The sequence below is a fragment of the Salmo salar genome, chromosome 13 (assembly GCF_965601325.2).
Source record: "Salmo salar chromosome 13, fSalSal1, whole genome shotgun sequence".
NCBI classification, from domain to species: Eukaryota; Metazoa; Chordata; class Actinopteri; order Salmoniformes; family Salmonidae; genus Salmo; species Salmo salar.
In genome coordinates, this window is record NC_138303.1 from 39,076,530 (window position 1) to 39,364,887 (window position 288,358).

The 288,358-nt window shown below is 42.6% G+C and overlaps 6 protein-coding genes and 1 long non-coding RNA gene across 16 annotated transcripts; 5 read left to right on the top strand and 2 right to left on the bottom strand.

The window, feature by feature from the left end:
- Positions 1–39,290: 39,290 nt before the first annotated feature.
- itga5 (integrin, alpha 5 (fibronectin receptor, alpha polypeptide)) lies at positions 39,291–90,729 on the top strand. The gene is made up of 30 exons (XM_014136149.3): positions 39,291–39,881; positions 57,623–57,753; positions 63,730–63,830; positions 64,224–64,347; positions 64,855–64,916; positions 65,002–65,047; positions 65,158–65,283; positions 65,619–65,663; positions 65,905–65,948; positions 66,177–66,233; positions 66,924–66,976; positions 67,350–67,555; positions 67,749–67,940; positions 71,012–71,057; positions 71,193–71,306; positions 72,971–73,026; positions 73,479–73,636; positions 73,767–73,904; positions 76,999–77,066; positions 78,985–79,135; positions 79,466–79,558; positions 81,001–81,080; positions 81,295–81,375; positions 81,847–81,952; positions 82,738–82,896; positions 83,761–83,868; positions 86,034–86,147; positions 87,104–87,205; positions 87,396–87,518; positions 87,789–90,729. Exons 1-30 carry the CDS (start codon positions 39,685–39,687, stop codon positions 87,870–87,872), a joined length of 3,165 nt encoding a protein of 1,054 aa, XP_013991624.1. The 5' UTR covers positions 39,291–39,684; the 3' UTR covers positions 87,873–90,729.
- Positions 90,730–90,759: 30 nt separating this feature from the next.
- On the bottom strand, positions 90,760–134,016 carry LOC106567164 (rap guanine nucleotide exchange factor 3). Of its 8 annotated transcripts, none has more exons than XM_045693240.2 (28): positions 133,844–134,016; positions 128,859–128,941; positions 117,676–117,720; positions 108,877–108,983; positions 108,637–108,758; positions 108,299–108,509; positions 108,014–108,098; positions 103,601–103,661; positions 103,029–103,105; positions 102,056–102,202; positions 100,397–100,500; positions 99,755–99,843; positions 98,074–98,242; positions 97,627–97,777; positions 97,266–97,348; positions 96,754–96,784; positions 96,399–96,477; positions 95,555–95,692; positions 95,142–95,239; positions 94,795–94,920; positions 93,677–93,858; positions 93,303–93,393; positions 93,131–93,181; positions 92,811–92,898; positions 92,648–92,712; positions 92,475–92,529; positions 92,310–92,381; positions 90,760–92,190 (listed from the first exon to the last, which is right to left on the bottom strand). In XM_045693240.2, the coding sequence occupies exons 1-28, from the start codon at positions 133,860–133,862 to the stop codon at positions 92,072–92,074; spliced, it is 2,748 nt and encodes a 915-aa protein (XP_045549196.1). In that variant the 5' UTR covers positions 133,863–134,016; the 3' UTR covers positions 90,760–92,071. The 8 variants fall into 8 exon arrangements, with proteins under 8 accessions (XP_045549196.1, XP_045549198.1, XP_045549195.1 ...); XM_045693242.2 differs by lacking the exon at positions 133,844–134,016 and adding an exon at positions 131,082–131,359 and having other exon boundaries at positions 93,677–93,762; XM_045693239.2 differs by lacking the exon at positions 133,844–134,016 and adding an exon at positions 131,082–131,358.
- Positions 96,415–98,331, top strand: LOC123726215 (uncharacterized). Its single transcript, XR_006758570.1, has 2 exons — positions 96,415–96,502; positions 97,601–98,331. It is a non-coding gene; the product is annotated as an uncharacterized LOC123726215 (long non-coding RNA).
- A 9,467-nt stretch (positions 134,017–143,483) lies between the features above and the next one.
- Positions 143,484–147,920, top strand: slc48a1a (solute carrier family 48 member 1a). Its single transcript, XM_014136148.3, has 3 exons — positions 143,484–143,992; positions 146,293–146,460; positions 146,610–147,920. The coding sequence occupies exons 1-3, from the start codon at positions 143,863–143,865 to the stop codon at positions 146,744–146,746; spliced, it is 435 nt and encodes a 144-aa protein (XP_013991623.1). The 5' UTR covers positions 143,484–143,862; the 3' UTR covers positions 146,747–147,920.
- A 221-nt stretch (positions 147,921–148,141) lies between these two features.
- On the top strand, positions 148,142–155,433 carry LOC106567160 (solute carrier family 26 member 9). Of its 2 annotated transcripts, XM_082960066.1 has the most exons (21): positions 148,142–148,160; positions 148,990–149,179; positions 149,407–149,546; positions 149,709–149,819; positions 149,928–150,103; positions 150,243–150,407; positions 150,515–150,667; positions 150,769–150,851; positions 150,964–151,111; positions 151,289–151,402; positions 151,664–151,741; positions 152,037–152,132; positions 152,228–152,334; positions 152,452–152,521; positions 152,643–152,735; positions 152,832–152,963; positions 153,073–153,318; positions 153,580–153,634; positions 154,165–154,305; positions 155,099–155,160; positions 155,306–155,433. In XM_082960066.1, the coding sequence occupies exons 2-21, from the start codon at positions 149,055–149,057 to the stop codon at positions 155,315–155,317; spliced, it is 2,307 nt and encodes a 768-aa protein (XP_082816192.1). In that variant the 5' UTR covers positions 148,142–148,160; positions 148,990–149,054; the 3' UTR covers positions 155,318–155,433. The 2 variants fall into 2 exon arrangements, with proteins under 2 accessions (XP_082816192.1, XP_082816191.1); XM_082960065.1 differs by lacking the exon at positions 148,142–148,160 and having other exon boundaries at positions 148,199–149,179.
- Positions 155,434–156,286: 853 nt separating this feature from the next.
- LOC106567333 (chitinase-3-like protein 1) lies at positions 156,287–160,724 on the top strand. 2 transcript variants are annotated; one of them, XM_082960067.1, is made up of 9 exons: positions 156,287–157,121; positions 157,614–157,718; positions 157,851–158,100; positions 158,178–158,234; positions 158,338–158,503; positions 158,604–158,728; positions 158,961–159,455; positions 159,568–159,687; positions 159,904–160,724. In XM_082960067.1, the coding sequence occupies exons 2-7, from the start codon at positions 157,703–157,705 to the stop codon at positions 159,106–159,108; spliced, it is 762 nt and encodes a 253-aa protein (XP_082816193.1). In that variant the 5' UTR covers positions 156,287–157,121; positions 157,614–157,702; the 3' UTR covers positions 159,109–159,455; positions 159,568–159,687; positions 159,904–160,724. The 2 variants fall into 2 exon arrangements, with proteins under 2 accessions (XP_082816193.1, XP_082816194.1); XM_082960068.1 differs by having other exon boundaries at positions 157,649–157,718.
- A 24,165-nt stretch (positions 160,725–184,889) lies between these two features.
- LOC106567331 (transmembrane and death domain protein 1) lies at positions 184,890–190,321 on the bottom strand. Its single transcript, XM_014136464.2, has 5 exons — positions 190,202–190,321; positions 189,693–189,872; positions 189,189–189,314; positions 186,178–186,327; positions 184,890–185,475 (listed from the first exon to the last, which is right to left on the bottom strand). The coding sequence occupies exons 1-5, from the start codon at positions 190,269–190,271 to the stop codon at positions 185,069–185,071; spliced, it is 933 nt and encodes a 310-aa protein (XP_013991939.2). The 5' UTR covers positions 190,272–190,321; the 3' UTR covers positions 184,890–185,068.
- Between the last annotated feature and the right edge of the window lie 98,037 nt (positions 190,322–288,358).

Consider the following 288,358-nt stretch of genomic DNA (forward strand, 5'->3'; position numbering starts at 1 on the left):
CTGACTTGAATCATAATAGACCTGCCGACTCTCTCCCTCTTTATGACTTGAATCCTAATAGACCTGCCGACTCTCTCCCTCTTTATGACTTGAATCATAATAGACCTGCCGACTCTCTCCCTCTTTCTGACTTGAATCATAATAGACCTGCCGACTCTCTCCCTCTTTATGACTTGAATCCTAATAGACCTGCCGACTCTCTCCCTCTTTATGACTTGAATCCTAATAGACCTGCCGACTCTCTCCCTCTTTATGACTTGAATCATAATAGACCTGCCGACTCTCTCCCTCTTTATGACTTGAATCCTAATAGACCTGCCGACTCTCTCCCTCTTTATGACTTGAATCATAATAGACCTGCCGACTCTCTCCCTCTTTATGACTTGAATCATAATAGACCTGCCGACTCTCTCCCTCTTTATGACTTGAATCCTAATAGACCTGCCGACTCTCTCCCTCTTTATGACTTGAATCATAATAGACCTGCCGACTCTCTCCCTCTTTATGACTTGAATCCTAATAGACCTGCCGACTCTCTCCCTCTTTATGACTTGAATCCTAATAGACCTGCCAACTCTCTCCCTCTTTATGACTTGAATCATAATAGACCTGCCAACTCTCTCCCTCTTTATGACTTGAATCATAATAGACCTGCCGACTCTCTCCCTCTTTATGACTTGAACCATAATAGACCTGCCAACTCTCTCCCTCTTTATGACTTGAATCATAATAGACCTGCCGACTCTCTCCCTCTTTATGACTTGAATCATAATAGACCTGCCGACTCTCTCCCTCTTTATGACTTGAACCATAATAGACCTGCCGACTCTCTCCATCTTAATTAGAACAGACTTGAACCATAATAGACCTGCCGACTCTCTCCCTCTTTATGACTTGAATCCTAATAGACCTGCCGACTCTCTCCCTCTTTATGACTTGAACCATAATAGACCTGCCAACTCTCTCCCTCTTAATTAGAACAGACTTGAACCATAATAGACCTGTCAACTCTCTCCCTCTTTATGACTTGAACCATAATAGACCTGCCAACTCTCTCCCTCTTTATGACTTGAATCCTAATAGACCTGCCGACTCTCTCCCTCTTTATGACTTGAATCATAATAGACCTGCCGACTCTCTCCCTCTTTATGACTTGAATCCTAATAGACCTGCCGACTCTCTCCCTCTTTATGACTTGAATCATAATAGACCTGCCGACTCTCTCCCTCTTTATGACTTGAATCATAATAGACCTGCCGACTCTCTCCCTCTTTATGACTTGAATCATAGTAGACCTGCCAACTCTCTCCCTCTTTATGACTTGAATCCTAATAGACCTGCCGACTCTCTCCCTCTTTATTAGAACAGAGGCTTCAACCCCTCTGCTGTTTCCTTGTGAAACAACGCACCAGGTTGTTTGAGAGGTAACTCTACCTTCAGACAGGACATGGGACGTGTAAAGTTCCCTGTACTCTATAACCCTGCATCACACAAACTGATATTACAACGCCAATCATTCAGGCCCACCTGTCGTGACTTTATGGGAATCGAAAGACACTCACACTAAAGGCTATCCGTTTCTAAACTTTTCAGATCCTCCAGTGACTTCAGCATTAGTCTCAGGCACACTCAGACAGGATGATTGAACTGAATTCACCACCCACTCTCTATTTAAGCTCATACAGCCAGATAGCCTTTACCCTCACAGTGTTAGTTACCCTAATGCACTGATTGCAGAAAAAGCATTCAATATGTCTTCTATATAAGGCTGTGTGGCTCAGTGTGACACCTTGGTGGTCTGGAGAGCATGAACATCAACATTAGCTTATAAGGAGGAGCCTGTTGCTGTGATTAGAGTACATGTAACCATGCTTTAATGGGAAGTATCATGACTCACCATGATCATCCTAAACATTGTTTTTCACTTAGAGTGCTGGGGACATAGTCATTGTGACGCGTGTGGACTCAGTTGATTGAGTATATTCTTAGAAGAAAAAAATGCGTTCCTCATCCTGGAACATTCTTCTAGCCACGCTGTTGTCCATCAGCCAGGGGTAAACACAGTCTGCACAGGATGTAGAAAACAATGCTGCAGAAAAGGGTTAGATGTGTGATAGGATAGAGGTTTGAACAATCAGAAAGACTCTCGTCAAAGACATGAGGGGTTGTGTTCTGATCGGGAAGCTAGGGCTACAGGTGACAAATGAGGGACTTTCATGATTTTTTTTATTGTATCAATGTAAAAATGGCAGCAATTGTATCTGCAACCACTGTTCATCATACACAGAAAACATTAAAAGACTGTTCCCAAACTTACTGGGTATACATACATTTAGCAGTGTAAATCTGTGGATGAAATCACACAACTCAGCTGAATGTAGACACAGTGACTTCGGAAGGTATTCAGACCCCTTGACTTTTCCACATTTTGTTATGTTACAGCCTTATTCTAAAATGGATTACATTTTATGTAAAAAAATCCTCAGCAATCTACACACAATAGCCCATAATGACAAAGTAAACCCAGGTTTTTAGACATTTTTGCAAATGTATTCAAAATAAAAACCAGAAATACCTTATTTACGTACACTACGGTTCAAAAGTTTGGGGTCACTTAGAAATGTCCTTGTTTTTGAAAGATAAGCACATTCTCTGTCCATTAAAATAACATCTAATTGATCAGAAATACAGTGTATGTGACGCCATTCGTAGAGAGGAGACCAAGGTGCAGCGTGGTAAGTGCTCATGATTATTTTTATTATAACTCAGAACACGAAACAAAATAACAAACAAAGGAAAACAAACGTCACGTTCTACTGGCTTTCACTGAGCTGTACAAAAAACAAGATCCCACAATTGAAGGTGGGAAAAAGGGCTACCTAAGTATGATTCCCAATCAGAGACAACGATAGACAGCTGCCTCTGATTGGAAACCATACTCAGTCAAAACAAAGAAATACACAAACTAGATTGCCCACCCCACATCACACCCTGACCTAACCAAACTAGAGGAAATAAAACGTCTCTCTAAGGTCAGGGCGTGACAGTGTAGACATTGTTAATGTTGTGAATGACTATTGTAGCTGGTAACAGCAGATTTTTAATGGAATAACTACATAGGTGTACAGAGGCCCATTATCAGCAACCATCACTCCTGTGTTCCAATGGCTTGTTCTGTTAGCTAATCCAAGTGTTTCATTTTAAAAGGCTAATTGATCATTAGAAAACCCTTTTGCAATTATGCTAGCACGGCTGACAACTGTTGTTCTCATTTAAGAAGCAATAAAACTGGCTTTCTTTAAACTAGTTGAGTATCTGGAGCATCAGCATTTGTGGGTTCGATTACAGGCTCAAAATGGCCAGAAACAAAGAACTTTCTTCTGAAACTCGTCAGTCTATTCTTGTTCTGAGAAATGAAGGCTATTCCATGTGAGAAATTGCCAGGAAACTGAAGATCTTGTACAACGCTGTGTACTACTCCCTTCACAGAACAGCGCAAACTGTCTCTAACCAGAATAGAAAGAGTAGTGGGAGGCCCCGGTGCACAACTGAACAAGAGGAGAAGTACATTAGACTGTCTAGTTTGAGAAACAGATGCCTCACAAGTCCTCAACTGGCAGCTTCATTAAATAGTACACGCAAAACAACAGTCACAACGTCAACAGTGAAGAGGCCATGACGTGACATCGAAAGAATTGTCTGTAGAGCTCCGGGACAGGATTGTGTCGAGGCACAGATCTGGGGAAAGGTACCAAAAAATGTCTGCAGCATTGAAGGTCCCCAAGAACAGAGTGGCCTCCATCATTTTTAAATGGAAGAAGTTTTGAACCACCAAGACTCTTACTAGAGCTGAGCAGTTGGTGGAGAAGGGTTTTGGTCAGGGAGGTGACCAAGAACCTGATGGTCACTCTGACAGAGCTCCAGAATTCCTCTGTGGAGATGGGAGAACTTTCCAGAAGGACAATCATCTCTGCAGCACTCCACCAATCAGGCCTTTATGGTAGAGTGACCTGACGGAAGCCACAACTTCGTAAAAGGCACATGACAGCCCGCTTGGAGTTTTCCAAAAGGCACTTAACGACTCTCAGACTATGAGAAACAATATTCTCTGGTCTGATGAAACCAATATTGAACTCTTTGGCCTGAATGCCAAGCATCACATCTGAAGGAAACCTAGAACCATCCCTACGGTGAAGCATGTGGGTGGAAGCATCATGCTGTGGGGATGTTATTCAGTGGCAGGGACTGGGAGAACAGTCAGGATCAAGGCAAATATGAACAGAGCAAGGCACAGAGAGATTCTTGATGAAAACCTGCTCCAGAGCGCTCAGGACCTCAGACTGGGGTAAAGGTTTTCCTTCCAACAGCACAACAACCCTAAGCACACAGCCAAGACAATGCAGGAGTGGCTTTGAGTGGTCTCTGAATGTCTTTGAGTGGTCCAGCCAGAGCCCGGACTTGAACCCGATCAAACATCTCTGGAGAGACCTGAGAATAGCTGTGCAGCAATATTCTCCATCCAACCTGACAGAGCTTGAGAGGATCTGCAGAGAAGAATGGGAGAAACTCCCCAAATACAGGTGTGCCAAGCTTGTAGCATCATACCCAGAAGACTCGAGGCTGTAATCACTGCCAAACTCCCCAAGTATAGGTGTTATCAGGTTTGAAGGTAAGACCCAGGTGCAGATAGTGTCGAAGTAACACAAGTTTATTAAATCGAACAAAGGTACAGGACGGCAGGCAGGTTCAGGTCTGGCAGAGGTCGTTAATCCAGAGTAGTGGGGCAAAGGTACAGACAAACAGAGAACACAGGTATAAATACACAGGGGATAATGGGGAAGATGGGCGACACCTGGAAGGGGGTGGTGACAATCATAAAGATATGTGAAACAGATCAGGGTGTGACAGTACCCCCCCCCCCCCCCCCCAGGAGACAAAGGGCTGTGAGACATGGGTTTAACTCTGGACCCATGAAAGGTGGGGTGTATACGAAGGGTATGGGGCAACAGAAGATGAACAGCAGAGGGGTTAATCATTTTAGAGATGGGAAACGGGCCGATAAACCAGGGGGAGAGTTTGCGGGATTCCACCCAGAAGAGCAGATCCTGGGTGGACAGCCATACCTTTGATACTGGGGAGCCAGGGTCCGGTGACGATCCGCTTGTCGTCGATACCTGGAGGTGGTCTTGAGGAGGGCCGACCGGGCTTTCCTCCAGGCACAACGACAACGGCGGACAAACATCTGGGCAGAAGGTATGTCGATCTCTTCTTCCTGCTCAGGGAAGAGCGTGGCTGATACCCCAGGGAACACTCAAAAGGAGATAGGCCCGTGGCAGAGCAGGGAAGGGTGTTGTAGGCCTATTTGGCCCACACCAGCTGCTGGCTCCAGGTGGTGGGGTTGACAGAGACCAGGCAGCGCAGAGTAGTCTCGAGGTCCTGCTTGGCTCGCTCCAACTGGCCTTTGACTGTTGGTGGAACCCGGAGGACAGACTGGCCGACAACCCAGTGAGGGTGCAGAATGCCTTCCAGAACTGGGATGAGAACTGATGTTGACTATGTAGTCCATGGATCCGGAAAACGTGCTGCACCATGAGCTGGGCCGTCTTCTTTGGCAGAGGGTAGTTTGGGAAGAGGAATGAAGTGGGCGGCTTTGGAAAACCGATCCACCACCATCAAGATGGCAGTATTGCCATCAGATGGGGGAAGACCTGTGAAAAAGTCCAGGGAGATGTGAGATCAGGGACGGTGAGGGACAGCAGAGGTTCTAAGAGACCAGCCAGAGCTTGTCAAGGAGTCTTGTTTTGTGCACAAACTGTGCAAGCAGCGACGAATGCGGAGACGATGGGGACCATGGTAGGGCCACCAAAAGCATTGTCACGCAAAAGCCAGAGCCCAATGGGAGACCGGGTGGCAGGCCAGTCTGGAGGAGTGTCAGGCAAAACATCCGGTTATCTGGGTTCAACTGGGAAGGCTATGCCTCCCGGACCTGTGACTCTATACCCCAGCTGAGTGCCGTCGCCAGGCACGAGGTGGGCAGGATGGTCTTGGGCTCCGGGGTAATAGCCGTGGGGCTATAGCAGCGCGACAGTGCATCTGGCTTGACATTCTTGGATCCCGGCCGATATGAGAGGGAGAAGTTGAACCGTGTGAACAGCAGGGCTCATCTAGCTTGCCTGGAGTTGAGGCATTTGGCGGTGCAGAGATACTCCAGGTTTTTGTGGTCGTCCATACAATGAACCGATGTTCTGCCCCTTCCAGCCAATGTCTCCATTCCTTCAACATCATCTTCACTGCGAGAAGCTCACGATTCCCCAAATCGTAGTTTTTCTCTGTGGCGTTGAGGCGGTGGGAGATGAAGGCACAGGGATGTAGCTTCAGGTCCAGGGCAGAACGCTGGCACAGGACCGTCCCCACTCCTACATAAGAAGCATCGGCCTCCACCACGAACTGGCGGGAAGGGTCAGGGTGTACCAAGATGGGAGCAGTGGTGAAGCAATATTTGAGGTCCCGGAACGCCCGGTTAGCAGCAGAGGACCTCGTGAACGGAACCTTGGGAGAGGTGAGTGCAGACAGGGGGGAAGCCAGGCTGCTGTAACCCGGAATAAATTGGCGATAAAAGTTGGCGAATCCCAGGAAACGTTGCAGCTGCACCCTTGACGTAGGCTGGGGCCAATCTCACCACTCTCACCTTCCCAGAATCCATCTGGACACTCCCACCGGAGATTATGTATCCCAGAAAGGGGATGGTGGAGCGATGGAACTCACACTTCTCTGCCTTAACAGAGAAGAACCTGTTGGACATGAAGCACATGTTCTTTGGGGGAGCGGGAGAAGATGAGGATGTCATCAATGTAGACAAAGACAAAACGGTTCAACATGTCAAAGAGAACATTTACCAGAGCCTGGAACACAGCAGGGGCGTTGGTGAGGCCAAATGGCATGACCAAATACTCGTAGTGGCCACTGGCCATGTTGAAGGCGATCTTCCACTCATCCCCCTCCCGTATCCGCACTAGGTGGGTGTTCCGTAGATCCAGCTTGGAAAACACGGTGGCCCCCTGGAGCGGCTCGAAGGCCGAGAAGATGAGTGGTAGTGGGTAGCGGTTCTTCACCGTTATGTCATTGAGTCCCCGGTAGTCGATACACGGGCGCAGGCAGGAGAGGACGAAGTACGGATAAATCCTGCAGCTAGGGAGACCCCAATGTAGTTCTCTATAGCATTGGTCTCCTTCCGACAGCGAGTACAGTCGTCCCCGAGGCGGAGTGGTGCTAGGGAGAAGGTCAATCCTGCAGTCATATGATCGGTGCGGCAGAAGTGAAGGGGCCAGGGCCTTGTTGATCACCTCCCGAAGATCCTGGTACTCCGCGGAAATGGCAGAGAGGTCCAGGGCACCTTCTGAGTCCCCAGGAAGATGTCCCGGGGCAGGTTCCGCTGACTTCAGACAATGGGTGTGGCAAAATGGACTCCAGACCATGATGACACCAGTAGATCAGTTGATGAGGGGATTGTGTCGCTGGAGCCAGGAGAATCCCAAAACCACGGGAATCTGAGGAGACTTGATTAGCAGAAATTGAATAGTCTCGCTGTGATTCCCTGACACCTGTAGGTTGTGGGAGTGGTATTATTAGTGACCCGGCCTATAGAGCGCCCGTCCAGCGCTCTAACATGCATGGGAATGGAGAGGGGCTGAGTGGGGATGTTCAGCTCGGAAGCCAGGGTAGCATCCAAAAAGCTCTCATTGGTCCCAGAGTCAATGAGGATCCGGAGAGATTTAGACTGGTTTCCCCACAGCAGAATGGCATGAAAAGGGGTGTGAGCAAGGGAAGCAGAAAAGTTATCCATATGGCCCACCAGAGTACTCGCTCCTACCGGTGAGCCTGGTCTTTTAAAGGACAAGAGGACACAAAATGACCCAGAGTCCCGCAATATTGACAACTCTTTGTGTTGATCCTGTATTGGCGTTCTGCTGGCAACAGCCCAGCTCTGCCTCGTTGCATAGGCTTGGGAAGCGGTGACCCAGCCATCTTTGGCGACTCTTGGGGAAGGTTGGGAAGCCTCGGGTTCTCTTGGCAACGGGACCATCGGGGACGACTCGGAGGCAAGGTGGAATCCCTGGATGTGCGAGCGAAATCGAATTTCCTCTCCCTCCGTCATTCCCATAATCGCCCATTGATTCGGATGTTCAAAGTGATGAGGGAATCGAGATCTGTAGGTAACTCCCAGGCAGCAAGCTCGTCCTTGACCTCCTCCGAGACACCGTGCAGGAACATATCGAACAGCGCTTCCTGGTTCCAAGCACTCTCCGCTGCCAACTTGCGGAAATCCACTGCATAGTCTGCCACACTGCAGGAGTCCTGCCGAAGCGGGATTAGCTTCCGGGCAGCTTCTCTCCCGGAGAACGGGGCATCAAAAACCTTCTTCACCTCTCCCACGAACCCCTCCAGGCTAAATCATATGGCCGGCTGTTGTTCCCATACAGCAGTAGCCCAGGTGAGAGCCCTTCCGGACCTCAGCGTGATGAGGTAGGCTATCTTGGAGTGATCCGGAGGGAAGGAGGAGGGCTGAAGCTCGAAGATGATGGCACACTGAGCTAGAAATGCCCAACAGGTGCTCGGCTCTCTATTGAAGCATTCCGGGGGAGGTAAGCGGGGCTCCTGAGAAGGTGGAGTGACCGATAAGACGGCACTGCTAACAGCTGAGTTATTGATGGGCTGTGGGGTTTACTACTGTGTTAGGCTGCCTCCCAGACAACCCAGCGGAATTGCTCCAGCAAAATGTCCAACGCCTGGTCATGGCGTTCGGCCAACATTTGGACCCCCTCCATAAGGCCACGAAGCAATTCCTCATGCCTACCGATGGTGGCTCCTTGGGAGGAGAAGGCTTTGCACAGCTGGCCCGGGTCTGCTTTGTCAGTCACGGCCATTTTGTACTATCAGGTCTGAAGGTAAGACCCAGGTGCAGACAATGTCGAAGTAACAAAAGTTTATTAAATCGAACATGGGCAGGCAAAGGTACAGAACAGCAGGCAGGCTCAGGGTCAGGTCAGACAGAGGTCGGTAATCCAGAGTAGTGGGGCAAAGGTACAGGACAGCAGACAGACTCAGGGTCAGGGGAGGCAGAGGTCGGTAATCCAGGGTAGTGGGGGAAAGGTACAGGATGGCAGAAAACTAGAAAACAGGAACTATAGACAAGACAGGAGCAAGGGGAAAAACGCTGGTAGGTTCGATGAACAAAACAAACTGGCAACAGTCAAACAGAGAACACAGGTATAAATACACAGCGGATAATGGGGAAGATGGGCAACACCTGGAGGGGGGTGGAGACAATCACAAAGACAGGTGAAACAGATCAGGGTGTGACAAGTGTGCCAACCTTGTAGCACCATACACAAGAAGACTCGATGCTGTAATCTTTGCCAAAGGTGCTTCAACAAAGTACTGAGTAAAGGGTCTTAATACTTTTGTAAATCAAGCTGTTTACATTTTATACATTGCAAAACATTTCTAACAACCTGTTTTTGCTTTGTCATTATGGGTATTGTGTGTGGATTGATGAGGGGAAAAACGATTTAATCAATTTTAGAGTAAGGCTTTAACCTAACAAAATGTGGAAAACGTCAAGGGGTCTGAATACTTTCCAAAGGCACTGTAAATAGATCTGCAAAGGTCTGCCAAAGTAGATGCACCTACCGTAGGTGATGCACAAACACTTCCTCTGAATGACAGATGTAGCCCCAGAGCAGATGGAACAGGTTAATAAAACACACTTCCTCTAAATGACAGATTTAGCCCCAGAGCTGATTGAACAGCTTGATAAACATGGCTACATGAACAAGAAGGAAGCACTGAGAGCCAACATGAAAAAATACTACAGTTTACTATAGAATACTACAGTACTTACTATAGAATTCTGTTGTAAACTGTAGTATACTGTAGAATACTATACTACAAACTGTAGTATCCCCGATAGTATTCCTCACATGTAGTATTTACTATATCATTTTGTAGTATACTATAGTAAATACTACAGTATTATATGCAAAAAAGCACTCTAGTAAATACTACAGTAATATCTGCAAAAACACCAGAATACTATACTGCACACTGTAGTATCCCTCGATCATGTGTAGTATTTACTATATAATTTTATAGTATACTGTAGAATACTATATTAAATTCTACAGTGTTATCCGCAAAAAAATACTACAAAAATGTCTGCACCGAACACTACAGTCCACAAAAACTATTAATACTACAGTATTTAATTTACATACACCCTGCCAATTTCCCTCCTCCATAGCTAAATTTGTGTCATCCATAAATGAGAAACCTACATGCTAAGTATAGACCATATTTTGTCTATCCGTTCAGAACCAAGTCCTTCCTACCTAGAGCCACAAGTTATGGAACTGACTTGTCCAGTTAAATTGAAAAAAAGTAGTGTTTTTGCAGACAGTCCACAAAAACACTACAGTGAATATTACAGTAAAGTCTGCAAAAACACTACAGTGAATGCTATAGTTTTTATACCAGCCTAGTGGTAAGAGCATTGGGCCAGTAACCGAAAGGTTGCTGGATCGAATCCCCGAGTTGACAAGGTAAAAATCTGTCGTTCTGCCAATGAGCAAGGCAGTTAACCCACTGTTCCCCGGGCACCGAAGACTTGGATGTCGATTATGGCAGCCCCCCACACCTCTCTGATTCAGAGGGATTGGGTTAAATGCGGAAGACACACTTCAATTGAATGTGTTCAGTTGTACAACTGACTAGGAATCCCCCTTTCCCTTCTATAGTATTTTTTTGTGTCAAATCTCTGTTAGAGACCAGTATGGATGGATGGTGCAAGATGGTACGATATGTGTAACATCCCCAAAAATGTGAGTGTTAAAATATTTGTACTTTTCAGCACTACAAGTCTCTAATGTGTCTCATTATATGAGCATGAGGTCAATAGTTTTAATACAAAGATCTGTGTTCTTTTTCCTGTGAATCTCGCGAGGACATGTTGCTTAGATATTGTTCTGGCCCAATCAATCTTATCTACAAGGTTCACTGTCAGAGTAAGAAATGTATATGGCAGGTACCGAGGTGATGAGAGTCCAACTCCTCACAACACTGTTTGCTTTACTGGTGCCATTAGCCATTTGTTAGAAGAAGACATGGCAATTACCCTAAAAAGGAAAGAGAGCTGTAGAGTGCTGTTGAGGGTTTAATGAAAACCCTGTTCCCATGCCTGCTAGGCTTTAAAAAATTTAAACATCTAGGAGAAACGCCAATGATTTGTCAGATTAGAAGAATAACAAACACATATTCTGTGAAAATGTGACTAAAACATACCTTTCCATGTATTCTGTCAATAATAATGTTTATACACTGCTCAAAAAAATAAAGGGAACACTTAAACAACACAATGTAACTCCAAGTCAATCACACTTCTGTGAAATCAAACTGTCCACTTAGGAAGCAACACTGATTGACAATAAATTTCACATGCTGTTGTGCAAATGGAATAGACAACAGGTGGAAATTATAGGCAATTAGCAAGACACCCCCAATAAAGGAGTGGTTCGGCAGGTGGTGACCACAGACCACTTCTCAGTTCTTATGCTTCCTGGCTGATGTTTTGGTCACTTTTGAATGCTGGCGGTGCTTTCACTCTAGTGGTAGCATGAGACGGAGTATACAACCCACACAAGTGGCTCAGGTAGTGCAGCTCATCCAGGATGGCACATCAATGCGAGCTGTGGCAAGAAGGTTTGCTGTGTCTGTCAGCGTAGTGTCCAGAGCATGGAGGCGCTACCAGGAGACAGGCCAGTACATCAGGAGACGTGGAGGAGGCCGTAGGAGGGCAACAACCCAGCAACAAGACCGCTACCTCCACCTTTGTGCAAGGAGGAGCAGGAGAAGCACTGCCAGAGCCCTGTAAAATGACCTCCAGCAGGCCACAAATGTGCATGTGTCTGCTCAAACGGTCAGAAACAGACTCCATGAGGGTGGTATGAGGGCCCGACGTCCACAGGTGGGGGTTGTGCTTACAGCCCAACACCGTGCAGGACGTTTGGCATTTGCCAGAGAACACCAAGATTGGCAAATTCGCCACTGGCGCCCTGTGCTCTTCACAGATGAAGCAGGTTCACACTGAGCACATGTGACAGACGTGACAGAGTCTGGAGACGCCGTGGAGAACGTTCTGCTGCCCGCAACATCCTCCAGCATGACCGGTTTGGCGGTGGGTCAGTCATGGTGTGGGGTGGCATTTCTTTGGGGGGCCGCACAGCCCTCCATGTGCTCGCCAGAGGTAGCCTGACTGCCATTAGGTACCGAGATGAGATCCTCAGACCCCTTGTGAGACCATAAGCTGGTGCGGTTGGCCCTGGGTTCCTCCTAATGCAAGACAATGCTAGACCTCATGTGGCTGGAGTGTGTCAGCAGTTCCTGCAAGAGGAAGGCATTGATGCTATGGACTGGCCCGCCCGTTCCCCAGACCTGAATCCAATTGAGCACATCTGGGACATCATGTCTCGCTCCATCCACCAACGCCATGTTGCACCACAGACTGTCCAGGAGTTGGCGGATGCTTTAGTCCAGGTCTGGGAGGAGATCCCTCAGGAGACCATCCGCCACCTCATCAGGAGCATGCCCAGGCGTTGTAGGGAGGTCATACAGGCACGTGGAGGCCACACACACTACTGAGCCTCATTTTGACTTGTTTTAAGGACATTACATCAAAGTTGGATCAGCCTGTAGTGTGGTTTTCCACTTTAATTTTGAGTGTGACTCCAAATCCAGACCTCCATAGGTTGATAAATTGGATTTCCATTGATTATTTTTGTGTGATTTTGTTGTCAGCACATTCAACTATGTAAAGAAAAACATATTTAATAAGATTATTTAATTCATTCAGATCTAGGATGTGTTATTTTAGTGTTCCCTTTATTTTTTTGAGCAGTATATATATATACAGTTGAAACTATAGTTGAAACTATAGTTTTGGCAAGTCGGTTAGGACATCTACTTTGTGCATGACACAAGTCGTTTTTCCAACAATTGTTTACAGACAGATTATTTCACTTATAATTCACTGCATCACAATTCCAGTGGATCAGAAGTTTACATACAGTAAGTTGACTGTGCCTTTAAACAGCTTGGAAAATTCCAGAAAATTGGAGGTGTACCTGTGGATGTATTGCAAGGCCTACTGTCACGGGTGTCGTTAGAAATGGCGGACCAAAACGCAGCAGGTATGTGTATACTCATCCTCTTTATTTACGGGAAAAGAAGGAAAAACCAAACAAACACGTATACAAAAATAAACAAAACGATGAACGACAAAATAACAGTCTTGAAGGCAACACAGCAATCCAAGAACAATCTCCCACAAATACAAGACAAACACACCCAACTAATATAGGACTTCCAATCAAAGGCAACACCAAACAGCTGCCTTCAATTGGAAGTCCACCCCAATTAACTCAACATAGAAACACACTCACTAGACTACACATAGAAATACATAAACATAGACCATAACTCAAAACCCGGAAATAATAAATCAAACGCCCTCCTAACTAACACACCACCCTGAACCACATAAAACAAATACCCTCTGCCACATCCTGACCAAACTACAATAACAATTAACCCTTATACTGGCCAGGACGTGACAGTACCCCCCCTTAAAGGTGCTAACCCCGGAAGCACCTTAAAAAACAAACCCCCCCCAAAAAACACAACCCCAAACAACAAAACAAAAATTCCCCTCTACTAAAAGGGAGGGAAGGGAGGGTGGCTGCCGTCAACGACGGCACTGTGCTACACCCCCCCTCCCCAACCCACCTATATCAGGAGGTGGCTCCGGTTCTGGCCGTTCCAGGCAGTCGGGCCACTCTGGCAGCTCGGGGCAGTCTGGCCAGTCTGGCAGCTCGGGGCAGTCTGGCAGCTCGGGGCACTCCGGCAGCTCGGGGCAGTCTGGCCACTCCGGCAGCTCGGGGCAGTCTGGCCACTCCGGCAGCTCGGGGCAGTCTGGCCACTCCGGCAGCTCGGGGCAGTCTGGCCACTCCGGCAGCTCGGGGCAGTCTGGCCACTCTGGCGACTGTTGACTGGCGGGCAGCTCTGGCGACTGTTGACTGGCGGGCAGCTCTGGCGACTGTTTACTGGCGAGGCTGGGTTTACGCACTTGAAGCCTGGTGCGTGGTGCTGGTACTGGGCGTACCAGATTGTGAACACGCACCTCCAGGCTAGTGCGGGGAGCGGGAACAGGACGAGTCGGACTGGGTTGACGCACTTCCGGGTCCGCACGAGAGACAGGAGCTGGAAACCCAGGGCGATGGAGGCGCACAGTCGGTCTTGATCTTACCTCCTGCACAACCCGTCTTGGTTGGATGGAACTAGTAGCCCTGTACGAGCGGGGTGCTTGTACAGGGCAGACTGGGCTGTGCAGGGGCCTGATGGTAGCCGTGCGTAGAGCGGGAGTTGGGTAGCCTGGTCCTCGGAGGCGTACCGGCGACCAGATGCGCTGCGCAGGCATCCTCCTACCAGGCTGGATGCCTGCTCTAGCACGGCACCTGCGAGGGGCTGGAATAACGCGCACCGGACTGTGCGTGCGTATGGGTGAGATAGTGCGCTCCTCAGCGAAACATGGCGCTCTCCACCTCATACGCTCCTCTATATAACCACGGGTAGCTGGCTTCCGGCTCTTCCTAGGCATGGCCAAACTACCCGTGTGCCCCCCAATTTTTTTTATTGGGGGTGCCTCTCGTGCTTCTCCCTCAGCGCGTCCAAGGCCTCGTACCTCCGCCTCTCTGCCTTGGCTGCCTCAATTTCCCACTGCGGGAGGCGATAATCCCCAGCCTGGTGCCAAGGTCCGGCCCCGTCCAGAACTTCCTCCCAGGTCCATCTCTCCCGCCAGTCCAACTCGAAGTCCCTTTTCTTCTGCTGCTTGGTCCTTAGTTGGTGGGAGATCTGTCACGGTTATCGTCGGTGAAGGAGGACCAAAATGCAGCAGGACTGTGTTTGTTCATTTTGAACATTTATTAAATCAAAATGAACACAAAAACAACAAACAAGAGAACGAACGATCCACAGACAGTCTGGCAAGGCACAAGGCTAAACACAGAACAATCTCCCACAAATACAAGACAAACACACCCAACTAATATAGGACTTCCAATCAAAGGCAACACCAAACAGCTGCCTTCAATTGGAAGTCCACCCCAATTAACTCAACATAGAAACACACTCACTAGACTACACATAGAAATACATAAACATAGACCATAACTCAAAACCCGGAAATAATAAATCAAACGCCCTCCTAACTAACACACCACCCTGAACCACATAAAACAAATACCCTCTGCCACGTCCTGACCAAACTACAATAACAATTAACCCTTATACTGGCCAGGACGTGAAACCTACCTTCAAACTCAGTGCCTCTTTGCTTGACATCATGGGAAAATCAAAAGAAATCAGCCAAGACCTCAGAACAAATTTTGTAAAAGTTCACAAGTCTGGTTCATCCTAGGGAGCAATTTCCATACGCCTGAAGGTACCACGTACATCTGTACAAACAATAGTACGCAAGTATAAACACCATGGGACCACGCAGCCGCCATACTGCTCACGAAGGAGACGCGTTCTGTCTCCTAGAGATGAATGTACTTTGGTGCGAAAAGTGCAAATCAATCCCAGAACAACAGTGAAGGACCCTGTGAAGATGCTGGAGGAAACAGATACCAAAGTATCTATATCCACAGTAAAACGAGTCCTATATCGACATAACCTGAAAGGCCACTCAGCAAGGAAGAAGCCACTGCTCCAAAACCGCCATAAAAAAGCCAGACTACGGTTTACAACTGCACATAGGGACAAAGATCGTACTTTTTGGAGAAATGTCCTCTGGTCTGATGAAACAAAAATAGAACTGTTTGGCCATAATGACCATTGTTATGTTTGGAGGAAAAAGGGGGAGGCTTGCAAGCCAAATAAAACCATCCCAACCATGAAGCATGGGGGTGGCAGCATCATGTTGTGGGGGTGCTTTGCTGCAGGAGGGACTGGTGCACTTCACAAAATAGATGGCATCATGAGGAAAGGAAAATTCTGTGAATACAGTATATGAAGCAACATCTCAAGACATCAGTAAGGAAGTTAAAGCTTGGTCGCAAATGGGTCTTCCAAATGGACAATGACCCAAAGCATACTTCCGAAGTTGTGGCAAAATGGCTTACGGACAACAAAGTCAAGTTATTGGAGTGGCCATCACAAAGCCCTGACCTCAATCCTATAGGAAATTTGTGGGCAGAACTGAAAAAGCGTGTGCGAGCAAGGAGGCCTACAAACCTGACTCAGTTACACCAGCTCTGTCAGGAGGAATGGGCCAAAATTCACCTAACTTATTGTGGGAAGCTTGTGGAAGGCTACCCGAAACGTTTGACCCAAGTTAAACAATTTAAAGGAAATGCTTCCAAATACTAATTGAGTGTATGTAAACTTCTGACCCAGTGGGAATGTGATGAAATAAATAAAATGTGAAATAAATCATTCTCTCTACTATTATTCTGACATTTCACATTCTTAAAATAAAGTGGTGATCCTAACTGACCTAAGACAGGGAATTATTACTCGGATTAAATGTCAGGAATTGTGAAAAACTGAGTATAAATGTATTTGACTTAGGTGTATGTAAACTTTCGACTTCAACTGTACATACAATACCAGTCAAACTTTTGTACACACAAACTCATTCAAGGGCTTTTCTTTATTTTTTCTATTTTCTACTTTGTCAAATAGTAGTGAATACATAAAAACTATAAAATACCACATATGGAATCATGTAGTAACCAAAAAAGTGTTAAACAAATCAAAATATATTTTCGATTTTAGATTCTTCAAAGTAGCCACCCTTTGCCTTGATGACAGCTTTGCACACATTCTCTCAACCAGCTTCACCTGGAATGCTTTTCCAACAGTCTTGAAGGATTTCCCACACATGCTGAGCACATGTTGGCTACTTTTCCTTCACTCTGCACACCAACTCATCCCAAACCATCTCAATTGGGTTGAGGCCAGGTGATTGTGGAGGCCAGGTCACCTGATGCAGCACTCCATCACTCTATTTCTTGGTCAAATAACCCTTACACAGCCTGGAGGTGTGTTGGGTCATTGTCCTGTTGAAAAACAAATTATAGTCCCACTAAGCGCAAATCAGATGGATGGCGTATCGCTGCAGAATTCTGTGGTAGCCATGCTGGTTAAGTCTACCTTCAATTCTAAATAAATCACAGACAGTGTCACGAGCAAAGTACCTCCACACTATCACACCTCCTCCTCCATGCTTCACAGTGGTAACGACACACGCGGAGATCATCCGTTCACCTACTCTGCTTCTCACAAAGACACGGAGGTTGGAACCAAACATCTCTCAGACCAAACGACAGATTTCCACCGGTCTAAGGTCAATTGCTCGTGTTTCTTGGCCTAAGCAAGTCTCTTTTTCTTATTGGTGTCCTCTAGTAGTGCTTTCTTTGCAGCAATTTGACCATGAAGGCCTGATTCACGCAATCTCCTCTGAACAGTTGATGTTGAGATGTGCCTGTTACTTGAGAGGCATTTATTTGGGCTGCCATTTCTGAGGCTGGTAACTCTAATTAACTTATGTGGTATTGTGTGTAGATTGATGAGGAAAAAAACGATGTAATCAATTTTAGAATAAGTCTTTAACCTAACAAAATGTGGAAAAGGTCAAGGGGTCTGTATACTTTCCAAAGGCTCTGTAAATAGATCTGCAAAGGTCTGCCAAAGTAGATGCACCTACCGTAGGTAATGCACAAACACTTCCTCTGAATGACAGATGTAGCCCCAGAGCAGATGGAAGAGGTTGATAGAACACACTTCCTCTAAATGACAGATGTAGCCCCAGAGCTGATTGAACAGCTTGATAAACATGGCTACATGAACAGGAAGGAAGCACCGAGAGCCCACATGAAAAAAATACTACAGTTTACTATAGAATACTACAGCACTTACTATAGAATTCTGTTGTAAACTGTAGTATACTGTAGAATACTATACTACAAACTGTAGTATCCCTCGATAGTATTCCTCATGTGTAGTATTTACTATATCATTTTGTAGTATACTGTATTAAATACTACAGTATTATATGCAAAAAGCACTCTAGTAAATACTACAGTAATGTCTGCAAAAACACTAGAATACTATACTACACACTGTAGTATCCCTCGGTCATGTGTAGTATTTACTATATAATTTTATAGTATATTGTAGAATACTATATTAAATTCGACAGTTATCTGCAAAAGAAACACTGTAGTAAATACTACAGTAATGTCCGCAACAACACTACAGTCCACAAAAACTCCACAGTTTTTTTAACTATAGTAATACTACAGTATTTAATTTGCATACACCCTGCCAATTTCCCTCCTCCATAGCTAAATTTGTGTCATCCATAAATGAGAAACCTACAGTGAGGGAAAAAAGTATTTGATCCCCTGCTGATTTTGTAAGTTTGCCCACTGACAAAGAAATTATCAGTCTATAATTTTAATGGTAGGTTTATTTGAACAGTGAGAGACAGAATAACAACAAAAAAATCCAGAAAAACGCATGTTAAAAATGTTATAAAATGATTTGCATTTTAATGAGGGAAATAAGTATTTGACCCCTCTGCAAAACATGACTTATTACTTGGTGGCAAAACCCTTGGCAATCACAGAGGTCAGACGTTTCTTGTAGTTGGCCACCAGGTTTGCACACATCTCAGGAGGGATTTTGTCCCACTCCTCTTTGCAGATCTTCTCCAAGTCATTAAGGTTTCGAGGCTGATGTTTGGCAACTCGAACCTTCAGCTCCCTCCACATATTTTCTATGGGATTAAGGTCTGGAGACTGGCTAGGCCACTCCAGGACCTTAATGTGCTTCTTCTTGAGCCACACCTTTGTTGCCTTGGCCGTGTGTTTTGGGTCATTGTCATGCTGGAATACCCATCCACGACCCATTTTCAATGCCCTGGCTGAATGAAGGAGGTTCTCACCCAAGATTTGACGGTACATAGCCCCGTCCATCATCCCTTTGATGCGGTGAAGTTGTCCTGTCCCCTTAGCAGAAAAACACCCCCAAAGCATAATGTTTCCACCTCCATGTTTGACGGTGGGGATGGTGTTCTTGGGGTCATAGGCTCCAACTCCTCCAAACACGGCGAGTTGAGTTGATGCCAAAGAGCTCCATTTTGGTCTCATCTGACCACAACACTTTCACCCAGTTGTCCTCTGAATCATTCAGATGTTCATTGGCAAACTTCAGACGGGCATGTATATGTGCTTTCTTGAGCAGGGGGACCTTGCGGGCGCTGCAGGATTTCAGTCCTTCACGGCGTAATGTGTTACCAATTGTTTTCTTGGTGACTATGGTCCCAGCTGCCTTGAGATCATTGACAAGATCCTCCCGTGTAGTTCTGGGCTGATTCCTCACCGTTCTCATGATCATTGCAACTCCATGAGGTGAGATCTTGCATGGAGCCACAGGCCGAGGGATATTGACAGTTCTTTTGTGTTTCTTCCATTTGCGAATAATCGCACCAACTGTTGTCACCTTCTCACCAAGCTGCTTGGCGATGGTCTTGTAGCCCAGTCCAGCCTTGTGTTGGTCTACAATCTTGTCCCTGATATCCTTGGAGAGCTCTTTGGTCTTGGCCATGGTGGAGGATTTGGAATCTGATTGATTGATTGCTTCTTTGGACAGGTGTCTTTTATACAGGTAACGAGCTGAGATTAGGAGCACTCCCTTTAAGAGTGTGCTCCTAATCTCAGCTCGTTACCTGTATAAAAGACACCTGGGAGACAGAAATCTTTCTGATTGAGAGGGGGCCAAATACCTATTTCCCTCCTTAAAATGCAAATCATTTTATAACATTTTTGACATGCGTTTTTCTGGATTGTTTTGTTGTTATTCTGTCTCTCACTGTTCAAATAAACCTACCATAAAATTATAGACTGATCATTTCTTTGTCAGTGGGCAAACGTACAAAATCAGCAGGGGATCAAATCATTTTTTCCCTCACTGTACATGCCAAGTATAGACCATATTTTGTCCATCCGTTCAGATCCAAGTCCTTCCTACCTATAGCCACAAGTTATGGAGAATTGTCACTTTTAGTTGTTCTCCAGTAGGTTTTCTCAATGAGGAGGCCCTAATTTCTCTGTCAAAGATAATGAAACAGAATACACTATAGTAAATAAATGGGGATACATAGTCAGTTATCAAACTGAAATGTGTCTTCTGCATTTAACCCAGCCCTTTTGAATCAGGGAGGTGCAGAGGGCTGCCTTAATCAACATCCACAGCACCCAGTGGGTTAACTGCCTTGCTCAGGGGTAGAACAACAGATGTTTACTTTGTAAGCTCAGGGATTTGATCCAGTGACCTTTCCATTACTGGCCAAATGCTCTAACCACTAGGCTACCAATACTACAGCAACATCTGCAAAAACACTAGAATAAATACTACAGTCTGCAAAAACACTACAGTAATTACTATAGTATATACAAAAATGTGCTTACTACAGTATACTACAGGTAGCCTAGTGGTTAGAGTGTTGGGCCATTAAGCACAAGGTTGCTGGATCAAATCCCTGAGGTGACAAGGTAAAATTGTTTTGTTATGTTCCCCGGTAGGCTTTCATTGTAAATAAAAATGTATTATTTTTTGCCCAGTTAAATTGAAAAAATCTAGTGTTTTTGCACAGTCCACAAAAACACTACAGTGAATATTACAGTAAAGTCTGCAAAAACACTACAGTGAATAATATAGGTTTTATACCAGCCTAGTGGTTAGAGCGTTGGACCAGTAACCGAAAGGAGCTGATAAGGTAAAAATCTGTCATTCTGTCCCTGAGCAAGGCAATGTTCAGGGACACTGTTCCCTGGGCGCCGAAGACGTGGATGTCGATTATGGCAGCCCCCCACACCTCTCTGATTCATAGGGATTGGGATAAATGCGGAAGACACATTTCAGTTAAATGCATTCAGTTGTACAACTGACTAGGAATCTCCCTACTATAGTATTTTTTTGTGTCAAATCTCTGTTAGAGACCAGTATGGATGGATGGTGCAAGATGGTACGATATGTGTAACGTCCGCAAAAATGTGAGAGTGTTAAAATATTTGCCCTTTTCATCACTACATGTCTCTAATGTGTCTCATTATATGAGCATGAGGTCAATAGTTTTAATACAAAGATCTGTGTTCTTTTTCCTGTGAATCTGAGGTGGGAGATCTCGCGAGGACATGTTGCTTAGATATTGTTCTGGCCCAATCAATCTTATCTACAAGGTTCACTGTCAGAGTAAGAAATGTATATGGCAGTTCCTGAGGTGATGAGAGTCCAACTCCTCACAACACTGTTTGCTTTACTGGTGCCATTAGCCATTTGTTAGAAGGAGACATGGCAATTACCCTAAAAAGGAAAGAGAGCTGTAGAGTGCTGTTGAGGGTTTAATGAAAACCCTGTTCCCATGCCTGTTAGGCTTTAAAAAATTAAAACATCTAGAGAAACGCCAATGATTTGTCAGATTAGAAGAATAACAAACACATATTCTGTGAAAATGTGACTAAAACATACCTTTCCATGTATTCTGTCAATAGTAATGTTTCTATATATATACAAACAAAAGTTTGGACACACCTACTCGTTCAAGGGTTTTTCTTTATTTTTTCTATTTTCTACTTTGTAGAATAGTAGTGAAGACATCAAAACTATAAAATAACACGAAGGGAATCAAGTAGAAACAAAAAAGTGTTAAACAAATCAAAATACATTTTAGATTTTAGATTCTTCGAAGTAGCCACCCTTTGCCTTGATGACAGTTTTGCACACATTCTCTCAACCAGCTTCACCTGGAATGCTTTTCCAACAGTCTTGAAGGTGTTCCCACACTTGCTGAGCACATGTTGGCTGCCTTTCCTTCACTCTGCACTCCAACTCATCCCAAACCATCTCAATTGGGTTGAGGTTGGGTGATTGTGTAGGCCATGTCACCTGATGCAGCACTCCATCACTCTCCTTCTTGGTCAAATAACCCTTACACAGCCTGGAGGTGTGTTGGGTCATTGTCCTGTTGAAAAACAAATTATAGTCCCACTAAGCGCAAACCAGATGGGATGGCGTATCGCTGCAGAATGCTGTGGTAGCCATGCTGGTTAAGTGTGCCTTGACTTCTAAATAAATCACAGCTGATGTCACCAGCAAAGCACTTCCACTCTATCACACCTTCTCCTCCATGCTTCGCAGTGGGAACCACACACGCGGAGATCATCCGTTCACCTACTCTGCTTCTCACAAAGACACGGCGGTTGGAACCAAAAATCTCTCAGACCAAAGGACAGATTTCCTCTGGTCTAAGGTCTATTGCTTGTGTTTCTTGGCCCAAGCAAGTCTCTTGTTCATATTGGTGTCCTTTAGTAGTGGTTTCTTTGCAGCAATTTGACCATGAAGGCCTGATTCACGCGGTCTCCTCTGAACAGTTGATGTTGAGATGTGTCTGTTACTTTAACTCTGTGAGCATTTATTTGGGCTGCCATTTCTGAAACTGGTAACTCTAATGAACTTATCCTCTGCAGCAGAGGTAACTCTGGGCCTTCCTTTCCTGTGGTGGTCCTCATGAGAGCCAGTTTCATCATTGCACTTGATGGTTTTTGCAACTGCACTTCTGGAAACTTTCAAAGTTCTTGACATTTTCCCTATTGACTGACCTTCATGTCTTAAAGTAATAATGACTGTCGTTTCTCTTTGCTTATATGAGCAGTTCTTGCCATAATATGGACATGGTCTTTTACCAAATAGGGCTATCTTCACAGCCAGGGATCAGCCATTATTGATGGCAAAACTGCAGCAATTAGGGTTAAGATCAGTAGTTTTTACAACTAGATGGCTCTGGGATTTGAACTAGCAATCCTTCAGTTAATGGGCCAACACTAACCGCTAGGCTACGTGTCAGCAACAGCAGTACCAGAGGAGGGGGTTTATCCTGTGTGTGTGTGTGTGCGTGCGAAAGAAAAAGAATTCCCCTCTAGCTAGCTCCCCAGTGGTCACTGATTCACTGCTCTGCTCAGTTCCCTCCCTGTATCCCCACTACTCCCAGATCCATCCACTACTTTAGAGCCACATTCCTTCACTGCAGGGCCTCATGGCCAGCCCGGTCCCACAGCACACCGGTCCCACAGCACGCCTGGCCAAATAAGAAAACAGTAAGGGGTCACAGTGTGCTCATTATTCTGAGAGACAAATAGGCCATGCAAATAAAACATGACACCCTAAACAGAATTTGAGGTTCTGAATGCAACGGAGGACAACAGTGGTAGACAGGCAATCTCTTGGTTCAGTGGCTTTTGTCTATCAATTCAAACATTCTACAAACATTCCTGCATATATGTTTTCACTAATAAAAGGCTTTTGACATCTGTAGTCAAAGAGAGATCAGACTTTCTTTAATTACCACAATTAGACCCATCTCAACCGGCAGATAAAGGTTTTATCTTAATTTGTGACCGTACATACATATCCTAATCAGAACCCATGTACTTTATTACAGTCAACGTCCGCACTAGGGGTATGCCGACATGGCCATACTCGTATTCGTAATTGTAGCCGTAAATTGACAGTTGATAATCGGATAGGATCGGATGATACCCGTGAACGGATAAAAAGGAAATGTTTTAATATACCTACAATGCATTCGGAAAGTATTCAGACCCCTTGACTTTTTCCACATTTTGTTAAGTTACAGCCTTATTCTAAAATATATATATTTTAATTCCCCTCGTCAATCTACACACAGTACTCCATAATGACAAAGCAATAAAAAACAGAAATATCACATTTACATAAGTATTCAGACCCTTTACTCAGTACTTTGTTGAACCACCTTTGGCAGCGATTACAGCCTTTAGTATTCTTGGGTGTGACACTACAAGCATGGCACACCTGTATTTGGGGAGTTTCTCCCGTTCTTCTCTCTAGATCCTCTCAAGCTCTGTCAGATTGGATGGGAAGCTTCGCTGCACAGCTATTTTCAGGTCTCTCTAAAGACGTTAGACTGCTTTCAAGTCCGGGCTTTGGATGCTCTACAAAAAGCTAATTCAGAGACTTGTCCCGAAGCCACTCCTGCGTTGTCTTGGATGTGTGCTTAGGGTCGTTGTCCTGTTGGAAGGTGAACCTTTACCTTAGTCTGAGGTCCTGAGCGCTCTGGAGCAGGTTTTCATCAAGGATCTATCTGAACTTTAATCCATTCATCTTTTCCTCTATCCTGACTAGTCTCCCAGTCCCTGCTGCTGAAAAACATCCCCACACCATAAGGCTGCCACCACCATGCTTCACCGTAGGGATGGTGCCAGGTTTCCTCCAGACGTGACACTTGGCATTCAGGCCAAAGAGTTGAATCTTGTTTTCATCAGACCAGAGAATCTTGTTACTCATGGTCTGAGAGTCTTTAGGTGCCTTTTGGTAAACTCCAAGCGGGCTGTCATGTGCCTTTTACTGAGGAGTGGCTTCTGTCTGACCACTCTACCATAAAGGCCTGATTGGTGGTGCTGCAGAGATTGTTGTCTTTCTGGAAGTTTCTCCCATCTCCAAAGAGGAACTCCGGAGCTCTGTCAGAGTGACCATCGGGTTCTTGGTCACCTCCCTGACCAAGGCCCTTCTCCAATTACTCAATCTGGCCGGGCGGCCAGCTCTAGGAAGAGTCTTGGTGGTTCCACATTTCTTACATTTAAGAATGATGGAGGCCACTGTGTTCTTGGGGACCTTCAACGCTGCAGAAATGTTTTGTTACCCTTCCCCAGATCTGTGCCTCGACACAATCCTGTCTCGGAGCTCTACAGACAATTCCTTCAACCTCAGGGCTTGTTTTTTTCTCTGACATGCCCTGTCAGTTGTGGGACGTTATATAGACAGGTGTGTGCCTTTCCAAATCATGTCCAATCAAATTAATTTACCACAGTTGGACTACAATCAAGTTGTAGAAACATCTCAAGGAGGATCAATGGAAACAGGATGCCCCTGAGCTCAATTTCAAGTCTCATAGCAAAGGGATACTTATGTAAAAAAGGTATTTCCGTTTTAGTTTTTTATACATTTTCAAAAATACTCACTGCAAGATAAATGCTGATTAGGAGCAGCGCGTGGAGAGGGGTTTGTGTCTGTGTACCTGTGCTTGTGTGTCTGTGTGTCCTCAGCGAAGTTTGCTGTCACTTAGTCAGAATTTGCATTAGCATTTCATATTTTTTCCCTATCCTTGCCCCAATAATTAGATATTATGCACATTAATAGCTTGATAGCGAACGTCCTCGTCATGTGATTTATCATGGTAGCAGGCAGCAGTAATCTAAATGATCAGACCGAAAACATGCAAGGAAAAGTGATCGGGTGAAATTTTGAGGCGAGTGGACAGAGAAAAACACTTTCTTTGTGTCCATTCAGAGCAGCAGGATCAACGTACAGGCCGCCATTCATTTTACAGACAGGCAAACTTGCCATTTTAGTTATTTAGACTACATAAAACTCATTTTGTCTGACTACTCGGCACACTCTTAATCCACACTGAGCTAAAGACTAGAGCTGCTGCTTTCAAGGAGTGGGACACTAATCCAGACCCTTATAAGAAATCCCGCTACGACCACCAGCGAGCCATCAAACAGGCAAAGCGTCAATACAGGACTATGATCGAATCCTACTACGCCGGCTCTGACACTCGCTGGATGTGGTAGGGCTTGCAAACTCTGACAGATTACAAAGGGAAACCCAGCCGCAAACTGCCCAGTGACGCGAGCCTACCAGACAAACGAATTGCCTTCTATGCTCGCTTCAAGTCAAGCAACACTGATCCATGCATGAGAGCACCAGCCGTTCCAGATGACCGTGTGACTGTGTGAACCCGTAGCGGCCGTCAATGGCCTTTTTAAAAATTACTAAAGTTGCCGAGAACGGCCTTGATTTTCTAACAATAATATCTGTGTCAATATTGCAAAATGTACTTGCTAACAACATAATGTCGTATTCGCGTGGCTGTTGTCATCAACCAGACAGAAACAGGGTATGCTGTCATTTGACTTAAAAGAAAATATCACTCAATTACTCAAAATGACGGCGCTGAAGCGGCCACAATACTTTACTGTGGAAGAGGCTGTATCTATGTTGGTTGGTGGTACAGATTCGGACACATCCTTGCACTTTGAATGCGAGGATGTCGAGGTGAGTGAAATAAGTTAACAGCAGATACAGTTGAAGTCGGAAGTTTACATACACTACTATTCGACAAAGTAGAAAATAGAAAGAATAAAGAAAAACCCTTGAATGAGTTTGTGTGTACAAAGTTTGGACTGGTATTGTATGTACAGTTGAAGTCGAAAGTTTACATACACCTAAGCCAAATACATTTAAACTCAGTTTTTCCCAATTCCTGACATTTAATCCTAGTAATATTTCCCTGTCTTAGGTCAGTTAGGATCACCACTTTATTTTAAGAATGTGAAATGTCAGAATAATAGTAGAGAGAATGATTTATTTCACCTTTTATTTCTTTCATCACATTCCCACTGGGTCAGAAGATTACATTCACTCAATTAGTATTTGGTAACATTGCCTTTAAATTGTTTAACTTGTGTCAAATGTTTCGGGTAGCCTTCCACAAGCTTCCCACAATAAGTTGGGTGAATTTTGGCCCATTCCTCCTGACAGAGCTGGTGTAACTGAGTCAGGTTTGTAGGCCTCCTTGCTCACACACGCTTTTTCAGTTCTGCCCACACATTTTCTATAGGATTGAGGTCAGGGCTTTGTGATGGCCACTCCAATACCTTCCTGACTTGAGATGTTGCTTCAATATATCCACATAATTTTCCTTTCCTCATGATGCCATCTATTTTGTGAAGTGCACCAGTCCCTCCTGCAGCAAAACACCCCCACAACATGATGCTGCCACCCCCATGCTTCACAGTTGGGATGGTGTTCTTCGGGTTGCAAGCCTCCCCCTTTTTCCTCCAAACATAACAATGGTCATTATGGCCAAACAGTTCTATTTTTGTTTCATCAGACCAGAGGACATTTCTCCAAAAAGTATGATCTTAGTCCCGATGTGCAGTTGCAAACCATAGTCTGGCTTTTTTATGGCGGTTTTGGAGCAGTGGCTTCTTCCTTGCTGAGCGGCCTTTCAGGTTATGTCGATATAGGACTCATTTTACTGTGGATATAGATACTTTTGTACCTGGTTCCTTCAGCATCTTCACAAGGTCGTTTGCTGTTGTTCTGGGATTGATTTGCACTTTTCGCACCAAAGTACGTTCATCTCTAGGAGACAGAACGCGTCTCCTTCCTGAGTGGTATAACGGCTGCGTGTTCCCATGGTGTTTATACTTGCATACTATTGTTGGTACAGATGGACATTGTACCTTCAGTCATTTGGAAATTGCTCCCAAGGATGAACCAGACTTGTGGAGGTCTACAATTTTTATTCTGATGTCTTGGCTGATTTCTTTGTATTTTCCCATGATGTCAAGCAAAGAGGCACTGAGTTTGAAGGTAGGCCTTGAAATACATCCACAGGTACAACTCCAATTGACTCAAATGATGTCAATTAGCCTATCAGAATCTTCAAAAGCCATGACATAATTTTCTGGAATTTTCCAAGCTGTTTAAAGGCACAGACAACTTAGTGTATGTTAACTTCTGACCCACTGGAATTGTGATACAGTGAATTATAAGTGAAATAATCTGTAAACAATTGTTGGAAAAATGACTTGTGCCATTTACAAAGTAGATGTCCTAACCGACTTGCCAAAACTATAGTTTGTTAACAAAAAATGTGTGGAGTGTTGAAAAACTAGGTTTAATTACTCCAACCTAAGTGTATGTAAACTTCCAACGTCAACTGTATATGTATGGTGTTGTGGATGTTTTATGCTGTGAAACCTGGGGAATAGCTCTCAGATTAGCAAATCCTGTCATGATCACTTGGCATCAGTGGTGGAGCAGGAGCTCAAATGATTGCTCTCTGTCTCATGGAAATACTTTCAGTGTTTAGCTGTATATAGTCAGCTAACTAGTTGGTTGATGTTGTCTTGTTTCTACTGATGTAATTCATATGGAAACGGCCTAAGCTGCTTGCTATAGCTAGCTAGCTAGTCCGTCATGCAAGAAAAGTTGTGTATATTGGTAAATTTGGGCTGTGCTTGCGAAGCGTCAACCTCAGCTGTCACTTTCACAAGCTAGCCATACAGACAAAGAGATAACTAGCCAGCGAAATGGAAATTAGAGTTGGGCTTAGGTCATGGTTTGTCATGTTTGCTAGGTACATATATTTATAGGCTATACTTTGCCTCATTTTCTTCCTATCCGACAGCTTAGCGGTCATGTTAAGGCAGATGCCTGCGCAGTGGAGCTCATATGAAATTGAGTTACAGTGATATTTGTTTATATAGCCAGCTAACAACTCGCTTGTTTGGTCCTGTTCCTACCGATGCAATTCCTTTGTAAACTATCCCAGCTTTGTAAATAATCAGATAACATTGGCAAACTCTATAGTTAGTCTGTCAGGCAAGAAAACGATAGTTGGAGGCAACATTGTGCTTCGCTCGTGACGCTGTCACTTGATCGTCTCACTGCCTCCCTACAAAGACAACCAGCTAACTATGCCCATCGAAATAGATTCTAAACCTGTTTGGCTAAACTGCAAATCATTTCATCTTTGTAATCTTTTGCTTTCAACATCCTAAATAAATAAACAATAGTTGATTTTATGTGTTGAATCTGTAAACCATTGTGCTTCATACTTTGACTTCATACCATCAACGAAAAGTAATCTGGCCATGGGTCTTGAAGTGTGTGTAACCTATCTAGCCTTCATGGTTATAATTTGACTCATCTTTGAACATATTCATGAACGTTTTTTTGTGTACTCTATCCTGTCTGATTATCCATCAGTCTGACATGCATGCACATCTGCACACAATGAACTGAGAAACAATCTGGTCAAGGAGAGGTTGAAAATGTCAGTGAAGATACTTGCCAGCTGGTCAGCGCATGCTCTGAGCATGCTTCCTGGTAATCTGTCTGGCCCTGCGGTCTTGTGAATGTTAACCTGTATAACCCTTTAGACCCCAATAGAATTCTAGAATGCTGCTGTAGAATACTGCTCATTTTTAAGATAAAGCTCATTTTCTCACGCATTTCAAACAAACAGACATAGCTCAAAAACCAAGAGTTTGGAACCACCAAACTCTTCCTAGATCTGGCCGCCCGACCAAACTTAGCAATTGGGGGAGAAGGGCCTTGGTCCGGGAGGTGACCAAGTACCTGATGGTCACTCTGGCAGAGCTCCAGAGTTCCTCTGTGGAGATTGGAGAACCTTCCAGAAGGACAACGGTCTCTGCAGCACTCCACCAATCAGGTCATTATGGTAGAGCTGCCAGACGGAAGCCACTCCTCAGTAAAAGGCACATGACAGCCCGCTTGAAGACTCTCAGACCATGAGAAACAAGATTCTCTGGTCTGATGAAACCAATTTCAACTCTTTGGCCTGAATACCAAGTGTCACGTCTGCAGGAAACCTGGCACCATCCCTACGGTGAAGCATGGTGGTGGCAGCAACATGTGTTTTTCAGCGGCAGGGACAGGGAGACTGGTCAGGATCGAGGCAAAGATGAATGGTGCATAGTACAGAGAGATCCTTGATGAAAACCTGCTCCAGAGGGCTCAGGACCTCAGACTAGGACGAAGGTTTACCTTCCAACAGAACAATGACCCTAAGCACACAGCCAAGTCAACGCAGGAGTGGCTTCGGGACAAGTCTCTGAATGTCCTTGAGTGTCCCAGCCAGAGCCCAGACTTGAACCCGATCTAACATCTCTGGAGAGACCTGAAAATAGCTGTGCAGCAACGCTCCCCATCCAACCTGACAAAGCTTGAGAGGATCTGCAGAGAGGAATGGGAGAAACTCCCCAAATACAGGTGTGCCAAGCTTGTAGCGTCATACCCAAGAAGCCTCAAGGCTGTAATTGCTGCCACAGGTGCTTGAACAAAGCACTGAGTAAAGGGTCTGAATACTTATGTAAATGTAATATTTCTGTTTTTTATTTTTTATAAATTAGCAAAACCTGTTTTTGCTTCGTCGTTATGGGGTATTGTGTGTAGATTGATGAGGGAAAAAACGATTTAATCAATTTTAGAATAAGGCTGTAACCTAACAAAATGTGGAAAAAGCCAAGGGGCCTGAATACTTTCCAAAGGCACTGTATCTACCTCAATTACCTCATACCCCTGCCCTTCAACTCAGTACTGGTACCCTGTGTATAAGTTACTGTTACTCACTGTGTATTTATTCCTTGTGTTATAATTTATTTAAAATATTATTTTAAATTTTTCCCTCTGCATTGTTTCAAAAGGGCCCTTAAGGTAGCATTTCACTGTTAGTTTACACCTGTTGTTTACGAATATATGTGATTTGATTTGACATACTCTGTTAATTACCATGATAGTTTGTTAAAAATATAACATTTTGGTATACAGTATTTTTGTAACCTGCTCCTGGCTAGTTTTTCAGTCTCAAAGGTTTACACACAGTCTCTGTCAACATGCTCTCTGTACCCCTAAGACCACTAATAAAATGCCATCATTCATTTTATGCAAAGCTTTTAAAAGTGTGTTTTCGGGCATACATGTGTAAAGTGAGGTAGTAGAGGCTAAGCGCTGCGTGAAGCAGCATTATGGGGACGAGAGAGTGGACATGGGTTGTCAACGGTAGCAGCAGAGTAGGAACTGCTAGTGCAGTGGTTTACAGGCAGGGCCATAGAGAGGCAGGCAGGGCCATAGAGAGCCAGGCAGGGCCATAGAGAGACAGGCAGGGCCATAGAGAGGCAGGCAGGGCCATAGAGAGGCAGGCAGGGCCATAGAGAGGCAGGCAGGGCCATAGAGAGGCCTGGTGTCCTCAGTCATTACGTGTGCCGCTGCTTTACTGCTTCTGAGGCTGATTAGCGGATGTACATAAAAACAGTGTCACGCCTGCTCCCACTCCCCCTCTCTGGCGCTCGAGGGCGCCAGGCGTCCCATCATTACACACACCTGTCACCATCGTTACGCGCATCAGCGCTTTATGGGACTCACCTGGACTCTATTACCTTATTGATTGCCTCCCCAGTATCTGTCACTTCCTCAGTTTCTTCCCCGTGTCTGCATTACTGTCGTTATGTTTCCCTTGTCCAGACGCTGTCTTTGTTTCGTTTCATGTCCGTTATTCATTAAATGTTCACTCCCTGTACTTGCTTCTCGTCTCCCAGCATCTGTCCTTACACATAAGTGCCCATATTCAGACCTTTTGTTGCTATTTAAACTAGGTAAGAGGAAAATGCGTGCACACTTTAGGATCGTCTTTCCCCACCACACACATTGTCTCAGTTGGCATGGGCCCACAGTAAAAAACACACTTGGAGAAGAAGGTCAAATTAAAAAAGATTCAGGACCTGTGGGAGTTTTAGAGGAAAGCAATACTATGATTCAGTCTGGCCAATGTTTCCAGGAGTCAGCATGTAAAACGACAGACAACTCTGTCTGAACAGCCAAGTCCCACTCCTTCATGACAAATCTGTCAGGTGCTTATATTTGTCCCGTAATTCAAGTGTGTGTGTGTGTGTGTGTGTGTGTGTGTGTGTGTGTGTGTGTGTGTGTGTGTGTGTGTGTGTGTGTGTGTGTGTGTGTGTGTGTGTGTGTGTGTGTGTGTGTGTGTGTGTGTGTGTGTGTGTGTGTGTTTGTGTGTGTGTGTGTGAACAACGTAGAAACGGGAAGTGCAGAGGGAAAGAAATTCTAGATCACCTGTACTCCACACACAGAAACACATACAAAGCTCGCCCTCGCCATCCATTTGGTAAATCTGACCACAATTCTATCCTCCTGATTCCTGCTAACAAGCAAAAATTAAAGCAGGAAGCACCAGTGACTCGGTCTTTAAAAAAGTGGTCAGATGAAGGAGATGCTAAACTACAGGACTATTTTGCTATCACAGACTGGAACATGTTCCGGGATTCTTCCGATTGCATTGAGGAGTACACCATGTCAGTCACTGGCTTTATCAATAAGTGCATTGAGGACGTCGTCCCCACAGTGACTGTACGTACATACCCCAACCAGAAGCCATGGATTACAGGCAACATTCGCACTGAGCTAAAGGGTAGAGCTGCCGCTTTCAAGGTGTGGGACTCTAATCCAGAAGCTTTTAAGAAATCCTGCTATGCCCTCCGACGAACCATCAAACAGGCAAAGTGCCAATACAGGGCTAAGATTGAATCCTACTACACTGGCTCTGATGCTCGTCTTATGTGGCAGGGCTTGCAAACTATTACAGACTACAAAGGGAAGCACTGCCGTGAGCTTCCCAGTGACACAAGCCTACCAGACGAGCTAAATCACTTCTATGCTCACTTTGAGGCAAGCAACACTGAGGCATACATGAGAGCATCAGCTGTTCCGGATGACTGTGTAATCATGCTCTCCGTAGTCGACGTGAGTAAGACCTTTAAACAGGTCAACATTCAGAAGGCTGCAGGACCAGATGGATTACCAGGACGTGTGCTCTGGCCATGTTCTGACCAACTGGCAGGTGTCTTCACTGACATTTTCAACATGTCCCTGATTGAGTCTGTAATACCAACATGTTTCAAGTAGACCACCATAGTCCCTGTACCCAAGAACACGAACGCAACCTGCATAAATGACTATAAACGTGTAGCACTCACGTATGTAGCCATGTAGTGCTTTGAAAAGCTGGTCATGGCTCACATCAACACCATTATCCCAGAAACCCTAGACCCACTCCAATTTGCATACCGCCCAAACAGATCCACAGATGATGCAATCTCTATTGTACTCCACACTGCCCTTTTCCACCTGGACAAAAGAAACACCTATGTGAGAATGCTATTCATTGACTACAGCTCAGTGTTCAACACCATAGTACCCTCAAAGCCCATCACTAAGCTAAGGATCCTGGGACTAAACACCTCCCTCTGCAAGTGGATCCTGGACTTCCTGGCGGGCCGCCCCCAGGTGATGAGGGTAGGTAGCAACACATCGACTGCATGGCCAGGCATGAGTCCAACACCATCATTAAATTTTCAGACGACACGACAGTGGTAGGCCTGATCACCAACAATGACGAGACAGCCTATAGGGAGGAGGTCAGAGACCTGACCTGGTGGTGCCAGAATAACAACCTACCCCTCAACGTAACAAAGACTAAGGAGATGATTGTGGACTACGGGAAAAGGAGGACCGAGCACGCCCCCATTCTCATCGACGGGGCTGTAGTGGAGCAGGTTGAGCGCTTCAAGTTCCTTGGTATCCACATCACCAACAAACTAGAATGGTCCAAACACACCAAGACAGTTGTGAAGAGGGCTCGACAAAGCCTATTCCCCTTCAGGAAACTAAGAAGATTTGGCATGGGTCCTCAGATCTTCAAAAGGTTCTACAGCTGCAACATCGAGAGCATCCTGACTGGTTGCATCACTTCCGGGTACGGCAACTGCTCGGCCTCCGACTGCAAGGCACTACAGAGGGTAGTGCGTACGGCCCAGTACATCACTAAGCTGCCTGCCATCCAGGACCTCTACACCAGGCGGTGTCAGAGGAAGGCTCTAAAAATTGTCAAAGACCCCAGCCACCCCAGTCATAGACTGTTCTCTCTACTACCGCATGGCAAGCGGTACCGGAACGCCAAGTCTAGGACCAAAAGGCTTCTCAATAGTTTTTACCCCCAAGCCATAAGACTCCTGAGCAGGTGGCTACCCAGATGGCTACCCAGACTATTTGCATTGTGTCCCGCCACCCACCACCCGCCAACCCCTCTTTTACACTTCTGCTACTCTCTGTTTATCATATATGCATAGTCACTTTAACCATACCTACATGTACATACTACCTCAATTTGCCTGACTAACTGGTGCCTGTATATAGCCTCGCTACTGTTATAGCCTCGCTGCTGTTATTTTTCACTGTCTTTTAACTGTTATTTTTTATTTCTTTACTTTACCTGTTGTTCACCTAATACCTATTTTTTACTTAAAAATTGCACTGTTGGTTAGAGCCTGTAAGTAAGACTTTTCACAGTCCCCAAATCCAGAACAAATTCAAGAAAGCGTACAGTATTATATAGAGCCATTATTGCATGGAACTCGCTTCCATCTCAGATTGCTCAAGTGAACAGCAGACCTGGTTAAAAAAACAGATAAAGCAGCACCTCACGGCCCAACGCCTCTCCCCTATTTGACCTAGATAGTTTGCGTGTATGCACTGATATGTAGGCTATATCTGACATTTTAAATTGGTGTAGTTATGTCCTTAATCAAAGATAAGTATATAAACATAAAGTTAATGTCAGTAGAATATAAGAAACATTTTTGCATAAGTATAATACAGGAAGGCACAATTTATTGTGCAATATTTACATGTGTTTTAGGGAAGGGGGGATTGGAAGGCAAGTGTTTAAATTGTGCAATATTTAGCAATCATAATAAGAGTATGGTAGCAGCAGATGTGATGTGTGTGTCGCATGAATGTTCAGTACCAGTCAAAAGTTTGGACACACCTACTCAATCCAGGGTTTTTCTTAATTGTTGTACTATTTTCTACATTGTATAATAATAGTGAAGACATCAAAACTATGAAATAATACATATGGAATCATGTATTAACCAAAAAAGTGTATTAACCAAAAATATATTTTATATTTGAGATTCTTCAAAGTAGCCACCCTTTGACTTGATGACAGCTTTGCACACTCTTGGCATTCGCTCAACCAGCTTAATGAGGTAGTCACCTGGAATGCATTTCAATTAACAGGTGTGCCTTATTAAAAGTTAATTTGTGGAATTTCTTTCCTTCTTAATGCGTTTGAGCCAATCAGTTGTGTTGTGACAAGGTAGGGTTGGTATACATAAGATAGCTCTATTTGGTAAAAGACCAAGTCCATATTATGGCAAGAACAGCTCAAATAAGCAAAGAGAAACGAAAGTCCATCATTACTTTAAGACATGAAGGTCAGTCAATCCGCAAAATTGAGGACCACCACAGGAAAGGAGACCCTCTTCTGCAGAGGATAAGTTCATTAGAGTTACCAGCCTCAGAAATCGGCAATTAACTGCACCTCAGATTGCACCTCACAGAGTTCAAGTAACAAACACATCTCAACATCAACTGTTCAGAGGAGACTATGTGAATCAAGCCTTCATGGTCAAATTGCTGCAAAGAAACCACTACTAAAGGACACCAATAATAAGAAGAGACTTGCTTAGGCCAAGAAACACGAGCAATGGACATTAGACAGGTGGAAATCTGTCCTTTGGTCTGATGAATCCAAATTTGAGATTTTTGGTTCCAACCGCCGTGTCTTTGTGAGACGCAGAGTAGGTGAACGGGTTATCTCCTGTGTGGGAACGCCTTCAAGACTGTTGGAAAAGCATTCCTCGTGAAGCTGGTTGAGAGAATGCCAATATTGTGCAAAGCTGTCATCAAGCCAAAGGATGGCTACTTTGAAGAATCTTTTTGATTTGTTTAACACTTTTTTGGTTACTACATGATTCCATATGTGTGATTTCATAGTTTTGATGTCTTCGCTGTTATTCTACAATGTAGAAAATAGTAAAAATAAGAAAAACCCTTGAATGAGTAGGTGTGTCGAAACTTTGACTGGTACTGTGTGTGTGCGTGTGTGCGCGTGTGAGTGTGTGTGAGTGAGTGCGTGTGTGCGTGTGTGCGTGTGAGCGTGTGTGTGTGTGTGTGTGTGTGTGTGTGTGTGTGTGTGTGTGTGTGTGTGTGTGTGTGTGTGTGTGTGTGTGTGTGTGTGTGTGTGTGTGTGTGTGTGTGTGAGTGAGTGCATGCGTGCTAAGGTGTGGAGAATCAGAGCAGGTGGTCAGTCCAGTTCAAGAGGGGACGGGGTTGCCTTATAACAGCCATTGGAGTAGCACTCCAAACCAACCCCCACTGTGTCCGTATCTGTCAGACAACTGTTTGTCTTACAGAGAGAAATGAGGGTAGGACAGGGGCTCAGTGAATAGTGGAGGTTTGAATATTAGTTGCTGCATAAGCATTAATCTCTGAATGTGTTAATTTTCTAGCTATGGGGGGAAACAGAGTAAAAAGGTCAATACAGGTCTTGGTCTTGGTCTGTATTATTCTTAGTATGAAATACATGAGAGTTAAAGATCTCCTGATATTTGGGGACCAAATTATTCACAGTACTAAGATTTTTTTCCTCTCTGGCCCATTCTACTGTGCCGCATAGCAAATGTAACAGGACTTCAGTGTAACAGCCAGTGTAACAGCCAGTGTAACAGCCAGTGTAACAGTCAGTGTAACAGCCAGTGTAACAGCCGGTGTAACAGCCGGTGTAACAGCCAGTGTAACAGCCAGTGTAACAGTCAGTGTAACAGCCAGTGTAACAGTCAGTGCAACAGTCAGTGTAACAGTCAGTGTAACAGCCAGTGTAACAGTCAGTGTAACAGCCAGTGTAACAGCCAGTGTAACAGTCAGTGTAACAGTCAGTGTAACAGCCAGTGTAACAGTCAGTGTAACAGCCAGTGTAACAGTCAGTGTAACAGTCAGTGTAACAGCCAGTGTAACAGTCAGTGTAACAGCCAGTGTAACAGTCAGTGCAACAGTTAAAATGAATCATGATACTGGTTCAAAGGCAGTTGTAATGAAGAGCAAGTTTCAACCTTGCCTTGTGGAGCTGCTATTAATACTTTACCCCACTGTACGGAAAGACACATGTCCAGTAGAGAGAGAGAGAGAGAGAGAGAGAGAGAGAGAGAGAGAGAGAGAGAGAGAGAGAGAGAGAGAGAGAGAGAGAGAGGGGGAGAGAGAGAGAGAGAGAGAGAGAGAGAGAGAGAGAGAGAGAGAGAGAGAGAGAAATCTATATTTATAAGAGATTTCTCTCCAGCTGTTTGGAGTGCTGCAATGATGTACTATAAGTGTTTTGTTGTGCTTCTAATGTGTTGCCTTGACGACCCAGTGGGGATGTCACAGTGGAGGCATGGGGATATCCGCACCCCTTTTTGTGGGAAATCTCTTGTGAGAGGGGATTTCAAGCAAATACATGGAGGAAAATATGAAGAAAAAAAACACTGTTCAGTTGCGTGATCTCAAGACGACATTGGAAAGAACAGAACAGGGCGTTTTCAGTTCCATGTGGATGGGCTGACTCTCAGTCAGAGTATAGATCAAGTGTTAAGCATTTTCAAGCCTCTCTTTCCTGTTCTCTGTTGGTCTGTTCCTGGCATATTGAACATGACCTTCTGGATGAAATGGGAGCACTCCTGGAAAACAACCTTGACCTAAATCCAACTGCATTACCTGCTATTTTCCTGTTGTTTTAGCTTCATATTAGCTGTACAGTACCAACGTTGGATTCCGTTCCTGTTCTGAGAGCTTACGAAGTATGACATGTATTCTGTAAGATAAGAATCACTGTACTGAAATCGAGTTCTAAGCAGAACTTAAAATGCGCTTATACATGTGTAGTAACACTGTAATTACTACAGTAATTAGGCCTACATAGGACTTGCTGTGTGTTTATGGTAATGGGGTTGAACTGTTTTTGTTATTACCCATGTGGAATAAGGAACAGCCACTGTTTTCTAACATGTTAATACAATGTTGTTACTAGTGTTACTACACAGGTTTAAGTGTTACCGGACAGGCTTTTGAAATCCATGTCATACACCTCAGCTTGTTTGAGGGTACATTCTTGTCCCTTGCAGGTTAGTGCGATAATAGATAACATATTGGCTGGTGGAAGGGTCAGCCATGATAGTAACTGACTAGGAGTACACATCTCTTTTATCTATCCCTAAAGTATTTCTTTACCTCTCTCGTCTCTCAGAATTAACCGATTAACCCAACGAGGGTGTGTTCATAAGTGTAAGGGTCTATGGCAAATCGCTCGCAGATCACTGTGCCATTAAAAACGACAGAATCCTGGAATAAGAAACAGTAATTGTTGGACAGTGATATGATCTGGTTGGAGCAGTAAACCCTTGTCAAACACAGAGGGTTTCACTTTCATCCATCTGCAAGCTCATCATGTGGGTCTAAAAAGGGAGTGAGAGAGAAGGAATGGGAGCACGAGCAGGATTAGGGCTGTGAACCGGCACGTTGCCTCTGACAGCTGTGAATCGCCCCACAGACGATCAACATTTTTCTCAACAGCTCCACGACTGGACCCCCTTCCCCCTCGGCAGAGACTATACTATACTGCTTAAAACAAGGGTGCTTTGTGGTTCTATAGCTAACCTTCTTGAGAGCCATATGAAGCCACCCATTGAACCCATGTTGGTTCTAAAGAGCATTAAAACCATTTCTTCTGCTAGTGTAGTTCTAAATAGGAATGCGCCTTGGGGGGACAGTCCTTAGTACTTAGTGCCACCCAGCTAAATGTGGCCCCTCAGTCCCAATCTTACTTAGCTGGGTGAATCAGATAAACCAGCAGTCACTATTCCCAGCCAGGCGAGTGGCTTTATTAAATGTTTAATTTCAGTCAGGTGGCTGCTTCTGACTTGCAGCGTAACCACATTCCAACGGTGTGGGTCTCCTTTGGTGTGACTCAGAAACACAAATAGGAAATGTTACCATAGTTTCCACACCCTGGGAGAGAACCTTATGCTGATCATATAACACAATTCAACTAATAGAAAACATATGCAGCCCACACTTTGTGATACCACTCATGTTAAAAGAGGCTGATATATGGAGATGGTTATTATGATCATCAGGGCCTAGAATCACAGCTTTCTCTACAATCTTGATCTGTATGGTTCCTTCTTGAAATAATGTAAGCAATCGGCATTCCTAGCTGCCACAAATAATCATCAAATGCCTTTGTACCTCAAGAAACAGGTCTTGGTAAATAACCACTATTGCTTCTTAATTCCAAGGCCTATCAGGAATAGATCAGCCCAGAGAGATATAACATAATATTGGATCATGAGGACCTTTGATGTTACTCTGTGTCCATTGTTCAGCCAGTTAATAATAGATCTGGTTATCATCGCCCTGCCTCTCTCTCTCTCTGTTTCTCAGTACGACCCAGGTAGACACGGTTTAGGTCACACAGGCACCCAACCATGTCTTTATCAGACTAAACCCCTCCTTCTGAACGATTGAATGCAAATGATGGCAGCGCGCCATGGTGAGAATAAAACAATCAGAACTCCCAGGTCGGGAACATTTCTCCAGAATCTTCTAGGATGCTGTAACATACAGATGAATCAGTTCTGAGTGTAGCCCACTGAAGTTACACACTAGTTTTCTCTTCTGTCTGTCTTTTTGTGAAGCAAGAGCTCCACCTCTCCTAAAGTTGTCACGAGTCGAGGAACTACCTCCTTTCAATGTTCCCTCAATTAGGAGCAGAACGAGCGTAGTGAGGGACAGCGAGCGGTGAGGACGCCGAGGGAAGAGGCTGACTGAGCATTTAGGAGACATACAGCGAGTTTTAGTTTCAAGGCATGCAGTTTAGAGAAATAGGTAGAACAACCACTCCACAAGCTCTACGGATCTGAAAACATTAGAGCAACTCGGGTGTTGATTAAAACAAAACACATTTTAGTGGATTCATTTAGAAATAGAATGGGTTCCAGAAGATACCGTTCGGAGACGCCGGGAGAAGTGAACTACCCATTCTGCTGTATTGGGGTTTGTCTGATAATTATCCTACAGTTGTGTGCTGCATTCAACTTGGACGTGGAAAACCCCACTGTCTACAGCGGACCTAATGGGAGCTACTTCGGATATTCCGTGGAATTTTACTTGACCAATTCTTCAAGGTACGTTTTTTCTTACTTGGAAGTCATTTTGCAAGTTACTGCAAACATGTTTGGACAAATTAGGCATTTGTTGGTACATTTCATTATAGGCTCCAAGTGGAAAATGTGGGCCAAGGAGTTTAGAGGGTTTATTCTCGGGTTCACGCAAATTGCCTATCAACTAAATATTTTACAATAGCCTACATTACATAAATACAATTAATATATCTGATAATTGGACATTAAATTACATGTTCTCTTTGAATTTGGTTCGAAATCCATCCTCTCTTCACGCGCAATGAAAAAAAGGTTGTCCTTATCTAGTGACTTGACCAGTGAGTGACCACCCTATGTTAGAATTGGGAATGGCCAGTGCCTCTATATAAAGCGCAATTTTTCCTATTATAAAAAGTGTTTTAGTCAGTGTGTTGGCCACATTATTTCCTTTATGTCAGTGGTAGTTAACTACAGCTTCAATTGTAACTAAGAGCCTCAAAACAACAATATTGCTAAGGTGTCCACTTGTTATCATACCTCATTAAGACTTCAGCGCGCACACGCATCAGTTTTAATAGAAAACAGTCAGGGCATCTTCCATTTTAGTTCATCTCAGCCGTTGAGATTTCAAGATCACTCTGTTGCATGGATTTACCTGTGTCAACCCCTTTAAGCATCTGTGAGGTAGCCAGTGTGTTTGTTTTGTCTAAGGTAAAACTGAACAATTTTGGTTTAACAGGATGATTTTCTTCCACTTTTCTCTTTATAACCTAATTTACACAAATTACACCTACAAAATGTGTGTTCTGCAAGCCGGAGAGCCTGAAGCCTTTAGTTGGAATGCTGGTCTCTATAATTTAGGTAACATTGGTAATCTGTGATAATTCTATGGGCACTCTATTAGAATGCTATAGAATATAAACATATAGGATCAAAAGGGAACATCAAGCTGAGATTAAACTCAATAAAGATTACATTTGTGCCATATTTGGGAAAACCTTTTCATATAATAGTCTTTAAACTGTAATCTCATTGTCCTAAAATTGGATTTCATTCTGACCTCTAATCTCTCATTGGCTCTAAATGTCAAACTAAGAGCCAATTTGAAGCAGCTTTACCCCAACTCTGTTCTTTTGATGTGATCACCATCCACCTCTTCCTCCATACCAGACGTATTGGTCTTACTCTGAAATGCTCCTGTGCAATTTAGTGTTATGCCGCTTGGCATTATGGGAATGTGATCTCTGTGTCTGTGTCACAAACATGCTGTGACTATTATCTCAGCGTCCTGGCATGCAGTGGCTCCATCACATCAGTCCTGTCTATACTGCTGCTGAGATCACTCATTAAGAATGGCTTAGAGCTTATTCCAGACTTATTATGGGGTAAACAGACTACTGGAGCAGCACAGTCGATATGTGGTCAGGTAAATGGACTGATAGATAGTCTGAAGACAGACATAGTTGATGATGGAAGATGCCCGGGTGGCCACAATGACATCCAGCAAATGACAACATCTGGTCTTTGTATCAATAACCATAGCAACAACAGCTCTTATATCACTAGGAATGCAGCATGAGGGAAGTAAATGACATGCTGGCAGATTCACAGCTGTGTTGCTGCCATCCTGGGGCTATGTGTGTCAGAATAAGATTGCTTTGACTGAGTCGACCACCACTCATCAGTATGCAGTGTCAGCGACTCAGCCTGGACCTAGCTGTCTGCCCTGTAATTGTAATAATCATTATCCAAAGTGAAGCTAGAAGCTAGCCGGGCCACTGGGGCCAGACGCAATCAGACATCCTGGCTGGCTGTGTTTTTTTACTGTCTCGCCAGCCAGCCAGGGGTTTAGGAGAGGGGCTTTGTGCCGAGTGGGCCGCCAGTGGCTCCAGTTTCTCCTCCCCACTTCACTAGTTCCTTGACTAGAGTTCAGACACAGACAGGGTGGGATTCTCCTCCTCACTCACTCCTTTAAGGGGCTGCTGCCATTGGTCTATATTTTTCTACCAGACAGGGGCTCTAGGTCTAGGAACACTATGATTTAGGACGTGAGGCTGGCAGTCTGTGTCAAGAGTGTATTAAATCCCCTATACCTCCCCCCATGCCCCCTTCCTCTGGTCTGATGTAATTCTGCAGGGTCTTTAATTTACGTCCCCCCCGTCTCGTGAATGAAGTCACAGCAGCAGCTAGAGCAGCAGTCATCTCACTGGTCGATGACTTCATCTGAACTTTTAACAGCGGAGACGTCATGGCCAGGGGGAGGAGAGCTAAGACAATGGGTTGGTGAAGAAGGGGGATACTACATTTAGCATGTATCTACCCACTGTCTTGTACTCTCACTAATGCTACTGTTCAGATGCTTGCCAAACCAGACACAGGATGAGAGCAAAGTTTAAACCTGGTCTCAAAAATCTTCCTTTGACTAAATCATATATTTTATTTCCCACATTTCACACGTCAGTAACATAATCCAGCAGGAAACAGAAACATACGTTTCCAGTTATCACTCGTCTTCTTCTCCGTAAGTTTTATCAGTTGTCAGACTGTCGCCCATGTCGTGGCTAGTACGGGAGTAGCTGGAATCCATGGGTGAGGTCAGTCTCTGCCTGGGATCAGGGAGGATGCCTGTGCCTGATGCAAGATGCACACACAGCACCTCTTTGACCTGTACCTGTAGGATAAACTCTTCTCTGGAAAACATAAAGCACTTGCCAAAGACTCTTCTCATGGCCAGCTGTTTGAAGACTCATTTCTCTCTCGTCTCTCTCTCTCTGTTTTATTTAGGAACCTCAACAGTAGCATAGGCCTACGGAAACACACAAAAGTGAGAAAGGGCGAGACAGAGCGCTCTCACACATTCATCCCCCACCCTACTACACACAGACAGACTTTCTCTGTCACTGATAGCATGGCTCCATGAGTGTATGTGTGTCTGATTCCTGTCATGCCCCCTGGCCTGGTCTAATAGAATTAAGTAAACTAGCGGACAGAGAGGACACTAGCCCTGCACTGAGACCACCGTGGTAGACTGCCTGAGAATAGGGTTCATGAACTGTGTGTCAGTTAGACACCGGCGAGACCTTATTTATGGTCCCCTGTATGTAGAGTCTACAGAGAGAAGTAGCAGCACAGTATGGGGCCTTGTAAGGACAGGTCTTCTCCTCAACCTGACTTGGCTCTATGAATCTCAGCGAGGCCACAGCAGATCCGCCGGGCTGAGAAGGAAACTGCTTAATACCTCTCCATCCATCCAGCAGCAGCAGAAACACATTCCTCCTTCCCTGTTTCTGGAGCCAGACAGGGATTCAGGGTGTGGACTGTTAACATGGCTGAGGTCAGAGGTCAGACTATAGATGACAGGCCTGGCTGTCCGGGATTGTCTCTGTCTGGACCGATCGATGTCTGCTTCTGGACCGTATATTTATGTTATTCATCCCAATAACAGCAGGTAGTCCTGTCTGTCTAGAAAATACGATATATCAAGAGACAATTTTAACTTGGATGAAGTGAGATAATGTGAACCCTAGGAAGAGTAGCATCTGCAAAAAGCTAATGGTGATCCAAAGAAAGAAATAATCTGGGAATCACAAATGTTGTGGGCTGAGCTGAATGGGGTCTGTCTGTCTCTGTCTTTCTTCTGGGTGTAATTATGTACAGATTGCATTGGAAGGCAGTCATAAGGAGATATTTAGTCATGGATGCCTCTGATGATGATGATGATGACACTGTTCCCCATCCCATCCCTACCACGTGTTTGAGATGGGCTTGGTGGTGTTCTCCATTAGATCATGGAAGGTTTAACTGTGTCATACCCAGATCGAAGTCAGGTCATCGTTCATGTTGGTCACTTTCCTGGAGTTTACCCTCTTAAATAAGGTTTCTGCTAAACCAATATTAATACTGGACCGGGGGCTGTGTTAGCTGCTAAAACAGAAATATTTTCTGTGTCTGCACTGTCTCCCTCACCATATGATCAAGCAGATTTCTGGTATTGTTTTCATTGTTGCTATTTTCGTTTGTGAGATTCTGTTTATAAATCACAGTTGGTGTGAGGGGTGGACGTTGTTTAAATTGGGCCTGTGTATTTGGGTTGCCAAGGTATTCTTCACTCAGGTTCTCTGCTCTGCGATTAGCTGCTTTTCATGGCCCTCTGTGTTGGACAATGGGGCTCTTTGTGTGAATGTTTGCTGTTTTCCATCTGAGAAACTTTCCATGTGACTCCCATGTTCTTTATTTATTTATTCACTTTTTAAAAGGCCTATTTGAGTCTTTCTCTGTTCTCGCTTCAGGCCTGTGAGGTTGGTCTGATCATTCTGTATTATAATAATAATAATAATTTGGGGGTGCTTATATTTGTCCTATTACACACAAGTGTGTAATGAAAATGCGCATTTGTGCATATCCCAACTCCCCCAGGGAATGCCTTGCTCAAGGTCACAGTGACATTTTATATATTTTTCACCTTGTCAGCTCTGGTATTCAAACCAGCAACCTTTCGGTTACTGGCCCAACGCTCTACCCTCAAAGCTACCTGCTGACCCAGTGTGTTGTTTTAAAGGTTAATGGGGACATGTTTAGCCTGCTGACCGGGGCCCAGAAACACCCCAGGAATCTTTAACTGCCAGCAGTCCTGGTTTCTTTTGCCCTATTAGGGTCAAAAAGGGACTCCATTCATTGTACAGACTTGTAATGGCACTCTCCTTTTGGGGAAATGGATCTAGCCAGACCAAACATCGGAATCAAAATAGAGTTATTGCCATCATTCCAGTTCAGATTCAAATCTTGAATTACAATTTTAGTATTTATTAGGATCCTCATTACTCTTCCTAGGGTCCACACAGGAATAAAACAATTACATCAAAACAACAGTCTACATCATAAATAAAATGACATTATTACTCTATTACAACTTTAATATAACATTTACAATATTAAAATTATACAATGCTTGTGTGTTTGTAGAGCGTGTGAGCGTGCAAAATGGAATTGACCACGATGCTGCTACTCTCGCGGTCAATGTTTGCGCAAGGGGGTACTTGGGAGACAACAGAGACAATTTGTGTCCAGACAGCTGTGGTGAATGGGAGTGAATGAGAGGTGATCAGAGGGATGGCTGTGTGACTCTCCTTCCGTCAGCCCCACTGTCTTCCCCTTTAGAGGTATAAAGGACTGGACCCCCCCCCTTGGTGGTCACTGTGGAGAGGTGTGAATGGCCTGGTGTTAAAAACATCCCTCATTGTGTTTTTGGGGTCTGTGGGGGTGTGGGGATTTTTTTATTTTTCAGGGCTGGGTTGCAATTTGGCGTCATATAGTCTCTTTAAACTCAGCTCCACGTTTAGGGTGTTTGAAATGACCAACTTGCCACTTGTGAAACCCTTGTGAAATGACAATGCCTGGTGGTTTTGCTGAATGAGCCACAGTGTTTAGAAAGAGCTATGTCTCTAAGATCCTCACTAGCATGCAACACCTACATAATATGAGGATGATTGATTTATTTGACACCTTTATATAACTAGGCAAGTCAGTTAAGATCAAATTCTTATTTTCAAAGATGGCCTAGGAACAGTGGGTTAACTGCCTTGTTCAGGGGCAGAACAACAGATTACCTTTACCTTGTCAGCTCGGGGATTCGATCTTGCAACCTTTCAGTTACTAGTCCAACGCTCTAACCACTAGGCCACCTGCTGCCCCATTAACATTGAGCCCATAATCACAAATCAGCCCATAATCACAAATCAAGTCTAAAGCAATCCAAACCACAGGTGTATTTGTTTTACAATGGAACTGAGGGTATCTGAATCCCTGTTCATCGTTAACTACCCTGTATCAGAGCCATGGAATACATGAAGACGAATGGGAAAATCCACCCATATTTCAAAGATCAGTGTCGCTGTATGTTAGAGTACAGGGGACTGGCAGACTGCACTGACTAAGTCAATCTGGATAAGAGCATCTGCTAAATTACCAAAATATAAATGTAAAATGTATTCACCAGTGCTGCTTTCTCCCTGTCACTAATACTAAACAGCAGTGTAGTGTAGTTAGCTCTCCGCACCTGGGACATCAGGCTGCTGAATAGCCACCACTAGTCAGCGACCGACTCCACCCTGGCCCCCTGCTACTCCCCTGGACATTCCCCACCCTCAATGATCACTTACCTTACCTGCTGCTCCCCCTATTGACATTTTTGCCCCCCCCTCCAACGGCATTCATCACTGGTGCAGTTGTTAATATGTATATTATTACATTTAAAAAAAACATTTGTATTGTTTTTATTTCATTTGGTCCCCACACGGCCTCAGTGGTCCTGCTTCTCCCCCTATGGTCATCCCCCACCCCTAAACAGTCTTTACTCTGCCTCCACCCCAACGGACATGTATTTATTCATCTCTGCTACTGTTGTTATTATGTATATAGTGCTATTTCTATTGTTGTTTTTATTACCATTAGGTTGGAGCTCGAAGCCTAAGATTTTCGCTGTACCCTGCAATCACACCTGCAACCCTGTACATGTGATTATTAAACACTGAATCTGAATCTGCTGTTGACTTGCAGGTCTTCTGCTGTACTGAACTAACGTCCTTTGGGAGAAAATGTTTTTGCAGTGACATTAAGATCCGGTTCTGGAGAGGGGGGAATGTTTATCAGATCAACATTGGTGGGTGGGTAGTTTTTGTTGTAACTGCTGCTCTTCAAGTACAGTACTCAAAATGGGAGTGTGAGACAAACAAGGTTTTAACCTGATTGCTGGGCAGTTTGTTTTTGGAAATTTGGGGTAAATTTATAGAAAGGAAACCATAATGAGATTGGAACTCTTCAATACCCCTCAAAATAAGAATTTTCAGAGCAGGTTCCTACTTCATTTACAGTAATTTGGTTCCTACTGTAGCAGCTGACTGTATGGCTATATTAGTACCATTTGGGATGCAGCCTATGAATGAGTGTTCTGTACAGTGTTCTCTCTTTCAGCATTAGCCATCCCAGCAGACACTGCTACTCTCATCATCTCCCTCTGTGTCTGGCCCAGAGGAGTAAGAAGGTCCTGGACAGCAGTACTGAGCGGGGGGGTGTGTGTGTGTGTGTGTGTGTGTGTGTGTGTGTGTGTGTGTGGAACTGAAGGATGACCAGACAGAATAGCAGTTGGGAGACAGTCCGTCTCCTGGTCTGGCCTTGGCTTGGACCGAACCGAAGATCGTGTGTCAGACTGAAGGCCGTGTGTCACGGCTCTACATGGTCCAAAAGAAGTCCTTATTATAGTACAGCACATTTAACTGGTATTCCCCTCCACAGTGACACAGTGAGTCATAAATACTTCCAGTAATTCGGTCTAGTGATAATGTGACAATGTCATATTTGGTGTTCTTGTGATGATCCCATTTGACAGTTTGTTGGCATTTCTGACTGAAGACCCTCCTCTTGTACAGTAATGCATTATCTTAAATGTATTTGCGTCAGTTCGCCAAGGCTGTGCGGCAGCCGGTTCCTCAAAGCGGAAGAGGAAAACAGTTGCTGCTGTAACGGTTTACTCGTTGTATTTGGGCACTGGCCAGATCTCAATATCTGCTGCTGGAGAGAGAGAGAGAGAGAGAGAGAGAGGAAGGGAGAGAGAGGGAGGAAGGTCAAGAGCTCCACAGATTCAGTTTGAGTCACTGTACTTGAGTTAGTTCGGTTTCCCCTTGTTGTGAGGAGATGATTTTGAAGAGTTAGTTGAGTGACTGCATTTGTGATTTTGTTCATGTAGTCCCATCCCAAGTTGAGGTTTGGACCAACGCTTTTGAAGGCTGTTCTACTTATTATTTGTAACTGTTTGTTGGTTGAGGCCCTCCCCTGTTGTGGAGGGCCTCAACCAACCCACTATCACAGATTATTGTGAAATGGACACAAAACACTTATTGGAAAATTGGCATAGTAACTGCACACAAAAAAGTTGTGTCCAGTACACAATTTTGTATACAGTGCATTTCAATTACAGATAGAGAGTGGGTTGCTTAGATAGTTTACCCAAATTACAAAATGACATATTGGTTTCCTTACCCTGTAAGCAGTCTATGGACAAGATATGACAGCAATCCATGCTTTGTTTTAGTTTCCCTGGCACTGTTACTATGCCAAATTCCCAATAAGTATTTTGTGTCTATTTCACAATCCGTGGTTGAGGTCCTCTGCTCCACAGGAGGAGGGAGGTTGTTCGGGGAGGATGTGTGGGCACATAACAATCCAAACATTGTGTGTTCGAATCACATCATGGACAACTTTAGCATTTTAGCTAATTACCAACTTTGTAACTAGTTACTACTTTTTAACTATGTAACTATCATGTTACATAACCTTGTTGCCTCAACAGTGCATCTTGAGCTAACTCTTCTGTTGGCAGTTTTCTTTTTTCCTTCTTTACTTTTTTTTAACCTTTATTTAACTAGGCAAGTCAGTTAACCTCTATGGGCTACTCAACAGCCAGTGTAATCCCGTGGCACGTTATTCAAATTCCTCAAAAATGCAAAAACTTCAATTTTTCAAACATATGACTATTTTACACCATTTTAAAGATAAGACTCTCGTTAATCTAACCACACTGTCCGATTTCAAAAAGGCTTTACAACGAAAGCAAAACATTAGATTATGTCAGCAGAGTACCCAGCCAGAAATAATCAGACACCCATTTTTCAAGCTAGCATATAATGTCACATAAACCCAAACCACAGCTAAATGTAGCACTAACCTTTGATGATCTTCATCAGATGACAACCCTAGGACATTATGTTATACAATACATGCATGTTTTGTTCAATCAAGTTCATATTTATATCAAAAACCTGCTTTTTACATTAGCATGTGACTAGCATGTGACTAGCATTCCCACTGAACACTGCCGGTGAATTTACTAAATTACTCACGATAAACGTTCACAAAAAGCATAACAATTATTTTAAGAATTATAGATACAGAACTCCTCTATGCACTCGATATGTCCGATTTTAAAATAGCTTTTCGGTGAAAGCACATTTTGCAATATTCTCAGTAGATAGCCCGGCATCACAGGGCTAGCTATTTAGACACCCAGCAAGTTTAGCACTCATCAAAGTCAGATTTACTATAAGAAAAATGTTATTACCTTTGCTGTCTTCGTCAGAATGCACTCCCAGGACTTCTACTTCAATAACCAATGTTGGTTTGGTTCAAAATATTCCATAGTTATATCCAAACAGCGGCGTTTTGTTTGTGCGTTCAAGACACTATCTGAAAGGGTAAATATGGGTGACGAGCATGGCACAATTCGTGACAAAACATTTCTAAATATTCCATTACCGTACTTCGAAGCATGTCAACCGCTGTTTAAAATCTATTTTTCTGCCATTTTTCTCGTAAAAAGGTGATAATATTCCGACCGGGAAAGCGTGTATACGTACAAAGAGAGAGAAAATAAAAACATCTCGTGCCCTCGTGCACGAGCCTGAGTCTCAGAGTACTCTGATCGGCCACTATCCAAACGCGATAATGTGTTTCAGCCTGGGGCTGCCTCGATATCATTCAGCTTTTTCCCGGGCTCTGAGAGCCTATGGGAGCCGTAGGAAGTGTCACGTTACAGCAAAGATCCTCAGTCTTCAATAAAAAGAGCCAAGATGAACAACAACTTGTCAGACAGGCCACTTCCTGTTCAGAATCTTCTCAGGTTTTTGCCTGCCATATGAGTTCTGTTATACTCACAGAGACCATTCAAACAGTTTTAGAAACTTTAGGGTGTTTTCTATCCAAAGCCAATAATTATATGCATATTCTAGTTACTGGGCAGGAGTAGTAACCAGATTAAATTGGGTACGTTTTTTATCCGGCCGTGTCAATACTGCCCCCTAGCCCTAACAGGTTAAGAACAAATTCTTATTTACAATGACGGCCTACACCGGCCAAACCTGGACGATGCTGGGCCAATTGTGCGCCGCCCTATGGGACTCCCAATCACGGGTGGTTGTGTTACAGCCTGGAATCTAACCAGGGTGTCTGTAGTGACGCCTCAAGCACTGAGATGCAGTGCCTTAGACCGCTGCGCTACTCGGGAGCCCAGGGCAGTTTTCTTGACTGTATTCCAGGTGATTCCTGCCTTCTTAATTTAATGCTCCAGTCCTCCTGCCCTTTTTCCAATCTTTATATCATATGTAGGCCTACCAGTCCCCTGGGTGTCTGTCTGTGCCATACCATTCGCATTGCATCCAGGGTTAACGACTGCAGATGGTGACTGCAGCCATCCGGCCCGCCACTGGCATGCCAACAAAATGTGAATGTGTTTTTCCCGGCTGGCTTAAAGCAATTATAATAGTGTTCAAGTGACATAAGCTTTGCAGCTGGGAGGAACACCATTAACTGTGGAATGGGTAAAAAGCTGTGTTTGGGTGGCAAGGGGGCGAGAGGAATTTGGCTTCTGACTGCCTCTCTCTAACCTCATCAGAAACTCCATTGGGTTTAAGCCTGGGAAGATCAGTAGTAGATCAACGGTTTCCATCATTTATATATTACCCCTTAATTTGTCAACCCTGTATAAATAGTGGCAGCAACCAGTGGAATTATTGCCTCGCTTATGTATTGTTTAACATTTCTGCTGATTGCAGTAGCAATCATTTATACTGAGGAGTCTGTTTATGGCCTCAACACTAGCAGCCTAAACCAATGAATTTAAAGCTGGAACCATCAGACTGAGGTAGGTTGGGGTCGTTAGTGTGTTTCTGATGGCGTAGGTGGGTCTCGCTTTGGGAGATGCAGAGAAGCCACAAATGTTTCCACCTACGCTCCTTCCGAACAATATTCCCAGCAGTAGATTGCTCAAGGTCTCCTTATTAAACCGTTGGCTATGCTGTAGTTTTTTTTATTGCAACATGAAAACATGCTGCGAACATTTTTTTTTTTCTGAAAATATGTCAAAATTGTTCAATGAAAAGTACCCTTCCTATGATGGCACTACTGTGGGTTTCTTGGCTTGGCTGAGATGCACTGTCTGACCCTAAACCAAACCTCTACCATCATGTTTCTATAGCACTGGGGCTGTCACCTCCACACTGGCTATGACAACATCAGAGTGGTGGTGAATCTGCTGGCCATTCTAGAACCCAGGGGCAGACTGGGACAAGAATTCAGCCCTGGCATTTTATCCACACCAGCCCACATCACTATGGAGCCTGTCTTCTTAAGCCATATATGTTATAAAAGCCAAGCTAATGACAGGCTATATTGCAAATTAGTGCCTGTCATGTGTTCCCCTGCATCAACACCTACCCTAAGTGTTAATTACTATTACAGAGCTCCAGACTTAACAGTTTCCTCTGGTGTCAGTGGTGCCACTGACTTTTACAGTTGGTGGCACCAGGACCCAAATCACGAGTAATCATCTTATAAAGTCATTCATAGTGCTTTATTAAGAACTATAATAAAATCAAATTTTATTGGTCACATACACATATTTAGCAGATGTTATTGTGAATGTAGCAAAATGCTTGTGTTCTTAGCTCCAACATGGCCGCTTGGTCATTGGTCATCCATATATTTATATGTATACACTACCGTTCTAAAGTTAAGGGTCACTTAGAAATGTCCTTGTTTTTTACAGAAAAACATATTTTTTCTCCATTAAAATAACATCAAATTTATCAGAAATACAGTGTAGATATTGTTAATGTTGTAAATGACTATTGTAGCTGGAAATGGCAGATTTTTTTATGGAATATCTACAAAGGCGTACAGAGGCCCATTATCAGCAACCATCACTCCTGTGTTCCAATGGTACGTTGTGTTAGCTAATCCAAGTTTATCATTTTAAAAGGCTAATTGATCATTAGAAACCCCTTTTGCAATTCTGTTAGCACAGCTGAAAACTGTTGTTCTGATTAAGGAAGCAATAAAACTGGCCTTCTTTAGACTAGTTGAGTATCTGGAGCATCAGCATTTGTGGGTTCGATTACAGGCTCAAAATGGCCAGAAACAAAGACCTTTCTTCTGAAACTAGTCAGTCTATTCTTGTTCTGAGAAATGAAGGCTATTCCATGTGAGAAATTGCCAAGAAACTGAAGTTCTCGTACAACGCTGTGTACTACTCCCTTCACAGAACAGTGCAAACTGTCTCTAACCAGAATAGAAAGAGGAGTGGGAGGCTGTTGACGTTGAGACTGGTGTTTTGCGGGTACTATTTAATGAAGCTGCCAGTTGAGGACTTGTGAGGCATCTGTTTCTCAAACTAGACACTCTAATGTACTTGTCCTCTTGCTCAGTTGTGCATCGGGGCAGTGCGATGGCGATTGCATCGTCTGTGGATCTATTGGGGCGGTAAGCAAATTGAAGTGGGTCTAGGGTGTTATGTAAGGTAGAGGTGATATCCTAAACTAGCCTCTCAAAGCACTTCATGATGACAGAAGTGAGTACTACGAGGCAATAGTCATTTAGTTCAGTTACCTTTGCTTTCTTGGGTACGGGAACAATAGTGGAAATCTTGAAGCAAGTGGGGACAGCAGACTGGGATAGGGAGAGATTGAATATGTACGTAAACACTCCAGACAGCTGGTCTGCGCATGCTCTGAGATTCCGGCTAGGAATGCCGTCTGGGCCGGCAGCCTTGCGAGGGTTAACATGCTTAAATGTCTTACTCACTTCAGCCACGGAAAAGGAGAGCCCACAGTCCTTAGGGGTGGGCCACGTCAGTGGCCCTGTGTTATCCTCAAAGCGGGTGAAGAAGGTGTTTAGCTTGGCCGGAAGCAAGACGTCGGTGTCCGCGACATGGCTGGTTTTCCCTTTGTAGTCCGTGATTGTCCTGTTGCATACATCTCGTGTCTGAGCCGTAGAATTGCGACTCCACTTTGTCTCTGTACTGACATTTTGCCTGTTTGATTGCCTTACGGAGGGAATAACTACACTGTTTGTATTCAGCTATTTCGCCTGTCACCTTGCCATGGTTAAATGCGGTGGTTCGCGCTTTCAGTTTTGCCGTGAATTCTGCCATCTATCCACGGTTTCTGGTTTGGGTAGGTTTTAATAGTCACAGTAGGAACAACATCCCCTATGCTCTTCCTGATGAACTCAGTCACCGTATCCGTGTATTCGTCGATGTTGTTCTCAGAGGCTACCCGGAACATATCCCAGTCCGTGTGATCAAAACAGTCTTGAAACATGCATTTCTATTGATCAGACCAGCGCAGAATAAAACTTAGCATGGGTACTTCCTGTTTGAATTTCTGCCTATAGGAAGGGAGGAGCAAAATGGAATCGTGATCAGATTTGCCGACATAAGGGCGGAGGAGGGTGTAAACGTTTCGAAAAGTTGTTTCATCTAACACATCCATGCAGGAATGCAGGATTCAAGCTGTTTTGTTAAACCCAATCCAGTTATTGTCGTGAATTCTGGGTTGACAATTAGACCATAGTTGCTATGTTTTACTCCAGGATTTCCAGATGTATGCAATTCATTTCTATTGAAAAAATAAATACATCTTTATGTGCACTAACTAATATCATAGGCTAATTAATTTGGGGTTCAACACCTGAGGAAGTGGAAACTCAAAACACATTAACTAGATCGCTTACTCTAAATATAATATCCACTGCTAGACATGTATTCATCCAACAGTAAATGTAATGTCCCCAATTATTTTTTTGCAGTTGTAGGCTATGACCCATGAGGCCCATAGGCCTGTGCCCTCGCAATGGCTGTTGCACATCTATATCTCAAAGCCATATCAAATATGGTGGTTGTAAAATAGTTGCTGTTGAGAAATAAAAAAATTACAGGAATCATGAGGATAATGTTTGACCAAATCATGGTTTTTGCCGCCCAATAAATAGGAAGTTTTGAGTGAGGTGACTATGTAGAATGTGCGTTTTCCACATTTAAAGGCACCCTTTTCGTTTTTTAAGATCCATGATCTTGGCTGTCTAACTGATGACAGTCGAAGCAGGTCTCTTTGCTGATGTTTGTCTTTGAATGTGAGCTTGCATGACCTCAGCTCAGCCTACAGAAAACAGGGCTGGTCCATCTTGGTAGGGGGACTGGATGTTGCCCACTGATCAGTCCAAAGGCTCATTATAGATTAGTATAACAGAAAAATATTGCCAAAATCTTAGAATCTTAACGGGCACATGGGCCATGTCAGCCATGTCACCTTTTTTCATTGTTTTATTTTTATATGTAAAAATATATATATTTTCTGTCAATTTCGAGCAGCCCATCTGGCAGTTGCCAGAAGGCCAATCTGCTCCTGCTTGGCATATTAAACCTCTACATATAATGTAGAACTCTTACTTCTTTTCTGAATCTCTGAGATCACTCATTCAAATTCTGATGTTGATATTGTAAAGACGTCCCCCTGAGTTCCTAAAACAGTCAACTACATTCTCTGTAGATTTGAAAGTGCCTGGTGTATGCACGAAGCATCCGAAATGACTGCCCCTTTCCACTACACCTCCCCTTTGCTCTGTCTTAATCCTCAGAGGGCCAGACGGTCTCCTCCCTCCATATACACATAAAGCCGTTTCTAAATCCAGCAATCAGCCAACTACACTTAGGTCTTTATGAAAATGCTAATGCTAGCGAGACTGATCCCCTGCCAGATAAAGGCCCATTAAATGATAATTGTTCCTTATTTACAATACTTTCAGATCACTATCAAGGTGTGAGTGGGTGTGTGGGTGGTGAGGTAGTGAAAACACACCCCTGTTTCCAATTTGCTGATGAAAGCCTTTTCCCCTCGTTTTGTTGTTTCCTGAGTTTTTTTCCCTTTGAAATGATATCCTCACCGAATACTGTTGGCCTGTTTTCAGATCAGATTCTCAATAGATGTAGTAAGCCTACCATCTTTGGCTTGTTTTTTTCCCTGCTTACTGTCTTTGTTTGAATTTACACTGGACAAGGATTTGTAAAAAAATGAATATTTGACTGTACTCATCCTGATTTTTACATCTTCAAATTATGCAATATTGAATTACATTTGTTGAAAGTGTCTTACTCAAAAGTCCAGCCAAAACGTATGTGTTTATCTTTGTAGGAGTTGAAGAAAGCGAAAGGTGACTTTTTCTCTGTGGATCTGAATGTTTGCGTTGGCGTCATCTCTTCCTGTCATAATAAGCACTGAAATATGAATGGCCAAATTAGATCCCCACAGCATTGTGGTCTATTAATTAACACGTGATGAACCAAAGAATATGCTATGGAGTTCATATGTACACATTTTTGCCAAACTTCTTTGTGTGTTTATAAATGTGAAGAGGGAATCAATCCGTGACGGCGAAGGTTCTCTCGGATTTCCATTATTCTACAGGTGGAGCACCGTTAGCTGCTCTTCAGGGAGCTTCCCTCACACACACACGCCCGGAAACCGGTAAACTCCCTCTCTCTCTCTCTCTCTCTCTGAGCCAGATGCCATGTTTTTAGTTCCCTCTTCAAAAATAAAAAAAACTATGGATTTCTGCCCTTCGTTTTGGTTGGGTTGCTCTGTATCTCTTTTGAGATAATGCGACCAGTCAGACCACCACTGGTTATAGTGTGACATTAAATCCATGTCCTCAGATTCAGGACCTTGCCCTGTGTTTGGCCTCAGTATGTTTTCAACACCATAAGGTTTAGCTGACACCTACTCCTTCCAGGTTCTCAGTATAGTCTACTACAAACCTTGATTCTATGCAGAAAGTATTAAAGTCATGGCCAATGTCTAAATCCTAACTAAGATGACACTGTGGCAAGGATGACCAAAGATGTTTGACTAAAGCTGGTTTCAGAGTCCAGGGTGGCTCCTCTGGACTCTGTCTGGACCCTTCTGGTTAGTTGTCCCCTGAGGGAAGATGTTAAACATAGCGGTACCGTAAACTACCTCACATCATTGGGTGACTGACCTGGAGCAGGAAAGGGTGTGCTCTTCCTGTGTTTTAGGAAGACCCCTCAGGCTCTACTCCACTCATTGCCCTCTTCTCTTCCCTCTGTCTTTTGCCCACTTCACTGTCCAGCACCATGCCAGTGGTGATAGGATAATTGGAGCCGCAATGAGGTAATGGCTACACTGTGCTGGTTCAGCCAGACTGTCTACTGGAAAAAATGCCTGTCAATTTAGCCATGGCTCTTAGTCCTGGTTCAGTGGTTCGTCTCAAAGTTCTCATTCACAAGCATTTCGCTACACCCGCAATAACATCAGCTAAATATGTGTATGTGACCAATAAAATGTTATTTGATTCCGTGGCTGTCTTTGTTTCTCCGTCATTGAATATTCTGTCCTTGTGATCTTTAGCCTGGTTGGCTGGTCCTCAGACTCACCTGTAAGACCACACATGTTGCTTGGGTTCATGCTATCCGGGATCCTTGGGACGTCCATACCCCCCATTGAAGTTGACATTTGAAATGGTGAAGGTAAGGGTTAGGTAAGGGTTATGGTTAGGCAGGGATTATGGTTAGGGTTTAAGGTAGTGACTTTCCAAGGATCTCGAATAGCACTTATCATGTTGCTGGTGGATCTGGTGAAGGGGTTCTTGGTTCTGTCTTTATGTTTACCACAGGGTTACAGCAGCTAGATGTCTGTCCCAGACCTGTCTTTACGTTTACCACAGGGTTACAGCAGCTAGATGTCTGTCCCAGACCTGTCTTTACGTTTACCACAGGGTTACAGCAGCTAGATGTCTGTCCCAGACCTGTCTTTACGTTTACCACAGGGTTACAGCAGCTAGATGTCTGTCCCAGACCTGTCTTTACGTTTACCACAGGGTTACAGCAGCTAGATGTCTGTCCCAGATCTGTCTTTACGTTTACCACAGGGTTACAGCAGCTAGATGTCTGTCCCAGACCTGTCTTTACGTTTACCACAGGGTTACAGCAGCTAGATGTCTGTCCCAGACCTGTCTTTACGTTTACCACAGGGTTACAGCAGCTAGATGTCTGTCCCAGACCTGTCTTTACGTTTACCACAGGGTTACAGCAGCTAGATGTCTGTCCCAGACCTGTCTTTACGTTTACCACAGGGTTACAGCAGCTAGATGTCTGTCCCAGACCTGTCTTTACGTTTACCACAGGGTTACAGCAGCTAGATGTCTGTCCCAGACCTGTCTTTACGTTTACCACAGGTTTACAGCAGCTAGATGTCTGTCCCAGACCTGTCTTTATGTTTACCACAGGGTTACAGCAGCTAGATGTCTGTCCCAGACCTGTCTTTACGTTTACCACAGGTTTACAGCAGCTAGATGTCTGTCCCAGACCTGTCTTTACGTTTAGCTTACTGCAGGGTTAGATGGGTTAGCTAGATGTCTGTCTAGAGGAACAGGGCCATACAGCTGTGGAAACAACAGTGTGACTCCACTTAGGCTGTTTGCTTTCTTGTTTTCACATCCAATTTGCCCCACGGGGATCTCTCCGTTGTGTGTGTTTGATGGAGAGAGCGGGAGAGAATGTCACATGCGCACATGTTTCAGCAACAATTACACATGGTTACAATATTATGTAACAGTACTGTGGTGGAACCTGTTAAAATGTTTTTGAAGTAGGGGTATAGCTTTGTGAGCAGTAAAACGTGTGTACCGGCTCTGCAACATGCTAAAACTGTTGACTGGGAGGTGTGGAAGGCATTTTTAAATTCATACCAGACCAAGAGTAGATCTAAACCAATTACATAAAAAGACTACAGGTAGCATTAGCAAACCAATCCCGCTGATCTAGGTTGCCATACCTCAGCTGTTATGTTGCTGAGGGAGGTAGCAGGTCAGGTAGAGGTGACATAGTGACATTTGAATGACCGAATGTATCTTCTCTCTCCTAACAGTGTCAGTGTGTTGATCGGTGCTCCCAAGGCCAATACCAGCCAGCGCAACATCACAGAGGGCGGGTCCGTGTACTACTGCCCATGGAGTCTCGGCCAATCAGAGTGCCACAACATTGAGTTTGACAATCAAGGTAAACCCGGTCATTGGCAGACTACGATCAGTGTGACTTCACTACTTTAGGTCCTGAACATACCTCCTCACTGTCTGAACTTGCTTTAAATTAGATTTTAAGATGATAAATTACACGGACTTACTTAATCACAAATGTACTTGACGCGTGAAGACATGGTGTTTCAGCAGATTTGATGATTCCATAGCATAATGACAACTGTCCTTCAGTTCCTGTAACACATACCACGTATCTCCTCATGTAGTCCTGACTGGTGACTCGAGAGTTTGAGACTCTTGCGACTGTTGTGAACTGGAGATTTTAGAGGATGGTTACACACAGTAAAGCCGGTCAAGCCGCTCAAATCCCTTCTTAAAGCCACTGGTCCATGTCCACCATGCTTTGGTGGCCGGCAGGTGATCATCTGTCACTGTTCTACTCCACTGATACTCCTTTGTTTGACACGTTGGTTCGTGGAAACTAGATGATCCCTTTGAGCATGTCATTAGTGTCTTTCTTTTTGGGACGAAAAGAATAACGGAGTGTTTAAGACAAGGGTATCTTCCCTTTAGGCTAGATACAATATGTGGTGTTCTGTTTCAACCCCAGGTGCTGTAGGGAAATAAACGGCAAATAAACAGTTGAAACAAAAGAAATGTCACTAAATACAACGACAATACAGTGCATTCGGGAAGTATTCAGACCCCTTCCCTTTTTCCACATTTTGTTACGTTACAACCTTATTCTAAAATGTATTAAATAAAAAATGTTCCTCATCAATCTATACACAATATCCCATTATGACAGTGACATTTAAAAAAAAATGTTTGCAAATGTATCCAAAATTAAAAACAGAAATACCTTATTTACATAAGTATCCAGACCCTTTGCTATGAGACTCAAAATTGAGCTCAGGTACATCCTGTTTCCATTGATCATCCTTGGAGACTTAAATCTCCCTCACTAACTTTAAGCACTAACTTTCAGCTATCTGAGCAGCTTACCGATCGCTGCAGCTGTATACAGCCCATCTGTAAATAGCCCATCCAACTACCTACCTCATCCCCATATGGTTTTTATTAACTTTTTTTGCTCTTTTGCACACCAGTATTTCTACTTGTACGTCATCATCTGCACATCTATCACTTCAGTGTTAATCTGCTAAATTGTAATTACTTCGCTACTATTGGCCTATTTATTGCCATACCTCCTTACTCCATTTGCACACACTGTATATAGATTGTAAATGAGAACTTGTTCTCAACTGGCCTACCTGGTTAAATAAAGGTTAAATAAAAAAATACAAATCCTTGATGTTTCTACAACTTAATTTGGAGTACAGAAAGATCCTTGATGAAAACCTGCTCAAGAGTGCTCAGGATCTCAGACTGGGGCAAAGGTTCACCTTCCAACAGGACAACAACCCAAAGCTCACAGCCAAGACAATGAAGGAGTGGCTTCAGGACAAGTTTCTGAATGTCTTTGAGTGGTCCAGCCAGAGGCCGGACTCAAACCCGATCAAACATCTCTGGAGAGCCCTGAAAATGGCTGTGCAGTGACACTCCCCATCCAATCCAGACAGGGGTTGAGAGGATCTGCAGAGAAAAATGGGAGTAACTCCCCCAATACAGGTGTGCCAAGCTTGTAGCATCATACCCAAGAAGACTTGAGGCTGTAATCGCTGCCAAAGGTCTTTCAACAAAGTACTGAGTAAACGGTCTGAATATTTACGAAAATGTGATATTTCAGTTTTCATTTCGTTTGGAAACAGTCAAGGGGTCTGAATACTTTCGAATGCACTGTAGATACAATGATATATACTGGGTGTACAAAACATTATTGAGTCGGTGAATGCACCAATTTGCAAGTCGCTCTGGATAAGAGTGTCTGCTAAATGACTTAAATGTAAATGTAAAAATGAGTCGCAACCCCCCCCCCCCCCCCCCGACCTCAGAACAGCCTGCACCCCCCCCCCCCCCAGAGATTGTTTTTTAAAGAAGGCTGGATGTCTTTTGGTTGGTAGACCATTCTTGATACACATGGGAAACAGTTGAGTGTGAAAAACCCAGCAGCGTTGCAGTTCTTGTTACACTCAAACCGGTGCGCCTGGCACCTCCTACCATACCCCATTCAAAGGCATTTAAATATTTTGTCATGCCCATTCAACCTCTGAATGGCACACATGCACAATCCATTTCTCAATTGTCTCAAGGCCTACAATTCCTTCTTTAACCTGTCTCCTCCCCTTCATCTACACTGTTTTTGTAGTGGATTTAACAAGTGACATCAATAAGGGATCATAGCATTCACCTGGTCAGTCTATGTCATGGAAAGAGCAGTTCCTAATGTTTTGTACACTCGGTGCATTTGGTCTAGCGGATATTGCCAACAAGCTTCATTTGAACCTGAATGTAAAAAGGTAGAATGACAGTAAGAGTCCCTGGTTGATGGGTCAACGATCATGCGCTATTCAGAGAAGTGGAGCAATGTTCCAGTGACTGGACAGTTGAAGGAGCCTTTTGTCTTTAGAGGAATGAGTAACGAGTAAGTTAAAGAGTGACAGAGCTATCAGAGAGAAATCTTCTGTGTATTGCGTAAATTAGATCATCCTTTCTCTGACACACACACACACACACACACACACACACACACACACACACACACACACACACACACACACACACACACACACACACACACACACACACACACACACACACACACACACACACACACATCACTGTCCTATGTCCATGGATAGTGGTGTGTGGGTGTGTGTGCGCTCCCCAGTCAGTGCAGCGGGGGACTGTTGGCTTGTTTCCTGGGAAATCAAAGAGAAGAGTGCTGAGAGCCAAGACTGATTTACTGGCCATAAGGCACATTAGAGGAGAAATATTCCACTGCAGCAGATTTCTGTTTTCACAAGCCCCGTTTAACAGTTGATTTGAAGGAATCCAAATGCAGGTCGCCTCTTTCTTCTGGTGTTTTCCTTCCCTTTTCTCTAGCAACAGATTATAAAATGTGTTGCACATCCTTGGATGCTGGCGCAGGGCCATGATCGTCACAGTGATGTAATGTGCAGCAGGCAGGCGAGAAGCAGGGCGTTGGGGTGAAGGATAGTCCCTTGGGGTTTTAGACAGTGTGTACTTCATTTTACTTAATGGGCTTTGAAAGCACCCATTTGATTTGTGTGGAAGAGCCAATTTAGCCATCTGGACTGGCATACAAGAACATAGCACCTCTGTCTGTATGTCATAGAAGATATGTTTTCCTTTAGTTTCTTATGACATGGCTAGAGCTCAGCTGACTGTGGTATATATTATACTGCTAATATATTATTATTGACGCTTTTTATGAGAGGTGTGTCTATTTGTGTGACATTTTTCAGGTTCTTCCCTAAGTGTGGGTGAGGTCTTCCTTGAGCCTGACCGAGGGCACAGGCCCATTTAATTAGAGCCTCCTAATTGGGTCACAAAGTGGTCATGGGAGAGCCTCCTCCACCCCTCCTCGCCTACCTCTCCACTTCCCCTTCCCCTTCCACTAAGATAAGGAAAAACTGCCCAGGGATCTGAGGGAGAGAAAGAGGGAGGAAACCAGAGCCCTGTCTCTCCATCTCTCAATCTGACCCTCTTCCTCCGGCCAGTAACTCCCCGAGGGCCAGCTGATGTGATGAGTGGATTTTGCCATTTTTCTTTGACCCCATCCGCCCTGCACTCTAACCCAAGATACAGGCTCTAAACTCCTCTAATGGGTCTCCTCTCGCACAGTTCAAAGGGGGGAGTGTCTGTGGACACACTCCAGACCTCACCCCATCCCATCCACCCCTCTGCTGTCCTGTCCCAGGAGAGAGAGGGGTGGAGAGGCACTAGTCACTGCAGCACTTCTACCCAAGTCTACCCAAGTTCACTGAAATAACATTACATGACATGTTATTGCGACATGTGTCTGCTAGCTTTTTCTTCAGATCTTGTTTGTATCAACCCATGTTAGGCTTTGGGCATTTTTGCATGACTCAGGCTGACTTGTCTTGTCTAGCCTCTTAACCAACTGATCTTTTCATCTCTCCATCTGTCACACTGTATGAACGCCAATGTACCGTCTCTGACATGGACAATAAGAGCAGTGACAGACTCTGAGCTCACGTCACAGCCGCTCAGTGTAGTTAGAGAACACTCCAAAACCCTGCATGTTTTTTTTTGTGCCATTTTTGCCTTATAGCTGACAGTCTTGTACTTTGAACGTAGCGATGACGTCACTTACATAACTGTAGAGATGTCATGTTGAATATTATTTTCTGTTTTACCATGACCAAGTGCTTAAGAAGAGTCCGACTACTATATTGTTCTGAAATGTGAATAAAATGTCTTTCCCTGCTCATACTCATGGTTGCCGGGGTAGTGTGTCCCAAACACACATGCCTGTTTGGCTTGCATGTCTCCTCAGTGTCACCCCCTTCACTTTATGAAAACAGAGGCCCCTGAGTTATGAAAACAGGAGGAAAGTATGCTTCAGGGAGAGGGACTGTGACGTGTGTAGTGCAAATGATTGCAGTGCAGTTGAAGAAACAAGTCTCTTAGATCTTTTAATGTGTTAGGCATGTTATTTGTTGTATCGCTAAAGTGTGTCTTTCCACACGTGAAGGAGTGGCACACATGTATCCCGGTAGGGAACAGGGGTGCTGTGTGCCCATGAGTAATGCTGGAGAGAAAGCCTGGTGATACAGTAAATCTACTGTGCTGTTATTAAAGGGCCCTAATCCCCACTTCTTTCTTAGCTGGGCAGGGGGAGATCAAACTCCCTGAGAGAGGGATAAAGAGAGGAGGGAGGGAGGGAGTGAGAAAGAGGGAGACTGAGAAAGAAAGCGAAATAGAGGGAGAGAGTAGACAGGAGACTATTAGAGAAAGAGGAGAGTGTGCCTGAGCAGGGATGACTGAGGTTGCTAGGAGGAAACAGAGCCAGAGCGTTTGTTTTCCTTGGACACAGCCCCCCCCCCCCTTTCTGTCTTTCCACCAAGACACAGAGCAGAGCAGGCCCTCACCCAGATCCAGAGATCTCAGAGCTGGCTGGGGCCAGGGTGGAGGAGGAGGCTGACGCACAGTCTACTTTCCTCACGTCCACAGGTCACAATCTCTGGCTCTCACCACCAGGCCCCCTTTCCAACAGATGGATATGGCTCTATTGCAACACGCTTATGGTTTAACTGTAGAGAATAGTGATTGGGAAAAGAGAAGTAGGCTGGGGTGCGCTTGCTGAGCTGCCGGGGTTAGTGGTTCAGAATCCAAATGAAATTTGTTTGGTACAAGTTCCACTGGATACGTATTGTCTGAATTCCAAGCATTTAGAAAACTTGTTACAGGATGTTTCATGGTATGTGAACTGTATAAACCAATTTGTGTTTGGATTTTGTTTCTCACCATAGCAACACAGATGTTGCATCAGTCTTGCCAATAAAACATCCTGTTTGAACCTGACTCCACAGGCCATCTGTCTTGTCACCTGCTCCTGTCCTGTCAGAGAGGTAGCGTCCTAAATGGCACCCTATTCCCTACATAGTGCACTACCTTTGACCCGAGTAGTGCACTATATAGGAAAAAGTGTTCCATTTGGTAACGCTCTGGGTTACAGGCCAGGTGGCCAAAAAGAGCCAGGGTCAGTAGGTCACGCCAGAGAACTGTCTCGAGTTGACATCTGAACAGTGAGGACAGGAACTATATTGCGGCATGAGGCTCTGGTGAACACCAAGGTTTTCCTCTAGATCCTAGATACATACAGCCCCTGAACATTGAGTACCAAATACTTTCAAGTTTTTTGCTATGTTCGTCTCTGGAATGTTCTTCATGAGAAATTTGTGTGTGTTTAATGATGCAGTATGTAAGTTCTGTAGTGCCAGATGACTAGATGTTTGGATGACGTTGTCTGGAGGAGAACTACAATGATTCATTAGGGACTTTTTTTAGTCGTCACTCATTCACTCGGTTATTTTTCTGTTCCTCCCAGGGGACCGAACAGTCACACTCAACAACACAGACTACCAGGCTGAAGTCAAGTCCCACCAGTGGTTCGGCGCCACCGTCCGTTCCCATGGCGACACCATTCTGGTAAGATGAACCTCACTGACTCAGAGACAGGGGTGGAGAAAGTCAGTTTACTTTCAACTTTGGTCTCTACAGCTCAGAGTCCCTCAACTGTTAAGGGATTGTATATGTTAATTGTTCAAAGTTTGTCTTAAAGGTCTGTGTCAATCGGTTTGTTGTGACTGTTCCAATTTTCACCTCCAGCCTCTCTCTGAGGAGAAGTGTTTTGCGCTCCTGTGACTTCAAAGTTGAGACACCTGTATTTTTTGCTGATTGTGTGGGACGTAACCTGGATTTAGTTACACGGTTACTTTGCTCCAGATGTAACATTGACCTCTCTCTGGGTCTCCATCGAGTTCAACGGGGTGTTGCTGTAACTGACAAAAAACTCCCCCCTCTACCTCCCCCCTCCTATAGGCCTGCGCCCCTCTGTACTCCTGGAGAACCAAAGAAGACATGCCCCAGTCAGATATCACAGGAACCTGCTACCTCTCTGTCAAGAACTTCACTAAGTTTGTGGAATATGCTCCCTGTCGCACAGGTCATTATTTTCTGTTATGTTATACATTTCCCATTAAGACACTGCTGTTCTCTCTGCCAGCCAACTACCCCACCACCACTACAGGTGACTCCTGTGGCCTACCTCTGACACGGCAGCTGTCCACACAGCAGGCTATTAGAGAGGGGTTAAGTGGAGTGCCCGAGGGCCACAACAGACGGGATGTTTAGAGTCTCAAGTAACAATACTGAGTAACCACTTCCAGAGACATCACACACTAGCTGTGGAGAAAGAATTGACCCCCTTAGATTCAATCCATCATGTCAGCCCCATATTGACTAGTCTATCCCTACTGCTGTGGTAGTGACGGGCTGGCTTGGTTCTGTTCAGAATGCCCAGCTGAGTCATTGAACTCCACAGGTTCCAAAGTATTTCAAAATTCAACATTCTAAAGTATTGGTTAAATTTAAGGCAGAATTTATGGATCTTTCAAGTTGCTTTTTCAAATAGGAAAAATTACTGATTTATGAACCTCTCTGTTTTTTTCAGAATTCATTAACGAGGGCGGCCAGGGCTACTGTCAGGGGGGATTCAGTGCTGATTTCACCAAGGTAGCACTTCCTCTCAGTTCAGTACCAGAGCTTTATCAACTAATATGGACTAGAAACACATGATCTCATTCTGTCTCTCTCTCAGGATGGGAAAGTGGTGCTTGGAGGACCAGGCAGCTTCTTCTGGCAAGGTACACATCTCAACAACCCCCTGAGACAACAAGTTGTAGTATTCTGAAGTTATTTGTGTGAAACCTGAGAGGATCTTTCCATTCACTCCCTGCTTCCTGTGTCTTCTCAGGTCAGGTGATCTCAGCAGCCAAAGAGGAGATCATCAAGGCTTACTACCCAGGGTACTTCATGCAGTCTGTAGAGGGACAGATCCAGACCAGACAGGCTCAGCTCAAATATGACGACAGCTACCGCGGTAAGACTTTTCCTCTCATAATTCTACCACTCCCCTTACTTTCCACACATGCTGGTTTCCTGTGCAGGCTACTTGAGTCAGAACTAAGATTGGGAAAAATTCTTCTAAATCAAATCAAATCGTTTCCCAATCACCACAATTCTTCTAAATCAAATCGTTTCCCAATCACCACAATTCCTTCTAACCTTCTGACCTCTGATAAAAGGTGGACCGATGCATATTTGTTCAAAGTACATGCCTTAATCCCTAGATTACTCTTCAAGAGAAATGGAAGTCCAAGGGCTCTGAACGCTTGATATCATATGACTAATGTCTGCTTTCTTGTGGTCTTGCAGGTTACTCTGTTGCGGTCGGGGAATTCAGTGGAGATGAGGTGGAAGGTAAGAGATCTGAACCACAGACCTTCACAGGCCTGCACAACAGAGCGCCATTAAAGATATAGAATGTTTACTATACCTGAAGTAAACGCAACTGAACTGGCCTATAAGATTCTGTCCCCCTACTAAGCTGGAAAACTGCAATCACAGGAATTCTCAGAGTTCGACAGCTGTGACCTTTGTGATATTTCCCTTCCTTAATCTTCCCTTTTTCTGTTTTTCCCCCTGTCTGTGCACCTCTCAGATTTTGTGGCTGGGGTCCCAAAAGGAGTCATGCTATTTGGTTTGGTAAGAAAACCTCATCACCACTCTAATTTCGAGAGGAGATTGATTTTGAAAGGGAGGGCTATAGGCTTGGGGGGAGAAATAGAGCCTGAGATAACGAAAGTAGCCGTAGCTGTGTTTAGTGAAAGTAGAAGTGATGAATACCATATCACTGGCCTACTCTATACATACAGTATGTTGGACCTCAGGTATTTTGACCATATGTTCTGTGTGTGTGTCTGCGCTCCTCAGGTGTCTGTTTTAAATGGCACTGATCTGAAGTCCATGCTCGACTACACCGGTGAACAGGTGAGCATCCAAACCTCCCCAGCTCTAACTCATTAGGGTTATAACACACATAACCCATTGGTTTTAACTCAAGTGTGGTTTTTCACACAGACTGTGGTTCCATAACTTGCTGTTTCTCATGGCAACACTTAATCTCCTGAGTCTGTGTACTGGAGCACTGATGATATAAGCAAAATAATTTCCTTTACAAGTTTCTGTTAACTGGGTTTCAAGCCCTGTGTGGTTTTCTGTAAAACATAATTATTGAAGTAAAAGTACAGAAGCAATTTTCCCCAAATGAGAAGCATGATTCTTCCTGCGAATGGAATGGAGGTAGCGTGAGCCCCTTTTTAATGGTGCTGATTGGTTCAGCTGAATAAATAAAATCATAGGAGTGTATTTGCTAACCCTGGGAGTCTGGGAATCAAGCTGTTTCTGTGTCTTTGTTACTTCAGATGTGTTTTACAGACAGGACAAATAAGACTAACAAAACAGCTTCAAGTTGGACCAAGCAAGAACCATTGCTTTTCATTGACCATTTCTTCTCTCTCCCAGTAGTTTCTTCTACTGGATATTTGTATTCAAGTAGATTCACTGTACTTTAGAAGTCCCTTTGCTTAAAAGCAGCTTTTCTATTTTGAGCCTTTTTGAACCCAGATTCATGGTGATGTTCGAGAGTTGTGACGATGATGTACTCTGATGTTTTCTCAGATGGGCTCCTATTTTGGGTATGCTGTGGCCACAGCTGACATCAATAACGACGGGTAAGTACAGTCTAACAGGACAGTCTAACAGGACATTCTCACCATATATTCTCACCCATGAGTTGGGTGGTGATGGCAAATTGGATTTGTCCAGTAATGTTATGGGACATTTTTTTATCAGTAATGAGGGGTGAGTAGGTGTCAGTTCTCACATAGCATTCTCACCATAGGTTCACACCTTAACCAATGACACATTTTATGGGAAACTCCAGTCGTCTATGTCAAAAAGGCAACTAGGGTTACACAATTCTGGAAACTTAAATAAATTTCCCAGTTTTTCCAACCAGGATTTCTGGAAAGTATACAGCATTTTGCCACCCTAGTCTGTACACTATATGTGTCTGTAACCGTGTGTGTTTCTCCCTCCCCTCAGCATGGCTGACCTGTTGGTGGGAGCTCCCATGTATATGACCCGGGGGTCAGACAGTCGCCTGGAGGAGGTGGGCCGTATGTACGTCTATCTGCAACGTGGTCCCCTGGACCTGGAGCCAACCCTCAACCTGACCGGAACCCAGGTGTTTGGGAGGTTTGGTAGCACCATCGCCGCTCTGGGAGATCTCAACCAGGACGGATACAATGGTGAGAGATGGAGGAGTGGTAGTAATGGGAGTTTAATGGGGAGAAGAAAAGGATGTTTCACAATCTTGGTTTTGAGATTCTACTACATGTAGTTTTGTTAGTCTCATGCAGTTCATTCAAAGTCCTAGTAGACTGTAAAGTTCTGAGTGATCTCACGGTCTTCTCCTGCTCTCTCCTCTTCTCTGATTGGTAGACGTGGCCATCAGCTGTCCATTCGGTGGAGATGACCAACAGGGATTGGTTCTCATCTACAATGGATTTGCTGGTGGGCTCAGGGACACGCCCTCTCAGGTCATAGCTGGCCAATGGGCTTCAGGCACTGTGCCCGCAAGTTTTGGATTTGCCCTCCGAGGGGCTAAAGACCTGGACATGAATGGTTACCCAGGTGAGTGACAAAACTAATGTGTTTTGAAGACCTCTCATGCTGCTGATTTTAGCATATTATCAACTTAATACTTTTATTTTTTTATTTATAAAAATAATAGTAATAATTAGGGTGTAGATCAGCTTTAATATTGCAATATAATTGTGTCCATCATTTCCAATCCCCCATATATATTTTTTACAGACAGACAGACAGACAGACAGACAGACAGACAGACAGACAGACAGACAGACAGACAGACAGACAGACAGACAGACAGACAGACAGACAGACAGACAGACAGACAGACAGACAGACAGACAGACAGACAGTTGAAGTCGGAAGTTTACATACACCTTAGCCAAATACATTTAAACTCCGTTTTTCACAATTCCTGACATTTAATCTTAGTAAAAATTCCCTGTCTTAGGTCAGTTAGGATCACCACTTTATTTAAAAAATGTGAAATGTCAGAATAATAGTAGAGAGAATGATTTATTTCAGCTTTTATTTCTTTCATCACATTCCCAGTGGGTCAGAAGTTTACATACACTCAATTAGTATTTGGTAGCATTGCCTTTACATTCTTTAACTTGGGTCAAACATTTCGGGTGGCCTTCCACAAGCTTCCCACAATAAGTTGGGTGAGTTTTGGCATATTCCTCCTGACAGAGCTGGTGTAACTGAGTCAGGTTTGTAGGCCTCCTTGCTCGCACACACTTTTTCAGTTCTGCCATCAAATTTCCTATAGGATTGAGGTCAGGGCTTTGTGATGGCCACTCAAATACCTTGACTTTGTTTTCCTTAAGCTATTTTGCCACAACTTTGGAAGTATGCTTGGGGTCATTGTCCATTTGTAAGACCCATTTGCGACCAAGCTTTAACTTTCTGACTGATGTCTTGAGATGTTGCTTCAATATATCCACATCATTTTCCTTCCTCACGATGCCATCTATTTTGTGAAGTGCACCAGTCCCTCCTGCAGCAAATCACCCCCACAACATGATGCCGCCACCGCCGTGCTTCACGACTGGGATTGTGTTCTTCGGCTTGCAAGCCTCCCCCTTTTTCCTCCAAACATAACAATGGTAATTATGGCCAAACAGTTCCAACAGACCAGAGGATATTTCTCCAAAAAGTATGATATTTTTCCCCATATGCAGTTGCAAACCGTAGTCTGGCTTTTTTATGGCGGTTTTGGAGCAGTGGCTTCTTCCTTGCCGAGCAAGGACTAGATCAGGTTATGTCGATATAGGACTCGTTTTACTGTGAATATAGATACTTTTGTACCTGTTTTCTCCAGCATCTTCACAAGGTCCTTTGCTGTAGTTCTGGGATTGATTTGCACCTTTCCCACCAAAGTATGTTCATCTCTAGGAGACAGAACGCGTCTCCTTCCTGAGCGGTATGACGGCTGAATGGTCCCATGGTGTTTATACTTGCATACTATTGTTTGTACAGATGAACATGGTACCTTCAGGCGTTTGGAAATTGCTCCCAAGGATGAACCTCCAATTGATTCAAATGATGTCAATTAGCCTATCAAAAGCTTCTAAAGCCATGAAATAATTTTCTGGAATTTTCCAAGCTGTTTAAAACCTGGAATGCTTTTCCAACAGTCTCGAAGGAGGTCCCACATATGCTTAGCACTTGTTGGCTGCTTTTCCTTCATTCTGCGGTCCAACTCGTCCTAAACCATCTCAATTGGGTTGAGGTTGTGTGATTGTGGGGGCCAGGTCATCTGATGCAGCACTCCATCACTCTCCTTCTTGGTCAAATAGCCCTTACACAGCCTGGAGGTGTTTTGGGTCATTGTCCTGTTGAAAAACAAATGATAGTCCCACTAAGCATAAACCAGATGGGATGGCGTATCGCTGCAGAATGCTGTGGTAGCCATGCTGGTTAAGTGTACCTTTGAATTCTAAGTAAGTCACAGACAGTGTCACCAGCAAAGCATCATCACACCACCTCCTCCATGCTTCACGGTGGGAACAACACATGCCGATATCATCCGTTCACCTACTCTGCGTCTCACAAAGACACAGCGGTTGGAACCAAAAATCTCCAATTTGGACTCATCAGACCAAATGACAGATTTCCACCGGTCTAATGTCCATAGCTCGTGTTTCTTGTCCCAAGCAAGTCTCCTCTTCTTATTGGTGTCCTTTAGTAGTGGTTTTTTTTGCAGAAATTCGACCATGAAGGCCTGATTCACTGAACAGTTGATGTTGAGATGTGTCTTGAACTCTGAAGCATTTATTTGGGCTGCAATTTCCGAGTCTGGTAACTCTAATGAACTTATCCTCTGCAGCAGAGGTAACTCTGGGTCTTTTTTTCCTGTGGCGGTCCTCATGGGAGCCAGTTTTGTCATAGTGCTTGATGGTTTTTGTGACTGCACTTAGATTTGAATCTGGTGTTGTTTTGCATATTGTTTATGAACTAATGTTACCAGCAGCATACCACCCTGCGTCCCACTGCTGGCTTGCTGCTGAAGCTAAGCAGGGTTGGTCCTGGTTGATTGCTAGATGGGAGACCAGATGCTGCTGGAAGTGGTGTTAGAGGGCCAGTAGGAGGTACTCTTTCCTCTGGTCTAAAAAAATATCCCAGGGCAGTGATTGGGGACATTGCCCTGTGTAGGGTGCTGTCTTATGGATGGGAAGTTAAATGGGTGTCCTGACTCTCTGTGGTCACTAAAGATCCCATGGCACTTATTGTAAGAGTAGGGGTGTTAACCCCAGTGTCCTGGCTAAATTCCCAATGTGGCCCTCATACAATCAGTCACCTAATCATCCCCAGCTTACAATTGGCTCTTTCATCCCCCTCCTCTCCCCTGTAACTATTCCCCAGGTTGTTGCTGTAAATGAGAATGTGTTCTTAGTCAGCTTACCTGGTTAAAAATAAATGTGCCATGGAATCAGTGCATCAAAAATCTCTTCCCACTATTTTGCAATCTATATGGCACCGATATGGCACAGCTGTTTGGTCCTTCAATGAAACTGGTATACTTTATTTATCACAATTTTCTTTAAACAGTTTTGGTCTTGTTGTTTACTTGTAGTCCATGAACTTGATGAAATGTATTTTCTTGACAGATCTTATTGTTGGTGCTTTTGGAGTTGACAAGACAGTTCTGTACAGGTAATACTCACTCATAGCTTCCTATCTGTTCATCTATTGAGTGATGTCTAATACAAGTCTAGTTAAGAGGTTTACCAAAAGGTGTGCCTCTACCATTTCTTAACCTGGCTTCTGTTCCCATTTATTGTACCACAGATCCCGGCCCATCGTCAACACCAGTGCCTCCCTGACTGTCTACCCCACCATGATCAACCCTGAGGAGAAGAGTTGTTCAGTCAACAACGGCAACACCACTATCCCTGTCTCCTGGTAAGTTCTGCAGCATACCTGCCTCCTGGTACGTATTGCAGCATACGTGTCTCCTGGTAAGTACTACAGCATACGTGTCTCCTGGTAAGTACTGCAGCATACCTGTCACCTGGTAAGTACTGCAGCATACCTGTCTCCTGGTAAGTAATGCAGCATACCTGTCTCCTGGTAAGTACTGCAGCATACCTGTCTCCTGTTGACTACTTGTCTAGTCTCCTGGGCCTTTATTCTGGGCCTGTATGTAAAGCATCTCGGAGCATGAGTGCTGATCTTGGATCAGGTCCCCCCTTTCGATGTGCTGTCTCTTATACATTATGATCTAAAAGGCTAAACTGGTCCTAGATCAGCACTCATACCCTGGAACTCTTTATAAGTAAGGGCCAGACTTAATTTGCTGAACGTGTTTTACACTTGGCACAACACCAACAGGAAGGAGATCCTCAACACTGGCACTCAGTTGTACTTAGACAGGAAGACCCATTGAGAACATATTTACTTGGGAAACAGTCAGTCTTATCTGGTGGTGGTGACCTGTTATCACAGCAACTTCATAACAGATTATATTTCTTCGAAAGGAGAAAAAGTCAAATAAAATGCTGAATAAGGGCATTGTGGCTGTCAGCTATTTTCCCCTTCCGTTAGAATGTGCTGCATGGTATTCCCCATCCAATGGGAGAGGAAACAGAACAGAACAGGGCTCCTCTAATCTCTGGCTGCGCTGCTCAACATGCTTGACACTGTGCTTGTGTGTTTGCTGCCCCCCCCCCCCCTCTCTAGTCCCCAGATTCATAAAGGAAACTGTTGTGTATACACGTCTTGATTACGCTGCGTTGCCTGGTGATGGGGTGGGATGTAGGTGGGGGTGGGGGTGGGGGGAAGGAGGGGAGTGAGGGGTCAGGAGGTTTGGCAGTGGCTTTTGAATGAGATATTGTTTGGTGGTGGAACACAGCTGGGAAACATCAGGATGTGGAGACTCGTGCGCATGCACACACTCAGACACAAAAACACCTAGAGACACAGGAGCACCATATATAATGGATATATATCCTAGATATAGACATTCTCTTTCTGTCTCTTTCATTCTCTTTCAAATTTGTTCCTTCCTTTGTTCTGTCTGTACTGTCGGGTTTCGCTCCCTCTTTTTCTCTTGTTCCCTTGATCCCTTTCCCTCGCTCCCTCTCTCCTTCCTTCTTTCTTTTCCCGTCAGTGCGAGTTTGGTCGTAGGGCTTGGGGTTTGGGTTGCTGACTCTTGGAAGCTGTGGCTCATGTTATGGGAGTGAGCGAGAACCCCCGGCCCGTATAGATACAGACACTGATTGACAGTCCTGCCTGTGGGGCAACATGAGATGACGCTCAATTTCATCCTCTTAAACTCTGAGGATGGGGCTTGGGCTGGGGGGGGGACACACCATGTTATTAGCTTGGCTGGCTATAGCAGGCAGATGCCTTTCCCAACATTACCCATTGCTCCATATTATACAGTGAAACCCATTACGCTGCTTGTCTTGTAATGTCAGAAAACGGAAGAGTTAGAGTTTAGCCAAAGAGAAGGGGAAGAGAGTGAATGAGTGCGGTGTCTGTGCGTGCATGTTGACTTTTTGCCATGAATGCATATGCTTCCCTCATCATCATGTCTTTGTTATGTTCTCCTCTGTTCTAAACAGTGTCAACCTGAGTTTCTGCCTCTCTGCCAATGGGAAGTACCTCCCAGACAACCTAGGTGAGCCAACTGTCCACATCTGCTCCAGATGACATACAATACCATACTTTCAATTGCACACCAATATCAATTTATATAACAAGTTATTGCATGCATGTTGCATGTATGTTGAAGGACTTTGTTGTTGCTCTGTATTGTATCGTGACAAAGAGATAAAGAGCAGAGTCAGGGTTCCAGAATCCCCATATCTTCCCTGATCCACTTTTAATGAGTTCCAATCAAAGCACAAGGCTCCACTTACGCAATCTCAGCAATTATTCCACTAATTACCCCTCTATGCATATGGTTACTCTGCTATTTGTACCATATGGTAAACTAACTACATAGTCTGGATTCTCTATTTGCTTGAGAGTGTGTTTTAATGTCTGATTGATGGTGTGTAAAACAATGGCACATTCATGGTTGTGTCCTGTGTGTGTGTGTGTGTGTTCCTTTGTGTGTGTGTGTTCCAGACTTCCAGGTAGAGGTGCAGTTGGACCGTCTGAAACACAAGCAGAAGGGAGGGGTGAAGAGGGCTCTGTTTGTAGACTCCCAGCAGACAGTGCTCACGAGGAGTGTGAGGGTGCGGAACAGAGAGCGCGTGTGTCACGACACCAAGATCTATCTGAGGGTAAGTCTCAGACGCGCGCACACACACACACACGCACACGCGCGCGCACACACACACACACACACACACACACACACACACACGTGCACACTCTTTCTAATGAACCCTGTCTCTCTCTATCTGACTCCAGGATGATAAGGAGTTCAGAGATAAGCTCTCCTCCATCTACATCTCCCTCAACTTCAGTCTGGATCCTCAGGCAGCGTTCGACTCCCACGGCCTCAGACCCATCCTCAACTACCAGTCCACCGAGCTCATCGAGCAGAAGGTACTTCAATACACTCCCCCTCTGTCTGACTCTGCCCCCCCCCCCCCCCCAGCACTGCACTCCTAACCCTGAAGAACGACTCGACGTTAACAGGCCCCGTATATCTACTGAGGTGGAGCACTGCACACGTTTTAATGAACAAGACGTAGTGAAAGACGTGGCTGGAAATCCATTCACTCAGAGCTGATGGTAATGTTTTCGCCTTGACCAGACCTCCACCCCCTCAGAACGACTCAGGCTGCTCTCCTTGTTGATTTCCAAACCGCTCTGCTGGGAAGGGGTCCAGAGGGTCTGGAAAGCAGTTTCAACAAGAGAAATGTGAGGCGTGTGTATGGTACAGTGGAGATGGAGTTGGAGAGTGTTTGACTGCCCCTCCAGGAATAGCTGCTTTCAGCCTGGCTGGGCTGTGTAACGGATCATAGGAGTCGTGTTCCGACTGAGGGCTGCACAGTAAGACCCCGACACACAGGGTTAATGGATATTTCTGGGTGGGGCCACTGGGGCCCTTCGCTCGCAGCACACAGGCCATGTGCCATCTGGTGTAGATTTGTCTGTATTTTGCCAGTTTTATCCTGGCAGGGAGAGAGAGACATGAGCAGGACTCAGCGTGTGGGCTGCCTGCCTTCAGCTGTGGCGTGCTGCACCCTATGTGAGCTCAACAATAACCACTGGATTGGATTGGAGTGTTTTGGGAAAGGCCCTGGCTGAGGTTGCAGTTGCCCCCCCCTCCATCTTTCTCTCAGTATTTCTCTCTTCTCTCTCAGAGCAGGGCAGTACTGAACCCTGTCATTGGTGTTCCCTTGTCGTATCAAAGCTGCTGGGGCTTCATCAGATGTGGTGTATTGTACTTACACTCCAACCAAGAGCTAAATACTGAACCCTGATAAAGCTATGTTGTTGTAGTACCGAAACTGAACTTCAGATAACATATTTCATTAATCATTGATACCCAGTGTGACTGTAGGGGATGTCTACTCACTACATTCTGGATTTAATCAGATACATGATACCTTATTATGGATTCCTCCGTATGGCATCGTTTGTACTGGGCTGACTGTTGCAGCAAAGGCTACGTACAGGTAACTACCAAAATAACGGAAACACCAACATAAAACCTCTTAATAGGAAGTTGGGCCACCACGAGTTAGAACAGCTTCAATGCACCGTGAAATGGATTCTACATCTGTCTGGAACTCTATTGGAGGGATGCGGCACCATTCTTCCACCAGAAATTCCATCATCTGGTGTTTTGTTGATGGTGGTGGAAACGCCGTTTCAGCCGCCACTCCAGAATCACCAATATGTGTTAAATTGGGTTGAGATCTAGTGACTGAGACGGCCATGGCATATGGTTTACATCGTTTTTATGATCATCAAACCATTCAGTCATCACTCATGCCCTGTAGATGGGGGCGTTGTAATCCTATGGGGGCATAGCTAAGGTAGCCAAAATAATGGCCTGCCCAGCATTTTTATATGTCACCCTAAGCATGATTGGATGTTAATTGCTTAATTAACTCAGGAACCACACCTGTGTGGAAGCACCTACTTTCAATATACTTTGTATCTCGCATTTACTCAAGTGTTTCCATTATTTTGGCAGTTACATATACATGCTGGCTCACCCCAGTTCTCACACCCTCTGGTTGCTGAGTGAGTCTGAGAGATCACCGAAGCCTCTCTGCATAGTTTAATCGTTTCTCTATAATGTGCTCCACATGTTGCCGTGAAGCCAGAGCAATGGGAACATAATAAAAATGGATCCACAAAACACCACCCTGAGAGTGAAGCTGGAAGCTCCCATGGGTGAATGCCTGATACATTCCGCACACAGGGGCCGTGATTTATTTTCGCTGATATTGACACAGTTATTGAGTGAAACTGTATACTACACATGGTACCCTCAATACACTGACTACACGCTATTCATCTGGCTTTCCTCTGCCAGTTGTTGTTTAACGGCAGCCAGGATAGGAATCTAAATAGCTTTTACCCTGATTTACTGAGTCTGTATATGGGCCAGCACACGCTGAAGGGGCAGAGTGGGTGAGCTGGTGGTTACTATGGTTACCCCGGCGTCTTAAATTAGAAAGCCTGCCTGTGTAATGACAGGGGAAGCACTGCGCTCTCTTTCTAATCTACGTCTATTTATTATCTTCGTCGTCATCTAAGTCATCATGATCATCACACTGTGATGGAATCACACGGGGAAACTATTACCTACGTCAAGCCTGGGCTTTTCCCTGCTACACAAACACGTTCAGTGGTTACTGGTCACACTTTACTGCTTAGTTCATGTCTTTCTAGTATTTCCACCATAGCCTCTAGCCCTCCTATATTACCCCCTCCTCCCCCATGACTCTGTACCAGCTTCAGCCCTTCCCTCCCTCTGGTTCATGTATGGTCCTGCACGCGGAGCGCTGGGTGGCGTCGCGTGTGGCTAGCTTGTGGTCCGCTGCAGAGCGCTGTGGTGTGGACGTCAGCGTGCGGCGCTGGTGGATGTGTGGACAGAGAGCTGCTGGCCTCCCCAGAGAGGCTCTCCTGGCGTACCACTTCTCCTTCTTGTCCTCCTGTCTCTGGGCTGTGTGTGGCGCTGCTCCTGCCTCCTGGTCCACCCGTCCCCTCTCCTGAAGGGAAGTCGGACACTCTATGATGGAGGTGGTTTTGTCATCCTACACACAGTCAGACGGCTTCTCCTGCCTTCTTAACGACCCATTTCACTCTGAGAGGAAGTGAAGTCAGACAGGGGCTGAATTAGGGTTGTTTGTGTCATCATACACGGTCATAGTCACTAACATCCCCCAGAAGATAAGAGCGTTTAACAGGGTTATTATTACAGGTGTTTGGTTTGTAGGGGGGGGGGGGGGGGGGGTTGGGGCTTGGACTAGGAATGTATTAGTCATTCTGGTCTGCACGACATGTCCTATCCCGCTGCAATTACTCCATTGTATGTTTACCACCAAAGCAAAGTGTCTAATTCTCTATGTTATGTCTAACTGAAAGAAGTGTAGGCCTCATTTTAATGGGAACTGTGCATCCTGTGTAAGCTCTGTCACTCTTTAACTTATTCCTCTCCTCCTCTTTCCTGCTCTAGGCCCAGATTCTGCTGGACTGTGGAGAAGACAACATTTGTGTTCCCGACTTAAAGCTGGCGGTGCACGGGTGAGTTATTACAAAAACCCATGAAAGCCACTAGATCAGGAGAATATATCTACTATGTATGATGAACGGTTGAACTATTCACCTAACTATACAGATGAGTCGGCCTTGTTGTTGTCCTGATCTGATGGATAAATAAAGCTGTGTCATGCTCCACCTGTTTGTTTAGTTTAGCTTGCAGAGCAGACCAGTCTGTTATTACACCCACAATGCTCCACTCGCCGAAGATACTACTCTGCTTTGGAAACAGGAAGAAGCGCTGGTCCCTGGTCTAGGTGCAAGGATTGGTTGTCAGGCAGCTGGAGGAAAGAGACACGAGAGATGAAAGGGATTTGTTATGAACGTATGGAGTGGGAGTTGTGGGCGTTTTTCTCCTAAATAACATGCCCCTTGCTCTCTTTCTGCCCTCTCATGTTCATATTTGTTTGCGCGCTAATTCCATTTCTCTATTGTAAAAGTCGTCTATCACATACCCTGACTGTACAAAACATCAGGAATACCTGCTCTTTCCATGACATAGACTGACCAGGTGAATCCAGGTGAAAGCTATGATCCCTTATTGATGTCACTTATTAAATCCACTTCAATCAGTGTAGATGAACGGGAGGAGACAGGTTAAAGAAGGATTTTTAAGCCTTGAGACAATTGAGACATGGATTGTGTGTGTGTGTGTGTGCCATTCAGAGGGTGAACGGGCAAAGACAAATTATTTAAGTGCCTTTGAACGAGGTATGGTACTCTGCTGGGTTTTTCCATGCTCAACAGTTTCCCGTGTGTATCAAGAATGGTCCACCACCCAAAGGACATCTGGACTACTTGACAAAACTGTGTCAAGCATTGGAGTCAACATGGGCCAGCATCCTTGTGGAAAGCTTTTGACACCTTGTAGAGTCCATGCTCCGATGAATTGAGGCTGTTCTGAGGGCAAAATGGAAGGGAGGGTGCGCAACGCAATATTAGGAAGGTGTTTGTTCACTCAGTGTATACACCAATATTTTTTTTCTGTTTATTTGTCTGGGGACGAAAGTAATTATGAGTTGAAATAAGGGATTTCAGTTGAGGAAAATCATAATGCATGAACTACTTTCCTCTGGCAATCAGATGATAGTGCTGCGTTCATCTAAATGCTTTGTTTAATAGTAGCTTGGGGCAAGGGGTCAATTATGAAATTCCCAGCATTGTATCCATCAAAATATTTCTACTGTTTTCCTGCCAAAGCACACAACCTGTACCACCAATGCCCCTCAGGAGAGGTTTTAGGTTTTTGTGGGTTCTTCCAATGTATCCCTTTTGTTTTCTTTAAAGAGCGTGATGGCTGTTGGAGTCTGACTAGGCTGGCTGGCTGGTTGGCCAATAGAAAATCAGTGTTTGAAATATGGTCCATGTTGCTTTCTCTCTCTGCCTGGTTTTATGAGTTCAGCTCTAATTAGAAGCGTCTGTGTGGCCCTCGTGTGGAATTCCTCTCTCATTGTGTTCAGAAAGAGAGTGAGAGATGGAGGAAGAAATGTGGGGAGGGAGAGGGAGGGGGAGGGAGGGGGAGGTGTTTTACATTCCTATTCTGTGCTCTAACGCATGTATGACTTTGTTCCTACATTTGAAAAGTTGTGTGTGAGGGGGATGCAGGGGAAGGGGAGGGGAGAGGGAATTTCCTGAGATGAATCTAAGTGTTTTGGGCTGTGTCCCATTTTGAGAGAGATGAAGCACAGATATCAGGCTATAGCAACAGAACATGCAAGTATGTTAGTGACCAGACACTGCTTTATACTGTATGCACTGTGCACACAGCCTTCACAGTTGTCTCTAGTATAATGGCACCCTCTCCCACCTCTTCCGGGGCTTATTTACACTTGGAGACCCGACACCTCTTGACCTGCCGTCTGACCCGATTAGTAATCAATTTCTGTTTTTTTTGGGCCCTCAGGGACCGGAAGGAAGCGTACCTAGGTGACGACAACTCACTGACCTTGACTTTCAACGCTCGGAACGAGGGTGAAGGAGGGGCCTACGAGGCTGAGCTGTACGTGGTGCTGCCTCCTGAAGCAGACTACAGTGGTATAGCTCGCAATAACGAGGTGAGAGAAACTACTAAACATTCACCTGAACCCAACACTACTATTAGATGTGAAGTAACTTAAGGGTCCCAGTCTATTGGCTCATACGACTTGTGATGGTAGATCTATAAGGGACAGGACTGTTATGGAAGTTCTGAAAACACCAAATGGAACCAAATGTTTGTTCTTGGTGTTTGATCTGTAGATCTGTATCTATGATTCTTCTTTGTTGTGTTCTAACCAATGACAAACACATATGAATGTATATGGTTCTAAACCAGCACTCTTTCTCCTTGCTCTCTGTCTCTTTTGGTCTCTCCCCTCTCTCTCTCTCTCTTCTCTCTCTCCCAGAGCCTGACCCAGCTAACCTGTAGCTACGAGACAGAGAACCAGACCCGCTACCTAAGCTGTGACTTGGGCAACCCTATGAAGTCTGGCACCAGCGTAAGTCAAGGATTCATGTTCTGCTTGCCCTTTTGAAGATTGGTCATGAGTAGGGCCAGGACTATTTCCTGGTTAGGTCACATGGGTGGAAAACAGGAGCAGCTCTGGCTCTTGGCGTAAAAAAATCATTGATGTTTATTTCGGCCATCTTGGTCTTCATCAAAATGAGAATGAGGTCACATGACATAAAAATAAACGTTGGGCCTGGTTCTACTCAAGACCTTTCTGAAGAGCATTGGTTATGAATGGGGTGAGCAGTTTTTCCTGGTTAGGTCACATGGTCCTGGCCCTACTCGTAAGCAATACTCTTCATTGGTTCTGATGAGTGTTGATGGCTGGTGGAATAGCTAGTCTAGCCCTCTGAGATCTGTTTAGTGGTAGAAAAGTAATTGAGGCTAGCACAAAATCAATGTTTCCTAGTGTGTGAAGGAAGGGATTGTGTGTCGTCTAGGGGTTGAGTGGTAGAGAACTGAACTGGACAGGAAAGGCTCTCTTTTCATGTCACAGCAGTGTTCAGAGAGGAAGTTCCTGTCCTGGTAGCAAGAAGCTGGTCTACGTCTCTGCTCTGAGCAGAGGTTCCCTCCTAATGTGCCTGACTGCAGAGGAAGACTGTAAAGTGGACATTGGTGGAGAGGTTAAGAAGGTTTTCTGATAGAATGGTTGTATTCAAAGTGTAAACTAAAATTGAAAAACTTTAGTATGCAACAAACATATAGTATAGATCCTGCCATTGTAGTACCCAATGTGCTGAGGATACTGTAGTTTGCCTAGTTTGTCTCTGTAGTGCGTTAGTTATAATACACAATGGCATAGAATGTTAACAAGCAGTATTTTAATTGTTTTTACAGTGCACATTTGCAGTTCGATACACACTCACGCTACAGAGTTAAACAGCAAAAGCTCTAAACTCGCTGGAAAACTAAAGGGGCATGAAATTCCAGTTGAAATAAAGGGCAGCAAAACAGAATACTGTAAGCAGGAAGTCCCAGACTGTCTGGACCTGCAGGCCCAGGTGTATTACAGCTGTGTATGTGCCAGGCAGGCAGGCAGGCAGGCAGACAGGGAGTACCGGCTGACTGACCGATTGACCCCTGAAGACAACAGAACAGTTGGGAGGAGAGAGAAAGAGAGGACAGGACTGTTATCCTGTCGGGGGACTGGCCCCCGGTATGCTGTTATTATTGTATAACAGAGAGTCTACTCACCGTCGCTGTGGGGTGTTCAAAGCAACACTGGCGGTGAATGCCTGGTGAACACAACCCTGAACTGGGGTGGAGTCAAAATAGTATCAAAATAGTGCACATGTTTCCTAATGCCCTTAAAAGGTTAGCTTTAGATATGTTGGTTGCATCGTCCCCCTTAGACATTTGTGACTCTCTTGCCTCACGTCATGTTGGCATCAAGCCCTTGTCCCTGATCGCATTGCTTCTCCTCATCTGCAGCTGTGGGCAGGCCTGCGCTTCACTGTGCCACGACTGAGGGATACACGCAAGACGGTTCAGTTTGAACTGCAGATCCGCAGGTATGACTCAGTTACATCACCTCTCTAGGCATATGTTTCAACTGGGACTATAGCTGGACATGTGTTATGTGTCATTGACAAAATAATTGAATGCTAAACTTGTAGGATACAGACCATTGAAAATACCACAGTATTCCAATATCACCATATAGCTGCAGAGGTGTGTTTTCTCTAATTCATCACCCTCTCTTCCTCTCTCGCTTTCTCTCCACAGTAAAAATGAGAATAATTCCCACAGCGAGGTGGTTCCCTACAAGTTGGAGGTGGTTGTCCAGGCCAATGTTATTTTACAAGGGTGAGTCCAGAGGAAGTCAGAGAGAAGTCCAGGGGTTGGAGGAATCTCTGTGTTAGATTTCCCCCATCAGAGCAAAAACCTTTTGGAACTCCATAAAAGTAGTTTTCTTTTTCTCCCCACACAGTCTCACGCTTTCTCCCCACACAGTCTCACGCTTTCTCCCCACACAGTCTCACGCTTTCTCCCCACACAGTCTCACGCTTTCTCCCCACACAGTCTCACGCTTTCTCCCCACACAGTCTCACGCTTTCTCCCCACACAGTCTCACGCTTTCTCCCCACACAGTCTCACGCTTTCTCCCCACACAGTCTCACGCTTTCTCCCCACAGTCTCACACTTTCTCCCCACACAGTCTCACGCTTTCTCCCCACACAGTCTCACGCTTTCTCCCCACAGTCTCACACTTTCTCCCCACACAGTCTCACGCTTTCTCCCCACAGTCTTACACTTTCTTTTCCCTCTCTTTTGAAGAGTCTCCCGGCCAGACAAGGTCTTCTTCCCTCCCCCCAACTGGAAGGTGTCCAAGAGCCCCCAGGTGGAGCAGGACATCGGGCCTGCAGTCCAACACGTCTATGAGGTAAGGAGTCAAAGGGTTGGGGTTAGGATTAGGATTAAGGTTAGGTTGGGAAGATCCAATGGAACATTCAATGCATAGACAAAGGGGAATGCAGCCAAACCGGGAGTGGACGTTCCCTTTTTTCAATGTAAGGAGCTAGAGCCAGAGGCCCTCCAGGAGGATAGCTGTTAGCTGGCTGGACAGACTCATCAGGATGTAGTATGGCAGAGAGTTCTATATAGCAGACTCTGGCCTTAAGCAGGTCTGTAGCAGCAGGCAGTACTTCGCAGACACTAGCTTTTTTGTAGAAGCAGACCAGACCAGACACTAACCTTTGTGTAGAAGCAGACCAGACCAGACACTAACCTTTGTGTAGAAGCAGACCAGACCAGACACTAACCTTTGTGTAGAAGCAGACCAGACACTACTTCCTGGGGCTACAGAGAAGTCAAAGGAGAAAGAAGAAAGAGAAGAGACACATTCCAGGAAGCACAGGGATTTGTTTTGAGCTTTACATCATTACAGGTCTAACTCAATTTGTAAGGACAACCTAGTCTCCCGTGATAGACATCACACCGGGCCACCTTTCACATAACAGGAAGAAAAACAGTGCTGAAATTTAGATGACATCACACCAACATGCCATTTCCTGGAAGTCTGGGTCAAACCAGAACGGGTTAATTTTTAGCAAAGACTAGCTGGGGGGTTATATGCGTGTAATATTCTTTTAACTAATTGCTCTCTTTTTCTGTCTTTCCTTCCGTCTCTCTCTCCCTTTCTCCCTCGTTCTTTCCCCTGTCTGTCAGCTGGTGAACAAAGGCCCCAGTGGTATTAGCCACACAGTGCTTCAGCTCAGTTGTCCTCTCAGTGTTCAGGGACAGGGTCTCCTCTACCCTCTGGAGATCTCTACTGAGGGCCCCCTCAACTGCACCACCAACCACTCCATCAACTACATGCAGCTCAAGGTGAGCAATCAATCATTGGAATGTCTTTTGATGTATGACAGGGAAAAGTTATTTGAATGTCTATGTTAAAAGTATGTTGTTTACACTTTTGCAAGGGTATAGCAAGTCTTGAACTCATTGTCTCTCACGGTCAACACACACACACACACACACACACACACACACACACACACACACACACACACACACACACACACACACACACACACACACACACACACACACCCTCCCTTCTCAGGGTCACATGAGGCTGACAGACATCTGTGTGAGGCTAGAACACTTCAGAGAGACGGGCACTGTGAAGATGTCCCACAGGTTCTAATTCAGTGTGTGATTAACAGTCTCTACACCCACCTCCACCCTCCCTGCCCAGCCAGCCCCACCCAGGACACCATCCCCACTAACACTTTGATCTCTCTGCACTTCCCTCAGCTCAGCACAGCTTGATGAACCTCTTCTGTCCCGATACACTCAACTTCTAACGTTAGGTCCCCTTCTGCAGGGTTTAAGCCTCAGGTTTTTCATGGGAACAGATGACTCTTGGGTAGTCGCTTGTTTCTGTTTCAAATTTCTAACTGGCCAGATGCTGAGATGAGGCTGAAGAGGTTTCCCATTTAGCTGTGATCTGATTTCCTCTATGGGAAACCATGTGAATGAGACCTCACTTTCACTAGATTAATGACGAGGATAATGATGGGTCACTAACGTCACTCCCAATATTGACAGAAAGGGTGGCCTGCTCGTCTCTCATGGGTGAGGTCTCTGTCTGTAATGTGTTGACAGAAAGGGTGGTGTGCTCGTCTCTCATGGGTGAGGTCTCTGTCTGTAATGGGTGGTGTATGTTCTTTCCCTCGGTCTCCTCAGCTCCAGCAGTCGTCCACAGAGCAGCCTCCCCTACTTGTGCCCGGCCAGGATCACCACATCGAGAGGAGAGACGTCCACAGAGACCAGTTGGCTGAGCACACTAACCTGGTGAGGCCCTTAGCAAGGACAGATGGAGAGAGTTATTGGAACAGTGTGCCATTAATGCAACTGGCTTTTTGAGTGATGAGTAGAGCTTGTTGTTGCCTCTGGTGGTATTTCATGTTGTCAAATAGTTCAAATAAACAGGACAAGTGGATGGAAGTGACTAGGGACTTTCCTTTGGAATAGAGCTGAGATGGAGGGTTGAACCTCTGCCTCTCTGCTCCTCTGAGTTGCCTGAAGCCATGGCATGTATTGATCTGGGACAGTGGCTCTGGCCCTGCTCTTGGAAAGCCTCCTGGGATTGACTAATGAGGTTATAATGTAATTGAGAGGAAGGGGTCAGAGGGTGTGGGGTGGTGGAGGTCCCACTGTGGTGATTAACATTAAAGGGCTGCAGGGAGACTGGGAGGGGTGGAGCTGGGGTAGTAGGGACATGGAAATAGGGGGATCTGTGGGACCAGGGGCATGATGCGCTGGTTAGTTCACAGACCGCCCTCTAATTTTCCACTCCGTGGTGTTGTTAGTATGAGTACCACTGCCCCTGGCACACACTGGCCCTATTGATCCAAGCAGGACCAGGACCAGGTAGCCCTCCCTCTGTTCTCCCTCTCATTGGTCTGTCACTACCCAGAGTGGTGAAAGAGGTCTTTGTCCCCCCCGCCTGTCGCTCTTAACCGCCCCTCGTTTATCAAGCCTGCCAGATGACACGTTTCTATAAAGGCCGCCATTCTTTGTTTCACTCTTAGCACTTCAGTTTCTATGCTGAGTTGGAACTAAGGACAGACGTCTCTGTTAAAAAATATATTTCAAGAGAACGTGTGTTAGTGGTCAGAGCTGTGCATAATGCCGTTGTATAGGCCCTTGATTGAATCTGGTTGTAGTAGGGGACTGGTAAATGAGAGAGACCCCTCGCTATGGCTGGCTTTGTCCTAGAAAACCTGTAAATGAAGTAGCACTGTGAGCTTGGTCTCTAAACGGCTATTAGAACAATCTAGGAAAATGTAGATTGAATTATTGTTTACATTCATGTCACACACTAGCTGCCATTGTAAACTTCAACACACACACTGCAGGTCTATTATATAGCCAGTCACTGCTGTTCTACTCATTGTGGGAACAGAAGCTTCCCTCCCAGCTCCTGTCCCTGACCTCAGCCACCCCACTAGGGAGGATCTGGCACTCTACCATATCCAAATGGACCATTTCCCCAGGCCCACCAGAATCCCTTAGCCTCCTCCGGCCTCAGAGAGTTTCCCCAAGCCTCCACCAGCCTCAGTTAGCCTCCAGTTTTAATCAAGTGTAATATTTTGGAAACAATTGTCTGACTTGTTGGACTAGGCCTCAGTATCCTGGGGCATCGGGGAGGTCCAGGACAGGAGGAGGAATTAAACAGATATACCCCCTGTCCGTCTGTCTGTCTGTCTGTAACTGTAATGCCGTTATTAAGCCTGTCTTAACTGTAAAGCCCTGAGGGAGGTTCCAGGCAGTAGGGTAGGTACTGAGTTGTGTACTACACCCTCTCCTCCTGTGTTCGTTTGCCCTCCTTGGCTCTTGGCTTAATAGGCAAACTAATTCGCTCCCGCAGGAAGCCCACCAAAACCGCCCAATCCGGGGTGGTCTGTCTAACACGCCAGCATTAAAAGTCAGTTTGTGGAGGTTTACAATGCAAAGCGCCCAGCTACCATTATGAGGATTTAATTAAGATTGTGTATTCTAACAGTCTTGTGAAAAGGGAGCTGGTGGTTGGGCAATAATGTTGAGTGTCGACTGCATGCTGGATTTTTACAGTCTCATGACATTCACTCAGTCTTTCTAATTGGAAGCAGCCTTGGATTGGGATCATAACATTGACCTCTTTGTTCTATTTATTTGGCCTGCAGAGTGAACATTGCCCTTACTGCTCTTCCCACCCACCTTCTCCCTGTCTACTGACCTTCACGTCACGTTTTAATTCATGCACTTACAGTAATTACTGTTAAGTTAAGCCTGACAGAATGTCAAATTAAGTTTGTTTTGTAGCCGTTTGGTTTTCCTTGCTGAGGACAGCAAGTTTTTGCATGGCATATCTCCAATGATGGCATATTTTATGTAATTTGTTAAGCCTTAACACTCTCTCTCTCTTCCTCCCTCCTTCTCCCTCTCTCTCTTCCTCCCTCCCTCTCTCCCTCTAGTCCTGCTCTAATGTAGAATGCTGGACGCTGCAGTGTGACGTGGGTCTTCTGGAGAAAGGGACCAGCGCCATCCTCAAAGTGCGCTCACGCATCTGGGCTGAGACCTTCATCGAGGTACCGTATGGACTGGAGATGAAACCAACCACTCTGCATACATATGCTCCACTACATACCTTTTTAATATGGCGATTGAAGAGTGGATCTTAGTTAGGTTCAGATGCAGAGATTTAAACCAACCGGCAGAGCTACTGGCCTCCTCTCAAACTCACTACACATGCAGATGCATGTTTCTACCAGATGACATTGGCACTGATTGCATGAGACGGACTGTCTCCGTTCACGTTGTCGTCTGTGTATTTTCTCATGTCAAGGTTTGGCTGAGTATAAGCAGAATGATTCCTTTAAGCCTCTACAAAGGAAAAATCAACACTCAAAACCTCAAATTCAAGACTGTGAAAGATGAATGACCAGTCAGACTCACACATGTGATTGTATTGACTAGATGTCAGTATTAATGCTAGCTCAGAGCTAAACTCTGCCAGTGTGTACTGTCTCAAATAGTTGGCCCAAATGAAGGGAAAGTGGTAGCTAACAGAGAGTATAATTCAAATCTGATTTCAATAGTCGTGTGTGTGTGTGTGTGTGTGTGTGTGTGTGTGTGTGTGTGTGTGTGTGTGTGTGTGTGTGTGTGTGTGTGTGTGTGTGTGTGTATAGTGTTTTAGCTGGATGGTATCTGTCCACAGAAGCAGTTTTGAGAGACCTTACACACAAAGCCTATGTGTAAGTGCATTGAAAATTCATTAGCTGGTGGTCGTGGCTTCTCATAGGATTGGAATGTCAGAGGGGTTTTGTGAGAGACAGCCGGTCTGATAATAGAGTTGCATCTCTCTGTAGCACATGACCACCACCTACTGGATACAAGACAAAGTGCACCCATTACCAGTCCACACTCTAGCCTCGCTAACACATATACAAGCTGCAATTTCCCAGTACTCCTACACTAATTATTTGCAGAGTCACAATGAATATCCAATCTGATCCAGTTCCTGTTGTTTTGCTTCCATCCTCAGAGGGCATACAAAGGGTATGTGCTTGAGTGCCTGGCAAGATTCAGTGTGATCAAGATGCCCTATGCCATCTTACCCAAGGAGCTACCAAGTGGATCTAAAAAGGTAGGTCTATATGCAATACACCCATGTTACCAAACCCCTCTATGTGTTACTGTATTGTTAGTCATGCATTACCATACAGTATGCCAAAGTTTTGTACATCACTCCGCTGTTGGGAAACTGCAGGAAGCCTTGAATCTAGGCTATTATAGTATAAGTGGTGGTCATGACTAATTCTCTGCCCCCTCCTCAGGTGGTGACCCCGGTGGTGTGGAACAAGCCGGACAGCCAGTACTCTGTGCCAATGTGGATCATCATCTTGGCCATACTAGCTGGACTTCTGCTGCTGGCACTGGTGATTTACGTCCTGTACAAAGTGAGTGGTCAGGATGGTGCTGATGTTAACATCAGGCAGAGTGGGCAGTTTCCATCTCTTAAGAACGTCCCGTATTTGCCTTTATAACTAAGACTTATTAGTCTCAGGCCAAACTCCATCTTGCTCTTAGCTCAGCCTTCTCTAGGCCTAAATGTAAGTCTGGCTGGAGAGACTAGAACCTCATTGACATATGAAGATTTGAGATGATGTTATAAATACTATATTTAGTTCAAACTTTTTCTGTCTTTTTTCTTTCTTTCTCCCTCCCAGCTTGGCTTCTTCAAGAGGTCGCTACCCTACGGCACGGCTATGGAGAAGGCCCAACTCAAGCCCCATGCTACGTCTGAGGCCTAAACACCACAGAAGGATTAAAACAAGCTACTTTGTTGTCAAAGAACCAAAGAAACCTAGATACCCACATGATTGCAACAGAGAAACATGGTTCATTTAAATGTCCAGAGAGGATCAGACTGCAGTTGAAGAGTGAGGAAGAGGAGGAGAAAAGACCACTGGAACTCCACTGTACTGCACTAGAGGAAGAAAACCCTAAGAACTCCAAACCAAATGAATGTTTTTAATTTAATATGTGTTGTTTTGTTTGTTGTCGTCGATCGCCAAGATGAACTTCAGTGTCAGACAAACAGGCCTTAGCCTTACTGATCCTATTTGAGTTGAAGTCCAAGACTAGTGACTACAGAAGATGGAGAATAGGAGCCCTTGATAAGCCCAGGATGGAGGAAGACGCTTGGTTTCTCCCTCCACATCTTTTAAAATAGCTTTTACTTCTCTTGGATCCTTGTGAAAGATAATGTTTAAGTCTTTTTAACTGCCTTCGTTTTGGTGCTAAAAAGTACACACGTTGTGCTCAGTGCTTCAAACGGGATGGCCACATCTTTCTTCTGGTGTTTAGGGGAGTGAATACCTCTCTCTTCCTTTTTGTAGCATTAAAGAATCACAGCTGATATTTTCCCCACCAAAGACCTGGAAACTGCATGATCAGGGCTTCTACCATAGACAGATGATTGTGTCTGTCTCATGTCGCCAAACTCTCTACACTTTGACTTTTTACCTATGAACATTTCTACCAAAGATTTTTTACAGTCTCATCTGTTATTGTTTTATGTAAGATGTAAGTGCAGCCCAAGTGCTCCAGTAATGTTTGTCAGGTTTAGATAAAACAGAGGAGCCTATGGCTTCTGCCCCCTTCTGAGTGGTGGACATGCAGTGCTTGGTTCAGTTGTTTTGCACACAAAGGAAATCTACTGATGACTAACAAGATGCCAAAAACAGACAGGATACTGACTGACTGAACTTCCTTTGAGTTTGACATGAACTCTTACTGATCAGGTCGTGTTGATCCATGTTCATTGTGACAAATGAAAGCATTGCCTCAAAGTCGTCTGGGACTTGACTGGATCCACCACCATGGGCCTGTGAGATAGATCTCACTAACAGCTTGAAACAGTGTGGTGCTTTGCCAGAGCTCTGGCTGGCGACTTGTAAGCAAGGTTGTCCAGACTTTGCTTGTGCTGCAAGAGGCAGTATGGAAATTGGGTTGAAGCAAAGGCCATCCAGGTATATCCACAGCCTTGGTGTGTAATGATGTCTTGAAAGTCAATATATACCTATTGTATGTTGCCAACAGAGATCAGGGAAGTTGCAGTACATTCTGAGTGGGTTGCTAGCAGGTCAGGGCTCATTCCACGTGAGTGTCAGGGAAATGGCCAAATGTCCAGTCCCTACACATTTGACCTCGATCTTAGTGTGCTGCAAGCATCTTCACTTCGGTAGATTTTTTTTATTTTATTTGATGCCCTTATGGATAAAGAGAACTGACTATGAGTACCAAATGCACTCCCAACACAATGCTGCAGCTTCACCCAGGGACTGAAAATATGTGGGGTTCATTTATTTGTCATGTCTTTATGTAAATTGTCTGTGCCTGAGAGAGGTGTGTGTGTGTGCTGGACTGTGTGTGACTTCATGTGTGCATGTTCCTGTCTGTGTATGTTTTTCGTGTCAATCAGAGAGATCTTTCCCATTGCTAAGTCCGCTCCTTCCTCCCTTGCATCACTAGAGAAGAGTAGACTTGTCCAGCAGTAATGCTGATCATCGTGCCACTACAATTTGTGCTCAGGATAGGTTGAGACTGCTGTTTAGGACAGCTAGGACCAGAGTAGCTATTCATTTAATGCAATAGAGAGACTACGATGCACATGCATGTACATACATGTCTGTACTGTAAAATCAGTTTGTGCCTCTTGTAAAGGAATAGCAACTGGGCATTGGGAACAAAAATCAACTTGTTTGTACGTGCAATATTATTTACTCTGGTTAATATCGTTTTTCGTTTTTTTTGTTGCAGTTTTTGTTATTTTCTTTGGTTTTGTTCCGGAGGAGTTGTGCTAAACCCATTGTATCTACCATCTAGTGATGAGTGTGAGATATCAACCATACATAAACTGTTCTCGTGGCCGGAACGTTATGGTCAGATTCTTTCTCTCTAGGTTTTTCCACGTTTTGACCAATTACATTTTGCTCCACCACTATAACTAGCCAATCTTTAGTATCAATATTTTAGATATCAGTGGTAAAAAAAGATATAACGACCTCCATCAAACCTCTGAGTTGAACTCGAGTTGGCCTATGTTACTTGTGTGATAATGTATGTGCAGTTCAATTGTATCAGCTATCTAAACACAGCCATAGTGTTACATATCTGTTTTTATCTGCGATGCCCCCTGGGTGATATTGGTGATTTCATTCTGCGATTAGGCTTTTCATGAAAGCTTTATCAAGACTCATGGTGCAAAGACTGTTAATGCCACTCAGTGGATTCATTTTACACGTGTAATATTGTTTTGAACAGTATTTGTATGATGGTAGTGTCCAGACTGAAATTTCAACCTAGGGTTATTTATATGTTGAGGATGTTTTAAACATAATCCTCTGTGGTTACAGGAGGAGACTACACTGGGTTTATCCTTGTTTTTCTAAATGTCTTCTAGGCCCCATTTTAATATTTTTTTCTCCTTTTTACCAAAGTTGTAAATATATTTCTGACAAGGAGAATGTTTTTAGATCCAATAAAAAATAATTGCTTGTTGTGAAATTTACTCTCCTCATATTGGGGGGGTGTTAGTCTTTCAGTGATCATTTGTATCTTATTTTATGGTTTGCATTTCAAATAAAAACATACATTTTTACAAACTCTTGACTTCATGCTTTGATTGAATACACATCATTCTGAAAATAATTTATTTAGAAAAAATAAACGTACATGGTATGAAATGTTTTACACATTTGTGTATGCGTTCTGGCAACATAGCTGATTGCTAAACAATTTATTGTACATGAAAATTGTATTACAAAGTGGAAAAAGGTCAAAACAAACACTCCATAACTACATGCTATAGCATATATCTGCTCTACTGTATATGCTTATGTAGACGGGTTACACCTCGATCACACCAACATTGTTTTGGCATTTGGTACACCAAAAGTACATTTATTTCAAATGGAACGCTGCGTTTGCCTTGCAGCATTGCGTTGCAGAGGCAGTGCGTTCTGTGTGGTCCCTACGTTGGATTTATCGAACGTATGCGCCAAACTGTATGCGTAGACGGCTTGACCGAAATGGTAGCAGAAGATGAATGTTGAACTTTGTTGCACACGTCCAGATGATGCTGCGTAATATTTTGTGCAAAACACAATCGCTGTGATCAAGGCATTAGCTAACAACGTCATGAAAACGATGCACACGCGTCAATGGGGCAGAAGTCTGTGTTGTGACTCTGGATGGCCAGATAGCTTGCAACAATGACAAGAAGCTGCCAGTGGGAATCGTAGGTGGCTCGTTTCATCTTGTTCTTGATACTATGTCTTGTTTTGAGGTGTTTTGACCGATGTCACATCTATGCTAATATGGCAAAAATTCGCTAGCTAGCTAACCAACAACTGTAACGATGTATTTGAGAGAGAAGTGCTCATTGTGCAAATGTATTTGTTTTCACAAAACATTGGAGACTAAATATAGTTTACATGTTGTCAACAATCTCAGCCAACACTGCCTCGTTTGCCCCAACCCGTACATGGCACTTGTAAAACCATAGTCTGCTATAGATATGATCGTATAAATAACGGCTAATGCCAAATATATGCCCTTCTTCCTCCGGAGTGTAGTGTTGCGTCACAGCACGCAAAATGATCAGAAACAGCAGTCGCTGGACCAGCAACATCTCTGGTAAGGCACTAGGGGTCACTAGATACTGCCAGTCAGATCCCTCCTCAGGTCCTAGTCACTTGATTAGCAGTCCAAACAGCAGCTTCTCTTGAATGCTCTCTGTGTGACACTGAACAGCCCAGAAACATCCACAGTCCTCCATTCTTGACACCAGACATGTACATGAGTCTATAGAAGAGCTTGCATGTGGATTAGTATGACCATGGTGTGTAATCACCTGCCAAACTCTTATTCACAGGCTGTGTTATAGACCGTCTTTATACACAGAGATATGTAGATACAGTCCTTATACACGGGTCTGGTTCAGCTCTCAGCGCTCCATTCCCCTGGACAGTTGTGTTAGTTTGCGCTGGTTGTCGATCACTTCAAAGTTCTGAACATAGTGGCGGATGTTGCTAGGATTCCGGAGAGGGAGGGACTGCTCAGAATCTGGACAAGCGACAAAGAGGGAGATTGTTTCTTAACACCTAACACAGAAGAGCTACATTTACTTCATCTCATTTGAAGCTCTGAGTGGAAAGTGAGTTAAGCGTTGAGGCATAGCTTACATGTGGACACCCGAATGGAAGGCGCCTCCAGAAACATTCTGTCTGCGAGTCCCTTCTGAGGTGAGGAAGGCACTGCGGGACAAAGAACCATCGAGTGTGAACACCATGCCCCAACATCGTCCTTATTCCATTCTTTTCTACAACTTTTTCATTTTGTTGTCTTACCGTAAGGTGTGCTTCGGCACCCTCGAACGATCTTCACTGTCTTGGCAATCATGCGCTGAAACAGTGGAGAGAAAAGGTGGCTTATTTAGCCAATAGTGTACAAGACAAAAAGAGAAGACATAACTTGGGTAAGGGCTGATGTAAGAATTTGATATTTAGGCTAGACAACTCACCATTTTCTCAAAATTGACCAGTTTTTCCGTGTAGTTCTTGTTTCCCTCATGGATGAATGTCATGTCTAGAGGAACATAATGGTTCAGTATAGGGCCATGTAGACTTTACTCAGGTATTGAATGTTAGATCTATCATAAGAGGTTTCTAACAAAGCAGTATTACCTTTTAGTAGCAGAGGCATGAAGGGGATGTAGGGAGGACTGAGCTTCGCCACAGCCAGTCTGTAGGCTCTGTGGTTACGTGACGGATCCTGACACATTAAGAGAAAGACACACACTTCTCCATTAGCTCTAGTTATAAAGGAAATATAGGCCCAAAAAAATGCACATATTACGAAGGGAGGAAAACATGATTCATACACACAGTGGAAATGAGGGGGAGGGATTGACAAGTGGCCTGTGATGTCACCTGTTGTTATCTATGACATTTAGTAGAACACTTTGTTATAAAGCTTGTAAGCGTGTACACATTAACTCACTCACCATTAACCTCTCGTAGGCACAATAGACCCTTTTCGTCTTACTCGGCACTCTCTGTCAACAACAACAACAACTGTTACTCCTCTGATATCCATTTCACATATGTTAGAAATAAAATACATTGTTATTATAAGCGATCCTAAAAATGTAGGTCATTGTCCCGAGCAGGCCTCACCTCCCAGGTCTTGTAAAGTCTCTGTACAGCACTGTTGCTTAGACCAAACATCACAGCAAAGAACGAGTTGAGGTTTTTCTGCTCCTTCAACCTGAAACAGGAAACACAGCCAGTAAGAGCTGTGGGAAGACTAAACATATACATTACCAAAATGGTTATTAGAGCACCAGTGTCTACAGACATGACCAATATTTTAACTGGATATGAAAATATTATTTCTGCTGGTATGTTGAATATTTTTTGTATATAGTGTGTTATTGTACAAAATCACCAATATAGTATACTGCTCTATAGGAATATTTACCCCTAAGATAACATAGTCATTAATCTGCACGTTACAAGGTAAACTGGGTCTTAATTTAAGTGAGACTCACATGGCGGCCATCTTGATGAACTTCTTCAGCAGCATGGCTCTCTTCATCAGGTCAGCACACAGACACACCTCCGTCACCACCCAGTACTGCACCTCGTTGAAGCGATGCACAAAACGCTCCAGGTTAGCTGTGGTGGCGCCTGGGAATTTATGTCGCCCAAATATATAGTACACTAGTTCCACCTGGTGGGAGAGACACAGTCATTTACCATCCATATGTACTGTGACACACTAAACACAGATCCAAAGTATTTGTATGTACCCAAATATATCAAGCAACCATCCAATGGACTAAACCTTCAATTTGGCATAACATTTGAACTTGACTTGAACTTGATTTCCTTGTCAAAGTGCTATTTTGACCTCAGTGGGTCAACCTGGTTAAATAAACTTGCATAAAAAGAGGTGTGTGTCAGATGAACACGTGGCCAATAGAGGGAGTAGTGTGTCAGGTGAGGAGTCGACCTGATGACTGATATGATGCTGCAGTAACAGTTACCAGAGAGAGGATGACTCAGACACATGCCTGAGTGACAGATAGCAAATCCTTTAGGCCTGTTTATACCTGGTGCTAACATGTGTCCTGTGCCCACTTTTTCAGACAGGTGTAGACAATTCAAATACATTTTGTTAACTGATTGTGATCAGTTCATTCGTCCTGACAAGATCAGGACGAAAGATGCACGTTAGAGTATAAACAGGGCTATTGTTGTTCTGAGACAGACGGAGACAGCTCACATCTGAGTCACCAGGCCTTGTCAAACCAGCTACCCACCACAGTGCATACCCACATGTGAGATAGATGTCATACCCTTAATAGACATGTACATTTGAGTCATTTAGCAGATGCTGTTATCCAGAGCGACTTACAGTAGTAGTGACTGCATACATTTTCAAACTTTTATTATTAACTAAGCCCCTTATTCAGGGAAATGGGGCATACTGGTGATTCTCGGTATTTAAAGCTGGGTAGCAAATGATCCCACTCAAGCGCCCATTGCAAGCATACGTCACAGTTTCTCCACTTTTAACTCTTATCCTGCTGGTCCCAAATCCATAACTTCCACTCCATAACATTGGCAAAGCTCCGGCATGGGCTCACCTCATTTCCTTCCTTACCTCATGCATGGCGGTAAACAGTTCCCAGTCGTAGTTGGTGAGCTGGCTGGCGATGTCCTTGGAACACATCTGCTCCAAAGTGTCAATGGTGCTCTGATCAGGGCCCTGTTGTTCCTTCAGGGGCGTCTGTCAAGGTGCCAGAGAACAAACACCATAAATAATGCCATGAAATCACACAAATATCTATGAACGGTATGCTATGATGACAGTCTGGGGATGTTTTTCTCTGATTCACCATGCAGTGTAGTTCTTAAGTTATAGATAAGTTATATATGGTCATCTCAGCACCCATGAGAGACTATAGAGTAGGTGTAGATTGTAGGTGATGAGGGGAGGGTAGGACTCACCAGTTGTTCCACCTGGCTGGCAGTGCAGAGGAACAGTCTCTCATTCAGCCCCAGAGAGGTGTGGACTGCTGTGGCGTCCAGCTTCAGCTGAGCCCTGTCTATGATACAGCAAAGACAAACCCTTTAACACACAATACCTCAGAGACACACATCCCAACTTAACATCAACACTCACTGAGAGTTACACACTCTCTCAACAAAACTCAATCTCAAATGACATGTTACAAGACATTAACATGCACATATACAACATCGTAAAGTTATGAATATAACGGCTCTTGCCTGAAGGAGGGAGTATTGTACCAAGTGTACAAACTGAAAGGGAGATAATGAATATCCTGTACAGCCGTATCTTAGAAAAGGGCTTCATATTGCTTCCAGATGACATGGAAAAAGAAAGAATAGCCCCGCACCTCCCATGGAGTTCATTTTGACCAGGACGTGGTCTCCTCCTGGGTTTACCAGCGATGACATCATTTCCTGAACAGAGGTGTTCACCGGCAGCATCAGAGTGATTGACGTATGGTCTGGCCGGAAGATCTCATACAATACTAGGAGAGAAAACACAGAGACATGGGAAAGGAAGTTAAGCATTAAAGGCCCAGTGCAGTCAAAAATGTGATTGTCCTGTGTTTTATATATAGTTCCATACTATGAGGTTGGAATAATACTGTGAAATTATGAAAATAATGATAATGCCCTTTTAGTGTAAGAGCTGTTTTAAAAGACCACCTGACATTTCAGCCTGTTTTGGTGGGATGGAGTTTTAGCCTGCCAGGTGAAATCGTCAGGTTGTAAATTAGTTAAAAGACCAATAAGAAAGAGAGTTCCAAACCTCTGTCAATAACAGCTAGTTTTCAGTTTCCCCACTCCCAGACAGTCCCCACTCCCAGACAGTCCCCACTCCCAGACAGTCCCAGAAATTGTACTTTGTTAAGAAGCTATTTTTGACAATTTTAATAATTTTAAACAATCACAGTAAGGTACTTAATTTTTACCCAGAAATGATTTGATATTGAGATTTAAAAAAACAGCTGCATTGGACATTTAAAACAAAGTATAGCAACAACCATTAACATTGATCCATCTGTAAGTGCATTTCATGGTTACAGTGGGCTGCCAATGGTTAACCAATAGTTAATAAACAGAAAAAAAGGCAAATTGTGCATTTTGTGTCATTATAGAAAAGGCATAGTCATTACCATGCTATTCATGACATAGTTATTACCATGCTATGGTAGTAGTAGTCTCACTGACCTTTGTCCTTTGATCTGATTGGCAGACACTTCCCCACTGGCTCCTCACAACTGGAAAACCAGTCAAACTGATGGTTAAGCTAATGGAAACAAACAGTAGACAGAGTAAGTCAGCCACAAGAGTGACTTTTCATTTCTCTGTGTTTTTTATGCTTTTAATGTTTTATCTTTTAGCTCCAGCAGCTCTGAAGACTAACATGCTGTGTTATAAAGGTTGGAGTTATATTGTGTCTTCTGCTATCTCCCAATCTGTCTAAGTAAAGAGAGCATGTCATGTGGTAATAAACAGAGATGCAGATGTATTTCTGTGTGCAAGAATGACCTTTATAAGCCTTTATTAATGTGGTTCAACTTACCCTTGTCAGTGACCCGAGTTCATTCTCAAGCCTGGGAAGATATTGAAAAATACAAAAATGATAGTAACCTAATTCAAATCTCAAATCCAGATTCCAGAAATACTCTTATTGGCTTGGTTACAAAACTACATCATGTTATCAATATGACTGTAAAGGAAAGAACATGACTTTTGCTTTTGTTTCACATTCCTGTGAGTACAAGGCTTATATCCATACCATACTATATTGAACTTTGACCTCCATTATTCACCGTATGGGCCCAAAAGTTGTACATTTCAGATACACTCTGGCGAAAGGGGCAGCAGGTAGCCTAGTGGTTAGAGTGTTGGACTTGTAACTGAAAGGTTGCAAGATTGAATCCCCGAGCTGACAAGGTACAAATCTGTCATTCTGCCCCTGAACAAGCCAGTTAACCCACTGTTCCTAGGCCGTCATTGAAAATAAGAATTTGTTCTGAACTGACTTGCCTAGTTAAATAAAGGTCAAATAAATAGAAATGTATTACTACTCACGCTCTGGTTCTCCTCCTGTCTCTGAGCTGCTCCCTCAGCATACTGGACAGACGGGAGTCACCTGCCACCTCCTCCCCCAGCCTCTATCATGCATAGAAACACTATGTATAAACACTGAATGTATATAGTATTTTTATGGTCACAACACACAGAAACAACACACAGGCCATGATTCAATACAATATACTGCACAATTTACTGTATAACAGATTTTTCAGAACGTGATATTTGGATAACATTGATCATTGAACATCTGCTATTTTTTATACTCTATATTTTTTTATACTCTATATCTATACTACATATATAATCTATGAATATGTGTTTGGTTATAGAGAATCCCACTACCCCCTTCACTCACCTCCAGGAAGTCTACAGCGATGGGGTCATCTTTGAGCAGCTGGCCGAACACCGCCACCCACTGGCAAATCAACTTCACTATCTTCTGCTTGGTGTTGAGGGCATAGGCTGCTTTCTCCAGATCTGAGCCCTCAGAAGGCTCGGCATGATAGGTGCACTCATCGATAAGGAAGAGAACTAACACATCTGAACAACAGCTTAACACAGCTATTCTAGACCTAGACCACTGTCTGAGGTGCTTTCGACTGAAGCTGGATGCCTTGGTTTAATTATGTTCATTTGTTTTATTTATTTAATTTAAGAACATTTAAACGTTTAATTTGTTTTTCGGGTACACAGATTCAAAATACTCCCACAAATGTTGGGTATGTGATCCTCTTAGAGACTAAGTGTAAGTAAATAGAAATAGACACAGCTTAGGACATCATTATCGTCATCCAAAGGATATTGGTGTTGCAGGGCCGGGCAAAGCTGGCTGGAGGGCATGAAGACCCTGTGGGTTAGCAGGAAGTCGCTCACACAGGGATCTGTGGGCACAGACAGAACAACACATAACTCACTAACAAGGACTAATGGCACTCTGTGTCCCTCCACTTTGTGTCCCGTCCACTTCCTCCCTGAAAAACACAGGCGCAATGAGTCATCTGATGGCCTTTAGTGAGTGGATATAAAATACATTTCCAGGAATGTGCCTGGCCTGATTCTGCCTGTTCTTTTCTGTCTTTGTTGGCTGTTTCATGTGAGTGACCAAAACAAACCATTCCCATGAAACCAGAAATGATCTTTATAGTTTGGCTGAGGATTCAGATGTGAAGCTACTGTATGGTCATCCTGGTACAGTATAGTGTGTTTTGTATTTGTATTTATTATTATGGATCCCCACTCTTCCTGGGGTCCGGCAGAATTAAGGCATTTATACAATTTAAAAAACATTACAATACATTCATTACAGAATTAACAACACACTGAGTGTGTGCCCTCAGGCCCATACTCCACTACCACATATCTACAACACAAAATCCAGGTGTACGTGTGTATAGTATGTTATTGTGTGTGTGTATGTATGTGTCTGTGCCTATGTTTGTGTTACTTCACAGTCCCCGCTGTTCCATAAGGTGTATTTCGATCTGCTTTTTAAATCTGATTCTACTGCTTGCATCAGTTACCTTATGTGGAATAGAGTTTCATGTAGTCATGGCTCTATGTAGTACTGTCAGCCTCTCATAGTCTGTTCTGAATTTAGGGACTGTGAAGAGACCTCTGGTGGCATGTCTTGTGGGTTATGCATGGGTGTTCGAGCTGTGTGCTAGTATTTTAAACAGACAGCTTGGTACCTTCAGCTTGTCAACACCTCTTATGAAAACAAGTAATGATGATGTCAATCTCTCTTCCACTTTGAGCTATGAGAGATTGACATGCATGTCATTAATGTTAGCTCTCTGTGTACTTTTAAGGGCCAGCCGTGCTGCCCTGTTCTGAGCCAACTGCAATTTTCCCTGGCCACACTACTGAACAGTAGTCCAGCTGTGACAAAACTAGGGCCTTGTTGATAGTGCTGTTAAGAAGGCAGAGCTGCGCTTTATTATGGACAGACTTCTCCCCATCTTAGCTACTGTTGTATCAACATGTTTTGACCATGACAGTTTACAATCCAGGGTAACTCCAAGCAGTTTATTCACCTCAACTTGCTCAATTTCCACATTATTCATTATGAGACGTAATTGAGGTTTAGGGTTTAGTGAATGATTTGTCCCAAATACAATATTTATGACTAATTTATTCCTTGCTACCCATACCGAAACTAACTGCAGCTCTTTGTTAAGTGTTGCAGTCATTTCAGTCGCTGTAGTAGCTGACGTGTATAGTGTTGAGTCATCCGCATACATAGACACACTGGCCTTACTCAAAGCCAGTGGCATGTCGTTAGTAAAGATTGAAAAAAGCAAGGGGCCTAAACAGCTACCCTGGAGAATTCCTGTTTCTACCTAGATTGTTTTAAAAGAGGAACTCCTGTTCTTTGAACATAAAACAGTGGGAGTATGTCAGTGGTCCAGCGACATAGAGGGGTCCAGCCACTACAGTAGAGAAACGTTTGGACCCATACAAGGCAAGCCATACAGGTTTCCTACCTATAGCATCACTGCCATTAGTATCCAGCTTCACTGTCTCAAGCAGGTGTTCTAGGATCTTCTCTGGAGTTCCAGCCATCACTGTATACCTGAGTGTGTAGGGGAGGGAGCGGGAGAGGGGGAGGGGAAGAGGAAGAGGAAGAGGGAGAGGCAGAGGAAGAGGGGAGGGAGAAGGAGTGGGGGAAGTAAGAGGGAGAGGGAGAAAAAGAGGGAGAGGGGAGGGGGAGAGAGTGTTGGTATGTGTGTAGTGTGGAAAGAGCCACAGGTGGACACATTGGTTAACAGTATAAAGAGGCATCCATTTGAGCATCACATTGATTAAACTCAATGTTTGCTAAAACACTTGAAGTGAGATAACAAAGCACAGTCTATTCAACTGAACAGGGTTCAGGTCTATGTCTCTGTTGAATCAACAATAGGCAGGCAGCTACAGTAACTGCCACAATTAACAACACTGTTAACTAAAACAGTGCTTGTTTCTTGCACATTTAATATTCTACAGTAAAAATGTGTGTTTTACATGACATTGGTCTAAGAATGCCTTAGAGGAGTGTGTTCATTTAGGTCTTGATTAATGTATAAGTGCTTGTTTGACTTTTTGTTGTTATACAGTATAATATATGACAGGTGGGAGTGTCTTACTTGCTGCTGTTTCCTGCCCCTCCAGGATTGGTTGACTCAGCCTTCTCCAGCACCAGCACAGCTTTACCATGTTCCTCCAGACGCATGGTGTTAGCTTCCACATCCTGAAACACAATGTAAACACACAGTCATGCACACACTTTACATCCAGTACACACTATACACGGTACACATGGATACATACCCCTTTTAGCATATGCAATAGGCATATTTGAATCATTGGTGTGTATTCATGGATGCCAAGGGAAGCCAGGCTTCCGAAAATATTTGACAATTTTTTTAATTTAATTTATAAAATAATATATCCTTCGTCTCTCTGTGTTTTTAGAATTTTGAGTCATTTCGCAAGCGGCTGAATCACACAGGAGTGATCCTCAGAGCGAAGGAAACAGCGCCCCTCTGTCTCAGTATGTGTAACACACGTATCTGATGCTGTCTGGAACAAAAGAGTATGACATTTTGCCGATGTAGCATTTGATTGATTAATGCCAGCAAGCATTTGGGCTCTCTTGATAAAAAAAAGAAAAAAGAATGAGCCAATCAGTGTTGAGCTGAGCTCAACTGTGGGTTGTCCTGGCCCCCCCCAGGGAGGCCAGTTTTGGATTTGGCTTCACACCAATCAAATTACATTCTAAGCATAATCTCATTGTCAGAAAACATGTCTGTTTCTGGTCTACTTGTGTTGATGTCCTGCAGTAGCTAGCTTGCTAAATCGTCCCTTTCCTAATCCATGGATGGAGATGGGGATTTGGATTTGTGGTTTTGTCTTAATTCTCTGGACAGGCCTATGATTATGATGGTGATTCTGATCTAAACATAAATTAATATATTGTGCCACTGGCCTTCGATGATTGAAGTTCAATATGTAGCCCAGTAGGCTCACGTTAAATAGCTAGCTAACTTAGCTGGTTCATTGTTAACCATACGAGGAAGTTAGGCTAGCAAGCATTTTAGCTAGGTAGCCTATGAAAACTTGCTTGCTTGCGCACGCACGCACACACACACACACACACACACACACACACACACACACACACACACACACACACACACACACACACACACACACACACACACACACACACACACACACACACACACACACACATCAGTGCCATGGACAGCCACATGATATTTAGCAACATTGGTTGGACTAAATGGTTTTAGGTATTTTTAAGTTTGTTTTCAGTGTATTAAACTAAGCATATATATATATAGCCTTGTTGATTTGATGATGTTTACATGTTTAAGTTTAATTGTTACATGCAATATTTGCTTTGTGGACTTCACCGGACAGATGTGGCTCTCTGGTTTTGTGATGAAACAAACGTATGTATAGTTGAATTTATTCCGCCACTGTGTGATTGTTGGCTTCTTGTTGTCACGGCCTTATTGTATGTAACGGTGGTGTATGAACTAACGGGTTATAGAGCAAACAACGCAATTATCACAACATAGGTTGAAGTATGAGGTTTTTCCTGGCTTGGCTTCCCCAGTGATTTTACCCACACACCGCTATTGATTTGAATAGAGTACGTACTGTACACAAAATCAGGTTGTGATCAAAGAGAATGTGTATCTACTTTACATACAGTACACACACACACACATCAGTGTGAATACGATATGCACCCATCTTCAGTTTGTGACCAAACTTACCTTGAGGATGCGTATGAAGTCCTGTTTGTCGACTCGTAGGAAGTGGCAGTTGTCCTCTCTCAGGATGATGGTGGCTGCTCTGGGAGCATCGTTCACCAGGGCCAGCTGCCCAAAGTCTTCTCCCTCATGTAGCGTCGTCACCAGACCCTGCATCACACACGCACGTACACGCACGTACACGCACGTACACGCACACGCACGTACACGCACACACACACGCACGCACACACGCACACACACACACAGACAAAGTATAACTATGTAAGTGTGACCAAAAGGCTCCTTAACAGCTTCTACCCCCAAGCCATAAGACTGCTGAACAGTTAATCAAATGGCTACCTGGACAAATTTACATTGACCCTCTCAATTATTTATTTATTTATTGTTTTGCACTAACTCTCTTGCACTGGCTCTATGCACATGTACTAGACTCTACCCACACACTCACACATACTACATTGACACTCCAACACACACAGACTGCATACGCTCACACGCACAAAACACATGCATGAATATTGACGCCACACACACTCACAAGTAACGACACTTTCACACTTGAAATACGCTGCTGGTAATCAGTTTATTATATAGCCTGATTGTCACTTTTACCCCACACACATGTACATACTGTATTACTTGAACTACCTCGTACCACTGCACATTGAATCAGTACTGGTACTTCTTGTATACAGCCTCGTTATTGTTTTTATTGCGTTACTCTTTCCTATTTTATTTACAAAATATTTGTCTTACTTTTTAACTCTGCACTGTTGGGAATGGGCTCATAAGTAAGCATTTCACTCTAAAGTCTACACCTGTTGTATTTGGCGCATGTGACCAACAACATTTGATTTGATTTACTGTAAGTGTAGTGTGAATACAATTCAAATTCTCTATATCCAAACATGAATCTATAATGTGTATACTAAAGAATTGTACACAATTAAGATAACTGGGGTAAAGACCTTACCTTTCCATGTGTGATGACATTGACAGAGCCCTTCCAGATGATGTACCAGGAGGTGCCTTTGTCTCCCTGACTGAACACTGAGAAACACAAAGACACAGAGATTTAGGATTCACATCAGTCTCAACAGTCAGTCAGCTCTACCAGACAAGGATGTAGGCACAGTGCTTCACAGGTAAAGTCCAATAAAAATGAAAGGCCGGGAGGCAAAATGCTGGTGATCTGTATTTTTTTCCCATGTTCACAAAGGTGCACATGGCACTTTCGGTTGACATCAGTGTTTCGGTCAGCTTTGCCGACAGACAGATTTCTCTGACAATCTATTGGACTGATTGTCCAAGATAAAGATTTTGAAATATTCAAGTGGGTTTCAGTAGGTTTTACATCCGTGGTAGAAATCATTTGTTCAGCCACTGATGGACAGGTTTGTTGTATACTGCACTGAGGGGGTGGATGGTAACAGAGACAGAGTATCTCTAGCACTGTGGTGGTGATGTGGGCCCGGTGAGGCTCTCTTTCGCTCTCTCGCCCACCAGAGTTATAAAAAAAACATCACAGAGGACTATGACACTCACAGACTGTGCCTGCCTTGGCATGGGACTCAAACATCAGCACTGCTGCCAACTCCTTACGGACCTACAGGAAGAAAAAAGGAAAGGGAATGAGACAGGATTAAACAGGGAGAGGTCAGAGGGAGGGGCAGTGTAAAGCCTTAGCGCTACAGGACATACAGTAGTGCTGCTCCCTCCTCTTGGACCCAGATTTAACCTCTTCCTGGACTAAACATCACTTCAAATCACTTTCAAAACTCGATTGAGCATTGCTTTTGCTGCCCAGGTTTGACTTTATCTGGGTCTGGGAAAACCGCTCATCGTGTGCAGATGTTCTACTCCACTGGATGCTCAATTCACTTTCTAAGAACTGGGCCCATATTCAATTCACTTTCTAAGAACTGGGCCCATATTCAATTCACTTTCTAAGAACTGGGCCCATATTCAATTCACTTTCAAAGAACTAGGTCCATATTCAATTCCCTTTTTAAGAACTGGGCCCATATTTGATTCACTCTCTAAGAACTGGGCCCCATATTCAATTCACTTTCTAAGAACTGGGACCCATATTCAATTCACAAAGCATCTCAGAGTAGGAGTACTGATCTAGGATCAGGTCCCCCATGTCCACATAATCGTATTCTTTGTGATCTATGATCTAGGCCAGGGGTATTCAACTGGGAGTCCGCGGTGGTACTGCAGGGATTCAGCAATGTTTTAAAATAAATAAATAAACATATACATATATATAAACATATACATATGTATACACATATACATAAACATATACATATGTATATATATACATATGTATACACATATACATATATATATATATATATACATATGTATACACATATACATATGTATACATATATACATATGTATACACATATACATATGTATACACATATACATATACATACATACATACATACATACATACATACATACATACATACATACATACATACATACATATATATATATATATATATACACACACAGTACCAGTCAAAGTTTGGACAGACCTACTCATTCCAGGGTTTTTCTTTATTTGTACTATTTTCTACATTGTAGAATAACAGTGAAGACATCAAAACTATGAAATAACACATATGGAATCATGTAGCAACCAAAAAAGTGTTAAACAAATCAAAATATATTTGATATTTGAGATTATTCAAAGTAGCCACCCTTTGCCTTGATGACAGCTTTGCACACTCTTGGCATTATCTCAACCAGCTTCATGAGGTAGTCACCTGGAATGCATTTCAATTGACAAGGGCCTTGATAAAAGTTCATTTGTGGAATTTCTTTCCTTCTTAATGCATTTGAGCCAATCAGTTGTGTTGTGACAAGGTAGGGGTGGAATACAGAAGATAGCTCTATTTGGTAAAAGACCAAGTCCATATTATGGCAAGAACAGCTCAAATAAGCAAAGAGAAACAACAGTCCATCATTACTTTAAGACATGAAGGTCAGTCAATCTGGAAAATATCAAGAACTTTCTTCAAGTGCAGTTGCAAAAACCATCAAGCGCTATGATGAAACTGGCTCTCATGAGGACCGCCACAGGAAAGGAAGACTCAGAGTTCCCTCTGCTGCAGAGGATAAATTCATTAGAGTTACCAGCCTCAGAAATTGCAGCCCAAATAAATGCTTCACAGAGTTCAAGTGACAGACACACTGTTCAGAGGAGACCGTGTGAATCAGGCCTTCATTGTCAAATTGCTGCAAAGAATCCACTACTAAAGGACCCCAATAATAAGAAGAGACTTGCTTGGGCCAAGAAACACGAGCAATGGACATTAGACTGGTGGAAATCTGTCCTTTGGTTTGATGAGTCCAAATATGAGATTCTTCGGTTTCAACCGCTGTGTCTTTGTGAGATGCAGAGTAGGTGAACGGATGATCTCAGCTTGTGTGATTCCCACCATTAAGCATGGAGGAGGAGGTGTGATGGTGTGGGGGTGCTTTGCTGGTGACACTGTCAGTGATTTATTTAGAATTCAAGGCACATGGCTACCACAGCATTCTGCAGCGATATGCCATCCCATCTGGTTTGCGCTTAGTGGGACTATCATTTGTTTTTCAACAGGACAATGACCCAAAACACACCTCCAGGCTGTGTAAGGGCTATTTGACCAAGGAGAATGATGGAGTGCTGTATCAGATGACCTGGCCTCCATAATCCCCCAACCTCAACCCAATTGAGATGGTTTGGGATGAGTTGGACCGCAGAGTGAAGGAAAAGCAGCCAACAAGTGCTCAGCATATGTGGGAACTCCTTCAAGACTGTTGGATAAGCCTTCCAGGTGACTACCTCATGAAGCTGGTTGAAAGAATGCCAAGTTTGTAAAGCTGTCATCAAGGCAAATGGTGGCTACTTTGAAGAATCTCAAATATAAAATTGATTTTGATTTTTCTAAACACTTTTTTGGTTACTACATGATTCCATATGTGCTATTTCATAGTTCTGATGTTTTCACTATTATCCTACAATGTAGAAAATTGTAAAAAAATTAAGAAAAACACTTGAATGAGTAGGTGTGTCCAAACTTTTGACTGGTACTGTATATATATATATATGATAGAAAAATAAGATTATTATGAATATCACTAGCAACAACAGAATAAACACATTTTGAATTACATACCTACAGTAGAAAGAGTAGACTATCTTCTTTCAAATTATGACAACTTTAGTTTTTAAATCCTATTATTGAGCAAATTACACTATTACACTCACTGGAGTATTTGACATAGGTTTTGAAAAAGCCCACACCAATAGGCTACCAGTGCGGCAAGTGCTGCTGGCCGCTCGTAAGCTTTCTTGACTTGGCCATATATCCTTGCCATTGTCATTCACGTGAATGTTTTAGCTAACATATGATGGGGTTCCCTGGGTTGCCGGTTTGCCTGGGAGGGGGTCCCTGGGTTGCCAGTTTGCCTGGGAGGGGGTCCCTGGGCAAGAAAAGGTTGAAGACCCCTGATCTAGGCAAAACTGATGCTTTATTAGTACTCCTACTCTGAGACTGTTGTCATGACGTTGGCCTCTTTTGGTACAATTTTGTGATACTCAGAAGAGACAATATAGCCATATTACCATAAAACTGTTTATATAATAGACTCAGTTTAAGACTTGCCTCATATGGGTGTATGGAATGTATTAATAAGGATAAAGCTTTTGTAAGACATTGAGATGCTATGTACTGATGTAATGTGATAGAATTGTATTTCTGTAACCAAATCTAACTCAGTCATAGGCACGCCCCAGGGACATATACAGGACCAGGCGTCATTTGACCAGCCTGTTCGATGGGCACTATAAAACACTCCCTGATTTACATTTCCTCAGACCAGGCCTACACTCTATGGCCAGAGGTTTGACCATCCAATTCCTCTACTGAAAGTGAACCATACCACGTGGTTAACTTTTAGACTATTGATACCGACAGAATAAGAACAAGTCTTTGATATTAATTATTAGTCTGCAGCTAAGTAAATTATATCATTGAACGCGAAGACCAACGAAACCACCATTCTATGACGACATTAATGAATGTCGCTCTGAAAGATCCATTCTGAGAGAGAGAGAGGGAGAGAACGCGGACAAAACTCTCCAACAGAACCGAACTCTCCAACAAAGAACGACGACACACTGAGCGTAAATATATATTGATTGCAATTGTTCCCGAATGAGTGAGCCTTCAATTGTCAATTGTAATATTAATGAACTCTGTGTAAACTTCTCAGCTGACCATTTATGACCCATTGTTCAACAGGCCGACCAGCCTGTTTAGCCCACAAGGGCACATTCCGATACCAATCCTTTGTGACAATAATTACTGTTTGTATGTTTTTCTGTTAATTACTTAGTGTAGTAAATAAATGATTTTAAGACAATTGATGTATGGATGATTTTAGTAAAGACTGGGTTCGTGCAGATACAACAATTTACGACGTTTTGGAATGAGACTGGACGAGAGGTAAATACACCATTTAAACTTAAGAAGATAATCGACCTATACTATAATAGAATATAATATTATAGTACAGGAAAGTTATATTAGGAAAATTATAGCTTTGTAATCTGAATATTCTCCTTGGTGCCCCGACCTCCTAGTTAATTACAATTAAACGATTAATCAGTTTAATCGCGTGATAATAATTACAGGGAGCTAATTGATAAACATATCTTCAGTTTAATGGTACCCCCAAAGACACGACACTGTGAATGTGGGCCATGGACTGGTATAGCACCATTTCTACAGAACATCTTCTGACTAGACTCAGGTTGTACGCGTCCTCAATAGCGCCACATTCCCTGTAGAGCTCACTACTTTTGGACAGAGCCATATGGTAATGCAATACATAGGGAATAGGGTTCCACTTGGGACGCAGCCAAAGACAGGACAGGAAGCTGCGACTCACTGAGGTGGAGAGGTGAGCAGCAGCCTTGACATGAAGCAGCTCCTCATAGATCACCTCCAGGTCCTCCGCACTACGCTGGCTGGGGCTGCAGAGAGGACGGGATATGCGCAGGTTACAATACAGTCAGAGGTTAGACCTTAGAATAGGATGATATATGATACGATAGGAGAGCAGATATAATACAGTAGAAGTTTATTGTCCATCTGAGGGTGGAAATGTCCTTTTGACTTGTGAAGAGTAAAACAAACTTGATACGAACACACAGTATAATAAAATGGAACTCACCATTTGCGTAAAATCATGGTCAAAAGAGCATCTGGACCAATCTGCAGTAATAACGACAAACCCTCCTGCAGCTCATCGTCTAATTGGTCCTTCTCATTAGTTGTGTGGTTCAGTGAGATTTTCTCATTGGTCATGTGGTTCAGTCCGAACTCCAAATCCAGGAAGCGGTAAAATTGAGTGTCTTTGTCATGGAAGTTTAACTCCTGCTTCACTACATTGTGATGATAGGAGACATTGAGTTTGGTTACACTCACAGCAGGGAGCAGTTGATTCTTGTCAAATGATCATATTTGATAAGACATGATGATAATACATTCACTCTGATTAAAGTCTCTTACCATGAACAATGATTCCTTCATCCACCAGGACTTGCCACATGCCAACTGCCTGGCTCCTCGATTGGAAGCATTCGTTTAGCTTCATCAGCCAATCAACAAGCTCTTTCCCCGAACAACATTGTCTGTAAGGGAAAGAGTGAGATTTCTACAAGGAAATTATCTAGTATTTTCATTTCAGAAAGACAAACAGGCAAAGTAATACTCGAATTTGCAATCATTGACAGGAGCAAGGCTCCATACCTGTAGGTCTTCAGGTGATGCTTTCTGTCTCTGATCAGGCCAGGGCTACGTACTATCAAGGCACTATGCACCACCCTGGCTGCCTTCAGAATACGATCCGACAGAAACTACAAGGGGTGAGAGAAAGAGAGAGAGAGAGAAATACTGTATCAAATACTTGATACAGTCAAATGTAGGCTATGTGCAAATCAAAATATAATTGGACAATGGACCTCTTTCTCTGCCTATCATATGCACACAACCAACATGCCTTTACTTCTGTGTAATTTTCATGACGTGATAAAGACATGAGGTCATATAAATAAAGTGGGAAATGTGAAATGTCACACAGAAGGTCTTGTGACAACAGACAGTGACAACAGTGACCCAATGTGTAGACTTAGCACGCAAGGAGCTAGAATGAAAAGTGAAAAGCAAGTGGCAGTGGCAGAAAACATATATTCTGTGAGAAGCATTACAGAAACCATGTGTGATGTCACATACATCACTGGTGTGAGTGGAGTGTTTTGCTTTGCAGGGGCTAGAGTCCCTAATTGTGCGTGTGTGGGAGGAAAGCTGGTGAGAATGTGTTATAGAGAGAGTTACTGCACTGCTAAACTCAGCCACACCACACACACAACTCTCCTCACTTGGCTACGTTGACAACTTTGCCATTCTGAGAGTTTTCACTTTGCCTCCTCTCAGATTCTCTAAGTAGTATCATTTCCAATACACCTCCCAGTAATTTTTTCCCCATTCCCTGCCCCCTCCTATCTCACTCCTCTCTGCCATGCTCTACCACCCAAACAGAATGTGAGAAGAAAAAAAATCTGTATCAACCACTGATGCAGACTAAAGCTTATGTAACTCACAGCACATTGGGTCTGTTGCTGTGCAGCCTATTTCCTACCATTTCCTGTTTATAGGCAACCTCCATGACAAAACCAATATTACAAACGACTAAATATCAATATTTACTGGGTTGTTAATGAACTAGAATGTCTTCATTTCACTCCCTTCCACTCAATATGTTCTTGGTCCTAGTCTTGTGATTCCACGAGTGACTCACACAGTTGATTGTTTGTTATTGGGTTTCCTTCAGGGCGCTGTTTGTCCAAGGTGGTGGTCTTGAGATTCAGATTGAACTTAACAAAGACCAGTTCCTTTAGCTTTTGTCTCCACTTTGCTTGGTGTTGTGGTGGACGGTGCTTTCCTAGCCTCCTCTCCCAAAAGCCTGGCCCCTAGCCAGGCCTCAGCCCTTAGCCTGCTTTGGCTGGTGTTGTGGTGGATGGGGCAGCCTGTAAGGCCCTCTCCTCTCTCCTGTCCCCAAAGCCGGGTCCCTAGCCTGCCCTGGCCAATGGCTCTGGCTCCAAGCCACTCAGGATGAAATGATTGGCTCCTGACCCGTGACTGATCTGCCGACTCCGGCCTCTGCAAAGACAACACAACCTGGCAGAACCTGGTGTTCTCATCCATTTTTCAGAACCATGTACAAAAGAACGAGGAAACCTGCATGCTATTTTAAAGTTCACAGAGACACACCTGCTGTGTGAGAAGTTAACTGAGAGGTCCCCCAAGCCCCCCATCCCCCCCCTTCATACCTCTGTTTTCCCACAGGCTGTCCTGCTCCCAGACCGAGTGTCTACAGACTGTATGCATCATTCTGAACCTTTCATCCTCTCCACCGACTGCAGACTGGTCCCAGGGGACTGCAGACTGGCTCTACTGGCTGGAGGTCACCACTATTCCCATGTGCCCTGACTGTTCCCGTGGAACCACTAGCTACCACCATGTTCTCAGCCTGGTTATCTCTGACCTCTGACACTGAGATAATAAACTCCAAATGCATAAATCCCCCATCATCATTGCAGACAAGCTGGCATTTCTACTGTGACTGTGTTCAGTTTGCAATCTTAAACACATTTTCTTATAACAGACCAAAATTGAACGTTTCATACAGCACATCCTGGGTACAGCACCCCACCTACTAAGTAGCTAAACACACAGGACATAATCACTCATCAATCTGTTCGGTTCTGTATATACTGTAAGAACAAAAGCTCTAAAACTCTGTGAACTCTGTGATGAACAACTTGACATACACTAGCACTGCATTTCTTTTTGTCTACCCATTGAGAACATGTAGAGCTACTAAACATGTAATCTAGTGCAATGGTTTTCAACGGGTGTGCCTTGAGAAGCTGTCAGGTGTGCTGCAAACCTTTTCCTAATCTTTATTTTTTTTTTAACACACTTATAAATGTGACCTGTGGAATGCACATTCAATTTTGACTTGGGAGCACCACTGCCACTCAGATAAATACATTGTTTATCTTGTATCCTGATGCCTAGTCAGCTTACCCTAAAACATATCTACCCCTATCACTCCAGAATCACTGCACATTGTAAATATGATATTGGAACTGACCCTGTATATAGCTTCTTACTTATCTTGTTTTTATTTCTTGTGTGTTTTTGTTCTACCTTATGTTATTGTTAGTACTACACTGACATTGATTACTGCCTTGTTGCCTTGCTTGCAAGAATGGCATTTCCCTGTACTTGTGCATTTGACATTGAAACTTGAATAGCTCATGGTTACATCTGTACCTACAAATCCAGTTTGCTCAGGCATGTTGTAACATTTTTATCAGTTTTAGGGGCGCACATCATGAGCAAAGTCCTTTCCCACTGGACACAGACATCAGTTCAACGTCTGGTTTTGATTAACATTTGGTTGAGCTGTCATCTACTGTGAATTCAACGTGAAATCAACGAAACATTTCACCATGTCATTCGGTTTAGGTTAAAAGTTAGGTGGAAAAAAGACGGAATGCGTTACGTTGATCATTTTTGGCAAATCCATTTAGTTTTCTATGTTGATTCATCACCGGTGCCAAGCTTCCTGCCATCCAGGACCTCTATACCAGGTGGTGTCAGAGGAAGGCCCTAAAAATTGTCAAAGACCCCAGCCACCCTAGTCATAGACTGTTCTCTCTGCTACCGAACGGCAAGCAGTGCCAAGTCTAGGTCCAAGAGGCTTCTAAACAGCTTCTACCCCCAAGCCATAAGACTCCTGAACATATAATCAAATGGCCACCCAGACTATTTGCATTGCCCCCCCTCCGCCCCCTTTTACGCTCCTGCTACTCTCTGTTATTATCTATGCATAGTCACTTTAATAACTCTACCTACATACATATTACCTCAATTACCTCGACTAGCCGGTGCCCCCGCACACTGACTCTGTACCAGTACCCCCTGTATATAGCCTGGCTATTGTTATTTTACTGCTGCTCTTTAATTATTTGTTACTTTTATTTTTATTTATTTTTTTATTTTTCTTAAAACGGCATTGTTGGTTCAGGGCTTGTAAGTAAGCATTTCACTGTAAGGTTGTATTCAGCACATGTGACAAATACAGTTGGATGTGAGCCAATCTCATCGCAATGATTTATTGGGTTGAAATAATGTGGAAACAAGGTTGATTCAAAAAGTTTTTGCCCAGTGGGTTGTATCAATTTACTTCACCTGTGAAAACAATTATCACAGGCAAGTCTGATTAAAGGCACTACATGGTCAATCTGCATTGGCCAAGTCAGGGCATTCATGCTTCTTACACTTCGCCTAGCAGCACAGAGCTGCTGTCAAGGAAGTAAGTTTGTGTTTATACAGGACCTCCCGCCCTCACCTACCGTCACCCATTAATGGCAATGAGGAGCAATACTGAGCGACGCACAGCGATGCCGAGCTCAATTATAAAAAATGTTTTGTCGAGAGCTCAATTTAATCTTTAAAAAACTTTTGTCACAGAAAATAGAGAATTTTGCAGTAGGGATCAGATGAGATGGGGTCCTTACCACTAAAGAAATGAATAAGGACATTTCTGGTGTGGTGCTAAAAAAAAATGGATCCATAAAAGTGTGCCGCAGTTCAAAAAAGATAAGGAACCACTGATCTAGGGACTATAGCCCATGTGTTAGTAGTATAGGCAGGAGGAACTCCCTGATTGTTCCGACCACATGCATCAGGTTACAGAGTAAACAGTTTTCCCTCAGGTGTGCCAGTGCTAGTGAATGACATACTGTATGTGCTGTAGAAGTGGCCCTTTCTTTTTCACACTGCTCTCTCTGACGTTTCAGGTCCGGAACAGGCTGAATATGTGCTTTAGATAAACATTAATGACACACTTTCTTATGGAGACCAAGTCAAAGTCTGCCTTTGAATGTTATGTCTGTGTTTGAATAGTGTCGTATCACAAAAGGAACATATGAGCCTGTTAAAATGGTTTGTATATTTGTGGGTGGGTTGGTTTGTGTCTGACAATGGCTAATGTGGTCTGTGGTTATGGCCTTTTCTCCCACACTTTTTTTTCTTCTTATAACAACACTTAAATAAAGTCACTTTGTTACCTTCATTCTCTGGCTCAGTGAGAGTAACTGTTTCAATAACGGAGTGTGGTGTGTGGGTTTACTATATTTGTGCCTATAGTCTGTGTTAAATAGTGTCAAGTTTCTACTAGTGTTCTGAAGTTTCCTCTGTGGGCGAGTCTACAGTCTCCCTCTGTGCTGTGACCTTGGTGGGCTTTGTTCTCTCCTTTTCTGTTCTCTCTGGAACATGACTGTACCTGGAGGGAGGGATGGAGCACCACGCCGGTGGGCAGAGCTGTAGGAACTGCATCTCACATCCCACTCTCTACACAGACAAGACCACGTCAGACCTTCTGAGGGGTTATTGTTTCCAACAAGTACACTTCCTCCCCCATTTCAGAAATACCAAGCTACAGCACTGGATTTCTTTTTCCTTTCTTCAAAACAGGAAGTGCCAATTTAGGTAAAATGGCCTGACGGCATTGATGAGGATTTTTATTTTTTTTACCTGCGTGAATATACATAGCACCAAACCCCAAACCCCAATCACCATCTTGATAATCATTAGATAACAAACAGAACAATCTCAAATCTCTAAACCAGGAGTCTCAAACTCATTTTCCCAGCTCGCAAAATTCATTCTTCAATGAGGTCTGGAGGGCCCAACTTAAAATGAATTACAGTGCATTAGGAAAGTATTCAGACCACTTGACTTAAAAAAAAAACAAAATGTTACAGCCTTATTCTAAAATGGATTAAATCGTTTTTGTTCCCTCGTCAATCTACACACAATAACCTATAATGACAAAGCAAAAATACGTTTTTAGAAATTTTAGCAAATTTACTAAAATTAAAAACCTGAAATATCACATTTATATAAGTATTCAGACCCTTTAGTCAGTACTTTGTAGAAGCACCTTCTGCAGTGATTATAGCCTCTAGTCTTAGGTATGACGCTACAAGCTCGGCACACCTATATGGAGGGAGTTTCTCCCATTCTTCTCTGCAGACCCGCTCAAGCTCTGTCAGGTTGGATGGGGAGAATCAGTGCACAGCTATTTTCAAATGAAATGAAATCAAATTCTATTGGTCACATACACATATTTAGCAGATGTTATTGCGGGTGTAGCGAAATGCATGTGTTCCTAGCTCCAACAGTGCAGTAATATCTACCAATTCACAACAATACACACAAATCGAAAAGTAAAATGATGGAATTAAGAAATATATAAATATTCGAACAAGCAATGTCGGAGTGGCATTGACTAAAATACAGTATAATAGAATACAGTATATCCATATGAAATGAGTAAAGCAGTATGTAAACATTATTAAAGTGACTAGTGTTCCGTTATTAAAGTGACCAGTGATTCCATGTCTATGAATATGGTAGCAGCCTCTAAAGTGCAGGGTTGAGTAACCGGGTGGTAGCCGGCTAGTGATGGCTATTTAACAGTCTGATGGCCTTTAACAGTCAGGTCTCTCCAGAGATGTTCAATCGGGTTCAAGTCCGGGCTCTGGCTGGGCCATTCAAGGACATCCAGAGATTTGTCCCGAAGCCACTCCGGCGTTGTCTTGGTTGTGTGCTTAGTGTCATTGTCCTGTTGGAAGGGGAACCTTCTCCCCATTCTAAAGTACTGAGCGCTCTGGAACAGATTTTCATCAAGGATCTCTCTGTACTTTGCTCCTTTCATCTTTCTCTTGATCCTGACTAGTCTCCCACTCCCTGCTGCTGAAAAACATCCCCACAGCATGATGCTGCCACCACCATGCATCACCGTAGGGATGGTGCCTGGTTTCCTCCAGACGTGATGCTAGGCATTCAGGCCAAAGAGTTCAATATTTATTTCACCAGACCAAAGAATCCTGTTTCTCATGGTCTGAGAGTCCTTTAGGTGCCTCTTGGCAAACTCCAAGCAGGCTGTCATGTACCTTTTACTGAGGAGTGGCTTCCATCTGGCCACTCTACCATAAAGGCCTGATTGGTAAAGTGCTGCAAAGATGGTTGTCATTCTGGAAGGTTCTCCATCTCCACAGTGGAACTCTAGAGCTCTGTCAGAGTGACCATCGGGTTCTTGGTCACCTCCCTGACCAAGGCCCTTCTCACCCAATTGCTTAGTTTGGCCAGGCGGCCTGCTCTAGGAAGAGTCTTGGTGGTTGAAAACGTCTTCAATTTAAGAATGATGAAGGCCACTGTGTTCTTGGGGACCTTCAATGCTGCAGAAATGTTTTGGTACCCTTCCCCAGATCTGTGCCTCGACACAATCCTGTCTTGGAGCTCTACAGACAATTCCTTTGACCTCATGGCTTGGTTTTTGCTCTGACATGCACTGTCAACTGTGGGACATTATATAGACAGGTGTGTGCCTTTCCAAATCATGTCCAATCAATAGAATTTACCACTGGTGGACTCCAATCAAGTTGTAGAAACATCTCAAGGATGATCAATGGAAACAGGATGCACCTGAGCTCAATTTCGAGTCTCATAGCAAAGGGTATGAATACTTATGTAAATAAGGTATTTCAGTTTTTTTTTCATTTGCAAACATTTCTAAAAACCTGTTCTTGCTTTGTCATTGTGGGGTATTGTGTGTAGATTGATGGGGGGGGGATTATTTAATCCATTTTAGAATAAGGCTGTAACATAAAATGTGGAAAAAGTCAAGGGGTCTGAATACTTCTGCACTGTATATTTCCTTGCCATGAAAATGTGAAAAAAATGGTCCTCTAGCCATCGCTTTTTGAATTTTCAATGCTCCCTGACTATCTATCTTAAGTTTTGATGACTGTTAGCAAGCTGGACAGAGTAAAGAGACTAACATTCGGTCAATTATAATTTCTACAGTTTCTATTTGGTTTTAGTCATTTCGATGTCAATTGAGATCGTCCCCCCCCCCTTCCAAAAAATGTCAAACTAAAAAACTGATTTCTTTACTCAAACCACCCTTGGGCCAGATTGAATCGGCTTGCAGGCCTTGAGTTTGACACATGCTCCAAAGACATAAAAAACAAGAACAACTAGCAACCAAACAAAGCATCAACAAAGCCAAACTCCCTGTAGCCTTGCTACTGTTCTCCCATTAGCTATAAGACCTGCATCCTCTCTCCCCTTTCCAAAATACACACAGCACTCACACAGAAAAAGCCCTTGGGAAGTTAGGAACATTCCAAGGCTGACTGGATATTTATTAAAGATACTCCCTACATGTTCAGTGCAGAAAAAAACATAGACATGAACTCAACTTTAATGTTGTATAGGGCTATTTACTGGCATTGATCTTTTACTGTTTTCATTCTTCCTGGAGTAGAAGAGAACACTGTTTCACTGTTTTTATTCCTGGAGATTCTGGATGCATCAAAGTGAGACCGGCTGTGTGTGTGTGTGTGTGTCTGTATGCGTGTGAGCGTGTGTGTGCCTGCCTGACTGCGTCTATGTATATTGGGTAAAATAATACCAGTCAGGAGCCAGGTTTGTCTTTCCATTTCAACACCGTTATCAGGCTGATTTCTCCCGAGAGGGTGCTATTGAAGGAACAGTTAGATAAAGGAGTGAGAAGGTTGGGTCTGCTCTGGTCAGGCGGGGGGGTAGTGAGCTAGCTGTGGATCTTGGAGTGTTCTTTAGACTCCCTGTGACTGCAGTGCTCGCCTGGATTGGAATGTGTTTTTAAAGACTCCACTGCTCAAGCAGTGATATTAGGAACTCAAAAAGAACAGGTTCAGCAGTTACAGAAGATGCCAACGCTGCAACAAAGGCTGGCGCAGTGGCTAAAAGTGCCCAGGAGAAACAATTAGCTGGAAATACAGCCTGAAGGCCGGGACATGTCCGATGTCAAGAGGTTGTGGTTGACATTTAATTGAGATGACTAAAATCGTTGTAGAATGTGATTATGTTCATACATTGGATCATCATATTGAGGCAAAGTGTATGTTGAAGGTCTTGTGAGTCTTAGAATTTCACATGGCACACTGTAGAAAATATGGGGCATTATATGATGTAATATGGCGTAGAATTAATAATACTAAATGTTTAATCTTAAGGACCTATAGCTTTAAGAGGTTAACTACTATTTACTGTACTTGAACTTCGATTCACCATTTCTACTATGCTGATGTGGTGTTTCTATGGTGTAACAGATTATTTGAGGGTGAGATCAAAATGTCCAACATAAATAATGTTCCTACATGTCAACTCAATGACCTTGTTGGTTCTCTTCTCATGAAGATTGATTCATCTTTGATGAATCACAGAAGCCAGAGCAGTTTGATTAAGGTCTAAGACTAGATGTAGGGATGTGAAGTACTACTGTACTGTGTTTGTGAGTGTCAGGGTTGGGATCAATTAGAATTGAAGGCAGTCAATTCAGGAAGTAAACTAAAATATGCCTTAAATTCAAACTGAGCCCAACCCTGGTGTGTGTGTGGCACTGTCCCTGATCGGCATAGTACGTACCTGCTTCATGGTGTCCTGTGTGTCAAGGGCCTCTGGCAGTGGGGTCTACGGGAAAGTGGGAGAGAAAGAAACATAACCTACTATTACATAATTTCACTATTCCATCATAGAGGTTCATGTCCAGTCCAGAAAGCCTATAATATCAAGGCATTGCTGAATAATAAGGCCTATAATATATTATGGCTTCGTCTCATAGGCATTCCAACAGAACTGGTTAAACTGGTTGTTCTCAGAAACCATTGGGTGGGACCAGAAACATAGTTTGAATGTGAAATATTCTAATGTCTAATGAGATACATACTGTTGTGTTCAGTTTGTTTCTGTGAGTTTTTTCTATATGTCTACTGGTTCAGGCAATATATGTCCTAAAAAAGATGATATATGGGCAAACCCTCCTCTCAACTCATCAACACTATCCTGTAGCCTAATTCCCACTTCCTCTATTGTTGTTCTATAACTCTTCTTTTATGATCCACTGACAGCCTCTAAATGTGTTCCCAAGCCAGCTGCTAAGTTGCATGACATGGATGGACTCCGCTGCCTGAGGTGTCATCGGAGTACACAGTCATTTACAAGGGCTTTGTTCGGGCCATTCTCTCCTCTATCTTTCCAGGTCTTGTTAACTCATGAGTGGTTAGTGCCTTACCTTGAGGGCCACTCAGGAGAAAATGGATTGTATAAGATACCGGCCTCACGTTTTCACTGTGTCGCGGCGTGGGATCGCCAGCTCAAATGATGAAAAATAGAAATATGTGGAAAATGACGAGTTATTGTCATCTCGTCTCTCTTTGTGTGGGAGCGCTATTGATGGCCTTGTGCTGGGCTTGGGTATCAAATGCAGCTAAAAAGAAAATGGTTTGAACACATAATTTCCCTCAGCTCCACTTGCAGTCAAGAAAATAAATAATAAAGTATTCTTCTTCTATCCCCTTTTCTTATTATTGTACTAGATTGCTTTTATTCTCTTAAGTCAGGTGTTCAATGACTCCTAGCGTGGAGACCTCTCCACCCTTCCTTTCTGTTGACAGAGTAAACTGTGCTGGTCTGTCCTACTGCCAACACTGTCACATGCTCCCAACCAGAGGTACTGCACATTGCCCTTTTCAGCTGTTAGCCAACTCTATAAAATAGACTTAAGTCTCTCTCATATGTTCTGTCGCTTCTGCTCTCTCTCTGGCATGCTGAGAGCAGCAAAACCATGCTTGTAGAGGCGTCACTTCTTGCCTGATGTAGCACCACACAGACACCTGTAGGCTATGGTGACTTTGTTTTTTTCACCCCTTGGAGAAGCCCTTGCATCTTAGAAAATACGGCCTGGCAGCAGTATGGGGAATACAGGGGGAAAAACCAGATGCCATGTCCTGTCCCTCTTATCAAGAAGTGCCCTTCTTGCTATGTATCTCTTATTATGAGGACCTATACCAAATGTGAGTCATTTTGTCCTGTTTATCTCCAGGAGACATCATGGACATACATTATGAAATGTATGCATTCACTACTGTAAGTCGCTCTGGATAAGAGCGTCTGCTAAATGACTAAAAATGTAAAAATGTAAAATGCACATTGGGGTACAGACCTTATTAGCATCTATTAATTCTAGAAAAATGACTGTCTGCATTGCTACTAGTGGTGGTATCAGACCACACGTGCCATGTGTGTCTTAATTAACTAGAGTTAGCTGGCGCCCAGTGTGAAGCCAGTTTAATTGGGTCTAATGTTGTTGCATGCCGCCTCTGCATTCCAGACACATCAAACAGACACAAAGATGACGTGGAGCCGCAGATGCTTTAGGAATAATGATGTTTGGCTGATCATCTAAGGCATGGAGCATTGTACCATGGTTCTAATAAGGCCTACTGAACTCAATCTCCATTCTAAGTCTATTATTTTACATTTCCAGATCTTACTGTATTATCAATGTAATAAGTGTATTTCCCAATATCAAACGAAAAACAGGGTATTGTATGTTTAGCTTTCAATATTTTGTAATGCGCCCACAGCTATTGACATGAATAAGATCAAACATTTGGTTTTGTATGAAAGCATTGATCTATTTATCTATGAGAGGGGTTGCAGGTGTAGTTGAACCTCTAGGGACTAGGTCAATGTGGATTTAAAGGACATTAAGCAGATGGGCTAGATTAAAACATCCTCACCATAGGGTGTCCTAATGAATCAACTATAGGCTACTTGAGGAAAAAACATACACATAAACAAATAAACAAACTCCCTATGCATATGATATTTAGAAGCTTTACTAAACCATCTTGATTTTTTTGTTCTCAGCCAATCCAGTTGTTACTTGTGAACACAAGATCAGGGTATTAAGTAATATTTCCATTGACGTCCTACCTACAGTAATATGTTACGGCTACTCCATAGACATTGGCAAATATATATATTTTTTTTTTATGGACTGTCTACTGACAGGCGACACCTTTGCTTGTTAAGCTGTTATTGATCATATATAAGACCTATGCCTTTTTATAGTCAGGTCATCACAGATTCAGCTAATCACAAAGTCTGTAGGTTAATAACTATAGATTTGTATAATCCTGAGCAATTCAATAACAAAGTCAAAGCCAAATTTAGATCTTTCTTGAGGAGCACTATTCGGAACCTTCCTGTGGCTGGGGGAAAATAGACATTCTTGTCTACCCTGTAAACTGAATGAGGGGGGGGGGGATTGAGGTGAACAATAAACAATGCGCTATAAATAACAAGAGTAATACAAAAAAAAAAATATACTGTCTGGGTCTCCGCTACCTTCCTCTCCTCTGTCCCACACCCAAGACTACAGAGTCGTCCCCGTGTCAGTCTGAACCATCTCCACATGCTCACATGCAACGCAGGAAGCTGCTTTTGTTTCGGGGACAGATACAGACTGTGTCAAAGTGGATGTGGTGAGCCTTCCCCCCCACTTCTTCCACCAACACATTGTCTGACTCCACAGCCCCATTCACTCTACGCCTCTGCAGTGCACACCACCCACACATCTCACCACGCAGACACTAATACAGTGGCACAATCACATAAAATGACGTAAACTTTTATGCTGAAGTGTTGCAGTGTTTTCAAGTGTGACCCGTCTTCCCTCCTCTTGCAGTGCTCATAGTAACTGATTAGTGAAGTGTGCAGTGTGTGCGAAAGGCAGAGAGACAGAGCATGACTGTGACAGTCAGACTTTCTGTAGAGATTGTTCTACCACCAACCACATTCTTTTCCATCAAGTACTGTGGAGCTTCATTACAACCTAGAACGTGAGTCTCACTCTCAAAACATGTCCACGTGATAGGCTATATCATTTATTGAAGGCCTATTTTGCGGTGAAAACATTGTGTCAAACTGCCATGGGTGTGACTATTTTGAGAATATTTTCAGTCAAGGTCATACTTTACTTTCTGAAGAAAAAAAAAGTTGTTTTTATGAAGAATTATATTATGACCCATGAGCACTCATTATCATCATCATCATCATTAATCATCATCAACATCATCACTATGGTCAGATCATCATCAAACCATCTCAAAGCTAAACAATAAGCACAAGGCAAAGACAAAAAAGGAATGATTTTGCAGATAATGATGATGATAAGTAGCCTAGTGATGATGATGATCATTATTACAAGATTAGTATACTATTAGCCTGTGCAACTGTAGGTTTTGTAGGCCGTCATTGTAAATAAGAATGTGTTCTTAACTGACTTGCCTAGTTAAATAGAGGTTAAATAAAAAATAAATAAAAGGTATGCTATTCTAGGCAATAATAATAACATACCCAACTGATGCCTCGAATGGTCGATGTTTCCACAGAATAATGATCCGGGAAAATTCGATAATTGTAACTCCGGAACAGATGCATATTGTTTCAAGTCAAACAAAACAACTTTCACGGTTAGTGGATCTGCGGTAATAACGCATGTCGAAGACGGGAGAACCAAGCATGTCTGTCTATCTGTTACAAAGACCGGACCCACGTTACAACAACATAGCATACCGACAGTGGACATTGCACGACCAGTTGAATCGCCACATGTTGCTCTTGTGTCACTAAAGCCACAAGTCTACATTATTTGTATCCAACCTGACTGTTAGGCTACTGTGCCTACATCAAAACTCAACACAGGTGTCACTGCCACCTCGCACGACGTTGCTGGCTTCTGCCTCTGCTCGACCGAGACTCCAACCCACTTTCAATCAGCCTCAGCTCTATCTCAGCACAGGCGCATGATTGGAGCTTTGCGTAAGCACACTTGCTCTCAAATGAGTCCCCGCTGCTTGTCAAGTGATTTCGGAGTCATTAAAATCGGCGGCCTCTTCAGAACGATTTGATTCTCTATTCACTGCAGCAAATTGCCTTTTTCTTGTTCTTGTTCCCAACATTCAGTTGCGTTGACAGTTTCCGGAGTCATTCCGATGGCTGTTTTAAACTTTTTGTATATCCTTCTGTAGGCCTATCCCAGTGGACAAAAACTATATAGTTGAATCAACGCTGTCTGTTTCCAAGTCATTTCAACTTAAACAATGTGATGACATGACATTGAATTAACGCCGAAAACTTGTGGGATTTGCAAAAATTCATACATTTAACGGAATTTCGTATTTTTTCACCCAACTTTTAACCAAAATCCAACTACAGGATGAACATTTGGGTTGATTTCACATTGAATTCACGTTAGTTGACAACCAAATGTAAATCTAAACTAGACGTTGAACTGACATATGTGCCCAGGTGGATGTGTCACAAATATATATATATATATATATTTCTAATATTTTGTAGGGCAGGCCTATCTGTTTCCAAAACACACCACAATATGTTGAGTCAGAGCTCCAGCACTCTGTATTTCGCCTGAGTTTGGTAGATGAGATTGAGTCAACGATAAGTATATCAAATATAAGTGTTCATAATGTTCCAGGCCAGTACTGTGGGCAGGCTACAAAATTATCCTGTCCAGATAGCAGCACCTGTACATCAGGAGTTACTGGTGCAAAAACACTTTGATTAGAGGTAGAGGTACACACTAAAAACAAATGGTTCTATATAGTGCCAAATAAGGGTTATTTGGCTTGTTACCATAGCGGAACCCTTTTTAGTGCTATGTGGAACCTTTTTTAAAGGTTCTATAAAGAGTCATGCTCATAAGGTTCTAAATGGAACCTCTATGGTGCTAAAAAATAACCCTATCCTAAGGTTCTATATAATACAAAAAAGGGTTCCGCTATGGTTACAACAATAAAACATCTCCTGTAAAATGTATGTATGCAATTTCATTTACAGTACAGCTAATGTAATCCATTTTACGGTACAACAAATGTTACCGAAATCTAATTTACAGTACCAAGTCAGTTACTGTAATCTAATTTACAGTACAAATTACAATTACAGCATATTAGTGTAAGTACCCAGTGACATATTACCCAATGCTCTTTGCAAGTTTTCATTTTCACATTTTTGGCCTTCCTGTGATATCGGATGCTGTAGTTTTCCTAGAGGTTAGGCAGTATGCCCCCCGGTGATGCGTTGGGCAGACCGTACCACCCTCTGGAGAGCCCTGTGGTTGCGGACGGTGCAGTTTCCGTACCAGGCGGTGATACAGCCCAACAGGATGCTCTCAATTGTCCATCTGTAAAAGTTTGAGGGTCTTAGGGGCCAAGCCAAATTTCTTCAGCCTCCTGAGGATACACTGGTCTTCAAAATAATTGTAATTACAACAAGGTATCTTATGATATAGCTCTGACTAGCTCTGATAGTAACAATACCTTACTGAGATATTCACCGTACCTTGATATCTGCTTCCTCTAAATCACTATAACATTAAAGTATTGACTAATAAAATGTAAGAAAGTCATTTTTTATAGTATTTGACTGTAACTACAAGGGATTGGAGCATGCAGGTTGGCTGCTAGGCATTTGTATATTACAGAATATTAATGAATACTAGGTGTTTTATATCACTTTCCCTTCTAGGGGCCTTAACAAAGGCTTCAAAACTGGTCGTGATTACAGGGCAAAACTGATCAAATGGACATGATTAAATAGTCAACCATTAATGGTTTAGGACCCTCTTTCACTCTCATTTGTCCCCTATAGACATTAATTGTTTGAGAACTACTACCACCTAAATTGGTACAGGGCTCTCACTAACAGTGCAACAAATATAGTACAAGGCACACCTGAAATTTTTCCTCTCCCAGAATATTTTTCCACAATGCACCATAATTTACAGTATGCTGCATTAAATATACAGCAAAACAGCACTTTATTGTTGAATTGTATTGAAAAACTTTTACGCAGTTGCTAATAATGAATAAGTAATTCTATATTACAGAATACCAACTGCTATTTGGTGTTTTATATCACTTGCAATTTAGGCCTTAACAAAGGCTTCTAAAGTGACAGTGACAACAGGGCAAAAACAGATTAAAAGGACATGGCTAGCCACTCAACACAGGTTTAAACCTTCCTGTCACTCTGATCTGTCCTCAAAAGACATTCAATTGTTTGGGAGCCACTACCACATATCAGTTAAATTCATCCAGCGGGTGAAACAAATATAGCCTCTTACAAGACATACCTCAAAATATGTTAATCAGAAACAATACCACATACCCACTAGATTTGCAAAGATTTTTGGCACTACAAAAATGCAGTATGGAACTGTATTCTGAATTACAGTAAATTACTGACAGCAATTGGCCTGAAAATTACTGTAGATTTTCAGAATAAGGTTTATAGAATTCCTAAAATACAGTATATTACTAAACTCAGCAAAAAAAGAAACGTCCTCTCACTGTCAACTGCGTTTATTTTCAGCAAACTTAACATGTGTAAATATATAACAAGATTCAACAACTGAGAAATGAACTGAACAAGTTCCACAGACATGTGACTAACAGAAATGGAATAATGTTTCCCTGAACAAGAGGGGGGTCAAAATCAAAAGTAATAGTCAGTATCTGGTGTGGCCACCAGCTGCATTAAGTACTGCAGTGCATCTCCTCCTCATGGACTGCACCAGATTTGCCAGTTCTTGCTGTGAGATGTTACCTCACTCTCCCACCAAGGCCCCTCCAAGTTCCCTGACATTTCTGTGGGGAATGGCCCTAGCCCTCACCCTTCGATCCAACAAGTCCCAGACGTGCTCAATGGGATTGAGATCCGGGCTCTTCGCTGGCCATGGCAGAACACTGACATTCCTGTCTTGCAGGAAATCATGCACAGAACGAGCATTGTCATGCGGGAAGGTCATGCCAGAATGAGCCTGCAGGAAGGGTACCACATGAGGGAGGAGGATGTCTTCCCTGTAACCCACAGCGTTGAGATTGCCTGCAATGACAAAAAGCTCAGTCTGATGATGCTGTGACACAGCGCCCCAGACCATGACTGACCCTCCACCTCCAAATCGATCCCGCTCCAGAGTACAGGCCTCGGTGTAACGCTCATTCCTTCCACGATAAATGTGAATCCGACCATCACCCCTGGTGAGATAAAACCGTGACTCGTCAGTGAAGAGCACTTTTTGCCAGTCCTGTCTGGTCCAGCGACGGTGGGTTTGTGCCCATAGGCGACGTTGTTGCCTGTGATGTCTGGTGAGGACCTGCCTTACAACAGGCCTACAAGCCCTCAGTCCAGCCTCTCTCAGCCTACTGCGGACAGTCTGAGCACTGATGGAGAGATTGTGCATTCCTGGTGTAACTTGGGCAGTTGTTGTTGCCATCCTATACCTGTCCCATAGGTGTGATGTTCGAATTTACCGATCCTGTGCAGGTGTTGTTACACGTGGTCTGCCCCTGCATGGATGATCAGCTGTCCGTCCTGTCTCCCTGTAGCGCTATCTTAGGCATCTCACAATACGGACATTGGAATTTATTGCCCTGGCCACATCTGCTGTCCTCATGCCTCCTTGCAGCATGCCTAAGGCACGTTCACGCAGATGAGCAGGGACCCTGGGCATCTTTCTTTTGGTGTTTTTCAGAGTCAGTAGAAAGGCCTCTTTAGTGTCCTAAGTTGTCATAACTGTGACCTTAATCGCCAACCGTCTGTAAGCTGTTAGTGTCTTAAAGACCGTTCCACAGGTGCATGTTCATTAATTGTTTATCCTCTTCACTATAGGGGGCAGTATTTTCATGGCCGGATGAAAAACGTACCCAAATTAAACTGCCTCCTACTCAGACTCAGAAGGTAGGATATGCATATTATTAGTAGATTTGGATAGAAACCACTCTGAAGTTTCTAAAACTGTTTGAATTATGTCTGTGAGTATAACAGAACTCATATGGCAGGCATAAACCTGAGAAAAATCCAACCAGGAAGTTTGACCTGAAATGGTTGTAGTCATTTCAAATGATGTTATATCTAAACTACAGTGTCTGATGTCATATTGCACTTCCTAAGACTTCCACTAGATGTCAACAGACATTAGAACCTTGTTTGAGGCTTCTACAATGCAATTTGATTGAATAATACCCGAAACAGTAAGTGGTCGGGCTAGGGTCATTGACTTACCTGGTGCGCGCTCACGTAGGGCTAGCCATTTTTATTTTTCTTCTGTAATGAATCTGCTATTGTCCGGTTGGAATATTATCGAAATTCTACGTTAAAAACACCCTAAAGATTGATTGTGAACATGGTTTGACATGTTTCTACAAACGCTGAGGGAACTTTATAACTTTTCGTCAATGGTGGATAGATGCATTTTGGAATGGTGATCTGGACGCGCCATCAAAACGGATGGCGCGTTATTTCAACATAAATGGACTTTATCGAACAAATGAACATTCTTGTGGAAGTGGGAGACCTTCCGAGTGCATTCAGCCGAAGATCAGCAAAGGTAAGATAATATTTGTAACATATTTCAGCGTTTTGTGGATGCCGTGGCTGGACGGCTAACTGAATAGCTTGGGGCTCAGTACTCAGAATATGGAACAATGTGCTTTCTCCATAAAGTTATTTTGAAATCTGACAAAGCTGTTGCATAAAGGAATAGTTCATCTATACTTCTTTAATTTATTGTTATATATTTTGTCAACGTTTATGATGAGTATTTCTGTAAATTATGGTGCACATTCACTGGAAATTTTGGGGTGAATACATTTTCTGAACGTCACGTGCCAATGTAAAATGTTTTTTTTTTAATATAAATATGAACTTGATGGAACAAAAAATGCATGTATTGTCTAACATAATGTCCTAGGAGTGTCATCTGATGAAGATTGTCAAAGGTTAGTGCATAATTTTAGCTGGTTTTGTGCTTTTGGACGGCTACCCTTGCTTGGAAAATGGCTGTCCTTGCTAGGAAAATGGCTGTGTTGTTTTTTTGCTGTGGTAGTATCCTAACATAATCTAATGTTTTGCTTTCGCTGTAAAGCCTTTTTGAAATCGGACAACGTGGTTGGATTCAGGAGAAGTGTATCTTTAAAATGGTGTAAAATAGTCGTATGTTTGAGAAAATTGAATTGTGGTATTTTAGTTGTTTTTGTATTTCGCGTCATGCGATCTCATTGGCTGTTGGCTAGGGGTTCCACTGGCCTAGATGTAAGAAGTTATTAAGGTTCATTGAACAAGCATGGGAAACTGTGTTTAAACCCTTTACAATGAAGAGCTGTGAAGTTATTTGGATTTTTCGAATTATCTTTGAAAGACAGGGTCCTGAAAAAGGGATGTTTTTTTTGTTGTTGCTGAGTTTCTATTCTGTGAGGGTAAAGCATTTCCTCTCACTGGTGCAACAAATATAGCCTCTTACAAGGCACACCTTAAAATATGTTAATGAGCCCGAAACTCTTTCCTCGCCCACATCTTCCCACAATGCACCATAATTAATTATGTAAAACACAATGAAGGTATTTTACTGTGCATTCTACCGTGTTTCACTATTGAAATTACAGAAATGTCTTACAGTGAACCCTTTTCAGAGCTATATTATAGGAAAAAAATGAATGGTTCTACAGAGGTTATTTTTAGAACCATACAGTGTTTCTCACTTTGGTTTAATAGCCATATTAAATTGTTATAATTCCATTGGTTTTATTATTGTTTTTATGAACAAGTTTTATCAGGAATGCTAGCTTTGGTACGTCTGGGGATTCCTGAGGAGAGAATTGAGAACTACTGACTTAATTAACCATTCTTACAAGACACCTTCACTGACCATAGTCATATGTAACATCTAATAGCATAACACAACAGATTAGATCAACTGGAATGACTCACAGTTGCACAAAAAGAGCTGTGAGAAAACCACGTCCCAAAATATTAGAATGACCCACCGGCCATACATTTGAATTATCGCTAAAAGAGGAAAGAACAATTTTTTGAACTGCAAATATCCATTGAAGGGCTCAAAGGGTTATTTGGGTCAGTATCTATCACCTTCCCAAAGAACCCTTGAGGAAACCATTTTTTTTGTGTGTATAGAGGTAGTTTCCTACTGATTTATGGATTATTTTTGACATGAGTACATTTGCTCTGGCAAAGTCTCTCTCTCTCTCAATCTTGCTCTCCCCCCTCCCTCTCTCTCTCCCCCTTTCTGTGTGTGCGTGTGTGTCTGCGTGTCTGTCTGCCTGCGTGTGTGTGTAGGATTGGGGTGTGTGGACACTTATCAGAGTGACCCCAGCTGTCTGTCTAACCATGCAGTAGGCTACAGACACGTGGACACAGACAGATAAACCACCTCAGTCCAGGGACAGACAAAAACAACAGGGGAGGCATGACATAGTTACAGGACGGACAGCAAGAGTGATTCTCCCCCTATACATCCTACATAGAACAACTCTGCTATGAAGTCTTATTTACTATTTCAAAGTCTGATGTGATTACATCATGTGGGTTTCACAGACCTTTCTTGAAACCCAGCATACAACCCGTTGAACCAGAATTACATGTAGCCTAATTATTAAGTGCGTAATGGTATTCAAATATGCATGTCATCATACAGTGTGTGTAAAACATTACAGTGTATCCAAGTCAAGTCTCTTTGTGGACATTTAATGCTTGATTTAAACAAACAAAACAAGGTGAATTGTAAAAGTGGCAAATTACGCTATAGTGAATTCAACACTCCAACTCTTTCCTCACAATTCAGATAACACACTATCCTTCTTTTAAAGATGTTCCTGTTTGTATTATGAAGAAGGAGAACTCGTGGTTGTCTTGGTGACCTGATGTATAAACAGATAACTTACTTCCCCCTCTGGTGTTATCCGTCTGGACGGCAGCAAGATAGATTTGAAGAAGGTATCCATGGAGAACATGGCTGAAGCCGTTGCTAGGTGAAAGAGAAGAGCGAGGAAAAACAATTTAATGTATTTTCCTATACAGTTTCCTCTAGTAATGTTCTGTGGAAACACAATAAGTTTGGTTCTGTTTTTCTGTCCTGTCATGCCCTGGCCTGGGGGGCAGTTTCAGGAGCTGTACAGTACCGTTCAAAAGTTTGGGGTCAATTTCCTTGTTTTTTAAAGAAAAGCAATTTTTTTTTTGTCCATTAAGTAACTTCAAATTGATCATAAATACAGTGTAGACATTGTTAATGTTGCAAATTACTATTGTTACTGGAAACGGCTGATTTTTTATGGAATATCTACATAGGTGTACAGAGGCCCATTATCAGCAACCATCACTCCTGTGTTCCAATGGCATGTTGTGTTAGCTAATCCAAGTTTATAATTTTAAAAGGCTAATTGATCATTACAAAACCGTTTTGTAATTATGTTAGCACAGCTGAAAACTGTTGTCCTGATTAAAGAAGCAATAAAACTGGCCTTCTTTCTTCTCAAAATGGCCAGAAACAAAGACCTTTCTTCTGAAACTTGTCAGTCTATTCTTGTTCTGAGAAATTAAGGCTATTCCATGCGAGAAACTGCCAAGAAACTGAAGATCTCTTACAACACTGTGTACTACTCCCTTCACAGAACAGCGCAAACTGTATCTAACCAGAATAGAAAGAGTGGGAGGCCCCGGTGCAAAAATGAGCAAGAGGACAAGTACATTAGAGTGTCTAGTTTGAGAAACTGACGCCTCACAAGTCCTCAACTGGTGTAACCAATGTGAAATGGCTAGCTAGTTAGCGGTGGTGCGCGCTAGTAGCGTTTCAATCGGTGACGTCACTCGCTCTGCGACCTTAAGTAGTTGTTCCCCTTGCGCTGCAAGGACCGCGGGTTTTGTGGCGCGATGGGTAACGATGCTTCGTGGGTGTCAGTTGTTGATGTGCGCAGAGGGTCCCTGGTTCGAGCCCAGGTTGGGGCGAGGAGAGGGACGGAAGCTATACTGTTACACTGGCAGCTTCATTAAATAGTACACGCAAAAAGAACACAGACACTGGACAGAGGAAAGGCCAGCACAGTCACCGGATCTCAACCCTATTGAGCTGTTGTGGGAGCAGCTTGACTGTTGGTACGTAAAAAGTGCCCATCAAGCCAATCCAACTTGTGGAAGGTGCTTCTGGAACTATGGGGTGAAATCTCTTCAGATTACGTCAACAAATTGACAACTAGAATGACAAAGGTCTGCAAGGCTGTAATTGCTGCAAATGGAGAATTATTTGACGAAGCAAAGTTTGAAGGACACAATTATTATTTCAATTAAAAATCATTATTTATAACCTTGTCAACATCTTGACTATATTTCCTATTCATTTTGCAACTAATTTCATGTATGTTTTCATGGAAAACAAGGACATTTCTAAGTGACCCCAAACTTTTGAACGGTAGTGTAAATCAGTATAATGTCAGGCTGGACAGACCCTTGACTTGGTCTCCATCCTAAATGGCACCCTATTCCCTCTATAGTGCACTACTTTTGACCAGACCAGGGCCGGCATAGGGCTCTGGTCAAAAGTAGGGCACTATGCAGGAAATAGGGTGCCATTTCAGACGCACACTTGCTCTCTCCCACCTACAGTAGCACAAAGTAATGGGGTCATTTCACGATTCTCATCTGTGACCTGGTTACATTAGAAGGCTTGTTTAGATCCCAGCCATGCTCTCCACCTCTTTCTAGTTACTTAGCTGCCTCAGTTACTACTCTGTCTTGTGTCATTCTATATAGCCACTGAGGAGATATACCCTGGACCTTGAGAAGAGATAGAGTTTATATGAAAGGCTGAATATCTCAGGGTGTCTCAGCTTCTTTATCTCGACCCAGACACCTGCTGTTTCTCGTCAAAGTATTTTTCCGTTGCGGATATCACCTCTCCTCATCATCCCTAGACTGTAGATGAGAAAGTTAAGGGTGTTCACAAAACACAGTGTGCTGCCTAGTACAACAAACATCTGACCCAAAAATAGCACCCATTAAAAACCAGTAGTCTACGTGAAATGTCTCAACCCTTCAAAGCGGGCTAAGAAACCTCTTCCTGTAGTTCTGACGAAAACAATCCACCTGAAAAGCAGGCAACAACAATTTCTTACCAAATATGTCTTCCTGAGGACTGTGAAGAATGTTTTGTCTATCTGTGATCCTGCTTAGAGAAGTCCAAAAATTCCCAAACATAAAAAACAAATAAACTAAAAGTACAGTCTACGGCAGAGACATACACAGAACAAGCTAAGGAAGGCTGAGTGAGGCTCTAGTGTTTGTCTTCCAGGGACATCAAGATGCCAGTTTAAGAATGCTCATAGTGAAGAAGGAATCCCGTTTTCATTTGTATGACCTCCTCAGGGAATGTGAACACGTCAGTTTGTTCGATAAGGAATAACAAGTGCTGTAGCTAGCTGCTAGACTCCATCAGATAGCATCTCACAGAGCGACTGCACAGTGCACAGTCCAGTGTCATGAGGGCTGAAAATGTTTGTTATGTTTCAACTCGGTAGTTCAACGGTTTGGTTGACTGGTTTAGGCCTACTTACAAGGCTTGTATTGATACACGGTTGGTGTGGTAAAAATACATCACGCCTATTTAATGACCCACAACTGATCTCAAACCATGAACGTGTTAGGACTGAGGGCATAACGATAATTCAATCTTTTAAACAAATGATTGCAACACATTGAAACAAAAGCCAGTAAATATTGAGCTCAGGACCGCTAGCTGGGCCTTGTATAGTATAGGCCCTAAGAGATGGCCAAACAGTAACCAGCGAGCATCATCAAGCACTGCCTTAATAAATATTGTCATCCTCTGGGGCTTATGTGTGTCCCTTCCCTCCACCTCACCACCAGTCACAGTCTGAGTCATTGTGGATGTTGTCAAAATGTCCCCTGCCTCAATTGGGCTTTCTTCCATTTTGGGAATTTAATGCTGCCATCTAGTGAATACACCCTCACACTACGCTCTGAGTCACCGTTCTCAAATCCTTTCTAGTTGTGGATTTATAGTACCGGTAAGGGATTTAAAAAAATATATATAAATATTTGAGGGGAGACACATTATTTGCTCATTTGTTATTCAGTTTGCACATTTATTACAGGTTAATTTGTTAATTTCAATTTAGCAATACTGAATTTGTTTGCTTGTGTATCTAAACTGTTAATCACCACTGATTTACAGATTGAATTAACAAAGAAAGAGTCCCATGGTCTGGTGTCCTTTCCCCACAACAAGCTTGTCATCAGGTCATCAGTTTGATAAGTGTGTGTGTGTGTGTGTGTGTGTGTGTGCAGTTCCTCTGGGAAAGGGAGTGGAATTTCCTGCATCTACGCCCATTTGGAATGTGCTCTTAGCATGCTGTCTTTGTTGTGCGTCAGTGTTACAACGGTCTCTAAAAATGTGCACACACACACACACACTTATAGCACTTCTGAGGACAAGCACCTCATGGGAGCAAAACACCAGACATTTATACCACAGGACTTCTTCCTTTTCCTTGAAACATGTACCTACAGAACCATACATAGTATGTACGATTGTATTGCTGTTTTAGGCTTATTTATCTTTTCCCATCCTCCCTCTCACCTTTTCCTTCCTATTGTTTCCCTTGGCCAGTTAGCAAGTAGGGAGAGGATGGCAGAGCATTTATTCACCTGACCCTACGCTCATAGAGGAAGACAAGTAGATAGTTATAAGAAATGGAGAGAAGGTGCTAGAAACAGATTTAATGTGAGAGATGACTATAATTAAGCAATATCAAATCAACGGTTTTTTGTCACATGCGCCGAATACAATAGGTGTAGACCTTACAGTGAAATGCTTACTTACAGGCTCTGACCAATAGTGCAAAAAAGGTATTTGGTGAACAATAGGTAAGTAAAGAAATAAAACAACAGTAAAAAGACAGGCAATATACTGTAGCGAGGCTACATACAGACACCGGTTAGTCAGGCTGATTGAGGTAGTATGTACATGTAGATATGGTTAAAGTGACTATGCATATATGCAATAAGCCTAAGCGGAGTGCCTGGATACAGCCTTTAGTAATGGTATGACCATATACCACAAACCCAGAGGTGCCCTATTGCTATTATAAACTGGTTACCAACATAAATAGAAGAGTAAAGTATTTTTGCGTCATAGCCATGGTATGTTGTCTGGTATACACATGACTGAAATGCTGTTTCTGCCAATCAGCATGCAGGACCCAAACTACCCGGTTTATAATTAAGCAATAAGGCCCAAAGGGGTGTGGTATATGCATCGTGCCTAAGAACAGCCCTTAGCCGTGGTATATTGGCCATATATCACAAACCCCCGAGGTGACTTATTGATATTAAAATTAGGACAGTAAAAATAAATGTTTTGTCATATCCGTGGTATACGGTTTGATATACCACGTCTGTCACCCAATCAGCATTCATGGCTCGAACCACCCAGTTTATAATGTTTAATAGCTACCGGTTTCATGGGTATCCCTTTGTCTTGCTTTCATTTGGGTCTCTCTTTATACATCACTGAAAGGCTTATAGCTGTTGTCCACCTTCACATTCTAAAAGACGACTGATAACATTCGAAAGTCCTGTGTCTGAGAAGCAGCACATGGGGATATTGGGGCCATCTGCTCCTGATAATCTTAATCTTGCTTTGGTATCACATAAATGTACATCAATATCAAATTCATCCTTAAGTGTATTTTGAGTACATTGTGACCCCCTCAAAAAAAGTACCAAACTAACTTATACTCAATTATTACCACAATGACTACAAATTATTACTTATTTTGCCCAAAGCTCATGATATTTCTGTAATTTTAACATGAGGTGTCTATAGATGTGTGATAACAGACTAAAATCTTTTTACCTGATACCCCCTCTGCCATGTTTCAGCCTCCGTGTTCTGTTCTGAGAGCCCAAAGCTGTCTTCCTCTTTCACTCTCCTCTCCTGTCCTTTTGATATGACAACTGATGGTACATCACAGTTTGGGTTTGTGAGCTTTGTGTGTGTGTGTGTGTGTGTGTGTGTGTGTGTGTGTGTGTGTGAGCTTCCTGTGGCTGTCTGATTGGATATGACTAGTGTGCTCTAGGGGCTTGGGGTGTCAGCATAGTGGCGGGTAGAGGGGGAGGTAGACAACACTGTGGCAGTTGTCCTAAAATGGCCCCCTACTCTGCTACACCACCAAAGTAGGCTACTACCCATTTCACTGCACCTATCCTGTGTACTTGACAATATTATTATTATTATTATTATTATTATTATTATTATTATTATTATTATTATTATTTTTTTTTTTACTACAGTAGTACTCACCTGGACATGATGCATTGGAATGGAGGCCATAATGATGAGTGATAGAGGGAAGTCGGGGAAAGAAACAGCGATGAGTCAGTGTCTCTGTGGACTAAATAGAGCCAAAATATGTTACACATCTACAGCATTCTAACTGTCATTGTTAAAGCAAAGCAAGGATGTGGTTTACCTCTGTGAAAGACTGTTGAGTACACACTATGATAACCACACTGGAAAGATAAGCTATGTCTGTCTCCATCCTACTTGTAATAGTACATTTTACTTCCTCATGATGCCATCTATTTTGTGAAGTGCACCAGTCCCTCTTGCAGCAAAGCACCCCCACAACATGATGCTGCCACCCCCGTGCTTCACGGTAGGGATGGTGTTCTTCGGGTTGCAAGCCTCCCCCTTTTTCCTCAAAACATAATGATGGTCATTATGGCCAAAGAGTTCTATTTTTGTTTCATCAGACCAGAGGGCTTTTCTCCAAAAAGTACAATCTTTGTCCCCAGTTGCAAACTGTAGTCTGGCTTTTTTTATGGCGGTTTTGGAGCAGTGGCTTCTTTCTTGCTGAGCAGCCTTTCAGATTATGTCGATATAGGACTCGTTTTACTGTGGATATAGATACTTTTGTACCTGTTTCCTCCAGCATCTTCACAAGGTCCTTTGCTGTTGTTCTGGGATTGATTTGCATTTTTCGCACCAAAGTATGTTCACCTCTAGGAGACAGAACGCGTCTCCTTCCTGAGCGGTATGATGGCTCCGTGGTCCCATGGTGTTTATACATCCACAGGTGCACCTCCAATTGACTCAAATTATGTCAATTAGCCTATCAGAAGCTTCTAAAGCCATGACATCATTTTATGGAATTTTCCAAGCTGTTTAAAGGCACAGTCAATTTAGTCTATGTGAACTTCTGACCCACTGGAATTGTGATACAGTGAATTATAAGTGAAATAATCTGTAAACAATTCTTAGAAAAATTACTTGTGTCATGCACAAGGTAGATGTCCTAACCGACTTGCCAAAACTATAGTTTGTTAACAAGAAATTTGTGGAGTGGTTGAAAAACGAGTTTTAATTACTCCAACCTAAGTGTATGTAAACTTCCGACTTCAACTGTACATGTAGGTATGGTTAAAGTGACTATGCATACATGATAAACAGAGAGTAGCAGTAGCGTAAAAGAGGGGTTGGCGGGTGGTGAGTGGCAGGACACAATGCAGATTGTCCGGGTAGCCAATGTGCGGGGACACCGGTTAGTCGGGCTAATTGAGGTAGTATGTACATGAATGTAAAGTTAAAGTGGCTATGCATATATGATAAACAGAGAGTAGCAGAAGCGTAAAAGAGGGGTTACACATTGCAAATAGTCCGGGCAGCCATTTGATTAGCTGTTCAGGAGTCTTATGGCTTGGGGGTAAAAACTCTTGAGAAGCTTCTTGGTCCTAGACTTGGCACTCCGGTACCGCTTGCCATGCGGTAGTAGAGAGAACAAACTGGGGTGGCTGGGGTCTTTGATAATTATTAGGGCCTTCCTTTGACACCGCCTGGTGTAGAGGTCCTGGATGGCAGGCAGCTTAACCCCAGTGATGTGCTGGGCTGTACACACTACCCTCTGTAGTGCTTTGCGGTCGGAGGCAGAGCAGTTGCCGTACCAGGCAGTGATGCAACCAGTCAGGATGCTCTCGATGTTGCAGCTGTAGAACCTTTTGAGGATCTAAGGACCCATGCCAAATCATTTTAGTTTCCTGAAGGGGAATAGGCTTTGTCGTGCCCTCTTCACGACTGTCTTGATGTGTTCGGACCATTCTAGTTTGTTGGTGATATGGACACCAAGGAACTTGAAGCTCTCAACCTGCTCCACTACAGCCCCCGTCGATTAGAATGGGGGCGTGCTCGGTCCTCCTTTTCCTGTAGTCCACAATCATCTCCTAAGTCTTGGTTACGTTGAGGGAGAGGTTGTTATGCTGGCACCACCCGGCCAGATCTCTGATCTCCTCCCTATAGGCTCTCTCGTCGTTGTCGGTGGACTGCAAAAAAAATTAACATTTCCTCTCAATCCAAAATGTTGAATGCAATTATATTTTAACTTACTCTACCGGTTGTCTGTGTGGTTAGTCCTTATGTGGGTCAAAATTTGAAAAAAATTATCCACAGGAAAGTATTATTTACCCAAATTTTTAGAGCGCCGCTAGGTATATGGTTCTGTAGGCTTGTATTTTCAATCTCCTGATGCATTTACACGTGATGCACACTATGTAAACAATAGCTGACCCTCGTAATCAGCTAGAAGTGCTTGAGTCTTACTGAACATCATCTGTTCTGTGAAGTGTGATCGCTTATACAGTATAATAGCTCATCTGTGGTTTGGTTATGCTCAGATATTGTTTACATATTGTACAAGCTATGGCATAAGGTAACGATGAGCAGATAAGAGGCAATCTGTAATTTCGATTAAGACATTAATGAACAAGCTAGGACGGACTTTGTCAATATAACTATTTATTCAGCACTTCTGAAATGTACTGCGACAAAATTCAGAACATGGGCCGTTTTTACAGTACACCTGTACACCAAGTCAGAACCGCAAGATAAACAACGGGGGCATTTAAGCAGCTCTTACAGTATTCAGTGATTACATTTCTCTAAAACAGGCTATAGGCTACATGTGCACCACCAAGTCAGAACAGTAGGTGAAATTAAGAGGGGTAACGGGACCAAATTATTAGCGTGAAACACATGGGCTACTAACAGCTTACTACACAACATACACTTAGTAACTTTATTACTTTCTTAGCTACAGTATACATATCTCCCTGGCATGTTACATAATTTATGTAGCAGCATACAAGACATTTTTGGATGCACCTTGTTGTGCTGTGCTCACTTCCTTCCACACCACTCATTGTTGAATTTGCAATTACCAACTTGTTGTGTAATGTTTATGTCCAATGGTCGATGAGCACCGATACGTTTTATATATCATTTCTCTTCATTATTTATCTTCATATGACAGGGATTGAAAAGGATTTGCCAGTAGATTGTCGACTTAATTCATGATGATGACTGCTAGCTAAGATGTTAAAAGTATGATGTTGACATCAGTCCAATCAAAGCTACTGTACATTTAACGTGATTTGACGTCATTTTATCTGTGGCCAATGACCTTGAGCCTTTTTGGATGGGCACTTCTAATGTTTTTTTATTTATTTTTTATTTCACCTTTATTTAATCAGGTAGGCTAGTTGAGAACAAGTTCTCATTTACAACTGTGACCTGGCCAAGATAAAGCAAAGCAGTGCGACACAAACAACAACACAGAGTTACACATGGAATAAACAAACATATAGTCAATAACACAATAGAGAAAAAAAGTCTATATACAGTGTGTGCAAATGAGGTAAGATAAGGGAGGTAAGGCAATAAATAGGCCATAGAGGTGAAATAATTACAATTTAGCAATTAAACACTGGAGTGATAGATGTGCAGAAGATGAATGTGCAAGTAGAGATACTGGGGTGCAAAGGAGCAAAAAAAATTGAGATGAGGGGATGAGGATGAGGATGTGCTATTTACAGAAAGACTATGTAATGTAACTCTATGTCAGCAGCCAAAGGGCAAGAATGTTCGAGGTCTCCCCTTACACTTTGCGGTTATGTAGTGTCCCCATGAATGACAGAGCACTGAGCCAATCACGGCGCAACACTCCATATTTTCTGCTAGCTTTCCCCATCACCACAGAAAGCACTGAGCTAGGCTGAAACACCTGCATTTTGGAGCTACTTACTCAAGAAAACAAAAAAGAGACCATGTTTGTATGCGGATTTATTAACTCAATGATATATACTTTTTACATGGTTTGCAAACTGATATGTGACACGTATTAATGCCAAAATAACATGCAAAACAGGCAAGCCCACCCCGACCAAATATGTATTTTTTTTATTTATTTTTTTTTCAAAAAATGTGGGGCTCAAAACAGGTGGGGCTCTGCTTCTTTTACTTTTGGTTTTGTACACCATCTTCAATCAGCTGAAAACAATATTTTTGGTTATGGAAAATATATTTCACAGCAGTTTAGATGGTCGAATGATTTTTATACTATACTTCGAATTTTAGCAACCAGAAAATGGCGGAATGATTTCTGCATAGTGCATCTTCAATATCTTCAATACCACATGGAAAATTCAATAAATCAGATGTTTTATGTGAATAAAGACTTGCTAAAGTGCATCCTCTGTGACTTCTAGGTAGAGTTTAACCCACTTAAGAGCAACATTTCTTCTTTTTTTTTGCTTTGACTAAGTCATTTCTGAAGATTACTATTTCTTTCATGTGATTTAGTGATTCACATACTGTATGTCTGCCCTCATTTTAAGGTCAACCCTTTTATGTGAACTGAAGTCTCGTTTTAATGTGGAGAAACTAGTCCCTTCTTTTTGTTAACATCTAATAGTCAAACTATAGTGTAAAAGCAGGTAAACTGGTTTTACTCTTTTTTGGAAATGTTCTGGTGTTTTGTGGGGAAAACTAAGTGGGTCGGGTATAACACGTCAACCCTGTTAACCAGGCACAGTAGAAATGTTCTGGTGTTTTGTGGGGAAAACTAAGTGGGTCGGGTATAACACGTCAACCCTGTTAACCAGGCACAGTAGAAATGTTCTGGTGTTTTGTGGGGAAAACTAAGTGGGTCGGGTATAACACGTCAACCCTGTTAACCAGGCACAGTTGAAATGTTTTACCAATTTCATTATTTTGTGAAGCTTGTTTGCAATTGCCCCTCCCTGTTGCACACAACAAGCTTCCTTTCCCCCTGTCACAAGGGGATTTATGGCTGATTTAAGATGAAGTAGTCAACCCTCTTACGGTCAACTTTAATAGGCACTTAATATATTCCTTTTTTTAATTTAACCTCTTGAGATGGGAAAACATGTTTTTCATTAAGTTGAAGCTGTGCTCTTTATGACAGAATATTAAAGTTAGGTGAAATAAAAAATATATAAACTACGGTTCAAAAGTTTGGGGCCACTTAGAAATGTCCTTGTTTTTGAAAGAAAAATGATTTTTTTGTCCATTAAAATAACATAAAATTGATCAGAAATACAGTGTAGACATTGTTAATGTTGTAAATGACTATTGTAGCTGGATGCGGCTGATTTTTTATGGAATATCTACATAGGCGTACAGAGGCTCATTATCAGCAACTATCACTCCTGTGCTCCAATGGCACATTGTGATAGCTAATCCAAGTTTATGCTGGCCTTCTAGGCAGAGTTGTAAAGAAAAAGCCATATCTCAGACTGGCCAATAAAAAGAAAAGGACAAAGATGGGCAAAATAACACAGACACTGGACAGAGGAACTCTGCCTAGAAGGCCAGCATCCCATAGTCGCCTCTTCACTGTTGACGTTGAAACTGGTGTTTTGCAGGTACGATTTAATGAAGCTGCCAGTTGAGGACTTGTGAGGCGTCAGTTTCAAGAATAGACTGACGAGTTTCAGAAGAAAGTTCTTTGTTTCTGGCCATTTTGAGCCTGTAATCGAACCCACAAATGCTCATGCTCCAGATACTCAACTAGTCTAAAGAAGGCCAGTTTTATTGCTTCTTTAAATCAGGACAACAGTTTTCAGCTGTGCTAACATAATTAAAAAGGGTTTTCTAATGACCAATTAGCCTTTTAAAATTATAAACTTGGATTAGCTAACACAACGTGTCATTGGAAAACAGGAGTGATGGTTGCTGATAATGGGCCTCTGTACGCCTTTGTAGATATTCCATAAAAATCTGCCGTTTCCAGCTACAATAGTCATTTACAACATTAACAATGTCTACACTGTATTTCTGATTAATTTGATGTTATTTTAATGGACAAAAAATGTGCTTTTCTTTCAAAAGCAAGGGAATTTCTAAGTGACCCCAAACTTTTGAACGGTAGTGTATATATATCACTGAGTTATACTTCTCAAAAGACACCTAAATGGTGCAAAGACCCAGAACCATATACAGACCAGCGCTCTGAAAGTTGGGTTAATAAACACTTTCCTGCGGATATATGGTCTAAAGTTTCAACCCACATAATGACGAAATGAGCGGGCAACAGGTAGAGTAAGTTCAAATGACGTTTATTCAACATTCTGACTTGTAAAGGGACTGTTTGACCCTATATGTTAGACACGAGTGAGGAAGGAGACTTACACACTCCGATTCAAAAGGGGAAACCCTACCTGTAGAACTTACATCAGTGATGTGATTTCTGGTAGAGAGGCGACTGTTTGTTTGTTCGCTGTTCGTGACTTGATTTTAAATTTGCTACTAGATTCATTATTAAATAATCCTAGTTACATAGTTTGGTTACGCACTAGTTTTGATTATTTAACCATCATAAGTTATTCAAAGTTTAAGCTTTCAGGCTACTCTCGTTCCCGCATCCTGATCTACTTGTACTAGCCTAGCAGGAGCCTTCCCCCAAGAAGCTACAGCAGCACTCATCTGAGTCATCCAGCATAATGAAAGCTACAATTATACTGTAACTACATACAATATCATACTGCTTCACTAGCAAGTACAATATCCTTGTGTTTTTTTTAATTATAGGCCTGCCTATAGCCTATCTCTAGGCCACAGGAGGCTCTGTTTGGGTCTGCCATGTGGAGTTTTGTTCAAAGCGAAGATCTTCCAATATAGTTTGCTAAATAGTTCACTTCTCAAATGTATCTGTTTATTTCCTTCGCTTGTATTTGAGAGACAAAAAAAAAGTTTTGACATGGATGTTTTTCAATATCAATGCATACAAGACAGCCTGTTTTAGAAAGCCTATTTGACTCTTGGCTGAAGACGGAAAGACACTAAAGCATTGGCTCTAGAACATAACACACAGTCTTGATCATTCCTGGGCCAGGGTCCGGAAGGAGTCGGGCGGTGGGAAGACGGCAGTAACTGATGTTTTGTTTGAAACTGCTGGCGAGTCGGGTGAAGATGAAAGCGCAGAGAGTGAGGAGTGGTTTACAGTGGCGAAAAAGAAAGGAAACAAGAGAAGTTAAAGTTGTGGTGGAAAGCCCTAGACTCATTTTTAGTTGGAATGAGGGTTTTGGACCAATGTAACCTGGGATATCCGTTTGAAGTGTCGATAAATGTAATGGAAGCGTTGGGTGAAGTGAGGTCAATGGAAGTCACAAGAAGTGTGCTTATTTAGGTTTTTAGTGTGTCCGAAGAGCAGAAGTGCCTTAAGAAGATATATTTGTGGAATCTTTAATGTAGGATCTTCAAAGCTGTGCACCTATCAAGGGGGTTACCACTGGGGTGGAGCATAAAGTGTGTGCAGAGGTAGTACCTGAGGACATATGGACTTATGTAGAGTGGTTGGGGCACGTTGACTGACCTGTATGGTAGATGGAGTGAAGACATTCTATTTTTGTATGATGTCATCGCCCAATGGTTATTTGTTTCTATAGTTTACCACCCGTACAGTAGGTGCCGGCATGCATCTCCAATGAATATTTGTGGACTGCCATAATACCATACATTTTTTTCTGCATGTTGATGATTGATTTATGGTGATCAGTGTTGTAAAGTAACAAAATAAAAAATACTTTGAAGTACTACTTAAGTAGTTTTTTGGGGTATCTGTACTTTACTATTTATATTTTTGACTACTTTTATTTTTACTCCACTACATTCCTAAAGTAAATATGCACTTTTTACTCCCATACATTTTCCCTGATACCCAAAAGTACTCATTACATTTTGAATGCTTAGCAGGACAGGAAAATGGTCCAATTCACTCACTTACCAAGAGAACATGTGGTCACCCCTACTGCCTCTGATCTGGCAGACACACAAACACAAATGCTTTGTTTGTAGATGATGTCTGAGTGTTAGAATGTGCCCCTGGCTCTCTCTCTCTATATATGTTTTAACCTCTACGGGATCGGTGTCCCTATACCAGGACCGTTGAGCTAAAGTGCGCTAATGTGATTAGCATGACAGTTGTAAGTAACAGCAAACTTTCTAGGACATAGACATGTCTTACATGGACAGAAAGCTTACATTTTTGTTAATCTAACTGCACTGTCCAATTTACAGTAGCTATTACAGTGGAAAACTATCATGCTATTGTTTGAGGAGAGAGCACAACAACAAAAAACTGGTTTGATACATTCACCTCTGAAGGTAAATAATGTACTTACATTCAGTAATCTTGCTCTGATTTGTCATCCTGAGGGTCCAAGAGATAAAATGTAGCATAGTTTTGTCTGATAAAATCCATTTTTATATTCAAATGTAGGAACTGGGTCTACAGTTTGACCCCAGGGCTGTCTCTGGCTCCTCACCCACCCCGCCCGGCCATCTAGATCTGTGAAAGTTAGTGTATAAGCTAATGTTCTATCATGTATGACATTTCTGGGAGTGTGTAAACTAACATTTTGTATTACCATATCATTTTTGTATCTTCTCTATAGTTATGTACTTAAAACAGTAGCAATTGACCAATTCGGCACATTTGGGCAGACTTGACACAAAATATTGTCCAGTATTGCCATGCTTCACTGGATCAATCTGAAATTTTGCACACACACTGCTGAGGCCAAAATCGAATTTACGCCTAAACTGCAATATTATATGATGGCCTTTCTCTTGCATTTCAAAGATGATGAAAAAAATAGAAAAAGCATGTTTTTTTGTTTGTATCATCTTTTACCAGATCTAATGTGTTATATTATCCTACGTTAATTTCACATTTCCACAAACTTCAAAGTGTTTCTTTTAAATGGTATCAAGACTATGCTTAACCTTGCTTCAAGTCCTGAGCTACAGGCAGTTAGATTTGGGTATGTCATTTTAGGCGAAAATTGAAAGCAAGAAAATTGTGCTGTCTGGTTTGCTTAATATGAGGTATTTTAAATGATTTATAGAATTTCCTTTTACTTTTGATACTTACTTAGCAATGACATTTACTTTTGATACTTAAGTATATTTTAAACCAAATACTTTCAATTTTTCATCAAGTATATTTTCCCTGGTGATTTTTACTTTTACTTGAGTCATTTTCTATTAAGGTATCATTACTTTTACTCAAGTATGACAATTGGGTAGTTTTTCCACCACTATGTTTTTAGCCACATAGTTGTTGTATTTTTGGGTTCTTTTTACGTTTATCCCGCACACTAGGTGGCAGCAATATAACTTTGTGGATATAGTACGGTGTAAAACACTAACGAAGAAGATTAATCTTCCTGGGCCGGTAGGAGAAGTTGTTAATTTGTTGCCACTGTAGGCTACTGTTTTGTCGGTTGTGTGTAATTTACACAATTGTAGCGAGTGTTGTGTTCGCTCGATAACCAATTCGTTTGTATCAATTCGAGATGGTTCAGTCGATGTAGTTGAGATCAGTTGTTGTATAGTCAGTTCGGGTGATTTCAGGACAACAACATCCAGCCAGCCAGGACTGCTGTTGCGTAATCACTATACTATGTGAGCCGTGTTTGTCTAAATTTGTCAGGCTACGTTTATGCATTGTTATTGACCGTCTATATAGCAGCTTTCCCCCCAAAAAAATTCAATCTAGAATTATAGTTATATCCGTGTTAATGGGGAAGAGTAGAACATACATCAGCATAGGATATGCTACCTTTGGTATGCTGGTTGGATTTTCAGCATTTTTGGTCTGGAACATAGCATACAAACAACCATGGACGGCAGCAATGGGCGGATTGTCAGGTACAGTAACAACGTAGAATGACGGACATACCAGTGTGTCGTGAACAATATCAGCTTGAGCAACAATAGTGGACTCGGCGGTTCGCCTCCAAAATAAAAGTTCCCCATTTGAAATCAATTATGTATATATAAAAAAAAATCCTCTATTGCTGGTGCTTTGAAGCCACCGGTCGGCCATATTGCTAACCGAATCATCGTCCCTCTCCTAACACGAACGTAACCATTTTAAATGTCAACTTCAATGGGGTAGGGACGTCCCAATGATCGATGATAGCAAGGGCATTAGGAATAGTCCTCTGTAGGAATTAATGCAGTATTTCAATTGTTTCAAGGACAAAATTGCGTGTATTTAAGTATTTTTGTTATAGTAGTGTGGATAGTAACATTATTAATCTCTAAAATGTATAAATGTTTTTATACATTTTTTTATTATTATGTTTAACACACAGTATAATGTAAAATTATGTATTATGGTGTAATAAAATAAACATGGCAGAAACGAATGTAGACATTTGTAAATGTATTTCTATATCTTCTAAAATATTTTTTTACAACGTGGGGAGTGCCAAGATGGAGGAACAGTGGCTTCAACACAGTCATCTAGTGTATATATAAATCATTAATTGAAACTGAGGCAAATGGATAAAAATAGTGGAATGAGACACAATTGGATTAGATAATGCTAAACAATGTTGGAATGTTATAGATATTCAACAAAAGACAATTTGTTAATTTGAAAAAAATGTATCTGTTGAAATTGCACAGTGGATGTATTCGAGTTCCGAATTGCATTGGGCTACTTATGAATCCAGGGTCTATGGAATGGGCTATCAGCAGACTCTGTAAAACCCACAAATTACAAAAGTTACACAATAAGAGCTACGCTGCTAATATTTGTGTAAACTCTTCTGAATTGTAGTCTGCGGGTGTCACTGAGTAGGCTCATACCCCCATTTCATGGACCAAAGATAAGTAAGGTTGTACAGTGCATATAAGTATGCCCCAAATGCAAATACATCCACAGTACGATTTCAACTGATTTCTACCGTTATGTGTCAATTTAACTAATTATTGTCATTTGTTGAATTTATATAACAACATGCCAACATTGCTTAGCATTATCTTGTCCAATTGGGGTATGGTTCCACAATTTGTATCACTTCGCATGTTTCAATTGGGGACTTTCATTTTGAAGGTGAACCGCCAACTCCACTATTGTTGCTCATGCTAATGTTGTTCTCAACACACACAGCAGACTTGTAGGCCAAGATAAATGGGCATTTCACCATAATGTTGAATAACATTGTCAATGTACTCCACTACTATGTCAGTGCATGCAAATAACTCAGAGCCTGTTTGATATTTCTCATGGTTTCTGTGAAATGTTTTTGTGTAATACTGTGTTGTTATTGTAGCAAAAAAAAAGGCTAAACGATCGAGCCCAGGGATGGGAAACTGGCACAGGCCGTTGGATCAATAAAAACAGAAATATATTTGATTTATTTATCAGGAACTCCGTCGGTGTCTCAACTTACTGTTTTGAGTTAGAATGGTAGAATACAGAAGGTGCGGTGTCTAAATTTGGTTGTACATCAGCAGTTTCTCTCTTGTTAAGTAAGTCACTGATAGTTTGTCTCAACTTGTTATCATGGTCAAATTACCTGCCGGGGGGCCGCCATTGATTTTGTTATTCAGTCTAACTCAGATATAAAAACTGCAAACATTTCTCTTCAAAATGTTTAGAATTGCAGGAAATTAGCTGTAAAACAGCTAATGTACTTGTCCGCCCCATGGCAAAATATATAGTATTGCAGCAAACTCTTTAAAACTGCAACATTTTCCCTACACCCCATGTCAAAATGTGTAGAATTGCACAAAATTAACTCTAAAATGTATATATATTTTTTATCTCCGCTGTAAGAGGGGGGCCACTATAATGTTTTGCTCGCAATGCGGGTTGTAGATCGGCCCCTCATGATGAGTTCAGATTTTGTGTCCCCCATCAAAGTTGCCCATCCCTGATCTAGCCTAATGCCTTGATGAACTGAGACTATTACTCATAACTTAGGAATAAATGTGTAGAAGTGTGAATTGAATAGGCTGACTGTTTGCATCAGATTTAGCATCACCTTTAATTAGCGCAATGGCCCCTTACATCTGCTTCACCAAAGGCTTTTTCTGTGATGCTCCCTAACTAAGCACGCTGTCCCTATGTCCTAGTTCAGTCATGAGGTCTCACAGTATGCCAGCCTTTCTGGAGAGTATGATACGGTATTCCCCATGTTTCTGTCACCCAACAGGAGTGCTGGCGCTCTGGGCCCTTGTCACCCACATTATGTACCTGCAGGACTACTGGCGCACATGGCTGAAGGGACTCAAGTTCTTCATCTTCGTTGCGGGTTTCTTCTCCATCCTGGCTGTGGTGGCCTTCGCTACTTTCCTCACCCTTGCCATCACACAGAAGCAATGTTAGTCTTTCTCTCTCTCTGGCTCATATTCTCTTATCTGATATGTAACTATTGATTACAGATTTCGAAACCTATATATCATCTAGTAATTAAGTGTCGAGATATTCTGAAAAAGTTTGACAGATTGTATATTCTCTCCCGTCCTGCAGCTCCCACTGACCCGACGAGCCTGTACCTGTCCTGTGTCTGGAGCTTCCTCACTCTCAAATGGGCCTTCCTCCTAGCCCTGTACTCTCACAGGTACCGCCAGGAGTTTGCAGACATCAGTATCCTCAGTGACTTCTGATCACCATCCATTTTACCCACCATACACTGGGTAGGAGGTTTGGGGAACCAGCCAGCTGCAGAAGAGTTGGTCAAAAACGTGTTTCAACGAAAGAGAGCGCGGAGAAGCTGGAATGGCTGCATAAGAGTTCTTTGAACTTTTAATCAGCGTAGTTACACACTCCGGACAAGCCCTAAATTGTTGTCAACCCCTAAATTGTTGTCAACCCCCACTACTATACATACAGTAACAGCTCATTTGTTTTGTTGGAGTGAGTAGCCATATAGTCACTTGGAAAAACTCCTTCTGATGGGGATCTACTGCTTATCTGTAATGGCAGGTAGCAGTGGCTTATGTTTCTAAGCAAGGATTTGCACAAGGCTATTTGTAGAGTGGCTTTGGGATCAAGACTAGGTCATGTAGACTGTGGGGGTTTGTCTCTGAGGATTTGGGTCAAAGCTTTCCAAAAGGACACTGTTTTTAAGAATTGTATTTTAAGTTTCAGGTTGAAATGTGTTGATCCAATGTCACATCTAATGAGTAAGTGTCAAATACACCCATGGAAAAAGGTTGTCACTGTGTTATGCGATCTCTCTGCTCTTTCTCTTTCCGCCACTAGGGAGAGCAGGATTATTTAGCCTGTCATTGCTATCGCTGTCTGGATGCTCTTTTAGTTAACAACACACACATATTTGATGTGATGCATAATAATGCACTTTCAATTGTTATTCATTTCATTGGATTTGTTCTTCCAATGCTGTCGTCTGCTTTTAAAGAGGAAATGCCAGAGGATGAGGATAGATATGACACAAACTAATACACAGGTGTATGGAACTCCTGATTTGATGAGGTTTCTTTTTCTCTGTTTCTATCTTCCTAAGTTTTCTTCCTTATATTCATGTTGATCAGCACACTTTTTGGCTTTGTTTTTATCATATTAAATATCTAATGTATTTAAACAGAATTTCCACCTTTATACAAGTTGGTCTTGATTCTTAACCTGGCTCTATTTGTATAGAAATGTCTGCAAATGGGTGAACGGTGTGTTTTTGTATGAGATAAAGGCTGTTCGTGAGAGGGAGAGATATTTTAAATAAACAATTGGTTCGTTTTGCATGGTAAGAGTTTTTTTTAGTTTTTATTCACAAGATGTATTTTGGTTGTACATTGTCTGTTAATAAATGTTGAGATGTGATTGTATAATATTATTATTTAGACAGATCATAATAATTTCCATAATCATATTGCACTTCTACCATTAACTATTCCAACCAAACATGATGCCTTTCCCTCTAAAGGAAGCTAGACCATGGTTTCCCGTCTGTGGCTCCTCCCATGGAGAAGGTGTCAGCACAGTTCCAGTATAAAACAAATAATTAATCTTTTCTGGGGTGTGAAAACTCAAACCAGTGCCATCCCATGGTTCACTCTGACAGTACGGTACAGTGCGGCATACTTGCTTTGTTTTTGATTTGTTGGTCACTTTACTCTGCCTTGTGTTAGACTGAAATGTGTTTAGTATGTTGCAGATCACCTTATGTCAAATGTAAGACACTTGGTGGTCTATTGTCTTACTGTAGGCTTTCTGATAGATTTGCATTCTGACTCTGGCACACATGCAAGACATGATCTTTCTGATCTCAAAATATAGTTTTTTATCTCTATTCTTTTGACTTGCATTACTGAAAAATCGAATCTTAATTGTCAGTCATTTTTTAATATATTTAATTTTGAACATGCAACCCATTCTTCCAGTTCAGTATTATTTCAGTATAACCATGGTCTTTGTAGTGTGAGAGGGGCTGATGTGTGACTGACCACGTGCCTTTAGTTTGGAAGATTGGTTATCTAGCTCTGTTCAGACAGAATGGCACTGGACCTGCCTACCTCTCTCAAGGTTAGATTAGGAACCCAGCAGAACGTGAGGGGTTTATACTCAGGAAATAAGGGTGTTTCATTCAACCTTACTTGTTTCTAACCACCGCCTATGTATTATAGTTGCTTGATATTCATAGACCTTCCTAGTATATGGATGCCACCTCAAACGATGCTGTGTGAGTGTCCGTTGAGTAGCCAGGGAAGAGTAGCAGTCAGTTTCTCCTATCTTGCCAACTCTTAATGGAATTGTCACACCAAAGTCATGTTTATCTTGACAATAACAGCCATGGAGTTGGCAAGAGCTCAAACAGATCTGGACCAGACTAACCTTTAAGTAATGTTATGTCATTTTATCAATGCAATGTAATCTCTCATTCACACCTCAGTGCAGCTGCATGGATACTAGCGTCAATTCTTGGCCTGCCTAACTATCCTCTGATTGGCTGAAGCCATGCAACAAGAGCGCCCACGCTATGTGATCAACAGGCTAGCCTACTCCCTCCCAGACTTTGATGGGGAGTTTGACAAGAAGAAACGGGCCTTCCCCATAGGAGAGAAAGTGAAGAAATGCTTCAGGTACAGTGTTTACATTCTACTGACTATCAAAAGCCCACAACTGTTTATCTCCTTTCATGAGTCAATTAAGCTCATCTAACAAGACTTTAGTACTTTCATTACGACATCTACATTTTAAACCAGATTGTTCCGCTTGAGAGAACTGAGCTAGTACTATACCAAATAAAGAGGATGAGGCCATAGGGAGACTGTTCTAACCAGCCTTGCATGCTGATGCACGTTATTAGGTGCTCTGGGTCTCGACTCAAGTCCCTGCTGTTCAGACACCTGCCTATCCTGAGCTGGCTGCCCAAGTACAAGGTGAAGGAGAACCTGCTGTGTGATGTCATTAGCGGGGTCAGCGCAGGCACCATTCAGGTTCCTCAGGGTTTGTCAGTTTCCTCCTTCTGGTGTCTCATCATTTGAGCTGTTGTCCTGCTATATATTATCTTATACGGAAGCAGAATAGTTTCCTAATGATGTTTTTAACATTACAATTTATTATCAAGATTTTATGATTAATTCAATTCATGAGTCATGCTCTGTACAGGTATGGCGTTTGCTCTGCTGGCTAACCTGCCGCCTGTCAATGGCCTCTACTCCTCCTTCTTTCCTCTCATCCCCTACTTCTTCATGGGCACTGCTCACCAAATGGTCCCAGGTACTGTAAATCTACTGTAAATCTGCATGTTAAAGGATAATTGAAGACTTTAGATGAAAGACTAGATCTCCTTAAAGTGTGATGTGATTGAGTGATCTCTATGTCCAGGTACTTTTGCTGTGCTCAGTATCATGGTGGGAATGGTGTGTTTGAGTCTGGCCCCTGAGTCTGACTTCAGCCACTTCAATGCCACCCTCAATGCTACAGTAGTGGATGAGGACAGGATGAACGAGGTTCGACTGGGCATCTCTGGAACACTGGCCTGTCTCACTGCCATCATCCAGGTATTGCCTGAGGGCCACATAGAGGCTTAGTTCATCATTGTACAGTGTTAATACAATATGTTACCTTAGTGTGGTATCGTGAAAATAACACTGTCTTAATAATTGTAAGTGACCAAGGACACAAATTCTATCTGAGCAGATGGGCCTGGGCCTAATGCAGTTTGGCTTCGTGGCCATCTACTTGTCTGAGTCGTTCGTCAGGGGCTTCATGACGGCTGCAGGACTGCAGATCCTCATCTCTGTGCTGAAGTACATCTTTGGTATTAAAGTACCTCCCTACAGTGGACCACTTGCCACCATATATGTAAGTCTCCTATATGCATGCAGAACTACATTACTACTTACACTAACCATGATGCACCTCTCTATAATTTCTAAAAGTTGCCAAAATTATGTCCCTTTTTGTCCCAGACTCTAAAAGATATTTTTTATGGCCTGCCTGACACCAACATAGCCTCGCTGGTCTTTGCTCTGGTCAGTAGTGTTGTACTCATAACAGTGAAGGAGCTGAGTGCACACTACCGTCACAAACTGCCTTTCCCCATCCCCATGGAGATCATTGTTGTGAGTAATCGAGGAGACTCGTCTGTTCCTCTTATGCTATGCTATGCTCTGGAGTTGTAAGACCAATATAAATGGTTAAACCAGAACTTCCATTTGCACAGGTGGTAGTGGCCACAGCCATATCAGGTCCCCTGGACCTGCCTAAGAAGTATCACATGGACATAGTGGGAGAAATTCCCCTAGGGTAAGGGACACAGAATATTACCAGAAAAGTTTACTGTTATGGTTTGCTATTATGGCTGTTTTACAGTCTATCCTTATGCAGTAGATTCTGTGGTCCCAACCTCTTCTTCTAGATTTCCTGCTCCAATCCTCCCAACTGTGATTCAGTGGGATGACATGCTGAGCACAGCCTTCTCCCTGGCTATCGTGGGCTATGTGATCAACCTGGCTATGGGCAGGACACTGGCAGCAAAGCATGGCTACGATGTGGATCCCAATCAGGTACGAATACGGGACAAGCATGTCTTCGTCTTTTTTTCATATGAGATGGAAAACCCATTTTGTGCAATTTTTTTTAATGCAATGCCATCAAATCCCTGTCTAAGCTGTCTGACTATAGTCTCCATTAGTCATCATAGTGTACTATAAACACTGATAGGAGTGTGCGTTTCTGTGCAGGAGATGTTGGCTCTGGGCTGCAGTAACTTCTTGGGGTCTTTCTTCAAGATCCATGTGATCTGCTGTGCTCTGTCTGTCACCTTGGCGGTAGACAATGCTGGGGGAACATCACAGGTCAGACACAGGGAGCAGTGAGGCAGGACCACGTGGAAACTTTGCACGGCACTAGACAACACAGTATTCATTGAACATACCTCTTACTTTTATGCTTAACAGTTCACTTAATAATCGTTCACTTGTTAATTTACTTTCTGGTTGACTGACTAACATAATGTACCAAGTTTCATAAGAGCTCTGTTCAGTACACAACGGTTAGTTTGTCATTTTGTCGTCATGTCTCAATAATTAATCTCTCCTCTACTTTCCTCTTCACAGTTTGCCAGTCTGTGTGTGATGCTGGTGGTCATGGTCACCATGTTGGCCTTGGGGGCTTTCCTCAAACCACTACCAAAGGTGAGGACCTTTATTTCAGTGCATTCAAAAAAAGATAAGAACAGTGACGTACAGCAGGTGTTCTCAACCTTTTCCATGCCGGGGCCCACTGAAGCGCTTTCAAATCAGGGACCCCCTGAAGGCTCTCTGAGGCCTCCCAGGCATCCTAGACCCCTGGTTGAGAATCACTGACGTACAGTAACACTGAAGGTAGAAAATCAAAAGAAGTCTTTGTTTCATCTTATATCATACATGTTCATGATCTACAAATAACATGTTGAAGGTAGTGAATGTTAATCACCATTTATTCCTGCAGTCTGTGCTGGGAGCCCTGATAGCTATCAACCTGAAGAACACTCTGCTGCAACTCTCTGACCCATATTACCTCTGGAAGAAGAGCAAACTGGACTGTGTGAGTCAAATAACCCACACATTAAGTGTTAGCTCTGACGACGATACTCAAACACTGTCAAATCTACTGCTCTAATGATCCTGTATCTTGTCCAGTGTGTGTGGGTTGTGTCATTTTTAGCCACCTTCTTCCTGAGTTTGCCTTATGGAGTTGCCATTGGAGTCAGCTTCTCCATCCTCGTGGTTGTTTTCCAGACCCAGTTGTAAGTAAAACAACATTGATTGCGCAATAAATGTCACAAACTGGAACATTTGCTATAGTCATCTGTTTTAGAATGGTAAAAAATATATATTATACATTCTTTTTTTGTTCTTCACAGTCGAAATGGTTCAGAGATGGCTCAGATCATGGACACAGATCTCTACAAAAATCCCAAGATTTACAGCAAGGTAGTAAAACATCGTATTCACCATTTACTTTGGATTTATGTTTGTGTCTTCTTTCATAGCAAGGTTTTATGAATGTGAATCTATCCAATGGAATGCAGACATTTTTATTTTATTTCTATAGGTGAAATGTGTAGAGGGGGTGAAAATAGTGAACTACTGCTCCCCTCTCTATTTTGCCAATGCAGAGATATTCAGACAAAAAGTCATCAAAAAGGTACATTAATGACTAAAGGATGGCCATATCCCTCTCTCTACCATGCAAAGTCAATTATGTTTAGACTCATTTCCCATCTGGTGTGTTTGTGCGTAGACTGGATTGGACCCAAGTAAACTTCTCTTAGCCAGGAAGAAGTTTCTGAAGAAGCAGCAGAAGGAGTTAGAAGGGCAAAACAAGAAGACCAAGAAGAAGAAGCCCTGCTCTTTGGGAACCATGAAGTCTCAGGTGAGAGGTCAGAGGTCAAGGGGAATTCATGCATTAAAATGGACAAAGTCACTTTAAACTAGCTACCTTAAGTTGACTATTTTGTGGTTATGTCCTCCCCCATGTCTAGACCATATCACAGATAGAGCTTCAGAATGACTTTGACGACAGCAATCCTTACCCGCCACCATCACCCGTCAGCTATGTCAACTTCCACTGTAGTGACATTGAGCTGGGTGAGCAGCCTCCTGACCCAGAACAACCAAGTTCCTCCCCTGTTACCCTGGACTCTCAACCCAGGCCCTTCCACACCCTCATCCTGGACATGGCAGGGGTCTGCTTCATAGACCTCATGGGAATCAAAGTACTCATCAAGGTCAGACAGCTAGCCATTTGGTTTTTGTTTGCTTTCCCTTTATTTGGATCCCCATTAGCTGAAGCCATTTGTTTGATATTTTGCTAGCTGCAGTATATGAATAATGAGATGATGGGTGATACTACTGTATCCCATTTTATTTCATTTTTTAACAAGTCTGAAAGTGCAGGATGCATTTGAACATTTACAGTGATATGCACTGCAGCTCTCATAGAATTTGTTGAGACTTGATGTGTGCTGTTATGCGTTTGCTGTTCACAGATGAACTCAAGCTATGAGATGCTGGGGATCAAGCTTTACTTGGCCAATGTTCAAGGTAAGATCTAGTTTTCATGAAGTAGCTAGGTGACTTTCAATTGTAGTCATGGGAACAGAATCTTACTTGCAGGAGCAAAAGCTGAGTCACTGTGTGGAAACTAAGGACACATAAAAGATTACATAGAACACAGTTAATGGTTAAAATTCAATCTCAGCATGACCATAATAGGGTCTAGAATTTTCAATTTCCTTCTCCTTCTCACTTTTTCCTATTGAGATAAAGAGGTGATTCATCAAAGGGAATAGTGCAGGTTGGCATTCAATTTACCATTCATTTACAAAGTGTTCTCTGTTCTTCTGCTGAATCACATATGCAATGACTTGGGCTTCCTGATCCAAAAGAATGTTTAAGGTCATTTGAGTTCCATAACGTTGGGTGGAAAACTCAGTCCCTTAACACAAAAGCCCATGTCTGTCACATTACTTTCACAGAAAAATCCTAGTATCATAGAGGGCATGCAACGTCCCTAAGCTCCCTAGTTTTTCTCCTTGTATTACTTTGTTGGTTTCTGGTGTGTGTGTTTACAGCACAGGTGTACGAGGAGCTGGAGGGAGGTGGGGTGTTTGAGGAGGGCAATATCGCCCAAGGTCACCTCTTCCTCTCTGTCCATGACGCCATCCTCTGTGCCCAACAGAGGTCAAGAAACACCGAAAACTCTGAAAAGGCAGGTCCCACTTAATCCTACACCTTATCAGTATGACCATGAAACACTTCACAGATCCTCATTGAGTAATGACAAAGTAAATCAAGAGGCAGGGGATTATTCTATGTAAATCATCTACACGCAGTACACATTAACTATGTATTGTCTGCAATCTGACAAAGATGGAACACTTCCTTCTGAGTTATCCAATCAATAGGAAAAAATCCAGCTCAAACACTTCACAGAACTTCTGTGATTACATAAGTAAGATTACAAAATATATAAGGAAGAGATAGGTAGATTCCGTTCTTACGTCTGATGGGGAGAAGGGGACATTTGGAGCAGTGTGATAAGTTAGGGTGGGAATTTTCTTAGCTGTGTCCCTGGTACTCACCCGGCACATTAACTTGCTTCCTTTCTACTCAACCTCCACCATCTTATCTGGGGCAGTTAGTGTAAACAGGTAAATCACACAACACAAGTCCAGGGAAACTTGGCACCACTACCTATAACATTTACTTCTCAACTTCACTTTGAATCCTGTTGTCGCCAGAGGTCATGAGAAAGACAAGTCGTCTGTCTGTTTCTCCTTTATTTTCTCTCCCATTACCTTTATGGCATCCGGGAACTACAATGACCATGATTATCACTTGTTCAGATGATGTTACAGACACAGCAGTTGAGTTCAAGAGAGCAATACAATTATAAAATAAATGTGTAGATGATAACGTACTATATGTGTGTGTAGTCCTGAGTTAGCTAGGTGTTAAGGAGAGGCTCCCTGACTGAAGTGTGTCTCTCTGTGGGGTTGCAGACAGAGAAAGAGAGGAAGGAGCTGGTCTTCAATATTCAGGAGGATGAGGAGAGGGATCTGGAGCAGGTACACTGACTAAATTAACTATTTATCACTGTTGTGGATAATCTATCTTGATGAAGCAAATTGTAAAACAGATGGTTACCGTTTACTAATCGTTAGGTTACCTATCAACCCACAGTCATTCTGAATCATCCTTTTCTCTCCACAGGAACTGTTTTGAACATGGGATTTTTACTACTGAATGTATGGAGAATGTATGAAATGAATGAAGATCGAGGAAAATGTTCATTTAGGTTGATAATAAACAAAACAAAAAAGTGTTGTCTAAACAGTCAATTTCTGTATCTCAATGATTGTGTATTGTACAAATAGTTATTAGATTATCTCAAAATCATGATAATAAACATGTGATAGTCTATACTGTAAAATATCTGTAGTGACTGAACAACTGGTCTCACTATTCAGGTTTCCATCCAACCTTTTTATGTGAGTAAAGTGCATGTCAGATAAAAACATGTCATCATAGGCCCAATGGAAACTTTCCAATGTCGACAAAACAAAATACTCTAGACAAGGTGGTATATTAATTATGCAAAAAATGTTGGTGGAAATGCTTTTATGCCAAAATGTTTATATAATAACCATCATATGGAAGTAAACTTGGGAGTCACGCGATGACATGTGTGGTCCTCCCACTATGACTTGTCTGGAAAGCAAGCAGTGAATTAGGCTACAGATGAAATAAGTTATGAACTTCACAAGGTGGGGAAAGTGCAAGGTGATGAGCTTGATGCTTCTTTCCAATAAATATTGAGGGTCTTATTCTGGTGACATGATTGATGCTTGGCTGCTGTTTGACAAATAAAAATAATCTTGCTCTTTTGCCAATAATAATCTCATCATGTAGGCCCCTCATACTCAATTCTGGACCTCGAAGCCAGTTCCACTGTGTTTTTTCATTGTTCCATTCTAATCAGGGACTGATTTAGACCTGGGACACCAGGTGGGTGGAATTAATTATCAGATAGAACAGATAACCAGTAGGCTCCGGACCTCATAGTGTAAGGCTTGAATGCCCCTGGTAAATCCTAAGGAAACAAAATACATAATTAAATACCTAAATACTACATCCGCTGAAGATTTCCACAGCAGTTTACTTAATTCTGTCTCTTCAACCCCATTACTTCTTAAAATCTAATAACAATCCCTTTCCCTCCCATATTTCTGGCACTGAAATAGAACATGTTCCACTGTCTCCATCTCCTCCTGACAATGATCACACCTAACTGTTGCACCTTTCATGACACTAGCATCTTATCCAATCAAATTCGTTTCACCTGTAATCTTTTCTCCGTTTTTGTAGTTCTCTAAATATACAGGCGTATTTGTATACTATTGGGAAAGGTGACTATGATGGCCAAATTGGCCATGTCCTCACCTCAATAGCTAGGTTTCCATTCAATTGGCGACAGATTTTCATACCAATCTAAAAAAATATGTTTCCATCAAATTTACTTGTGCAGATAAAAGTATTTGCGTGATGACATAGTGCACATATAAATACCGTTTGCAGTTACATTCCCATGTAGGCTACGGAATAAAAAATAAAAGTAAAATGGGTATCCATCGCATTTTCAACTCTACTGATGTTTTTCTCACAAAATAAAGTTGCGTTATAGCGAGTGTACCCACTCTGGTATTGATACGTGCGCTCTAGCAAGCAGTACTCTGATTGCGGGCTTTTAGCTGGAGCGCAGTATAGCCTACTGACCGTGACTGTCTCTGGTCCACACTCCAGGCCAGTTGGTGGCGGTAATGCACCTTAAAGTTGGTTGCAACTAACATATAAAGTCCACAGAAGAAGAAGGTGCGACGGTTTGAAGAAGCGGTTGGACAATAGGCTTATGCTGTGATTATTAGGAATAGCACAGCGTAGTTGTTTCTCCTTGAGGTGTATATGTAGTAATGTTTTTCCTAATTTGAAGTGAGACCTTCTCCGGTGTTATCCAGACACGGGAGGACAGGTGTGTTAAGTCGCACGCAAATAAACAGCAATACTGTCGATATCTAGGCTAATTAGGTTACCTGTGGAATGTTAGTTTTTCTCTTGATTTGAACAAAATACTACAATATAGACTGATCAACATGAACTTACTTAAAATATACACATTTGAGCTAACAAATTCCTTTATAGTTCAGATAGCCTGTTACATTTTTTTTGCAACATGTTTATACATTTTATTAAATTGTATGCACATAACGGGTGGTTGTCAACATGGACCAATCTCCCTCTTGTGGAATATGATGTAACACAACACTGAAACATAATCAAATGTTTGAAACGAACCTTTATTGAATGAATAATATTCAATTACTGAATGTGTTGCTAAAGCATACAATGTAAAATCAAATTACACCTATCGTATTGTACAGTTGTGGTGTTTTCCTGCTCTATTTTAAAAGTTGTAAAATATAGATCAGTCTGACAAAACAGAATGTGGTCTTTCTTGGCACAGCTTTTCAAAAACAATCTGAGCGATCATTTTCCTAGATCCTACTTTCCTGCCCAGTCAGATGTAAGTTTCTACCTGGATGTCAGCACAACATGAATGTGGCAGCAGGTAAGGAACATTGTAGACTTATTCAAATGTAATCTCCTTGGTATAAATGGTAGCCTTGCCTTTACATTAGATATTGTACTGTAGAGAGGATAGTAGTTGGACATTACTGAAATATTGCTCTCTTCCATTTAGTTTTTGTTTGGTTCAGCCTGGTGGTCACTAAAGCCGTTTGTACTCGGGAAGAGTACCGTCTGGTGTGCTATGTGAACAGCAGGACCCAGCACCATCCTGACATGCTTACCTTCAGCCTGGACATGGCTGACCCATTCCTCTGCACTCATATCATCATGGCCTACATGGACCTGGACCAGGACTATCACATCACACCCTTCACACAGGAGGATAAGACCCTCTGCAACTCCCTCAACATGCTCAAAGAGGGGTGTGTGTGTGTGTGTATCAGGGTTTTACTACCACAACCATCAGGTTGTATAATTCCATCTCTTCTCCCTCCACCAGGAACCCAGATCTGAAAACTCTGCTTGCTGTTGGGGGAAGGAACTCTACTGACACCAGGTCAGTACCCCACTCACACTTAATTAAAGTAATAATTGTAAGTGCTTTTGGAATTGAAAAGTTTTCACCCAAGCAGTAACGTCCAACCATCCCTCCACCATAGGCTCCTAAAGATGTCCTCTAACAACACCAGGAGGAAGACGTTTGTCCAGTCTGTTCTGAAACACCTGAGGCAGGAGGGCTTTGATGGACTGGATGTGGTGTGGCAACCTCCCTCTGCTTCTAATGTAGCTCAGGGGGGAAAAAATATATTCACTAATCTGCTCAAGGTAAGAGCTGAGATGACTTCTTCATGTTTGCATTTTCATTTGATGTTGTCAAAGTGAGAAGTGTGTGTGTGTGTGTGTGTGTGTGTGTGTGCGAACGTAGGAGCTGCGTGGAGGAATTCAGGAGGAGGCTCGTGTCTCAGGGATTGAGGCCCTGCTCCTCTCCACAGCAGTGTCAGGCCTGGAAGACTATGCCAGAGAGGCCTACAATGCACATTCCTTCCCCCAGTGAGTCCACACACAGTACCCTGGAGTATGGGACTATGGTGGAGAAAGACACTCACCTCTCACAGTTTTAGATTGACGTCTGATACAGTAAATGGGACATTACGAACGGCATAATCATGTAACATTTTCATTCATTGAAGTACTTGTTGATAGACCATACCACATATTATTTTACAGCTATTTCATGTAATTAAACATTTTCTTAAAGTAATCCTGACCTTTGACCCTCTAGGTATGTTGACTTCATCTCCTTGGTGACGTCTGACCTCCACGGGCCACTGGAGGGAATGTTGGGTCACATCAGTCCATTGTTCAGCCGGAAACATCCAGCTATGGACACACCTCAGAGAGAAGTACTCACTACTGTTCAGTACAAATGAATTACTTCATCATTGTATTCCTGATGGCCAGAGCTGGTTGAAATGACTTGGACACCAAGTGTGTTTCTGCTGGTTTTACTTGTCATGATTTCCAAAGAACGTGTTATGTTTGTTAGTCTCTTCTATTGAACCTTTATGCAGTACTGTTTTACCAGAACCAAGTGCAGTACTGGCTCTCTCAGGGAGTGGATTCCCAGAAGCTGACTCTGGGGTTCCCTGCCTACTCACCTGTACCCCGAATCCTGGGGAACGAGATAAATTATGACAAGGAAGATACAGAGCTACAAGAGGACGCAGCGGAATATACTGAGACTGATACTACTGTACGTGTTATGGCCTACCATGAGGTAAATAGCATACCTAGTGCAATAGGAACCCTGTTATGGTTCAAGTGTCAATAAAGTTTGTTCCAACTTTGCTGACATTTCTGACAGGTTCTGTCTCTATGCTACACTATAGGTGTGTCAGTACCTCAAAAGTGGGGCGGTGGTGAAATTTGATAAGAGCAAGAAGCTGATACAGACACATGAATACGATCACTGGCTGAACTTTGAATATATACATATCCTGAGGGAGAAGGTAAATGTTTACATCAATACAGCATCTGTGCAACACATTTCCTATCTTTATAGATCAAGCAAGCCGATACAGTTGCATTACATTGTTACTTTATTTGACAGGGACAATGCACATTAATCAACCCATTTTGTAATTATGCCAGGTTTAGCCAGCCGACTAACTTTGATCCAATAACTATCATAGCTATGTGTAAAACTCCTTCCTGCTCCTCTGCAGATGAGAGCGCTGCAGCGTCAGGAGCTGGGTGGAGCCATGGTGTGGTCTCTGGATCTGGATGACTTCACGGGGACGCTGTGTTGCAAAGGTCGCTTCCCGTTCACCAGACTGCTCAAAGCGTCGCTTCTCAGGGATAAGGGGCCACGACATCATAAACGACACCACCGCTCACGCCACCGTCATCACCATCGCCATCCACATCGTCATGGTGGTTTCCTTTCCCATGACAGCCATCGCACTGGTTACCATGTCCATTGTCACCGTCACCTTGACCGCCACAACACTTACTCACACAGTGGAGTGTGACTGTAACGTAACTCACTACACTGGCAAGACTCAACATACCATCCCTGGGGCCTCAGGTAGCCTAGTGGTTAGAGTGTTGGACTAGTAACCGAAAGGATGCAAGATCGAATCCCCGAGCCGACAAGGTAAAAATCTGTCGTTCTGCCCCTGAACAAGGCAGTTAACCCACTGTTCCTAGGCCGTCATTGAAAATAATAATTTGTTCTTAACTGACTTTCCTAGTTGAATAAAGATGAAATGTAAAAAATAATAATAAATCCCTGCAAGAAGATATTAGCATAGTTGTTTTATATGGTAGATCAGGTCGGACTGTTTGTTGGCTCTGTGAGTGATTTCTGTCATGGTATAGTAGAGATGAGGCTTTAGATTTAGCTTCATAACTTGCACTCTGGCCTCTATGGTGGAATACCATAGAGTTCCAAATGTTACTGCTTTACAAATAATAAAATGAATGGCTCCGTTTCCATGGCCTAATATAAAGTGTTGATATGCCATTAAATGACAGATCGGTTTCAGGTTGTTTGCAGTTGACTCTTCACTGTACCCTCTCCGCAGTTTACAAAAATGGTAATATCTTCCTTTGCAGTACTGCACTCCGATGCCAGGGGGCAGTACACTACAGTGTAAGGTGATCACAAAATCGGTCCGTATGGGCCGGGGAAATCACAAAGGAGATTTAGCCTACAAAAAGTGTCTAGTGAAGTTGCTGACCAAGCCCATCTGCTGCATGGTGAGACAGTGGTCTTTCTGTAATTAACACCCAGTCTGAGTGTCCATTGAAGGACGCAGCTGTGGAGAGGAGAGAGCACTCCGCTCTGCCTTGTCCCCATGGAGACCTAGCTGACTATAGAAGGGCAATGCAGGCTGGACAGCAAGGGGAGGAACTTGGCATCAGCAGTTTCACATGGCTTTTGTTTCCCTGGACTCATCTGTTTAATAGTACACTATTACAGTGCATTTGGAAAGTATTCATACCCCTTTCCTTTTCTACATTTTGTTACATTACAGGCTTATTCTAAAATGGATAAAAAATATAAAAAAAAATCTCTATCTATACACTACCCCATAATGACACGTGACCCCAGTAATAGAAATGTTTGTGAATTTATTACAAATAAAAAACAAATACCTTATTACATAGGTATACAGACCCTTTGCTCAGGTGCATACCTGTCTATATAAGGTCCCACAGTCAATATAGCAGTAGTCTGCATGTCAGAGCAAAAACCAAGCCATGAGGTTGAAGGAATTTTCCGTAGAGCTACGAGACAGGATTGTGTCGAGGCACAGATCTGGGGAAGGCTACCAAAACATTTCTGCAGCATTGAATTTTCCCAAGAACACAGTGGCCTCCATCATTCTTAAATGGATGAAGTTTGGTACCATCAAGACTTCCTAGAGCTGGCCACCCGGCCAAACTGAGCAATCGGGGGAGAAGGGCTTTGGTCAGGGAGGTGACCAAGAACCCGATGGTCACTCTGACAGAGATCCTCTGTGGAGATGGGAGAACCTTCCATAAGGACAACCATCTCTGCAGCACTCCACCAATCAGGCCTTTATGGTACATTGGCCAGACGGAAGCCACTCCTCAGTAAAAGGCACATGACAGCCCGCTTGGAGTTTGCCAAGAGGCACTACAAGGACAGAGAGATCCTTGATGAAAACCTGCTCCATAGTGTTCAGGACCTCAGACTGGAGCGTAGGTTCACCTTCCAACAGGACAACAACCCTAAGCACATAGCCAAGTGGGGGTTCGGGACAAGTCTCTGAATGTCCTTGAGTGGCCCAGCCAGAGCCCAGACTTGAACCCGATCTAACATCTCTGAGAGACCTGAAAATGGCTGTGCAGCGACACTCCACATCCAACCTGACCGAGCTTAAGAGCATCTGCAGAGAAGAATGGGAGAAACTCCCCAAATACAGGTGTGCCTAGCTTGTAGCGTCATACCCAAGAAGACTCGAGGCTGTAATCACTGCAAAAGGTGCTTCAACAAAGTCTTTTTTTAAATACATTTTCCAAAATGTCTAAACCTATTTTTGCTTTGTCATTATGGGGTATTGTGTGTAGATTAATGAGGGGGGGGGGGGGGGGGGGGGACAATGTAATCAATTTTAGAATGAGGCTGTAATGTAACAAAGTGGAAAAAGTCAAGGAGTATGCCTACTTTCCGAATGCACTGTATATCCCTATTGGGTTGATATTTACTCTAGTAGTCTCTATGTAGTGTGTAGGCTTCCTCTGGAGCATACATGAGCATAACTTGACAATTTGCTAATGTCATTACTGAATATAAGGAGAAGAGAACACAAACACACAATGTTTTGGGTATACTCTCATAAACTCGGTGAAAACACCCCTTGGGTTGTGTACTGTACTGATGAGAGAAGTGTCCTAAGTTTGACAGCCGTTTTAAGCCATTTTGCGTGCTGCTATGGCCAAGAACAGTTTTATCTGAAAGCAGTAAGTAATATATGATTACATTATGTATTCATATATTAGTATAGATGCATCCACACTCATATTAAGTGCATGTCCAAGGGGACAACAGTGCCACCAACCCACTTAAGGTTTAGCAGTTGTGGCAGACCTCCAGTGGCCTAGCTCTTGGGCTGGATGTGGAGCGACGATGATTGAGTTTAAATTATGGTCTAAATTATGCAGAGATGGATGACGCCGGAGGGCATCCTGTGTTTGTGTGTGTGTGTGTGCTCGTGTGCATGCTGTGGGATACACATCATTCCCCAATCACATTATCCCAGCTCGTCTACTCTGACCTCCCTCTGATTCATTGTCACAATATGCATCCCACTAGATGTCACACTCAATGACATTTTAAACTAATTCAATTCCATTTTACTATCTTTATCATTCCACAATCTTTAACATTTTATGTTAAAATCTGTAGAATTACATTTTTATTTAGATTTACGATGTATGAGCTGGAGTGGTAGGCCTATGGTATACCTTCATTTCTATGACCACTGTATGACACTGGTATATTTTAATGAAAATATGCAAATATTTAGTGAGGGTCAACTGAATCCTTGCGTCATGTTGGTAGCAGGTGCACTAATCCTGCTATCCCAGTGGCAGTCAGTTGCTGTCGGTATGCCAGTGATGCATGAATAGATTTATGATGCTATTAAGAAATAATCCTAAAATATTCTGTTTTACACCTGGTCCTGCAGCCTCCCTCCCTCCTCTCTGAAGAAAATTGGCACCGTAGGTAATTACAGAGTTCCTACGGCCATCAGCTTTAATCAGGAGCTGTGGGAGAGCCACTCCGAGACGCTCCACTTTTTAATGGCTTTCTCTCTATCACGCTGCCTTTTCCCTTTGTAACCCCTCTGTGGTAATACCTGACAGGCCTGTACCCAGCAGGTGTCACTGGTAGGCTACAGTACAGGTGAGAGCTGGTGCGATGTCCTGAGAATAGCAGGTGGATGTTTTGTGGTTAGAGAGGTCTTATTGTGAATCACGGTGGTTGTGTTTTAATCAGGGTTCTAGAGTTTAATGGAATGCCATTCTATTCTCTTGTTCATTCACCTGTAGGAGTGGTCCATTAAAAGTGATGTACCGTGGTAGCTAGATAGATTGTAGCCTGTGTTCATTCCAAATGTTCCACTGCTATATTCTCCTCTGCACATAACAATCAATTTCAGTTTTATCATGTAATTACTTGTTAACTACTTGTATAAGCAACAGGAATTTAAACACGTTAAATAATGATTTGAATGCAATGAAAGGAAACTGGACAACTTATCTTTTCAAATGAGATAATATCGTAGTATATGAGGGGCGGGGGTGTGTGTCTTTTTGTCAATAACAGCTGGTGTGCGATTTCTGATATTAAAGAAGACTTGAGGTATTGCTCGCCTGAGGTAGAGTACCTTATGATAACCCGTAGACCACACTATCTACCAAGAGAGTTCACACCTATATTATTCGTAGCCGTATATTTACTACCACAAACTGATACTGGCTCTAAGATCGCACTCAACCAGCTGTATAAGGCCATAAGCAAACAAGAAAATGCTCATCCAGAAGGGGTGCTCCTAGTGGCCGGGTACCTTAATGCAGGCAAACTTAAATCCGTTTTACCTCATTTCTACCAGCATGTCACATGTGCAACCAGAGGAAAAACAACTCTAGACCACCTTTACTCCACACACAGAGATGTATGCAAAGCTCTCCCCTGCCCTCCATTTGGCAAATATGACCATAATTCTATCCTCCTGATTCCTGCTTACAAGCAAAAACTAAAGCAGGAAGTACCAGTGACTCGCTCAATACGGAAGTGGTCAGATGACGTGGATGCTACGCTACAGGACTGTTTTGCTAGCTCAGACTGGAATATGTATCGGGATTCATCCAATGGCATTGAGGAGTATACCACCTCAGTCATCGGTTTCATCAATAAGTGCACAGACAACGTCGTCCCCACAGTGACGGTACGTACATATCCCAACCAGAAGCCATGGATTACAGGCAACATCTGCATTGAGCTAAAGGCTAGAGCTGCCGCTTTCAAGGAGCGGGACACTAATCCGGACGCTTATAAGAAGTCCCGCTATGCCCTCAAATGAACCATCAAACAAGCAAAGCATCAATACAAGATTAAGATTGAATCCAACTACACCGGCTCTGACAAGGCTTGAAAACTATTACGGACTACAAACGGAAACCCAGATGCGAGCTGCCCAGTGACGCGAGCCTACCAGACGAGCTAAATGACTTTTATGCTCGCTTTAAGGCAAGCAACACTGAAGCATGCACAAGAGCACCAGCTGTTCTGGACGACTGTGTGATAACGCTCTCGGTAGCCGCTGTGAGCAAGACCTTTAAACATGTCAACATTCACGAAGCTGGGGTGTCAGACGGATTACCAGGACGTGTACTCAAAGCATGCGCGGACCAACTGGCAAGTGACTAAACTGACATTTTCAACCTTTCCCTGACCAAGTCTGTAATACCTACATGTTTCAAGCAGACCACCATAGTCCCTGTGCCCAAGGAAGCGAACATAACCTGCCTAAATAATTACCGCCCCGTAGCACTCACGTCGGTAGCCTTGTAGTGCTTTGAATTGCTGGTCGTGGCTCACATCAACAGCATCATCCCAGATACCCTAGGCCTAGACCCACTCCAATTTGCATACAGCCCCAACAGATCCACAGATGATGCAATCTCAGTCCCACTCCACACTGGCCTTTCCCACCTGGACAAAATGAACACCTATGTGAGAATGCTGTTAACCACGTCCCACCCTAGTCAACAGCCAGTGGAATCCCGTGGCGCGATATTCAAATACCTTAGAAATGCTATTACTTCAATTTCTCAAACATATGACTATTTTACACCATTTTAAAGACAAGACTCTCGTTAATCTAACCACACTGTCCGATTTCAAAAAGGCTTTACAATGAAAGCAAAACATTAGATTATGTCAGCAGAGTACCCAGCCAGAAATAATCAGATACCCATTTTTCAAGCTAGCATATAATGTCACAAAAACCAAAACCACAGCTAAATGCAGCACTAAACTTTGATGATCTTCATCAGATGACACTCCTAGGACATTATGTTATACAATACATGCATGTTTTGTTCAATCAAGTTCATATTTATATCAAAAGCTTTTTACATTAGCATGTGACTAGCATGTGACTAGCATTCCCACCGAACACTTCCGGTGAATTTACTAAATTACTCACGATAAACATAACAATTATTATAAGAATTTTAGATACAGAACTCCTTTATGCAATCGCGGTGTCTGATTTTAAAATAGCTTTTCGGTGAAAGCACATTTTGCAATATTCTGAGTAGATAGCCCGGCTATCACAGGCTAGCTATTTTGACACCCACCAAGTTTGGTACTCACCAAACTCAGATTTACTATAAGAAAAATTGGATTACCTTTGCTGTTCTTCGTCAGAATGCACTCCCAGGACTTCTACTTAAACAACAAATGTTGGTTTGGTTCCAAATAATCCATAGTTATATCCAAATAGCGGCGTTTTGTTCGTGCGTTCAAGACACTATCCGAAGGGTAAAGAAGGGTGACGCGCCCGGCGCGTTTCGTGACCAAAAAATTCAAAATATTCCATTACCGTACTTCGAAGCATGTCAAACGCTGTTTAAAATAAATTTTTATGCGATTTTTCTCGTAAAAAAGCGATAATATTCCGACCGGGAGTTGTTGTTTTCGTTCAAAGACTGAAAATGTAAACATGGAGTCGTCTCGTGCACGCGCGCGACCGTCTCATTGTTCTCAGATCGACCACTTACCAAATGCGCTACTGTTTTTCAGCCATGACCTGCAAAGTCATCATTCAACATTCTGGCGCCTTCTGAGAGCCTATGGGAGTATTAGAAAATGTCACGTTACAGCAGAGATCCTTTGTTTTGGATAGAGATGATCAAGAAGGCCAAGAAATGGTCAGAGAGGGCGCTTCCTGTTTGGAATCTTCTCAGGTTTTGGCCTGCCAAATGAGTTCTGTTATACTCACAGACACCATTCAAACAGTTTTAGAAACTTTAGGGTGTTTTCTATCCAAATCAAACAATTATATGCATATTCTAGTTACTGGGCAGGAGTAGTAACCAGATTAAATCGGGTACGTTTTTTATCCGGCCGTGCAAATACTGCCCCCTATCCCCAACAGGTTAATTGACTACAGCTCAGTGTTCAACACCATAGTACCCATAAAGCTTATAACTAAGCTAAGGACCATGGGACTAAAAACCTCCCTCTGCAACTGGATCCTGGACTTCCTGATGGGCTGCCCCCAGGTGGTAAGAGTAGGCAACAACATGTCTGCCACACTGATCCTCAAGACTGGGGCTCCTCAGGGGTGTGTGCTTAGTCCCCTCCTGTGCTCCCTGTTCCCCCACGACAGTGTGGCCAAACACGACTCCAACACCATCATTAAGTTTGCTGACGACATAACAGTGGTAGGCCTGATCACCGACAATGATGATACAGCCTATAGGGAGGAGATCAGACACCTGGCAGTGTGGTGCCAGGACAACAACCTCTCCCTCAATGTGAGGAAGACAAAGGAGCTGATCGTAGACTACAGGAAAAGGCGAGCCGAACAGGCCTCCATTAAAATCGACGGGGCTGTAGTGGAGCGGGTCGAGAGTTTCAAGTTCCTTGGTGTCTACATCACCAACAAACACACTATCATGGTCCAAACACATTGTCAAAGACTCCAGTCACCAAAGTCATAGACTATTCTCTCTGCTACCGCACGGAAAGCGGTACTGGAGCACCAAGTCTAGGACCAAAATGCTCCTTAACAGCTTCTACCCCCAAGCCATAAGACCACTGAACAATGAATCAAATGGCCACCGGACTATTTACATCGACACCCCCCTCCCGACTAACCTGTACCCCCACACGTTGACCCGGTACCCCCTGTATGTGTTACACCCTGATCTGTTTCACCTGTCCTTGTGATTGTCTCCACCCCCTCCAGGTGTCGCTTATTTTCCCCAGTGTATTTATCCCTGTGTTTACTGTCTCTCTGTGCCAGTTTGTCTTGTATGTTTAGTCAAGTCAACCAGTATGTTTTTCCCATACTCCTTTTTCTCTTCTCTTTTCTAGTCCTCCCGGTTTTGACCCTTGCCTGTTTTCTGGACTCCATTCCCGCCTGCCTGACCATTCTGCCTGCCTGGACCTCGAGCTTTCCTGCCCTTCAGTACCTACTGGACTCTGAACTGGTTTTGACCTTTTGCCTGTCCATTACCATTCTCTTGCCGACCCCTTTTTGGATTAATAAACATCTAAGACTCCAACCACTTGCCTCCTGTTTCTGCATCTGGGTCTCACCTTGTGCCCTTTTAATATAGCCTTGTTATTGTTATTTTATTGTGTTCGTTTTATTATTTTTTTGTTTATTTGGAAAGTATTTTCTTAACTCTTTCTTGAACTGCACTATTGGTTAAAGTCTTAATACCTGTTGTATTCGGCGCATGTGACAAAGTTTGATTTGATTTGAACTGTGTTGTGTAATTTTAACAAATAATGCTTTTTACTTTTAACTACTTGTCGATAACCAAAAGTGATCTGCACACTGCTGTAATATGGTTACAGTTACTGTACAGTACTTTCATAAGAAATGTACCCCTCATCCAGCTGTCCCACCATGCATGTCTCTTCCAAACACTGTGCTCCCTGATTATATATAACTCCATGAGGTATGTGTGACCCTGGGCCACATTCAGCCACTGCATTAAATCGGTAGTAGCCAGTAGATTAGTGTGATGAATAAGGACTGCACATTCATTGACCACAAAATGTCTTTGCTAGGTAAAGCCCCGCCTTATCTCAGCTCACTGGTCACCATAGCAACACCCACCCGTAGCATGCTCTCCAGCAAGGAAATATTTAACTGGTCATCCCCAAAGCCAACTCCTCCTTCGGCCGCCTTTCCTTCCAGTTCTCTGCCAATGACTGGAACGAATTGCAAAAATCACTGAAGCTGGAGACTTATATCTCCCTCACTAACTTTAATCATCAGCTGTCAGAGCAGCTTACCGATCACTGTACCTGTACACAGCCCATCTGTAAATAGCCCACCCAACTACCTCATCCCCATATTGTTATTTATTTTTGCTATTTGCACCCCAGTATCTCTACTTGCCCGTCATCAACTGCACATCTATCACTCCAGTGTTAATGCTAAATTGTAATTATTTCGCCACTATGGCCTATTTATTGCCTTACCTCCCTAATCTTACTACATTTGCACACACTGTATATAGATTTTTCTATTGTGTTATTGACTGTACATTTCTTTATCCCATGTGTAACTCTGTGTTGTTGTTTTTGTCATGCTGCTTTGCTTTATCTTGGCCAGGTCGCAGTTGTAAATGAGAACTTGTTCTCAACTGGCCTACCTGGTTAAATAAAGGTGAAAAAAAATATGAGGCAGAGAAAGTGAACCACAAATTCTGTTTACACAAACCGTTCAAGACACTTTAGGGCGATTAGACTAATTGGAAAGCCATATATTTATATTGTATTGTATATGGAACTGGAATTGTTGACACAAATTATTTTCTTCTCGGTACTTGAGAGACTGTATCTGTAGACTGTTAGGCAGACTTTTTTTGGAGCTGCCGTCCCCAGCAAAATTTTGGGCTTGACCTTTGCATTAGAATTGAGATTGACATTTGCAGCACTTAAATAACAAGCTGGGAGGGAGGAGAAATCGAATTAGAGGCCACTGCTGCCCCAAATGGGATATGGGCAATCTAGGTATCAGCCTGCCTTGAAATAGAACCAGAATGTTATCCCATCTTCTCTACGCCGCCTAAGAATGATGGAGCATTTTAAAACACTTGTGAAATTTAAGTAACGGTAGTTTGACATTGACCAACAGACTACAATTCATCTTATGCATATGCATATGCGTCGGTCTGGGATAACAGGCGTGTGTTTGTGAGAGGGAGATCTATATTATGGAGCTTTGTTAACAAGCAAGTTTTAGAGCCAAAGGGATCATAAATCTTGGTCGTGCCATTTCAACAAAATGCTGTCGCATGCCTCGCATTTTGGACAGGGTGTGTTTACAGTCTTGAATGGGTGCACATTTGACCACTGATATCTAATATTAATTCATGTCTATTGTCCCTCTCCACTAGTCTGTTGGCAAATAAATGGTTCCAAGAATGGAGCGTTTCCCGGGTGATTAATTAAGGTCTAAAATTACAGAGTCTGCTTCTGGTAAGAGGATGGTTAATTATTTAACACCCGGTTATACCATCACACCACTGGTCCACAGTGCAATGTAAAATATTGTATTCCATTTGGCCTCCAAAACAAGAAAAGAAGGGCCCATTGCCTAGTCTGTTGTTCTCTGAGAATATTTCAATTTTAGAGCCTGCCAAATCAAAGTTGTTGTAGAATAGTTGACCCATTTCCACATATAGTATCACATTTTAGCTTGGAACAGTGTTTTATTTAAGATTGAATCTCTGTAATAAGATTTGAATTATGGACACTAACTGGTTATCTTGGGATTGGACACATTGTGATATGATAAATACTTTTACTGTTAACACAATGATTTAATTCATCCCTGTCAACACCAAGCATAACACAAATCAATAAGACTGAATAAAATTCTAGATAAAGAATATTATGACGCAATTCTTCCTTGAACCTGAAAATAAAAACTGTTTATTTATCATGTTATAAAATGGCAATATTCCGTAAATGTACATAGAGCTCTTGCATAACCATAGCTGCCTTGCTACAACCTTTGTATTTTTCCACATTACATTGACCTTTCTGCAATAATTATGTGATAAACATTTGTATGTATTGTAAAGAGGGTAGTTTGAGGCTGAGGGAAACACCTTTTTATGTAATTTTTCCCTCTGCATTGTTGGGAAGGGCCCGTAAGTAAGCATTTCACTGTTAGTCTAGACCTGTTGTTTACACCTGTATTTTTTTAAGAAGCATGTGATTAATTTAATTTAATTAAATTTTTCATGCATGGTTTCTCAGATAAATCTAAACATTATCTAAAATGTTATTTAACTAAGTCTCATCTTTCAATATACAGTTGAAGTCGAAAGTTTACATACTCTTAGGTTGGAGCCATTAAAACTCGTTTTTCAACCACTCCACAAATATCTTATTAACAAACTATAGTTTTGACAAGTCGGTTAGGACATCTACTTTGTGCATGACGCAAATCATTTTTCCAACAATTGTTTACAGACAGATTATTTCACTTATAATCACAATTCAGTGGGTCAGAGGTTTACATACAGCTTGGAAAATTCCATAAAATGATGTCATGGATTTAGAAGCTTCTGATAGGCTAATTGACATCATTTGAGTCAATTGGAGGTGTACCTGTGGATGTATTTCAAGGTCTACCTTCAAACTCAGTGCCTCTTTGCTTGACATCATGGGAAAATCAAAATAAATCAGCCAAGACCTCAGAAAAAAAATTGTAGACCTCCACAAGTCTGGTTCATACTTGGGAGCAATTTCCAAACGCCTGAAGGTACCATGTTCATCTGTACAAACAACAGTACGCAAGTATAAACACCATGGGACCACGCAGCCGTCATACCGCTCAGGAAGGAGACGCGTTCTGTCTCCTAGAGATGAACGTACTTTGGTGCGAAAAGTGCAAATCAATCCCAGAACAAGAGCAAAGGACCTTGTGAAGATGCTGGAGGAAACAGGTACAAAAGTATCTATATCCACAGTAAAACGAGTCCTATGCCGCTCAGCAGGGAAGAAGCCACTGCTCCAAAACCTCCATAAAAAAAGCCAGACTATGGTTTGCTTTTTGGAGAAATGTCCTCTGGTCTGATGAAACAAAAATAGAAGTGTTTGGCCATAATGATCATCGTTATGTTTGGAGGAAAAAGGGGGAGGCTTGCAAGCCGAAGAACACCACCCCAACGGTGAAACACAGGGGTGGCAGCATCATGTTGTAGGGGTGATTTGCTGCAGGAGGGACTGGTGCACTTCACAAAATAGATGGCATCATGAGGAAAGGAAAATGATGTGGATATACTGAAGCAACATCTCAAGACATCAGTCAGGAAGTTAAAGCTTGGTTGCAAATGGGTCTTACAGATGAACAATGACCCCAAGCATACTTCCAAAGTTGCGGCAAAATGGCTCAAGGACAACAAAGTCAAGGTATTGGAGTGGCCATCACAAAGCCCTGACCTCAAGCCTATATGAAGTGTTGGCTGAACTGAAAAAGTGTGTGCGAGCAAGGAGGCCTACAAACCTGACTCAGTTACACCAACTCTGTCAGGAGGAATGGGCCAAAATTCACCCAACTTATTGTGGGAAGCTTGTGGAAGGCTACCCGAAACATTTGACCCAAATTAAACAATTTAAAGGCATTGCTATCAAATACTAATTGAGTGTATGTAAACTTCTGACCCACTGGGAATGTGATGACAAAAATAAAAGCTGAAATAAATCATTCTCTCTATTATTATTCTGACATTTCACATTCTTAAAATAAAGTGTTGTCAAATATTGTGACTTTATTAAACTAATAGTGTTCTCGTAGTTTATTCTTGAGTGACTATAGTCACCATATCCTGTTTTCCTAATTTTAGTAACTGACCTAAAACGGGGAATTTGTCGTAGGATTAAATGTCAGAAATTGTGAAAAACTGAGTATAAATCTATTTGGCTAAGGTGTATGTAAACTTCCGACTTCAACTGTATATTAGTCATACTCCCTTAGATATGTAGCCTTGCTAAAACCAGAGGTAGGAAAATAATGAAAGTATAAATAATAATTGGGATTTTTGTTTTGATTAAATCTAAATCTCCTTAAATACTTTATTACATGTTTACTGAGAACCATGATGACATAATGACACATTGACATTCAAAAAGATAAAGGCCTAATAATAGAGTAGGGGCAGATGTGTGAGCGATTGATATCTGATGTGATCTGATATCCTCTCCACCCTCTCCGAGTTGGGCATCTCCGGCGCGGCCCACGCTTGGATTGCGTCCTACCTGACAGGTCGCTCCTACCAGGTGGCGTGGCGAGAATCTGTCTCCGCACCATGCGCTCTCACCACTGGTGTCCCCCAGGGCTCTGTTCTAGGCCCTCTCCTATTCTCGCTATACACCAAGTCACTTGGCTCTGTCATATCCTCACATGGTCTCTCCTATCATTGCTATGCAGACGACACACAATTAATCTTCTCCTTTCCCCCTTCTGATAACCAGGCGGCGAATCGCATCTCTGCATGTCTGTCAGACATATCAGTGTGGATGACGGATCACCAGCTCAAGCTGAACCTCGGCAAGACGGAGCTGCTCTTCCTCCCGGGGAAGGACTGCCCGTTCCATGATCTCGCCATCACGGTTGACAACTCCCTTGTGTCCTCCTCCCAGAGTGCTACGAACCTTGGCGTGATCCTGGACAACACCCTGTCGTTCTCCACTAACATCAAGGCGGTGACCCGATCCTGTAGGTTCATGCTCCACAACATTCGCAGAGTACGACCCTGCCTCATACAGGAAGCGGCGCAGGTCCTAATCCAGGCACTTGTCATCTCCCGTCTGGATTACTGCAACTCGCTGTTGGCTGGGCTCCCTGCCTGTGCCATTAAACCCCTACAACTCATCCAGAACGCCGCAGCCCGTCTGGTGTTCAACCTTCCCAAGTTCTCTCACGTCACCCCGCTCCTCCGCTCTCTCCACTGGCTTCCAGTTGAAGCTCGCATCCGCTACAAGACCATGGTGATTGCCTACGGAGCTGTGAAGGGAACGGCACCTCCATACCTTCAGGCTCTGATCAGGCCCTACACCCAAACAAGGGCACTGCGTTCATCCACCACTGGCCTGCTGGCCCCCCTACCTCTGAGGAAGCACAGTTCCCGCTCAGCCCAGTCAAAACTGTTCGCTGCTCTGGCACCCCAATGGTGGAACAAGCTCCCTCACGACGCCAGGACAGCGGAGTCAATCACCACCTTCCGGAGACACCTGAAACCCCACCTCTTTAAGGAATACCTAGGATAGGATAAAGTAATCCTTCTAACCCCCCCCCCCCCCTTAAAATATTTAGATGCACTATTGTAAAGTGGTTGTTCCACTGGATATCATAAGGTGAATGCACCATTTTGTAAGTCGCTCTGGATAAGAGCGTCTGCTAAATGACTTAAATGTAAATGTAAATGTATGTGAGTGATCATTGCAAAGTCTTGGGCAGCAGGTACCCTAGCGTTGGGCCAGTAACCGAAAGGTCGCTGGTTCAAATCCCTGAGCCGAAGAAAAAAATTATCTGTGTCCTTGAGCAAGGCATTTAACCCTAATTTGCTCCAGGTCTGCTGTACAACTATGCCTAACCCTATAAAACAGCACATTTTACTGCACCTATCTGGTGTGACAATAAAACATACTTTTATTTTTTGTTATCAACTCATTACAGTGACTGGCAGGTGGGTTCTCCAGTCTGCTCATTAGATAAAGCTCAGCCTGATTAAAATATATCCAGATTGTGGCTCCTTATTGGGTTGTTCAGTATTGAACAGCAGGGAAATGAGATTGGACAATGTAAAGCTGTGCTGTGTGGTGGAACGTCAAGGGATGTCATTAGAACCTACAGTAAAACAGGAAACCACATAATGTGTTGCGACAGCATGTCATCATTGGCTATATGTGTTTATTGCTTAGCGATAATCCAATAACTTGTGCACAATTACTTCATTATGTTTTAAATCATGCATGACAATTATTTCTGTAGGCCTGGGTGAATAGTAATGGGGAGAGAACATTGTGGGGGTGCAACCATGCTGGTCACTTTTTCCACATTTTGTTACGTTACAGCCTCATACTAAAATTGATTAAATTGTTTTTTTTCGTCATCAGAATACCCTACAAAACCTTATAATGGCAAAGAAAAAACAGATTTTTAGACAGTTTTGCAAATTTAATTAAAAGAAAACTAAAAGATCCCATTTACATAGGTAATCAGACCCTTTAATCAGTACTTTGTTGAAGCGCCTTTGGCAGCGATTACAGCATCGATTCTTCATGGATGGGGAGTGTCGCGGCACAGCTATTTTCAGGTCTCTCCAGAGATGTTCGGTCGGGTTCAAGTCTGGACTCTGGCTGACTACTCAAGGACATTGAGACTTGTCCAGAAGCCAATCCTGTGTTGTCTTGGCTGTGTGCTGGAAGGTAAACCTTCGCCCCAGTCTGAGGTCCTGAGCGCTCTGGAGAGCTCATCAAGGACCTCTCTGTACTTTGCTCTGTTCATCTTTCCCTCGATCCTGACTAGTCTCCCACTCCCTGTCGCTGAAAAACATCCCCACAGCATGATGCTGCCACCACCATGCATCATCTTAGGGATGGTGCCAGGTTTCCTCCAGACGTGACGCTTGAATCCTGTTTCTCATTGTCTGAGAGTCTTTAGGTGCCTTTTGGCAAACTCCAAGCGGGCTGTCATGGCTTTATACTGAGGAGTGGCTTCCATCTGGCCACTCTACCATAAAGGCCTGATTGGTGGAGTGCTGCAGAGATGGTTGTCCTTCTGGAAGGTTCTCCCATCTCCACAGAGGAGAACCCAATGGTCACTCTGACAGAGCTTTAGAGTTAGAGCTCTGTCAGAGTGACCATTGGGTTCTTGGTTACCTCCCTGACCAAGGCCCTTCTCCCCCGATTGCTCAGTTTGGCCGGGCGGCCAGCTCTAGTAAGAGTCTTGGTGGTTCCAAACTTCTTCCATTTCTCAAACTTCTCTATTATCTATGCATAGTCACTTCACCCCTATCTACATGTACAAATTCCCTCGACTAACCTGCACATTGACTCAGTACTGGTAACCCCTGTATATAGCTTTGTTATTGTTATGTTAATGTATTACTTTTTATTATTTTTTACTTGGGTTTATTTATTCAATATTTTCAACTCTTTTTTGAACTGCATTGTTGGTTAAGGGCTTGTAAGTAAGCATTTCACAGTAAGATCTACACCTGCAATATTCGGCTATTTGATCAAGGAGAGTGATGGAGTGCTGCATCAGATGACCTGGCCTCCACAATCACCCGATCTCCACCCAATTGAGTTGTTTTGGAATGAGTTGGACCGCAGTGTGAAGGAAAAGCAGCCAACAAGTGCTCAGCATGTGTGGGAACTCCTTCAAAACAGTTGGAAAAGCATTCCTGGTGAAACTGTTCAAGAGAATGCCAAGAGTGTGCAAAGCTGTCATCAAGGCAAAGGGTGGCTAATTTGAAGAATCTCAAATATAAAATATATTTTGATTTAACACTTTTTTGGTTACTACATGAATCCATATGTGTTATTTCATAGTTGTGATGTCTTCACTATTATTCTGCAATGTAGAAAATAGTAAAAATTAAGAAAAACCCTTGAATGAGTAGGTGTGTCCAAACTTTTGACTGGTACTGTATTGTGTACTGTCAACTGTGGGACCTTATATAGACAGGTGTGTGCCTTTATAAATCATGTCCAAGCAATTAAATTTAACACAGGTGGACTCCAATCAAGTTCTTGAAACAGCTCAAGGATGATCAATGAAAACAGGATGCACCTGAGCTCAATTTCGAGTCTTATAGCAAAGGGTCTGAATACTTATGTACATTTTTATTTTTGTATTTTTTATAAATTAGCAAACATTTCTATAAACCTGTTTTTGCTTTGTCATTATGGGGTATTGTGTGTAGATTGAGGGGAGAAAAAACTATTTGATCATTTTTAGAATAAGGCTGTAACGTAACAAAATGTAGAAAAAGTCAAGGGGTCTGAATACTTTCCGAAGGCAGTGTAGATCTGTAACATCAGTCTGATCTCTACCATGGCCTGGTTCCTCATCTTACGTATGTCTGGACTGAAATGTGAGAGACTGAGTGCCTCAGTCCTACATTCCTCTTGACTTTCAGCTTGTATATGGGGCTAGATTGGTAATTATCCCCTGGGCACTCAGAATTTTGTATATATTTTTTCTGTTTTATTTTCACGTACACCAGATAGGTGCAGGGAAATGTGTTTTACAGGGTCAGCCATAGTAGTACCGCGCCCCTGGAGCAAATTAGGTTTAATGACTTGCTCAAGGGCACATCGGGAGATATTTCACCTTGGGTATTTGAACCAGCCGTAGCGGTGAGTAGGTAAAATCACTGGGGAAGCCAAGCCAGAAGAATGCCATATTACAACCTGTGTGTTGTGATAATTGCGTTGCTTGCTCTATTATCTGTTAGTTCATATGCCTTGTGACCGTGATATATAGGCCTAAGGCCGAGACAATAAGAAGACACAGTGGCAGAATAAATTCAACCACAGCTTTGTTTCATCACAAAACCGGAGAGCAACCTCTGTCCGGTGAAGTTCACAAAAGATATTGCATGTAACAAACAGTTACATGACCTACAACACGGTCAAGCAAGTTAATGTTTCCAACATTTTCGGGCTACTAAACAACTATTGATTTAGAACCAAGGAAAGATAACGCAAGTCACAAAGAAAACAGGAGCTGCCTCCCCAATGCAGCACCATTTCAACATCAAATCACCTAGGCTTAGTCTAAAACAGTGACAGCTAAAAGATACCAAAAACGATTTAGTCTTATCAACGTATGCTAAATATGTGGTTGCCCATGGTTCTGATTTCTGTGTGTGTGCGTGCTTCGTGCAAGTAGAAAAAACATGTTGACTCACCCTACTTGTAGAGAAATGACAATGCCATCCTCCTCTTTCATCTTGACTTAACGATCTATGACTCTGTCATACAGTACACACTTGTGTTTTTTGTTGTCCTAGGCTACCTGGCTAAAATGCTTGCTCGCTAGCCTAACTTCCTTTCTTGGGAAACGTTCGCTAGTTAACATTAGCCTTCTACATCTAGTACATATTGAACTTCCATCCTCTCAGGCCAGGGGCACCATGTATGAATTAATGGTTGGATCAGAATCGCCATTATAGTCATTGGCCAGTGTGGAGAATTAAGTAAAACCACAAGTCCAAATCACTATCTCCATCCATGGCTAATTTTGGAAAGGGACACTTTTAGCTAGCTAGCCAGCCACCGGAAGACAACACAATGAGACGCAACAATTCGGTTTTTTTCAATTGCTAACAAGCATCGGTCAATACTGAAGCCACTTTTTCAAAACTCTTCACACAGTTTGCATTACCAACATGCATCTTGGCCAAACAGTTAATCTCACCTCCAAAACTCACTCAAACCACCAAAACACTTCATACATTTCTCAAAATAAGCTCGTTCGACCACAACACTGGCAAAAATTCTCACTCAGAAAGCATACATTGTCACACATTGATCTAAAAAACACTAACAGGGAGCATTACATAAATTATTAACTTCTCTTTGACTTTTGAATGATTTTTCACATAAATCAGTATTTCATTATAGAATAATAATAACACATTTTTCACTTTATTGACTGTACTAAAGTATATGTAACAATAATGATTCAGAAATGCAGCAATTTGCTTCAATAGCTTTTATTTATTCTATATCTTTGCATATAGTCATTTACTTGTGAAAAATAAAAAGTTCCTGATATTCCAGGGCTGCATTAATAATAAAAAATAAAAAAACATCAACAACATGTATAGTATAATTACTCATACTGTACAGTACTGTGAGGGTTCTAGTTCTCATCAACATGTATAGTATAATCACTCATACTGTACAGTACTGTGAGGGTTCTCGTTCTCATCATCATGTATAGTATAATCACTCATACTGTACAGTACTGTGAGGGTTCTAGTTCTCCCTCTCTCCAGCATTTGGCCACAAGTTCTCATCAACATCACATCTTATATCTTCTCTGGCGATGCATCTTGGAAAGTATCTTCTGGAATGTCTAATCCAACCCTGGCAGTCTTCAGGAGAAGTGTCTCCACACCCTGCATTCATGGCATCCAGTAAGGACATCTGGTCATGTGGATGGTGATCATAAACCTTCCACCTCCACGCAGGGAGAAACTCCTCTATGGGGTTTAGGAAGGGGGAGTATGGAGGCAGGAATAGTACTGACATCCTGGGATGTGACTGCAGCAGACTGTTGGACTGCCACATTATCCCACACAACAACGAAGGTGGGGGAGTTTCTTGCCTCGGTCTCCTCTGGCACAAGTTGATTATGCAGGTCATCCAGAAAATAAATGTGCCTCTCTGTACTGTAGGGACCAATGTGTGGTTTGTGTAACAGCAAACCATCATTGAACAGTGCTGCACACATTGTGATGTTAGCTCCTCTCTGGCCTGGGACATCCACGGTTGCTCTCTGTCCAATCACATTTTTCCCCTGCGGCGGGTTTTTGCCAGGTTGAATCCAGCTTCATCCACAAAGATGAATGTATGTGCAGTTTGCCTGGCTTCCATCTCAATTACTCTCTAAAATACAGTAAATCCACAGTTTTACAGTACTTTACATTATGCATAGCTGTGTATGTACCCTGTTTGGTTATTGAACAGACATCTTACCTGGACATACTGATACCGGAGTTCTTTCACACGTTCACCGTTTCTCTCAAAGGGTACAGTGTACAACGGCTTCATCCTTATTTTATGTTTCTCTAGGACTCTGGCAATTGTCGCTGTACTGATCGTATTCACATTCCCAAAAGTGATATTGTCTGCCTGCACTTTGTCCCGAATTTTCCACAGTTTTATTGCATTGTTTCCAATTACCATGTCAACAATGGCAATTTCCTGCGGGTCTGATAATATTCTGCCTCTCCCCCCTGTGGGAGGCAACCTTTGGATCCTACTGAAAAACACAAAACAATCAATATATTTCAAAATGTCAGTACATGTAAAAATGTGAATGTACTGTATTGTACTGTAATATGTAGTTCAATTACATTGAAGGATGCACGTCTCACCTGTTGTTTTGCCGGATAATTTGTACTATTGATGCAACTGTTGAATGCTGCAGATTTGGTTGCACCCTTAAACCGGCCTCTCTCGAAGAGAGACCATGGTTTACAACATGGTCAATAATTGTGGCCCTTATCTCATCAGAGACCACCGCTCTTGGTCTTCCTCTCCTTTGTCCTCCACACATACTCCCTCTCTCTGTCACTCTTCTTTCCCCACCAACCTGTCTTCCTTGATCCATGTTTCCAAACTAAATCATTCCGTCCTCTTTTGTCTTTTTGGTAACGAGACTAAAAACAGGATACGCTTGGGTAGGCTTTCAGCTGAAATTGCAATCAGCTGTGTTTGGAATGATTAAATATTCTGCTGATTTGTCTAAACTCAGCAAAAAAAGAAACGTCCCTTTTTCAGGACCCTGTCTTTCAAAGATAATTCGTAAAAATCAAAATTACTTCACAGATCCTTCATTGTGAAGGGTTTAAATACTGTTTCCCATGCTTGTTCAATGAACCATAAACAATTAATGAACATGCACCTGTGGAATGGTCGTTAAGACACTAACAGCTTCGACGAGACGGTAGGCAATTAAGGTCACAGTTATGAAAACTTATGACACTAAAGAGGCCTTTCTACTGACTGAAAAACACCAAAAGAAAGATGCCCAGGGTCCCTGCTCATCTGCGTGAACGTGCCTTAGGCATGCTGCAAGGAGGCATGAGGACTGCAGATGTGGCCAGGGCAATAAACTGCAATGTCCGTACTGTGAGACGCCTAAGACAGCGCTACAGGGAGACAGGACGGACAGCTGATCGTCCTCGCAGTGGCAGACCACGCGTTTATTGTGGAAGGAATGAGTGTTACACCGAGGCCTGTACTCTGGAGCGGGATCGATTTGGAGGTGGAGGTCCGTCATGGTCTGGGGCGGTGTGTCACAGCATCATCGGACTGAGTTTGTTGTCATTGCAGGCAATCTCAACGCTGTGCATTACAGGGAAGACATCCTCCTCCCTCATGTGGTACCCTTCCTGCAGGCTCATCCTGACATGACCCTCCAGCATGACAATACCACCAGCCATACTGCTCATTCTGTGCATGATTTCCTGCAAGACAGGAATGTCAGCATTCTGCCATGGCCAGCGAAGAGTCCGGATCACAATCCCATTGAGCACGTCGGAGACCTGTTGGATCGGAGGGTGAGGGCTAGGGCCATTCCCCAGAAATGTCCGGGAACTTGCAGGTACCTTGGTGGAAGAGTGGGGTAACATCTCACAGCAAGAAATGGCAAATCTGGTGCAGTCCATGAGGAGGAGATGCACTGCAGTACTTAATGCAGCTGGTGGCCACACCACATACTGATTGTTACTTTTGATTTTCACCCCCCCCCCCCCCTTTGTTCAGGGACACATTATTACATTTCTCTGGAATGTCTGTGGAACTTGTTCAGTTTATGTCTTAGTTGTTGAATCTTGTTATGTTCATACAAATATTTAAACATGTTAAGTTTACTGAAAATAAACGCAGTTGACAGTGAGAGGATGTTTCTTTTTTTGTTGAGTTTATTTGTTTCAATCTGGTTACTGCAGAAATGCACAAAATTTGCCATCATTCTGTTTTGAATGTGTTTTAACAGTTTTGGAAACAATATGTTAGTATTTGAAAACATGTGCTGCAAATATGTCGTTTTGCAGGTGGTAGAGTATGGATGAGAAAAGAGTTAATGGATTTCGTGGTCATTGAATTCATTTTGTGTGAAAGCAATGGAAAATGATTCACAGTTTGGTCCACATACACTTCTGTTTCACTGACTGTGTGAGTTTTGATAATGTGACTTCAGTTTTGACCAATGCATGTTAGCAATTGAAAAAAACGGTAAAGTTATTTATGTCAATGACGTATGCTCTCGATGTGATAGGAGTGAAGCCAAAGGACCATTTACAGACAGTTGAGCTCATTCAGTTTAGCTCAACGCTGATTGGCTATTATTTTATGCTTTTTTTTAAATCAAGGGAGGTCAAGTGCTCGCTGGCTACCCTTGCATTCAATTCTACTGGTGGCAACAATATCACACTCTTTTTGACCAGACCGCATCAGATAGATGGTTTAAACATACCGAGACAGAGATGCGCTCTTTTGCTCAGTGAGATGCATTCAGCCTCTTGCAAATTCAAGGAAAATTATGAAACACAGAGAGATGAAAGCAAATATATATATATATTTTTTTTAATTGGGGGGTCCTGGCTTCCTTGGCATCCATGAATACATGCCACTGTGAACCAGCGACATTTCGGTTACTGGCCCAACGCTCAGTCAGCACCATGCAGACAGTGCCAGGCCTGGTGTTTGTTCATCAATGCCCAATGCTCCTCTCCCTCTGTTCACACCTCTCTGTTGTTGATAACAACACACTAGTCAGGGAGGTTTTACTGTTGTTCAGGATTAATTAAAATATGAGGGGATATATATGGGATATTTTGTTAATGGCTCCAGAACCAGAAAGGACTCAGTTTGAGTGTAACTTTCGCTCCTCTCAGCTGTTTCAGTGACTAAACATCACCACAGGAGGGCAGTGGGGCTTCATCTGTAAACTCAACCAGCTGGTCTGATCAGGGATAGAAACTTTGATGAAGTGTCTCATTCCCCCAAAGGAAACCAGTAACCGATAAAGAGAGAAAATCACGAAAGTGGAGGTTGAGGCGATTTAAAACAGCATGTCTTTAAAGAAGCTGAATGGAGATGTGATCTTTCTTTCCTGTGATCCATATGCATTGAGCCAGGGGGAGGGAGGTAGAGGTGGGGGAGAACTGGTCGAGTGACAGGCAGCTGATGGCTGAGTGGGGGGATTGGGCCAGTGGGTGCTGCATCACCTCATTGGCCCGCGGAAGACTGGAGATGCAAATGGAGGAAGATAAAGCTTTTAATGACACTAAGCACACCCCAGAGGCCTGGCTACGGCCGGCGCTCTCCACACTCAGCATATCAAGGACACCCCAGCCTTCTCTGTCTGAGCCTCCCCTCGGCGTGCCACACATCCCGTCGATCTTTAGTTTTATTAGAGACAAGCACTTCTGACTCCTTCTGCTGAGCAGAGCCAATGACAGGAGACAGATGTGCTTTCCTCGGAGAATAGAGGATCCCGTTTGATAAGCCCCCTGCTCTGTAGACTGTTAAATAACCACAAGAAACCATTGTAAAAGGAATTTGATCTACATAAGAATGGATGGATGTGCCTGAAAAGTGTCGTCTTGCTCATTTTGCTGTGCTTCAGCAGTAAATGTCAATTTGATGTCAGATTTTCCTCTCTCTTTTCAACCGTGACTTCTGTTATGGATTAGAAATGAAGGTAAGGCCTACTTCCTCATGGAACAAGGCCTGAACTTGGAGAGAGGGAATGCAGCCAAATGTCAAAATACCAATCTATACTGTACAATTGACCGAGTTCCAATTTAAACATTTGAGGTTGCTGAAATGTCATGGTAAACTGCGTTGAACAATCTTCAAATCTCAATTCTCTCAGGCCATTTGTCAGTGGGCATGTGTCAGTGGGCCCAGCCATGGTTTTCATATCACACAGCTCCGCCACCACCTGAGAGCTATTGTACCCTGCTGGGACAACAACACACTGTCTGTACTGTCTGGGTGTCTTTTACTGTGAGAGACAGGCCCCAGGTGGGATGTTGTCTTTTCTGTGTGGGTCATTCAGGCATAGAGAACACCAGCTCTCCTCTCCCGTGGTTACCGCAACACAGGTGAGCCCACAGCGGGTGCTAAGTCTGTCATAGTCAACAGTACCAGGGTCTTACCATTCTTCAAAGGGAATAAAGAGAAGAAGAAGTGTAGCCTACTTTTGTCAGGAATGTTGGCTCCTGGGGGTGTAGCGTTCCATCTTTTTGTTTGGAAGTAAAGTTAGTGTACAAATGTTTGGAAATATGTGGAAAATGCCTTTTTATTTTCCTTTCTAGTTAATCAAATGAACTTGATTATTATTTAGCTTCTGTTCACAAAATACGAAAACGTGTTTAAAATGACTGTGGTAAAACCATCTGGAGTCTCCTCACGTACAGTTAAACTACTCGTGATAACTGTTGTCAGACTTCAGCGTTCTCCCTTCGACTTGTGCAATATGTTCCACGTCCATACCCTCTTGGCTTCTTACTGCTCTGCACGCGCACGCAACTCCCACTGTAGCTCGGCACTATCATTTGTTTAGATGTTGATTTCTAAACGAATTGCCTGTAATTGCTGTTTAGCAGCACAATTAATCTGAGCTGCGTGCTTCCTGAAGCACATTAGGACACATTTGTATAATGAAGTAATTAACTCAATTATAGAAGAACTAGAAAGTAGGGATAAGAGAGAAAAGGAGAGTAAAGAATGATGGAGAGCATTAAGTACTTCAGTGCTGCGAGGGTCCTGCTGGGCTATTTGAAAGTGTTTGTCTCATCAGTGTTCTGTATGTGCAAGCAAAATGTTACATTGCATGTAATGAATTAGAGTTGTTGTTTCAAGATAATAGCATGCTTGAGGTTACGTCATCACTACTTTACGAGACATTTCCAATACATTTCTATGAAATAGTCCGTGTCACGCTCAGCTTTACAACGTTTCGGTCCCAGCCACTGTACAGTTTACACCCCTACACATACAATTTATCTTTCTGTTGGCCTAGTGGCTAGTTTCTTCTTTCTCATTTGGTCTCTGTCTCTCTGTCAGATGATGCCATGCCATTGTCACTGCCAAGCCTGTGTCTCATTGTCTGCTAGCAGCATTGTTATTAGTGTGGGATGGGACTGCCTGTGGAGGTATGGGCGGGCAGACAGGCTCCAGGGAGCAGGCGGCAGGCTGGGTAATTAGTTGCTCCTCAACACCAGACGGGCACACTGCCGTCACCACCACCGGGAGGTAGAGACGGGCACAGTGCAGTCATCGGGAGGGAGATGGGAAGTGGCATGTCTGTCATAGGAATACTGGAACAACCTTTGGTGTGAGAGCTGGTTTCCAACGGTTCCAGCGCATCTGTCACAGTCACACCAATCATCTCGTCTAGCCACCGGCAAGATGGTAATGCTTATTACCCCACCAAACACAGCATGAATTATTATTAGTTTATCAGAAAGCGCATTATCACTATCGTCTTGTATCATAATTAGGAGTGGTGTTTTACAAAGCCCATTGTCCAGCTGCATTGGGAAGGTTGGAGGGCGAGGGCTGGCTGCGTACAGGGGAAAGCAGTGCTTGGATTACATTACTTATTGGTAATGGCATAATCAAATAATGAAACGTCATTATTGTTGAGTCAGAATTGCTTTAATAAACACTGTGGCCCTACAGCATTAACCTGAACAGTGAGCCTGTTAATTGAATATGCAGCATAGTGTATCGATGACAAATGAAGGCACAGAGAGGACAAAATGCTGTAGACTAGCTTTACGAGTATTTTTCACATATTCTCGTTTGTTCTTTATATGTACCCCAGTGGATCATTGTCTTGACTTGGAGAGAGGGAATGCAGCCCCTGGCTTGAATCCCTTGACCTTTCCATGTGACGTAATGGGTTTTAGAGGAGCCATTTCTGCTGATGTCACATCTCCAGCCCCAGCAATGTGTTTCTGTCTGGAGCGACTGTAGCGACCATGTGACGATGATGACGGACCCCTGGTCTTGTAGGAGCGGCGGAGTAGCTTCCTCTGGTCGCCCCGGGAGATGTACAGGAGGAAGAGGAGGATGGGTACCCCCATGAGGAAGGTCCCGGCAAAGCCTAGCAGGACTCCATAGACCAGGGGCCACGCCCCGTCCAGTAGACGTCGCTGGTACGGCTGGACAGGAGCCCTCTCCACAACAAGCTCCAGGTCACTCCATATCAGCTCCTTCACTGGTATATTTCTTACTGTCAACCAATTAACAACAGCACAACAACAGATCTCAGCCTGCCAACCTTCAACAACAGCACAACATGTTCCTTTGCTGACAGTGACAAACAACTACTCAACAAAAGCACAGGAGAGTCCAGCCAAATCAGAGGAGTATCAGACACCTGCTTTTAAAAAAAAAAATTTACTTGGCATGAGAAAACGTGACTTTTTGACAGGTGATAATTGCAACTTAGAAATTTCTGTTGTCCTGGGAAAAATTGTTCCTCATCAGTTGATGCTGATGATAAGTAATACGTTTTATGGCTCACTGCCCAACTAGTGCAACCAAATCTTTTTTTCAGTGACTTTCCTTCACAGTACCGTGTAGAGATTATCTACAAGGGCTCATACATGACCATCACATTATCTCTATAATACATTATAAACTGGGTGGTTCGAGCCCTGAATTCTGATTGGCTGACATACCACGGGTATGATAAAACATTTACATGAACTGCTCTAATTACGTTGGTAACCAGTTTCTAATAGCAATAATGCACCTTGTGGGTTTATGGTGTATTGCTAATATACCATGGCCAAGGGCTGTATCCAGGCACTTTGCATTCCATCGTGCATAAGAACAACCGTTATCCGTGGTATATTGGCCATACCAAACCCCCTTGGGCCTTATTGCTTAATTATGTGTCCATTATCTACCCTGGGGCTCTATACCTTACCGTGCCTTGCTTGGGGCTTTGGGTTTACATGATGTTCCTCTGTCTCTGACTGGACCAGTGGAGACTCTATGGAGCTGACTCTCTGATGGTACTCCTCCACATACTTCTTTATACTCAGGGTTTTGTCCTGGTTGATATTTTTCCCCACCTCTGGAAGAACATCACAACATTGGCACAGTGAATGGCTACTCAAAATGGCCTATACATACAGTACCAGTCAAACGTTTGGGCACACCTAAGGTTTTTCTTTATTTTTACTATTTTCTACATTGTAGAATAATAGTGAAGACGTCAAAACTATTAAATAACACATATGGAATCATGTAGTAACCAAAAAAGTGTTAAATAAATCCAAATATATGTTATATTTAAGATTCTTCAAAGTAGCCACCCTTTTCCTTAATGACAGATTTGCACACTCGGCATTCTCTCAACCAGCTTCATGAGGTAGTTCAATTAACAGGTGTGCCTTGTTAGAAGTTAATTTGTGATTTTTTTCCTTCTTAATGCGTTTGAGCCAATCAGTTAGTTTATAACAAGGTTGGGGTGGTATACAGAAGATAGCCCTATTTGGCAAAAGACCAAGTCCGTATTATGGCAAGAGTGGCCAGAGAGATACCACTCCTCACTAAAAGGCACATGACAGCCCGCTTCGAGCTTACCAAAAGGCAGCTAAAGGACTCTCAGACGAGGAAAATCTGGCACCATTCCTACGGTGAAGCATGGTGGTGGCAGTATCATGCTGGGGGGATGTTTTTCAGCGGCAGGGGAGACTAGCCAGGATTGAGGGAAAGATGAATGGAGCAAAGTAGAGGGAGATCCTTGATGAAAACCTGCTCCAGAGCGCTCAGGACCTCAGACTGGGGCGAAGGTTCACCTTCCAACAGGACAACGACCCTAAGTACACAGCCAAGACAACACAGGAGTGGCTTCGGGACAAGTCTCTGAATGTCCTTGAGTGGTCCAGCCAGAGCCCGGACTTGAATCCGATCAAACGAGATGTAACCTGAAAATTGCTGTGCAGCGACACTCCCTCTCCAACCTGAGCTTGAGCTTATCTGCAGAGAAGAATGGGAGAAACTCTCCAAATAGAGGTGTGCCAAGCTTGTAGCGTCATACCCAAGAAGACTCGAGGCTGTGATCGCTGCCAAAGGTGCTTCAACAAAGTACTGAGTAAAGGGTCTGAATACTTATGTAAATGTCATATTTCCGTATATTATTATAATATATTTTTTAAACCTGTTTTTGCTTTGTCATTATGGGATATTGCGTGTAGAGTGATGAGGGGAAAAAACTATTGAATCCATTTTAGAATGAGGCTGTAACGTAACTAAATGTGGGGTCTGAATATTTTCAGAATGCACTGTAGGCGTATCTGGGTTGTTCCACCTTTTGAAAAGTGTAACTTGGTCAAAAAAGAGCACATGTTCAACTTCATAAAAACATGTTTTTCCATCTCAAGAGCTTAAATACAAAAATTACTAAGTGCCAAATAAAGTAACAGGGTTGATCTCAACAGGGTTGATGATTTCATCTTAAATCAGCCATAAATCCCCTTGTGACAGGAGGAATGGAAGCTTGTGTGTAACAGGGAGGGGAAATTGAATGCAAGCGTCAAAACATTTTGTTGTTATTATTATTGTTAAAACATTTCTAGTCTGTCTGTCTTTGGGTAAGAGGGTTGACATGTTATGCTTGACCCTCTCACTTTTCCACCACAAAATACCAGAAAAGGGCCAAAAATTGTAGAACCAGCTCACCAGATTTTATACTATGACTTGACTTTTAGATGTTCGTGTTGCTTTTGAAAAAAATATTTTATAAAAGAATAGTTTCATCATATTAAAACGAGAGTTCAGTTCACATTACAGGGTTGACCTTAAAATGAGGGACAGACAAATGAATCACTAATCACATGAAATAAATAGAGACATAAGTGGGTTAAATTATGTTTGAAAACTTGGAGACATAAGTGGGTTAAATTATTCCTAGAAGACAGAGGGTGCACAAAGGGACATGTCACAACGCTTATTTTTGGCACTTCATTCAATTTTACAGGCTTTTAAAATGAGATATTGGTGCACAGGGATGAAAAAGACACTATTTTTGTGGAACGACCCATCTACAGTTTATGCATTGGGAAAGAGAGACCGAGAGAAACTATGGATAACATGTGTTGGGTGCCCTCCATAACTTAATGGACTTGAACTAAGCAGGCCTTGGTAAATACAATTAGTTCAGCAATACAGCAACTGCTCTCACTTTTACTTTAAAAAAGAAAGTAAACAAACAGTCGAAGTTGTTGTGTAAAAGTGGATTTATTCCTAATTGCAATCAGGTCCTGGGTAATTGGTGTTTTGTGTATCCATAGATTCCACACATTCATTCTGATCCAAAAATAAATAGCTTTCATACACTGTGTTGACAGAAGGGATGTTCTTGGGCTGTCACACTTTTGTCATTTCTCTCTATCTGTCTCTTCCTGCCCCCCCCCTCGCTCGTTCTCTCTCTACCCACCCCCCTCTCTCTATCTCTGTCTCTCTACCCCTATCTCTCTCTCAATCCCTCTCTTTCGCTCTCTCTCAACCCCCCCTCTTTCTCCGATGATGAAAGGACCAGATGGTTCGTAGTGAATGTGGTGTGAGCTCCACTGAGTCCTCTGTCAGATCATTTACACCTCAGATCAATCGCCACTCGACTGTGGAGTCTCTTCCACACTAGACCCCACCACATGCCAGAGACGGACATAGCCAAAATATAAAAATTTTTAAAACTCCAATTACAGTGGACCTTGATGTAGTGAGTTAATTATGTAGACAATGTTATTGAAGTATTGAGTGCACTGAAATAATGTCAAAATACAATTTGTTCAAGTTAACTTATGGTGTCGTTCTCTGGCAGCTGAATCTCATGTCTTTGATGGCTGCTTTCAATGAGACGTCACTAGTGCTGTGTGCGTGTTTGCGTGAGCACGTGTGCATGTGTGTATGCGCTGTATCTGTCTGTCTGACCTATGGCAATGTCTGTCCTTCCAATGTGTTGCAGGGCGCGAGACAGCCTGTCGTAGTACGTCTGTTCTCCGTGCTTCAGCAGCCAGTCTGTCAGAGCTGTCCGGCACTGAGCCTCGCTGTTCCTGTCTGATAAACATACAGCATATGGCCCTCAGACAGCAGACCCAGCCACGCTGCTGCAGCTAACTAGGGAGAGGTAAACAGAACAGGACATGGGGGAACAGACCGCTCACTCTCCTCTGAGTCCTCACAGACTGGGATAATAAACAATCGCTTTGAATGCCTCACTATAATATACCCATTATATAGCGTTGAGTTAGAGCAGAGCATTTTGTATATTGTGATAGCTAGGACAGCTAGCTAGGCCCTTTTGATTGTTGCATTGCATCTCAGTACATCAACATATGTGTAGAAGCACAGTAAATGTATGGTGCAGACCCGGCTGAGTTTGCACAGTGTAACGAATGAGCTTTTGGTTGTGATGTACTGTCAGTGTTGCAGTACCAGTGTCTCTCTTGACTCTCTTCTGGAGGTCCAGTTGGTTGTTCTCCAGTGAGAGATGGTCCAGCTGCTGGAATATGTTCTCCTCTGGGTGGGACAGGGCAGAGAAGAGGTTCTCACACTCCCTTGAGGTCAGCAGCTCCACCAGACGACCCAGCTGGTGAACACCCATGTCCTCCGCCACTGTGGAGGTGCATAGGAGTGGATAGGAGGGCACAGTGTTAATACGCTATGCTATGATTGTAATCACTGCTTATGGCTGTGGCATTACAGGAAGAGGTATGAGTAAGGTGCATAGTGCTAAAGCGTCCCAGGAAGGGGTATCACATGATCTCAATTAGTATGTACTGTATGTGTGATGAGAAACATTTTCTTTCCTTTTAAAATAAACCCATGTAACTAATTTCACACAACTGGTGGAGCAACTTGAAATCCCAGTTTCATTAAAAGTGAAGATGAGTTTCCAACAGATTAGCACGGTATCAGCTCCGTGGAACATTTTAGGTTCTCACCTGTGTCTTCCCCCAGGCTCGGGCTCAGTAGGAGCAGAAACAGAAGTGAGGGAGCTCCCATGACTGACATGATTACTGTAGCAGTACCCGTTTCCAGTCCACTCACAGTGCAGGAGGTGCTCCCTGGCTACAGTAGAAGCTATTTTCAAAACACTGCAGTGATCCGGAACTCATAGAGTCATAAGACAACGGAACTGTGAGGAACATTCTCTTTTCTATGTTGGAACTGTTCAACACCGTGTGAGAGAAAGATGTCTTTGACTATGTCAGTGGTTATTGGCATTTGGTTTACAACACTGACAATTAGGCTATTCATGTGTTGTGGTTTGGTGTCCACCTCCGCATTAGACAGGAATACAGGCAGTAGACTACTTTACCAATCATATCCCTCCCTGCTTCAGCAATGCCAGCACTCTCCTCCTGTTCTGTGGGTTTTTGTGTGTTTGATGGCCTAGCGTTGCTGTCTCTGTGTACAGTAACATTGTACATGAAAGCCTGTCGTTGTTTTGTTGTTTAAACACTGTTTGGGGCCTGCAGAAAATGCTTCCATGCTAATGAGAGCAGGTGGGTGCATTTATGGTTATATATAAGAGGAGCCACAACCCTGTGCTGAACATCTGTTGCTTTGCTTTTTGGATTAATCGTTTTGTTTTTTACTAAGACCCAGTACTGTCAAAAATATGATTTCCCCATGTTTTATATATATTTCCACACTATGATTTTGACAAATACTGTGAAATTATGAAAATGATGCCCTTTTAGTGTAAGAGCTGTTTGAAAAGACCACCTGAAGTTCCGCCTGTTTTGGTTAGATGGAGTTTTGGCCTGCCATCATCAGGAGGTAAATTAATTAGTTAATAGACCAATAACAAATTGTTTTAAACTTCTCTCCCAATAACAGCTAGTTTTCAGTTCCCACTCAGACCACTCCCAGACAGTCCTAGCAAAATTATTGCATGAGAAATTGCTCTTTGCTAAGAAGCAATTTATGTTTCTTTTTTACCATTTTAATTGAAAACAATCACAGTAAGGTATTTATTGTGACCAAGAAATTACTTGATATTGAGATAAAAAAAATGGCTGTCACGACTTCCGCCGAAGTCGGTCCCTCTCCTTGTTCGGGCGACGTTCGGCGGTCGATGTCACCGGCCTTCTAGCCATCGCCGATCCATTTTTCATTTGTTTTGTCTTTGTCTTACACATCTGGTTTCAATCCCCCAATTACTTGTTCATTATTTAACCCTCTGTTCCCCCATGTTTATTTGTGAGTAATTGTTTGTCTTGTATACAGTCCGTTATTGTGGGCTCGGTATATTGTGTTGTATTTGCGAATACTTGAGTAAATACGTTGATTACTCATATCTGCTGTCCTGCGCCTGACTCTCTACACCAGCTACACACAGGCAGGATTACAATGGCTGCATTGGACCTTTTTAAAAGATCTCCAAAGGGGAATTTATTAAAAGGCAACCAAAGCAAACAAATGCCACTGGCACAGGGTAAAACCCCAGATTGTAATGATTTGCTGTGCTTCATTCAGAATACCATTGAACATAAAAGCTTTAGCCTGACCAGGCCTTATAAAAGCCTGCAGCTAGTGACGTTGAGCTTCGATGTTAGAGAAGACATTACTCTTTGAAAGACAAAAGGTTGCATATTAAACGTGTTCCTCTCTAGTTCAGTATATAAAGACACATGTTGATTGGGTTTGAAATAGAATGATTAAAAGATAAACGGCTACCCACAGCACACCAGGAGGTCAGAGGACGTTAAAAGGTTGTGTTCTACTTTCAATCGCTGGCTGTGTCCCAAATGGCACCCTATCCCCTATATAGTGCACTACGTAAGGAATAGGGTGCCCTTTGGGACACGCCCTCTATAATGTATTACTGGTAGGAGATGCACCTGACTCACAAGCATTTCGCTACACCCGCGATAACATCTGCTAAATATGTGTATGCGACCAATAAAATTTGATTCGAGGTAGTGCTACATGTGTAATCATTATTTTATGGGGAGGTTAGTGTGGGGGCACATTCTGAATAGATAATTGAACTTGGAAGTTACTCTGAGGCCTCTCAGCTCAACTTCATTGTCTGAACTTTAACATTGTGTTTGTGTGTGGGTTAGTCTTGGATGATCCATGTCAGCTAATGAAAAAACATGTCGTGGCATTGAGTTCAGGTGTGTTACGCCTAGGGCTGTGACGGTCATGGTATTTTGGATGGCGGTAATTGGCCAGCCAAATGACGACAGTCACCGTAATTAGCATTCCAATAGCAAATTATGTGCATTTTCTCCTCTGCGAGCGTACCAATGAGTTTACCAGTCAAATTGCCAGGGTTAGAGATTCCAAGCCTGTTCTGTTAATTATATTTCTATGTGTGCTCCTGTTGCATTGTGGTCATTCAGTCAACTGTTAGTTTGACCAATTAAAAAAAATATTTAAATGGTTATGTTGATTTTATTTTCATGACAGTCTTCATCCATAACCGTTGGTTACACAGTTGTACTGTAATTGTGCCAGCCCTAGTTACACCAAAGGGTGTGGGTGCTGTCAATCGTTGAATATACATTTGTGGAAATGTTGTTAGTATTTGAACAGCTCTTGCACAAAGGACAGGGTCAGAGACAGGATATATTTAGGTCATTCAGCATATAGTTATCTAGACTAGAGTAGCATTGATCTACAGGCACAGTGCAAGCAAACACGGAGATTAAATAAGAATTTTAATCAGATTACAAAACATTTACATCTTCACATTTGATTTTATGATGAATTTGAAATGAGCCATCAATCAGTCAAATGTATTTATAAAGCCCCTTTTACATCAGCAGTTGTAAATTGTGATGACATTCCTTCCAGGGCAATATCAACTATACAGAATACAGATTTTCCATTTATATTGTTTGGTGTAAATGATTAGACTTATTACTAAGGATTGCTTGCAACACTTTGGAAATGGACTCCATTGCTCAGTTAGGGTGCAAAGCTAAAGCTCCATGTCTCTTACACTTCATTTCACAGAAATCTGGTTGAATAAAGACACAGACTCCGGTGGAATGAAGGATAGAATCCATAGAAGGTTCTGGCCGATACAGCAGGGCTCCAGCAGGCCATCTTATGTCTGAAACAAAAGTTGGGTCAAATAAGCAAACATTATTATGGAACTTTAGTTAAATACATTTAATTATGCCTTTTCTCCCACCGTGGAGAACAAAATGGCTGAGTGTCTGTTTTAGGCAGCAACACGCCCTTTCTCGCTGCATGGTGTTTATGAAGAAACACTAAGTTCTTTTAACAGTTTCAACCTGAGTATAGAGGGAAGGAGACAGTGGCCTGGGAGCTTCGACACAGCCCTATGTAATTTATGACTCCAGTTAGTAGGTGAGGGAGGGTGAGGGGGTGGCAGGGACAGGGTGTGGAGCAGAACAGGGAGTATAATTTGGCCTCTCCATTTCAGCCTGTGCTGTCCTATAACTGCTCCATGGCTCCAGGCAGGCAGGTAGGAGAATGTGGCCTCTTTCTGGGATACAATCACAGGCCTGCCTGACTGCTTGGTCTGGCTGGCTTTGCCCTCACTCACAAAGCCTTGCCACCTCCACGGTGATCCCCTGTACCGCTCCACCGCTGCCTCAGAGCCCCCTCCTGAGGAAACCAAACACCCCTCATCAACGTCACCATCCGTCTACTGCTTCACAAATCTGCTTAGGAGCTTTGATACTAACCCAGGCACAGACACACACACTTACATGACAAACTCCTTCCCAGGTTGTACTGTATCATTGTTGGTTACATGGGGATTTTTTTATTAGTATGTTATTTTATTAGGTTCTTATTCTGTTTTCAGTCGCCTCCTTTCTATTTTCTAATTAGCTGTTATTCCTTTAAAATATGTAGTTTTTTTTCTCTACAGAATTGAATTGCAAGTCTATGATTCTGCTATGATGAAGATCTCTGCAAACAAATTACTTTCCAACTCAGCGCCCAAAAAATATTTCAAAATTGAAAATACCAAAGCATGGAGGAACTTTTAAGACATCACTTTCGGCATTGCTAATTAATATGGATATTTCACTCACCTCACTCACCTTGTTGGCCTTTTAGTTCCCCACCTTCTGAAGAGAAATGCAGATGTGAAAAACAGAACTGCTAAACAGAAAAGGTTGTTCCTTGCAGACTGATGTTACCAACAGAACACGATCCTAACTTTCTTCACACTGACTTTACTTTTCTACCTGACTCAGGTAATGCTATATTAGAGGCCCAACGTCGACCAATGAGAGATCAGCCTCTCAAAAAAGGCCAACCTCTCTACCCCACTCGCCATGGGATACAGGAGCCACACCCTTATATGTGGTGTTGTTTTACAGCCTAAACTCTGAACATTAGCTACACCTCTGGATTTTACGACTCTTTAACTGGATGAATGAAAAAAAACGACTCTTTAACTGAAAATGGGAAACGTGAGACTAACGTTGAACAAATAGTACCTCTGCTTCTGGCCTGGGGGCCATATATTTGATCAGTTTGGTTTGTTCATCGTAGGAATGTAGAGCTCTACTCATCGTAGTAATGTAGAGCTCTGTTCATCATAGTAATGTAGAGCTCTGCTCATCATAGTAATGTAGAGCTTTACTCATCGTAGTAATGTAGAGCTCTGTTCATCATAGTAATGTAGAGCTCTGTTCATCATAGTAATGTAGAGCTCTGTTCATCATAGTAATGTAGAGCTCTGTTCATCGTAGTAATGTAGAGCTCTGCTCATTGTAGTAATGTAGAGCTCTGCTCATCGTAGTAATGTAAAGCTCTGCTCATCGTAGTAATGTAGAGCTCTGCTCATCGTAGTAATGTAAAGCTCTGCTCATTGTAGTAATGTAGTGCTCTGCTCATCGTAGTAATGTAGAGCTCTGTTCATCATAGTAATGTAGAGCTCTGCTCATCGTAGTAATGTAGAGCTCTGCTCATCGTAGTAATGTGCTGCTGATGGCGCTGCTCATCCTGCTCCTTCCCATCAGAGGATATCACTCTCCTCATTAAACTGGTTCATTTTTGTTGTAATCCAGAGCCTCTCTGCTCTTGTATCAATTCTAATAGCAATATTGGCGCGATAATTGCATAGATTTTGTGAAAAGGAATAATTTGTGTCGTCGTAATTAGGGACAACCATGAATGTTCAAGCGCTTAGTGGCATTTATCCCCTAGAATTACTATAATCCACATGGAAATTAGATATTAACATAATAATTCAACAATAGTAATTTTTCATGCAGTCTTTATTGTAATGTACAGTATTATAACTTTTTAATTTCAGCAGCAACCAACTTGATAGAAATGTAGCATTCTGGTCACTTCACTGTAACATTTCAAACTTCACAGCTCTGTAGACTCCTCCTCTCAACTTTATTGAAAAGGGGCTACATCACTCTCAAAGGGCTGTGGCTCCCTGAAAGGAATTTCACCCCCAGGCAATGGAGGGAACAGAGGGATGGACAGGGAGGAGGGAAGAGGAGGGGGACAGGTCTAAGACATTCGTGAGGCCTATATGCACCTAAGCCTCACCTGACAATATATTTATCTTGAGAGAGCACATTCATTTGAGACCAATCTATTTTTATGTGATTTTATTGACAAGGACACCAACATCTTTGAGTTATGAGCTGCTGTTGTGCTCCTCAGACAGACATATTATATTTTACTCTGGGTTGTGTGTGGGCCTGATAGCCCTGGACAGACACTGGGGCTGCTGTGTCCCAAATCAAACCCTACTCCCTATGTAGTGCACTACTTTTGACCAGAACCCTAAGGTGCCTGGTCAAAAGCAGTGCACTGTGTAAGGAATAATTTGCCATTCGGGACGTAGAGTATACGGGGGTTTCTTCAGGGTAATCTTGAGGAGCGAGGGGGAAGTGACAGGTGAAAAATGAGCCTGTAAAAGCTCTTAGATTAGAGATGGCTCTCTCGCTTTTTACCACAGGAACAAAGAGTTCACAGCACAACAGACCTGCATGCTGTAGAGAAGCCATTGCTCAGTGGACACTGGGGTGGGGCTTTGCTGTCCGTCTCTTCAAATAGCCTCAGGGCATAACTTTGTGTAGTCGCCCCCCAGATGAAATCAGGTGTTACTATACAGTAGACATAATAAAAGGGAGAGGGGGTGGAGGTAGGCTAAGGGGGGGTAAAAGTAGTGGAGACATTGCACAGAAGGAAATGCATACTTGTAGTGTATTCAAGGTTTAAAATCGCTTCTCAAGTTTGTAATTTCCACTGCCCTAACAAAACTAAATTCAACCCCTACAAAAATGCTGGATTATTTTCCTGCTGTGAGAAACTGGTCCAAACAAATCCTACATCTGTATTTAGAAATGTCAGCAGAACAGTGTTGCCTATAGCAGGAGCAGCTTTGTAGGGCATTTTGAAAAGAAGAATTGCATAACATATAATAGACGAAGTGTGACAATGTGTGCCAAAGGACTTGACATTTTCATGATGTGCATATCATGGATAAACCAAAAATATGAGTAAAAGTTCAAATCCTGCTTTCAGATCAACCCCATGGCGAATAATGTGTGCCGTAACATCACACAATAAGTTGTGCTGCATAGTTTAGTTTAGCTTAGTTTATTAATTCGACCATTTAAAAAAACAAGCACACATAAAACTTGAAAAAGCCATATATGCACATGAATAAAATCATGGAGGATAACATACAATAAAGTCTGGGACTTATTTCCATTGTGGTCCTCTTGAGACAAGATGGCTGGACAAGATCCAACACAGTATGGCAGTGAAATAATAAAACTAAAACTTAGCGTAGTCAACTAAAGTAGAAGGTTGGTGTTTAGATTGAGATGGCTTGGCTGTTTAAACAATCCCATTGGGTTGAACCTACTTCTGTTCGTGAGCTGTGAGGCAAATAACAATAGATAGACATTACTCCATGCTTAGGTAAATATTCTACCACAAACTGAAGTGACATACAGGTCAAGAGTTAAACCCAAGGTGTCATCAGCTCTTTGTTCTTTTACAAATCTTTGTCTCCAAGTACCACAGAATAGACCAAATCGAGTATCGATCCCATAGGTCCAACCCTCTATAAACTCCTACATCCATCAGTGTCCCCAGAGAAAATCTGTTTTATATAGGGAGTTGTTGACTTTTTAAAGCCTCTTTTTAAAGCCTCTCAATTTTCATAGAACAGCAAGGTCAATGGGAAGTGAACACAGCCATTGATAGCAGCACCTGGAGAAGGGTGGTGAGGAGGACATGTTGTTGCTGAGTAATGATTCAGAACGAGTCTTGGTCAATAGAACACGGGTGTGACCATGCCCTGAAGTGTCTTTAGTAATAGTGAGACATGCCACTGTGTGACCGTACACTGAGGTGTCTTAGCAACGGTGTTCAGTGTTTGGGTGGCTTGTATTTATCTCTTCAAGGAACAACCAGGATTCCTTAAAGGAAAACAAAAGTGTTTGTTATTCCGTTGTTTTGGGGAGAGCACTGACCCACAGCGAGTGAGAGAGACAAATATAGAGAGTCAGAGACCGAGAGGTGTGTTTGTTTGTGTGAGAGAGAGACAGAAAGACAAAGAGAGAAACAGATGTGAGAGATGAGATGGTAATTTCAGTGCTGCCATGCTCCCTGAAGGCAGCTCCCTCCTAAGTGAAGGCGGTGTCTGAACATGCCACAGTCAGGAAGGAATGTCAGTGGAGCCCTTCAGGCAGTGACTGAGATTGGCTTATGTAAAGCTGCTCACACTGAAGCCAAATCAACACGCTGATATCTTGAACTGCACTGTGTGAAAAAATGTGCCTAGTCTATTAGATACTTACGAATGCATACCAACATGATAGTTATGCAATCAGTGATTTGCTATAGTTGTTTATTTTATTTGAGCTTGCCCTGCATGCCGGTATGTTGACGAGGCTATGACAACAATTGTTCTCATGAAAGGACAATACATGATACCTGAATATTCTAACAAGTCTTCCTTTTTGACAGGCTTGAATAGTGAAGACCTAATCCAAAACTACACCGTCATCATTAGACAAGTCCAATCAGGAATAATTAGTAACATCATAAAGGCCTGCCTGGCTGTGTCTAAGCATGGTATTTGGTTTGGAGTCATTTGACATTTAGTTTTAAGTTTGGGATTTATAATGGTGTTTAGATTGTTTTAGGGCTGGGGTTATGGGAGTTCTGCCTATATGCAGCCTAAAGGATAGGGCAGTCTTCTGCTGCTGCATTCTCCCCAAGCTCACTCCTCATCTCTATCCCCTCTCTCTCCCCTCTTTCTCCCTTCTTCTCGCTCCCCTCATTTTCCTCCTTCTCTCCTCTCTCTCTCCCCCCTCTCGTTTTCTCCCAGCTACTGATGGGAATCTGATGCCTCATTGAGTGAGTCTGTTCTGACTCGCCCGAGCAGGAATGCACCATCCATCTAATGCACTTTTATGTCCAAGTAAATTGACAATGAAGAGTGCCATCATTTTACAGCATAAATATTTCACTCCCCATTTGGATGCAGATTCCAAGATGCGGTGGCTGGAATACAAATGGGCTGTCTCTCCCTGGGGAAATGAGGGTCACCTGGCCTCAGTGAGTATGATTTGTGTGTATGTGTGTGTGTGTGTGTGTGTGTGTGTGTGTGTGTGTGTGTGTGTGTGTGTGTGTGTGTGTGTGTGTGTGTGTGTGTGTGAAGAGACACTGTGTGGTTTTCTTGTTATCAGTCCTTGTTAGATGTTGTTGGCAAGCTGGGATATTAATGCAAAAAGGTCCATTTTATATTTTGTAGAGCAGAGACCACGATCACAAACAAATTGCAAGTTTACTTTAAAAAACCCACATTGAATATCATGCAGATTATGTACTGCAGTCTATAGTCCTCTTAAATATTTGGTTATGCTTGCCTTTCGCTTTCTTGTACTCACACTGATGGGAAAATGACTATGACCTCAAAGTACATTATTCACGATTGAGTAGTTACCAAGATAGACATTAATGCCCTATTCTTTTGAAAAACTTTCAAAATAGCACGGAAAGTGTATCAAAACTTTCAGCCCAAAATGATTCTCCTAAGAGGGTTTGGTATAGTGAGTCTCATGGTGGGCTGTCTGGCAGAAACCAGTGTTTATCTGTCTCTTCTCCCTGACGTGGTGTAATGGAACTCTCAGTAATAGCAGAGGAGAGATGGCATCACAGCAGGTCATAATGGAATACTCTTTTCTCCCTCAAACACTCTGGGCCTAATCAGAACATTAGAACATGACTTGTTAGCTCAGCCATAGTGGAAGACACAGACAGAGATACCAGACCGAGGTTCTTTCTCCCTTTTCTGCCATTTATGAATATACAGTACGCAGTTGAAGAGTAAACACATAGCATATGACGTAATTGACCTCTGTTGAATACTGAAACTCTGTGCCGCGCATAGATTAATAGTTATTCTATATTTGTAAAAAGAACTGATAGACCTACATATGTTTGCACAGTACCTAAGAAGTGCACTTTGCCAAAAGCACTCCATTCCTCATCCCCTCCCCTTCTCATCCCTGTTAGCCCTGGCATCTGTGTGCGTATGAGCCTGGTCTTGCACTGTGTTCATCATACCTGCTGTTTCACCCAGCCACTGTTCTGATTCTATAGAGACTGATAGAGGAAGACATTCCAGTTGGCTATGAGGTGCTGATTAGTTGAAGTGTGCTTTAAGACATATTCTTTGCTTCGGAAAAAGGATTGTGAGACTGTGCACTCAAACCGGGTGAAACCGTCTCTCCTATATTGACACAGGTCAAAGCCTATTCACCTCAGCATCTCTACATGTCTCCCCAAGGTCCAGAAAGCAATCCTCTGATTAGTCATTAAGTCCACAAGTTTGAATTAGGATCCAGAACAATGAGAAACCTGTAACGGCACAGAGCAGCTGTGTCTGTTTACTGGAAAATATTGGTGTATTTCTAAATAACAATTTACAACACATAAAAAAAGGAACAAACATTTGCCCATTCTAATGATCTTTCTATTGTTAATAGTCGGTACTCCCTGTTAATATAAAGTATTCCCTAAAACCACCTGATAGAGCAGGGGATTGGGCACCAGGCCCTAGCAACACAAAGCATGTCTAGATTAAAAGGAACTCACTGTGCCTTGACATAAAGGGTCACTGAGAGCCAATTTAGATTCCTGTGCCTCTGCAGTCAGGAGTTAATCCAGAGACAAAACAAGCATCAGAAAGGTGAGAAGGGGGTGTCTTTGAGAGCTGCCATTCTCACTTTTCACTGCTTATCACAATTGTATGGGCAAATGAATTCTCATGGTGAAGAAGGAACAACAGAATGAGTTCTTACACTGCATCGTACATAGAAAATGGCAGCGGAAGAAATGGCAGCAGTTTTACAGTCTCCTAACCAATTGTACTATTATGTGTTTTTTTCACGTTATTTTTACTTATTTTGTACATAATGTTTCTGCAACTGTATCTTACGGCAAAAAAGAGCTTCTGGATATCAGGACAACGATCACTCACCTCGGATTTGATTTTTTTCTTCAACAAGCAGGACGCACAGGACAGTCTGTGCATATTTGTAAACAACAGCTGGTGCACGAAATCTAAGGAAGTCTCTAGATTTTGCTCGCCTGAAGTAGAGTATCTTGTGATAAAATGCAGACCACACTATTTGCCTAGAGAGTTTTCAGCTATACCTTTCGTGGCTGTTTATTTACCACCACAGACAGATGCTGGCACTAAGACCGCACTCAGTCAGCTGTATAAGGAAATAAGCAAACAGCAACCCACTCACCCAGAGGCGGCGCTCCTAGTGGCTGGAGACTTTAATGCAGGGAAACTTAAATCAGTTCTACCCAATTTCTATCAACATGTTAAATGTGCAACCAGAGGGAAAAAAGTTCTAGATCACCTGTACTCCACACAGAGACGCGTACAAAGCTCTCCCTCGCCCTCCATTTTGTAAATCCGACCAGAATTCTATCCTCCTGATTCCTGCTTACAAGCTAAAATCAAAGCAGGAAGCACCAGTGACTCGGTCTATAAAAAAGTGGTCAGGTGAAGCAGATGCTAAACTACAGGACTGTTTTGCTATCACAGACTGGAACATGTTCCGGGATTCTTCCGATGGCATTGAGGAGTACACCACATCAGTCACTGGCTTTATCAATAAGTGCATTGAGGACGTCATTTAACATTTACATTTAAGTCATTTAGCAGACGCTCGACTTACAAATTGGTGCATTCACCTTATGATATCCAGTGGAACAACCACTTTACAATAGTGCATCTAAATCTTTTAAGGGGGGGGGGGGGGGGTTAGAAGGATTACTTTATCCTATCCTAGGTACCCACAGTGACTGTTTTTACATACCCCAACAAGAAGCCATGGATTACAGGCAACATTCGCACTTAGCTAAAGGGTAGACCTGCCGCTTCAAGGTGCGGGACTCTAACCCGGAAGCTTATAAGAAATCCTGCTATGCCCTCCGACGAACCATCAATACAGGGCTAAGATTGAATCGTACTACACCGGCTCCGACGCTCGTCTTATGTGGCAGGGCTTGCAAACTATTACAGACTACAAAGGGAAGCACAGCCGAGAGCTCCCCAGTGACAAGAGCCTACCAGACAAATCATTTCTATGCTCTCTTTGAGGCAAGCAACACTGAGGCATCCATGAGAGCATCACCTGTTCTGGATGACTGTGTGAACACGCTCTCCGTAGCTGACGTGAGTAAGACCTTTAAACAGGTCAACATTCACAACGCTGCGGGGCCAGACGGATTACCAGGATGTGTGCTCCGGGCATGTGCTTACCAAATGGCAGGTGTCTTCACTGTCATTTTCAACATGTCCCTGATTGAGTCTGTAATACCAACATGTTTCAAGTAGACCATCTTAGTCCATGTGCCCAAGAACACGAAGGCAACCTGCCTAAATGACTACAGACCCGTAGCACTCACGTCCGTAGCCATAAAGTCCTTTGAAAGGCTGGTAATGGCTCACATCATTATCCCAGAAACCCTAGACCCACTCCAATTTGCATACTGCCCAAACAGATCCAGAGATGATGCAATCTCAATTGCATTCCACACTGCCCTTTCCCACCTGGACAAAATAAACACCTACGTGAGAATGCTATTCATTGACTACAGCTCAGCGTTCAACACCATAGTACCCTCAAAGCTCATCACTAAGCTAAGGATCCTAAACACCTCCCTCTACAACTGGATCCTGTACTTCCTGATGGGCCGCCCCCAGGTGGTGAGGGTAGGTATCAACACATCTGCCACGCTGATCCTCAACACTGGAGCCCCTCAGGGGTGCATGCTCAGTCCCCTCCTGTACTCCCTGTTCACCCATGACTGCATGGCCAACACCATCATTAAGTTTGCAGACGACACAACAGTGGTAAGCCTGATCACTGACAATGACGAGACAGCCTATAGTGAGCAGTTCAGAGTTCTGGCCGGGTGGTGCCAGAATAACAACCTATCCCTCAACGTAACCAAGACAAATGAGATGATTGTGGACTACAGGAAAAGGAGGACCGAGCACGCCCCCATTCTCATCGACGGGGATGTAGTGGAGCAGGTTGAGATCTTCAAGTTCCTTGGTGTCCACATCACCAACAAACTAGAATGGTCCAAACACACCAAGACAGTCGTGAAGAGGGCATGACAAAGCCTATTCCCTCTCAGGAAACTAAAAAGATTTGGCATGAGTCCTCAGATCCTCAAAAGGTTCTACAGCTGCACCATCGAGAGCCTCCTGACTGGTTGCATCACTGCCTGGTACGGCAATTGCTCAGCCTCCGACCGCAAGGCACTACAGAGGGTAGTGTGTACAGTCCAGTACATCACTGAGGCTAAGCTGCCTGCCATCCAGGACCTCTACACCAGGCGGTGTCAGAGGAAGGCCCTAAACATTGTCAAAGACCCCAGCCACCCCAGTCATAGACTGTTCTCTCTACTACCGCATGGCAAGCGGTATCGGAGTGCCAAGTCTAGGACCAAAGTTTTTACCCCCAAGCCATAAGACTCCTGAACAGGTAATCAAATGGCTACCCAGACTTTTTGCATTGTGTGCCCCACCAACCCCTCTTTTACACTGCTGTTACTCTCTGTTTATCATATTTGCATAGTGACTTTAACTATACATTCATGTACATACTACCTCAATTGGCCCGACCAACCAGTGCCTTCGCACATTGGTTGACCGGGCTATCTGCATTGTGTATTTTTCACTGTCTTTTTTACTGTTGTTTTTATTTCTTTACTTACCTATTGTTCACCTAATACCTTTTTTTGCACTGTTGGTTAGAGCCTGTAAGTAAGCATTTCACTGTAAGGTCTACACCTGTTGTATTCGGCGCACGTGACAAATAAACTTTGATTTGATTTGAATAACACCGTTCATACTGTTAACAAAAATGACCTATGTAAATGAAAGGCTAACTTGGAGTTGGACTAATGTTAGTCCAACAATGAAAAGTTGACAGTTGAAATATCTAATGTTATCACTCACTTACAGCGTCTTACAAACACTGTAAAACATATACCCCTTAAAAAGATCATTCTTCATGAAAAACACATTGATCAAAACAGAACTATATATATAGACAGGGTACCATTGCCAGACCAAAAAGCCTGTTTGGGCATTTTGTCATAATTAGGAGAGAAATCTGAGGTTGTGTGAAGGAGAGGCGCTAGTGCCAGTATGTGTGTCTCAAGACCAAAATGCTATTTATTTTCTTCATTTGTCAACCTGTTTTTGCAAAGCATTCTATTGTAAAATATGTCAAATGAACAGCCTTACAGTGCATTCGGAAAGTACTCAGACCCCTTCACTTTTTCCACATTTTGTTATGTTACAGCCTTATTCTAAAATTGATTACATTGTTTTGTTTTTCTCATCAATCTACACACAATAACCCATAATGACAAAGCAAAAACAGGTTTATAGAAATGTTTGCAGATGTATAAAAAATACGAACTGAAAAATCACATTTACTTAAGTATTCAGACCCTTTACTTAGTACTTAGTACTTAGCACCTTTTGGCAGTGATTATAGTCTTGAGTCTTCTTGGGTATGACGCCACCTGTTTGGCACACCTGTATTTGTGGAGTTTCTCCCATTCTTCTCTGCAGATCCTCTCAAGCTCTGTCAGGTTGGATGGGGAGAGTTGCTGCACAGCTATTTTCAGGTCTCTCCAGAGATGTTCGATCAGGTTCAAGTCCGGGCTCTGGCTGGGCCACGCAAGGTCATTCAGAGACTTGTCCCGAAGCCACTTCTGTGTTGTCTTAGCTGTGTGCGTAGGTTCGTTGTTCTGTTGGTAGGTGAACCTTCTCCCCAGTCCGAAGTCCTGAGTGCTCTGGAGCAGGTTTTCATCAAGGATCTCTCTGTACTTTGCTCCGTTCATCATTCCCTCGATCCTGACTAGTCCCCCAGTCCCTGCCCTTGAAAAATATTCCCACAGCATGATGCTGCCACCACCATGCTTCACCTTGGGGATGGTGCAAGGTTTCCTCCAGACATGACGCTTGGCATTCAGGCCAAAGAGTTCAATATTGGTTTCATCACACCAGATAATCTTGTTTCTCATGGTCTGAGAGTCTTTAGGTGCCTTTTGGCATACTCCAGGCGGGCTGTCATGTGCCTTTTACTGAGGAGTGGCTTCCGTCTGGCCACTCTACCATAAAGGCCTGATTGGTGGAGTGCTGCAGAGATGGTTGTCTTTCTGGAAGGTTCTCCCATCTCCACAGAGGAACTCTGGAGCTCTGTCAGAGTGACCATCAGGTTCTTGGTCACCCTGACCAAGGCACTTCTCCCTCGATTGCTCAGTTTGGTCAGGTGGAAGAGTTTTGGTGGTTCCAAACTTCTTCCATTTAAGAATGATGGAGGCCACTGTGTTCTTGGGGACCTTCAATGCTGCAGACATTTTTTGGTACCATTCCCCAGATCTGTGCCTTGACACAATCCTGTCTCGGAGCTCTACGGACAATTCCTTCGACCTCATGGCTTGGTTTTTGCTCTGCATGCACTGTCAACTGTGGGACCTTATATAGACAGGTGTGTGCCTTTCCAAATCATGTTCAATCAAGGTGGACTCCAATCAAGTTGTAGAAACATCTCAAGGATGATCAATGGAAACAGAATGCACCTGAGCTCAATTTCGAGTATCATAGCAATGGGTCTGAATACTTATGTAAATAAGGTATTTCTGTTTTTTATTTGTAATACATTTGCAAAAATGTCTAAAAACCTGTTTTCACTTTGTCATTATAGGGTATTGTGTGTAGATTGATGAGGGGGAAAAATTATTTAATCAATTTTAGAATACGGCTGTAACGTAACAAAATTTGAAAAAAGTCAAGGGGTCTGAATACGTTCCGAATGCACTGTATTATCCAATATAGAATTAGGGTTCCATGTTTGTTTCTGCTGTTTCAATGCTGCTCTCGGTGTGAGAAAATAAGTGTTAATGTAACTCTGTGAAACTCAAACCCACTCCCTCTCTGGAAAATCTATGCTTGACATATGCATGACAATACATGTCATTCTATTACAGTTCTCTTTGTTCCAAATGGAACATGGATCTGGGCAAGTAGGCTGTATTTATGTACTCTTCACAGATTATTTCAAAGAAGAATCATTTAAACACACACTCTTGGTGGGAACATCGATAGCAGCATCAGTAAAACATAGAACTCAATAGCCTCTTTTGGAGGTGTGAACGTTGTTGAGATGGATGGCGACATCAACTGAACATGTAATTGGCTTTAGAGAAAATCTCATAGAGAAACTTTAGATAATGTGTCTGTGAGGGTTGCTAGCAATATGATCAATCCTCCTGTGCATTGATTAGTATCAGATGAGAGAGCGAGATCGATCACTCTGAGTACTGACTGCTTCTCGTATGGTGGAGAATGCTTTCACACCTATATTTCCCATATAGATTTTCCAGAGAGGGAGTAATACACCACTGACAGTATATCATCACAATTCACACATTGTGCCCAGAGAGAGGTTTTGATATTGATAGATTCCTTTTCTACTTTCATGAGGAAAATAGTATGTTGTTGAGGGCAGCGGAGTGCCCTTACAGGAGAGACTTACTCCAGCAGTATAGACTTCGGCTAACAGAGTTATGGGATAATCTGAGATAATCTGCCAGAAGCACATTACTGGTGAGAATACATTTTCAGTGTCAGGGGTGTCTAAGAGGAGATGATCCCAGATCAACCAGCAAAGGTCACTGCTATGATACTTTATGGACTGTTTATTCAGGAATTTTTATGCAATTTTAATACTTGGCCGGGCCACCTAAGCGTTTTTTTTTTCTCGGGTTGCCTAAATCCAAACAGTGTAAAAAAATTAAATAATGGAATACATTTTCAGGATGGAAAAACGCTAAACTTAAACAACTAAAACCACATATAAAGATAATGGACCTACAGTTGAAGTCAGAAGTTTACATACACTTAGGTTGGAGTCATTAAAATCTGTTTTTCAACCACTCCACAAATTTCTTGTTAACAAACTATAGTTTTGGAAAGTCAGTTATCTACTTTGTAATTTTTCCAACAATTGTTTACAGACAGATTATTTAATTTATAATTCACTGTATCACAATTACAGTGGGTCAGAAGTGTACATACACTAAGTTGACTGTGCCTTTAAACAGCTTGGACAATTAGAAGCTTCTGGCTTTAGAAGCTTCTGATAGGCTAATTGACATCATTTGAGTCAATTGGAGGTGTACCTGTGGATGTGTTTCAAGGCCTACCTTCAAACTCAGTGCCTCTTTGCTTGACATCATGGGAAAATCAAAAGAAATCAGCCAAGACAGAAAAACAATTGTAGAACTTGTGGTGGCTAATTTCTGCATTACCAAATGAGGAGAGTTACAAACACAACAGTCCGAATTAACTACATCTTTAATAACTAAGATACTTTTGCAAAAGCACTTGACCTTCAATGATGCCATTGAAAAAGGTAACTACACCTTCAATACAAAGAGCTTTTATACTCAAGGTCCACCCCTCTCAACGTACATGACAAACCACAGATACATAGAATGGGTCACAAGGTTAAGTTTTGTATGAAAAGATATCAATAAAACACAGCAACTGCTATATCAACAGAGTCATTATATAGACCAGTGTCTGGTCTCCCTAGAACCGTCCCTCCCTGGTACGGTATTGAACAGAACTATTAGCTCATGTCCTCTGGAATGCTTGTTAGGCGTTCTTATCAAAATACACCATAAATCTCCTCTGTCAGTGCTATCTCATAGAGGCCCATCCTCAGTAAGACACCTCTTGTTCCCACTCCTGGACAAGCTCACTGAGGGGAGTGACCTGCGCACAGACATTGTGGAGACAAATAATTGGTTCCCCATTAATCACGCCATCCCTTCACATGGTTTAACCTGTTGGAGGTAGGGGGCAGTATTGACACGACCGGATAAAAAACGTACCCGATTTAATCTGGTTACTACTCCTACCCAGTAACTAGAATATGCATATAATTATTGGCTTTGGATAGAAAACGCCCCAAAGTTTCTAAAACTGTTTGAATGGTGTCTGTGAGTATAACAGAACTCATATGGCAGGCAAAAACCTGAGAAGATTCCTTACAGGAAGTGCCCTCTCTGACAAGATCTTGTTCTTCTTGTCTCTGTTTATTGAAGACTGAGGATCTTTGCTGTAACGTGACACTTCCTACGGCTCCCATAGGCTCTCAGAGCCCGGGTAAAAGCTGAATGATATCGAGGCAGCCCCAGGCTGAAACACATTATCGCTTTTGGCAAGTGGCCGATCAGAGGACAATGGGCTTAGGCGCGTGCACGAGTTGACCCCGTGCTTTATTTTCTTTCGTCTTTTTACCTAAACGCAGATTCCCGGTCTGAATATTATCGCTTTTTTACGAGAAAAATGGCATAAAAATTTATTTTAAACAGCGGTTGACATGCTTCGAAGTACGGTAATGGAATATTTTGAAATTTTTTGTCACGAAATGCGCCGTGCTCGTCACCCTTCTTTACCCTTTCGGATAGTGTCTTGAACGCACGAACAAAACGCCGCTGTTTGGATATAACTATGGATTATTTGGGACCAAACCAACATTTGTTATTGAAGTAGAAGTCCTGGGAGTGCATTCTGACGAAGAACAGCAAAGGTAATAACATTTTTCTTATAGTAATTCTGACTTTGGTGAGTGCTAAACTTGCTGGGTGTCTAAATAGCTAGCCCTGTGATGCCTGGCTATCTACTTAGAATATTGCAAAATGTGCTTTCACCGAAAAGCTATTTTAAAATCGGACATATCGAGTGCATAGAGGAGTTCTGTATCTATAATTCTTAAAATAATTGTTATGCTTTTTGTGAACGTTTATCGTGAGTAATTTAGTAAATTTTTTGTAAATTCACCGGAAGTTTGCTAGTTCTGAACGTCACATGCTAATGCAAAAAGCTGGTTTTTGATATAAATATGAACTTGATTGAACAAAACATGCATGTATTGTATAACATAATGTCCTAGGGTTGTCATCTGATGAAGATCATCAAAGGTTAGTGCTGCATTTAGCTGTCTTCTGGGTTTTTGTGACATTATATGCTAGCTTGAAAAATGGGTGTCTGATTATTTCTGGCTGGGTACTCTGCTGACATAATCTACTGTTTTGCTTTCGTTGTAAAGCCTTTTTGAAATCGGACAGTGTGTTTAGATTAACGAGAGTCTTGTCTTTAAAATGCTGTAAAATAGTCATATGTTTGAGAAATTGAAGTAATAGCATTTCTAAGGTATTTGAATAACGCGCCACGGGATTTCACTGGCTGTTACGTAGGTGGGACGAAATCATCCCACTGGCCCTAGAGAAGTTAAGAATATTTAAAGACACATTCACGTGAAGAAAATGTCTCATTCTTTTATCCTCTCTTGCTGATATTCTGCATAGCAACAGAGACCTGTAAAAAACAAGTCTGACCTCTCCCCTCTCTGGGCCCCAAGTGACTGAGCCCCAGCTAAGGGAAACGTGCAACTGAAAGACACCAGAATCCAAAGGACACTTTCTAATGACAAGTATCTCACATAAGCATATTATACTAATAAAATATCTTAATTATCTATGTTACCCAATTAATTCTGATTCATCCACCACAACCTCCACAAGTCTGGTTCATCCTTGGGAGCAATTTCCAAACGCCTGAAGGTACCATGTTCATCTGTACAAACAATAGTATGCAAGTGTAAACACCATAGGACACCATAGATGCTGGAGGAAAGAGGTACAAAAGTGTCTATATCCACAGCAAAACGAGTCCTATATTGACATAACCTGAAAGGCCGCTCAGCAAGGAAGAAGCCACTGCTCCAAATCCGCCATAAAAAAGCCAGACTACGGTTGCAACTGCACATGGGGAGAAAGATCGTACTTTTTGGAGAAATGTCCTCTGGTCTGATGAAACAAAAATAGAACTGTTTGGCCATTATGGCCATCGTTATGTTTGGAGGAAAAAGGGGGAGGCTTGCAAGCCGAAGAACACCATCCCAACCGTGAAGCACGGGGTTGGCAGCATCATGTTGTGGGGGTGCTTTGCTGCAGGAGGGACTGGTGCACTTCACAAAATAGGACTGGTGCACTTCACAAAATAGATGGCATCCTGAGAAAGGAAAATTATGTGGATATATTGAAGCAACATCTCAAGACATCAGTCAGGAAGTTAAAGCTTGGTCGCAAATGGGTCTTCCAAATGGACAATGACCCCAAGCATACTTCCAAAGTTGTGGCAAAAGGGCTTAAGGACAACAAAGTCAAGGTATTGGAGTGGCCATCACAAAGCCCTGACCTCAATCCTATAGAAAATATGGGGGAAGAACTGAAAAAGCATGTGCGAGCAAGGAGGCCTAGAAACCTGACTCAGTTACACCAGCTCTGTCAGGAGGAATGGGCCAAAATTCACCCAATTTATTGTTGGAAGCTTGTGGAAGGCTACCCGAAATGTTTGACCCAAGTTGAACAATTTAAAGGCAATTCTACCAAATACTAATTGAGGGGCAGTGTAAACGTGTGATGTGATGAAAGAAATAAAAGCGGAAATAAATCATTCTCTCTACTATTTTTCTGACATTTCACATTCTTAAAATAAAGTGTTGATCCTAACTGACCTAAGACAGGGAATGTTTACTAGGATTAAATGTCAGGAATTGTGAAAAACTGAGTTTAAATGTATTTGGCTAAGGTGTATGTAAACTTCCGACTTCAACTGTAGGTGAGCAATGTTCATATAGGGAGGAATGTACTCTACTCAAAGGTCTTCTTTAGTCATTGCAAGAACACAACTAGTCAGAGTCTGTCAAAATTAGTCAAGGCTGCTTGTATGTATGATTCATTTTCAAATAAAGTCGTGACTCCTTTAGATACACCGGGAACTCATCGGCATCAAATTGAGAGTGTGCAATCTGGTATTGGCTATTTCTGTCTTCAGTGTATCTGAATGAAACATGAGCAGAAGAATGAGTTTCCCACTATTTGAGAAACATGGCAGAGGAGCCCCTGGGCTTTACATACTGTATTTATTTGGTGGCAAAGGTTGGATAAAGCAGCCTGGGAAACTAAATTATGTATCTGCCCCTGAACACTGATTCTTCTTCATAGGCCAAACTCTTTATCTACCAAGAGAAAAACTAAGAAGGCAGATGTATAACCTCACCACTGCGTATTTATCACGGTGAAATACAGAGTACGAGCTGGAATTTTTTCCTACTTTACATGCGGATAAGAAAGTTTTTGAGGCTCTCCCTGGGTTTGATTGAACGCACTCCTTTCTAATCTACAATATATTTTCATTATCTTTCCTTTTTTCACTGGAGTGATGGTGGGGCGTCCTGGGAGAAATGACTATTTCAGGGTCAAGCCAGACATATACAGATTTATGACGCTTTACATTTTCATTGCGGATTTGGCCCATAGCAATTGCATTATTTTATGGCCCATTGCATGGTTGATACTGTGGAACAATATACAGTAGCCTATTCAGCAGTCTTGGTATTGAAATATTGATACATTCATATTTTTTCCAGCAGCAAAGCTGTGGTGATATATTAGTGACTGAATGGCCTTGAGGCATGCACTCGTCAACATTGAATGGGTACTGTCTGTCATACAGGGTGATAGCTTTGGTGAGAGAAGCCAATGTGACAGGCCTATTGCTAATGTTGACTGTAATTCATTGATGTATAGATAGATAGCTTAGTGCATAATGTCTCTTTCAATGTGTATTATTGAATATTATAAAACTGGTTGTTTGGATCCTGGATGCTGATTGGATGAGCAGCGTTCCAAGCTGTGTTGTACTGGCCGTCACAGCCACACCTATGCCTGCTAACAGTTCGATCTGAAAATAATCACTACCCCTCCATAAAAATATCATGTTCATGCTGCTGTCAGAATGTATCTTAACTCACACATCATTTCCCCTTGCTTCCAGCCTAGCATTTAGTGAACGGTGCTCAGACGAGACAAGACAACTTTTTCTGAGCCAGTCGAAATTGCATATCTACGTCATTATTATGGACATATCCAAGTAAATGCCAATAGAAAAATAGCTCAAACAAACAAAAATGCAACTAGTGTACTGTCATTCCAGGTTCAATATTTGACGTGACTGAGTTAGCTGAAGTTGGCTAGCTAGCTAGCAAGTAACAAGAACGTTATGTATCCAGCCTGCATAGCAACCATATTGTTTAGAACAGACAACCCGTCCTCTTGCGTATGTAAAAATAATTACGACTGGATTGCGTCTGTAGCAACATGACCAAAAGAACTAACAACCTGATTTTTGTCCAGACTATATCTTCTGGTGGAAGAGTTAAATTGTATTTAATTGGTAGCAGGTTTGTTTAAGTGATAATGCCCGAGAAGCCGGTGTTTGGAGAATAAATTGGCACAAGTGTTGTTAGGCCCTAGACGAAGTCTGCAAACCGTGCCAATATATATCCTCCAAACACCGGCTTCGAAGACATCATCACTTTTATGCAACGGATTACCAACATATTCAAATAATGATTGACATATTTGAATAAAAACAACCTTCCACAAGATATAGTCCCGACACAAATCTAGGGTTGCCACCCAAGTCAGCTAGTCGTTCGTTCTATCGGTTCAGTTGCCAGAGATACGACCCAGTCATTCAGTATTTTTGTTCTGTATCTATGGACGCGACCCAGTCGTTCATTCTAAATGTTCCATTGCCATACTGGCTGGCAACGTTCTTATCCTTTGCTTGCTAGCCAACTACGGCTAGCTTACAGTCACATCAGCAAAAGTAGCTGAATTTGCTTTTTTAAAAGCTGTTTTCTAGTGACATTTATTTGGATACATCCATAACAATGAGCTAATGAGTTGCGATTTCGCCTGGCATAGAAAATGCTCACTTGTCTGGATACTTGTTCAGAGGAGCTAGCCAACAACACAGCTAACACAATCACTTCACACTGAAGACGGAAAGATTGCAAACTAGCTGCACTTGGATTCGATTTACCATTTCGTTGTATGTCTCCCTAAAAATGATGCCAGCTGATTTATGATTTTGACTGGCTGAGAAACGCTGCCTGCCTGTCTGTCTCGTCCTGACTCCTGACTCATTCATTACTATGGGACCGCTGGAGATAGAATTTGAATATTGAAACAATGTTGCAAATGTCGGAGAGACAGACAGCAACGTTTATACAAATCTCCGCTGTTGAAAACTAAATGTTAGTCTAAAAGAAATGTGAGATAATGTCTAGATGCTTTTTATAGTGGAGATCAAGTTCATAAGTTCCCTGGCTGGACTGATGAGACAGTGGATTGCGCAGTCAGACGGAACAGAGTAAATAGGCATTTTAACGTCATAGATTTAGCCGGTGGTAACTTGTGGAATAGTCACCGGCTGGAATGCGGATTAGACCCACCTGATGTATATTAAAAAAGGCACGCGAGGCAGTGCTGTATCATGAATACAGTCCCAGGTAAATGGGTTGATTGGCCCTCTGCTATCTCGTCAGGGCGGAACAACACCATATACCTGTGACTGTATTCATGATTTTGCACTGCCTCTTGTGCTTTACTTCTCAACCATACTATACTACACTGTACTGTACTATATATGTACTACACATCAGTTTGACTCCCTGATAAAATAAAGGCTAAATAAAAAATACATGTACTATATGAAGTCTCACCTTTCAAACGTAGTCAAAGACTTGAGGAATGTTTCTCTTTTTTATTCCTCCCCCAATCTTACCATCTTGACTCATATTGGAATTTTCCAGTGCCCGTGCTGCAGAGAGAGGGTTGTGGAATGGAATGCAGACAGGACAGGGCATGTTGCTGGAGCTCTACTACCTAAATGAGGGATGGGTAACTTTGATGGGGGTGGGGGTCACAAAAGAGCTGAAGTCATCATGAGGGGCACATTTGCTTGTGGGTCTGCGTACCCATATGTGCAAGAGTGTACAAAGCTGTCATCAAGGCAAAGGGTGGCTACTTTGAAGAATCTCAATATAAAATATATTTCGATTTTTTTTTAACACTTATTTGGTTATTACATGATTCCTTATGTGTTATTTCATAGTTTTGATGTCTTCGCTATTATTCTACAATTTAGAAAATAGTATAAATAAAGAAAAACCCTTGAATGTGTAGGTGTGTCCAAACTTTTGACTGGTACGGTACACTGAACAAAAACATAAACTCAACATGTAAAGTGTTGCTCCCATGTTTCATGAGCTGAAAAAAAATATCCCAGAAATGTTCCATATGCACAAAAAGCTTATTTCTCTCAAATGTTGTGCACAAATTTGTTTGCATCCCTTTTAGTCAGCATTTTATCCTTTGTCAAGATAATCCGTCCATCTGACAGGTGTGGCATATCAAGAAACTGATTAAACAGCATGATCATTACACAGGTGCACCTTGTGCTGGGAACAATAAAAGGCCACTCTAAAATGTGCAGTTTTGTCACGCAACAACCAGCCTCACAACCATTTACAACGTGTAACCACGCTAGCCCAGGACCTCCACACCTGGCTTCTTCACCTGCGGGATCATTAGAGGGGGGAGGGCGGGGTGATGAGGAGTGTTTCTGTCTGTAATTAAGCACTTTTGTGGGGAAAAATGAATTCTTATTGGCAGGGCTTGGCTCCACAGTAGGTGGGCCTGGCTCCCAAGTGGGTGGGCCATGCCTGCGCCCCTGCCCAGTCGTAAACTCCATAGAATAGGGTTTAATGAATTTATTTAAATTGACTGATTTCCTTATATGAACTGTAACTCAGCAAAATCTTTGAAATGGTTGCATGTTGCGTTTTATATATTTTTTCAATATATACAATATATATTTTTTTATTGAGCTGAGGGCCTTCAAAAGGGGGGCCATGCGGTCGACGGGTTGCCCATTCATGATCTACACAGCCTTACCTGTGGAAACTAGCTCACCCATTCACAATACATTACCTTTAGGGTGCAGCCCAGCCCTCCCTCTCTCCCTGCAGTCAAATTCACAAGATATTCCCATGCCATCACATGAGCACAGGGGAGTAGGACGTTTCAAATTAGATACCGTATTAGTTTAATTATTTTATATAAACAGTAGATCAGACAAAATTACAGGTTGCAGGTATCTTAGAACATCTAGAAAAAGCGCAAAGCAAAGTATCTTGAAGGGCCTGTTTCTAACAGACCTTTACCACCTTAATCCATCACTGTCAAAAAGTTTTGAGCCTGCAACCTTTTTTTACACAATATGAATGAGCAAACAATAAGACCTTGTGCATCTGCTGCTTTCTTTAGCTACTCATCATTAGTCTGATTGTGATTATGAGGGTTCATCATCTATAAAAGCTATAATAATCAGCTCAGAATAGCTGAATAAGTCATTAGATTGGATGTATCCTGGATAACTGCCATGATTACCTCCTAACACAAATCATGCATAACCACATTGTCTACTGGTGGAGAGACAACAATGGCAGGATAATTTGTTTTTGCTTCAATGACAAAACCCCTTTTCCACATTTACAATCCCTATTCCGTTATCCTACTTTCTTTCTTTCCTTGGCAGAGTCCTTTCATATAGTGGGATTTTCTCAGTCCTGCTGTGATTTCTTCTCCTGTGTGTATTTCTGACTGAGAGTGAGAGAAACATTTTATTAGGAACTCTTTTAGTCCTCATTTGAACTAATCTCCCAAGAGTCTTTAAAGGGATAGTTCATCCAAATTACAAAATGACACATTGGTTACCTTACCCTGTACAAGATATGGCAGCAATCAATGCTTTGGTTTAGTTTCCCTGGCACTGTTTCCACATACTACATTTTAGCATTTGTGGCACAAATCCCGTTCAAGTCACGGGGCCAATATTTTAAAAAATTGCACATCATGTTCAAATCATCTATAAGTGACTTCGGGGACCATCACAATCAATTTTAGATACTTTCGGATAGAATATCGGTCCCATGACTTGAATGAGATTCTAAAATAAAATAAAATAGTATTTGTCACATCCGCCGACGAACACAAAAGGTGTAGACCTTGAAATGCTTACTTACAAGCCCTTAACCAACAATGCAGTTGTAAGAAAAATACCTAAAAAAATAAGCAATAAAAGTAACAAATAACTAAGGAGCAGCAGTAAAATAACAATAGCCAGGCTATATACAGGTGGGTACCGGTACAGAGTCAATGTGCGGGGGCACCGATTAGTCGAGGTAATTGAGGTAATATGTACATGTAGTTAGAGTTATTAAAGTAACTATGCATAGATGATAACAGAGAGTAGCAGCGTAAAAGGGGGGGGGGGCAATGCAATTAGTCTGGGTAGCCATTTGATTAGATGTTCAGGAGTCTTATGGCTTGGTGGTAGAAGCTGTTAAGAAGCCTCTTGGACCTAGACTTGGGACGCTGGTACCGTTTGCCGTGCGGTAGCAGAGAGAACAGTCTATGACTAGGGTGGCTGGAGTCTTTGATATAGAGGTCCTGGATGGCAGGAAGCTTGGCCCCAGTGATGTACTGGGCCGTACGCACTACCCTCTGTAGTGCCTTGTGGTCGGAGGCCGAGCAGTTGCCATACCAGGAAGTGATGCAACCCGTTAGGATGCTCTCGATGGTGCAGCTGTAGACCCTTTTTAGGATCTGAGGACCCATGCCAAATCTTTTCAGTCTCCTGAGGGGGAATAGGTTTTGTCGTGCCCTCTTCACGACTGTCTTGGTGTGCTTGGACCATGTTAGTTTGTTGATGATGTGGACACCAAGGAACTTGAAGCTCTCAACCTGCTCCACTACAGACTCGATGAGAATGGGGCTTGCTCGGTCCTTTTCCCGTAGTCCACAATCATCTCCTTTGTCTTGATCATGTTGAGGGAGAGATTGTTGTCCTGGCACCACATGGCCAAGTCTCTGACCTCCTCAAATTCCATTTGTGGCATTTGTGCCACAAATGCTAAAATGTTAGTATTTGAAAACAGTGCCAGGCAAACTAAACAAAAGCATGGATTGTTGTCATACCTTGTCCATAGACTGCGTACAGGGTAAGGAAACAGATATGTCATTTTGTAATTTGGGTGAACTATCTCTTTAAAAAACTTTAAACAATACAATCACATTTTCACAAATAACACACTGTTACAAACAACAGACGTAACACACCGACATATTTACATGTAAAGAAAAACCTAACATATACAAAAGTAAAGAAGAAAAAAATGTACTATAATAATGAGAAATACTCTGACAGTCTGAAAAGATAGGTTGGTTCAGTCATCTACCATAGTCATGCACAATATCACAATCCATTATTTTCAAGTAGTCCTAAGTGTTGCTTGAATTTATTTATTAAAAGATTTCTGTTTTTCTCAGAAACTATTACTTTTTTTTAATTGCTCTGAATCAATGTTCTTTTGCCTCTTTCTCTTCTCTGCTGGGGTAAGACATGGATGGTTGAGATCTTATTCCTAGTATTTACTGAATGTCTGTCTCTTACCAACTGAATCCTGTTGTGAATAGAGTTTGGACGTTTTAAATGGTGTACACTGTGAAATAAAGTGAGCATCTTTTTTTTCTTTTTTTTTCTTGTCGGATAGCTGACCCCCAATAACACTGTGTGCATGAATACAAAATAATTATCATATCTCCACCTCAGAACAATCCTTGCTGCTTTGTTCTGTGCAATATGCAGTCTCCTTATCTCACGTGCTGTTGCATTTCCCGACACCACAGAACAGTAAGCCAGACTACCAGACTACCTGACTCCCAATTAATGCTTGGGTTGTTTGCCTAAGAAGCTTTCCCAGTAGATACTTCCTTTTGAACATGTACATAGTCTTAAAGTGGCACTCCAGTCTCCTTTTCACCTCAATTAACACCTGATTTACTTAACAAGAGGCACATCTCAATAGGTGGTCCAGGTAAGTCATGAATTGGCACATGTGGGGGGTCTTTCCTCTTTTGTTCTCTATTACTCCTCTATTGTTCCTCAAGCAAGGGGGGAGGTGATGACGTCACAGATTCCCAGCAGAACAACTCCTTGAATGCCCTACTCCTTGAAGTTTGGAGTTGTCTAAAAAACATTATTTTGCTAAATTCTTTCGGGGACACTTTACTGTATGTACTTTATGGTATTTATAGCTGGGATGTCGCTTGCATAGATGACTTATTTCAGTTGACCATGATAAGCAGTTGTCTAACTGAACCCCTAGTAGTTTGGTTTCTGCCACTTCCTCTGAAAGATTTCCTCAATTCGCTCTCCCTCCATGTTTAATCCCATGTTGTGTCAGCCTTTTCCTGGTAAAACAGACCAACATAATTTAGGTTTTATTAGCATTCAAAACTACTTTTCTGACAAACCCACTCCTATATATTTCCAAAATCCACTTGTAGATCTTCCTGTACCTGTTGAATAGATTGTCTTGCTGTATAAATTGTATAATCATCTACAAATATAGTAGCTTGAGTTCCAGACAGGGCATAAGGAAAGCCATTGGTATATATTGAAAAAAGAAGTGGCCCAGGGCCGCTGCCATGAGGAATTCCACAGTCTAAAGCATGAGGTGAAGAAAAATATGCATTAATATACAGGTGAAGTCAGGAGTTTACACGAAGTTGACTGTGCCTTTAAACAGCTTGGAAAATTCCAGTAAATGATGTCATGGCTTTAGAAACTTCTGATAGGCTAATTGACATAATTTGAGTCAATTGGAGGTGTACCTGTGGATGTACTTCAAGGCCTGCCTTCAAACTCAGTGCCTCTTTGCTTGACATCATGGGAAAATCGAAAGAAATCAGCCAAGACCTCAGAAAAAAAATTGTAGACCTCCACAAGTCTGGTTCATCCTTGGGAGCAATTTCCAAACACCTGAAGGTACCACGTTCATCTGTACAAACAATAGTATGCAAGTATCAACACCATGGGACCACGCAGCCGTCATACCACTCAGGAAGGAGACGCGCTCTGTTTCCTAGAGATGAACATACTTTGGTGTGAAAAGTGCAAATCAATCCCAGAACAACAGCAAAGGACCTTGTGAAGATGCTGGAGGAAACAGGTACAAAAGTGTCTATATCCACAGTGAAACGAGTCCTATATCGACATAACCTGAAAGGCCGCTCAGCAAGGAAGAAGCCACTTCTCCAAAACCACCATAAAAAAGCCAGACTACGGTTTGCAACTGCACATGGGGACAAAGATTGTACTTTTTGGAGAAATGTCCTCTGGTCTGATGAAACAAAAATAGAACTGTTTGGCCATAATGACCATCGTTATTTTTGGAGGAAAAAGGGGGACGCTTGCAAGCCGAAGAACACCATCCCAACCGTGAAGCACGGGGGTGGCAGCATCATGTTGTGGGGATACTTCGCTGCAGGAGGGACTGGTGCACTTCAAAGTAGATGGCATCATGAGGCAGGAAAATTATGTGGATATATTGTAGCAATATCTCAACACATCAGTCAGGAAGTTAAATCTTGTTCGCAAATGGGTCTTCCAAATGGTAGAGATACTCTCAAAGATCGGCTATGAAAAAGCCAACTGACACTTACTCTTGTGTTACTGACTTGTTGCACCCTCGGCAATTACTATTATTATTATTATTTGACCATGCTGGTCATTTATGAACATTTGAACATCTTGGCCATGTGCTGTAATAATCTCCACCCGGCACAGCCAGAAGAGGACTGGCCACCCCTCATAGCCTGGTTCCTCTCTAGGTTTCTTCCTAGGTTTTGGCCTTTCTAGGGAGTTTTTCCTAGCCACCGTGCTTCTACACCTGCATTGCTTGCTGTTTGGGGTTTTAGGGTGGGTTTCTGTACAGCACTTTGAGATATCAGCTGATGTAAGAAGGGCTATATAAATACATTTGATTTGATTTGATTTGACAATGACCCCAGCACACTTCCAAAGTTGTGGCAAAATGGCTCAAGGACAACAAAGTCAAGGTATTGGATTAGCCATCACAAAGCCCTGACCTAAATCCTATAGAAAATATGTGGGCAGAACTGAAAAAGCGTGTGTGAGCAAGGAGGCCTAGAAACCTGACTCAGTTACACCAGCTCTGTCAGGAGGAATGGGCCAACATTTACCCAACTTATTGTGGGAAGCTTGTGGAAGGCTACCCGAAATGTTTGACCCAAGTTAAACAATGTAAAGGCAATGCTACCAAATACTAATTGAGTGTATGTAAACTTCTGACCCACTAGGAATGTGATGAACGAAATAAAAGTTGAAATAAATCATTCTCTCTACCATTATTCTGACATTTCACATTTTTAAATAAAGTGGTGATCCTACCTGACCTAAGACAGGGAATTTTTACTAGGATTAAATGTCAGGAATTGTGAAAAACTGAGTTTAAATGTATTTGGCTAAGGTGTATGTAAACTTGCGACTTCAACTGTAGGTGAACTGTTTCCTGTCAGTTAGATAGGACTGTACCCAATACTAATGCAGTAATTTGTTGAAAGTATTTGATGATCCACTAAATCAAATGCTGCACTCAAATCTAGAAATAGTACACCCACAAACCAGGTCATCATCCACAGCACTGAGCCATTGATTAGTCATGTCAGCCAATGCAGTGGTAGTGTAATGTTTTGTTGTTGTTGCGATAAGCATGCTGGTTGGCTATGATCAAATCATTATTTTCCATGTACTCCCATATTTGTTTACTCACAATACTCTCTAATATTTTACTGAGTGAATGAAGTTTAGCCGACTATTGGCAGGAGTAAGAGTAAGATCACATCAGATCTTTTTCAGAGCTGATCTGATTGATCAAATGACCAATTAGTGAAAAAACTATCAGAATTGGGCTGCCTCTGTAAACGCAGCCTCTTTTTTGGTTTTTTTGGGATTGGACACAGCTTAGCATGCTTACATTGGAAATTGACCCTTTTCCAGTGACAAATTAAATGTATTTCAGTGGAGCTGCAATCAGGAGCGGCGTAGCGAAGCAAAATATTGTCCATAAGATCATTACCTGTAGATTTACCATTGGGTAATTACTTCAATAGGTTTGACACCTCTATTGACACCAATGGTAACTACAATAGCTTATAACATGATCATCAATCAACTGAACAATAGCTTGCTTGGAAGAATTGGGGTTTACATTCTCTCAATTAATTAGTTTTCTTTGAAAAAATATATAATCTAAGTGATTGGCAATGTCAGCTGGTTTTATAATTGTTTTCCCTTCCACCTCCACACTAGATGGGTATGATGAATTAGATGTGCCAAGTAATCCATTAACATACTTAAAAAAATCATTTTTACAATCAAACGTTATTATCTTATGATTTACTATACCAGTTAAATTTTATGTCAAAATGTAGATTTCCGCCTACATAGAAATACCCAAAAGTAATTATTTATCATGAAAGGGCCATAAATGAGTGTTTCCCAAATCCTCGAGTACTCCCAACAGTACACATTTTTATTGTAACCTTGGACAAGCACACCTAATGAGACTTGTCATCAAGCCCTCAATGAGTTGAATGAGGTGTGTTTGTCAAGGGCTACAAGGAAACTGTGTATTGTTGGGGGTATTTGAGGACCAGGGTTGGAAAGCACTGCCATACACAATACTTAGTAAGGCCTATACTGCCCGGACGATAAAAATATCACCTTTCTGGTAAAAATTGTTATACATTTCTGAGGTATAGTCACTTTTGAGGACACAAGTTCAAGTACACAGTGCAAAAATGATAAAAACCTGAAAAATTATTTGATCTTTTTCCTATTCAACAAAAGTGGGCAAATATGGGGCTTGAAATTACTGAAATGCTTTCTAAATATATTAACAATTAAATAATGAACGACTTACTATAATATTTCACCTCATAACTGGTAAGTAAGTATGATCATAATTCGTGACAGTAGAAAATTGGCACCATTTGAAATAACTGATTATAGAGAATTTCCTGCCCAGTGTTCTCTGAGCAATGAACAGACGCCATTCAAATGCCTGCTGACTCGACACAACTTCAACTTTAAGCACAAGGTGTCCCTCTGTGACCAAGAGAAAGTGGTTTTGTTTCAATTCTACCAAATTATGTTGTATTTTTTCATGTTGAGAGCTCTAAATCCACTTGCGAACATCACAGCAAGATGCGACTGTGTTTGGTGTAATTGCTAGACTAGAGTCTCCCGTTTCAAATGCCATATTGTAAGCGGAGCTGCGAGGTACACAGACAGTTCGATCCTTTGTCTGGATGGGCCAGAAAATGTACACACACAAATATCATACCCCCAAGACATACTAACCTCTCACCATTACAAAAACAGGGGAGGTTAGCATTTTTGGGGGGTGTGATGTCTAACTTTCTCACTTCAAATGGGGGGACTAGAGACATCAAGTGCTTTAATTTCTAAACGATAAAACAGATATAGATAAAAAATACCCTTGCTTCATAAAAAAACAATTGATCTGAAATCCAAAATGCTGAAGTATAGAGCCTTATTAAAAGTTTTAGCTTCACTGTCCAAATAAATACGTAGGGGAGTTTATACAGCATGACGCAGTTTGATGCAATGTCTTAATATACAGTGCATTCGGAAAGTATTCAGACCCCTTGCCTTTTCCCACATTTTGTTACATTACAGCCTTATTCTTACGTTACAGCCTTCTTCTGTGTTATCTTGCCAAAACTATGACATTGCTCTGGACCTTGTTTCCCAGTTTCGATGTAACTTTAGCAGTAAGATGATCGTACCAGATGCATCGTTATTTACAAACCAACTTTTTAAGAGTGTTTCCCAAACAAGCACGTAGAAGGAATGTTCGCTAAGTGTGTCGTTAGACCATGTGTCGATACTGATAGGACCTAAGGAAAAGCAGCGCTGCTCTTGGATCAGCTTTCTACAAATCAAAATGTCCCTTAGCATATTCTTCCACAATACTGATGATGGATCCACTCCTAGAGAGAGACCACCTATGGCTGCAATATTGAGGTGGCTTATTCGAAATGCTTACCCCATGCACTTATTCAAGATTTGGCACATCATTGCACACCAGTTGTTACACACCATGAACTATTGTCACTGTTGTCGTATGATGAAGGAGCGGACCAGCGTGTGCAGCGTGTGTATCGTTCCACATTTTCTTTATTAAACTGTGAAACTATGCAATACATACAAAATAAACTAAAGAACAAAAACAACAAACCGTGACGAAGCGGTGAAACGTACACTAACTCAAAAACAATCTCCCACAAACCCAGGTGGGAAAAACAACTACTTAAGTATGATCTCCAATTAGAGACAACAATGACCAGCCGCCTCTAATTGGAGATCATCCCAAAAAAAGGCCAACATAGAAATACAAAAACTAGAACATAACAACATAGAAAATCTAAACTAGAAAAAAAACTGTCACACCCTGACCTACTCTACCATAGAAAATAACAGCTTTCTATGGTCAGGACGTGACAACTATATTGAGACAGAAATAGTAGACATCGAATTAAATATTACAATTAATACACTTGAAATATATAGGCCTACGTAGTGTAATGTATTTATCTTGAAGCATCATTTTATTATTTGCTTGTTTGCAGAAATTTATTGGAAAGTTTGTATTTGTAGTCAACTTTGTTCTGAAGTTGTCACAGGTCACAGAGAGACAGATAAACTTCTTGATTCTGTGTTTAGCGGAGATCTAATGTGTATAAAGTGATGCAGAAGGGCAAAAAAAACCATCTTATGACCCACAGCCTTTCTATGAGTAGCCTGAGGCAATGTTCCCTCGATTTCTTTTAAGCAGTGAGTATATTTCAGGTCTGCTGAGCTCAAACTTGAACCTTGTGAAAATTCTGTGCAACTTCCAGTGTGTGTTTACTGTGAACACTGAGGCTGTACTAGCTTTAAGTTACATTTTTAATAGTGGCCAAGTAGGCAACTGTGGTTATTTGATCATAATGTAGGCCTACCAGAGTGGCATACCATCAAAAACAATGGAGAAAATATAAAATGTTAACACGGAAATAGCTGTTCTATCATGCAGCCAATGTGTGGTGTTCAATGACCTAATGTACATTTCATGAGACTTTTGAAAAAAACAGGGCTTGACATTAACCTGTTTATCCACTTGTCCTTCAGATAAGGAGGTGACTGGAAATGTTGTTGTTGTGTTGTTTGATGCAAGAAACCAAGAAAACACTTTACAAAATAAAATGCATCATTATTCCCATATTATTATTACAGAGAATCAGACAAATGATCCTACCCTCTGCCTATTGGCTACTTAGCTTATTCAAGCCTGTCTCAAAATAGTGTTGCCCCTTTAAGACAAAAAAAAACCTTTACCTGACTCACTTTTTAATGATGTCTAGAAATGTACATGTTTTGTGCTCTTGTAGGAGGCAATCACTCCCCCATTGCTGACTACACATTATCTGTAACTGGGCTAACAACTCACTAACTAGCAAAGGATATGAGCAAATGTGCAGCTCTCGCTTTAAACTCAAAACAAGCGCATCTACTCTAGACTGCTCATACTGTGAATGGCACAGATCCATATATATTGATTCGATCACAATTCCCACCATAAAGGGAAACGTTGATAGTGTTAACTAAGGGGGAAAACTCTAGAAAGTTGAGTGAAATTCAATCTTGTGCTTCTCTATGCGGGCTGATATTTTTTCTGCACAGCAGAAATCCCAAACCCTGGCCTGGTCTGCTTGGTCTGTTTCGCATGCGTTCCAGGAAGTCTCATGATGGTGCGCCTCTGGGTTTAGAAACTCTGTGGTTATACAGCATGAAAATATACTGTATGCTACGAGGCATTTTATTGGCTTGCAACATACAGTATGTCATGGAAAGAGCAAGAGTTCCTAATGTTTTGTACTGTACAGCTAAACAGTAGGCTAGCAAAACACATCCAAAGCAAGTTGTGATACTACCAGTCACAGTGCTGTCAAACATAATGACCTTTTATAAAGGTAAATTAAAGACATAAGTGTACAAGCATGTAAAGTATGATTTGTACATGTAAAATATGAGTTGCACCTGTATAATCAGTTTTTTAGTTGCAAACAATATTTGCAAACAAGTTATTTTAAGAATAGATGCAACAGCATTCACATGCACGTAATGTGATGTGTGAATAGATACATTGTCACGATTCCTACCGACGGTGGCTCCCCCTCCTGCTCGGGTGGCGCTCGGCGGTCGTCGTCACCGGCCTATTAGCTACCACCGATTCCCTTTTTGTTTTTCCTTTTTTTAAATGTTTTCTCACCTGCCCTGAGTTAGGCAATTAAGAGGGCTATTTAGTTCAGCTGGCCCGCACCCTATTGTGCGGGATTGTTTTTCTGTGTGTCGACTGCGTTTGTTCGACTGTGCTTGTCAATTGTATTTTTCCCTGTTGTTGGGAGACCTTTTATTTTGTACAGGTGGTTTTATTAAAATTACCACACAGTGTTCGCTGCTTCCTGCGCTTCTTTCCGCCACACTACAGACAAGACGTTACATACATCAACACTTGCAAACATGTAACTTGAAATGTGAATAAATTCAATAAGATTTGCAAGCATGCAACTTCATTTGAAAATGAACGCAACTCATTTACTACACTTGCGACTGGTGAACTTCTTGTCATAATAGTTGAAGCCGTGTTGTATGGACCAAACTGCAGACGGAATGTGGATACTCATCTTTTTAATATAGAAGAGCAAAGCATACACAGGGAAACAAATAAACACGAAACTCACGACAGGCTAACAGGCTTACTACAAACAAAAGGACTAGCAGTGTTAGCACAACCACACACAAACCCAAGTGACAAACATACTCCTAAATATATGACTCCCAATCAGGAACAACGATCCCCAGCTGTTCCTGATCAGGAGTCACAAGACTAACACAGAAACAGACATACTAGACAACACATACAGACTTCTTCTGCCACGTCCTGACCAAAATACTACACCACTACTCCCTCTGCTGGTCAGGACGTGACAGTAACCCCCTAAAGGTGCAGACCCCGGGATGCACCTTAAAAGAAAACAAAAATCCCCAATACCACAACAAAAAATAATATCCCCTAAACAAAAAAGGGAGGGAAGGGAGGGTGGCTGCCGTCAACGACGGCACTGTGCTACACCCTCCCTCCCCAACCCACCTATCCTGGAGGTGGCTCTGGTTCCGGCCTCCTGCCCTCCAGGTTGTAGGCATACTCATTGGGGTCCGGGTCGTAGACAGACTCAAGTTGTTGTGGCTCGTGGGCAGGTTCCCTCATTTCCATGCTGTAGGCACACTCATTTACAACACAGTTAGTCAATTTCAGTTCTGAGTCGTAGGTAGACTCCTTCGGTTCCGGGTCGCAGGCAAACTCCCTCGGTTCTGGGTCATAGGCAGACTCCCTCGAATCCGGGTCATAGGCAGACTCCCTCGAATCCGGGTCGCAGGCAGACCCCCTCGAATCCGGGTCGCAGGCAGACCCCCTCTGGTTCCGGGTCGCAGGCAGACCCCTCTGGTTCCGGGTCGCAGGCAGACCCCTCTGGTTCCGGGTCGCAGCAGTCTCACTCGGTTCCAGACTAGACACTGTTGCCGGATACTCTGGACTGCACACTGGTGCCAGATACTCTGGACTGCACACTGGTGCCGGATACTCTGGACTGCACACTGGTGCCAGATACTCTGGACTGCACACTGGTGCCGGGCTCTTGAGGCTGGGCCGACGCACTGGAAGCCTGGTGCGTGGGGCTGGTAGAGGTGGTACCAGGCTGAAGACATGCACCCTAGGGCTAGTGCAAGGAGCGGGAACAGGCTGAATAGGACTAGGCCGACTCATGGGAAACTTGCTCCGGGTTGCTGGTACTGGTCGTGCCATACTGGAGGTACTCACTTCCGGGATAGCACGAGAGGTGGGAACCGGAAAGACTGGGCCATGGAGGCGCACAGGTGGCCTTGACCGCACCGCCTGCACAACCCGTCCTGGCTGGATGGAACTAGCAGCCCTGCACGAGCGGGGTGCTGGTACAGGGCGAACTGGGCTGTGCAGGGGCCTGATGGTTGCCGTGCATAGAGCGGGAGTAGGGTAGCCTGGTCCTAGGAGGCGTACTGGCGACCAGATGCGCTGCGCAGGCATCCTCCTACCAGGCTGGATGCCCACTCTAGCACGGCATCTGCGAGGGGCTGGAATGGCGCGCACCGGACTGTGCATGCGTATGGGTGAGATAGTGCGCACCTCAGCAAAACACGGTGCCCTCCACTCCATACGCTCCTCCACATAATCACGGGTAGCTGGCTTATGGCTCTTCCTTGGCCTAGCCAAACTACCCATGTGCCCCCCCCCAAAAAAATGATTGGGGGTGCCTCTCCGGCTTCCTCGCCAGCCGTGTACCCCAGTAGCGTTCCCGGTCTGGTCCCAAGTCCATTTCTCACGAGTGTCCATGTCGAAGTCTATTTCCTCAGAATAGTCCATATATTCAGCGTCCTGCTCCTTTTTCCGCTGCGTGCTCTTGTTGTGGTGGGTGATTCTGTCATAATAGTTGAAGCTGTGTTGTATGGACCAAACTGGAGACAGAATGTGGATACTCATCTTTTTAATATAGAAGAGCAAAGCATACACAGGAAAACAAATAAACACAAAACTCACGACAGGCTAACATGCTTACTACAAACAAAAGGACTAGCAGTTTTAGCACAACCACCCACAAACCCAAGTGACAAACATACTCCTAAATATATGACTCCCAGCTGTTCCTGATCAGGAGTCACAAGACTAACACAGAAACAGACATACTAGACAACACATACAGACTTCTTCTGCCACGTCCTGACCAAAATACTACACCACTACTCCCTCTGCTGGTCAGGACGTGACACTTCTTCTGTGAATCAAAACAACATTTCCCAGTATCAAATCTGCTTTGGCACTAATTTAGTGACTAACCTCTGCCAAAAGTTTTGTAGTAATATTTTTTAAGCAAGCAGCATAGAAAAACACGATAGCTCTGGTGGGCAGGCTTTTTCTTCCCAAAATGTAGGTAAGGTGATGTTGGCTGCTTAGTTATTTAGCTATCTAGCATTCGAGCCTTCTGGCTAGCCTGTATCTAGTGCTTCTTATGTTGTGTAACAGAGCAATAGGTTTAGCTATGTAGCTACTTGTCATTTGGTTGAGACTAAAATTAGTTTAGAAAATAATTGTTTGCTCTGTATATATTTGGTGTGTGGTTGGTTGGCTTTGCTAGTTAGCAAGTGGGCTAATGCTGTTTTGAAGAGAACAGGCTAGCTCCCTGTAGAATCGAGACGAGGGGATGGGGAAGAAGATTAAATGTGCAGTTGCTTCAATCTGACTGCTGCAGTGCCCAGACAAGACGAGAGCAAACTGCTACAGCTATAAAAAAGTGAGATCTCTCAGATTCTATCTTGATTAGATGGCTAGATGTCAATGTTGAACCAATGCAATGATAAACATTTTCTTGGCTTGCTATATGAGCTGCTTTTCCTGAAATGTATATCTGATATATCTAGCTAGTTGTTGTTCTATCTAGTGCAATGTCCATTCAATGTTACAGCCACAACATCATGATCATCTAGTCATGCATCTGCAGACCAGTGAGGAGGAGAAAAGCCTGCTTTGGGTGAGCTAGCAAGAACAACATCTAGCTAGCTATAATATCAGATAAACATTTTCTAAGAAAAACATGGATAGAGCTAGCTATCTGTAGTAACATTATTATTTGAAACCAACACATGCACATCATCTGTATCTTCGTGAAAATGTAATGTGTGATCTTCGGATAATTCACCTATTACCTGCTCCAAGGCCACCATCCTGCTGTGCTACTTCCACTTGTGTGCAGAGGTGGGCGGAGCCATACATAGTTCTGGTTATCACAACAATGACATCCTGTGCTCTCTCTTTGTGTGTAAATGCATTGTGTAATATTTTTAAAAGGTATTTCCCAAATTTTAAGTTTGCCAGATTATCTGTGGCGGTATGTTTAACTATCAAGAGTCTTCGTGTCAACAGTAAATCTATAGTTCTAAATTATGCAAATGTTTCTTTCTCATATCATTCAATTTCTCTGCTCATCGATCCAAGCACTTAGACCTCATTAGTACTACAAAAATTGTATTCATCCGAACCTAAAGAGTATGTGTTTTGTATAGGACTCACTGCTGGTGTCACTCCTGTCCGGACCAGTCTCTTCATGGCAGTCTCCCTGTTTGTCTACGACATGCACTACTTCTTCTCTAAGCTGTAGATCATCACCACCGCATTCTCTACTCCCCCATGATCATAGTGATCGTATTCTTCCTCTTTAAACGGGACTCAGTAACAGGTCTTTTGACAGAAGCTCAAACAAATAGGGTATCTCCTGATTTTCACTTTAGCAAACTTTGCTAGAGCTTTTGTCAGACTGTCAGATTCATCGGGTGTTTCCAGCCACCCCTGCCGATAGGAATTGAATCCACCTTTAATAAATGAAATATGGTGATGCTGTAATAGCAAGCTGAGCCAGTTGAAAATATTGTTGTCAGGGATGTCTGTGTGCTCCTGAAGTAGTAGACATTTACAGGTCATATTCTAGACAAAAACTAATGAGACTGTTTCACCATGTACAAAGTTACAATACAAAACGATACATCTTTGCAAACATGTAAAAAGGCAACATAATGATCCCTGGAGACGAATGTGAAACCAGCCATATGGAAGCAAACTGAAAATCATATCAACATGACATGTATTGCCGCACCTTTTCCACAGTGAAATAGGACATAAATAGCTGTGCCATCATTCAGAATTTGTGTGGATGAAACTTGGGAGACCCAAGCTATAGGCTTCTGTAGGGCTGAACCTGCCGAGTTGATGGATGTGCTTTGATTGTATAGCTGGGCTTTTCTCTGTTTTATTTTACAATTTGTAGCATGTTAAATATTAGCCACTATCGAGAGCCACCGTCAGTAATAACCACCTACATTTATTTATGCATCATTCCATTCTGTTTACCTTTCTTTCCTCTGTCACCTCTGTGTAGTTGTTCCTGAGGGTTGCTAGCATTAGTGGATCATATTAGGCTAACGTTGTGCAATCATTTGGGACATGTAGCCTATGTGAATCATTCTGGAACTCAGACCACACGTAGCTGGTTAAACCTAGAGCCTGGCGCACGGTTCACTACGACTGTACCGTTGTCATACAGTTCCATGATTAGTGAGAATTAGGGTAGGTTTTTAAGATTATTGTTCAACCCCTATTGTATACTTTTTTCCACCTTAAAATATTTTATGGATTGAACTTGAATATGATAACTTTCAGAATGAATCAAACTTGCACGTTGGCTTGTATTTTTTATTAATCATTATAGCAAGTGGGAGGGTTTTCAGCGGTCGAATGAAATGTATTCAGAGAGTGCAAGGTAGCCACACCTGCAGAGCGCGTTACGCAACTGAAAAAGGTAAGTCTGAATACCAAATACGGAGAAGTGAGTAAGAAAGGCATGGGTAGGTAGCGATCGGGCCCATACTGCATCTCAGATGAGAACGGCATGCGAAGTGGGACAACCCGAGCAGTCATGAAGTGCACAACAATTGATGTTGCGCCATTCACAGAGCGCTCTATACATAAAAATGTTGGTCGGAACCCGTCCAGAAACGCTCAAAGTCCCCTTAATAGGGGATTTAACGTCTACATAATTACGTAGTGTTCTTACACTTCTGTTCATAAATGTCTAGTTTAGATTTGGCTGCTAAGACTTTGGCTCTATATCTTTGAGAAAACACCTCAACCAGTCCATCATCAATCCATGGAGATGGACAAGGCTCAGAGAGGGAGAGCGAGAGGAGGAAACCACTCAGCACAGCCATGATTAAGTCTTGTTGCCAAAGCACACAGTGGAATCTCTGCATGTTTTTGTTGGACTGATTAACACAAAGTAATAGCATGTACTAAAGGGCTAGGTGTTGTTTCTACAGATCTACTCCAGTCATACTACAGTAGTTTTATAGTAGTTCTCTTATTTTCCTGAGTGAGTGATGCTGCCATAGCAGGGCAATATGAGATGCAGGGTCTTTGTTGTAACTTGGTTTGAGTCTCTGATCAGACCTGGTTAGGTCATCGCTGGGCCAGACCTGCCTCTGACACCTGACACCTCAATAGGGTTTTGTTTGATCCAGGAAGGTAATACAGTTTAGGTGCCTCAAGCTGTAATAACGGCTTCAAGCTCTTCAAGTCTTTCAGAATGCATCAGAGGGTTGAACATCTCAGTGGAGCTAATAGGGGTACTTTCTGAAACCTCATTTTGTTAGGTAGTTTAATTTGCACGTTGGCTTGGCTGTTATCTGTGTGGCTAAAGATAAAGATCAGAGGAGATTCACTGAAAGAGCCAAAACGTGAACCAAATGTCCTTTAGAGAAAAGGAAACTTAGAGAAGAGGTCATATTAAACTTGGATCTTTTATCCCACTAGGTAATTTAACAAAGTGAGGTAAATTTTACCCACCCTGATAAAGAAGACTGCCGATAACCTCAAGGAAGATTAAGATCTCATTGTGAGATTGTATGTCGAGGCAGTTGCTTTAGCGCCATCTATTGATGAGGATGTAAAGCTCGCTGTAGTGCAGCCAGCTCGACCCCTCCTCTTAGTGCTAGAGAGTGAGAGAGAGAGAGAGAGAGAGAGAGAGAGAGAGGAATCACTAGTCGAGAGAGAGAGAGAGAGAGAGAGAACAATCACTAGTCCACAAGAGGACACTGTGTCATCAGACAATTGACCCAGGAAGAGAGCCTATGAATGTGTCCAGGCAAAGGATAACCACTTCATGGTTATGCCAGTTAGGTTGCATTTACTGTAGACAGGCAACCCAATTTTGACCAATCACATCAGATCTTTTCATATCAGATCTTTTTCAGAGCTGATCTGATTTATCAAAAAACCAATTAGTGAAAAAACATAGAATTGGGCTTCCTGTCCAAACACAGCCTTAATAGCTTGAACAACATCATGAAGATTTGAGCTACAAAGGGAAGAAACTAATGCATTTTGCATAGCAAAGCATCAGATACAATGTATGATTATTATCAAAAAGATTGGGTAATTGGCTAGTGCAACAATCTCAGAACGGCTAATTGTGGTCATTGGTAATTAGCAGAAGAGATACTGTACTACTTTGTGAACCACCAGTAGCCTATCTCTGAGATTTATACAACATGAGTCCTATTAAGACACTCCAAACCAGGGAATCTAATTAACAAGAAGTTAACAATCACAAATTTGAGGCTTGTCCGTAGTGACAAATATGTTTCTAATTCGCCCATTCTAAGGATGGAGCATCAGCACATCGGCATCGCACTGTGCTCTCATTCATTATACAAAAGTGTGGCTTAGAAAAAGGGTTCCAAAAGGCTTCTGGGGTTGTCCCCATAGGAGAACCCTTTTTGGCTCCAGGTATAACTATTTTGGGTAGAACCCTTTCCATCCTTTCCAGCCTTTGGTTCTACCTGGAACCAAAAGTGTTCTACCTGGAACCAAAAGTGTTCTACCTGGAACCAAAAGGGTTCTACCTGGAACCAAAAGTGGTTCGTCAAAGGGTTCTCATATGAGGACAGCTGAAGAACCCTTTTACATTCTAGATAGCACCATTTTTTAAAAGATTGTAGGGGAGGAGAAAGGAGAGTGGAGTGTTGTGGCTTTTACATAGCATTTTTCCACTACACTACACTGTCTGGGTCCTCTGAATAAAACACACCGTTATGATCAACATATAACAACTTCTGAATGCTGACATCATATGTGAGCTTTAATGATTGGTTGTTGTTATTTTCTTCAGAGAATTCCATTGTCAAGTAACAACAGAACAGTCTGTTCTAGAATGGTATCTTCTCTCCCTCCTGTTCCAATAGTCTTCAGTGAGTCTCTCATCTGATTACTAGAGGAGACACAGTTAACGGACCCCTAAATACGCCTGAAGAAATAACTAACTCTCCCCCCCTCTTTAATAAGCTCCACTTTGCCTCTGTCTGTGACATGTAATTTAATTTTGCCTCACACCGGTTCACCCCCTACAAAGTTTGCTTGGTAATTACCCAGTTTGAGCGTGGGACATGGTGTGTGAACTCAATTTGGAGCACCACTGTGATTTCACACCATGTCCAGGGCCACAGAGGGCCTTCTTATTACTAGCATCAAACAGCAGTGATAAAACACCTCAATCTCTCTCTCCCTTTTCGTTGCAATGGGTAATCTTGAGTTCATAGTAATCTTTAACTCAGATGATGATGATAATAAGAAGGTAAACATCAAGAGGATTGCTAGCACTGAACGAATTACAGTTAATCGACCAGCCACACAGTAGGTTAGACCCGGGACAAAAATAACATGGGACGAAAGTAACACACCCACTTTCTCAGATAAGACAGAAGCTAGAATGACGTAGTGAAGTCAGCATGTTCCTAATGCGGAGAACGAGCAGAGTGAAGGAAAAGCAGCCAACAAGTGCTCAGCATATGTGGGAACTCCTTCCAGACTGTTGGAAAAGCATTCCAGGTGAAGCTGGTTGGGAGAATGTCAAGAGCGTGAAAAGCTGTCGTCATGGCAAAGGGTGGCTATTTTGAAGAATCTAAAATAACACTTTTTTGGTTACTACATGATTCCATATGTGTTATTTCATAGTTTTGATGTCTTCACTATTATTCTGCAATGTAGATAATAGTAAAACTAAAGAAAAACCCTTAAATGAGTAGGTGTGTCCAAACTTTTAACTGGTACTGTAACTATTATGTGACCCATTTTGGTCTGATTACTGTAAGGCTAAATATTGTGGTTGCGCAACATTATGATGTTGACGCATGGTTACTTTTGATACATTTCGAACCTACAACATTAATTATTCAAATTAACACAGACATGAAATGATGGCTGATAGTACATTTGTTGAAAGTAACAACCATTATAAACCAGAAACACGGAGATAAGACAGATATTGTGCACTTCTCGCCAGCTGTTACTTCCATCCCAAGGCTGTGTTACTCCTGCCCTGCTGCAGGTACAAAAGTAACGGTGCGGTAGTTCTGTTCTCTGCCTATTTCATTTCAACAATTTTACCATAGAAATTAAATTACAGTTGCTAATGTTAGATGACATATAATCGTTGTCTCTCTAGCTTTATCAATCTCAGTAATTAGGAAAAAAACAAAAAGTGTTATTTTCGTCCCGGTTCTCCCTTACTACAGAGAGACTATGTATAGAGGAAGCTGCAACAATACTGAAATGGTGAACAGTCACTGTGTTGGAGGGATTAATTTTTCACCATGTAAATGTATCATCAACCACCATGCCTCTGAAATGCTCTCTATGATTTAGGCATCATGCATTGCTAAGGCCATGGCCTTTTCTTCCTGCTCTCTCTACAAGACACTGAGTCAGATTACCAGGATGTCTCTTTCGGCAAGAGGGAGACGCATACAGGTGATACTTCCCATTTTCACCTGCGATCCCCCCCCCCCCCCCCCCCCCTTTATTTTCATACTTGGATGGGGATTCCTTGTGAGCTCTGCAGAAATTGGATTTCATATATGTATTTTTTTGTTGCAACTTTTGAAAGTTACAAATGCTTTGTGCTCCTTCCTTCCCCCTTATGAGTGAACCGAGTACTCTGTAGCTATTTTCCTCTGGCCGGGGGAGAAGCATAAAAAAGAATGATGGCAATATTACTTCTGAAACTGAGTTGACTTTATTGAGGTTTTATGCGTCAAGGGAAATCATTGTGTCCTGGGCTGCAGCAAATGATTATTGAGTGTTAATAGGAGACGCTGTTTAATATAAAAGAAAGACCAGACAAAATCGCTCATAGCACCTGGGGGAATAAATTAAGGGAGGAGAAGTGGAAGGTGGGAGTCGTTGCTGTTGTAGATAGATGAGCTTTATTACCACCTGGCTGGCTTTGGTTGTATCATTACGGAAGCACACAACACATTTCTCTCCTCTCCTCTCTCTGTCTGTCTGTGTTGGTTAAAGCACTCTAGAATCTATAAAGAACCCTCAAGCTGACTTGTTGTTGTTGTTCATCTCTTGTTTTTTTAAAAAAAGAAAAAGAAAGTAGCACAGTGCTTTTTTGACCTCTGAGAAGTAGAATGCACGGTGATTGCCACCTCTCGAGGCCATTGATGGCATTGCTGCCCTCTTCATGTTATTTGCCTGTTTATTTCCCCTCAAATGTCTTTTGTTCATTCAATACACATATATGTAGTCTTATGGATAGTTATATAAGAATATGTGTAACTTGTCCTATTGTGAACTTCATCATGTCAGTACTAGTAGTGACATATACACAAAGTGTACAAAACATGACATAGACTGACCACCAATGTTCCCTCTAAACTGTAACACAAAGACTGCCTGAGCAGATCCCCCAGAACTACTGTGCAGAGTGTAGAGAAAAGCACGTGATTGAACTTCACGTAACTTTCTAGAGTTTTCCCTGTTAGTTAACACTATCAACGTTTCCCTTTACTGTGGGACTTGTGATCGAATCAACGCAATATTAGCCACTTTCAATGCAACATACCGAAACAAAATGAACTATGCAAGATATTTTTAACGCTTCGGAGCAGGATTATATTGCCCACGACTCAGCCCATACTCTACAGACCGGTGCGGCATAACGAATCCGAGCTGCAGTAGGCCTATATGCAAATAGACCATTACCATATATGGATCTGTGCGATTTACTTTGAGCTGGACTGTGTTTACAGCTGTGGGCGCTTGATTTGAGATCAGAGCAAGAGCTGCATGTACTGTAGCCACATGTGCAAAATGTTTTCATATCTTTTGCTAGTTAGTGAGTTATTAGCCCAGTAATAGATAATTTGTAGTCAGCAATAGGGGAATGATTGCTTCCTACAAGAGCACAGAACATGTACATTTAAAAAAAAAAAAGTCAGTTAAAGAGCTTTCTTTTGTCTTAAAGGGGCAGTGTTGTATTTTGAGAAAGGCTTGAATAAGCTAAGTAGCCGAAAGGCAGAGGGTTGCATAATTTGTCTGATTCGCTGTAATAATGGTATGGGAATAATAAGGGCATTTTATTTTGCAAAGTGTTTTTTTGCATCAAAACACACAACATTGTCACGCCCTGACCTGAGAGAGCCGTTTTTCTCTGTTTGGTTAGGTCAGGGTGTGACATGGGGTGGGCATTCTATGGTCTATATTTCTATGTTGTGTTTTTTCCTTTGATTGGCCGAGTATGGTTTCCAATCAGAGGCAGCTGTCTATCGTCTCTGATTGGGAATCATACTTAGGCAGCCTTTTCCCCACCTGTGTTTGTGGGTAATTATTATTTCTGTGAGTGTTTTGTCTGCGCAACAGTGGCGTCACGTTTCTTTCTGTTGTACCTGTTTATTGTTTTGTTTGGTTTTCTTCAATAAAGTATGTGGAATTAAGCCTCCTGAGATGTGTGCAAACCTGGTGGCCAACTAAAAGAAACGTCTGACCTCTGTGATTGCCAACAAGGGTTTTGCCACCAAGTACTAAGTCATGTTTTGCAGAGGGCTCAAATACTTATTTCCCTCATTAAAATGCAAATCAATTTCTAACATTTTTGACATGCGTCTTTTTGACATTTTTTGTTGTTGTTATTCAGTCTCTCACTGTTCAAATAAACCTACCATTAGAATTATAGACTGATCATTTCTTTGTCGGTGGGCAAACGTACAAAATCAGCAGGGGATCAAATACTTTTTTCCCTCACTGTATGGGCTTTTAACCAACGTTGCTATTTTGTTTGGTTTTTGAATTGTTTGCAACTTATTTTGTACATAATGTTGCTGCTACCATCTCTTATGACCGATTCTGGAAATCAGAACAGCGATTACTCACCTCGAACTGGATGAAGAATTTATCTTTAATGAGTCGGACGAGAGAGATTTACTCCAGACCCCCGAACAGACCCTCTTCCCCGTCATTTGCAGGAGAAAGAAATGGTAGAGGTATCGTGGAAAGAGATCGGGGTGTCTTGTGGGGATCCGACGACGAGTGGCTAATCTGCCTTTGCCATCAGTATTATTGGCCAATGTACAATAGCTGGATAATAAATTAGATGAACTTAAAGCACGTATATCCTACCAACAGGACATTAAAAACTGTAATATCTTATGTATCAACGAGTCGTGGCTGAACGACGACATGAATAACATACAGCTGGCGGGTTATACACTGTATCGGCAGGATAGAACAGCAACCTCTGGTACACAAGAGGTGGCGGTCTACGTATATTTGTAAACAACAGCTGGTGCACGATATCTAAGGAAGTCTCAAGGTTTTGCTAGCCTAAGGTAGAATATCTCATGATAAGCTGTAGACCACACTATCTACCTAGAGAGTTTTCATCTGTATTTTCCGTAGCTTTCTACGTACCACCACAGACCGATGCTGGTACTAAGACCGCACTCATTGAGCTGTATACCGCCATAAGCAAACAGGAAAACGCTCATCCAGAGGCAGCGCTCCTAGTGGCTGGGGACCTTAATGCAGGGAAACTTAAATCCGTGTTACCTAATTTCTACCAGTATGTTAAATGTGCATTCCAGATGGAAAAAAACTCTTGACCAACTTTACTCCACACATAGAGACGCGTACAAAGCTCCATTTGTCCTCCATTTGACAAATCTGACCATAAATCTATCCTCCTGATTCCTGCTTACAAGCAAAAAATTAAAGCAGGAATCACCAGTGACTTGGTCAATAAAAAAGTGGTCAGATGAAGCAGATGCTAAGCTACAGGACTGTTTTGCTAGCACGGACTGGAATATGTTCTGGGATTCTTCCAATGGCATTGAGGAGTACACCACATCAGTCACTGGCTTCATCAATAAGTGCATCGATGACGTCGTCCCCACAGTGACTGTACGTATATACCCCAACCAGAAGCCGTGGATGACAGGCAACATCCCCACCTAGCTAAAGGGTAGAGCTGCCGCTTTCAAGGAGCGGGACACTAACCCGGAAGCTAATAAGAAATCCCGCTATGCCTTCTGACGAACCATCAAACAGGCAAAGCGTCAATACAAGACTAAGATTGAATCATACTACTCCGGCTCCGACGCTGGTCGGATGAGGCAATGCTTGCAAACTATTACAGACTACAAAGGGAAGCACAGCTGAGATCTGCCCAGTAACATGAGCCTACCAGATGAGCTAAATTACTTCTATGCTCGCTTCGAGGCAAGTAACACTGAAACACGCATGAGTGCATCAGCTGTTCCGGACAACTGTGTGATCACGCTCTCCGCAGCCAACGTGAGTAAGACAGGTCAACATTCACAAGGCCGCAGGGCCAGACGGATTACCAGGACGTGTGCTCCGAGCATGCGCTGACCAACTGGCAAGTGTCTTCACTGACATTTTTAATCTCTCACTGTCTGAGTCTGTAATACCAACATGTTTCAAGCAGACTGCCATAGTCCCTGTGCCCAAGAACACTAAGGTAACCTGCCTAAATGACTACCGACCCATTGCATTCATGTCTGTAGCCATGAAGTGCTTTGAAAAGCTGGTCATGGCTCACATCAACACCATTATCCCAGATACCCTAGATCCACTCCAATTTGTGTATCGCCACAACAGAACCACAGATGATGCAATATCTATTGCACTCCACACTGCCCTTTCACACCTGGACAAAAGGAACTCCTATGTGAGAATGCTATTCATTGACTACAGCTCAGCGTTCAACACCATAGTGCCCTCGAAGTTCATCACTAAGCTAAGGACGCTGGGACTAAACACCTCCCTCTGCAACTGGATCCTGGACTTCCTGTCGGGCTGCCCCTGGTGGTAAGGGTAGGTAACAACACCTCCGCCACACTGATCCTCAACATGGGGGCCCCTCAGTGGTAAGTGCTCAGTCCCCTCCTGTATTCCCTGTTCACTCATGACTGCACTGGCAGGCACGACACCAACACCATCATTAAGTTTGTGGTAGGCCTGATCACCAACAACAACGAGACAGCATATAGGGAGGAGGTCAGAGACCTGACCGTGTGGTGCCAGGACAACAACCTCTCCCTCAATGTGACCAAGACAAAGGAGATGATTGTGGACTACAGGAAAAAGAGGACCGAGCACGCCCCCATTCTCAACGATGGTGCTGTAGTGGAGCGGGTTGAGAGCTTCAAGTTCCTTGGTGTCCACATCACCAACAAACTAACATGGTCCAAGCACACCAAGACAGTCGTGAAGAGGGCACGACAAAACCTATTCCCCCTCAGGAATCCTCAAAAGGTTTTACAGCTGCACCATCGAGAGCATCCTGATTGGCCGCATCACTGCCTGGTATGGCAACTGCTCAGCCTCAGACCGCAAGGCACTACAGAGGGTAGTGCGTACAGCCCAGTACATCACTGGTGCCAAGCTTCCTGCCATCCAGGACCTCTATACCAGGCGGTGTCAGAGAAAGGCCCTAAAAAATGTCAAATACTCCAGCCACCTTAGTCATAGACTTTCTCTCTGCTACCGCATGGCAAGCGGTACCGGAGCGCCAAGTCTAGGTCCAAGAGGCTTCTAAACAGCTTCTACCCCCAAGCCATAAGACTCCTGAACATCTAATCAAATGGCTACCCCAGACTATTTGCCCCCCCCCCTCTTTTACACTGCTGCTTTTCTCTGTTATTACCTTAATTACCTCAATTACCTCGACTAACTGGTGTATATAGCCTGTATATAGCCTTGCTATTGTTATTTTACTGATGCTCTTTAATTATTTGTTACTTTTATTTGTTACTTTTTTTAGCTATTTTTCTGAAAACTGCATTGTTGGCTAAGGGCTTGTAAGTAAGCATTTCACTGTAAGGTCTACACTTGTTGTATTCGGCGCATGTGACAAATAACATTTGATTTGATTTGATGGTGTCAGGTAGTTCAGTATCCTCCACAACCACAGTCCCCAGGCAGTCACAGATCTTCATTTGACCTTCCGCCGGGGCACACTCCTCCTTGTCCCTCTTTTGCAGAGAGGAGAGGTACTCTCAGGAGGTCTGGCACTAGCCTGCTTATCAGCAGGCTGTTCAGAGACCCAATTTCCCCTGCCTGTATACCCAGGCTGTAGTGTATACCCTTCATTGAAGGGCAGATGCTCCCTGCCTGCCTGCCTGCTACTAGAGAGGCTCCAGCCCCACTACAGGTATATATGTCTGTTTGAAGGCTGCAGTATGTGGAAGTTGCGGAGGGGATTAAGTGAATATACTTTGAGCGATCTTACCTGGCTTCTTTGATATGATTGAGACGTTGCCTTCAGAAAGTATTCATACCCATTGACTTATTCCACATTTTGTTGTGTTGTTGTGTTGCAGCCTGAATTCAATGCTTGAAAATATGGAGAGTGGTTCTCAGTAATGTGTTGTATTGGATTTGCCCCAGACATAACACTTTGTATTCAGGACAAAATTTGAATTGCTTTTCCAATTTTTTGCAGTATTACTTTAGTGCCTTGTTGCAAACAGGATCCATGTTTTGGAATATTTTTATTCTGTTTAGGCTACCTTCTTTTCACTCTGTCAATTAGGTTAGTATTGTGGAGTAACTACACTGTTGTTGATCCATCCTTAGTTTTCTCCAATTACAGCCATTAAACTCTGTAACTGATTTGAAGTCACCATTGGCCTCATGGTGAAATCCATGAGCGGTTTCCTTTCTCACCGGCAACTGAGTTAGGAATGAAGTCTGTATCTTTGTAGTGACTGGTTGTATTGATACACCATCCAAAGTGTAATTGATAATGTCACCATGCTCAAAGGGATATTAAATGTCTGCATTATTTTTTACTCATCTACTGATACGTGCCCTTCATTGCAAGGGGTTGGAAAACCTTCCTGGTCTTTGTGGTTGAATCTGTGTTTGAAATCACTGCTTTACTGAGGGACGTTACAGATAGAGTAATTGTATGTGTGGGGTACAGAGATGAGGTAGTCACTCAAAAATCATGTTAAACACTATTAATGCACACTCATTATCTGACTTGCTAAGCTCATTTTTACTCCTGAACTTATTTAGGCTTGCCATAACAAAGGGGTTGAATACTTATTGACTCAAGACATTTGAGCTTTTCATTTTCTATTAATTTGTTAACATTTCTAAAAACATAATTCCACTTTGACATTATGGGGTATTGTGTGTAGGCCAGTGACAGAAAATCTCAATTTAATCCATTTTGAATTCAGGCTGTGACACAACAAAATGTGTGAATACTTTCTGAAGGCACTGTATATGTCATGCACATACTGTAGGTACAGTACATGAATCACGCACACTAGCATTAAGGAGGACGAGGAAGGTTTACTCAAATACTTCAAATTAGGTTCTCTTTCAGTCGATCCTGAGAACCAAGGATACAATATGCAACCGTGATGTTTTGTCTTGAGAGTGTTATTTGAATGTGGAAATGCCCACTAATGCACAACACACAGCCCTGCATACTGTAGGTAACCCATTCTGCAAACACATTCATAATGCCTCAAAATGTGTTTATCTATTTTCTAGAACCAGCCAAAGAACATGAATAAAAATACATTTCACAGTTTAACAACTACCTCAACATCAACATATGTGAAAATGCCACGTTTTTATGTTTTGTAGTAAAAAAGATAGAGGAAGATAATTGTTTCCAATGACAACATCAACCAGTTAGTAGACAATTAATAGGAAATACCTACTCATAATTGGTTAAATCACACAATGCTCACTGATTTCTACAAAACATAGAACTGCAACATTTTCACATAGTTTGATGTTGGGGTGGTGCTGGAGATGATGAATATAAAGTGCATCAGTATGATCTGTATGAAACTCCCTTTATTGTCACCAGGTCAGAACCATTCAAGTGCAAAACAGAGGTTCTGGGATCAGATGTGTGAAACGGACACAGAGTTGTGAAACATGGCCACGTTGCAGTCCAGTGTTAGGCTTGTCTAGTTCTAGTGTTCAGCCCCCCCCAGAACACACATATAGCACATCATCTCACACTGCCTTGACCTTACAAGCATTATCGACTCAACTTGTTTGCCTCAGACCAGTGTAGATTCTCTCACCATCCACACCTCTATCTGTCTAGGCAGGCAGTACTTCCAGGCCTCTGGCCACAAAGGGTTCGCCTCTCCCATCACCCACCCCTATACTGGTTCTTCTGTCTTCAGAGTCCAGCTTTAACTCCCGCTCCTGTCTGTACCTTCGCTCTCTCATCACCCATCCAACCCTAGTTACCCCCTGTCCTGTCATCTCCCACTCCCTTCACACTCCCCAAACTGGATACGCCAGTCCTGTCTCTAGCTCTGTCACCACATTCACCCTTACCCACCCTCATTGCTCCCCAGCCCTCACCCACCCAGTCGGCCCACCCCTCCACATCGTCTCAGTGTGCTGGAGGTCTCAGCAGAGTGGCAGTGGAGCGAGTGGTGATTAAGTTGGAAGGTCAGGCGGAATTGATTCCTTCCCCAGCCGGCAGCCGATGCTTCCATCGCCCCCTCTCTCTGACAGGAAGAGGAGTGCAGATTTGTTTTGGGGGTGTTTCCTTATTTAGGAGAGTTTTGGCCCTGTCTCCGGGGGAAACGCCCATGCCCTGACTCCAGCGCCAGCCAGTGGAATAAGAGGTGTGCAGACTCATTCATCCATCCTTCCATTCTTCCATCCCTCTCAGCTGGAGTAGGCGATAAAGCAGTAAGGCTGTGGTCAAACAAAGGGAGGGTGATGCTTTAGCCCTACAGAGATCGCCTTAATTGAGCTCAATTGCACTGATGAGCTGGCATTCTGCTGATGAATGAGCTCTGCTAATGACTCATTACTTTATTAAATCTACCATTTAGCTCATCAGGGTTCGTTCTCTCTGGCTTCCCTACACTGGACAAGATATCTGTGCCCTTGTAATAGGCCTACACAGTAAACATTTCATGCCGGACATGAAATCGCACATGATACTGTATCAGTTTCTTTACCATGAAACTGACCTCCATGAGGGCCTTTATAAAATGCCTAATTACCATATGCTGAAAACATGTTATTTTCTTTGAAAGTACTTCCTCTGTACATTGGTTTTATACATGTCTACTTTCTTCACAGATGTGGTTCAGATGTATTGTGATGTAAAGACTGATGTTGAGGCGTCACGTCTTTCATGTCATATACATGAACTGCATCACAGCTGGTCGAGCCTGTCTCTCTCTGACAGCAACCCTGACAAACCCCTCTGTTGTCTTAGCGCTTCATCAAAAAGTGACAGCTGGCGATAATTAAAACAACAAGCTCCTCTCTTCTGATGGAGCTGATCGACATGGCAACATGAAGATGATAACAAATGAATTGTAAACAAGCATGAAGGAACAAATTGTGGAGTTTTTTCTTCTCCTTTATGCATATCACTAGGCCTTTTGTAAATGTATTGATAAGAATAATACCTATTACCCTTTATGTTATATTACATTGTTCTTATCTCTGTGTAGGTATTCCTGTAAGATTAGTGTAATAACTGTACAAAACGTATATTAATCTTTGATTTGTTACACCATATAAAAAGAGAGGACGTCACCACAGTATGGAATGACATACTCCACTTCAGCTAACAGCCAGGTCCCCAGTAAAGTCCAGTCAGCCTGGTAGAAGGGTAATGAGAGGAGTTAGAAAATGGTTTATGAGTGATTTTTATCTGGCCTCACACACACACAGACACACACAGAGAGGCCCATATGCTCTTTGCCCAAGGGTCTGAGCAATTTTCAATCGATAGCCACAGAGCGATTGCTGATCCCTAAGGCTGGAAGAGTACGACTCGCGTGCTTTCTGTGTGTCGTCCTCTGGGACTCTATTTTTGTATTTATTTTTTTACATTTCATTTTTTCCCCAAGAGATTGCAGTGCAATATCTGGAAGTCAGCCAGCTGGTGTCTCCCTTCTGGATGGTGGAAAGCATCTTAGAGACAGAGAGAGAGAGAGAGAGAGAGAGAGAGAGAGAGAGAGAGAGAGAGAGAGAGAGAGAGTGGTGAAGGGGTGTAAAACGTGTTGCTGCCTCTTTCTCGCTCTCTCTCTCTTTCTCTCTCTCTGTCTCTCTGCCTTTCTCTCTCTCTGCCTCTCTGCCTCTCTCCCTCTCTCTCTGTCTCCAGGGAGAAACAGAGACTGTACTCGCTCTCCCCTTGTGCCAATATGTTTGAGATACGGAGGGAAGGTATGAGGGGAAAATAAAATTTATGAATGCAATCATTACTGGTAGAGAATGGTAATGCTATTGTAACGCCGTTGAGGGAATGTCTTCATAAATGTCTGGTCTCGGGGGGAGGGAGAAAAGGATGCGGGTGCGTGCGGCACAGTGCGTGGAGGGGCCTCTTTCTCTGTGTGGTCTGCATGAATAAATGCATGCGTTACCGGTGAGGTTCTGTTTGCTTATTATGGATGCAGTTGGCTCTTCGGGCCATCCCAGGAGATTAAAGTTTGTAAACATGAATAATAATTAGGAGCAGGTCTTCGGGCAGGTAATCTACATGTGGGATCCGCAGGCATGCTTACCTTACCCCACTCAATATGCATCCATTTGGAGGGGGGGCATTGCATTAGCATTTTGTTTACACACACACACAGGTAACGTTTGATCTCTTATCAGGGCAAACAGAATAGATGTCATTTCTAGTTGGCTTTAAAGAAGATGAGGTCCAATGTAAGGAAAAATACAGAGCAAAGCAAAGATGAATAGATTTCATCTTTACTAAGGCCAGCCCATGTTGTTGACAAGCGGTTTTTAATATTCTCTGTTGGTAGAGACACACACCAGCAAGCTACCTACAGCCAGACCTTGGTTGGGTCTGTTTGGGTCCATCGAAGGGGCGCAAACATTTTCCCCCCTGTTGTTATAAAGATATACAGTATAGTATGATTGGGGTATTTCAGCACACCACAACAGAGGTATTGTACACAACAACAGAGGTATTTGAGGATGCTTGAGCCGTGTGCTTTTTCTCTGAGGAGGTAAAAAGTCAGTCTCTGGGCTTTGTGTAAAGATCCATCCTGGCACGTCCAGGAGTCTGCTGGGCATCAAGGGGATGGCTAAATGAGAACTCAGGGGCTTACAGATCTGATGCAGGGCCTCCCGTGCCCCTGGGTATCTGACTTATTGACACAAGGATAGGCCGCTGATGATTAATTAACAACATGGTATGTTATCGCTCTGGCTGGACCGCTGGAGAGATGGGAGATCTGGAGGTGACATTGGTGTTAGGAAGGAAGGAATCTAATCTTTGCTATTCTGCAGGAGTCTGAGGGTGCGTCGCAAATGGAACCAACCAGCCTTTATAGTGCACTACTTTTGACCAGGGCCCATGGGGGTCTGGTTAAAAGTAGTACACTTTATAGAGGATGGAATGCCATTTGGGATGCTCCCAGAGCCACCCATTCCTCCTTTCCCTTCCCCTAGTGCTAACAAGCCCCAGTCTGACAGTAAACAAATCTTTGACAAGTCCCCTTCCCAAACCCGCCCCCCTTTTATAGATAGTCTTAAGACTTTAATCTGGAACCGGTGACAAGCTCATCCCCAGTCAATAGGGTAAATGGAAGCTCATGCTAGGGAAGTGATGTCTTGTCCAAAGGCTGGTATGAGTGAACATGCCCTGCATCTTAAAACATAGCTCACCTTAAAGGAAGGGTACTGAAGGAAAGAAAGACAGCAAGTCAGGTTTTCACTATTAAAGTAGCAATACGCCACTTTTTGGGCGACCTGACCAAATTCACATAGAAATGTGAGTTATAGATATACACAACCAAAAGTATGTGGACACCTGCTCGTCAAACATCTCATTCCAAAATCATGGGCATGAATATAGAGTTGGTCCCCCCTTTGCTGCTATAACAGCCTCCACTCTTCTGGGAAGGCTTTCCACTAGATGTTGGAACATTGCTGCGGGGACTTGCTTACCTTCAGCCACAAGAGTATTAGTGAGGTTGGGTGTCAGGTAAAAATCTTCCCAACTTGAAGTAGTTCCCAATCGTTCTGATCGTGTTCTGATTGTGATGTCATGCTGTAAAATTTCTCCCAGCATGAAAATGTTCCCAGTTCAATAATTGCACGCGCATCTCTTTATGTGGATGGCTGAGCTCGTTTGGATGCCTCCCTCTCAAAAAACTATTCTGTATTCACGCGCATATGCTTCACACATCTTCCAATCAATGGTGGCCGGGAGTATTCGACACTGATGAATCAGAAGCTTGTTGATGCGTGAGATCAGAATTTAAATACCCGGCCTCACGCATCAAAGTGCTGAGGGTGCGCGTTACTTTTTTGATTGACAGTGCATATATTTGTTACTTAGTTAGCTAGCTAAATCAAGGGCGAGGGAGGGTGTGAGAGAAACATCTGCGTTCCATTTCATCCCAAAGGTGTTCGATGGGGTTGAGGTCAGGGCTCTGTCAAGTTCTTCCACACTTATCTTGACAAACCATTTCTGTATGGACCTCGATTTGTGAAGGAAAAAGGAAAGGGCCTTTGAAAAGAGCCTTTGAAAAAGGAAAGGGTCTTCCCCCAAACTGTTGCCACAAAGTTGGAAGCACAGACTCGTCTGGAATGTTATTGTATGCTATAGCGTTAAGATTTCCCTTCAATGGAACTAAGGGGCTTAGCCCGAACCATGAAAACCAGCCCCAGACCATTATTCCTCTTCCACCAAGCTTTACAGTTGGCACTATGCATTCGGGCAGGTAGCGTTTTCCTGGCATTCGCCAAACACAGATTCGTCCGTCGGACTGCTCTGGAATGGTGAATGCTCCAGAGTGCTCCAGAGTCCAATTGCAGCGAGCTTTACACCACTCCAGCCGATGCTTGGCATTGCGCATGGTGATCTTAGACTTGTGTGCGGCTGCTCGGCCATGGAAACCCATTTCATTAAGCTCCCGACGAACAGTTCTTGTGCTGACGCTGCTTCTAGAGTGTAACAAAGGTCGTATAAAGGGGACCAAGGCGCGGCGTGTAGAGTGCTCATACTTTTCTTTAATGAAACACTTAACCAAAAACAACAAAACGACAGCCAACAGTTCCGTCAGGTACACTTGACAAAACGGAAAACAACTACCCACAAAACCCCATAGACAAACCCCAACTTAAATATGATCTCCAATTAGAGACAACCCGAACCAGCTGCCTCTAATTGGAAATCATCAAAACTCAACCTAGAACTAGAAAAACAAGAACAAAACATAGAAACAAAAAACATAGACTGCTAACCCATATCACACCCTGACCTAAATAAACAGAAAAACACAGCTCTCCTAGGTCAGAGCGTGACATAGAGGCAGTTTGGAACTCAGTAGTAAGTGTTTCAACCGAGGACAGACCATTTTTTATGTATGGCTGTGTGCTCGATAGCCGAATCCAATAATTTGTCCATATACTTTTGTATATACTGTATATTGTATCATTCTACTTGATTGCAAGTATAAGAAGTGGTAGATCTGTTCTATGTGCACTATTTCTATGCTTCCCGTTCTTTAGTTTCATTTTTGCATCTTTTAGTTTCAGTTTTGTACACCAGCTTCAAACAGCTGAAAATACTATATTTTTGGTTATGGAAAATGTACTTCACACCGGTTTAGATGCTACAATGATTCTCTACATTATACTTGCTTGTTTTGTCACATAAACTGAAATTAGGTCAACTACTGTATTAGAGTTTTAGCAACCAGGAAATGGCGGAGTGATTTCTGCATAGTGCAACTTTAAGCTGTAAAGAAAAATATATTTTGCTTTTTATTTTCTAAATGAATATCAACAGTCTTGTACTACTGCTCAGTATCTACAACAGTGGAGGCTCCTCAGAGGAGGAAGGGGAGGACCATCCTCCTCCTGTGAATTTCATGAAAATAAAAATGGTAAAACATTAAAAAAGTTAAGTATAGATAAAACTATACTAAATATAATCCCATCACCAAATAATTGATTAAAACACATTATTTTGCAAAGAAGGTCTACAGTAGCTTCAACAGCACTCTGTCGGGTAGCACCATGCTGCAGCCGGAGGACATCCTCCTCTGCGTACATTGACTTCAATACAAAACCTAGGAGTCTGATGGTTTTCAACCCCTTCCATAGACTTACACAGTAATTATGACTTCCAGAGGACGTCCTCCAGCCTATCAGAGCTCTTGCGGCATGAACTGACATTTTGTCCACCCAATCAAAGGATCAGAGAATTAATCTAGTACTGAAAGCATAAACTACGGCTAGCTATCTATCACTGCACTGTAGAAAATGTGGTGAGTAGTTGACTCAAAGAGAAAGAAAGACAACAGAAAGACAACAAATTCATTTATTCCAAAATGATGGAGAAGCACTTTCACAGCTAGCAAATTTATCCTACTGAAGAGAAACTTGGTCAGTTGTACAACTGAATGTCTTCCGCATTTAACCCAACCCCTCTGAATCAAAGGTGTGCAGGGGCTGCGTTAATTGTCATCCACTTCTTCAACACCCAGTGAACAGTGGGTTAACTGCCTTGCTCAGGGGCAGAACAACAGATTTTTACCTTTCAGCTCAGGGATTTGATCTGGCAACCTTTCGGTTACTGGCCCAACACTAACCACTAGGCTACCTGCCACCCCACTGAAACACACTGCTTAAACAGAGCTGACTATGACCTTTCAACACAACAATGGAACTCTTCCAAGTCAAGGTAAGCTTTTGGTTTTATTAATTTATTGTCACCAGGACCCACCGGTGTAACTGCTTATTGAATGTACACTGTAACTACGATGTTACTTTAGCTAATATGGGGACAACGATGTAGGCTGTGTGCAGTCGATTGGCTTGGGAAGGTTTACATCACAGCAAGACCTAGAATTAAAGATTGAGCTCTTGTGTCTTTTACACATGTTGTACCGTTATCTGATTGCATGTTAAGGTTACCAACGTTCTGGAACTTTCACGGGTGGGTACATAGTCTCAGTCTATGTTGTGTATGATTCCTCAGTCCTATCGGCATTGATCCATCTGTGTGTGCAGTCACATTCCTGGGCTGTGGAGCATCTCTCTCTCTTTGGATCCTCTGGTTATCAGCGTGCCCTACAGCTCCTAATCTATCTTTGTTAGGCCCGCTGCGCCTGCTCTCGCTCCTGGCTCGCACAAGACTGATCACCCCCTCTCCAGCATCCAGCCTAGGTGCTAATATTACAACTCACATGCACTTTGTAATTGTCACAGGTGCCACTTTCATTCAGCCCCTCGCCAAGTCTCTCAACCCGCATAGTCTCAACATGGCGCTCGTAAAAATGACAAGGGCGGAAAAGTGAGTTGGAATTTCAGTCACAGTTTAGTTTAAAGGGATACGGTAGTAGGTGACGGAATGGGGATATATTTCCTAATGCTAAGAAATAATGACTTCGAATGGCAGACATTATTGTAAAAGCAGTATTGGGTATATCAACACTCCCTGGAGGCTGAATCTGTTATGGTGGTGAAAGGATGTAGTCTGAGTGGCATAATTGCATGGTATATGGATGAGTCATGTAACCTATTGTACCATTGCCCTCTCAAACCCTCTACTCATAGTACTGTAGTTGTTAACCTGATCAAGATAGTCTATAGTCATCATTGGCTATCTTGTCTTCATTAGCCTGTGTGTACATAAATCAATATGCAGATTACAATCACATGTCATAGGTCAAAAGATCATACAGCGAATCACCTCCACGTGGACAAAACTGGTTGAAATTACATCATTACAACTAGAGGATGTTTGAAATGATGTAATACTGACGTCACTTCAACCAGTTTAGCATCACATTTTTTTCTTACACCTAATACTGAAAGTTACACATTATCATGCTATTCAACCGATCAAAGTGATTGACCAAACTCTATTCAAAGGCACCCCTTCCATCATTTCCCAAAGGGAAGCTGTAGGCCAGTCACTAGGCCAATATGATGAGATACAATTCTAAAGAGCCGTTACACAGATGTCAATGAATGACCAGTAAAGACAAATTCAAGCCAAGGTCACAAGCCCAGTATATCCCAGTCTTCCTACAGTTATAGTTCAGTCATTTAGCATAAGCTCTAATCCAGAGCAATTTATAGGAGCAATTATTGTCTTGCTCAAGTGTACATTAACATATTTTTTCATTTAGTCGGCTCTGGGATTTGAACCAGTGACCTTTTTTGTTACTGGTTCAACATTCGTAACCGCTAGGCAGTGCCGGAACTACCGTTTTCTACATGGGGTGGCCAGGGGGTGGCCAAGGCTACTTCAGGGGGTCCATAGACCATGACCAAACATTTGTGTGTAACCCTAACCTGTGTCGTGTCTTTGGGCACCATTAACTGAAGACGTTTATCAAAATAACTCCCTGTTATTATTATCACGCGATTAAACTGATTAATCGTTTAATTGTAATTAACTAGGAGATCAGGGCACCAAGGAAAATATTCAGATTACAAAGTTATAATTTTCCTAATATAATTTTCCTATATTATAACATTATATATTATATTATAGTATCTGACCGATTATCTTCTGGTTTAAATGGTGTATTTTACCTCGCGTCAGTCTCATTCCAAACGTCGTAAATTCTTGTATCTGCACGAACCCAGTCTTTACTAAATCATCCATACATCAACTGTCTTAAAATCATTTATTTACTAAACAAAGTAATTCACAGAAAGTATACAAACAGTAATTATCGTCACAAAGAATTGGTAGAGTAATGTGCCCTAGTGGGCTAAAGCGGCATGGCGGCTTGTTAAACCAACAAGGGGGGGGGGGTCAGCTGAGAAGACCCTAAAGAGTTGATAAATATTAACAATTGATATGCTAATCCTTTGCACATGAACGCTCACTCATTCGGGAACAATTGCAATCAATATATATTTACGCTCAGTGTGTCGTCGGGATCCTTGTTGGAGAGTTTTTGTCCTGTTGGAGAGTTTTTGTCCGCGTTCTCTCTCTCTCGGTTAGAATGGATCTTTCAAAGCGACATTCATTAATGTCGTTATAGGATGGATGTTTCATCGGTCTTCGCGTTCGATGATATCAAATTTCGAGCTGCAGACTATTAATTAATATCAAAGACTTGTTATTATTCTGTCGGTATCGATAGTCTCAAGTTTAACCACGTGGTATGGTTAAAGTTCAGTAGAGGGATGCATGGTCAAACCTATTGGCCAACTCGTAATGGAGTGGAGGCCTGGTCTGAAGAAAATAACCCTGGGTGGGGGTTTTATTCGGAATGACAGAAAAAGGCTGTCTCATGACGCCAGGTCTTGTCTGTGTCCCTGGGGGCGTGCCGATGACTGAGTTAACCTGTTAGGGCTAGGGGGCAGTATTGACACGGCTGGATAAAAAACATACCCGATTTAATCTGGTTACCACTCCTACCCAGTAACTAGAATATGCATATACTTATTACATATGGATAGAAAACACCCTAAATTTTCTAAAACTGTTTGAATGGTGTCTGTGAGTATAACAGAACTCATTTGGCACGCAAAACCCTGAGACATTTTCTGACAGGAAGTGGATGCCTGATGTGTTGTATTACCTTTAAACCTATCCCATTGAAAAACACAGGGGCTGAGGAATATTTTGGCACTTCCTATTCCTTCCACTAGATGTCACCAGCCTTTACAAAGTGTTTTGAGTCTTCTGGAGGGAGATCTGACCGAACAAGAGCCATGGAACGATGATGGCCCATTAGACACCTGGCGCGCGAGTTCATGTTGGGTACCCTCGTTCCAATACGTTATAAAAGAGTATGCATTCGTCCACCTTGAATATTATTCATGTTCTGGTTAAAAAAGGCCCTAATGATTTATGCTATACAACGTTTGACATGTTTGAACGAACGTAAATATATTTTTTCCCCTCGTTTAGGACGAGAAGTCCAGCTGGCTTAGATCATGTGCTAACAAGACGGAGATTTTTGGACATAAATGATGAGCTTTTTTGAACAAAACTACATTCGTTATGGACCTGTGATACCTGGAAGTGACATCTGATGAAGAGAATCAAAGGTAATGGATTATTTACATAGTATTTTCGATTTTAGATCTCCCCAACATGACGTCTAGTCTGTATCGCAACGCGTATTTTTCTGGGCGCAGTGCTCAGATTATTGCAAAGTGTGATTTCCCAGTAAGGTTATTTTTAAATCTGGAAAGTTGATTGCGTTCAAGAGATGTAAATCTATAATTCTTTAAATGACAATATAATATTTTACCAATGTTTTCTAATTTTAATTATTTAATTAGTGGTGCTGACTTGACTGCCGGTTATTGGAGGGAAACGATTTCCTCAACATCAATGCCATAGTAAAACGCTGTTTTTGGATATAAATATGAACTTGATAGAACTAAAAATGCATGCATTGTCTAACATAATGTCCTAGGAGTGTCATCTGATGAAGATTGTAAAAGGTTAGTGCATCATTTTAGCTGGTTTTATGGTTTTGGTGACCCTGTCTTTGAATTGACAAAACATTACACACAACTCTTGTAAATGTACTGTCCTAACATACTCTAAATTTATGCTTTCGCCGTAAAACCTTTTTGAAATCGTAAAACGTGGTTAGATTAAGCTTTGAACAGAAATACAATTGTATCACATTAACATCAGTACATAGCCTCTCAACATATTCCAAATAGATTTAATGTTATTAAATCATTGTATACAACCATTTAGATGCAAGTCCCATAGCTGGGGCTATTATATAAACTTTAGTATGGTAATATGACACTATTGTCTCTAATGAGTATCACAAAATTGTACCAAGCGGACCAGTTCGTAGCTGGATTCTTCACCGATCTTTTATACCTTCTCCAGAACATAAATGTCGTTCGGTTCCCCAATTCTGTGAGTTGGGAGAATTTCTTTGTCTCTCTATGAAACCCCTCTCTGTCTCAAAACTGGGCCATGCGGCAGGACATTCTTCTTTAGAATTTTACAACCCCTCTCACCACAGCAGTGTCAGAAGTATAGAGGTCGGGGGATGGTGCATAGAAAAGGCCTGGTGCAGAGGGAGGGGGTTCAACTGTGTTCTCTGTAACCAGAGAGAGGGCAACGTCATGACACCTGGCATCTAAGGAGCATGAATGAATCCTATGATTGCTGATTAGAGGTAGAAGTGATAATTCTCTTAACCTAGAGTTCTTCAATGTGACAGATAGTGTGGTCCAAAAGGTTTACTTCACTGGAATTCTTTAACATACTATGAATAGTCAGTGTCTCTACCTCGGAACTGCAGCTCAATTTCTTTCTCTTTCTCACACACACACACACACACACACACACACACACACACACACACACACACACACACACACACACACACACACACACACACACACACACACACACACACACATACACACACACACACCAACACACACACACACACACACACACACACACACACACACACACACACACACACACACACACACACACACACACACACACACACTGTACTCACATACTGGAGAAACTTGGGTCACTCTGTTTTCATGAATATATAATCTGGGTCTATAAGTGTTGAACATCCAAAATATTTTCAGTAAATAAAGCTCAAGCACCAAGGAGATAAGATAGCATTTCTGTGTTACGTAAATTGAATAGTTTACTTACAAAAAAGTAAATTTACAAGAAAACACACTGCAATTTGACATACCAGGTATCAAGCAGAAATGGTTTTGAAAAATAAAAATCATTTTGGTGCCCATCAATATTACAAACTTACAGTATCATATTTATGCTCATATATATTATGTTAACTAATAGCAAAGTTTTGGAATTGTCCTAATCAAGGCCAAATTAAATCTGTGTGACATGATACCCTCTGGATTGATCATTTTAGAATGTCAGTGTACTAGCTAGTACACGGTGCAGGTTTTAATCATGACCAGAGGACCGCCTAAGTGCCAAATTATTCTAGGTGGATTTAAAACAGCATAATTCTGTGATTCTGGTGAGAACTGGCAAAATGTTTCACAAACTCATCCATGTTGAGGGAGCGTGCCCTCCTTGACTCAACACTGAGAATTCCGAGGTGACTTAACCTGTCATCAACCATTGTTGTCCTAAGGTGGGTTTTAATCAGTTTTAAAGCTGAGAAGCTTTTCTCGCAAGAGGCACTGCTGACTGGTGTAACAACAGAAATCTTACAAAGTCTAAATAACTCATGGAAGACCTCTTTATAAGGTTCTAGAAACACAACAAAGTCAAGGAGAGTAGACGGTCTGTCCCTTCCACTTTTCTCTCTCCTATCAAAAAGCCGCTCGGCTTGAAGAACCTCATGTTTGAGGTCCTCTAAATCTGACTCACAGGTCTGAGCAAAGGCAAACAGAGGCTCTTCATTCACTCTTTGGGTTGACAGACTGGACCCCTTGCATTATCTCGCAATTCTTCTTTGAAAAATGCCTCTGCAGCTCAGCTGTGAGACTGTCAAGCACCTGATAAAAGATAGCTCTTTGGAAGCGCTCACCATCACTTTGGTCACTATTGTTTTAGGCTGTCTTGTTTGTACACTTATTTTGCAGTGCTCTGCAATCTCTTCAAACTCTTTCCATAGTTCTCCAAAGTAACCCTCACGTCTGTAGTCCTGTAATGTGTCAGTCAGGCCACCTACTAAACTCAGCAAAAAAAGAAACGTCCCTTTTTCAGGACCCTGTCTTTCAAAGATAATTCGTAAAAATCTAAATAACTTCACAGATCTTCATTGTAAAGGGTTTATACACTGTTTCTCATGCTTGTTCAATGGAACCATAAACAATTAATGAACATGCCCCTGTGGAACGGTCGTTAAGACACTAACAGCTTACAGACGGTAGGCAATTAAGGTCACAGTTATGAACACTTAGGACACTAAAGAGGCCTTTCTACTGACTCTGAAAAACACAAAAATAAAAATCCACAGGGTCCTTGCTCATCTCAGTGAACGTGCCTTAGGCATGCTGCAAGGAGGCATGAGGACTGCAGATGTGGCCAGGGCAATAAATTGAAATGTCCGTACTGTCAGATGCCAAAGACAGCGCTACAGGGAGACAGGACAGATAGCTGATCGTCCTTGCAGTGGCAGACCACGTGTAACAACACCTGCACAGGATCGGTACATCCGAACATCACACCTGCCGGACAGGTATAGGATGGCAACAACAACTGCCCGAGTTACACCAGGAACGCACAATCCATCAGTGCTCTACTAGCCCAACTCTGTTGTAAGGCAGGTCCTCACCAGACATCACCGGCAACAACGTCGCCTATGGGCACAAACCCGCTGTCGCTGGACCAGACAGGACTAGCAAAAAGTGCTCTTCACTGACAAGTCGCGGTTTTGTCTCACCAGGGGTGATGGTCAGATTCATGTTTTTCGTCGAAGGAATGAGCGTTACTCCGAGGCCTGTACTCTGGAGCGGGATCGATTTGGAGGTGGATGGTCCGTCATGGTCTGGGGCGGTGTGTCACAGCATCATCGGACTGAGCTTGTTGTCATTGCAGGCAATCTCATGGCTGTGCGTTACAGGGAAGACATCCTCCTCCCTCATGTGGTACCCTTCCTGCAGGCTCATCCTGACATGACCCTCCAGCATGATAATGCCACCAGCCATACTGCTCATTCTGTGCGTGATTTCCTGCAAGACAGGAATGTCAGTGTTCTGCCATGGCCAGCAAAGAGCCCGGATCTCAATCCCTTTGAGCATGTCTGGGACCTGTTGGATCGGAGGGTGAGGGCTAGGGCCATTCCCCCCAGAAATGTCTGGGAACTTGCAGGTGGAAGAGTGGGGTAACATCTCACAGCAATAACTGGCAAATCTGGTGCAGTACATGAGGAGGAGATTCACTGCAGTACTTAATGCAGCTGGTGGCCACACCAGATACTGACTGTTACTTTTGATTAATTTTGATCCTCCCTTTGTGCAGGGACACATTATTCAATTTCTGTTAGTCACATGTCTGTGGAACTTGTTCAGTTAATTTCTCAGTTGTTGAATCTTGTTATGTTCATACAAATATTTACACATGTTACGTTTGCTGAAAATAAACGCAGCTGACAGTGAGAAGCAGTTTCTTTTTTTTACTGAGTTTAGATCCACAGCCCTTGCTGAGTCAAGAGAGCTTGATTGGAGCATGTCAGAAAGACATTTGGCAACACCAAGCTCTTTACAAAAGTTAACCAAAAGCCCTATGAAATGTAAATCTATCTGGGAAAAAAGGCCCCTTGCCTCCACTGATCTATCACCACTATTTTCAAGTGTGATATCCTGTAGCACTCTCAGAACTGCTGGAAGTCTGTCCCTCATATTACGGCATGCCATGTATCTGCATGCCCAGCGTAAGTCTCTGTAGTTCCCTGGGATGCTGCTGTGGATACAGCTCTTTCTGAACTGCAAGCCACTTGAGATGAACGTAGAAGCCAGATACAAAGTCATGAAGCTTCTGCAGGAGTTCAGGCACTGATTTTACAGCATCGACAAGAACCAAATTCAAACAATGTGCATTAGTGCACATAAAATGCTAATTTTGCACTGTTTGTAATCTGTGCAGACACACCAGAATGCTTTCCGCTCATGACGGATGCACCGTCATAGCCTCGCCCCACAAGATTATTTCTGTTGTCCAGACCCTGTTTTTCAAGGCAATCAATTATCATTTTTGTGAGACCTGCTACATCAACTATATTTTGCAATTGTTTTAATGTAAGTACAGTTTTCCTCCACTTTCTTTTTCCGGTCCTCATTTATGACATCTAACATTGATGAGTTGCTGTCAATAGCCATTTTATGCTGATTCCAAGCGTACATAGCATTGATATGATGCCATGCCTTCCAATGGAGCTTAAACCCAGAATCTATAAACAGCGCCTGTTTCCAGTTACAAAAACCTGACTGTGATGTGAAGGCAGATTCAGGTGTATTGGGCAGAGAAAAATGCCTACAGGCGAAACAATAAGTCGAATCTTGATTTACAGAATATTCAAGCCATGAATTGTCCTTATACCAGGAGCTGTAGAAAGCCCTTTTCCTAGTACCATGCTCGGTTCTGGGAAATGTTTTCAAACACGGCTGTACAGGACCCTCTTCTCTGGATCTTGAAATGTCTGAAATACTCTTTAAATAATGTGTCATATGTGTCATATGTAAATATGTAATTAAGGGATCCACAAGATTAGATACTAACAGCTGCTAACTAAAATGTGTAGTTTAAAGTATAGGCCTGGCCTACCATTGGGTTCTTTTGGAACAGAAGAATAATATCTCTCCCTTTCTTTTCATGTTTAACTGACCCGATGCAAAAATAAGACCGTCTATGGTTACATCTAAGCATCCAATTACCAACATTTTAGTCCAAACTTAATTACAAATCCCCATTATCATAACTGTACCTTAAAATCAACTATCAGCCTAAGTTACTAGTTAGATCATGGCTAGCCCTACTCTGCAGTAAGTATTTAACTAGTCAAGTCAGAAAAGAACAAATTCTTATTTACAATGACAGCCTAGGAACAGTGGGTTAACTGCCTTGTTCAGGGGCAGAACTACAGCTCGGGGATTCAAACTAGCAACCTTTCGGTTACTAGCCCAACGCTCTAACCATTAAGCTACCTGCCGCCCCTAAGTAACTTCGCTAGCTATAATTTCTTACACCTTTATGATAGCAAACAGGCTATCTGCACATTGTGGTAATCTTTTGAGTAATGTTAACAGATTAATAATCACAATTGTTCATTTTGAGTTCAAGTACGAAAATCTCACTGAGTTCATGGATTTCAAATTGCTGAATGTTAACTTGCTGAACACTGACAGCTGTAGCCTACTAGTTACCCCACATTAGCTAAAGTTAATGTTAGAGCCAAAGGTCTAAACCTTAAAACTTTCTTAAAATATAATGCTTTCGCCAATCGCAAAAAGAGCTCATGGAGCTGTGGAAATAGGACATTTTCTTCTTCTGTATGTTCTTCTTCTTCTCGCAAACAATATTAATATTCTCTCTTTCTCATCCTCGATTTGAAAAATGCGCCGCCGAACATCAAAATAATTGCTTCTTTCAACAAGAGGTGAAATGAGAAGTCAATCAGCATCGAACTGCCAGTAGCGAATTACATTTTGGGGTGGCACCCGGGGTGGCCAATCAGATGTTAGGGGTGTCCAGTGCCACCTTTGACACTCCTCTGGCTCCGCCCCTGCCGCTAGGCTACCTGCCGCTCTACAGTAACAGAGTACTTCAGGCTGGAGGATGCAGATACAGTATGACCAATGATCCCTCATTGGGAGGTGACCCTCTTGATAGCAGGTTCACTGTGACTCTCCAACATCCCTCATCCATCCATCCTTCCTTCCATCCATCCCTCCATCCTAGTGCACTGCAGAATGTCTACTCTGTCCCAATGATCTCCCTGAGCAGCGAGTGGTTCAGGGCTCAGCCAGCCCCACTGGAAACGCTTCATGTAATTAGACTATAGAGTGGTTCCCAGAATTCATCGCTCAAAGTTGGATTACATAATCAAACGCTAGATTGACTAACACAGTGCCTTCAGAAAGTATGCATACCTCTTGACTTATTCCACATTTTTGTGTTACAGCTTAAATTCTAAATGGATTCAATAGATTTTTTTCTCACCAATCTACACACAATAACCCGTAATGACAAAGTGAAAACATGTTTTTAGAAATGTTTGCAAATGTATTTAGAGAAATATCCCATTTATCCCAACTATTGACAGCAGGTAGCCTAGTGGCAGGTAGCCTAGTGGTTAGAGTGTTGTACTAGTAACTGAAAGGATGCAAGATTGAATCCCTGAGCTGACAAGGTAGAAAATTGTCGTTCTGCCCCTGAACAAGGCAGTTTAACCCACTGTTCCTAGGCTGTCACTGAAAATAAGAATTTGTTCTTAACTGACTTGCTTAATTGAATAAAGGTAAAAATTGACATCCCTTTGCTATGACAGTCCAAATTGAGCTCAGTTCAATTTCCTTTGATCATCCTTGAGATGTCACTACAACTTCATTGGAGTCCACCTGTGGACAATTAAATTGTTTGGAAATGATTTACGAATGAACACACCTGTCTATATAAGGTCCCACAGTTGACAGTGCATGTCAGAGCAGAGACTTTATATCATGAAGTCCAAGGAACTGCCCATAGATCTCTGAGAATTGTGATGAGGCATATATCTGGGGAAGGGTATAAAACAATTTCTAGAGTGTTGAAAGTTTCCAAGAGCACTGTGGTCTCCATCATTGGGAAATTGAAAAAATATGGAACTACAAACGCTCTGCCATAGAGCTCTCCGTCTGACCTAACTGAGCAACCGGGAAAGAAGGACCTTGGTCAGGGAGGGGACCACGAACCCAATAACCACCCTGACAGAACTACATAGTTCCTTGGCTGAGATGGGAGAACCTGCCAGAAGGACAGCAGTCTCTACAGCACCTCACCAATCTGGGCTTTATGGGAAAGTGGCCAGATGGAAGCCACTCCTGAGAAAAAGGCACATTACAGCAAGCCTTGAGTTCGCAAAAAGGCATGAGAAAGACTCTAAATCATAAGGCAAAAGATTGTGCGGTCTGATGAGACAAAAAAAAATACAGGCAAATCCCTGATGAGAACCTGCTTCAGAGAGCAAATGACCTTAGACTGGGGGCGAAGATTTACGTTCCAACAGGACATTGACCCCAAGCATACAGCCAAAGCAATGTTGGAATGGCTTCAGAACAAGAATATGAAAGTCCTTGAGCGGCCCAGCCAAAGCCCAGACTTGAATCCCATTGAAAATCTGTGGAAAGAATTGAAGATTGCTGTTCACTGCCACTCCCCGTCTATCTTAACAGAACTTGAGAAAATCTGCAGAGAAGAATGGGAGAAAATCCCCAAATCTAGATGTGCTACAGACATACTCAAGACGACTCAAAGCTGTAATCGCTGCCTTAGGGTTGTGAATACTTATGTAAATGAGAGATTTCTGTATTACATTTTTTATACATTAGCTAACATTTCTAAAAACATGTTTTCACTTTGTCATTATGAGGTATTGTTTAGAAAAAAAATACATTTAATCAATTTTGAATTCAGGCTTTAACACAACAAAATGTGTAATAAGTCAGGGGGTATGAATACTTTCTGAAGGCACTGTACATGAACAATGTACAAGTGGCAGTAATCCTGTTATTTCCCCTTCTGCAAATTCAGTTGTAAAAGTGGTGGATTGTGGATTGTCACCTTTCCTCGTTTGAATGGGACGGAGTCATGGCGAAGGCTGAGCTAACGCAATGTGACATTGTCGTGAGTGGCTTTTCACACCTCTTTCATGCCATCATTTGATCCTGTTCAAGAATTACAAATCGATTTTTGCGTGAAATAAATTGTGATTTGAAAAGAACATAACAAAAAATAACAATTCCAACATGTAGGAATATACCATAGATTGCTAACATACAACATCATTCACGTATTTAGATTTATGAGAGAATACGCAAAATGAGACAATGTAAAACAAACACGTGCACATTTGAATAATCAGCTTCACCTTATGGGGGAGAGAAGCTGTAGGTTACTGAGGAAGCGTCCCTGTTGCAGTCCTGAGTTGGCCCTCCATGTGAGTGGATGAGGGTACACTAATTTGATTTCACGGCATGCCGTTGAAGATGCATTAATCTTTCCTAGACCATCGCACGGCCCTAAGCAGCTGGAGAAAGAGGGGCGAGTGAGACGAAGGGAGAGAGGAAAGCGGGGTCGGAGTGAGGGAGTTACGTGCCTCCCATGCTAACAACGTTCTCCTGCAAACAGAAGAGCAGAGCTGAGCAGAGCATCCCTCTAGGCATGCAGTGTAAACAGTGCACACCATCTCTAAATCACATTCACACCATCATAGACTGACACTCTCTCTCATCTCTCTAGCTTTCTCTCTCTCTCCCTTGTTCTTTATTTTTCTCTCATTTGTTCTCTATCTCCCAGTCTCTCTCCATCCCCTGCACAGCACTCTAGTAATGAAAGCCGGGAGCGAGGGAGATGGTCAGTTTGATTCTCCTGGCTATGTCAGTATATTAGTGATTTTCTTTATATAATGTTGACTGTTGTGGGTCTCGCAATTTTATCAAGGTTTACGAACAGCTATGGTGCTGTCGAGTCTAGGTTTTTCTACTTTGAAAACCTATATTTTTCGACTAAAAGATTAAAAGTTGTCTTGCAATTATTAAAGATTTAGTAATCTCAAGAGCATCTCATTCCAAAATCATGGGAATTAATATGGAGTTGGTCCCCCCATTGCTGCTATAACAGCCTCCACTCGTCTGGGAAAGCTTTCCACTAGATGTTGGAACATTGCTGTGAGGACTTGCTTCCATTCAGCCACAAGAGCATTAATGAAGTCGGGCACTGATGTAGGGGTGATTAGGCCTGGCTCGCAGTCAGCGTTCCAATTCATCCCAAAGCTTTTCGATGGGGTTGAGGTCAGGCTCTGTGCAGGCTAGTCAAGTTATTCCACACTGATCTCAACAAACCATTTATATATGGACCTCACGTTGTGCACGGGGCACTGTCATGCTGAAACAGGAAAGGGCCTTCCCAAAACTTTTGACACAAAGTTGGAAGCACAGAATCGTCTAGAATGTCATTGTATGCTGTAGCGTTAACATTTCCCTTCACTGGACCTAAGGGGCCTGGCCCAAACCATGAAAAACAGCCCCACACCATTATTCCTCCTCCACCAAACTTTACAGTTGGCACTATGCTTTTGGGAATTAAGAGTTCTTCTGGCATGCGCCAAACCCAGATTCGTCTGTCGGACTGCCAGATGGTGAAGCATAATTCATCACTCCAAAGAACACATTTCAACTGCTCCAGAGTCCAATTGCAGCAAGCTTTACACCACTCCAGCCGATGCTTGGCATTGTGCATGGTGATCTTAGGCTTGTGGGCGGCTGCTCGGCCATGGAAACCCATTTCATGAAGCTCCTGACGAACAGTTGTTGTGCTTCCAGAGGCAGTTTGGAACTTTGTAGTGAGCGTTGCAACCGAGGACAGACGATTTTTATGCGCTGCTTGCTTCAGCACTCGCGGTCCCGTTCTGGTAGCTTGTGTTGCCTACCACTTCGCGGCTGAGCTCTTGTTGCTCCTAAACATTTCCACTTCACGATAACAGCACTTACAGTTGCCTGGGGGAGCTCTAACAGGGCAGAAATTTGATGAACTGGTATGTTGGAAAGGTGGCACCTTATGACGGTGCCACGTTGAAAGTCACTGAGCTCTTCAGTAAGGCCATTCTACTGCCAATGTTTCTCTATGGAGATTGCATAGTAGTGTATGTTGTAGTATTTCTAAAACTGGTATTATTTGGTATAGGATAATCTGGTATTCAAAGTATTTTGTTGCATTTCAAAGATCACTGCAATGTGTAACAGAGAGCTATTAGTATGCTACGTGCTGGGCCATCTATCATCCATATTTTGCCTGCATCCTATAGGCTGGCCCCCAGACAACTGTGTGCAATGATAACTGGTGTCACATAATCAAAGCAAATCCATGGCCGGAGGCTATACTTCTCATATCTCACTTTGGAGCAAAGTGAGGGGAAAAAAAGATCCTCAGATGAGAAATGTCCCCAGGTCGGTTTTTGGTCAGTTGAAATCAAAGAACCAGAGGGAGGGGAGAGGAATGAGATAAATGTTGTCTAGCTACCAGAGTTAACGGTCTGACTGGAAACCCCCCACCACAGCCCACAGCCCACACCAACCCCCACCCCCTGTCCTATTGGCCCACCCAACTGCCATTTGGCTCTGGGGCTCTGGGGCCAATGGCTTCTTTCTTTTTTTGTTCCAGACCCATTTGAACTACTCGGCCGGCGGTGGAAGCATCAAACGCCACGTGTCATGCAGGATCCAGACCCCTTCCCCTTCCGGGTTTCAAAGAAAATGATTAAGGCATGGAAATATTAATATGCTCTTCACAGGGGTCTGTGAGGAGGCAATTTCCATCATGCCCATGTATATTTCGCCATGTGGGGAAAAAAAACAAATTTCTCTGATGTTTCTGCACACAGAACAGTGGCGAGTCTGCTGATACTGAAGCTTGCAGAGAGGTGTAAACAGATTGGTCTGGTATTAAATTAGGGGGTGTGAAAGGAGTTTTTTATCACTCTCTAATTTGGTTAACGCCCCTGGAGTATGTAATCATATCGATGGCAACGTCCTGAACTGGTTCGTTAGTATATTCATGGTTCCAGGGATATTACTTCAAATAAACTTTGGTCGTTTGACTTGTGGATCAATTCTGACAAGTCTTTTGATTATGGTTTTATGGTGAACCTAATTTATAGTGTGAGCTTTATTGTGATTTTAGCTGGCATAGTCGTCTATCTAGAGAGTACAACTACTTTTCTGTGTTCTGTGGTCCAGAATTCAAGTGAGAATAATCAATTCATAATCAGTGTCCTCCAGTATTCACACAGGAATATTTCACAGACAGTCATTGAACATGGTAATTGAAAAAACAATCCATCTCCATGGTTGAGTTAAGGAGCAAATTTCAAGAGCTGTATGCATGAAGGACAGCTCGGCATGTCCGAATTTGATTAGTTGCTCTTGCTGGGTAAATAAATGAATTAATCCTGCCTATTGTCCTTGAGATGTATTCACCTAGATCCCTCGTGGGAGAAAGGAAGTTAATTAAGATCATGGTAAAGGTGCGTTTCTGTGTCGTTGCTTGTAAATGTTGTGATTCCTTAAGCCTGCATCAGCCATCTGAAAAAGTACATAATAGTAGGTGAAAGTGGCATTTTGTGTGGAAATATTATTTTCTCCATTTCATATAAATGTATCGCAATCATGATTTATATCTTGACCTTAATATTATTATTTATTGTTAGAACGGAAGAATGGTGTGGGAAATTATAACAATTTCCCGATGATGTAGTCAAAAAATGGAGAGAGTGAACAAATGTGAATGATGATGAAGGCCAGTGATGAAGTTACATCTAGCAACTTGCTGATACCAGCCTGGCGTGCTGATTCAATGTAGCGTTGTCCGGATGGATGACTGTATATTTGTATCTCACAGGAGAGAACCACACCTTTGCCGTGGCAATCTCCAGGATGTGACGTTCCCACGGAAGTCCTGTGGTCACTGACGCCAAGAGAGGTGTGAAGACTGATGAAAACTTTAATCAACAAAATGTATGTTACTGTGTGAATTACGTTTTCATGTTTGGATTGTTTCAAGAGTTCATAAAGAGATACACATTTTCGTATGTTTTATTGTACTGTAAGCGCTATTTATTGTTACAGGGAAGCTGTGATATTCTGTTTGTCGGACGGCGGTCAGTTCGAAGAGGAACGACACAGGTGCGCTCCTACAGTATCATACAGTTTTGGGGTGTGGTGATTACTTTAGAGAATTTCTCATTTGTAATTTTTATGCCTTTTGTTTTAATGTTTTGGGCCATGCAAAGTGATGCTAATTAGACGATAGGAGAAACTTGGATTTGGCACTCTTGGAATAATAAAATCTGGGTTGAAATTTCTAGCAATTATTTGCTTGGATTATTATTTGGTGAATGGTCTAATGGTAGATGTTATTCAGACTATACATAGCATATACATTGCATTCGGAATGTATTCAGACCCCTTCCCCTTTTCCACATTTTGTTACCTTACAGCCTTATTCTAAAATGGATTACATAAAACATTTTCCTCATCAATCTACACACAATACCCCATAGTGACAAAGTTAAAACAGTTATTTTTTTTCACAAATGTATAAAGAATTACAAACATAAATACCTTATTAAAAATACGTGTTCAGAACCTTTGAAATGAGACTCGAAATTGACCTCAGGTGCATCCTGTTTCCATGTATCATCCTTGATGTTTCTACAACTTTATTGGAGTCTACCTGTGGTAAATTCAATTGATTGAACATGATTTGGAAAGGCACACACCTGTCTGTATAAGGTCCCACAGTTGACAGTGCATGTCAGAGCAAAAACCAAGCCATGGGGTTGAAGGAATTGTTCGTAGAGCTCCGAGACAGGATTGTGTCGAGGCACAGATCTGGGGAAGTCTACCAAAACATTTCTGCAGCATTGAAGCTCCCTAAGAACACAGTGGCCTCCATCATTCTTAAATGGAAGAAGTTTGGAACCACCAAGACTCTTCCTAGAGCAGGCCGCCCGGCCAAACTAAGCAATCGGGGGAGAAGGGCCTTGGTCAGGGAGGTGAAAAAAAAAGTGACCTGGTAGTCACTTTGTGGTCACTTTGACCTGGATGCAGAGTTCCTCTGTGGAGATGGGAGAACCTTCCAGAAGCGGAAGCCACTCCTCAGTAAAAGGCCTTTCACAGCCCGCTTGGAGTTTACCAAGAGGCACCTAAAGGACTCTCAGACCATGAGAAACAAGATTCTCTGGTCTGATGAAACCAAGATTGAACTATTTGGCCTGAATGCGAAGTGTCACGTCTGGAGGAAACCTGGCACCATCCCCACGGTGAAGCATGGGGTGGCAGCATCATGCTGTGGTGATGTTTTTCAGCAGCAGTGACTGGGAGACTAGTCAGGATGGAGGGAAAGGTGAACGGAGCAAAGTACAGGGGGACAGGGCCACGGGCAAGCACTACGATGAAAACCTGCTCCAGAGTGCTCAGTACCTCAGACTGGGGTGAAGGTCCACCTTCCAACAGGACAACAACCGTAAGCACACAGCCAAGACAACGCAGGAGTGGTTTATGGACAAGTCTCTGAATGTCCTTGAGTGGCTTGTACCCAATCGAACATCTCTGGAGAGACCTGAAAATAGCTGTGCAGCGATGCACCCCATCCAACCTGACAGAGCTTGAGAGGATCTGCAGAGAAGAATGGGAGAAACTCCCCAAATACAGGTGTGACAAGCTTATAGCGTCATACCCACGAAGACTCAAAGCTGTAATTGCTGCCAAAGGTGCTTCAACAGGGTAAAGGGTCTGAATACTTATGTAAATGTGATATTTCATTTTTTTTCAGTCATTCTGCACACAAAAAAATGCAACGTGTTTTTGCTTTGTCATTATGGGTGTGTGTAGATTGACGCAGAAATACAACTATTTAATCCATTTTAGAATAAGGCTATAATGTAGCATAATGTGGAAAAAGTCAAGGGGTGTCACGGTTGTCGTCTGGAATGGAGGACCAAAACGCAGCAGGAATGTGGATGCTCATCTTGATATTTATTTGAACCAAGAAAACACCAAAATAACAAACGAAGAATGAACGATCAACAAAACAGTCTTGTAAGGCTCACAAACGCAAAACAAGAAACAATCTCCCACAAACACTAAACCAAACAATTACCCATATATAGGACTCTCAATCAGAGGCAACGAGAAAGCACCTGCCTCCAATTGAGAGTCCAACCCCCCATTAACCTACACATAGAAATACACCAACCCAGAAAGAACATAGAAGTACAAAACATAGAACATAAACCAAAACCCGGAAAAAAATTATCAAACGCCCTACTAAATAAACCACCACCCCGAACCACATAAAACAAATACCCTCTGCCACGTCCTGACCAAACTACAATAACAAATAACCCTTATACTGGTCAGGACGTGACAAGGGGTGTAACTATGCAGCTCTGAGCGAAGGTTAACTCAATAATTTAATGCTGGGACGTTGATTGCAAGATATTAACAACAAAAATGAAAATCTAAACACAACATGCAACAATTTCAAAGATTTTACTCAGTTACAGTTCATATAAGGAAATCAGTAAAATTAAATAAATTAATTCAGCCCTAATCTATGGATTTCACATAACTGGAAATACAGATATGCATCTGTTGGTCACAGATACTCTTAAAAAATGTAAAGTATTGGCATGGATCAGAAAACCAGTCAGTGTCTGGTGTGACCACCATTTGCCTCATGCAGTGCAACACATCTCCTTGATCAGGCTGTTGATTGTGGCCTGTGGAATGTTGTCCCACTCCTCTTCAATGGCTGTGCGAAGATGCTGGACATTGGCGGGAACTGGAACACGCTGCCGTACACGTAGAGCCAGAGCATCCTAAACATGCTCAATGGGTGACATGTCTGGTGAGTATGCAGGCCATGGAAGAACCGGGACATTTTCAGCTTCCAGGAATTGTGTTCAGATCCTTGAGACATGGGGCCGTGCATTATCATGCTGAAACATGAGGTGATGGCAGTGGATGAATGGCACAACAATGGGTCTCTGGATCTCATCATGGTATCTCTGTGCATTCAAGTTGCCATATATAAAATGCAATTGTGTTTATTGTCTGTAGCTTATGCCTGCACACTCAATAACCCCACCACCATCATGGGGCACTCTGTTCACAACGTTGACATCAGCAAACCGCTCACCAACACGACGCGCACACGTCTGCCATCTTGCCTGGTACAGTTAAAACTGCAATCCATCTGTGAAGATTTCTCCAGCGTGTCAGTGGCCTTCGAAGGTGAGCATTCTCCCACTGAAGGCGGTTACAATGTCGAGACCCTGGTAAAGACGATGAGCACGCAGATGAGCTTCCCTGAGACGGTTTCTGACAGTTTGTGCAGAAATTCTTTGGTTGTGCAAACCAACAGTTTCATCAGCTGTCCGGGTGGCTGGTCTCAGACGATCCCTCAGGTGAAGAAGCCGGATGTGGAGGTCCTGGGCTGGTGTGGTTACACATGGTCCGTGGTTGTGAGAACGGTTGGACATACTGCCAAATTCTCTAAAATGACGTTGGATGCGGCTTATGGTAGAGAAATGAACATTCAGTTCTCTGGCAACAGCGCCGGTGGACATTCCTGCAGTTAACATGCCAATTACACTCTCCCTCAAAACTTGAGACATCTGTACTGTGTGACAAAACTCCACATTTTAGAGTGTCCTTTTATTGTCCCCAGGTCAAGGTGCACCTGTGTAATGATCATACTCTTTAATCAACTTCTTGATATGCCACACCTGTTGGGGCATGCTTTTCTCTGGAGCGATGTTTCTTTTGATGCCTTGCGCATTTTCTTTTTTGTTCAGTATAATTGCATAACGGTCATATTGGACACATGTAACTTATAGTATTCCGAGTGGTGATGCAAGGCTTGCTACTTTGGCTTGACCTATTGGATACACTTATGGGCCTATAGCATTCAGATTAAGTCAGATTGAAGATTATATTATGGTCAAATTCCTGCTACGCTAATTCTCTGTCATCCTCAGTCGAAGTGGATTTTCACCAATCTACACTGACAATAGAATGATAGTGAACGATTTTGCAGTCTGAACTTGAGTCCAATGCCAAAAAAAGGTGTTAAAAGATGATGTGAAGGGCTTTGTAGTCAATTGGGCTCAGCGTCAGACTGCTTCTGGGATTGGAGAATATCTGGCTGTATTTGCTAATATTAATACTATATCAATGTTAATATGTGTTCTGGCTGTGGAGGAGACTGGTGTAATTCCGGTCTTTAGTAAGGAAGCATTGTCTGGAGATCATTTCTGTTCCACATCTCCCTAAGCCTTTGTTGGGGAATCCTGGGTCTGTGAAGAATTTGTGAGAAATGTATGGCATTATAAAATAGACAACGACACCAACTCAAATGGGTAGTGGTGTTTCTACCTGTGTAGAGACATGCGGATATAAGTGATAACATTTTTAGATATAAGCAGAGATTTGCAGATAAAATACAGATTTAGCTGTTTATATGTTCTTCAATCTAGTTATGAAATCATGGGCTTTCAATTTTCTTACAATGGCAAAATGGCAGAACTTAGACTAGAGTGCTGACAAATTGCATGGAGAGAGTAGACCCTTCCTTGAACATGCCAGGTAATCTGGTTAAAAGCCTTGACACGGGTCAATAAAGTACTGTCTCTAGGGGAATAGTGTGTGCTGTGCAGCAGATAGAGGCCCTGTCGCTGCATAGACATGCTACAGTATAGACTAGAGGTGATTGAAGTGAAGCCCTTAGCTAGTGACAGCCCCTGCCTAGATGTCAATGTAAGCCAGAGTAATTGCACATGACATTAAGAAAATGCATGTGCTAACAGGGAGTGCACACATCGTTATTTCTCAGCATAACACCTCATTAATATTTGTTTTTTTTTGTGTTATTCCCCCCCCCCCCCCCCCCCCTGATTCTGTGAGGAGGGCTGCACTGCTAAACTGGATTGGGAATGACAGGGAGATGAATCTTCTTGACTCCAGGCATGTGTTTCCTGTTTTGCATTCTAATTAGACGACACACCCCACCGCCTGTCGGCCCCGGCAACATGGCCTCTGGAAAAAGTGGCACGCTGGCGGTGGAAGATCATAAAGTACAAGAGGCCTGGCGTCTTCGTAAAGTGGCGTGTGTGCCGTGTGTGGGATTCGTCGCTTTATGAAAAAGGTCATATGGCTGAAAGCGAGGTGTGATCTATTCATCAAAGTCACAGGGCGGAATTGCCGCCACCTCGTTCCTCATTCCTGTTCCTCGCCCTTTCGTCAGGTGGTTTGGGGTCAGGTGTGTTGTGACCTGCAGTTAGCAGCAGTGCCTGTGGAAGGCATATTGCCTCGTACTACTCCAACTCATAGAGTAAGAACTGTAGAGATCCTATCACCCAAAAGCGTGTCAGATAAAATAAGCCGTTTGAGTTGGATTGGATCATCTGTGTATGAAAATATCCTCTCTTCACACATAACAGTGCGGTTTGGCTTAGCAAGTGAAATGTTGATGATTCATCACTCATGTTGTACACTACCTACAATTAACAGTGTGCGGTAGATTATCTTGTTTCCCTTCTACTCCTGCTGAGGGGAGAATCAATTCTGCAATCTGTAATGTGCAACTGCGTGCTAAACACCATCTTTGATACAATGCTGTTAGGTTAGAGGTCAGACTGGCATACAGGAATAATACAAATACATCATGTTAGATAAGAAAATGTACAGGCCGACTTCTTTGTATATCTCGCAGGTGCAGTAAACGGAAATGTCGATAAAGAATTTTCTTGCAATGTAATACCTGAGCATCAAGATGTTGCTCACTCTCTGTATTTTTTTCACATTTCCCATGGTTATACAATTCCAATTGCTTAACCAATCCCTACATTTTTCGACATTATTTTGTGCCTTTCCCATCCTCCCTTAAAAATAATAAGTCTGGTCAACGGGAGAGGGTCTTCCCTACCACTGTCGCCCCAAAACAACCCTGGATTCTCTAATCCCAGATTCCATTAAATGTCTTTATTGTTCCTTTCCTCCGACATCAGTCCTTCCCTCCGTTCCTTCTTTCGGTAGAAATATAAACCGCCTTCCTCAATAAGCTGCAAATCTCATCATCAGCCTGCAAGAAAGAGCTGTTATTCTCCTCTCCTAATTATGCAGAACAGCATCAAGTTTCCAATATTATCCTGCTGCTACACAGACAGGGTATAATATATATTGAGACAATAATGTACTGTCCTGATGGTGTCATATGCCATAGATGAGGAAATGTGCTGTATTGCAAAGGCAAATTATGTTTAAAGTTGTATTTCTACACATGTGTGGTTATTTCAGTTCAGTGTTTCCCGTACAGCACATGGGGTTGATGGTTGATGGCATCAGCCCTTCAGTGTAGAGAGATAACAGTCAGTGTGCTTTTAGAGAAACTAGTCTGACATTGTGGAGATGGGAATGTTCTTGACACGTTTCCCACAGGCGGTCCAAACTTAAAGGCCATCTTTTGTGAGAGAAAGTCGCAGTTCAGCAAATTATCTGGTTGTCTGTGGCAAGATTATACTTCTAAAACATTTTAGTTTGCAGCTAATTTAACTATTCATTAGGGGTAAATGTAATTGCTACTTTTACAAGCTTCTACTACCTCCTCTCTGTATATATTATTCTTCTTCTTTTTATTTCTTATTGCTTCATTCACACCTACACTGTTGGAGCTCGGCACTTAAGTATTTGTACTCTGCAACTACCCTGTGCATGTGACTAAATACAAATAAAAATAAATAAATAGAATTGCCTCAATCATTTTTTTTTGTCTAATCTATTTGTGTACACTGAAATAAAAATAGAATTGTCTCAAGAATTCAAAACTGAAAACGAGTGCCTCAGCCGTGGCCAGTTTGCTGGTCTACTTCTGTATACCCTCTTTATAAACAATAAATTGGCCCCGCTTTTCTGTTGTGGCAATCTCACACTATAACATGAATGTATGGCTTTGTTTACTACTTTGACCCACACTGCTGCAACAGTGATTCATCTTCGACCCCTTATTACAGTTACTTGCAATGAGATTACAATTTCAGTGCCGTTTTCTGGGATCTAACTAGACCTACTGGGAATATGTTAGTTGAGAACGATATGAGTGGGAGACATTGCTATCCGTCCTGTCCTGGATTACTGTCATGTTATAGAGCCCAGATATAATTATGCATTTGAATAATGCTGTGCAATATCTCCTTCTAAATGATCGGGGAGGCTAAATTATTGGCCTCTCAATGTAATTTAAGCCTCTCTGAATAGAACGTTATTTGATAAATTAGTTTTAGGCCTACATTGTCATCTCTCACATTTAATTTCTCAGTATATCATGTTCTTTGACAACAATTCAATGGAGGCTACAGTTCAGAAGTGGAATTGACCACTGTGTCTGGTTACACGGCATGCGGCATGCCCAGAGAGAAATCTGGGCAGAAATGTGCCTATTTATTATGAGTTATTTGTTAGAGTTATGGTCCTGTTACCTCAGGATCACAAAAGTTAAGTGAGGAAAGTGTAAGCATTAAACATAAATAGATGTATTTCACTATAAGCTACTTCAGACTATTGTTATGCACCCTAAGAATCTTGAATAAGATTGATGATAATTGTAACTTTATTTGTAAGGTCTTGAACCTGAGATGTAACCTGAATGATTATAATGACTGTAATCAGGTAAGATACCATCAGTTAGCAGAACTCTGACCTCAAGGGCTATTCTAGCATCAGACACGTGTTTTTTCTCTGAGCTATGGAGAGGCCACGCTGTATTTAGAGGGAACTCACTGTGGATATGCATTTTACATGATTTCGACCTTGTTGTAAAATTTTGTGGCCACAAAATGGAAATCATTGTTCTCAACCCTTCTCCATTTTATTTATACTGTACTGTCCCAAAGGAATTGTTATACAAACCTCATTGTACTGTAATTCCAGGATTATTCTTTGCATTACCATTTCTAAAATACTAGCAAAATATTTATTGAGTACTTGGATTCCCCTGAGGTGTTAACACCACCTGTATCTACTTCTCATTGGTTGGCTCTCCCTGAGGGACTGGAGTCTTCTCCAAATATAGACCACTAATATGCAAACATTTTAATGAGGGGACATATGGTCCTCGTTTTAGCATCTTAGCTCTACTTCTGCCCTGTATTAACATATTTCCCCCTTACTCTGAGATCATAATCCAATTGTATGTCCTTGAAAGTGGATAAACCAATAAAAAATGGTCTTCTTTTTTGGCGACGGCACGGAAATTCATAGCGTAGCGCACCAGTAATCCAATAAATAATAGCACTCAGCAGCCACATTTAAATGAGGGGGCCTTCCTCCTCTCTCCTGATGCCATCCATGCTCACAGTTGGGGGTTGTCTGCCAGTATTACCCACTGTGGGTGGTCCGGAGCACGGACTGAGCCATTGTAAGTACACACTCTGCTCTCCAGTTAACCTATTTTACTGTATGGATCAGCATTGTCGCTAACTAAGCACCATCCTGAAATCCATATTTTTCATTTTTCTAACATTCTCAGTGTGTGGGGACACATTATACATTGCATACAAGACTGTCTTTTCTTCTCTGTTAAGACCATGATGTCTAGATGGATCGTTATCTTCCGAACATCTTTTTTTTGTTTCCTACCTTGTGCTCATTAGTCAGCCACCACAAAAGGAATTGCTATCGCAATTCAGCCGGTGTTAATTTCTCATGGAATATCAATTATGCTCCATAATGGGAAGCAGCACTGCACACAACCTGGAGGGGATCAGGGTCCCTCTCTCTGCAATCATCCCAAATCACCCATCCATCCATTGCTCTCTCCCTCCTATCCCTCTCTCCCATCTTCTCCTCCATTCGTCAGTTCATTGAGAGACTCATACTTTCTAATTAGTACCAATGAGGAAAGGGACTTCATTACCGGCCGACTATGAATCATTATCTGATGTAATTGGCCCTCCATTCCCCTAGGAGGTGCCCTGCTCCAGCCCGCACAGCTGGAAGAGCCTTCAATGGCTCTGAAGGAGGCCTGGAGAGTGTTCCAATAATCTCTCCTTCCTCCTGAAATGTATGCTTGTTCACTACTTCCCACACGTTTAAAAGCATTGGATTGGTGTTAGCATGTGCTAAAATGAGTTTCCATATACCAGTAATTTCCTTTAAAATGCATGAAGGTTGGGAGGAAAGATAGATAATTGGGACATAGCCCTACAGTCTGTGCAGTTCTGATGATGACCATCTTTCTCTGCTGCAGTGATGTCATTAATCATTTCTATGTCAGCGTGTGCTAACAGATTCCTATTAATCATAGTTTAGGAAGTGTTTGGATGTAGCTCGGCTCTGTCTTACAGGCCCAGTGCAGTCAAAAACTAGATTTTTTCGTGTTTTATATATATTTCCACACTATGAGGTTGGAATAATATTGTAAATTGTGAAAATTATGATAATGCCATTTTCAGGCTGTAATTTTACCTGAAATTACAGCCTGTTTTGGTGGGATGGAGTTTTGGCCTGCCTGGTGACATCACCAAGTGACAAATTAGTTAATAGACTAATAAGAAAGAGTTCCAAACCTCTCTGCCAATAACAGCAAATGTTCAGCTTTCCCCCTCCCCACTAAGAATCATTATCCTAGGTCCTAGCAAAATTATTGCTTGAGAAATTGCTCTCGCAAAGAAGCTATATTTGTTTTTTTACACCATTTTAATTTAAAACAATCAAAGTAAGGTACAATTGTTACCCAGAAATGATTTGATATTGAGATAAAAATGGCTGCATTGGGCCTTTAATGAGATTCATTTGATATAAAATGTATTCTGTGTCACTACAGGGCATGTTGTTTCTTGGGAATGTATAACAATGTTAGCGAGGCTAGCTTCCTCATTCATGGTGATTCATTTTAATGACTTTTGAATATGATTAAATTTGCTTCATACCACCATGATCTGAAAAATACTTACTTTTTAATGGTTGTCCATGTCCCACCCAGCTAATGTTTTATCTGCATAAAAGACAATAGTGTGCACAACATTTGCAAACCATAAAGCATCAGGAGATAGGCCTAATCTAAATGGAGATTCATCTCCAGTTCCATTTCATCATCAGTGGTGAATTAGCATGTGTTAATGACCTCAGGAATGTTGATTGGTGCCAAACCTTCTGTTTACTTCCGAAAACCAAGAGGTGATCTGCTCAACCAGAGAGAGAGAGAGAGAGAGAGAGAGACAGAGACAGAGACAGAGACAGAGACAGAGACAGAGACAGAGACAGAGACAGAGACAGAGACAGAGACAGAGACAGAGACAGAGAGGGCTGGCTGGTGCCTGGCACGTCACTCTCCAACACATCAACGCATCTCCTGCCTCTGTCAGCCTCACTTTAATAATTAGCCCGCTAAGATTACACTCAGAAACATTTCTAAAGTGAGCTTTCTTTCTCTTCTTGCTTTCTCCAGGTCCTGCGTGCTTGGTCCCTCTCATTTACAGGGTGATTAGCATGTCTGACTCTGCCCTGTGATGCAGTTTAGTCTCTCTAAAAATGATTTCCTAATGCTAATTGCTAATTGAAAAATTAGAAAGTCAATTAGTGTGCTGGAGTGATCTAATTAAGGGGGAATTGAATGAAAATCTCACTCCAAACTCGATTGGCTTCCTCCAATTTATAATCTCCTCAAGGCTCAAATTTACTCTGATAGTGTGTGCGTGTACTGCTGTGCTTCGTCCCCGAAAATGCAATTGACTTTCGGTCACACTTTATTTAGATAGTTTGTTGATATCTGGACTATCTGTTGATAAGAAACTGGTTGCTAAGGTTACGATTAGGTTTTGAATAAGGGTTAGGTTAAGGGTTCAGTTTAAGGTTAGGATAAGGGTAAAGGTTAGGCTGAGCTAGGATTAGGGTTAGTAGATAGTTAGTTGAAATGTTACTGAAGGTCTGTAGAGCATCTACAGATGGACTTTTCAAATGAGGTGTTACCTGACATTCAAAGCACAAGCATTTGACTGATTGATTTGGATTCAATCACTGCCACTTCCCTGTCTCTCTGCGAAAGATTAAAAAAAACAAATGTAAACTTACTACTTGAATGCTTTCAGGAAAGCCTATTCTAAACAAGATAGGAAAACGCAGTAGAGACACTCATTTAAGGCCTTAACACGGTGGCCTAGTAATGTAAGTTGAGCTGCTTCTTTTTAGTCACGAAAGAGCGGCACCTAAAATGTCTTAGTTAAGCACCTCACCACCATTCTGGCAGGAGTCGAAAGGAAGATGTCACTCATGACAAACTGGTCTGCGAGTACAAGCTTGCTACTCCTCAGATATATTGTCAGAGGGTGGGGTGTGCTCTGTCTGTCTAAGAGCTATAGCTCTCTGATAGCACTGTAGCCATCTCACATCATTGTTTACCTGTTGGTGTACCTTGTGGACGAGGAAGAGGACGTGGTGCGATTATAAATAATAACAGCCCATAGCAGCGGCAGATAATGCGTCAACACGCCTAGTTGATGCATGATGCAGTGAAGACACTTTGTAGCATCACTGTGGGGGGGTTCTGTGATAAACAGCTGCATGAGAAATTAAGTCAATTTAAATAAATTCATTAGGCCTTAATCTATGGATTTCACATGACTGGGAATACAGATATGCGTCTGTTGGTCACAGATACCTTTAAAAAAAGGTAGTGGATCAGAAAATCAGTCAGTATCTGGTATGACCACCATTTGCCTCATGCAGCGCGACACATCTCCTTCGCATAGAGTTGATCAGGCTGTTGATTGTGGCCTGTGGAATGTTGTCCCAGTACTCTTCACTGGCTGTGCGAAGTTGCTGGATATTGGCGGTAACTGGAACAGTCTGTTGTACACGTCGATTCAGAGCATCCCAAACATGCTCAATGGGTGACATGTCTGTTGAGTATGCAGGCCATGGAAGAACTGGGACGTTTTCAGCTTCCAGGAATTGTGTACAGATCCTTGTGTGCATTATCATGTGGAAAAGATGAGATGATGGCGGCGGATGAATGACACAACAATGGGACTTCGTCACGGTATCTATGTGCATTCAAATTGCCATCAAAAAAGTGCAACATTGACAACAGCAAACCGCTCACGCACACAACGCCATACACACTATCTGCCATCTGCCTGGGATTCATCCATGAAGAGCACACTTCTCCAGCATGCCAGTGGCCATCGAAGGTGAGCATTTGCCCACTGAAGTTGGTTATGACGCCGAACTGCAGTCAGGTCAAGACCCTGGTAAGGACGATGAGCACGCACATGAGCTTCCCTTAGACGGTTTATGACAGTTTGCGCAGAAATTCTTCGGTTTTGCAAACCAACAGTTTTATTAGCTGTCCGGGTGGCTGGTCTCAGATGATCCCGCAGGTGAAGAAGCTGGATGTGGAGGTCCTGGACTGGCGTGGTTACACGTGGTCTGCGGTTGTGAGGCCAGTTGGGCTTACTGCCAAATTCTCTAAAACAACATTGGAGGCGGCTTATTAATTCTCTGGCAACAGCTTTGGTGGACATTCCTGCAGTCAGTATGCCAATTGCACGCTCCTTCAAATCTGAGACATCTGTGGCATTGTGTTGTGTTTTTAGAGTGCCATTTTATTGTCCTCAGCACAAGGTGCCCCTGTGTAATGATCAAGCTGTTTAATCAGCTTCTTGATATGCCACACCTGTCAGGTGGATGGATTATCTTGGCAAAGGAGAAATTCTCACTAACAGGGATGTAAACAATTTTTTTGGACAAAAGTTGAGAGAACTAAGCTTTTTGTGTGGATGGAACATTTCTGGGATCTTATATTTCAGCTCATGAAACATGGGATCAACACTTTACATGTTGCGTTTTATATTTTTGTTCAGTATGTTATGAAAAACAGAGATACATTTTTTTTATAGAATCTGGAACATAACTCAAAGGCCAAAGGTGGCATTTAGATAGGATCTAATCCTTCTCTCTGTGCTTTTAAATCCACAATGTGTTAAAAAGCTCTGCAAACATTATGAATATTCATTGACTCAGTGTTCTGTGGGCTCTGCTAAGCGTATTCCCCTGTGGTGATTTAAAGCAGCTTCCCTCATTGACTGTGAAACGCTAGGACAAACCCTCACCTTCACTTTTCCTCCTGCTTGCTCTACTTTCTTTCTCCGTGGTCGACAGAGAGATTGCTGAAACAGGACAGGGTGAATTTTCTCAGCAGTTTTCCTTTAAAGTCCTTTCTATGAAATGCCAGCCATGATAAATGAGACTACTGTTTCAAAACGAGACTGCTTATCTAGCTTTTATTGTTTAGTTGTCATGCATGGTACACGTGTGTGGACAAAGCTTGCATGCGTGTGTGCGTGTGTCCGTCCATCAGTGCCTGCATGCGTGTTTGTAAGGCAATTCCTTTGGCACATTTGATGTTTTGTCTCTTCTCACCAATGATGTGTCAGTCTACTACAGTATACCTTCAGGTGCTGCTTGAGAAAGGAGGCCACGCTCAAATTCTGCTCTTGTTGTCTGGTCCAGATACTTTAATGTAATGGTGTCTGGGTGTGTTACTGGTAGCATGTTGTCCTGCCCAGAATCACAGAAATGTGTTTGGACTTCCCAGAACATTCTGTGTTTGGCTCCCCAATTTCTCTAATCCACTAGATTGGTTAATGGTCATTATATAGGAGTTCCTTTCATAATGGCCCTTTAAGAAACCGTTAGGGAGTCAACAGTCATAAATAATGAACAATACTGTAATGAGCTTCGGCCTGCGAAAGAGAGAGCCAGGAACTCCATAGTACTTGTTAATAATGACTGGTCACAGACACTTCATTTGAAGTAACTGTCCAGTGACAATCCTAATTTTAAAAGTAAGGGTATGTTAACTGTTGTTGACTAATCCTATACTCATAATTGTGGACCAGCATAAATTGGAGAAAAAAAACACTTCAAAAACCCCACCTCAAACTTGTATCTTTTTTAACATTTTAAATGTAACCTTTATTTAACTAGGCAAGTCAGTTAAGAACAAATTCTTATTTACAATGACGGCCTACACCAGCCAAACCCGGATGACGCTGGTGCCAATTGTGCGCCACCCTATGAGACTCCCAATCACGGCCGGTTGTGATACAGCCTGGAATCAAACCAGGGTGTCTGTAGTGATGCCTCAAGCACTGAGATGCAGTGGCTGCGCCACTCAGGAGCCCAGACCATTTCAAAATTGCTTGCTATTTCCTCATAGAATATGATGTCATACTCCTGGAGGATGAGCTGGCCTATCAGAGATCTAGAGGAGGATGAGCTGGCCTATCAGTGATCTAGAGGAGGATGAGCTGGCCTATCAGCGATCTAGAGGAGGATGAGCTGCCATATCAGCAGTCTACTCGCAGCAATATTGTTTATGACCGGTATACGCTCACACCATTCTGTTGTTGGGGTACGCCCACATCATTCCAACACAGAAAAGCTACTTAATTACAATGGTTTGGAAGGAAAACGATTTCACTCATATTGGAAGTAATTATAGGTCATATATCATTAAAATCTGGAAACACTGGACAATTACTTTAAAACATTAACTCTGATTAATTTGTAAATATGTGTTAGAGTAGGGATAGTGGAGTGTATGAAGGATGACTGACAGGGGAACAGGAATAATATAGAAAATGACTTCCTATATGACTCTCCAAGCAGCAACTCTTAACTAAGTCCATAAATGAACTCACACTAATAGTAATATTAGAGTTAGCCCGCAGGAGCTGGATTATTAGCTTTGTTGTATAAGCAAGGAGTTGGTTACAGTACAGACAATTTCCTTGCATAAGTCTACTAATAGGAGCTATACTGTGCACTGAAGAAGAAGAAGAAGAAGAGAGTTTGTCATAGAGAATAAAGAAGGGACAGGGAAGTGGTGCACAGCAGAGAGCAGAGAGTTTCCTCTTGGCTGTTGTTCTCATCTTCCTTCTCTGTGTCCTGTGGGTAGGTAGACCAGCATGTCCCAGCTCTACGTCTCCTGTGGGTACACTAGTATCATCCTCTCTCTCATGTGGGGTAGAGCAGCATGGCCCAGCTCTCCGTGGGGCCATTGTCCCCCCTGACAGAGAAGGCCCCCGCAGCCGCAAGTGACAGGCCTGGAGAGAGGGGAGAGCGGAGAGGGGGGAAAAGTCACTCCCATCTGGTTCAGCTGGATCAGCCTGGTCAGAGCAGTGGCCAGAAAGGGGCAGAAGGGGCCATGTGTCCCCCCACATCAGTGCCATCCCTTCTCTCTCTTTGTCCAGATGCAATGTCCACTTCGAAAGATACACTTCCTGTCTGATTATATGGAACAAAGTAAGGGAAGGCTTGGAAAAGGTTTCTGGAGATTTCTCATTTCCACATTTTCCCCCACAGTAGGCTTCATCCAGCACTGACATTATTATATTTCTCACTGTTTATGTGAGCTGTTTAAAGTAGGGCAGATTTCACGCTACACTAAGTACTGGTGAATATCAACGTTCCTCGCAGTCATTCAGATGAAATATTCCTCATGTGATGATCATGCCCTTAGCGTGTTGCCAGGGTCAACACAGGCACCCTGGACCTAATAGGCTCTCCTTTTCTTATTTACCCAACTCGAGATGATGAAGGCTGCCAGCCAATATTTCTGATAACCATGGCTAGCTGTGATTGTAGTGGTTGTTGTTTTGCATTGAATCCCAGTCCAGACTAGACTATCTTCCTGGTTCCCCTTAAAGGCATTTTTAACAACATGCTCAATTGAGCTCTTTGAACGCATCCGCACAAATATCCGCCAAAACGGGAGAAAAAAACGAACAAATTGGCTGTCCTTTCTATGAATTGAGGACACATCACAGAAATATTTGTTACACACTTTTCAAGATAATGTGTAAAATGCATGGGCATTCAGCTCTAGTAGAACAGTAAGATGGAGATTAATAAAATGTCCCCTGGAAAATTATATATAATTTAAGTAGCAAAAACATTTTATTCATGCTCAAGATGTAATTTTACAATTTTGATAGAAAACAGGTTATAGTGTGATTCTTATTATGTCTTGGGGTTTATAAAATACATGCTCATCCTGATGAACACACAAAGAGATACATCAGCATATATTTTTATTGAGAGGGATTATATCCTAGCTATCTCTGAAAATGAAGACTGGAGCCACAGAAATACTTAACCTTAACCCAATCCCTGTAATGTGGTCTGTGTGTAGCTTGTGTAGAGGAGTCAAGCGCAGGACAGCAGATATGAGTAAATAAACGTAATTTACTCAAAATAGACAAATATAATACAATAAAGCGAGCCCACATAACGGACCATCTTACATACAAACAATTACTCACAAACAAACATGGGGGAACAGAGGGTTAAATAATGAACAAGTAATTGGGGGATTGAAACCAGGTGTGTAAGACAAAGACAAAACAAATGGAAAATGAAAAGTGGATCGGCGATGGCTAGAAAGTCGGTGACGTCGACCGCCGAACGCCGCCCGAACAAGGAGAGGGACCGACTTCGGCAGAAGTCGTGACAATCCCTATCTTATTTTCTCCACATTTTGGTTCCTATCTGATTCTACCTTCCCATACTATGCACCCTCCTCTCTGTCACTGGCTTACAGGGCCTTCAGAAAGTATTCACACCCTTTACTTTTCCCACATTTTGTTGTGATACAGCTTTTAAAGTTGATTACATTTTGATTATTGGTCACTGGCCTGCACACAATACCCTATAATGTCAAAGTTGAATTATGTTTTTAGAATGTTTACAAATTAATAAAAAAGGAAAAGATGAAATGTCTTGAATCATTAAGTATTCAACCCCTTTGTTATGGCAAGCCTAAATAAGTTTAGGAGTAAATATTTGCTTAACAAGTCACATAATGAGTTGCATGGACTCACTCTGTGTGCAATAATCATGTTTAACATGATTTTTGAATGACTATCTCTTTACCCCACACATACAATTATCTGTAAGGTCCCTCTGTCGAACAGTGAATTTCTAACACAGATGCAACCACAAAGACCAGGGAGCTTTTCTAATGTCTCGCAAAGAAGGGCACCTATTGGTAGATACATTTTTTTTTTAAAGCAGACATTGAATGTCCCTTTGAGCATAGTGAAGTTATTAATTACATTTTAGATTGGTTATCAATATAAACCGCTCAGGGATTTCACCAATAGACCAATGGTGACTTTAAAACAGTTACAGAGTTTATTGGTTGTGGCAGTGTAATGAGCGCGCTGAGAGTCGGGAAGCAAGTTCAGGGAGTGAGTGTTTTAATAAATAAATGAAACAATAAACACTTAACACAAACAACGCGCCGTCATGAAAACAGTGTCAATAACACCTGATGAGAGAACCAAGGGGAGTGACAGATATAGGGAAGATAATCACGGAGGTGATGGAGTCCAGGGGAGTGTCATGAGGCGCAGCTGCACAAGACTATGGTGACAGGTGTGCGGGATAATCAGCAGCCTGATGACCTAGAGGCCGGAGAGGGAGTATAAGTGACAGACAGAAGAAAACAGAGGATGGATCAACATTGTAGTTACTCCACAATACTAACCTATATGACAGAGTGAAAAGACAGAAGCCTGTACAGAATAAAACTATTCCAAAACATTCATCCTGTTTGGAACAAGGCACTAAATTCAGGGGTTTAAAATAGTTAAGTAAAAATACCTTAAAGTACTACTTAGGTAGTTTTGGGGGGTATTTGCGCTTTACTTTACTATTTATATATTTGACAACTTTTACTTTTACTTCACTACATTTCTAAAGAAAATAATTCCAGACATTTTCCCTGACACCAAAAAGTACTCGTTACATTTTGAATGATTAGCAGGACAGGAAAATGGTCCAATTCACACGCTTATCAAGAGATCATCCCTTGTCATCCCTACTGCCTCTGATTTCGGCCAGACTAACTAAACACAAATGCTTCATTTGTAAATGATGTCTGAGTGTTGGAGTGTGCCCCTGGCTATCTGTAGTTTAAAAAAACAAGAACATTGTGTTGTTTGCTTAATATAAGCAATTTGAAATTACTTATACTTGTACTTTTACTTTTGATACTTAAGTATATTTTTGCAGTTATACTTCTTTTGATACTTAAGTATATTTAAAACCAAATACTTATAGACTTTTACTCAAGTAGTATTTTACCGGGGGACTTTTACTTGAGTCATTTTCTTTTAAGTTATCTTTACTTTAATTCAAGTATGACAATTGTGTACTTTTTACACCACTGACTAAAGTAATACTGCAAAATATTTGGCAAAGAAATTCACTTTTTGTCCTGAATACAAAGTGTTATGTTTGGGGCAAATCCAGTACAACACATTACTGGGCACCACCATCCATATTTTCAAGCATAGTGATGGCTGCGTCATGTTATCGTTATGCTTATAATCGTTAAGGACGGGGGAGTTTTTCAGGATAAAAAATAAACGAAATGGGAAAAAAATCCTAGAGGAAAACCTGGTTCAATCTGCTTTCCCCAGACACTGGGCGATGAATTCACCTTCCAGCTGGACAATAACCTAAAACACAAGGCTAAATGTACTCTGGAATTGCTTACCAAGAAGACAGTGAATGTTCCTGAGTGTCTGAGTTACAGTTTTGACTTAAATCTACTTTAAAATATATGGCAAGACGTGAACATTGTTGCCAAGCAATGATCAACAACCAATTTGAAAGAGCATGAAGAATTTTGAAAAGAATAGTGGGCAAATGTTGCACAATCCAAGTGTGGAAAGCTCTTAGAGACTTACCCAGAAAGACTCAAACCTGTAATCACTGCCAAAGGTGCTTTTACAAAATATTGACTTAGGGGTGTGAATACTTATGTAAATTAGATATTTCTGTATTTAATTTTCAATAAATTAGCAAAAATGTCTAAAAACATATTTTCAGTTTGTCATTTTGGGGTACTGTGTGTAGATGGGTGAGAAATAAAATACATGGAATCCATTTTGAATTCAGGCTGTAACACAACAAAATGTGGAATAAGTCAAGGGGTATGAAAACTTTCTGAAGGCATTGTATGTGCCAGTAGGTAATTGCTCGTTGAGCATTGGGGGCCTGTGGGCAGCAGTGCCACGTTTCTGGGGGTGCCCTAGTGTGAAGGGCACACACAGAGCATAGAAGACTGCCTATGTGTTTAATTATGCCAATGCAAAGTGCCCCGTGCTCGTTAGCTCCTGGGCCACAGTACCATGCCAGCTGCCCCACCTCATTCCCTCTCTGTATCCCTGTTATCAATAACTCTATCACTGACTAAAACTGCATGGCAGCATCATACTGTAGGCATCCCCATGTTGCTTTGTATTGTCCTCAAACAAAAATATGAATGTTGGGTAAGTAAACATGCCAATACTAGATTTCTCATTTAAGTTGTATTCTAAGCTAAACAACAGGTTAAATAGAGGTTTGGATCAACTGTAGAATTATACATAAAAAAAGAAAATAGTATACAACTTCCAATCAGGTTAACTCTCTCTCTCTGGCCCCAAACCGAGGCTTCTAAGGATGGACCTCATGGAACTGCTCACATTGTAATGGTTTGAAACAAAAATATTATAAGGAATTAAGAGAATAAAATGAACAGGAATTATTCTGTAGTAGTATAAGTAGTATATACTGGCACAATTGTGAACTGATACAGAAAGAAATCAATGTATTCAGAGCATGAAATTATGTAAAAGAGGGTTAGCAATCTCCAGCAGTGAGACTAAACACAATAGAGGTCACAGAGTACGAACTCTAAAGAAATCAACATAACTGTATTATCAAGCACAAATAATTGCATTTTTCACTAAGATCGTCTTGATTGTTCTGTATATTTGGATAAACATTTTGAGTACTTTTCGAGGTGGCCCAGATCAGAGAAAGTCCCCCGTTGTCATGACAAATGGATGTCTTAGTTCTCTGCTCTGCCATTTCTGCAAATCAAAAGGCATAACGGTAATGAAAGTGAACAAATGAAATCTAATAAAATAGGGTCACACATCACTGGAAGGGCAACAAATGGGCACTGGAATGGAAGTCATTTTTTTTCTTGTTTCGACAAAGAAACGGGGGAAAAAAGCCATCAGCTCTGGTCAAAAAAGCAAGTTGTTATTTCGCCTGAAGCACAGCTAACTGCATCAACAAAAATATAGGTCTGCGTGGAACTTGGGATGACAGACGAGGGGCCGTTCATTTTAATGCAGAAGGACAGTTGTTTTGTGAAAAAGCGCTGAGCGATCCAAAACCCAGGCAAAATAGAAAATGTGTGAATAACCTGAATTTTATTCAAACTGATTTCTCCTTTCCTCCGTCTGTAAACCTACTGACGGAGGTCTTTTTCAAAGCTTGCTATTTCTCTAAGTGATCTGCAGGCAATAGTGGACTGGTTTTTAGACATTTTCTGATATAATTGAACAAATTGTTAAGTTGAAGAACAGTGGGATATGCCCTCATCATGTGATCTGTAAGCACTCAGTACTTTTCCATGTATGCTTTGAGCTTGTAAATGCAATTGATATAATCTTCTTCAATTGGTTTAATTTTCTTCTACTTTAATTATAATGCACATATCAATAAAGAAATACCAAGGACAAAAGTACCTAAGTCCCTGAAGATGATTGCGTTCATACCTTGTTACTCAAGTTCAAAGAGACTTGTTTAAGGACTGATTGCATATTATACTGAACATCATGACATGGCATTTGTTTTAATCAGAACATACCTTAATAGTGTTTTTTGTATTTATTTTTTACCAAAAAATGTAAAGCACAGGCTATTGTATGGGACAATATACAAACGTTTTGAGAAAGATAATTTGAAAGATAAAATTTTATTGAGTCAATGTATTTATTGGTTTCTTTTCATTTTGACAATTTATTAATATTTGTTGATGTAAAAATCTAAATGTACGGATTTTTAAGGTTGTGTCATTCGATTTGGGGTGGGGTCACAAGAAATTATTGGGAAGAAAATGGGGTCCCCAGAAATTCTGGCAGAAAAAATTGTGTACCCGTTGAAAAAGTTTCAATACCACTTCCTTATTAGAAGATTGTGAATGTTATTGTGTCTGTTCAGAACATCATTTTCCAGGTCCACATTTTGACTTTGACTTATTCATTACTTGAAGCCTTAGCAGAGGCTTTGTGAAAAAGCTCTTTTGAATTCAGCTCTTTGTTTGTTTCATTACATTTCTTTCTGAACCCCAAAAGATAAAGTGAACCGGACTTGACTACTCTCTGGTCTGGCTGAATATGTGCTTTGAAACCTCCATCACACACAGACCCAGGGAAAGAGCCGTGCTATGTTGTGGTGGATGGCTGCAACAGGAAAAAACAGTCTGCCGTCCCCTAGTGTTAACTTATTCTGACAGTTGTGAAGGAGCTGTGTTCTCTGAAAATAAATCATAGAAATTGAATGAATAGCTGGAGATCACACAAGGAAATAAACTGTCCAAATGGTGTGTTGTGGTTGAGCTGCCATTTTCTACGGTTTACAGATCATTGCAGGAATTATGCCTTAAGGGTGAAGGGACTGTGGTCACATATTCCCAGAATCATTGATTTGATTTATTCTCATCTATAAACCTTTTGAAACCCTTGTATTCAGTTTCTTATGTAAGCCGTTATAAATACTCTTTGACACACCTGTAGTATTTACTTTCACAATTCGCAATATTGTGTTAATGTTTTTTTTTCTTCATGTATTTATTTTATTTAACCTTTATTTAACTAGGCAAGTCAGTTAAGTTAAGAACAAATTCTTATTTACAATAATGACCTACCAAAAGGCAAAAGGCCTCCTGCGGGGACAGGAGATCTCCATTTACTCTTATCACAGGGCCGACATTTACCCAAAGAAAAAGAAGCCTTCAACCCTGATTGATTTTATTCAGTGGCATGCTTAGGTCTGGATTTGAGGGATTTTCCTCTCTTCGTTCCTCTGAGATATGTTCTGTAATTTCAGCAGCAGCTGTATAATAAGGCCCAGCCAGCAGAAGCCCTTTCTAATATATTTTCTCCTCGCTACCTGATGCCAAGCATTACATGGAGAGCATGGATGGAAGGATGCATAGTAGGTGTGCATATAGGATCTTGAGATTCCTTGTTGTCATGTGTTTTCCTGTATGGGGGATTTTTTTCATGCTTTTAGAAAAGGGCATTCCAGACTGGAAATGGGATGAGCCATACAGAGGTCTTATCCTAAATGGATCGTCTGTGTTCTGATAGAACATAATACCGCAATAATCAGCAGCCTAGCTGCATGCTGTAGTGTGTTTGTTTGCTGTTGGGCCTCATGATACACTGCTGAATCCTTCCTTTCAACAGCTGTATGCGGAGGATAGCACGCAGTAGGTTACAATGTATAAATGCTGTTATATAAGATACAGTAACCAATCAAAAGTTTCATACCAGCGGGTATGTGTTACCATATGCATGTGATGTATATATTTGTTTTCTTTGGTTTCCCAACCACCCACCACCCATTCTCATGTCTTTAATGAGAAGGTATTTGCCTGGTGTTAGTTTGGCTTAAAGTAAATCTTCCAGCGTGCGGATCCACATTCATGCACACTGCCCACCACACAGCTCTTCTCTAGAGGGGATAAAACATGCAAGAACCAGTTAACGGTGGGAAAGGTGCACTCACCTCTTCTCTAATGAGGGAGGCCCAGTGCTCAGCCACATCCCGGGTGGGTACAGGCCTAGTTTTTCCACTACAGTGTCGTCCACAGTCTGGATATAAGCACTACATGTCTCACTGGCGTCCACAGCCATTCACAACCCTTACCTAATAGTCTACCCATTCTCCCTCTTCCATCTCTCTGTCTGTCACTAACACTCTGTCTCTCTCTCCATGGGATCATTGCTCTCCAAACGGATTGTAGAGTCAGCATTAACCTTTTAACACCCTATTAAAGTACAAATTGTTCAAAGAGAGAGGGAGCTAAAAAATGCATGTGCATAAAAGCTGACTGTCAATGGAATGTCAGTCTTTCCACAGCGTATCTTTGTTTTGGGAATCCCAGTGGGTCCAGGCTAGGTTGTTTTCATTTCATTATTCATTACATCACAGCTGGTATTCTTACCTTGGGAGTCTTAATAAAAGGATTAGCCCCTTTTTTTCAATTTTCGCTTAAAATGACATACCCAAATCTAACTGCCTGTAGCTCAGGCCCTGAAGCAAGAATATGCATATTCTTGGTACCATTTGAAAGGAAACACTTTGAAGTTTATGTAAATGTAAAAGGAATGTAGTAGAATACAACACAATAGATCTGATAAAAGATAGTACAAAGAAAAAACCAACCATTCTTTTGTATTTTTTTGTACCATCATCTTTGAAATGCAAGAGAAAGATCATAATGGATTATTCCAGCCCAAGTGCAATTGAGATTTTGGCAACTAGATAGCATCAGTGTATGTGCAAAGTTTCCGACGGATCCAATGAACCATTGCATTTCTGTTCAAAGTTTTGTGTCAAGACTGCCCAAATGTGCCTAATTTGTTTATTAATAACTGTTCATGTTCAAAATTGTGCACTCTCCTCAAACAATAGCATGATATTCTTTCACTGTAATAGCTACTGTAAATTGGACAGCGCAGTTAGATTAACAAGAATTTAAGCTTTCTGCCAATGTCAGATATGTCTATGTCCTGGGAAATGTTTTTGTTACTTACAACCTCATGCTAATCGCATTAGCCTACGTTAGCTCAAGCGTCCAGTTGGGGTTTCCTTCCAGGGGGTAAAGGGTTATCTAAATCTTCAATATTTTTGCCATTCTCTGACCCACTCACAACCTCATAAACTTCTCTTCATCTTTGTAGAGCATGATGTCACTTCAGAGACACTCTGACAGGAAGAGCCAGACTCATCTGAGGGGGTGGAGAGGTAGTCACCGTGACTAAAGGGCCTGTTCTTATGGCCACCCCAAACCCAGGCCACATGCAGCCAAAGGTGGATTAGCCTCCCACAACTCCATTCCTCATAGACTTTGCTTTTCATATGTGAAGGATGAGCCTGACTCATCTGTGGAGATCTCCCTGGCACATGTGTGACATATAATTGAATCATTATTAATTTGAGCAGATGTTGCTGTCCCAGGTTGGCAGTGGGCCAGTAGATTTCCACTAACACCAACCTTGATGCCAGTGTCCTGCGTCCATCCTACCTTGAAATGTCCGCTGACATTGAATGACATGCGGTTAGTCATCAAATCAAATTTTATTCGCCCAATATACAATTTACATCAGGTATAAACAGTGCAGCAAAATGCTTACTTGCAAGCTCCCTCAACATTTTACATTTGAGTCATTTAGCAGACGCTCTTATCCAGAGCGACTTACAGTAGTGAATGCATACATTTTTTTTCTGTGCTGGCCCCCCGTGGGAATCAAACCCACAACCCTGGCATTGCAAACACCATGCTCTACCAACTGAGCTACAGGGAAGGCTCAACAGTGCACTACA

What these genes read in the sequence shown, in the direction of transcription:
- itga5 (XM_014136149.3), top strand. Translation starts at nt 39,685, where the DNA reads ATGGGTTCCAGAAGATACCGTTCGGAGACGCCGGGAGAAGTGAACTAC. An exon ending in CATTGAGTTTGACAATCAAG is followed by an intron (nt 57,754 to 63,729) that starts GTAAACCCGGTC and finishes TGTTCCTCCCAG; the next exon opens with GGGACCGAACAGTCACACTC. An exon ending in CAGTCCAACACGTCTATGAG is followed by an intron (nt 81,953 to 82,737) that starts GTAAGGAGTCAA and finishes CCTGTCTGTCAG; the next exon opens with CTGGTGAACAAAGGCCCCAG.
- LOC106567164 (XM_045693239.2), bottom strand. Translation starts at nt 131,163, where the DNA reads ATGTTTGGGAATTTTTGGACTTCTCTAAGCAGGATCACAGATAGACAA. An exon ending in ATGTCATCACACATGGAAAG is followed by an intron (nt 102,203 to 103,028) that starts GTAAGGTCTTTA and finishes TGTGTGATGCAG; the next exon opens with GGTCTGGTGACGACGCTACA. An exon ending in ACTTCATACGCATCCTCAAG is followed by an intron (nt 100,501 to 102,055) that starts GTAAGTTTGGTC and finishes ATTGTGTTTCAG; the next exon opens with GATGTGGAAGCTAACACCAT.
- slc48a1a (XM_014136148.3), top strand. Translation starts at nt 143,863, where the DNA reads ATGGGGAAGAGTAGAACATACATCAGCATAGGATATGCTACCTTTGGT. An exon ending in AGCAATGGGCGGATTGTCAG is followed by an intron (nt 143,993 to 146,292) that starts GTACAGTAACAA and finishes GTCACCCAACAG; the next exon opens with GAGTGCTGGCGCTCTGGGCC. An exon ending in TGCCATCACACAGAAGCAAT is followed by an intron (nt 146,461 to 146,609) that starts GTTAGTCTTTCT and finishes CCCGTCCTGCAG; the next exon opens with CTCCCACTGACCCGACGAGC.
- LOC106567160 (XM_082960066.1), top strand. Translation starts at nt 149,055, where the DNA reads ATGCAACAAGAGCGCCCACGCTATGTGATCAACAGGCTAGCCTACTCC. An exon ending in AAAGTGAAGAAATGCTTCAG is followed by an intron (nt 149,180 to 149,406) that starts GTACAGTGTTTA and finishes GCACGTTATTAG; the next exon opens with GTGCTCTGGGTCTCGACTCA. An exon ending in GTCTCACTGCCATCATCCAG is followed by an intron (nt 150,104 to 150,242) that starts GTATTGCCTGAG and finishes CTATCTGAGCAG; the next exon opens with ATGGGCCTGGGCCTAATGCA.
- LOC106567333 (XM_082960067.1), top strand. An exon ending in CTCAACATGCTCAAAGAGGG is followed by an intron (nt 158,101 to 158,177) that starts GTGTGTGTGTGT and finishes TCCCTCCACCAG; the next exon opens with GAACCCAGATCTGAAAACTC. An exon ending in AGGAACTCTACTGACACCAG is followed by an intron (nt 158,235 to 158,337) that starts GTCAGTACCCCA and finishes CCTCCACCATAG; the next exon opens with GCTCCTAAAGATGTCCTCTA.
- LOC106567331 (XM_014136464.2), bottom strand. Translation starts at nt 190,271, where the DNA reads ATGTCAGTCATGGGAGCTCCCTCACTTCTGTTTCTGCTCCTACTGAGC. An exon ending in GAGAGTCAAGAGAGACACTG is followed by an intron (nt 189,315 to 189,692) that starts GTACTGCAACAC and finishes TATGTTTATCAG; the next exon opens with ACAGGAACAGCGAGGCTCAG. An exon ending in AAAGCCCCAAGCAAGGCACG is followed by an intron (nt 185,476 to 186,177) that starts GTAAGGTATAGA and finishes ATTGGTTGACAG; the next exon opens with TAAGAAATATACCAGTGAAG.